The sequence below is a fragment of the Astatotilapia calliptera genome, chromosome 10, assembly GCF_964374335.1.
Source record: "Astatotilapia calliptera chromosome 10, fAstCal68.1, whole genome shotgun sequence".
Classification (NCBI taxonomy): Eukaryota; Metazoa; Chordata; class Actinopteri; order Cichliformes; family Cichlidae; genus Astatotilapia; species Astatotilapia calliptera.
In genome coordinates this window covers 28838528-29082400 of record NC_137431.1, presented here as the reverse complement: position 1 = coordinate 29082400, position 243873 = coordinate 28838528, and the positions used below count along the sequence as shown (strand labels likewise).

The 243873-nt window shown below is 40.3% G+C and overlaps 8 protein-coding genes and 1 long non-coding RNA gene across 12 annotated transcripts; 4 read left to right on the top strand and 5 right to left on the bottom strand.

Moving 5' to 3' along the window:
- Positions 1 to 2901: 2901 nt before the first annotated feature.
- On the bottom strand, positions 2902 to 22957 carry rcc1l (RCC1 like). The gene is made up of 12 exons (XM_026182578.2): positions 22756 to 22957; positions 21794 to 22079; positions 21466 to 21595; positions 19815 to 19943; positions 16898 to 16964; positions 16269 to 16320; positions 15858 to 15942; positions 14976 to 15157; positions 8648 to 8735; positions 6826 to 6999; positions 4761 to 4846; positions 2902 to 4273 (listed from the first exon to the last, which is right to left on the bottom strand). Exons 2-12 carry the CDS (start codon positions 22076 to 22078, stop codon positions 4196 to 4198), a joined length of 1356 nt encoding a protein of 451 aa, XP_026038363.1. The 5' UTR covers position 22079; positions 22756 to 22957; the 3' UTR covers positions 2902 to 4195.
- Positions 22958 to 25250: 2293 nt separating this feature from the next.
- Positions 25251 to 28089, top strand: tlcd5b (TLC domain containing 5b). Of its 2 annotated transcripts, none has more exons than XM_080307319.1 (3): positions 25251 to 25443; positions 25990 to 26181; positions 27392 to 28089. In XM_080307319.1, exons 1-3 carry the CDS (start codon positions 25383 to 25385, stop codon positions 27937 to 27939), a joined length of 801 nt encoding a protein of 266 aa, XP_080163445.1. In that variant the 5' UTR covers positions 25251 to 25382; the 3' UTR covers positions 27940 to 28089. The 2 variants fall into 2 exon arrangements, with proteins under 2 accessions (XP_080163445.1, XP_080163446.1); XM_080307320.1 differs by having other exon boundaries at positions 25335 to 25476.
- Positions 28090 to 34818: 6729 nt separating this feature from the next.
- arhgef12b (Rho guanine nucleotide exchange factor (GEF) 12b) lies at positions 34819 to 77985 on the bottom strand. Its single transcript, XM_026181335.2, has 36 exons — positions 77291 to 77985; positions 64049 to 64140; positions 60537 to 60635; positions 60321 to 60370; positions 58605 to 58662; positions 57943 to 58157; positions 55153 to 55269; positions 54410 to 54535; positions 52327 to 52425; positions 52141 to 52251; positions 50956 to 51054; positions 50772 to 50814; positions 48423 to 48528; positions 48158 to 48295; positions 47973 to 48005; positions 46888 to 47002; positions 45989 to 46040; positions 45633 to 45842; positions 45257 to 45404; positions 44413 to 44564; positions 44164 to 44310; positions 42896 to 42981; positions 42051 to 42176; positions 40798 to 40912; positions 40568 to 40668; positions 40381 to 40458; positions 40222 to 40297; positions 39896 to 40063; positions 39148 to 39235; positions 38978 to 39058; positions 38772 to 38860; positions 37854 to 38159; positions 37435 to 37653; positions 37150 to 37346; positions 35469 to 35541; positions 34819 to 35374 (listed from the first exon to the last, which is right to left on the bottom strand). Exons 1-36 carry the CDS (start codon positions 77320 to 77322, stop codon positions 35361 to 35363), a joined length of 4059 nt encoding a protein of 1352 aa, XP_026037120.2. The 5' UTR covers positions 77323 to 77985; the 3' UTR covers positions 34819 to 35360.
- Positions 77986 to 79587: 1602 nt separating this feature from the next.
- emsy (EMSY transcriptional repressor, BRCA2 interacting) lies at positions 79588 to 108190 on the top strand. 3 transcript variants are annotated; one of them, XM_026181898.2, is made up of 21 exons: positions 79608 to 79830; positions 81871 to 81964; positions 82041 to 82149; positions 82250 to 82349; positions 82446 to 82520; positions 82847 to 83022; positions 83113 to 83268; positions 86194 to 86453; positions 86528 to 86771; positions 88150 to 88368; positions 88650 to 88796; positions 89058 to 89231; positions 89303 to 89439; positions 91395 to 91568; positions 96843 to 97053; positions 97192 to 97359; positions 99721 to 99876; positions 100109 to 100257; positions 102607 to 103179; positions 104562 to 104966; positions 106496 to 108190. In XM_026181898.2, the coding sequence occupies exons 3-21, from the start codon at positions 82044 to 82046 to the stop codon at positions 106676 to 106678; spliced, it is 3813 nt and encodes a 1270-aa protein (XP_026037683.1). In that variant the 5' UTR covers positions 79608 to 79830; positions 81871 to 81964; positions 82041 to 82043; the 3' UTR covers positions 106679 to 108190. The 3 variants fall into 3 exon arrangements, with proteins under 3 accessions (XP_026037682.1, XP_026037683.1, XP_080163444.1); XM_026181897.2 differs by lacking the exon at positions 81871 to 81964 and having other exon boundaries at positions 79588 to 79830; XM_080307318.1 differs by lacking the exons at positions 79608 to 79830; positions 81871 to 81964 and adding an exon at positions 79891 to 80032.
- A 20262-nt stretch (positions 108191 to 128452) lies between these two features.
- On the bottom strand, positions 128453 to 136789 carry lrrc32 (leucine rich repeat containing 32). Its single transcript, XM_026182822.2, has 3 exons — positions 136606 to 136789; positions 134916 to 135009; positions 128453 to 131261 (listed from the first exon to the last, which is right to left on the bottom strand). Exons 1-3 carry the CDS (start codon positions 136647 to 136649, stop codon positions 129429 to 129431), a joined length of 1971 nt encoding a protein of 656 aa, XP_026038607.1. The 5' UTR covers positions 136650 to 136789; the 3' UTR covers positions 128453 to 129428.
- A 10950-nt stretch (positions 136790 to 147739) lies between these two features.
- mpzl1l (myelin protein zero-like 1 like) lies at positions 147740 to 170305 on the bottom strand. The gene is made up of 6 exons (XM_026181658.2): positions 170096 to 170305; positions 161898 to 162079; positions 157418 to 157628; positions 154391 to 154520; positions 150345 to 150450; positions 147740 to 147882 (listed from the first exon to the last, which is right to left on the bottom strand). The coding sequence occupies exons 1-6, from the start codon at positions 170166 to 170168 to the stop codon at positions 147787 to 147789; spliced, it is 798 nt and encodes a 265-aa protein (XP_026037443.1). The 5' UTR covers positions 170169 to 170305; the 3' UTR covers positions 147740 to 147786.
- Positions 162028 to 162576, top strand: LOC145431581 (uncharacterized). Its single transcript, XR_013911932.1, has 2 exons — positions 162028 to 162159; positions 162418 to 162576. It is a non-coding gene; the product is annotated as an uncharacterized LOC145431581 (long non-coding RNA).
- Positions 170306 to 177497: 7192 nt separating the features above from the next.
- Positions 177498 to 221029, bottom strand: rabep1 (rabaptin, RAB GTPase binding effector protein 1). The gene is made up of 18 exons (XM_026181486.2): positions 220870 to 221029; positions 212451 to 212579; positions 211975 to 212178; positions 208043 to 208203; positions 206472 to 206591; positions 204742 to 204877; positions 202074 to 202252; positions 200812 to 200922; positions 198836 to 199297; positions 197891 to 197995; positions 197664 to 197780; positions 193576 to 193674; positions 190819 to 190959; positions 187939 to 188128; positions 184954 to 185009; positions 181443 to 181541; positions 180994 to 181110; positions 177498 to 178784 (listed from the first exon to the last, which is right to left on the bottom strand). The coding sequence occupies exons 1-18, from the start codon at positions 220913 to 220915 to the stop codon at positions 178683 to 178685; spliced, it is 2574 nt and encodes an 857-aa protein (XP_026037271.2). The 5' UTR covers positions 220916 to 221029; the 3' UTR covers positions 177498 to 178682.
- Positions 221030 to 221799: 770 nt separating this feature from the next.
- On the top strand, positions 221800 to 236688 carry scimp (SLP adaptor and CSK interacting membrane protein). Its single transcript, XM_026183290.2, has 5 exons — positions 221800 to 221926; positions 222649 to 222770; positions 227866 to 227914; positions 231119 to 231195; positions 235827 to 236688. The coding sequence occupies exons 1-5, from the start codon at positions 221916 to 221918 to the stop codon at positions 236537 to 236539; spliced, it is 972 nt and encodes a 323-aa protein (XP_026039075.1). The 5' UTR covers positions 221800 to 221915; the 3' UTR covers positions 236540 to 236688.
- The last annotated feature ends 7185 nt before the right edge of the window (positions 236689 to 243873 follow it).

Genomic DNA, 243873 nt, shown 5'->3' with positions numbered 1-243873 from the left:
AGATTAAAATTGCAAGCTATAAGTCAAACAGAGGCATCTCAGTGCCGCTAATTGAAATGCATCACTTTCATTGTGCAGAGCTGCAAGGTCGCATGGTGGGAAATCTCCACCCACAGAAATGACAAATCTAAACTTTACGGGCGACACATTAACAGCAGTGAGTCAGCGCTTCATCTAGACCAGGCTGTAATGGCAACAACCACCACACATTTTCCTACGGGGCACTTGAATCACAACACACACACGGGTGTCACCTTACAGGGCTTCTGGGTAATAAAACCCAACATTTCTTTTACATTTCCCTGCAATATTGACCAACAAATCACACACTGTACTTTTTTCAATTGCAGAGATGTTTGTGGCATCTAGTTATCATGCATAAGACTGGATGTGGTTCATTATATACAGTGTCATGTGTCTTTTGAAGCCTCAAATTTGGTTAGGGTGAGGTTAGACTTGAAGGGCATGTGCAGAACACAGTGCAGCTTTCAGAAGGTAAAGAACCAGACACAAAAACATAGTTTTGGTTCAGCATCATCACAGATGTTAGTGCTGCACCTGGTAAATTGTTCATGACTAAGCAAACTTGTTTGGGATTGACCAAGTTAATCTCCATTATGCTGTCACCAACTGTGACTATAATCATGCGGACCCTTCTCACTGTTCCACAGGTGCATCTGTGAAATAATGCCTCCTCCTAAACGCCAGATATGGGTCAACTCATCACATAATTTGAATGGGATATTAAAAGTGGTGAATGAAGTTTTCCTCTCAGCCACGCAAACCAAAGCTTCTCCTGCACATTCTCAAATCCTGCTCTGCAGACGGTCGCAGGTCGTACGTTTTATGCTCACTCTGTAATTTTGCGTAAATACATTTCCGGGCTCTTCAGAGGGCCGTCAAGTTGTCATAATGATGAATGGCCCAGAATACAAGAGCTCAGCAAAGAGAACAAAGCAAAGCAGTGCACATCGGGCTGACTTCAGCAATACTCCGTGTTCTGTGAGAATTAACGTGTCCATCATGTTGATATCAGGAAACCCGAGTTAGAGTCGAGGTTAAAAATCAGCTTAAAGAGCACGTGTGAGGAGTCGGATCAAATCAGGTAACAATTAATTTTATGGGTTCAATTCTTACAAGTCTTTCTTTCCTACCAATTCATCCGTTTTCTAAACCGAAGTTTGTTTCACTGTATAGAAAACAAAGATGTGCCATTTAATAGTCAGGTGAACGGATAAGATTGCACGACGATTAAAATTAGTCACAGTTTGCCAGTTGTTTTGATTACATTTTTAACACACAAAATTTAGTCTAGAACGTGTTTGAAATACAGCCACAGTCATAGTTATTCTTTATGAGTCTGGGGTTTTATTGCTGTTATGCTTTAAGTAATAGATTTATTTTTAAATTAGTCAACATTCCAGCAATTAAACCTTTTAACTATTAGCTCTGCAGATTCAAACTTGATACAAATGTTACAATGTAAACTGGAGGTGGACCAATTAATCGCCGCCTCCTTTAGCTGGAATTACAGTCCTTTAAAATGTGTTCAATTCACTTTTATTTATATAGTCCCAAATAACTACAACAGTGCCCTTTATATTATAATACTTTTTAAACCCTTCAATATTAGAAAGAACCCCAAACAATGAGACGATCCCCTGTGAGCAAGGACTTGGCGACTGTGTGAAGGAAGAACTCCCTTTAAACAGGAAGAAACCTCAAAGAGAAACAGGCTCAGAGAGGGGGGGGGGGGCAATCAGCTGGGGGTGAGGTAGGAAGGAAGGCAGCATGGGAGCATTTATCATTTATAAGTAAACAAGCAGCTGTTTCAGCTTCAATATTATCCTGACTCTTACATGTTTATATGATAGATGAATTGTTAAATGGGGGAGACTGCATACATGTTGAAAAGTGTGTTTCAGGAGCAGGTTGTGAGTGCATCCAATTTGTGACTCGTACCGTGATGATGAAACTTCCAGGCAGGAGGAAAAGAGGAAGTCAGAGAAGATTTGTGGATGTAGTGAAGGAAGACATGCAGTGCACTGGTGTCACAAATCTCAAACAGGATTTGTTTCTTCAAATTTAAGCTTATTGTAACTGATACTTCATCTGACGTGCACCTTCCTAAAAATGTAACCACACGTTGCATCCATTCAGTACAGTCCAAAAAAGGATGGATAAACTCAAAAACAGGAACTCGTCTGCCAACTTTAGGCAGCAAAATTGCAGAGCAATGTAGCCAGACCAAGCCAAAGTATAAACGCAGCATCAGCCACTCTGTAGGCTCAAGATGGGTTTTAATGCAGAATTATTTACCCAGCAGCAGCTGTATGTCTTCCTCCCATTGTCCCCAACTGGTCGTGGCGGACTGCTGCCGTTCCCCAGGGCTGGTTCTGCTGGAGGTTTCTTCATATTAAAAGGGAGTTTTCCCTTCCCACTGTCGTCAATGCGCTTGCTCATAGGGAGGGGTCATATGATTGTTGGAGTTTCCACTGTATTATTGTAGGGTCTTTACCTTACAATATAAACTGCCTTAAGGTGACTGTTACTTGTGATTTGGCGCAATATAAATACAAATAAAACTGTCACACACGAGGTGGGGTGCTTCCTGAACAGGTTGCCAGCCTTTTACAAAGACAGGGCTAACAAAAAGACAACCGCTTACTCTCACGTCCACACTTTGGTCAATTTTAGAATCGCCAATTGTCCTAAGAAGCATGCGTTCGGTCTGCAAGAGGAAACCCACACAGGGACAGGAAGAACACGCAAACTCTACATAGAAAGGCCGCAGTGGTCAAGAAGGGTCAAACCATAAACCGCATGACAACGCTGCCTCTCCACGACCTCCAAGAATAGGAAAAAAGCTCCCAGGAAAGCTCTACACATATGCAGACTGCATCATTTAAAACTCTGGCCTTTTATTATGAGCAACCACCACTGTAACATTTCATACATGAGAAAAATATGAAGAGTTTTTGTGAAGAAATTTGCATAGAAGTTATCAGAAATGAAGAGGTTTTTAAGTCTAATACATCAACAAAAAACTGATGTGTACATTTATTTAAAAGTGAATTTATTTTGATTTAGGATATAAAAAGCCAATCGCTTCTTTGCCATTCAGTGATTTTCACGGGAAAAGCAGACACAACATAAACAACTAAGCAAATTGTTCCTCTTATTTCATTTTACAGCCATCAGCAGCCACTTTTCAGCCCCAACACTCCTACAATCAGCATCCTCTCACCCTGTCAGCGCGACACGATTGTAGTTGCTGTAGATTTTCGCTGCTTGCGTATGCAGAACGTGCGGGCGCGACCGATGACACGGGAGCTCGGGTTGTAAAATTGATTCCTCGAAACCTGTTTTCTCCCTCGGGCTGAGTGCCTTCACCTCTATTTGCAGTTGGCAGGGAGATAATCATTTCTGTGGATTGTTTTGCTGTCATTGGTTTTTCAACAGCTGCAGTGTTTTACAAATATTTTATCGTGCCGCAGAGATTTAAAGCGCTGCTGCATAATGTTTGAAATAAACCCAAACCGTACGAGTCTGTCGATGGCGCGCTTCACCGGCCACATTTTCCTGTTGTTTCTCCAGTGTGGCAGCAAATGAGTCACACGTGAGAGAAAATTAAAGTTAGAACCACATCGAAGCTGGTGAGAACACGAGTGACAGGGACAAAACAATAGGAATACTGCTGCAGCTAAAGTTTATTTTTATAATCACTCTGTGTGCAGAAGAGCTGTTTAGTCGATAAAAGTTCAGTTTTTAGTCCACAGTGACCACATCCAATGTCTCATTTTATCCAGAAGCCAAATATGTTCAGTGTATTCTTAAGAACAGCAAATTTTCACAGAAAGATTCACTGTTTTTCCCACCACAGCGTCACTGAATAATCAATTAACTGACGACTCGTTTGAGCTCTAGTTGTGATAAAATGAGGCTTGGATGTCTTTCCCACATGACCTTAAGAATAAAGAATAAAGTGAGCAGTGTCAGTGGAAGTTTGCTGCGCAATCATCCGCTCTGCCCTCCGCTGACGTCAGCGCGTGACCGGGTCCACCGCCTGTGGAGAGCAGCTGGCTTCGCCGCTCCACACCGAGCCTCCAGTCGGCTCTCCGGGGCAGCCGGGGGTCAGCGGGAGGCCTCGGCCCAAACATCCAGGCTTAATCCACCGCTGGTGAGGACAGGAGGCTCACAGGAGGGACTTCGCCAGCGCCACCATGTGGTCAACGCCACACGCTACATCCACCACTTGGCCTGGTACAGTCACCTGAGGTGGAAAAATAACCCACAAGAAGGAAGTCAACAACAACATAAAATGGAAGGAAGTAAGGAAGGAAGACGTGCAGTTTCTGTGCTTTTACTGCACATACAGCGAGGACAGAGGGTTTATTTATGTTCTTTCTTTTGTACGTGACCCAGGATTTCACAATGTGCAACACTGACAAGAAGTGTGAGCTCTACACAATCCTGTTAAAATGTCTTGAGAGGACGTGCTGATAGAAGTCTGCAGACTTAAATTGAAAATCTCAACAGGGCACATACAGGTAGCGAATATTTTATAACACCTTCACACACAGACAACCGTACTTTTTTCTACTTAAAGCACACAAAATTTTCCCCAGAATACAGATGACACAAGTATATGGAAAAAGCATTTATTTTGATCCAAAGGAAGAAGAAGTGGGTCAAAAATAGACGCTCAGCTGCATGGTTTTCTCTTTGTTTGGATGACTAATACTGAATCGGTGTCTTACCCGCCACGGGAAGTACTGGTCGTCTTTCTTCCCGATGCCCAAACAACCCCTCACATTCTTCCCCCACACGAAGAGCTCACCCCGATCTGAGAAGCAGACATTTAAATAAATAATAATAAAATAAATATCAGTAAGCTGTGACCACAGATTAGAAGGATGAAGCATGGAGCAGTAATGTAATAACAACAAGTTTCAAGTTTATTCATTTATATAGCACTTTTAAAAACAACAGTTGTTGACCAAAGTACTGTACAATAATAAAGACATACCAAATAAAATAGAATATAGATTAAGAAAAAATAGACTTGATGGTTGGTTGGTTGATGATGCAGATTCCTGCATTGCTTCCCGGTAAAAAAAACAAAACAAAAACAAACAAAAACCCAGCAACATAGCAGCAAATGCAACGAAGACATAAACACGAACACCAACGATATCTGCACTGCCAATGCTTCAAGATAGAAAAACTACATTAAAAGGTTACACACAAGCCACCGATGATACAATATCCACAGATGAGAAAGAGGTTTGTCACTTAAAATAACACAACTCCCAAACATATCCTTGATATTCAACTTCAGCTAATGAACCGTGGACACCCTGAATGTGCTCGTCTCAGCTACACAGTTCAGGCCCTTTCCACCTACTCTTCAAACGCATCCGATCAGAATGTTTGAACCAGAAGATGAACTGAAGCACCAAAGGTGGAGCTGAAATCAGAGCGTAACGGGCCCTGAATTAATTAAAAGGCAGTTACTAGTTCTTAGCGAGCACTTCGGTCAGTTTTGGAGAATTTAACCAAACCATTCAGACCTCTGGATGGTTTGTGAAAACTCCAGAAGAGGAAGACGTCACCTGTAGCCTCTAATACACCAAAGGAAGTCAGTAACACATTGATCATCTTTTATTGGCAGTATTCAATTAAAAGGAAAAAAGAAAGAAATCTTCCTGTTTTTCTTCACTATTTAAACTTTTCTGCTTTGTTTACAGTTTCTGTCAATTAAGGGAAAATTTCTGCGCTTCAGTTATAAAGCAAAGTCTTGCTAATGAGCTCCCAGTGCTTCATATGTTTCCTAAAGTGTGAGCCTAAAGAGTCGTGCTGATGGGTTTGTTCGATTCCAGTAGCACGGCTTTACGAAGTAGAAACACTGAGCTGTATTGTTATACTGCTTGTTTTGGTCTCAAGACCAAAAGAGAGTAGGTAGAAGTTAATACTTATCAAGACCTACTTACTGTTAGTCCCTCCCTATGTTACATTCTAACAGTGTTTTTTATATACACACTTAAGATCGAACTACCACCCCGGGCTTTTCTCTGTGGAATCAAACACAGGACCTTTATGCTCTGAGGGAGCAGCTAACCACTGAGCCACTGTGCTTGTTTTTCTGGTGTTAAAGACTTCCTTCTGGATTAAGAGAGCACCTTTCTGACACAGCAGTGCAGTCATAAAGGTCAGGCTGACAATGGTCAGATCAGTGCAGCGTATTCAGAAATCTCAGGCTGGTGGCCTCACCTCTTTGATTCATTAGATTTATTCACTCAGCTTTACGCAGCTCCGTCTGGAGTCTTAACGTCTCTTTTCACAAATGCAGTTGGTCCTCCCTACAATAACTTCAAGTTACCCTTTTACTCACTAAACTCCAAAAAACAATGAATGCTTTTAGGAAACGAGAACAACTCAGTCTGAAGTTTTAGTGCCGTTGGCTGGTTCCAGCCTCAGCCTCGGACTAATAAAACCTGACAAAAGAGATGTTTCCAGTCCAGTGTTTCAGCGACAAAAACAAGACGAGACAGACTTTTTCATTTCAGCGCCATAAACACACTGCATCACCTGACTCAGCGATAAACTGTTCCCCCAGCGGGCACGTCCGCCTCTTTTTAAGCACCTGAGACTGCAACGACTGCACTGCGAGTTTTATTCTTCCATTTCTTATCCGGGCTCAAAAAAAAAAAAAAGCAGAAATCTGAGCAATAAGGCAGGAATATTGTAAAGAAGCATCACTGTGCAGGTCAAGATGTGATGCTGATTTGACGTGGAGAGTTTGTGTCTTTTCTGTGCGCATACCTGTCACTGCAGCAAAATGGCTGAGGCCACACCTGATCCTGGACACAACACCTGAGGGGTTAAACTCAGACCGTCCAAACAGTGTCGGGGGAATCATCTCTGGGGTCGAAGACTCTGACAGTTTGGGGCCTTTTCCAAGGATACCATAGCCCCACACAAACACCTCTCCTTTGTCTGGTAAGACACACAAATACCGGACTTTAGAGCTCGACTAGGAGAAAAAGCTACACATATCACAAAACTACGAGCCGTTCTTTTACAACTATCTGACAGAACGGCTCGTTCTAAAGAGCTCTCTGAATGCAAGCGTAGTCCTGTAACTGTTACAGTTCAGCCTTTGGAGTTTCTTCCCTCCTGGTCCTCAGTCCATAAGCGGCATTATCACAAATTAGCAACATAGTTACAGAGCGAGGTCACTGAGTGCTGAAGCGCAGAGTGCGTAAAAGTCTCCAACGCTTTGCTGCAGAGGTCCAAACCACCTCTGGCATTAACATCAGCACAAAAACTGTCACCGAGCTTCATGGCATAGGTCTCCATGATCGAGGAGCTCCTGCAGACGTAATGTGTAGCTGACCCAGTACTCTCTTCTATACAGCAAAAATATTATTTGACTAGAAAGTCCAGGAAGTTCACACCCAACCACCCAATGTCTGTTTTTTGTAATTTATTTTAAATGTATCCACTTTATTTGAATTTACTGACATCCCACCGTCAGCGGGTCACTGTTAGGATTACTGTCCTGTGTGCAGGGCTGAAATGGTACAGATAGCAACAGATTCTTCTCAACAGCAACGAACCAAAAACATGACTGATGAAGACAGCAAGCTGGTTATTATTAGTAGTATTGCAGCAGTGAACACAGATACTAAATATTTTTAAATAAGAGCTGCCTTTATTCACATAAACCCTAACCATCATTTTATAGAGCTGCCACATGATAAATGTTAAAAGTCACCAAAGACTAAATGAAACGTACATGTCATCTGTCCCCTCGGGCTAGAGGAATCTTACCTTTTGACCCCCCTGAATGTTCACCCAAAATGCTTCAAGACTTTATAGTTTTATAACCTAATATTCAACACAGCCTCGTTATTTTTTTATTCAGGAGTAGAGCATAGAAGATGGGAAAATGGACTAAACAGTTAATACGATCACAGGACCTCTTTACTGGGAGTAATATGTAAGGCAAAAAATGGCAGCACAAACAACCTCCACAATTATTACACATGATTAGAGGTCCTAGGGTAATACTGATCCCGTGTTAAAGTATCATCACTTATGTACAGCTGAAGGTTTTATATAGCTTTCATTCTGCATTCATAATCACCAGTAATGAAGAGTGTTATATCTAACATGTAATGTGCAAGTCTGATTGAGTAAAAGTGGAAGGAAGCTACTTTTCCCCAAAAATGTCTAAAAATAGGACCAGAAATGTGTCACTCAGTCAGGATGAATTTATTGGAAATCAGCCTGCCGGTTGACTCAACATTGACGGAAACAAACCACCCACCGCTCCAAGGATGAGTAAAAGCTCAGTTTTAGCACGGTACACTGATGTTTACCTGAAACAGTTAGTCACAGTCTGCCACCACGTCAAAAAGGTAAATGAACAAACAAGCCAGACATGATAGGAACAAACTGGAAGCCAGACATCCAAAACTGTGCTGAGCGATGCTACCGAGAGGCCACGTGTGGAGCGACTGCTCTAGACTCAAACTAGAAAATGCATTTTTAATCCTACAAGCCAGACAGTGTAAAGGAAACTTTTCCGACACAAATCGTCCGCTTTTGTTATTTTTCCTGTTTGATTGTGTGAACTGACCGTTGAGTATGGCCACCTGTGTGCCTCCACACGCTGCCTGAACCACCTTTCCGCAGCCTTTCAGAGGGAGATGACGAGGAGAGTTCATCTGAAAAATAAACAAAAGAAAAATGAATAAAAGATATCTATATGAATAATCGAGTAAACGTTGAGTTTGGTCTCTCTGCAACGTGCTTTCTGTCTTTTCCCCCAAAGCCTTGGCCTCATCCAAGAATTATGAACAAATCATTAAAGGCAATAAGTCAACTTCTACAAGTTCCTTTTTGGTCCTAATTTTATACATCTGATTGAAAATATGTTCCTGAAATCATTTACCAAGAGATTAGACATCCGAGGACATCTAAGGACTAAAAACAGTTTCAGTTAGAGGCAAAAGTTCTGCATTCAAACTGCAGCATGCAGTAAAGGTAGCATTTACACATAAATACTCAACTTTGGACGACGCTTTGAGAATCAAGTGGAGACTGTGAGTAAGGCTGACATTTCTTACAGGCAGAAGACAAGTCAGCCTGCGTCAGAGTCCTCTCTCTACTGAAATTACTTCCTGCGATTTAGAAAAGAGTGCTTCATGTGTAAAATGTGCAGGAGGGAGGGAGGACTCAGAATCGTTCTCCAGCCGGTAATAGACAACCTGCTGTATTCTCACATGGGCTTAATCTGACATCTCTCAGACTGTGTACTAGGAAGATGGCAAGTTAAAGGACGTTTAATGTCCAATTTAACTGCGGTGGAAAGTTGCGTTCTCACTCAAGGCTCTAGGAAAGTTCAGAGCTGATGGGCTCAACAGCTGATGGAAAAACAGCTTCATAGTGCAATGTAATGTAATGCAATGAGTTAACTGCTTAGCTTCACATTAATGCACATTAATTCAGTCTTTGTGACACACAGCATCTTTAAAAATGCAGGTTTACAAAGTGTTTTAACAGCAAACAAAAGCAGATTACTAAATTCAAAACAGAAAGCCAGACATTAGGTCAGGATAAGACATGCAGAAGAAACACTCAGTAAATGAAAGGTAAAAATTAATGGTCAGCATAGTTAATGGAGAAAAAGTATCTGAATTTCAGGAGCGGGACCAGACCTCCAAACAAGCTCCATCTGGTTCTCATCTATATATATTCCCCCAGTTCTACAAGGTGTTTGTTCTTGTTTACATGCCTCACCCTCCCTCCTCTTTTTAATTCTTTAACTTCTTCACTTATTTTTAGTAAATGGGGATCTGCAAGGCCAGGGAGTCGCTGCCAGTCCCATTCAAGGCCTTCCACCAAACCGCAGCTAAATTCATGTCCAAGTCATTCACCTTTATCTACTAAACACTGTCAAACCTCAAATGAGGACGTGGGCCCAGCGAGTGAATAGTAAAAAAAAGCTATGAAGCAATTTATCAGAGAAAAAACACACACAAGAAAACTGAACACAAATCTATAAACATGTGTCTTTAGTAGCGATAAAAGGAGATAAAGCTTAATTCTGCAAGTTTTTTTGTAAGACAACCATCATCTGATGGCAAAAGCATGATCATCTTTGGATTTAAGCTCAACTTGGAACAGCCAGAAAGAGCATGTGTGGGGACAGACCCACACATGCTTTAAAAGTAATCCTTTCTTTCTTCTTTCAGCTGTGGGGTCACCACAGCGAATCAGCTGCCTCCATCTCACCTTATTCCTGCATCATCCTTCAGTCACACCAACTCTCTGCATGCCCTCCTTCACTACATCCATGAATCTTCTCTGTGGTTTTCCTCTTTTTTCTCCATATTTAACACGCTGCTTTAAAACTGATCGGTAAAATTAGTAAACTCAATGCTCAACTCAGCTAACCTTTTCACTCCCTTTGATTTAAATCACAGACCAGTTTGTACATTAAAGTCACGTCAATCTCTGCCCGTCTCGTGTAGTCAGACTCCTCTATGCCAGTGTTTTCATAGTTTAGTGGCTCTAATAACGTCATTTCTGGCACTGTTGAACTTTTTAGGCTTTCATCTGATGATTGTTTGATTTGAAGTCTACAGGATATAATTCATCACACTGTGAACTTTTTCCTTTTTACTGGACTCTATGAATCCTGATCACCCGCAGTGCTCAACAGGACGGCCTTAACACCCTAAACACACACACCCGCCCTCTCACATCATCTATAATTGACTGAGTCAGGACTCTTCCAGACTCTTCTAAACCAAGGCACAATGTACATTTCAAATTCCTTTAATTTTAAATATGTTTATATTGCCTATCCTGTAAAATAGTCAGATGTCTATTCATATTAATGTACAGAATTCACCTGCTTGCTGCTACTACTGCACATTCACCCAGTGTGTGTGTGTGTGTCTGTCTGTGTGTATGTATATATATAAAAACACCCAGCACGCCCCTGCGGGCGGTTTATCCTTCAAGCTCGGGTCCTCTACCAGAGGCCTGGGAGCTTGAGGGTCCTGCGCAGTATCTTAGCTGTTCCCAGGACTGCGCTCTTCTGGACAGAGATCTCCGATGTTGTTCCCGGGATCTGCTGGAGCCACTCGCCTAGCTTGGGAGTCACCGCACCTAGTGCTCCGATTACCACGGGGACCACCGTTACCTTCACCCTCCACATCCTCTCGAGCTCTTCTCTGAGCCCTTGGTATTTCTCCAGCTTCTCGTGTTCCTTCTTCCTGATGTTGCTGTCATTCGGAACCGCTACATCGATCACTACGGCCGTCTTCTTCTGTTTGTCTACCACCACTATGTCCGGTTGGTTAGCCACCACCATTTTGTCCGTCTGTATCTGGAAGTCCCACAGGATCTTAGCTCGGTCATTCTCCACCACCCTTGGGGGCATCTCCCATTTTGACCTCGGGACTTCTAGGTTATACTCGGCACAGATGTTCCTGTACACTATGCCGGCCACTTGGTTATGGCGTTCCATGTATGCCTTGCCTGCTAGCATCTTGCACCCTGCTGTTATGTGCTGGATTGTTTCTGGGGCATCTTTACACAGCCTGCACCTGGGGTCTTGCCTGGTGTGATAGACCCCAGCCTCTATGGATCTTGTACTCAGAGCTTGTTCTTGTGCTGCCATGATTAGTGCCTCTGTGCTGTCTTTCAGTCCAGCTTTGTCCAGCCACTGGTAGGATTTCTGGATATCAGCCACCTCCTCTATCTGCCGGTGGTACATACCGTGCAGGGGCCTGTCCTTCCATGATGGTTCCTCGTCTCCCTCCTCTTTCTTGGGTTTCTGCTGCCTGAGGTATTCACTGAGCACTCGGTCAGTTGGGGCCATCTTCCCAATGTATTCTTGGATGTTCCTTGTCTCATCCTGGACTGTGGTGCTGACACTCACCAGTCCCCGGCCCCCTTCCTTCCGCTTAGCGTACAGCCTCAGGGTGCTGGACTTGGGGTGAAACCCTCCATGCATGGTCAGGAGCTTTCTTGTCTTTATGTCAGTGGCTTCTATCTCCTCCTTTGGCCAGCTTATTACCCCAGCAGGGTACCTGATCACGGGCAGGGCGTATGTGTTGATGGCCCGGATCTTGTTCTTACCATTCAGCTGACTCCTCAGGACTTGCCTGACCCTCTGCAGGTACTTGGTGGTTGCAGCCTTTCTGGCGGCCTCTTCATGGTTCCCATTTGCCTGCGGGATCCCCAGGTACTTGTAACTGTCCTCTATGTCTGCAATGTTGCCTTCTGGTAGTTCAATCCCCTCAGTTCTGACTACCTTCCCTCTCTTTGTTACCATCCGACTACACTTCTCCAGTCCGAACGACATTCCAATGTCATTGCTGTATAGCCTGGTAGTGTGGATCAGTGAATCGATGTCTCGTTCACTCTTGGCATACAGCTTGATGTCATCCATGTACAGGAGGTGGCTGACAACTGCTCCGTTCCGTAGTCGGTATCCGTAGCCAGTCTTGTTAATGATCTCACTGAGGGGGTTCAGGCCTATGCAGAACAGCAGTGGGGACAGAGCATCTCCTTGGTAGATCCCGCACTTGATGGTAACTTGTGCTATGGGCTTGGAGTTGGCCTCTAGTGTTGTACGCCACATCCCCATTGAGTTCCTGATGAAGGCTCTTAGGGTCCCATTGATCTTGTACAATTCTAGGCATTCCAGTATCCAGCTGTGGGGCATTGAGTCATAGGCCTTCTTGTAATCAATCCAGGCAGTGCACAGGTTGGTCAGTCTGGTCTTGCAGTCTCGGCTGATTGTTCTGTCTACCAGTAGCTGGTGTTTTGCACCTCTGGTATTCTTGCCAATTCCTTTCTGTGTCCCGCTCATGTATTGACCCATGTGCCTGTTCATCTTAGCCGATATGATGCCTGACAGGAGCTTCCATGTAGTACTGAGGCAGGTTATTGGTCGGTAGTTGGAGGGGACCGGTCCCTTCTTGGGGTCCTTGGGGATCAGGACCGTCCGGCCTTCAGTTAGCCATTCCGGGTGTCTTTCGTTAACTAGCAGCTGGTTCATTTGTGCTGCCAGACGCTCGTGGAGTGCAGTCAGCTTCTTCAGCCAGTAGGCGTGAACCATGTCGGGCCCTGGTGCTGTCCAACTCTTCATACTAGAGACCCTTTCTTGGATATCTGCCACTGTGATGGTTACTGGACCCTGTTCAGGGAGGTCGCTGTGGTCTGCCCTCAGATCCTCTAGCCACTGAGCATTGCCGTTATGGGTTGTGTCCTTCTCCCATATGCTCTTCCAGTATTGCTCCGTCTCCAGCCTTGGTGGTGCTGTTCTCTTATTGTTCCCTTGCCACTGAGAGTACACCTTTGCTGGTTCTGTGGAGAACAGCTGGTTTATTCTCCTGCCTTCTTTCTCTCTGGTGTACCTCCTCAAGCGGCTGGCCAAGGCTGTGAGTCTTTGCTTGGCAGTTTCCAAGGCCTCAGGTATGGACAGCTTGCTGTATTTCTTAGGCACCTTATTTGTCGCACCTTTCTGCAACTCCGTTAGTTGGCTAACCTCCCTCCGTGCTACTTTGATCTTGCCCTCTAGCCTCCTTCTCCATGGAGGGTACTGCCCCTTGTCGCTGTTCAACTTGTAGCCAAGCATCTCACTGATCACTGCTGCCGTATTGTAGATCAGCTTGTTAGTGTCGGTAATCGTGGTTGTAGGTATCGTCCGTAGTGCTGCATTAACATCATCTAGCAGACCTTCTGAGGGTACTTCACGTAATCTTGGTAACCGGCTACGGGGGATCCAGGTTTCAAGCTTGGCCATGATCCTATTTTTCAGGTCAGTTCCTCTCGCACTCAACGATCCTTCTCCTATCGCACTTGGGGCTATGTACCCAATCTCGGGTGGGGGTGATGATATCTCCCCCCTGACCTGGCGTCCTGACTCCTCCTTGCCGTAGCATTTGTGTTGTACCTCGTCAATCTCTAGCTGTGAGAGCAGTCCCTTCTTTCGAATGTTGGAACACTGAGCTACTAGTTGTTTCGCCGTCATTGTGGATGTTGGGTATCGAAGAATCCATAGGTCCCTCATCCTATTCATGTAGCCCCTTCCGCCGGGGTTACTTGCGTAGTAGCATTCCAACAACGCCCTGTTTTCGTCCCTTGCCCACCGATGCCTTCTTGTTCCAGTAGCCCACTTTTCGTCAGGGTGCCCTGGTTCCTCAACACCTGACGCGGACCTTGTTGATCCGGGCGACGTCCGAGCCGGCATGCCTTCATATTTATCTGTCTCGCTCATGTCTGCGGTAGGCTTGCTTAGCATAGGGGGTCTAGCCTTAGGACCCTTACTGGATACAGACGCCCCAGGCAGGAATCGAACTTGCGATCCTCTGTTCCAAAGGCGTGTAGTTTAACCACTACGCTATCCAGCTGCTATATATATATATATATATATATATATATATATATATATATATATATATATATATATATATATATATATATATATATATATATATATATATATATATGTATATATATATATGTATATATATATATATATATGTATATATATATATATGTATATATATGATGTTCTTCCCCTACACCCCCCCCCCCCCCCCCCCCAATTTTTGCACATGTCAAGGAGCGTGTCAGGCTACATTTCACTGTGTGTTATACTTGTATAACTATGCATGTGGCAAATAAAGAACCTTGAACCTTATATTAGGACTATTTGTCGGCACAATCTTATGAACCTTTAACAACAAATTTCTCTGAAATTTGTTCTTCAGTTCAGTTCTAAAAAATGTAAAAAAAGAAAGAAAAAAATAGTGGCTACAGTAAAGTGAGCTGCTTCGCTCTGACGGCGTGGACAGATGAGTGACAGGTGGAAATGGAACCAGGCAGAGGCTTCAACCAGCCACATGAGCGGGCCCTGTTCAGGCACCATCAGTTCCCCTCACCTGTGTAGCCTGTGTGACAAAGGCCAGCTGCCTGTATTCGGAGTTGCCCCATCCATACAGCTGCCCATCTTTGGAAACAGCCAGGCTGCAGTCCCCATATGTACTGATCTGCTGCACTTCCACCCCGGCTAGATCTCCTCCCACCTCCACCGGACTGGAACTGATGTTGTGGTGCCCCAGCCCTGGAATATGAGATGCTGCAGTCAGCAAATGTCTCCAGAAAATTATTAAAAGTGAAAATCTTACAAATAAAAGTTATTTAGCAGCAACCAGGGCTTAAAATCAATGCCAACGTGGAGTTCATCTGATGGCTACTAGAGGCTGGCTAGGTGGTACAAATCATCCAGTAAGTCTCTGCTTCAGTTTTTGGTGAACTTATTTCTGTTTTGTTAGCCTGTTATTTAGCTTTAAGTAGCCACTTGTACTTTTATGGATGCAGCTTGTTAATCAGCCAATGTCATAAGCTGGCTATCATTAGCAGGTAACTTGACGTTCCACCCTTTCAACCACATGAGGGCTTTTCTGGCTCCCTAGAAACAAAACGGCAGGGGCCAATTATAACTCTAAAACTTCAAAAACAATCAGAGATTGAAGTTGGCTCCAGCAGGTTTTACCTGAAGTGCCTAAAAAGCAGATAACTGCTAGCATTGGTATCATTATCAGTCGTATACACCCCCCCCCCCAAGAAAAAGAGAAACTTGGCAATAATTTTGTTTTGATATACTAAACTGTATGAACACATCGCTGTTAATGTTATATGTTAAAAGCCACTCTACTGAAACAGAAATGTCCACTGTAGTAAAGATCACTTTTTTCTCTTTATATTTTTTGGTGTTCAAGGTTAGTGGATGCCGAGTTTCATGACATGCGACGCGCACTGACCCGTCTGTCCATCTGCACCCCATCCACAGGCGAACACCTTTCCTGTCTCTGTGAGGAAAAGGCTGTGGTCCTGCCCACATGCCACCTGGAAAAAGTAATAAAACACACATTAACTTCAGTGGTTGGTGTCACATCAAGCCAAATGCTCAATTAATCCATCAGGAAAGATAAGATTCAAGTAACGACCTCATGAAAAAAAAGACTAATTTAATGAATGGACTTCTGAGAGGAGGTGATTAGTGTAGCAACAGCACCAAATGACATTTTAATACGCGTACTGGGCAGGTGTTAGCATGCTTAAAATAATCTGGATCTGGACAGGATGTGAAGCAACCAAATGTTTGGAAAGGGAGGGAAATGAGACATAGAAAAACCGTCTGTCATCACTGCTCAGACACAGCCTGCACTCACCTGGATGACCCTGCTGCTGAAGCCCTCTATCTTGTGAATGATGTGACTGCCACTGTTGAAACGCAAGAAAGAGAAATGACAGATTCATCACCCAAGCATAGCAGTGCCTTTAGGAGATCGCAGCAGCATGCCAGCCTTCCTTTAACCTCCCGCCAGCATGTGTAACCAAGGCAAAGAGCCAAGGGAGTTTTCGATAGAGCAGTGATTTCCAAAGCGAGGGTCACAGCCCAAGGTGACATTTTCAGTTTTCTACATACATTTGAAAACTATAACTATAAGTTACAGCTATAGCAGAAAAAGCTATCAGGTTAATGTGGCCTGTGTGGCTCCTCCATGCATGTACTGTTACCGACTGATTCTAAATTAGCCATAGGTGTGAATGTGAGTCTGAATGATTGTTTGTCTTCCTGTGTTAGCCCTGGAGACCTGTGCAGGATAAACAGCCTCTCGCCCTGTGACACCTGGGATAGGCTTCAATCGAAAAGGCGGTCTCATATGATTTCCAAAATAAAAGCTTCAATAGAGACCAAAGACGCTTCCAGATGAAATCGCCGAAACCTGCTGGTTTCTCTGTGACATCAGAAAATTGCTGGTGTATTTCACCAACAGCAGAATACAGAAAGACACACCTGTAGACTTCATCTTCAACTATCCGCCTTCCACACTGGCCATAGGCGTTGTTGCCCATACTGAAAACTAGAGAAAAGGACAGAACAGAGAGAGGAGTGTGAGGGTGCGAGAACGCATCGTGTAAAGTCACATTAATGATTAAGACTAGTTTAATTTAATCAGTTATTATTCATCTCTGGCTCTCTTCCACAGTGTATCTTTTGTTCCCTCCCCTCACCCCTAACCAGTCACGGCAGACGGCCGCCCCTCCCTGAGCCTGGTTCTACCGGAAGCATCTTCCTGTTAAACGGGAGTTTTTCCTTCCCACTGTCACCAAGTGCTTGCTCAAACAGGGACACTGAATGTTGGGATTTTCTCTGTATTATTGTAGTGTCTTTACTATACAACATAAACCACCTTGTGAGGTGACTGTTGATGTGATTCGGCACTATACAAATAAAATTGTTTTGAATTTAATTGTTTAATTTATTAACATTTTTAAAACATTTCAATTATCCAATTTTTGTCATTTTTGTGTAAATGAATTACTCTTTTTTTAATTTTAGACATGATTAGAGATGGCACAATACCACTTTTTTATGTCCGATACCGATACCGATATCATAAATTTGGATAACTGCAGATACCGATATGAATCCGATATAGTGTTTTTTAATCAACAAAACTGTTTTTTAAATATCTTGCTGCATTTTGTATAAGTTCATACTCAAGTTTAAAACAACAACTACACTAAAGCTATTCTGTTATACCTGTATGCAAAAAAAAATATTTCATAGTTCAGCAATACTGATCAATCTAATAAACTTAAACCTACACCATCCTCCCTATTCTGGTATTTTAAAGAGTACTTAGCGTAAATATTAAGCAACCTAACTAATAGGGTTCCAACTCCCAGCAACAACAAAAATAAATAAATAAAAAATAGGGAACCACCCCTCACGCTCCACCTCAACGTAATCAACCTTAATTTGATGCAGTGTGAAAAAAAATGCACAGAAATCAATTATTTTTCAAGAAATATTAAATAGATTCAACATCTTTCTTCAACAAAATTGCAGACTGCACAGATGGTACCTTCCCAAAGGAAAAAGTACTATAGCTTACTAGGGTATATATATTAGACTTAATAGTTACTATATACAGTAACTGACTTCTATTCATTTTACATCAAATTAAAACTTTGGGTGTCAGATAATTATTTATTAAAAGCTAGACATTTTAAATGAGAATAAGAAAGAAAAGTATGTCTTTGTGCCCCCTTTTCACTGTTAATGCCCTATCGGCCCCCCTGGCTAAACTTTGCTAGATCCGCCCCTGCACAGTTACCAGCGTCAGCTACGTAGAAAAAGATCCTCGAGTAGAAAGTAATATTAAATAAATTCTAACAACAGCTGATCAAGCTTAAACGTGCTGCTGTTGTTCAGCCGCTGGTTTCCTCTTTCTGGTGCAAAGTGGGCCAAAAACAAAGACGGACTCGCGACAGAAAAGCCGATCAGCTGATCATTAAGCAGTTTCATGATTGAAGTAGCAGCAAGAAGAGGCAGTCGCTCCATATATCGTTTGTTAAGCTTAACGCAGGAATGCTTTACAAACATTCAGAGATGGACTTACACACTTGCTTTACTTCTCTCGGGGATAACTTTGTCGGAGATGAAATGCCGGGTTGCTAGCGAAGCTCCAAATGCTATCCAGACCACCCACAGGTCCCGCATGCCACAGCTGCTCTATCACGTGATGCATACTGCTCCGACGTGCTAACGTTCTGAGGTGAGTTACGGCGTGTTGCAAGTTTTGTGAGGTGCTTTCGTGATATTTAATGGATCGGATTACATTTTTTATTTTTCTCCGATATCCGATCCAGTAATTTAGGTCAGTATCGGACCGATACCGATACGTAATATCGGATCGGTCCATCTCTAGACATGATATTACATAACAATATATTGCATGTGTCCCACTCTACCTCACTAAAAACTGATTCTCAAATAAAAAAGAAACACCTGAGAAGCTCAAAGTGTTTTAGATAAAGTTGTTTTTAAAAGCTTTAATGGACTCTGCAGTACATGCAATGAAAAGCTGTAAGATTATTGACTTTAATACTTTGATTACATTTAGTAGCAACAACAATCTGCTATGTTGTTTAAACTAAGGTTTAAAAAAGAGATAGTTTGAGTTTGACAGAACAGCTGTCTGGCTAACTTCAGCTGCAGAATTAAACGCTCTGTATGCTCTGCAAACAGGTGCACCAGGCTTTGGTCACACAGGCGATATCAAGGACAGCAGAAACATAACCTGCAAGATGATTTTATACATGCTGTTTTTATGACTCGGTGGCCACTTAAAATACAAGTAATTTAGATAACTGCATAAATACTCATGTCAGAAAAATCTAAAATATCAGCTGCAGTACCCTTTAAAACAACGCACCGCAGTAGATCGCACTGTGTGTTAGCCACGACACATCTTTCTTTTGTCAGAAACTAGCCTCACAAATCTTGGGAGTAAATGTTTACCAGCAAATTACCACCAGTTAAAACAACATCACAACAAAGCACTCTGCAATTTAGCAAAACACAATAAAAGCCCATTTAAATTAAAAAACAGAAAAGATTCTGGCTGGCAACCAAAAGTGGCAAAAAGCCTTTTCACAAATTAGGATTTGAATGAAGTAAAACGCTTGTTGGAACATCGGTCTGCTAATTTACTGAATGTACCAGAAGACCTTAATGAGCTTTCTGCATGAGCTGTAACAGCTGCCTGATAATGATTCATTTTTGGTTGGCGGTGGGTGGATGATGTAAAAGGACACATGGTGTGACAGGTGGCTGAAAGGTTTCTACAGGGGGGGGGGCGACATGCTCCGCAGCTTTTTGTGGGTTTGGATTTAGGCTGGTGCGGAAGGTGTGCGTCTCTTACCTCCCTCTCGGTCAGTGAGGACTAGAGAGTGAGCCCGGCCACATGCAACCTGAACCACTCTGGTCTGCAGAGGCTCGACGAGAGGCAGGGCCACCGGGGACGGCTCCAACACGTAGTCGTAGCTCTTATCTACACAAACAGGGCGAGACGACACATGAACAAATAGCAGTGATGCTCCTTAAGTAATATTAATATAAACTTGTTAGAGAAACACTGTGAAATGGAATGTGACACATGGAAGAAACACACTCACAACATATCCCCGTGCTAACACAAGAAGACCACTCCTCAGCTCTATCCCATAGACTATATGGGATAGATATATACCCTTGTAGATATATAAAGGATGGATATAGTTTATGGCAGGTTACCACTTTAGTTTTCCAAATTACACATTACAGCCACTTGGCAGCTTTGACTCACAAATGTAACCCTAGAGAGCCGATTATGGTCACTGCAATGGTCTTATAACGTAAAAACAGTGACGTCACTGTTAAAGAGGGCATGGGTACTTACTGCAGTATTCGCCATTCAGATCGACCCGATATATTAGCAGGAGTAGAAGATATTGAAAACAGAAGCAAAGACATCTTTAAAAAGCCTCCTCTTTGCTGATGCTCTTATCACAGGCATGGTAGGATAGCTTTTATTACCCGTTACTTTCCTGTTAATAACTTTGTTGCAATTCACTGCAATGATCAACTTTTCCTCCATGAGGCTTCCTAATGAACACGCAGGAATAGCGGCTCTATTCAGGGATCCCTCCAAACATCAGAGCTCCTCAAACTATGACTAAAGAGCCCAGCCAGCCTATGGAGGAAACTCATTTTGGCTGCTTACATTCATGGGTGAGGGTTGGGACGTAGATGGATGGGTACATCGAACGCCTCCCCTTCAAGTAGAGCTATCCCTTTACCACAACAGTCCGATACCAACGCAAGCTCCACCTGTCACAATTATGCATGAGATCCCTAGATACCAGAACTCCCTTGCTCAAGACAGCCTCTCTTTGGAAATCAGTGGGAGCATTCAATTGATTTCTGGCAGCTTTCAGTGACTGAGAAGCAAAACTGTTGAAGCCAGAAAGTCTTTGGTGGCTCTCATGGGAAACATAATTTACAAAATGAACACCATGCTTTATTCAGTAAGTCTTGGAACTAGTGATTGAGACCACAAACTCATTAGAAGAGTTTCTACTAAGCACATGGATCATGTGACCCAGTACAACCCCAAAATTTAACCTCCAGCATTTGTCTTAACTGCAGACCTTAGTTGTGTAAAAGTTATCCTAATTTCTGGGGTACTTCTTTACTTGTCTCTCCGCTTCTTTTTGCAGACAGCAGTTGCCCCCTGCTGGCCATTAGAAAGAATGCAGGTTTAAGGCACTCTGGCATTGGCTCTAGTTTACAGGCCCAGAAGCTATGTCCCTCCTTGCTATGCAGTTCACATGTATTGTCTTGTACATATATCCTTACCAAAAAAGAAACTTCAAACAAGACTTCACACAGTAACGTACCAGCTACAGATGGTCATCTTATTTATATAGACAATGTATAGCATCGCCATCACCTGATGGGTCCAATAGCCATTCTTCTTTCACATCCAATGTTCTTCAAACTGTCTTTAAAGAAATAAATAGTTTCTGTCTTACGGCGGTCGTGCTGAGTGCGCTGAAAGCCCAACTGAGAATTTTTGTTCAGGCCCATGCCCCACAATTTGGTCACATCTTTGGATGGAGACGCGATGAGAGTGAAACCGTAACCACAGGCAGCAGAGGAGATCTGCAACAGCAGCAACAGAAAGCAAGTTCAGCTTTACAAAGCTCTCTTAAGACATATAAAATGGTTTGTTGACATGGGTATGACTGGCAGCAGCAGTTTACCTGATTTGACTGATATTTTATGAAGTTACACCTAAATAACAATTACTAAATCTTTAGAAGCTCAACCCATAAGACTCATACTGCCGGCCGATTTTACCTGTTCTGCAGTCTCCAGGCGGTAAGGAGTAAGCTGGTATTTGCGGGGCTTCTTCCTGCCGCTGTCTGGGACTACAAAGGTAGGGATGCCAAGTGCACCAGTGAAGCTGAAGCCCCAGACAAACACTTTATGGGTTGGCTTTTTGTGCTGGCCGACATACTGGAAGACCGGATCACTGCCACTCTTCTCCTGGGGTCTGGATGCTTTGCTGAGTGTTGCATACCAACAGACTTGAAGGCCTGCTCTCATGTGCCGGGGACACAGTCGCACATAGGGAAAAGCCATCCTGTAGAAAAAGGCAGGGATAGGGAAAACAATAGAGATGAAGTTGATGTGGTTGTTTAACCCAACTATACTGACATTTAATATTGCAATGATAAGCCACATTAACTGTTCTTTAATTCAAAATAAAAATATTCTTTACTTTTCCATTTAAATATATCAGAATTTTTTAATTGCCTTTACAGAACAATAAAAATATATTTTTGTTTTATCAAATTGTGTTATTATTTTTTAAAAATGTAATATTAATGTGTAGGGGAAAAAACACACTGCCACATTTCATTTACATTTTCTATCAAATTAGGCGTTCTGTAGTTTTACAAAACTACACACACAATACTAGGAGACTTTTACATTTTTATATAAAAGCCTAAAGCCTAACAGTAACTTCGGCATGCACCTGATCCACAGTAGCTTTGATTAAATGCAATTTATGCCTTGGTTAACAATTTAACGTTAGCTGTCCCACATTAAAACAGGCGTACTAAGGGACTCGTGAGCATCCATTTTGGGTTAAATTACACTAAAAATAGCTAATACTAAGTCTTCGTAATCAACCCCGATTTTAAAAACGGATTATAAGGATTTGAATAAGGCATTTATGATTAATCTTATCAGATTGTACATCTGACGCTGCGGAAAGGTAGTTAAAATTAGGTTAAATTTGAAGGGACTTTCACCTCGTGTTCGTTCCAACAGCAGCCACTGAGCCGGGGTAAATTTCTCTTCTCTTCCAGTTAGAGCCGCATTTTGTAATGCTGAGAAACTCACTCGGTATCTACAGAAATGATGACCCAGGTGAAATTATAGGAAAATGTTTCAGGGCCGTTATTCCATGTTTGTTTAGGTCAACTTTCTCCAACCCAGGATGCAGAAGGACCCTCTTCCGTCACGTCTGTTCGCCTTTAAGAATAAAACAACAGCGCCGCCTGCTGCCCTGGAGCTCCAAAAGCGCTCTACAGGTACAGCCAAGGTGAACAGATTAAAGAATGGCAGGAAATATGTGTAAATCATTTTAATGCTGTAGCTGGAGATGACCTAAATGACTTATATAACTCTGCCTAGCTATGTCTACAATAAAAAAAAATCATAATTTATTAGAAGATTTATTGTTTTGACTATAAAATAACACATAACTAAAGCTGTAAAACCTAACAATGGAGTAAATAGATTTGTATAGGTCAGAAGTGCTTTGAAAGCCAATCAAGTTTCCACAAATGGAAGTAAGCAATATCAAACAGCCTGGAAAGACACAAAACAACTTCAATAAGACTTGAGCAGTGGAGGAAAAGATTCAAAAGAGAGGCAAAATGGCCAAAGACATGCAAAAGACCAAGATTACAATATGATAAAAATCACACAGATGTGACTGAAGTTAAAGCAAATGCAAGAAAAATCACTGCAAAGAGAGAAAATGATGCAATCAAAGGTGAGAAGAACAACTATGAGATGCAAAATGACCACAGAGTGGTTAAAAAAAATGACTGCTGGAGGATGTAAAACATATTCCTTTGAGTTAAGATGGTACTATTCTATACTTAGCTTCTCTGGATCATATTTATATTATGTTGTTCAATATCACTTGTGTCAATCAAATTACATCAACATAGTATTATAATTGTGTCCAGGCTGTCTACAGTTTCCTGGCTAATTCAGCACCTGTATATGTGTTCACTGTTATGAAAGTAGCATAATAATCTGATAGAGTAATAATATCTGTTATAGCTTTACCTTCCTAGCCGATAATCTACTCGGGTGTCAGATTAGAGCTGATCTGGAAGTGGGTTAATGCTGCAGAGCTGTCAGGTGAGCACCCGACCTTCGCCTCACAGGGTATTAACCTGCCGTAGCAGAGGTGAATGAAATGCCTGGAGGGTCACATGTGAAAACTTCTGGCCTCGGTGCTGCTGTGAGTATTTTCTGTATGTAACTCACCCACCTGCATCAACCACCTGCCCTCAGAGCGCACACTCCCCCTCTTCTGAAATGTTTACAGGGTTTTCTAACTACCCTGAGTGCAGTTTTATTTATTTATTTATTTATTTATCTAATTTTAAAATACAAGCATTACTGACTTGATCGTCATTATGTCAGTGAAATTAACCATTTTACAGAAGAACATAGTGTGGCATCTGCTGTTATGTCAACACAGTATGGACAGAGTCTGCAATATCCAGGTCTGGTGTGTCATCTGCTCAATACATCACAGATTTTGGCCTCTAATCCTGCAGTATCACACATATCAGTCTGCCTCCTCTAAATGATCCCCATTCTGTTTTTAAGTCTCTATTTTCAGTCAGTGTCCTATTTATGTGGAAGGCAGTTTAAAGTGCTGATGAAATGCACAGGACGGCAAAAATTAATAAAAACAGACCAGTGCACATCAAGTTACATATAGAGAGACTGCTTTACAGGAAGTAGCAAGCAAATGCTAAAAAAAACCTCTTGCTCAAAACAACTGGGGAAAAAAACGAAGACACAAAGATCTGAAAAGTGGGCTCGAAAGTGGCCTGGGTTGGTGATCTTTTTAGACACTTTCTTATTCGAATGAATGGGGAAAAATTCTGAAGTATTTTGGGAATTTCACAACAACTCTGACAAATCGCTACCAAAAGTCACATCACAGTATTCCCAAATGGGCCCAAGAAATGATGTAAAATATGTGGGAGCTTTCTCAAAGCTGCGAGACGAGATTTTAGGCGGACGAAGAAGAAGAAGAAATTGGATAGGCTCACTTAATTTCAAAGTAAAACATTACTATGTGCAGTTCATTTCGATTAAAAATAGTCCAGGTGTCATAGGAGGAGCTGTAAAGTGAGGAGAGGCTGTGACAGTACTTTTGCTTTATGCAGGTGGAGCTGTATCTGAAATACTGCTGTTCACATAATTGTACAATTCTATCATCCACCCATCCGAGCATCCACTATACAGTTCAGTCACTTATCCCGTCTTCACTTTACTATTATGCATGTGCTGCTCTGCAGCCTGGTATCACCCGCCCTGTCCAAAAGCAGGTATGTGCAGAGAAGAGGAGGCTGTAATCCTTTAAGAGGATCAAGTCTGACTTCCAGGGGGAAGGGAAACAGGATCCACTAACTGTCCATAGTAGCCTGCACATGGCATATCTGTCATCTTGGCCGAGTGTGTCCATTAAAAAAAAATGCTGAGCTGACAGAATTTTGATGGAGGCTTTATGGAGCGTAAACAGTGATGGAGGCTGAGGCTACCTCAGTGATGGAGTCCATATCTACAAGCATCCTGAACGTGAGGACGACTGAGAGGAGGAGGAGTTAAGGCAAACCACGGCATGACTGTTCTATTTCAGAATATGGACACGTACTTTGGTCAGCAATACCCAGCAGCCACAGGTGCATTATTGCATAAAATCATTTTAAATTAAGGTTGGTTTTGTTTCCAAATCTAGCTTCTTTAAAACCTGCTTGCTACCGATTGGTTAACACAGAGTTTACAGCACACTGTAATGTACCCGCAGATATGAAGAAATTTCAGCATTTTTATTAATGCACAAACTGACATTTTATATAATGCCAGGCATGTTTAGCTGTGTTGTCATTAGTTAGCAGCAGGTATGCCTTTGCTGCTTGGTGCCCACAAGTGTTTTTAAAAAGTGACGTTTTAAAGAAATTGACATTTGTTTTTGACAATAAGCAAGTCACAGTTTAAAGTCAAATTTTACCTTATTATGTCATCACTGTTTCAAATAAGCTTGTTTTCATTGGAGTAAATAACCCATTAACCCTACATGGACTCAGTATCCATCTACAAGGTTAACCTAATATTGTATGTAAATATGTTCAAATATAAAATCAACGCATTACACTTTCAGTGACTTCTTCTTAGATCCAGTCTCATGTAAAAGACCTCAGATGTGTCTGTTCTTCCCAAACACACAGCCATGCCGATGCTGGAGGTCATCTGCAGCCTGATTGGCTGGCTGTGTCTCTACTTCTTGTTCGTCTGCACCTTCACCCAACGGGGACCCGAGTGGAACTGTCGCCTGGTCACGTTGTCCCACGGCGTCCTCATAGTGCTGCTCACAGCCTACGTTGTTTTCGTAGACGGACCCTGGCCCTTCACGCATGCAGGTCAGTGGATCAATAGACATGTTACCAATGCAGTTACAAAGTATAGTTAGTAATTTAATTTAATTTAATTTAATTTAATTTAATTTAATTTAATTTAATTTAATTTAATTTAATTTAATTTAATTTAATTATGCTCTCTTTCTGGTCATGTGGTGATGTAAATTCAGACTGGTGCTAATTATAGCAGTCTACTGTCCTCACTGAGAGTTAACAGGATCAGCAGCATGGCGCTGATGTTCAGCATATTTTAAAATTTAATGAAAAGTAAAGTGTAAATCAGTTTGGTGGGTAATGGAGGTGAAACACATTCACAGTCTGCATTAAATGAACCAATAAGTCAGGTAATTAATCACAGAGTGAAAGGATTAATGTAATCAGTCCATGAATGAATCAATATAAGCACAGTTTTAATTAGTTTGTGAATTAAAGACAGTGATTTAAAAAAAATGTACAAATGATTATGATTGAATTTAGGTCGGTATAATACATTTAAATAAAAGTACATAAAAATAGCTGTACCAGGATGGTACATGTGGTCTATATAGGGCAAAGGATGCTAAAGATGGAGGTACCAGGCAGGAGGTTAAGAGGAAAAGCACAGAGAAGATTCATGGATGTATTAGTGAGGGTTGGTGCAACAGAAGCTAGGGATTGGGTAACATGGAGGGAGATGATTCTCTGTGGTGGCCCTTAAATATCCAAAAGATGAAGACAGCAAAGAACCAAGCAGTCAAAAACCTGCAGGTACAGGTGTAATTTTCCAAAAAAGTGGGTTTTATGGTCCCGAAAAAGACACAGAAATATATCGAAACCACAAACAAATGTAAGTAGGTTATTGTAAGAAATACGTGGGCCCATAAAAAGAGGTCAATTAAACAGGATCCACTCAAAAATACTGCTAACCAAAAAACCCTGACTTATCCAAATGAGCACAAGTCAAACTATGATTTCATTCTCATAAGTATTAAGCCTCCAAACCTGAGATCTCTTGATACAGCTTTAAATATAAGGACTCTCAGTTTTATAGGCGACTTCATTATAAACCAGCTTTTTACAGTTTGCCTTTAAATGTGCAGCATACAGAGGTGCACGGTATGCTTTAAACACCTTCACGTTATTTCTCCAAGCACTAAATTTGCATTAAGAATTTTTTCATATAATAATAAAGAAAATATTAAATACAGATGACCTTCTTCTTATCATCACCCAGGTACAGAAAACACAGAGCTCCAGAGCTTCGCCCTGGCTGTGTGCCTCGGCTACTTCTTCTTCGACATGGGTTGGTGTGTATGCTACCACACGGAGGGCCCCGTCATGCTTGCACATCATGCTGCCAGTATCGCAGGCATCCTGCTGGCTTTGCTGATGGGAGTGTCAGGCTGTGAAACCTGCGGGGTCATCTTTGGCAGCGAGCTCACCAATCCCCTGCTGCAGACCCGCTGGTTCCTCCGCCAGGTGGGCCTGTACGACAGCCTGCTGGGCGACGCGGTGGACCTGCTTTTTATTTTACTGTTTGCCACTGTTCGCGTGGGAGTCGGCACGGTGATGTTCTACTGCGAGCTCACCTCTCCTAGGACTTCAATGATAATGAAGCTTGGTGGAGTGGTTATGTACGGGCTGGCATGGGTGTTCATGGTTGACATAGCCAGATTTGGCTACAAGAAAAGCAAGGCTAAGTATAAAAGGTGGATAGAGAACCACAAACTCAAAGACATGGACAGACAAAAGGTGGGTGGACATTCAGACAAGAGTGAATGAAAAGCTAACGTTCTGTCTAAGGGCTTCAAGAGCTCTAAAGGTGCTATGTACAGCATGAGAATAATAAAAGATTACTAAATATTTTTAATATGCTGTATAGTATGAGTCCCCAGATAAAAGAGAAAAGTTATTGCTTATCATGAGCGCACTCTAACCTTGTTTTAAAATGCCATGGGTTGCTTCATAGCAAAAAGTTTAAGTTGTATTAGCAACAGTCAGCTTTAGTAGTCTAAATGTCTGATGTTTTTGCATGCTTATCCAAAAAGTACCAGCAAATTTATTGCGATAGAACAAAACATTCATAGCACAGAATCTCCTGGGGTATAATTATAGGAGGACAGAAGTTTAAAATGATAGCTACACTGTGGGACTCTATCCAGGGGTGCCTCCAGATTTTCTTCATAGGGGTGAACATATGGGGGCCACTAAAAATATAGGCTACTTGAAAAATATGGCAAAAACGAGAGAAAGAAATTTTTAATTTCCTGCTATTAAAATTGATATCACTGAAAATAGGTACATATCAAAACAAAATAAGATTTTGAAATCCATATTAAACCTATTTTTAACTGATTGATTGATTAACTGATTGATTGATTTACTGGAAATCTCAACCATCACTTTAATGATTCTCAGCACAGCTGAGCAGAAGCAGCTTAAGATTCATTGTCACAGAATCGAGTTAAGTTAACTTGTTCAGGAAAACAAGCAAGTGTTGGATCATGTAAGAGTGTGAGCTGTTGTCTGTCTCTGTGTTGGCCCTGAGATGCACCTGTGATCTGCTTGGTGGAAATCAAAAAGTATCAACCTATAAAGGACTGAATTCAAAGACACTCCTGAAATCAAAGTGAAGAAATTATACAGTAGGCTAGTCCTTTTTGCTTGTATGCATGTCGACAGCTTCGGGCCATGCTCCTAATGAGACGACGGATGGTGTGCTGGGAGATCTCCTCCCACATCAGGGCATCACTGAGCTCTTGGAACGTCTGAGGTGCAACCTGGGGGCATCAGATGGACCAGAATGTAATGGCCCCGAGGTGATCTGTTGGATTTATGTCAGGCGGCTTTTCAGTGATATCAATTCCTTTATCCTTCAGGAACTGCCTGCAAACCATGGCCACATGAGGCAGGGCATTGTTGTTTGGAGATATATCCATGGATGGATGCACAGCTATACCGCCACAGACCTTCATTGACCTACCAACAAACTGGCTGTGCAGACTGATGTTACAGGCAATATAATGTTTATATGCACAGAGTGATGGACCTGCCAATTCTGGTATTCTACGGCAAATGCCAGAATACCAGTGCCAGTGAGTGAGCACAGGGCCCACTCAAGCATGTTGGGCCCTCGGTCCACCCTCACCAAGTCTATTTCTGATTGTTTGCTCAGAGATTTTTACACCGTTTCATAATGGAGTTATTGTTACTTGCTATTTGGAAAAAGTAGCAAATTATCCCGCTGCGTGAATATACGAGTGCTTTGTAGGACATCTCAGCTATTTTCCATTTTTACAAAATGTGTCAAACAGTTTGTTTTTTAACTACCATGCGTGCTTTGGAAATGTTCCTGGATGTAGAGTTCAGCTAAAGGAGGGCACTGGATCATGAATTACTGCTTAGTGACCAAAATCTAAGTTGTATTGTGTTTTTATTTTTTATTTTTTGAATTATTTAATAATAAAATGCTAATTTAATTGGTAATTCTGACATCTTTCACACATCCCAAGAACTTTTCAGGGACTGCACCTGTATAAAGAATGATAAAGTGTTTTAATAAAGTTTGAATAAGTGATTTAAGGTGTTCAGTTAGGTTGAGATCTGATGGCTGCAAAGAGCATATATAATTCACAGCTCAGTTTTATATTCATCAAACAGTTCTTTGACGCTCTTCCCTTTGGATCTCTCAGAATCTCTTCTAAGGGGACAACTGCACTGAAACCAGGCTTGATATCATAAGGTGGCACATTCACATTTTTTCCCTTTAATTTAGTCTGAATGAGTTTGAAACTTCTTTTTGTTTGAGCTTTGTTCCTTGGGACAACCTTTATAAAGTATAGATCTGATGCAGTACATTGTTTTGGGGAAGAAAAACATGCAATATAATGTGTGTTTTAATCAAGTTTCATTCAATACTGTAGATACATGTTTGCTATTAGATGTTTTCTGTTCTGTTAGCTTGTCGTTTCCACTGCTGTTCCATCATGTTAGTGTTTTCCTTTTTGTTTTTTGTGCGCATTTTGTCTTTTTCCCCCATCTCCATTGGGTTTTATTTAATGTCTGTTGTGTGTGTGTGTTTTTTTTTTTAATTCTTTATTTTTGCTAGGCCACTGTAGATGACTATATACTAGACCAGAAATAGTAATAGTAAATTTCATTCACTAAAACTGAAGCACAAGCTTGTATATGAATGTGGTATATTATATTGCCTTCTCTGGTACAAAGAAAGGCCATATTATACTATATACATTTAATAAACATGCACCAAAACCATAAAAACTTAAGTTTCATAAGTCAGAGCACCTGTGAAAACTATCTACAGAGGCCAAGCCTGTTTTGTTTTTAGTTTTCTTTTCTATCAGGATAAAAACATGCATTTAAATGCCATGAAGTTATTATGTTGGGCATTTTAATATGGGAAGCGGCCTCTAGAGTCTGTCTTAAGTAGACATTCGATGAACTGTTTTCTGCACTTATTCGTTCTAAGCAGCATGAAGATGTGAAACTGTACTTTACAAGACTCAAAGACGGCCTCTATATTGATGCATTTAAATTGGTCAAATCCTGTAGAGTCCCACGTTAAGTCACCTAGCATTAACTGACAGGTTACTATTCCTTCCTTCTAGCTCTAAAAACACCCGATGATTAGACCCATAATTTAAAATCAGAGGTTTCATAATGGGTCCTTACAAACTCATGTTATACTCCTCTTGTATCCTCTATAGAGTGGATCTGATTGAGAAACCAGTCAAACGGGCTCCCGATACCATAGCAACCTGTCAATCACAAGACTGGTGCGTCCTAAACCCTGATTTATTAACCTAACAGGGAATACAAACTAAACATCATGTTCCATTGATGCACATGAAAACTGTTTACTCAATCAATCAGCAGTAGGGTCATTTTCACACAGACTTCTGTACAACAGGACTTCTTTTTGTAACCAGATGTACTGCCCCCTGGTGGCCATTTGAACAAAAACAAGTTTAAGGCACTTAAGCATTCGCTTCACTTTTCAGGGCAAAGTTTAGCTCTATTTTTAAGCACAGTCTGTTATCTCACTTCCCCATCAAGATCAAATAAAATTAAACAAAAATTTCCATTCATCTTTTCCTTAATTTTCACAAACAATGAGCTTCTTGTGTCATAAACATGTTAACAGAGTTAATAACAATGTAACAAAAAATATAACATTTACAATAACATTTATAAAATGGATTAATTCTCCTCTTTTTGAGCAGTTTGTGTTAAAGCATTACATGATAGCATGGTGTAAAACAAAAAGGTGCGAGTAAAAACACGAACAAAATTACTGACATGCAGTCATTGTACAATATACGCCTTTACCCTGAACGCAGTCCAAAGCAGTCATCGTTTTTGCCTGAACATATTTATCCACAAACCGGAGCCACGGCGCAGTCTTGTGGCCGGTGAATCTATTTTCAGCCCAACCTTAAAAGTGAAGCGCAGATGTCTGCGTGAATGTATTTTTATAGTTAAAAACACAGGTTGGACAAAACTGGTTTACTACGTACACTTCAGCTAGTCAACCATCTGAAGAGTTTTTTGTCCATCTGCATTTTATTTTTGAATGATTTTTGTTTGTTTTTTGATTTACTGTTTATTTGATAGAAGGATAAAACTGATGGACTGCAGACTGGAGACATTATTTTTTTGTTTTGTTTGTTTTTTGCTACATTTAAGTGCTTCCGGTTGTTTAAAATCTGTGACTGTTTAAGTCAGCTGCTATACAGCACTGCATTGCTATGAAAAAAATCATACAGAGACAATGGTAACTGGCAAGCGTATAGTAATTAAAGGAATACAGAAGATGATATTGGACATGCACATAATTAAAAAGGTTTTTTAATGCAATTTTTTCATTTTGTGAGAACAAATCAAATTATCTAGTAATTTATCTTGAGGCAATTAAACTTGTTTTCTAGTGAGATGAACAAGTTATACATTTAGTTATTGCGAGAAAATGAGCCTAGCTTTGCAGCTTTCTGTTCAAATCTTTAGTACATGGGCGTATCCAGATTGGTACGGGGTGTCACTGCCCTTCCCCACTTCAAAGAAGTTATTGTTACTTCCTGGTGTCATCGCACAATTCAGTCACACTGGAAACCTTACAATGTTCAGCGTTACTGGATGAGAGCATGGATAGGAGTGGTTCAATTCAATTCCTATACTGTTACACAGCAGTAAATAATTAAATTATACCAGTTGCAAAATTAAACATACACACTTCCCAATTTCCTGTTTGTTTGTTTGTTTGTTTGTTTGTTTTTTGTATGTTTGCCACACTTAAATATTTCAGATCATCGAACAAATTGAAATATAAGACAAAGATAACAACTAAACACAAAATTCAGTTTCTAAACAAAGTTGTTTATTATTAAGAGAGAAAACCAAATCAAAAGTGAATACCCTAAACCTATTAACTGGTTGGGCCACCCTTAGCAGCAACAACTGCAATCAAGCGTTTGCAGTAACTGGCAATGAGTCTTTTACAGAGCTGTAGAGGAATTTTAGTCCACTAATCTTTGCAGAATTCTTGTTTTTCACCCACTTATTGAGAGGCCTTTCCAGCATGAATCCACTTAAGGTCATTCCCCAGCATCTCAATTGGATTCGGGTCAGGACTTTGAATGGATGCCATTTTTGCCCAGTTTCTTTCTTATTGTTGAATCATGACCTCTGACATTAACTTAGATATGTGAAGCCTGCGGTTCTTTAATGTTGTTCACCACTGTTTTGTGGTATAATGGCTCCCACTGTGTTTCACTGGAGTCCCAAAGCCTTAGAAATGGCTTTCTTATCCCTCTCCAGACTGATAGATGTCAGTGACTTTGCTACTTAGCAGTTTCTTTAGATTGTAGCATGATGTGTTGCTTTTTGGGATCTTTTAGCCTGCGTCACTTTGTCAGACAGGTTTTATTTAAGTGATTCAACAGGTCTGTCAGTAATAAGGCCTGACTGTTTGGTGAAACTGAACTTAGCCACTTTTTCACACGCGACCAGGTAGGTTTGGAAAATTTTTCTCCCTTAATCAATGAAACCATCTTTTAAAAACAGCATTTTGTATTTACTCAGGTTATCTTTGTCTAATATAAAACTTTCTTTGATGATCTGAAACATTTAACTGTCAGAAATATGCAAAACACTCAGAAATAGGAAGAAGGGAAACACTTTTTCACACCACTGTATATAAATATAATGAATTATGATCCAGCAACACAGAATCATTTATTAGACTCAAAGGTCATACTACATAAGGAGTCATACTATTATGCAGAAACTTTTATTTCTTGTCTAATTGCCAACTTCTTTTGTAGGATTTATTTTACACTAAAGTCTGGATACTTGTTTTTCTGTGAAAACGGCTGTAATACAAAAAATATTTTTAACTCTTGCACACATGCATATAATTCTACTATAATATTAGTAATACTGTATTAGGGCACAGGACTGTGAATATGCTTGAAAAGTGTACCTACTGCTTTCTATGCCACTTCTTCTCACTGTATTAATTTTAATTGAATTTTTAGATTCCAGTTGGACTCATCAAGCCATGTTGTTGGTCACTCTGTGCCAGGCTGTTAAAAAAATAATTTAAAAGGTCCCTGTTGTCCTCTTATTATTACGATTAACCCAGCTGAAGCAGCACATGTCACTTTAGTAATTCTGCCCATTTTTAACTTCATAAGTGGTCAAGATAGGCAGGGGCTATCGGGTATTCCTATAATCTTCACATAATAACAGGAAAACAAAATGCTTGTGAGATAAGCCATCTTATTATCTCAAGAAATTACCCTTTAGTTTTCTTGAGACAAAAAGCTAAATCAACCTGCCATCATAAGAAACGGGGATTTTCACCTTTTTTCTTACTTAAGATGAGACGTTCATGTTAATGAATCAAATCGTAACTATAGAATGTATCCCACAGTCAGTGAGAAATTAAACTTCTAAATCCGAGAGCATCGCAGCTGCAAAGTCAAAGTTAAACCCACATAAAGTTCAATATTAGCACTTATTTTATCAACTGAGCTAAAAGGAAGTCACACTGTTTTGTTTGCATCTGGTGTCACTTGTTAACAACCTACACATATAGTATCTAACACAATAAAAGGAAATTTACAACAAATTCATATTTAGCTTTTCTGATGCTCCAAAATCAGAATAATGAGAATCGTCTTGGTTTTCCTGAAATTATGTTAATGCAGCAAATACAAGCGTGATATACTGAGCGTAAAGTCCAGACCTGTCAAGTGTGCTAGCTTAGCTTAGCTAAGACTGAAAAGCAGGGAGGAAAACACACCTATCGCCAACTGTAAAGCCCACTGATTTTTTAATATCTTAGAATTTAAAATTAAAATAGAAAATATCCAGACAACCACTCGTCACTAGGGAACAATGTGACCGGTGTGATTGCTTTGGCCAATAGCAGACTGCCACAGCTGCCTGTAGTTTCCACGAAAGAGGCTGTTTCAAGTGAAATTCATCTTCAAAGTATCTGGTTTTTACTGCTGAGCAAGTAAGTCTATGAGTCTTTGTATAGAAATCACAGCATTAAACCTCCTTATTATATTTGTGCTTGTAATTGAAAAAATGATTCAGGGTGTAGATTTGTGAGATTCAGAGTTTTTGCTAGATATCTGATCCAAAGCAGACAATCACCTGCTTAACGTTTAATGCAAAGCTTGGCTAAAAACAGCATTAAATCCCTTCTGGGTAAATTTTATGGTGGGAGTGTTTTAACCTTCCATTTTGGCATTTTATTGGGCACTTGTATATTGACTCTATCTATTCTATTGCAGGTTTTTACACTGAGTTTTGAAGAGGAAAATCCTTCAGTACTGGTCACAGTCATAATGTCTCACTTCTTGTCTGCTGAACGTCTGTGTCGTCAGATGGTCGCTTAGCCTTTTTCCATTCATTATATCCAGTGTTTCAGATAATTTATGCAGTCAGTGATTATTATTATACTAAAAAGTGTCCATGAAAAACTCAGTGATATGTCTCTTCTGCTCCTGCTTTGTGAAAGAGTTTATAGTGGAGTAATTCAGACTGCGACGATGACACCGTCCTTTGAAGTAGGAGATCAGACATTAATCCTTCAGTGGTAAAAGGTGGAGGAAGGTGAGCACGCAGCAACATGAAACTTGGCTCTGACAGCCGAGAGAGCAGGAAGCCTTTCGTCACTGAATCCCATCTGAAAAAATACCAGAAAGAGAGTTTGAAATACAAAACATTAAATTGAGCGTGAAGCTGATGAAAGTGAGATGACCGAGAGAATTCAAACACACCGTTGTTGTCATCCGAGTCTGTGGCTGCATCGCCGTGCGTTTGTTGCAGTTCGTTGTACTTCATCTCTATGTCCTGGAAGCAGATCATCGTTACAGCACAACTGACTGTGGCCCACAGATCAGACACAGATACAGTCAAACTGACAAAATGGGCTTAAATGCAGGAGTCAAAACAGGAATTTAGAAGAAAAAAAAAAGTTATCTTAACCTCCTACGACCCGAACTCTTTCATGGCATGCATTTGTTATTTTTCTTTGCTATTTGGGTTGATTGGGACCTAAAGAATGTAAAAACAAAGAATTACCAGATTTTTTGTTTTGTTTTTTTACCTAATTTTTGTTTTTGAGAAAAATTAGATCCACATATGAGGACATTTGTATCAAATTTTGATAGAACAGTGGCAGTATAATGTCCTCGTATGTGGATATCAGGCCCTTGTAGAGAAAAATTAAGTATTTTGGTCTAGACGTCCCAAAATGTGATGTCCACATATGTGGACGCCAGGTCCTAGGAGGTTAATGCAGAGATGGTGATTGCAATGAGACATTTTACCTGTAAATATTAAAGCACTAACCATTCAATAATTCCCAGAAAACTACATTTATATTTAAAATCAGTAGTTTATTGAATCACCTGACAATAAAAAATTATGTAATATTAATTTGCACATATGAGATTTAATTTGGATGATATTTGCTATATTCTGCATTTTTAAATGTATTGCTAAAAATTAAATTAATTCATTAATATTGTGCAACTTATTTAGGTTTTTCTGTATATATATTTTTCTGTAACTATATTCCTTGGTCCTCATCTCTTATTAACAGACCAGTGGTATGGTCCAGTTCATACCAAAGGTTATCTGAGACACTTATAATAATATGATGATTATATTGTTCATTCAGTTACATTTCGTGTCAAAGTTTTTAAGAATTTAGGAGAAGATACATATGTTAATTACAAATTAAAAATACATTTAAATTACATTACCTGGGGAAAAATCCAGATGTTTTTCTTGTGTTATGTAAAAAAGACTCAGATGCCAGTTAATGATTTGAATTTCAGAGGGTAGAAAAACAAAAGAAAATATAACTAAAGATGTGAGGAGGCAAATACATTTTTGCATAATCTTAATACAAACAGAGAACATGACTTCATTTGCTTAGAAGAGCACATCCAAATGCAAACCATCCTCCAGATAATTTTTTCAGGCTTGAATTTATGAAAGAATAAAGTCTGGTTTAGTTTAAGAGTAAGCAGGTTTTTCCATGGTTATGTACCAAATTTAAAATCTTTAAAAAACAAACCTGCATCTGGGCTTGGATCAGTAGTTTGTTTAACCTTATAACTTTTGTGTCTGCTTGTTAGGCAGCTGCTGAACATCTAATGAGTAATATATTACTTACTGCATTAAACATTTGGCCCTAATATTGCTGTTCAAGTAAAAAGAGACATTAAAAACACCCCAGCATTGCTATCAGATGGTAATTTTGTGCTTTTAGAGCAGATATATGAAAATCATCCACTGGCTACAAACAGCTGGTAGAGAAAATAGAGATCAGGTGTGTTAGGGCAACACTCCAGTAAATTTAACATCACAAAAATGACTCACTAGAGGCGAGACATCCCACCATGTTTAGGTTTTGCGAATATAGAAAGCAGACCTCAGATACTAAGGTACCTTAAGATACTGCAGATCGGCCTGTAGGAGGCGCAGGTGGGTCATGAGCTGCCGACTGAGGTTGGGGCCTCCGCCTCCCATCTGCGAGGAGGAAGACAGCAGTTTCCTCATGTCGATCCCAACATCACTTCCAACTCCGACATCATCATCAGTGCTGCTTTCCTCAGAGCCGGGGAAATCCAGGACCACAAAGCCACCTGGGTGGAGATGCAGATCAGGAGATGGTGAGATAGTTATGCAAGTATATTTTGGTCATTAATTCTTAATACTAGAGTACAGCAGTACCATTACGTTCAGCAGCCTCAGGTGGAGGCTGCAGGTGTTCTTTCTGTGAACTTTCAGACGTCTGGCTCTCATCACAGGTAGCAGAGGGCCCCTCTGGGCTCTCAGGCAAAGAAGGACTCGGCTGACTCCCACGGCCTCCACTCGGCTTGCTCTCCTCAGTTTCCTCCTCTGCTTCTCTGCTTAACATGTGTGTGAAGACTGCCTGCTTCAGCATTGCCACTGAAACAGACATCAGCGGTCATTTTCCTCATGCGAATGTCAGCATATTCTCTTTACCATTAAACATTGGTTCTCCTGGATGTTTCCAGGCTATATGAATAAAACTGAATTTATTTGAATTAAACTGAGCTTAATGATAAAAACAAACATCTCAGGGTCAAAACTATCCACAGTGCTACTGACAGGTAATCAGGACTTACGTGTCTTTAGAGCTTCTTCAGCTTTGGAGCAAGGCATGACAAAAGCATTGTGCTCTTCTTCATTTTCAAGGGCAATGCCAAGCCGCGATCCTTCCTGCAGCAGTCTCTCCGCCAGCTGCCCGTCCAGGAAGGCCTCTAGCTCCGCTTCATCCACCTCTCCATTCTGCTCCTCTTCCTCCTGCCCGTCTGTCATCGGCAGCTCCTCTTCTTCATCTTCTGATCTCAATCCATCAAAGGGGTTGAGACTCTCCGGTGGATCTTGAATGTCTGAAGTAGAGGCGGCCACTTTATCGGAGATGCTCATATCTGGGATTTAAATTAAAAAATGTGATGAAGCGTTAGAGAGAAAACCATGAACGACAACAACAACAGAATCAGACTTGCAAAGACTCCAAATCGGCTGGAGGGCATAGATTTGGGTATTTTAACTATATTTTCATAGGTTTTAAAGCTTTTCCTACTACCTCCACCATATTACACCAAAGCAATTAAATATAAGATGAACACTAACAATTAAAACACACCAAATTCCCCGTTTAGTTCATCATCTATCATAGAAAGTGTTATTTTTTACAATGGGTCCACAGGGGGGGAAAGATTTATGAACAATGAGCTACCAGAGCTTTTTTCTATAATTTTGCACATTTATTTATTTGTGCTGACAGATTTCATTAATTTACTACAGCAGCACTTTTTTATTACATACAAAGACTGAGCTGTATTGTTGAAATTGAACTTGTGTGTGTAGTTAAACATCAGTGGAGTTACGTTGGTTCGGCCCACTTAAGATCAAAGTGGGCTGCATGTGACCCATGATGTAAAATTATTTTGACATCTCTGATTTAATATATCATTTGAAAAAGCCATAAATTAATCTATCCATCAGTACTTTTGGTACTGACAAACACATATAGATACCTGCAGAACGGATACTTTCACTCGGCGTCTCATCTTTGCTCAGTTTAGGCATCCCATTGTTGATGATATTAATAGCATCCTGCTCCGCACTGAAACACATTTACATTGTAAACAGTGAATTAAAAAACAACAACAACAAAAAAACAACAACACGCACACTCAAACAACAATACCAGTGACAATGTCTGCAGCATTAGCAGACTCACTCAGACTGAGGTGGAGGCGTGTCCCTCCTGTGGGGTTTGGCCTTCATGGCTTCGGCACACTGTGTGATTAGATGTTGCCACCTGGAGCAACAGAGGTGACACAGCTGGATGAAACAGACTAAAAGTGACCAGATGAAGGTGCATGAGCATTGTTTTGGTGCGACACTCACGTTCTCTGATCGAACACCGTCTGAGCCGTCAGCTCGTAGATCTGAGCCCCGTTTTCGGACATGGACAGAACAAAGAAAGACTTGTTGTCTGACGAAGAGAAAATTTCAAACAAGGATTGGTCCACATGACACAAAAGCTACATTTACATTCAAAATAGAGTGTGTACATAATATACAGAAAAATATACAGAAACTAATGTCACTGACATGAAAAAACAAAGAAACTTGTGAGGTTAAGTTAAAAGCTAAGGTTAGCATGCTAAGTCCTCAGTTAGGATCTCACAGTAAAACTGTCATTCCTACAATGGCTGAGGAAATTTGGCATGCCAACCAAAATCTTCTGCATCTTCGACACAACTGAGAACATAACACTACCTCTGTGTGTTTATGGGGGTAAAAAACAAAATAGGTTCTAAACTTATTTCAGTGAGCTAAATACTGGTTTAGCTAAATGCTAATCTAAGCTAAGCTAAATGTTGAGCTAAATGATGGTTTAGCTCACAGGGGAGACCAGGCGACCTATTGTATTGTTTGAATCCACACTGAGGGATTTACTGCACGTCTTCCCCTGGTCTTTTTTTCTCCCAAAGCTTTCCTGTCTCCTGACACCCTTCCTGATACAACCCCTAATGGGATCTGTGACTCCTTCAACCAGGGATGCGTTGCTTGTTAGGAGTAAACCACTGCACTATGGAGATGCTCAGTGTGGTCGAACCTGAAAGCATTTCCACTTGTCTGCGGTTCTTACCAGTTGCGACAGGTCGAACCAAGACCGTGTTGAGTTTGATGATGGGGCTGAAGGTGTGCTTGGTGTCGACGACACTGGCCATGTTTTTGCCATGAAACTTTAGGACCAGGCGCTCATCCTGTTTCTGCAGCAAGACCATGATGTCCTCCAGGAGGAGTGTGTACAGCTCTGAAAGGAAAACACTAGTGGTATAAAACTGTATGTGTATCTGACAAGTTCTGTCTCATTTTGGATGCAAAAATAAACCTGAAGAAGTATTTAATCTACAAAAATGTCTGATATTATAGTCTTTTTAATCGTATTGTCATATACTGATGTGTACACACCAATTGTCTTTTCCTTATTGACTTTCCAGGAGAGAGGACCCTCATGAACCATCTTCCTCTTAGTGAGGTCCAGATTCTGCAAACACAACACATGGCAGAACTTCATAAACAATCCAGAGTAAATATCAAGGTAAACAGAGATTAAAACAAGTTTGTTACCTTCAGCTCCAGGATCACAGGGTTTTCACTCTGTTTCAGAGACGAGAAGTCTAACCTTCTCTGATACTCCTCGAGCCGCTGTTAAGACACAACATAAATCATAAAATACCCTTCCAAATCTCAGCCTGTATGAATCTGCACATATCTTTAAATAAAATGATTAAATAGATGATTCTAATGTGTGTACCTGTTTGTTTTCAGCCTCTTTCACAGCTTGGTTGACATGGTTGAGGATCTTTTTACAACAGTCTCCAGCTCTCTTCACCTTTTTCCTTTCCTCAATGTCCTCTACAAGAACAAAAAACCAACATAGCCAACAGTTCTTGATGATTAAACTAAAATTAATTGTTCCCCCTCAATGAAAAGGGTAATCGGTTTCCAGAATCTGTACTAAAATGTATAAAATCTTATTTATACCTGTGTACTTGGCAATGTTATCCAGCAGGAGCGGGTATTTGGTCACTCTCTGCATTTCTACAGGGATGATGTCTTTGAGCTGCAGCCTGCGACACAAACGGTTGCTCTGAGCTTCCTGAAGAATGACAACAAGGAAGAGAAGAGCAAGGAATGAGGAAGGTCAACAACAAAAAACCTCTGTAACAGATATTATATGAGACAATAAAACAAAATCTGAAATATTCGAGCTTATGGGATACTGCAATGTTCTACTTTAAGCCCCAAAATGCAGACATTTGTTATACAAAATAGAAACAAAAGAAAACATGGTTCAGACAAAAGATAGATGAAATCTTTAACGAATAATAATACAACAAATTCAATCAAAGTCCTAAAATTTAGATAAAAAATAAAAGAAAGGGGGGGGGGGGGGGCATTGCACCAACATTCCTCTAATTATGAAGTGTGTATTGTCACTTCTACCCTTATGTTACATTTACTGGGTAACTTAAAAGTTCTTTAAGCTGCAAAAAGCCACTTGGTACAAGGGTCCTAAGTAAGCATGTACTCATGAAGCATCTCCAATAAACTGAATGTAAGTCACTCATATGGAGCCAACTGTGCCACCGTTCTTATCCATTCTCCATACGGAGATGGATACTTACTCATCCTGTGTCTCTGTGTAGGTTCTCAGTCATCCAGGGCAAAGTTACCTAAGGAGTTCAGAAAGAAAACCACTGGACATCTTTAATTTTGCTGTCCCACACCCTTTTTCACACCTTGAGCTGGGGCACATGATCAGTAGTGGACTCTCCACCGTTTGGTCTTAGAACTGAAGAAACTTCTTGGATGAGAGAAATGTCTTCAAAAAACTTTAAAAATCCAGTTGCTTTTCTTTCCAAACTCCTTAGATTTTTGAATAGACCGATACAATTTGGGTCAAATTAGGCAAGTTCTTGTTCTTCCCCTCTCTAGAAGCCTCGTGTGACTGATCTAGAGCCTTAGCTCCTACACTGTCCCTACACCCACAGCCAGTCGTAAGGGGGAGTACCTGCACTCCCCTAGCCTTGTTCGGGTCTCTTCCTGCTATAAAGCGAGCTCATTGGAGAATGTCGGCTCATTGGATATTTTTCTATAATGATGCGAGCTTACAATTGTTGTGAACTGGCACACTAACTAAAACTTAATCGAATGTTCTTCTGCCTGCCAATATCTGTCTCATCCAAAGTCACTTTCCTCCTGGTGGTAGACTACAGTGGGAGTCTTGCACCCACCTGCATGAACAGGTTGAATTTCTGGTCCTTCTTCTGCCTCGTCTTGATGAGCTCCAGTGCAGACGGCTGGTTACTGCAGAAGGTTGCCACTGCTCTCTTTAACTTTTGCTCTTCCTCCCCACTGAACTGGATGCGAGTGCACAGAGAAAGCATAAAATGCTTAAATATTACCAGATTACGTGCTAAGAGTGCATGATGTACTTGATGATTTCTACTGTAACAACTCTGAAAAATATTTTTTTTAAAAACAACAACACAGAGAACCTGCAGCCATGCCAGCAGAAGTTATCTACTTACACATTGACGCTTTTAGATATAAATAAAGAAGCAAGGCCTGCCAGATAATTCAGGCAAAGAACTTGCACTCATTTCCTCTGCCTTATGACACCTCCACCATCACAGCATCCACCCGTAAGTCTGCTCGGACATTAACTGACCATTTCTAGATATCTACACATAACATATTAGAGGGAAGTGATGAGGTAGACACTAAACTACTGCCTCAACCACTGGTACTGGAACACGTACCTTTATCGTGTTAGCAGGATAATATTTCACTATCAAGACTAAACACAAAGGCTGAGGCTGATAGGAATGTTTTAGGTTTGCTGGTATTTATTTACTAAACCCAAATTGTTGCCCAAATTTTGATTTTGACCTGATGGCGATGCTGTGGGAAAAGACACATGGACCTCAAAAGTCTTTAAGATAATGTAATGTGGGGATTGTGAAGACCTCTTTACCATTTATCTAGTCTGGGCAGAAGGTGAAATATGACTAAAAATACAAATAAACCCTGTTTCTGTTTTCAGTCCTCTCTCACAGATACTAGAAGCCAGCCTTACCCATCCCAGGAGATCATCTCCGATCTGACCGATCACAGACGTCTCGTTCCTCTTCCTGATTGCAGTCATTTGTTCTGTTATAGAAACTGGAGCACAGCGAGAAGATTTTATTTAATTTTTTTAAACATCCAAAAATACTCACCAGCTAGCTCAGTTTGGTGATGACTCACATATTTCTCAATCATTAATTGATTAGCAACATAACATTTACAAAATTAAAGTTTTTACCCCATTTCCAAAACAGTTGGAACGCTGCATAAAAAGTAAATAAAAACAGAATGCAGCGATTTGCAAATCTCATAAACTCATCTTTTATTCACACTAGAACACAGAGAACATATAAAATCTTAAAACTGAGACTTTTTAGTATTTTATAAAAAATAATTTTAAAAAAAGCTCATTTTGAATTTGATAGCAGCAACACAAACCAGGGACAGGGGCAACAAACGGCTCGAAAAGTAAGTAAGTAGTGAAAAGAAGTTTCAGTTCCTCAGTGCAAACTCACCAAAGGCCAAACAAAAAGTCCAGCAGCAGGTCTCCTCAGCTGTTAAAAGAAGAGGGGATGCGACGCAGCAGTAAACACGGCCCTGTCCTGACTTTTTTGAGACTTATTGCTACCATCAAATAAAAACGAGCTAATATTTTTCATAAAGTAGTCAAACGTCTCAAAATGAAGAAACAAAATCTGTAATTGTTCCATTCAGTTTTTATTTTTTGGGATTGGGATTGAAATTTAAAACCACGACCTCTTGTTATAGCTCCCACTCTGGACCATCTCCTCTCCCTGTGACTGTTTTCCTGAATCAGTTCATGTTAAGGGCTTAAGAGGGAAAATGCATGGCTGTGAACACTAATGATGTGTCATGACTATGTCAGCACACGTGTTTAACCTACAAGGGACCATGGACAGTCATTTACTATGACGCCAGCTTTATATTTGTGTGTGTCACTGTGAAATTTCCGAGTTTTTTTTTTTTTACATGATCTGGCCCATTGGCAGCGTGACAAGGACAAAGTGTGTGCTGTAAGTGTTTTTATAACATTATAAACTTTTACTTTATTGTAACATCCAGTAACTTTCAGTCACTTCCCTGTAATGATTTTTCATTGGACCATGAAATGACCAAAATCCAAAAATCAATCAATTAGAATATATGAAAATCTGCCGTAGATGAAGGAAACAGTATGTGTCTCATTAACACAATTACAGCCACGCCCCTACTCAGTCATGTGTGAAATGTGTTACCGTGCAGCTAATTGATTGTTACCATGAAGCTGAAGGATTTCCTCCAGGTTGATAAAGATGTGTTTTATGTCTTCTGGTGGAAGGATGCCGTCCCTGTTCAGCCTCTGGCAGAAAACACAGTCCAGCACCTTCAGCATCCTCAAGTGTGCACGCTCAGTGTAGAACAGCTCTAAAGAGCGAACGGACAAATGCATGCATGTGGCTAAAATTAGCACAGATTTCTTTTCTTTTTTTAATCATTTAGGAAAAATGTGTAATATTGGCGATTTACCATTGATGACTTCCTGCCGGTTGATCTCTTGTTGCGTTAAGCTCATCAGGACGCCTCGAGGGACCAGTCCCTGCCAGATCAGAGGATCTTCTTCACACTCAGCCTCTCCGCCTTGGTCATCTTCACTCTGGATGTCACCCGGTACCTCCATCCTAAAGAGACAAAGAGAGACTGGCTATCATAAAGATAAATGTGGCATTAGAAAGGGAAACAGTTACTGCATTTAAATTTTTATTTAACACAATAAACTATTTAAAAAGTATCAGTATCATTAGGATATTTTGACAAAATTCCCAACCCACCTTTCTAATAGATGGTTTGTCCCGTGACAACCATGACCATAAAGTGAAAACAAACAAGACCCCAATATGTTGATTCATAGGTTAAATTTTTTAAAAATAATAACAACTCTTTGGTTATTTATATCCAATATAAGCAAAAACTCTTTGAAAATGGATACAACTTTTATTTGGCTGCGGCAGAGGGTCGCCCTCCCTGAGCCTGGTTCTGTCGGAGGTTTCTTCCTGTTAAAAGGGAGTTTTTCCTTCCCACTATCGCCAAAGTGCTTGCTCATATGGGGTCATATGATTGTTGGATTTTTCTCTGTATGTATAATTGTAGGGTCTACCTTACAATATAAAGCATCTTGAGGCGACTGATGTTGTGATTTGGCGCTGTATAAATAAAATTGAATTGAATTGAATTTGGTTTTCTTTCTTTGCTTTCAAATTGTACATTCGTATGCTGTTACTTCCTTTAAATCCAGAAATTTCCTTTACAGTGGCACACAGCCCAAAAATGTTTTTAAAAACAGACTTAAAGCTGCATCCCCAACTTCAACTACCTGAAGGCCTCCTGATCTTCATCCCGATGCTCCACTGTGGAGGGGCTGAAGTCAAACTGAGTGCCGGTTGGACCGGAGACGCCGTCGTGGTTGTCAGCAGACTGCACACTGTCGCCTGGTCTGGGCTGCATGCAGAATGGAGAGACATCTGTAGAATAAAGGAGAGAAGATGAAACAATTATGACTCGAATGGAGCTTTAATTTGAACAAATTCAACAGTATCCGTATTCTGCAGGGATATTTAGTAGATGTTACTGAAACTAGAGATAGTGTCTGAGTGACTCTGTGTTCATCCCACATGTAATGGAAGATTGAGGCAATTAAATAAAAGAAAATTATCAAAATTTAATAACGAACAAAAACTGGAATATCTTACTGGATTCTGACTCTTGTCCGCCTGCCTCTGAGACCTGAGTGGTGGGGGAGCTGTGTGTAGGGAGGGTGGTGGCAGGCAATAATTGGGTATCTGATCCATCGCGGATCCGTCCAGGACTTGTGGCGGACTGGTCTGATGGTTCAGAGATGCCAAGAGGCGACTGAGGAAGCTTTGGTGGACGCTGCTTGATCTGGTCCACAGCTTTCACGACTGTGCAGAAACCCATGAGCATGAAGTATCACACACTACATTGATGACGTTATTGTATGTACACCCTCAATTATACACAGATACAACTCTTTATGCAATAAGCCAGCAAATACCTCATGGTTAAAATATATATTTCTTCTTCTCACCTGGGGTGGGGTCCACTCTGCTCGGACGCCGAGGGGGGCGGATGTTGGGAAACTGATGGAAATAGTTATAGGTTACACATTGGAGTAAATGATTCTCGGTTCTGAAGTTCACTTAAATGTCAGTCACATGTCACCTGTGTGGAAAAACTACTGTTGCCTGTCCCAACACAGCCTTGAAGGGAGGTTCTCATACATTCAGTGGCCAGAATACACAGGGAAGCAAGCTGAACATACTGGGAGTAACCCAGATGAGAGGTGTTTCCATGCTAAACGCACTGGAAAGGCTAATTAGCACAGACAGGAGGAGTAAGTGGCTCCTAGCTTTCTCTTTGTCTCTGTGCTGCATGTGCTTAAGGTCTCACACCCTGACGTTGCCTTTGTTTATTTGACTCTGCTCTTAGTTGTGGAAGATCAATAAACTGCACTACAGTAAACTCAAAAAACGATCTACTTCAGAGGATGTTCGAGTGTTTTTTAACTTTTAATTGAATCTAAAATGCTGAATCCAAAAGTGACCAGCCAGACAAAGTTTATTATTATTATTGTTTATTATATTGTTTATTATTTTCACCTTCCTCTCACCCACTTCTCAGACTTCATATTTTTCTCATGAAAAAACAAAACAAAACAAATCAAAACATGTTTATCTAGGAACTATTTTTTTAAAGACAACAAAGTAAATCTCAAAAAAGGTTTTTAAGGCTAATAAAGAACATCGATGATAATTGATAAGTCAGTGACTTCCCATAGATCCATCCATCCATTGAACCATGCACTTAACTACTTACTCATTAGTGGAATTGTATAATGATTGCATTATTCTGTATAGGTTACTGTGTGTGTGTGTGTGTGTGTGTGTGTGTGTGTGTGTGTGTGTGTGTGTGTGTGTGTGTGTGCACCTTAATCCTGGGGAGGAAAGTGATGCGAGCACGTTTGTGTTCGAGGCCTCGATGCTCCTTCACTTTCACTCCGAGGTGCTTCATGTAGGTGAGAATCACATACTGCATTGTTTGCCTGCAATAAGAGACACACAATGTGTAGCAGTGTAACACAGAACACGTGCTGCTGATTTTCTCATCTATGCAGCAGCTCTTAATGATCACAGTATTAATAACAGACGGACGTTCTTTCAGACAGACCATCTCTTACAAAGAAAGAAATATCCATCATATTATTGCAATAAACAAAAGAAATACCGGTGGACCAGTGGATCTATAGTATCAATTTTAAACTCCTATGTTGCCTCGTTCACAAGCTTATGTGTCTACGCCACCTGTTTGCATGTCTGCAGGGCGGACGACAGTATCTCGTCAGTCTTTTACAGCTGAGCAGTAAAAACACACGTCTTTTTCTCCCAACACTGATGACTGGAAAACCATTTACCAGTCATCAGTGTTGGGGGAGGGGGGGCCAACATAAAACAACAAACAACGGTTTTATAGTGTGTTGCAATGTAAAGCTGTGGTGTGATGGGTGCAGTACAAGATGTCACCACTGGGGGCAAGAGATTCCGCATTTGGGTCTCTTGCATGGTGTATCAGAGCTTTATGACTGTCTTATTCTTTCCCATGTGCAAGATTTCTTTTCCCCACCCACCCTTTATTTTTTAAGAACGTCCAACAAGATCATTCAGGGGAAGTTAATGAATGATGTTGAGCTGATGGAGACGTGGCATCAGAGGCATCAGTACAACTTTCATTTTCGAGCAATGAAATTTGCCCTGATGTCAAAATATTTGTGAGTAAAGCACCTCTATGATTAATTTTATCTTACATGTGACAGACTTATTTATTTGTTCAAAGATATAAAACTGTGCTCACACAGACTTTGTTTGAGATATTCTGTCTTAACATTTAGTCACAGATGGGACAATGATTTATAAATATCATAACAGAACAGAAACTATAAAACTTCCCGAAAATCATTCACACTGAGTATCCTGCAGCTGCCTGATGATATAAAATATAAAACTCCCTCCTCTTACCACTTCTCCTCTTCTGAGCTCTGTGATGTCAACCTGCAAAATCACACACACACACACAATCACATGATGCACGTCTGTGTGGGTGTTTTTTTTTGTTTGTTTAAAAAAAAAAATAAAATACAATCAGAAAGGAGCATAGGGGTTGAAAATACACATCTAGGTGTCTTTGTGGCTCAGAGACTTACAGGATATCCTCTATCTTGAAGAGGATGTGTTCAGCACAGGAGCATTCTTTCTCCAAGGCCTGCTGGTCTCTTCCTGGCTCAGAGTCCAACTTACAGAGCTCGTCTTCGGCCAGCGTCAGACCCATGCTGCGCTTCTGTCTGCACACCGAGCGCATGTACATAGAGAAATATTACTTTACACAGACATGTATCAGATATCTGCCAGGAAAATATTCAGGTTAAACATTCATTATAAGAATAAATTTAACAGCTGAATGACAGCTACCTGAAGTCTTCCAGGTTCTTGTGCAGGTCTGGTAACAGCGCGTCCTGTAACGTCTGAATGTACTGTTTACACAGGCTGTCTGGGATCAAGTCCAGCCTTCGCTTCTCTGTCTCACACACACACACACACACACACACACACACAGAGAAAATATTCAAACCCAAAGCATCCAATTCACAAATTAAATGGGAAAAAAAAAACATTTATAATTTATTAAAGGAATCAGGTTTAAACCCTAATATGACGGGTCGCGTATGTGATACACATGTTCTTTGTTTCTGCTGTCGTAGAGCCTGTTTTCAGCCACTGCAATCGATGATATCAGAACGGTAGCCAATACTGTCAAATACCCCAAGTTATTAGAATGATTTATTTTCTCTGAAGCTTTCAAACATATTTCATTTACGAGTGGGAGTGTGAGACTGACACACAGATTGGTGCGATGTCAGTAGTGATGAGGATGTTGTACCAGTTTCTTGTTGTGAAGAGTGAGCTGAGCGGTCGATCTACGTTCCTACCCTCACCTACAGCCACAAACTGTGGGCACAGTGAATAAATGAGTTATTTCAGGTGGGTTGGGCATCTGCATCCTGGATGCCTCCTAGGTAAGGTTATCTGGCCCAAGACACGCTGGAAAGATTACATCTCTCAGCTGTCATGGGAACACCTCTGTACCACTCTGACAAAGCTGGAGGAAGTGGATGGGGAAAAGCCAGTCTGGACGTCTCTGCTTAGACTGCTACCCCTGCGACTAACACCCAGATACAACGAATATCTTACACACTACATAAGAAATAACAGTAATAAATTGCATGATATTTATCCATATTTACCAGTCAATCATGCTCATGCTCAGTTTACCTTTTTCATTTCTCAAGGTTTCATGAATTTGCATGAAATTGGAGTTTCTTAATCTCTCTCACTCACACACAAACACTTTCCTGAAAATAATAATAATAATTTTGTGGTCTTAGTTTTTGTGTATAATAAACTCTTTGTTAAACTGCTTCAAGCATCAGTTTGCTATTAGGCCCCAAGCAGCAGAGGTGGACAGTGTAATTAATTAAGCTTGTTGTCTTCTGACTACATCTTCTACTTCCAAACTCCGGCACAAAAAAAGTGGAGTTCAGATTTTAACTTTTCAAAGCGACATGCACAGTATGTGTGAAGTAAAATCTTTGTTTTACAAGAAAAATGTTCGCCCCCACCACCACCTAAACACCCTCCGCCCGCACAAACACATCCTCCAGCCACACACACCCATATTTTGTTTTCAAACTCCATTGAGGTTTATTTCACACCTCAATCAATTAGTAAACAAATAAGCAAATACAAGTAAACTGCAATAAATTACAGGTAGTAATAAAATAATCTCCAAACTCTTTTACGCTGTGTCCACACTTAAACGGGTATTTTTGAAAACGCAGCTGTTTCTATGCGTTCGGACCTTTCGTCCACACGTAAATGGCGTTTCGAATCACCGAAAACTGAGATTTTTTTTTTTAAACGCCATTTTTTGCGTTTCCGTGTGGACGAGGAATACAGAGTTCGTCACGCAGCGTCAAAGGTATGTGTCTTTTTTCACGTCACGCTGTGTGCCACGTTATTGTTTACGTGAGATGAATTGCAGAATGGCAGATAGAGACAAAATACTGTTAATCTTCAGGTTTTACACGCTTACATATACACACGCAGTTACTGTCCCTCCATTTAGAAAGGCAGAGGCGTCACGGTGTGATTATTTTATGTGTAGTTTCCTGTGTAATAATATTCAACATTGCTATCAATACATTTCTCAAAAAAATGCCTCTCTGTGCAAAAAAACATAAACAACTGTGGGATACTGTTTGTGTGTGGTTTGAACTGGGGAAACAAATCGTGGCAGGATCAGCCTTATATTATTTGGATCCCACTGTAACTTTACTGTATAAAGGGCTAACATCTCCAAAATGTCAGGAGTAGTTAGTCTTTACAAGTAGTGTTTGTGAACTAAAAATCAAGAATGTGGGATACTGTTTGTCCGTGTTTGTCGAGCGCATGCTCCCGACGCAATGGAAACTAATTCTGTTACAGAGACCTACCTCGGCACTTGTGCAGGTGAAGCCAAAGGGAAGATATGCTTCACCATATTTTCTAGTCTTTGGCTTAGAATGAAGTTGGTTTGGAAACATAATTGGCGATGCTTCAGCTCCTGCTTTGCGTTTGTGTGAGAGCCTCGTCAAAAACCTGTCAATTATGCTAGCAGTGTCCAAGCCTTCTTTTTTTTTTCTTTTCATACCGCGCTCCCCCCTGCAATGGGGCCCCACACTTTGGGAGCCTCTGTTTTAGAGGATTCCTCTAATGCCTTACCTAGCTCAGCCGAAACGGTCTCTGGCACCGGCACTTTAAGATTCTAGATAAGACAACAGAAGGAGAGTTAAGAATCCCATCAACACAGGAACACTATTTTATTTTATTTTTTTTAAAACAAAAACAGGAAAATTGTCACAAAGAACAGACACTGACTGAGAAAGAATCTAATAGACCAACTTACTGCAGTTCGATCCATGAATAACGTGTGTAATTCAATAAAGAAGCGTCGACTTTCTTTGGAGTTGGTTTGCTTGTACATATCAGCGTAGAGGTAACACAGCTAACCATAGGGGGAAAATACAGTTAGTCCTTTCTATTAGGTTCTATTAGTCCATGTTTGCATAGCTTCTTATTTCATGAATTGCATTACTTATTCAAACCATGAACAAAATACAACATCGTGAGAAAACTGTCTCTTTAGGTCAACAGCGGTGTTCCACAGGGCTCAATCCTTGGCCCACTTTCATTTATGACAAAGTAGAACTTGGCAACCCTTTTTTAGGTCCCTGAGTTTTATATTCATACATGATACTGAGACTGCTTTACACACTAAATTATGTTCATATTGAACTCGTATAATCAAAGAAATGGTTTATCTTATATTACATTAGTCTGCAAGATTTTCCTTCTTGCCAATAGTTTCACAGCTCAATAGTTAACACATTTCTGCAAGGTTTATTACTTTTCTATAATGTCTGTGTAAACTGCATTCACATGTTTTATGCTTTTAAGACATAAAACAACAAAAGCATTCTTCTACCAAGTGTTGCCTCTTTATACTGCTAAATAGCCAGCTCCATTGTTATCGATAAACTTTGAAAAACACATTAATGAGCCACACTGTTGCACTGTGTGACATGTTCCTTTGTTATGATGAAAAAGGCTCTTTGTAGTTTATTTTTAGTCAGTTCACTTTCCTGCTTCTGTAAAGACTCACGATAGGACTGAATGTGTATTTATCATACCAACAGTCCATGGTTACAGTTGTTTTTAAGATTTACATCTTCAGTAGGAGCGGCTGGGGTTGTGATCACCAATGTTTTGTCACAGATGCTAGGCCCATTTTATATATAGTTTATATATAGAGTATGTGGTTGTGAATCATGAACGCAGTGTGAAAATAGAAAATGACTAAGAACAAGTCCACGGAAAGTTTGGTAAAATGAAGTTTAAATACAATTAAAATTCCTTGCTACTACTTTAGGAAACAGTATACGCATATGCTTGCTATATACTTATGTATGCTTTTAATTTTCAGCCTGCAGTGGCCTCATATTGGTATCAAATGATGATACCAATGGATTCAGACGATATTGGCAGCAAAGGCATTACCACACACTGATTTGTACTGTGTTTGTGGCTATACCAGAGGAGCAGGGTCAAACTGTGAGACCACATGGTGGAGGAAAACTGCGAGGTGTGCCGGCCGAGACTTCAGCGACTCAATACTCTGGAAACAGGTACACTCGCCATTGATCTGAGGAAAAGCATCCATTTATTAGATCGGATGATGATCATGTGACCCAAAAATCAGAGACATTTAGCCAGATACCTGTTCTTGTGATGATTCAAAGTAGTCGTCTTCTGCTCCAATAATCTGAGGGTTTACGAGGTAAGGAGGGCTACCCGCACTGCACTGGGTATTGGGGTGCTGTGTGATATAATTGAGGTGCAGGGTCAAACAAAGAGGTTCACATGACAAAGAAATAATTTCTTCTTCATATGTAGGAACCCTAACCTTAAGTTTAACCCAAGAAATATTTTTAACACTTTCCCCTTGGACAACTTATAGGGGTAACCTTTGTCTCTCTTTTCTCAACTGACTGGTTTTTATTTCAGGCATGCTTCCAAAACCAAATGACTGGCTTTTCCTCCCTCCTGTTCTATGTCCTTACTGTTGCTCTTGACCTCTTGCCAGGAATCCATTTACCAGAGCATTTAGTTATCTATTGTTTTTTATTTTTTTCCTGCTGATAAGGAGTTAGGGTTGAGACTTGTTTTTAAGCAATTAGTGATTAAATTTTTTTCTAATATTCTTTGATTCACTGTTTTGCCCTTAGCTCACCCTAAAATTCTATTTAACCTTCTTTCTGTTTTTCCCTTCCCCTGTTTCTCTCTGAACCAACTTTACGTTGTAAAATTGAAAATAAAATGTGTTCAAGGATAATTCTTTTTTAAGTACTGCAAACGTCCTCCATTAAGTTACCCAAATTGCATGGCACTTTTGCAGTTTCGAGCCCAAAGAGCAAGCACATTAGCAACCCTCTCAGTTGAACTGACAAAGAGCATGAACATCTAGAACTTCAGCTGGTGGAGACAGAGATCAAAGTAGCGCTTCCTAGGGTAAATCCACTTCAGTAGAGTCATTTCACTGGGTCTCTGGAAGCAACAACCCCTGAGGCTGAAATAAAGCTCATGTAGAAATAACCTGCATTTGTGGTTGCCTCCTAAAGCAAGTCAGTCAAGTGTTAATAGGGCAAACTTAATAGCATTAAAAACATGACTATAGATGGGTGGAAAAGCAATTTGGTCACAATGAAGAGCTGTCCCTTGTGTATCAACCATATGCTGGGTGACTCCTTTAAATCACTGGTTTAGATTTTGCTTCAAGTTTGGGCATGGCTGCTTTGATTGAAAGGTATGCTAACAAAGATGCTGGTAGCAGAAAGCTACTTTAGCAGAAAGCTACTTTAGCAGAAAGCTACTTTAGCTAGCTTTCTGCTAGCACCTGTTAGCAATGAACTGAAACTCACAGCCATGTTTGTGCTCTTGGTGCCTTTTTTAACACATTATTGGAATCATCTAACATATAATATAATATAATATAATATAATATGTTAGATCCATCCATCCATTCGCTTCCGCTTATCCTTTTCAGGGTCGCGGGGGGCGCTGGAGCCTATCCTAGCTGTCATAGGGCGAGAGGCGGGGTACACCCTGGACAGGTCGCCAGTCTGTCGCAGGGCTAACACACAGGGACAGACAACCATTCACTCCTGCATTCACACCTATGGGCAATTTGGATTAACCAATTAACCCATCCCCACTAACTGCATGTCTTTGGATGGTGGGAGGAAGCCGGAGTACCCGGAGGGAACCCACGCAAACACGGGGAGAACATGCAAACTCCACACAGAAAGACCCGGGAATTGAATTGAACTCAGGACCTTCTTGCTGTGCGGCAACAGTGCTAACCACTATATTATATTTGGGCTTTCTCTGTGATGCAAAGCATCCAAGAAGTTTGTGCTTCAGTTAGTATGAGTGTACCCTTTGTCTGTGCAACTTGCTAACCAAGCTTACAAGCACTCCAGACTTTAGTGTAAATATGGCCATTTGTGGCTGTAAATGACCATACACCTGCCAAGGTTCCAACATGGCAGCTGAGGAAAAAGGGGATGCGAGTCTCTGCATTATACTCCTACACTTTCAACTCATGCAGTTCGCTAACCAAACATGCAAGGCATTGCTAATAACACTGATAGAATATTGTGATGATGGAGAAATAACTTCTGGCTCTTCTGGCTAATTTATGGGAGGGGCCTATTGTCATTGCTTGTCTAGTTTTATTCATGTGAAATTAAACATGTTTAATGTCAAATTTACACCAAATCAAATTTGCGTGTGCATCTTACTGTGTCAGCGGCATCCTCAGCCTCTGGCGATGTGCAGATGTTGAGGCCATCCCGCCGACTAATGTCTGGGCTCTGACAGGGAGTCCCTCTGTAGCCCACAGTGTCAAAGAGGGGGCTGCTGTGAACCTAATGCAGACACAGATGCATGCACATTAACACACACATGACACACAAAACACTTAAACCAAATTGATTGTTTAGTCTGGTGCTGAATACTGGGAAATTCCTGAGAGTGGAAAGCACTACTTAATTCCTATTTTTAGAAGCTGTGATAAAAAGACTGTTATTACAAAGGAGTCTGTGTAAGCAGCAAGGCTTTGTGATGTGTTTAACATTAGATGGTGGTTACTGCTACAATAGATTATTAACAAAAATCCTTGCTCAGCAGCAGCAGCTCAAAAACTCAGAGGTAAAAATGAAAAGTGTGACTTTAATTCTTTTTTTTTTTTTAAATCTATAAGTGGTCAGAAAATACCTGAAGTGTTGATTTAACTTTACAGCCGAGAAAAGAGGGCTCTTATAATATATAAAATCTTAATGTTCAGTCAAGTTTATCAACTAACTTTTATCATATTTTATCAGCTTTAACATTTAAAGTAATGACAGAATAAAACTGAAAAAACTGTTCAAAAGCCGAACCGAGAACACCTCTGACATCTGTTTATCGACTCATACATGACCAGCCTACATCGTCATTACCAACTGGCACCATATTAAATGCTCTGATGTGTCGGTGTACTCACTGAGTTGTTATTGATCAGGGGGCCATTGTCACACGGTGTGGGTGAGGTCTGTTCCTTCGGAGGAGACCCACCGTCTCCATCCTCATTCTCACCATTCCAGGAAGCCGTGGCTGCTTCCTGAAATTCAGACAAACATATACATACATGTATATATATTCCTTTATTGGATCATGACACCACCTTTTGTTTTTTGTTTGTTTAATTTTGCCTCTCCACACCACCTCAGGAGATTTGAAAAAAAAAAAATAAAAAAATCAAACAATCAAGACATGATTAAAGTACAAACATTCACTGATAAATTCGAGGGGTTTTGACAAATGTATTGCATTAACTGTTTAGAAATTACAGCCATTTTTATACACAGTCCCCCATTTTCAGAGGCTCAGAAGCAATTGGACAACTGATTGACAAGCAGTTTCATGTTCTTTTATTCAGTGACAAATTAAGCTGAACTTGCATTTTACAGCTGCTTGGTGGAAGATGCAAGCAAAGGAGGCTGAAAACCCAAAATAAACCTATCAAAGAGACAGAAAACCTGCCAGATCAGCATTCTGGTACATTCTTAAAAAGAAGGAATGTACTGGCAGCAGCAACAGAAAAAAAAATCCCCTCACATCTAACCAAGTCCAGAACACTCTCGAGGAGGAGGCAGACATATCATTGTTAAAGTCTACAATCAAGAGATGGCTTCATGAGTGTAAACACGCAGGGCTTATAACAAAGTGCAATCCGCTGTTTATACTCAAGAACAGGAAGGCCAGATTAGACTTTTCCAGAGAACATTTCAAATAGCCTGCACAGATCTGGGAAAAAAATATTGGGACAAATGAAAGCAAGATAACCCAGAACGATGGGAAGAGAAGAACATGGAGAAAGAGATCTAAAGTATATCACATTAACAGTGAAACACGGCGGAGGAGGCGTTATGGCATGGGCTCGTATGGCTGCCATTGAAACCAGACTGCTAGTGTTTCTTGATGATGTGACTTCTAATAGAAGCAGCAGGATGAATTCTGCTGTGTATGCGGCTGTACTCTCTGCTCAAATTCAGCCAAATGCTACAAAACTGATTGGACAGAACTTCACATTTTAAATGGATAATGAGCCAACGCAAACTGCTAATGCAATCCAAGAGTTTCTCAAGCAAAGAAAGGGATATTCTTCAAAGGCCAAGTTAGTCACATGCCCTCAACCCAACAGACCATGCAGAAAACTGAAGGCACAGAGACCCACAAACAAGCAGAAACTGAAGGTGGCTGCAATAAAGACCTACCAGAGTAGCACTGAGGAGGACACACAGCATTTTGTGATGTCCATGGGTTAAAGCTGGAAATTTGCACTTCAATCACATTTTGATCATTTGATTGAAAAGTCACTTTGGTGGTATACAAGGGCAAAACTGCAGGAAACATGTCATTGTCCACATACATATGGAACTGTATGCATGAATTCATTCAGACTGTTATCAGTTACAAATGATTAAGATCATACAGACTAAAGATCATCTAGTGACCCTGGACCTCCAACTAGTCACGGAATATCATGGTTGCAAAATTCTTTTATAATTTTTCCAGAGTTTTTTTTAGATGTGGATGGATTTTACGACCACAACCTTCTGACAGTAGGATGATGGGAAGTTGATGCTTGGAAATCTTAAGTGCAATGGTTGGTTACATACTGGTCTTTTATAAGGAAAATTGAACCATTTCATTTGGTTTTATTAACCAGAAGTATGACTAAAATGAGATTACTTATATTTAAATTGAACTAGACACAAAATCTGACAGGGGAAAATGTGACTTAAACATAATAATTGGGCACGTAATCCTGTCGAAGTTTGAGCATTTGAGTAAATAACTTCCAAATTGAAAGCCGAAAGTCCAGAGTTTCAACAATCCCTAAATCGTATGCACATTGCAGAAAAAGTTTGACTCGTTCGATGTTACGCGGTGGACACACTGCTGACATCCTGCAGCAGTTTCAGTAAAAAGTTGGTTGAAATGGACCGGAACGATGAGGCTAATTAAAAATAATGAGCTGCATGGGTTGTACCAGCCAGATAAGCTTATCACGAACCCTGTCACAGTTAAAAATAACATTGTGTCAGAGGACTGAGGTTTCACTTCACCGCTGTAGCAGAAGGAGGCATTAATCTGAGTATAAAGCTCCTTCATTCAAATTTTTTTTTAAATTCACCATGTATTATAATTACTTTAAATAATAACAAATTACATTATTCTTATTATCTTTTTGAGTACGTGTGTTATTTCATTACATATTTTTGTTCTGGTAATAATTTAAACTGAACAACCTCTGGAGGATCATTTGTGCCAAGTTACTCATTCAGAATGTAAGTAAGTGCACTTAAAAACAACTTTAAAGCCTGATGGATCGATCTAGCGGCTGGAACATTACGTTCACTTGTCAAGGCCCATAAAATGTTTACAGTGACCATATTGGGTGATACTTTATTGCAGAACAAAGCTAATTTTCCTCTAGCGGTACTGTGGTTTTTCCATCATCTGATACAGTTTACTAAAGTCCCGCCCGCCTTCAACGAGACCTGCAATAACAGGTTAACGGTGATTTCATTAGTAAAATAGCAGCTGAGTTTTTTTGCTGTGTGTGTTTATGTCTCAAAAATATATACAGTGTTGTTCACTTATTGTGCTAATGGAAGTTTATACACCCTCTTAGACATACTTGCAGAAATCCTCGCTTTTGCATTCATCCACACTTTAAATGTGACGCTGCTTACACAGCTTACAACAGGATTCTCCTCTTTCTTACCCCATCAGACAGAGAGGAGGATGTGGTGTTGTCCTGAGGGCTACAGGGTGTGCTGCTGGTCAAGAAGCTGCCTTGCTCCCCACCTGACAGTGCAGGTGAGTGGGGTGCTGAGAGAGTGTCTCCTCCTTCCTTGTTCCCTTCCTTCTCCTCTTCCAGGGGGATCTGAGGAAGCCCTGGAGGCCTCCCCAGCACTGTCAGGGCTACATAGGAGCCCGCTGCCAGAGAGGAGTCATGGGAAAGGAATGAAGGGAGGGTGAAGGGAGGGGAGAATATAAAAGCCATCAGAACCAGCTTAGACAACCCAATGTGTCAGACCGTTAGAGGAACAATAAGCAATCTGCAGAGCAAGTATGCTTATATGTTATGTCATGAGATAATGTGCTGTTTGAACTGCTAACTGTAGCACTTATGCTGCAATAACTTATAAAGGCAGTGTTTTGACTTTGAGTCTATATATAATAATACAATGTTAGCTGACACGTCTCATCTTTTCTGATAAGTCACTTAAGATCTTTTTGCTCAAATGTAGTTTAGGATTAAAACAACTCAACTAATGTTTATGTTGACTTAATAATATCTTCTTAATGAGCCTTGTAAATCACAAACAACACAACAGATGTGATACAGCAAACTAAGGATGTAAATAATTAGAGCATACTCACATCTTATCAACTTTACAACCTCTAGGTGGTTTGAATGTGTAACTAAGGTCCCGTTGACCTGTCCAAAGACAAAAAGCATTAGCAAAGAATTTCTACAACTGACCAACATATGTTCCTTAAAGCCTAAAACCCACAATTATACTGTTTTGTTTATTTCATTCGTGGTAGTCACTGTTTCTATGTGGCATCATTCTGTTTTTCTGTTATTCTAAACAAACCCCATGACAACATCAAAATTATCCGTGGACATCAGTCCATCTCACTGACTTCACTGTGCTTTTAGTGGCTCATTTGTTATTTCTGAACATGTTTAAAAAGAGCCACAAGAAATGTATGCATGCATTCATAACAGGGAAGAAGCTTTGTGACACAAAGCTGAAGTGGCTGAAAAACATTTGGTTAGCTGATCACTTTATTATTAATTCTGTTGCTTTTATAGTACTTTTTCAGGCATTTTATAGCCTTTATTTTGATAGACCAGTAAAAATCAGATGGGAAAGTATGGAGAAAGCATGTGAGCTGTTGTGAGACCCTGTTTTTATAATATTTCTAAGAAAAGTAAAAACACAAACAGCTGGGATGGAAGAAAATGGATAGAGATAAAGCAGGACTTACAACATGAACAGGTCACACTGTGAACTGCATGTTGGTTTTCTGATATTTTATTACAGTGCAAATAATCTATAGATTCTTTTTAACTTTCTAAAGTCATCAGTCCAGTCATTACCACGTCTCATTGTGATTGCCCAGCTGTGCAGAGGCGAAAGAGTGATGAAGCATGAAACTGTTCTGTGTAGCTCTCATTTGTCTATTGTTTGAAAATCGAGCACAGCATCAGTTCAGGAAGGTACAAAGTGAAATCCAGCCACAAACAGCAGCTCAGCTGATCTAAATGCCAGCCCACCTCACCTAATGGCTCAACTGACACCCTTATACGCATCAAATTAGCAAATCACGTAGGGAGCGCCATTTAAGCTACTTTATCTTTCCTAATAACCCCTGGAGAACATAAAACTCCCTTTGGGGTTGCATCATGAAGGGCATCTGGTGTAAAAATCCGCCAAATCAAGCATGTGGAGCTAGAAACTGTGGCAACCCTCAGTGAACAAGGCAGCAGCCTGTCCAACAATTGCTGCACATCTGCAAGCCTTTGTGCAACCCACCTCCATCACAGCTTCCCTTCTGATGCTGTTCCTGATTTTTCTTTCCTTTTGGGTCATCTTGCGGCTGCTCTTACTGCCTCCATCATTCCAATAAATGCACATCACCGCTTACGGAACTATCCATCTCCTTTTTTAGTCCTAACTAAACTACTTGTGGCGCGTTTTAAATTGCACACTATCAATGTCTCCTTGAGAAAACATTGAAAATGTTTGTGCCAAAGTCAAGAAACAGTAGGACAAAAACATCCTGCATTCAACTTACTACACAGTCCTAATCCCTTTGTCATTATCTGTGAGGTTTACTGTACAGATACTACATTGGAGCAGAAGTACCACTCTGAAAACATGCCTGATACCCATCCCATTGTGTACAATAAATACAGATTTCCTAAGAAATAAGAACTGGATTTGAATCTTTATTTTGGGGAACTAAATAAAAAAAAAAGTTTTAAAACAAAGGAAAAATTGGTGCTAATGTGCTCTTGTATTTTAGACTCATTAAGGTTCATTTGCTGATCCCAGAGGCAAGAAGAAAATAAATGAGGAAGCTAACCTTAATGATCCTATCTCCTGTCTGCACACCAGCTCGCATTGCAGCTCCATCTATAATGCAAAAGACAGGAGAGGGTCAGAAGTTGTGTGTGTGTGTGTGTGTGTGTGTGTGTGTGTGTGTGTGTGTGTGTGTGTGTGTGTGTGTGTGTGTGTGTGTGTGTGTGTGTGTGTGTGTGTGTGTGTGTGTGTAAGAAGTAAGAAAGAGAGAGAGTCTTACCATCTTTGACCAGCTGCACAAACACAGGGTTGTCTCCACTTACTGTCAGCCCAAAGCCATTTTCATCTCTCTGGATTATCACACAGCGCTGGACCAGACCTGTCTCACACACACACACACACACACAGTACCCAAAGCGGTAAAAAACCAAAAACAAACTGTGGACGGCTTTGTTTTGTGGCATTTTGTTTGCGTTACAAAGATGAAAGCGTCACACTGCTGTTGTTGTTGGATGTGGTTGATATCAACATTACAAAATTACTGAGAGCAGTAATATATGAAGTTTAATCTCATTCTTTTGCACTATAAACCTCGATCCGGTACTGCGGGGGAGAAAAAAAAAAGCATTCACACAGGAAGTGACAAATTACAAGACTGAAATGAAAATAGTTTCTTAAACAGTCTCCTGCCGTCTTTGCTGAGACTCACTGCTAAAAGATCTTCATTTTTCCTCTCATCTCTTGGAAAGAGTTCACTGGAATAATGTTTAAAATAGTTGAGAAAATCAAAATAGATACCACAGAGCAGCAGAACTAAAGGTTGACACTAGCTTAGTCATTGGTTGCCTATTTGTTGTTTTAACATCACAGCCTGGTTTTATTATTAGAGAAAACATCTGTACTTATAACTTTATATTGCTAAAGTAAAACTTGTTGGAGGGAATTTGTTGTTGTGTCTGGAAAAAGCTGATTTTTAACACAGATTTTAAATACATGACCACATCTTTGTTTTAAAGCTGTGATAGTGATGGTATTGATTGTTCTCTGCTCTGCATGAAGACATAATCTAAAATAATAACCTGGAACACATTTAGATCTGAAGTTGTATGACAACTATACTTTAAAAAAAAAGTATGGTGTTCCACAAGGGTCAGTTTTAGGTCCTCTATCAAATCTTCCTTCACTTACCTCAGAAGTTATCTTTATTCTGCAGATGTCACTCAACTTTATATAAACATATACCAAACCTCAGCACTTAGGATGAATTTTTTTGTTTGTTTTTTGCAGAGAACAATATCTGTGTAGATATGTGTAGGCAAATAGGCCTCAAACCCGATTCTAAAGCTTAAAACTACAGTAGCACACGATTCTGGGCCAAAGGCACAACAGCACAGTGCTTAAACCTGACAGGAGGAATCACACAGATAGAAATAAAAAACAATAATAATCTTTTTAACCTTTTCACGCATAGTGGTCACTACAGTGGACAGCTATTCAAAGGCTTTTTTATTGTATTTGTGTCAGTGTTGATGGTATACTTGCACATAAACACAACACACAGTGTATATTATTTATTCATTTGTCAAATTCATATGTAAGTAAGTGCATTCACATGTAAAAACCCTTTGAAAAGTACATGTTTAAAAAATGAAGTTCAAAAGTATTTTTTCATGCCTAAAGATGAATAAAAATAATTAAGAAAAAAAAACCCTGATCGTGGTTGTCATAATTCATGCATGAAAGGGTTAAACTCACTCCCTATCTAAAGCAGAGATGTTGGTCACACGTACCTCCATTTCGATCTTAAGTGGGCAGAAGGAGTGAAACTGTACATTCTGTCACTAAAAAGGAGTTTAACTGCACATTTAATCACTGACACTTCCTAATATAAGAAGAGGAAGTGCGATTTCAACACTACCAGTACAGTGTTTCTCTATGATAAAGAAATGTTGTTGTAGTAAATAAACAAATCTGTGAGCACGACTCTCTGGAATTAAACTCCAAGAACAAAATGTATAAAATTACAGAAAATGTTTTGGTTTCATTGCCCAGACTGTACTGTAACTATAAAAGGAAATAGTTTCTTTTTTATACTGTAGAGCCAGTACTTATTTACTTTGGTGTAGTATGAATGGCCACAGGAGCGGTCTCTATCAGCAGGAAAAGCTGTAAAACTTATAAAAATACATTTAACAGTCCGAAATTGATCCTCCTTCACATTTTTCAAAGCCATTCAGGTGAACGGATTGGAGTTTATGATGGACTTCTACTGTTTGACAGCCCTGATCTAAAGGTTGAATGCAAAAACCTAATGCCTGTAACTAAAATGCTGCACTTGCAGTGTGGTTATCCTCTATGATCCCCCTCGTTCCTCATTCCTGTTAACATGAAAGATGCACAGACTTCTTTGTTAACTATATACACTATATTTATAAAAATGATCAGGTAAAACGGTACAGTGCTAGACCAACCATGATTTTATTATCCAGTGGGAATGAATTAAATATATAAAGAACTGATGTAATTTCACAATGAGATCTGTGTTATGTTTGAAAAAAAAAGAAAAAGATATAAGTTATATAAAACCTAACTTGTATCGTCTCAAATATGCATCAAAAATATATTTAAATGACAACTGCTACAAAGAGTAGAATAAATATTACTCTGATTTAATCTCATCCATTGGTCTTACCCACGTTTTGTTTTTTAAGTGGTAAGAAAGCGACGCCCTAATTAGACATTGAACTAAATGTCGCATAAATGGCACAGAAATGCCCATCAGCTCACGCCAGGAGCACAGCTAGTAGTTCTCATTTTAATCTGACCAATCTTTGCAGTCCTCTGAGGTCAGGGACTCATTTTGCAAACCGAGCTGCGTCTATAATAAAATCCTACAAATCAACCTCACCAGCAACATTAAATCTGCAAAGAACATCTGCTAGATCAGGAAAACTTGATGTTCTTCCTGCAGCCACTGAGGAAGTTTAGTGCAATCTGCCTGTCTGGTTACTCCCACTTCAAAGAACCATCAGAGAGAGTTGAGTGGATAATTGGTTGTCTTTTGGACTCCATGAGGAGCCTCAAGACTCCAGGGTGAACAAAAGGGCAGAAAGGATTAATGTCAACCCGGCAACCCAGGCAACCACCTTCACAACTTCTTTCTGAGCGCAGCCTACACCCACACCATCTCTATTCGCTCCCCCGCCAGCCTCTGTGATAAATACTCTAGTGGACAATATCTGTTTTAAAGTTTTAAGCAAATTGGATGCAAAAGTTCAGGCTTAGAAAAATCAAATCAAATCAAATCACTTTTTATTGTCACATCACATGTGCAGGCACACTGGCACAGCACATGCGAGTGAAATTCTTGTGTGCGATAGTACTTCAATAGTACAAGTGTAGAAAAGAAAGCTGCATCACTGATGAAGCTGGAACTCTTTGTCTACGTACTATTGTGCTATTTCCCTGAGCAAAGACTGATTTTTTGTCTGTCCAATTATTGAAAGCAGAAAGATATTTAAACTTAATTTGAAGTTAACACCACAGAACGTTCAAGTGATGCAAAACAATTCATTTCTGCACCCGCACATCGGTACAAGCTGAGATTAGAAAGTTGAGTTACGAGCTAAGAATCGATCCGTCGTCATTCATCGAGCCTTTATGACGGATATTTACAGATAAACCTTCACATTGAATTCACAAAGTGAAAATTCTGCAGAAAGTGAATGAAGCAAATGAGAAAACAAAAGTGATCAACAAATCCAAGAAAATAAAGAAATCTGTGTCTGTTACCTGTAGGGTCGAACTCATGTTTGAGGGAAGGAGAGGGTTTCTCATTCTTTGGCTTCCAGTCTGTGGGCTCCCTGTTGAGAATGCTTGGAGTCCTAAAGAGACAAAACATCAAACCTTAAAAGTCAAAGTTTAGCTGCAGTTAAGTAAAGCTGAAGTTGTTTTCCGAATGTCCTTCCAAATGAAATCCTGATGTTGCTCTTTTCATTCTTATATGAAATACATAAATATATATAAAATGTTTGGCTGCTCATCATGGCATCCATTCATTTAGCTTTTATGGGTATCTGCATATTCAAAATATGCATTAAATTATTTCACAGGAAGCAGTGTGGGAGCAGCAGAGCCGGGCAGATGTTTTGATTGATGTTTAAATGTTTCTGTCCACCTTGTAAAGATCCTTCTAACGGGTATCTGTTTTAATAAACGTGCAGCTTTTCATTATCTTGGCAAAATAAAGCCATCTCGAGTCATTTCCCTTCATCCTAGTAGCGTGCCAAAATCTGTAATTCCTCTAGTGGCCACATGAGGCTGGCTCAAAAGTGAGTCAATGCCCCATAGACTCCAATGTTAAAAAGCCCAACCAGAGCAGAAATAAACATGTTTAAAGCCTGAATCACATTTTTTACTATTGTCTGTAGTTATAATTACTTTAACTTTACATTTCAACAACATGAAGGCGCTCATTTGCATTTTAGCTACCTGCTTTTTTTTATTTTTATTTTTATTTTTTACCTCCAGTTATTTGCATTTTTAAAGCAATTATCTGATTATCCTGAGGGGATAATTATACTAACACGTTACTGAGTTGACTTTTTGAGGTACCTTGGTGTACCGATTATCAGGGATCTGTCTCTAAAGTAGGTTAAAAATTCTGACTTGATAAAACTGTCGATGAGTCTGTAGTTCCACTTAGTCCATCCCTAAGTGGAACTACAGACTTGCTGATGTCTAATTTAGAATAATTTGCCAATAAAACAACTCACTAAGCTCCATGTACTCCCACTTTCTTGGATTTTATAAGCATATCCCCCACTGGAGCTGGACGTGAAGGTGGCAGTTCATTTATTAATAGCTGAGGCTCCCTCAGCTCGTCCCTCCCTACTCGTTCCAGAAGAGGGGGTTTTGTTTGTGCTGCTGTTCCTCCCTCGGACAATGGGGGCCCTGGGCTCTTAACAATGGCTCCCACGTCAGAGCCAACTTACTATACTGTGGCTTTGTGGGACACATTCCCGGAAACAGGGACCAGGGTTTTTGGCTTGGCCTGAGTTTCCTGAATGTGGGAGAGGGCTGAGAAAGAAGCAGAGGAGGGAGGCGGGAAGGAGGAGGAGGAAGGAGGTGTCTTTGAGGAAAGACAGAAGACTGGGCTTAGGAAATTTCAGCTAAACCTCCCAAAGTGAACAATCCAGTGTAAACTCTCCTTATGGCAAAGAAAAGGAAAGAAAGTAATTAAATGCTGGGATACCATATGACAAAGACGTAGGAATATTTTCTGGTATGCCGGGCTCCTGGAAAACGAACCAGACTAAACATGCAGTGGATCCTCACAATTACAGACAAAAAGAGATAACTGTGGGTTATGCTGAACAGGAGACTATTATGGTTTTAACCTTGAGATCTGAACCTCCTCCTTGCCGTGGTTGGAAGAGATTAGCAGCTGATAGGACATGGTGAGAAAAGGGCAGACTAAGTCCTGCTCATGGGGTGGCAGTAAGTAAGTGTATGAGAAGAGGGAGGAATTCAGCTCTCAGCTTGTGATGTGTACGACACATTCATGCAGTTTGGGCCGAAAACATTTGTGACGCCTGAAAACACGCTTCACTGTTCTTCCACAACAACACGCAGAGTTATGACACTCTGACAATAAAATAAAAGGTTTATGAGTGTGCATAAAAACTCAAAACTGCAAGTTGCTGACATACAGTCGAGTGAAAAAGAAAGCACACACCACCTTTAGCAGCAATAACTTAAAGTAATCAGTTTCTGTTTGAGTTTATCGACCTTTCACATTGATCTAGGGGAATTTCAGCCGACTCTTCTTTGTAACGTTGCATCAGTTCACTGAGGTTTGAGGGAATTCACTTATGCACAGCTCTCTTAACGTCTCCTCACATCTCACAACATCTCAATCGGGACTTTGAACCTGTCATTGCAACACCTTGATTATTTTCTTCTTCCGCTGTTCTGCTGTAGTTTTTAGGATGTGCTTGGGATCACTATAGTGCTGCATCAGCCAGTTTATTTGACTCTAGAATATTCTGGTAAACAGAGGAGTTTAAGGTTGGCTCAGTGACTGCAAGGTGCTCAGGTCCTTCAAATAATCACCCCTCAACTACCATGCTTCACAGTCGGTATGAGACGTTTGTGCTGTGTTTGGTGTCAGCCAAACATGGAGCTGTGCATTATGTCAAAATATCTCCGCTTTGGTCTCTCTGTACTCAGGACATTGTTACAGAAGTCTTGTGGTTTGTTCAGATACAACTTTTCAAACCTAAAATGTGCTGTCATGTTTGTTTTAGAGGGACGAGGCTCTCTCCTGGCAACCCTTCAATGCAATCCATACTCGTTCAGTGTTTTTCCCAATTTCACTGTCATTAACTTTAATATTTAATATGCCAACTGAGGTCTGAAGTGAAATCTGGGGAGATATTGTTGACATTGTGTTAACACAAGCTTGTATGGTCCAGACAGATAAACTTATCTGCTCATACTTGCTGATGATCACTGATAATAAAGTGGCTTTGATTAGCAGCACCCTGCTGCTACTCGCCTACTTAAACCCCAGTTAGTCAACAATGTCAGAAGTAGAAATCAGCCGGGCTCTACTCAGAATCCAGCAGGAAAGCCACTAAGTGCCATGACAGCTCCCCGAGTTGCCAGCAATAATATGGCTTCCCTCTGGAGAGTTAATTAAACTCTGAATGCCAGGGCCATTTTCAGAAATTGTCACCAGAAAAAACATTCCTAAATTCAGTGAAAAAAAGCTGTTAAGAGACAGATGGGGAACCTCGACGTGTTTTATGTGGGCCTATTAAAAACTTTAAAGAGTTAATGGTGTCTTTTTCGTAGCCACAGATGTTATTAAACCAGTTTTAAAATGCCTTTAACTGCACATCTACCGAATGTTCAGCACAAAAATCACACACCCACTTTAAACTGTGACGCCTAAGCCATCAACATGATATCCAAGTCATTAAATATCAGCTAAACTAAATGCTCGGGGATTACTTTTTTCCCCTTTCCCGTTCAGAGATGTAATATTTTTACAGTGCAGCACGTATATCCTGATAGGACCGTTTGTCCTGAAAAACTGATCCATGTAATCTAAATCACACTAGACGACCTCTTCGATGAATCTGACCATGCTGGACAGTCTTTGAAACCAAGTGATGGGACATGTTTCAGTCCTAACAATCGATGTACCTCCTTTTGTTGTCTTACAAGGAGGAAAAGAGTTCATGTCCATGTGAAACGTTTCCTGGAAGCTTAGAAAAAAAGGGATCATTAAAATCAACTGTTTTAGTCTCATTGGGCTGGAATACATGGTCACAGCTCAGACTTTCTTTGCTTGCTTACTGCAAAGCTATCAAAAGAGAAAAAAAAAACATGCAACAATCTACTCGGGCCTCAGATGCCAAAAATACCAGACAATTCCTCTGTGGGATGATAACAGCAGCAAAGGACTTAGCTCCAGAGAGCTGGAAAACTGGAACGCCAATGAGTACGAAGCTAAAACTCCAAATATAGTAGCGCTCGCTGTTTATTATGAAAGCAGCAGGCTACACTAAAATGCAAAATCATTTATGCTTTAATTTTGCTCTCTGTAACCCAAATTAAATGTCCTAAAAGAATATAAAGAATGTAGGAATAGGTTAAAAAGTTGATTTTAAAGGTGAATAACCAAAGCCGCGGTCTTAATGTGGGACTGACTGGAAATTTCTGGTACTGTAGTTTGTTTGCTGGAATACAGAGATGTGCAAGTATCAAAGCTGCACCAGCTCTGAGGCTTTGGAGAAGAAAGTTTGCACAGGACTTTATGCCTCCCACGATTCAGTAGCTTCTAGAAACACCTTCAGCAGCAATAACTTGATGTAATTGTTTTTTATATTACTTCATCATGACTCTTCTTGATATCTCTTGAAGTTTTGGGGCATTTATTTATCCACAGCTCACTAAAGCATTTCAGTCAGGCTGAAGTCTGGACTTTGCACCACTGCAACAAATTGATTCTTTTCTTTTTCAGTCATTCTGTTGTAAACATGTTTACACGCTGTTGCACGACTCAATTTCAGCAAACAGTGCTCACACTTCACTCTACAAAACTTTGGCATTCAGAGGAGTTCATACTCAGCCTAGTAACTGCAAGGTACCCAAATCATGCCTCCTCCACCACTGTGGGCCATGTCTGGCCAACATCAAGCACAGCTTATCTGCACAAACATCTTCACTTTGGTCTTATCTTCCAAAGGATATCGTTCCACAAGTCCTGTGCTTGAGATGAATCTTTGCAAACCTAAACCTGTTATGTTGGTATGTTCTTTTTTAGAGAGAAGAGGCTTTCTCCTGGAAACACCTCCAAACAAATCATACTAGTTCAGTCTTTTTCTAACCGTACTGTCATGAACTCAAACATTTAACATGCTAACTGAGGTCTGTGGAATCTGAAATGTGCATAGAGCCCCCAACCCCCAAAATATTGAGCGTAGCATTCATGCAGAATACAAAGTCAAGCATTGTCACGTCAGCTCATCAGTGCCAGCCCACATCTGCTGATGGCACAGCTGATATCCCTCTGAGCTTCTCTGTCTCATATAAAGTGAAATATTTAAGTTGGTTTGGGCTGTCACTGTTTTTTGTTGAGGGATAAAGTTAGCAATACTTATTAATATTTTATTTATTTCAACAAAGCCTATAAAAAGACCAAAACTAGCTCCAAACCCACTACTTCCCAGTGAAAAAGTTGATATTTAGCAACAGGAGAGATGATGCCAAAATAAAATAAAGTGTCACTGAAGGACCTATGCACCCTCTGCAAAGCTCATAGATGGCCCTATTTCTATGACATCAGTGTCACTAACGCAGGGTGGAATCCCTGATATGTTATGGCCTTTCTAATTTTATTTTTCTCTATCACTCATTTGATTTTCATCCCCCCAATCCCTCTATTTCAAGGATCCTGGACTAAACAGAAAGGACCACCTTCACATGAACGCTGCCTTGGGGAAAAAAGAACAAATGCACAGACAAAGATCATTAGTAAGATCAATTCTCCATAAGTAAAACAACAACTCTTTCCAAAATGAATATTATCATGCCTGCTCCATTAATAAATCACTCTGCATTTCCATGTGACATTATTGGCTCCCTCCACAAACATCCAAATTCAATAGAAGCTTGTGAACTTCCAGCAGCGATCCAATCAAAACGCTCGACAAGGGCTGTTAAAGATTATCCAGTCATCCTCAAATGGATGTTTTAATATTAAACAGACTCACCCAGCACTATATAAGGACTAAATCTGTAGTGTATGTATAATTTAAATAATAAAGACTTAATTTATTATTTTCAGGTACCACAAAAGGTACATTTTGGCCTCACAAATCATGATTGCATTAAAAAAAAACAGGGAGAGTACACTCACTGATTACTGATTAGGTACACCTGTTGAATTGCTCAGCAAAGCAAATATTTAATCAGCCAATCACGTGGCAGCGACTCAGTGTATCTGGGCATGTGGACTTGGTCAGGATGACCTGCTGAATTTCAAACAGAGCTTCAGAAAGGTGACTTTTTGTTCCTTCTTCCAGACCCTAGCTGGATAAAATAAAACACATTAACACATTAATTATACGTGTAAAGGTAAAGGCACATATAATTTTTAGCTGTTTGTCCTCAGGTGACAAGACAAATTATTGCATAATCTCAGGGTTTATTAAGAAACTGATCATGTGGACTAACTTCATAATGAACTCAGCAGTGAGAAATAAGCTGTGTGTTTCAGCCACATTTACTATAAAAGGTCAAATATATGTATTTACATGGCTACACGTGCTAAAATGTGTGTTTATTCCTGTTCGGACACGGTATGCGTGCCAATTTTGATGCTTGCATGCATTAAGAACAACATGAAGTTAACTGCTGCACTGTCCGAGTATTTCAGAAACTGCTCATCTACTGGGATGGTTCCCACAATGTCATCTCTAATGGTCTAAAAAAGAGAAAATGACCAGTGAGCAGCACGTCCCCTGGTGAAAATGCCTTGATGATGTCAGAGGTCAGAGGGTAATGGCCAGATCACTCTGCCTGTTAGGAAGGCAGCTCATTAAAACCAAAGTATGCATCACTGAATGCACAATCTTAAAGTAGATGAGCTGCAGCAGCAGAAGACCACACTGGGTACTACTCCTGTCAGCCAAGCAAAAAAACAAAAAAAAAACAAAAAAAAAAAAAAACAGGGCTATAATTCACCAGGGCTACCAAAAATTGGACAATAGAAGACTAGGATACTGTTGCCATCTCCAGTGAGTTTCTTCTGATGACTTTTTCCAGCAGGATAGCACAAATAATCTCAAACTGCTCTCTTGAACATGACAATGAGTTCACTGGACTCAAACGGCATCGTTGGGATCTGGTGGAGCAGGAGATTAGCATCACGGATGTGCAGCAACCGTGTGATGCTATCATGTGGATATCATATGGATCACAATCTCGGAGGAATGTTTCCATCACCTTGCTGAATCTATGCCATGAAGAATTAAGCTGTTCTAAAGGCATGAAGGGGTTCAACCTGATAACCTCATGGTGTAACTAATAAAGTTCCTTTCAAACCCTTTTAATGTTGGCTTATTTATCCAACAAGATCCTATAAATATATTTTTAAAATAGCCTCTTTTTACCTTCCCTGTGGATATTATGTTTGTTTAACTTGCATTAATATAGTATCCTATCTCAGGTCAACTTACAGTCAGGGAAACCCAGCGGTTTTCCAGTTTCTATTAGCAAGCTCTTGCACTGTAAATGTCGTGATCTCTGTCCGGCTGGTAGTCAGCCTGCACTGATGTGTCGCCAGCAGAGTTTTAGTCAGGAAGGGCCTGATGGACATTGTTTAACAATGATGTCACCACTTCCTGTCTGGGCTCTGGTGGTAAAGGGCAGTGAGGCGAGGGGGGGGGGGACCCATAGATCAGCAAAACGGTTTGACAAAGAGCAACACAGCTGTTCAGAGCAACAAAGCGTTTGGGTTTATAACTCATTCTCCACACCAGCATCACTTAAACTCACAAAAAAGCAAAAAGCAAAAAAATCTCTGACAGGTTTACAGTACGGGGCGGGGAGCATTTAGAAACTGCACTGAAATGAGCTTCCAACAAAGACAATATGCAGTCTGACCTCCTCCTTCCTGCATCCTACTGCTTCCCTGATCTCGCCTCTGCAGCCTTTTTCCAACTTTTAAGTGCATCAAAGATAAAGCCAAAGTTTTGAGGAGTATCTGTAATCATATCTGTGGAAAATAGACTGTATGTCATCTGAAATGTCATCACTTCTTTGGAGGCAAATTTTACAGCTCAAGCTCATCATCAGAATCAGAATCAGAATACTTTATTAATCCTTAAGGAAATTCTGTGACAGTTATCTGAGTGTCAGGAACTCCACCAGCACATACCTACCAAGCACTTTTGTGCAGTTCAGCGAGCAGACTCAGACACAGTGCTTTATTTATTTATTTATTTATTTAGCAGAGCACATTTGTGTGAGACGAGATGTTAGATCTCGACACCAACTTCTCGCAGCAGATGACGTTCCTGGGCTGAGAGCTGTTGACAGCTGAAGCCATGAGACGAGTAGCTTTCACAATGCTGTCTAAGGTTTTTTGTATGCTCTTCATTAGGCGGTGTGTCATCCACACCGGTGGTTAGTTGTGACTTGTCCCTATCGTGAAACTAATACGTTTCTCCCTTATTAACCTGATCGCTGTCAACAGGGGCTTTTAATGCGTCTCGCCCTCATAATCCCACAATCGCCGTGCGCCAACAGACGGGGATTATCTTTAATAGAAGTTTTTTTTCCTAAAGGATTTTTATAAACTGCTAACCAAGAACTCATAAACCTATGTGCAGGTGTATATTTGACTAATGACTGAATCCCAAGATAAACCAGTGGAAACCATTGCTCTACAGGAAGTCAGTGGGACAGATTTACATGCCTTTGCATGTTCTTAGCTTTTGATGTCCTTTTCATCAGGTTTGTACCAGCAACTAACGTTCACTAGCGTCAGAGCCCAGGTAGTGGTATGAGATTGACCTTATTATCCAGGTAAATGGAGACAATCGTGCATGCTTACGCCATGAAGAACACTGTTCCTACCTGCAGCATTTTTCTCCTCAACATTCAATTTTTGTTAAAGTAAAAAAAAGAAAGAACTGCATCTTTACATTTTACAAACAGTCCTCTAAATTCTATCAATATCATTCTCCACAAAACTGACTGACCTCAGTATATCCAGCAGCAGTCTGATAAACAAACCACCAGATTATCCAAACAGTTTAAACCATGTGGAGATAAAACTAAAAGTGATGACGCCTCATTGCACATGCACACGTATGACAAGCAGGATGGATCAAATTTGAACAAGGAAGCACATCTACAAACTGTGAACACTGTTTACAAAAGACATTATTTCACTGTTTTTCTTTTCTTTTTTTAATTAATCTGTCTAACCTGTTTGTCTGAGTTTATTTCCTTTGCCGACTTGTTTTTAGCCATATTTCCGATCCATCCCAGCTGTAATAAACAATTCCTTTGTAGGTCTAAAAGCTTACCGCTTCTGTCCAACCTGCAGGAAGCTGTGCCTGCGCCTGAAGCCCAGCAAGACTCATTAACCTCAGGAAAGAGGATGGTTTTGGTTTCTTCTGCAAGGCGAGGCAGATGGGAGAACGTGTCCCATCAAGACCGTAAAATATCGCAAATGTTACCAGAAACCTTGCAAAGGGGGGGCTGAATTCTTCTTGCTGAGAAACACTTGGACAGCCCGAAGGCCGTGACACAACCACTGCTGGAGTTGGCACATTTGTTACCAGGCAATGACGAGCCATTTCAGTAATGTAGTAATGTGCATGTATTGTTAAGATAGTAAAACAAATTATATCAACAAAGAGGTGTGTATGCGAGGGACAGACGGACACTTTGTCATCACACGACATCGAGCAAACATCTGACGGCAGCAGTCCCATTCAAAGCCGTCTAATCTGCAAGAATTTCATGAAAACACAGATAACAAAGACCTCAAATACACAGCGCACTACCATTTCTACAGTTAGAGGCTGGTAAATAATTAATATAGACAAAGACATGATCAGTGTCACGTTTCCAGTTGTAGCTCTTCCATAAAGATGAGGCAGAGAGTGAACGTGAGATCATTAGATGAAGCTGTCCAGAGGAAATGATACTGTCAGGGCTTATTCGTTAATCAATACAATATTTTTCATCCATTACCTCTGCCAAGAAGGTTATGTAATTGGTTGGGTTTCTTTGTTTGTTAGGCTACCCCTCAATTTTCTTTACCGCTTATCCAAGAGTGATGCAATCTGGGCAGGTCTCGTAGAGACAGGCAAACATTCACAGCTTTGCCCAATTTAGATACACAAATTAGCCTAACAGGGCTGTGGGAGGAGAGAGTCCATGCAGGCACAGGGAGAACATGTGAACTCCACACTGAAGCTGCCCCGCAGGTTCAAACCAGGAAGCTGTTACTAGTCACTGCACTGGGTGGTGGTGGTGGTGGTGGTGGTGGAGGACAGCTAGTCAGTGGTAGAGCGATTTGTCTGGTTATAATGAACAACATGCTAACTAGTTACTCGAGATGGTGGCGTCCAGGTCTAAATTCTTAGAGGGTCATGTGGCGTTCAGCCACACGAGCCTGAGCAACAACAGGTCTGTGATGAGTGAAGTACTGAGCAGATGAGCATGTGTCCATCAAAGACAAGCATGGGTAACCCTTTCCCTTAAATGAGGAAATCCCTGTAAGTGTTGACCACAAGTTTGAATTGATCACGTCCCCCACCCTTCATAGACACCGCCCATCACTACTCACGATGGTTTAGTGAGTCCTGAGATCACTATCAAACATGACATCCGAGGAGAAATAAAAGTTGTAACATATTAAATTTGAATAAGAAAACGAGGAAACATCATTTTTATGTTTTCAACAAATGAGATATTCTTCTGGATCCAGAGAATTTATTGCTTTTTATAATTTATTCCCTGTGGAGGGAATTTTCATTCTTGATCGAGGTCTGCACTTTTTCCACGTGTCCTTAATCAAAATTTATAATTACTATTATTTTATAGCGCTGTTGTTAAAGTTGATGAGTTTTTTTCCCTTCACATAACAGTTATTTAAAATATGGTGCATGGATATTTCCATATTAGACCCAATCAGTATTTTGGTCAACCAATTTAAATAAAGCAACACTGGCTCATATTTAGATTTATCATTATTGGCCTATATGGTGCTCAATGTGTGCCAAAACGTTATCCAAGAAAAACAAACAAACAAACAAACAAACAAACAAACACACATGTTAGTTGAAACTGCTATCATCGTAAAGCTGATGCAAATAATAGCAACTACATCATTTGCAAATCTCTGCAGCACATCATCATTATCTCTGCAACTTTTATGTATTATGAATCTCATGGTTTTATATTTAATACGTGCCGGGTCCTTTCTCTCTCTCTTTTCCCTCTCCCAAATTTTTTTTCCTATCTTATTTTGTCAAGCCTTTTGGTATACCCTTGGTTTTTTAGTGTGCTTTATAAATAAAGTTTATTATTATTATTATTATTATTATTATTATTATTATTATTATTATTATTATTATTATTATAAGCTGCTAACTAGTTTAAAAATGTAATAAACAATGACCTCATATTCATCATGAACTAAGCGGCTTATATCTAAAGGATCTCAGCGAAGATCAGAATTTATTAAAACCAAACTGCTTTTTGTGGTTATAGTTCCAGCAATCTTGGACTTGATTGTTTTTTTTAATGGATAAACATCATTGTGGTGGTTTTAGACAACATTTCTCGACATGCTCTTAAGTAGTTTCATCCAGAGTGAACTAAGAAGATTGATAATCACTTCTTCTATAGCTGTGTGTAGGGCCCCAGTCATGCAGGCCTCTGGGCTCATCCGTGTTCCCGTGGCAACCATCAACGCCATCCAGTTTGTGTGGCACTTTCTGAAGTTTCACTACAGCCCTGAGAGTAAATAGCAAATATCTGGAGAAAGCCTTTGATGCAAACTAGAGGCAGCTGGACCAGTGAGCCACTAACCAAACCAATCACTTGAAGGTTTTTGGTTCAACACCCTCTTCCTGACTGATTTCACCTGATGACAGCCCGCAAACTCCAGCGACCGCTCACCAACGATTCGGTGATGTCAACAAGCTAGCCAGGGTTCCTCCAAATCAAAAAGGCCTCCAGCAGGGGTGGGGAACTCCAGGCCTCTGGAGAACTTCAGGACATGTTGAGGAGGTAAATTAGCCATTAAAATCAGCTGTGTTGGATCAAGGACACGTCTAAAACCTGCAAGACCCTTGAGGCCTGGAGTTCCCCCACCCCTGGCCTACAGAGACCTCCAAATATCGCTCATTCATCAAGATCTCCAACAAATAAACATCTTGCATATCTCTAAATAAATTTACACACAACTAAAAATGCATTACTAACCATTTCTCTACATTATTTTAACAGTGACATTAGCACATTTGGTACCTTTGTGTCGGAGCGAGACCAGAATAAGCAATTTCCTGATACTTTTAGCTACTGTGCTAAACTAGGCTAACCAGAGCCTTAGTTTAATTTAAAAAAAGAACACCTGTGTCAATGTTAATAGTTATACAGGACAGTCCTAGTTTCAAATACAGACTGAGTTACATGACTCAGTCTGTATGATTTATGAGTCATATTTTGGCAGGCTTTCTCTTCTAAGGCCTATTAAGAATCATTAAGATTGTATGATCATTAAGCAGATATGAACACAGAAGAGACTCGTTGTCTTAAAAAACCAGCAAAGCAGTCGACTGACTGGGTCCTTCCTGCAGGCTGAAGGTCGAGAAATCAAATGACTTTGTTTGACTCTCCAAGGCAGTCATGTGTGCTTTTATTCAATAGTTTCCTCAAAGAAAACTCCTGACTGCAAAGTGTAAGAAAAACAAATACAGAAATAGCTTATATGGGATTGAATGTGAGTCAAAGTCAGCCTGTAATGTTTCTATCTCAGAGAAGGAAGACACCGAACAACATGAAAACATAAAATAATGATTGATTCTTTATTTGAGGTTGTTATCAGTGATTAATAAGGGTGGGGGTTAATACATTATACCTGCTTCCCTTTGCTACAGCCTGTCAGTGAAACTCCCTGCCTGTATTGAAGTCATGTGACTTTAGTCAAGGATTTGGAGATGTCGAAGGTCCAGTGACTGGTGGTGATTCCTGTGTGTATCCTAGAAAACATGCTGACTCACTGAACAAGTACTAATGGATGCCTTTCAAGAGTATACAACAAAAATACTCAGGAAACTCTCAAATTAAGCAATATATTAGAGACAACTAATTGAAAACATAGCAGCACCACGAAATATCCCTCTTCTGGTTCAACTCTGACAGTCATATTCTGGAGTCAAACAGGGGAAAACCCTGCCCAGTTCTGTGGCCAATTAGTTTTACAATGGACATGTTCATGAACTCCACTGAGAAAACTGTAAATTTTGATTTTCCCTGTCGTTATTACCTGGATAACGTTGCTGTGAGATGATTAAAGTTGCTTAAGTGTTTATCAAAGCCGTGTGCTTTGTTCGGCAGTCCAAGTAGTAGATGAAACAACTTTAAGTGTATTAAAATCCAGCTTTTAATTTACATTTAAAATAAGCATTAAAATAAAAAAGTCTAAGCATTAAAATACATAGATGAATTGAATCATTAAATCGCCGAATTAACAAAAAAGAAAAATACGAAACTAAAATACAAATAATCCAATCCGATTATGTGTTGTTTATGTTTTCCAGCCGGGAATATATTTTAAAATCAGGTGTTTTTTAATGGAATCGGGTGTGGTGCACTAAGGTGTCTTTCCATTCACAAAACTGACCCGAAAACCCATTCGTCAGCACGTAAGCCAAAATTAAGCAACAAATAAAGACACGCAGAGAATGAGAGTGTGAGAGAGAGTGGCGAACTTACTTGTCAGCGAGTGTTGACTGTGTGCCACTCATTGGGCTTCCCTTGTGAGTTTCCGACGGCTTCACCCAAACAACATTACCATCATAACTCCCGACTCTTCTGTACTAAAACTGCTTCTTCATTTCGTCTCCTACGCGTCCATGCACGTCCCCGAAACGCTGCCTAGTCTTTACATCCAGCATGAAGGTTTAAAAATCAAAAGTAAAGCTCCTCGGAGACACAGGATGTGTGTTTTTATGTATCTATGGGACGATCCAGCTGTTTAAACTCCAGCAGAAGTGATGAAATGAAATTCGCTTCTTTCAGAAAGCAGCCGCTGCCTGCATCAGGAGATGGACATCTGGAAAAAAAACTGGTTTTTCTCCCCAGCTTTCACATTCTCAGATTACCTTCAAGTTCAGAGAGAGAGAGAGAGAATCTCTTGTTTTTCCTTAGGAAATACTTCCATGATGACACTCCAGACTATTCCTGGTGTCCGGGGGAGAATTACGTCAAACTTTGGCTGCTGGATCCAAAATGAACTTTTTCCCCCCTCTTATTTGCGCGACGTCCCGGTGTTGTTCACTGCGCGGATGTGGACGGTTCGTGCTTTCTGGGGCATCCCGCAGCCGATCTTATCGCTAATTTGTGCGAAGAGTCGCGGTCGTTGCTCTGCTGTGTGATGCATTTGGGAAAGAGGAAATGCTTTGTGCCCCCTCCCCAAAAAAGAAGTGAAAAGAGGAGGAAAAACACACCTTCCATCACGATGCGTTTAGGAGCCCATCGGAGTTCTCTAAACTATACGCTTTATAACGAATATGGTGGGGTTTGTTTGTTTGTTTGTTTTTACCTTATCTAACAGTGAATCACTTTCTGTGCAACACACTCTTAAAGTTAATCTGATTACACACAGATACACTTTACCCAAGCACAATTTGTGCTGTAAAGGATCGGGTTTTGCAGATATTATGTAGAAAAGTCTTTACGTGTTTTCATCTATTTAAACTGCTGCTTTGTTTAACTTCTATTTTATGCCATACATGGATGTCGGTTTTATTTCAGCGTGGCTTGGAGCACATTAAGAAGGCGCTCTGGGGGTGCAGACTTAATTTCCTCTTTTCTTAATTTCCTCAGCATATACTGGAATATAGCGCACTGAGAGTTTTCTCATTTAATATTATCCCTTTAAATAACTAACAGGTCTGTCTGATACTTAAGCTGCTTTAATCTGTTAGCTGATTAATCATTTTATTTTATGAACCTCCTGGCTTTAATAATCCATACACTCAAAACGTTCTGCATATTTAAATCCATAAACTATATTTATATAAATATGTATAAACTTCTTTACACTGACAGAGAAGGGCCACTGGTCCACACTACTTAAGACAAAACTGGGCTGTGTGACCCACAATGTAAAATGGGTTGGACAAATGTAAATGGATCAAATTCTGTTATCCTTAATACCAGATAATAGTTAATAGTTTTGCATTATCTAAATGGTTTCTATTTTTATTTGTTCTCGAGTTTTTGCTGCCACTTCAATTCAGATTTATTTAGTTTCCAGAACAATTACTGATCCGTGCATAAAGTATTATTATATTACAATATTTCGCTATTAATTGACAAAGCAACACGTGACAACAAGTGACATGTAAAAATATAGTATAGAATAGAAATCTTTGTTGTCATTAGAAATAAAGCAGTTTGAGATTGGGATGAGTCACTGAGCCACTCCTGTGTGGTGCAACAAGGTTGAAACTACATGCATACATTCATGTATGATTAAATAAATGTTACACAAGCATCCCTTAAAACTGTTACTTAAAAAACAAAAAAAGAAATAAACATTAGGCAAATCACAAAGTAGCACATGCACACAATACAAAAGAGGCAACTGGACCATAAAGTGCAGGGGTCAGTTGATGTCTGCAGGTCTGGAGCTATTCTGCAGTAAAGTTTTCTGACATGAGCGTACTTCATATCAATAGAATATTAATATATTACTATATGTGTTACTGTTAATCTGAATGTGCAGGTTCGAACAGGTGGTGCCAAGGTGATATCAGTCTTTTACAATGGTTTTGGCCCTGACCCTGCTTTGATTTTATTTATTTTTTTGTCTTAGTTGACGATATTGCACTATATATTATGGTTTCGTTTTGTTTTTTAAGTCAACCCGGAGACTATAGATCTTTATTTGACAATGTGGTTCATTGTAAACTGGCTGATCAACTGTCTTTGGCGGACTTACAATCAAACGCCTGTAGGGGGCACCAGTGCACTGGTACAGAAGAAGCAGCAACAAGGATTGTTACACGAACAAGAAGGGCATCCGTCCACAGGCCAACCACAGATACTTAAAAAAAAAACAGACAACATAAACATTGTCACATATTTAGGCAGATCAGCTGTTTTAGCACCTTAGCTCCCGTTTTCTTTGGCACTTTCACTAGAGATCTCCTTCACGATGTGGTAAACTATCTAAATGTCTTGCGGTCGGCCATGTTTATTGGGATGGCGGCTTTCCGAAGGCCTTGAAGTGGCACTGCTACCGGACGGTGAGACGTTTGGCTCATAGAAACAGCTAGGTTGCTAAGCTAAGCTAACAGCATCCACTGCAAAGGTTTTTGTCATCAAGATGACTAAATATGATGCTCATCTACTGGTACTTCATTCTGGGGGCATGCTAGTATGTATCTTGAGGTTATTGGACATATTTGCACCGCACTGGAAGCATCGCGGGGCAGTTTGATGAAGGCGGTATGCACCGTTGTTTTGCGACGTACTAACAGAAATTGACCCAGAAAATGTAGCAGCAACATTTTTCATTGTTTACAGCATAATGCCTGACCCAGAGAGAAAACCGCTTTCCTTTTCTAAGTGTTAGCACCTTCAGTGCTCTTCGGCATGTAAAGTCTGCAATAGGGTTGAGTTAGATTAAACCAAAGAAGAATTTTTATGTATTTTGTTGGCAGTGTTTATTGGTTGAGAGGCCCGGTGATGGGCGGAACACCGACTGTTAACTGTTCAGCTCTTACTGACATCTGTGCGGGCTGGTCTGGGGCAATCTAGCCGGGAGAGGCGTACACAGTCCCCGACAGAAAGCACACTTTTTGGAGCCTCTTCATTCAGCTTTTTTGCTCTAGAGTAAAATGAACCAACTAAAGATGTGATACTAAACTACGTCTGTCTAATAGCTGAACATCCCTGTTTCCACTGACAGCTGTGTTGATGTGGCAATGCATGCTTTAAATGAGTCAAGTGCAGTCGCTGGTTGCAGACTGCTTAACTGCAGACTGTTTTGCATGTTCAGACTTGTGCAGGTATTTGTTTTAGAAATGCAAATTACAAGATAATGGTTTTTCTTCTACTTTATTTGCAAAGCAATCCATTTGTTAAGATTATAGCATTTGTTATTAATATGAATAGGTTGTCTAATTGGTGGCCATGTATCTAATATATATTTATATATAGTAATATATATCCAGTTTAAGTGGGCATACACATAATAAAAGGCACATACATGAAACATGTTCAGAAGTTTAAAAAGCATGCAGAAGAGTGATTGCAATTTAAAAAATATAACCTTTAACTTAAAATGTAATGAAATAAAGAAATGTAGTTCCATACTCTTACATACTCCTGTGACCGGATATTGAAAGTCCTATATTAAATTTAAGCAAAGAGCAGAGGTAGCAGGTCAAATGAACACAATACAATGGAGAGCAGTGTAGTATGAAGAGAGATTAAGGGGTTAATAGCTTTCATTCTTACGAAGGTGGGTCTTTTCTTACTTGGATCACCACGGTAATGTGCTGAAAAACTTAATTAAGAGCAGCTTATGTTCAGCGTTTCAGTTTAAAATGGTCCAGAAGTGTTATATTTTCTCTTCGTTGTTATCTCTGATCTGGATTTGACGCTTTTTCAAGTCAGCTATCACAAAGAAAGCCTGGCTAGGTTGAACTTGCTTCCCTTAACTCTCTTCTGTTACCTAAGGTGGACTATCACACCTTTTCATGTGTTGACATTTGGTGTTTTTTAATAGTCCAGCACCTTCATCCTACTGTCCAAAGACTTGCATATTAGAGCAGTTGGTGAGGTAGATAAAGTGCTTAATACTGAAGAATAAAGCACTGTATTGATGTACGGCTACAGTGGCTTGGAGTAGTGAGAAAGACTAGAGAAAGGTGCCATGTAGATATGAGACCATTTCCAAATCATTGTGTTGTCACTGTTATAATATTGTTATTTATTTTGTTAAAATTTGTGGTATCTGTCCCATATTGATTTTTAGATGTCGCTACATGTAAGGGAAACAAAGGAGAAGCGGTTCATTTCCACATTTAATGACTGTCCCCTTTGTTTACGTCAGAGACCTCATCAGGATTTGGCCTATTTTATATGGTTCATATAAAACAGAATCTGTGTTACCTTAATTATTAGAAGTCTTAGCGTTTCCCTGTTATTTTTGGCCATTCGATAAACATAAATATATTTGCGCTTGAGTAAATTAAATTCTGTATAAAAATAGTTTTAACGGTTTTATTTTTGCTAGTCCTGGTCGTAAAACTCTTTGTGCTGACATGTTTTATATTCAGGAAAAAGTCTGCTTGTTATATCGTGATGAGTCCAATTTACCTCCATGGAATGACAGTTTGCTGAAGCTCTTGAAGAAAGAGTGCACGGGGCCTGGTGAGCTTAACCATGAAGCACTGTGGTTTATGGGAAATCGAGTCCTAACTTGCCTTCTTGCTTACTGTCTTCTTAGCCAATGATTCAGCTGGAGAAACCAGTGCTAGCTGGTACCATGCCGGTGGTGTGGCCCACCATCCTTGACCTGGGCAGGGATGAGTGCAAAAGAATTCTGCGGAAACTGGGTGAGCTCAAAGCAGTGCAATGTTATCAGTGGCTCTGATTGAATCTCTTTTATATGCAAAAGACCTGCAACATTTACAGACTGATGTTTGTGTGTCGCAGAGCTGGAGGCGTACGCTGGGGTCATCAGCGCTCTGAGAGCCCAAGGAGACCTGACAAAGGACAAGAAGGATCTGCTGGGCGAGCTCACTAAAATCCTCGGGTAATATTTGTTGTTTTTAAATAGTTTCTTTCATTTTTGCTTGCAGAGTTAGGTTTATTTAAAACCAGCCTTTCCTTTTTACCCTTGCCCTCACAGCATCTCTACAGAGCGTCATCGCGCAGAGGTCCGCAGGGCTGTCAACGATGAGCGCCTCACCACCATCGCTTATCAGTAAGTATGAGACTGTTTAAGTCCAGCTCTGTAATGTCTGTGGAGGAGAGCAAAAGGGACGTATTCAGGTTTTCCTCAAAGTTTTCATTAGTCTTTTCCTCATTCACTTTAGCAACAATGAGCTATTTGGCTATTTATTTAACCAACCTCTGCTCCAGTGCTTGTCAAACTGTAAGGTGTGGAGTGAAAGCATGTGGAAATAAAAGCTTTAGGTTTTAAACAGGCCTTTGTTGTACCCTGACTCTGAGCCTGAGTAACTTTGAGGACTTATAACGTTTCCTCTCGTGCCGTCCTCTAATCAGATTTCCGTTCTTTTTCTTTTTCAGCATGTCGGGTCCAAACAGCTCCTCTGAGTGGTCCATTGAAGGGCGGAGGCTTGTTCCTTTGATGCCGAGGCTGGTTCCCCAGACGGCCTTTACAGTCACAGCTAACGCTGTGGCCAGCGCCACGGCCAATCAGAACGCCTCCCTCCTGCTGCCAGCTGAAACGGGGAACAAAGAGGGTAAAGCCAGAAACATTCACTTTGCATCGGACTCTGGCTGTTTTCAAACACTTTGGGCATTGAATGATGTGTTTCATTTCCTCCCTGTAGTCGTGGTGTGCTACTCCTACACGAGCACCACCTGCACCTCCACCAGCACCACGGCGACCAGCGGCCCTATAGGAGCAACAGTGAAATCTCCACGGCCACCCAGCCCTTCATCCAACGTGGTGGTGCTGCCCAGCGGCAGCACTGTGTATGTGAAAAGTGAGTGTCAGCAACATCGTATCAACTTTTCTCTTGCTTTGGACGGAAGCAACATGAAAGGGAAATAATAAATAGCAACATAACTTGAGCCGACTGTTGTGATTTGCTGCTATATAAATAAAATTAAAAATACTTTTCAGGGAGGAGGCTAACTGCATGGCTAATTAACATGTCATTAAATAACACAAGTTACCAAAACTGTCATCCTTTATTTACATATGTGTTATTTAAACCAGCACAAGTGCTCAGTTAGAGAAAGCCTTTCTAACATATCAGCAGGATCCCAGCGATCTCTCAGTTTCTCTGTCACAGTTGTCACCAAACCTTCTGGTTTGTCTGTGTTTGTCTTCATATGCTGACTTGCTGGGTGTAAGTTTGTATTTTTCTTCTCTGTTAGACGGTTTATAAGAGCTCAGTGGAAGAGGCAAATGATGGGTGTGAGATGTTGGGAAGACTGAACCGTAACATGAGTCTGAAGATTTTTGCTGATTTTGTGCTTAATTTTAACTCTGTATTAACTTTCAAACCTCACACTCACAAACATAGTCCCTTAAATGATTAGTTTGACATATTTGAGAGCAGACCTCATGGAAGCAGATCCCAGTTTGGATTCACGAGGCAGACAGTCTCTCTACTTTTAAGATTGGGCTTAATCTTAGTTAACCTTAGTTATGCTGCTGTAGGCTCAGGCTGCTGGGGGATTTCCCATGATGCACTGAACATTTTTTTTTTCTCACCACTTGCTGATCTGGCCTCTTTTTCTTCTCCTCAGTTTCCCCGTAACTTCCCCGAGTCTCTTTCTACCAAAAGTCACTTTTTAAAAAGAAAGTTCTTCCTCCCCACTGTCGCCAAGTGCTGGCTCACTGGTGTTGTCTCTTTACCTTTGTACAGTCTTTACCTTACACTATAAAACCCCCATGCGACAACTGTTGTTGTAAGCTAGTGCTATGTAAATAATGAGCTTTATTCTTTAGCAGAGATGGGCAGTAACGCGTTACTGTAATCTGATTACTTTTTTCAAGTAACGAGTAAAGTAAGGGATTACTATTGCAAAAACGGTAATTCGATTACCGTTACTTTCCCGTAGGAACGCTGCGTTACTGCGTTACTAAAACCGTGATTTTTTGCGAGACTGTCTCACGACAGTGACGTAAGCGAGTGCGCCGTTAGTGACAACAGCTGTGTGCAGATCAACAATGGATCACATATCGATTGTGGGAGAGAGTATGAGCGTGCAGCGTTTAAAGCGTGGAAGTACTGACCTTACTTTGAGTTTGATTCCATAAAAAGTGACAAAAACATTAGCGTCCATCGTGCGTGGGAAGAAAACTTCTTTTTACAGCGAAAAAACCCCTAAACTTCCAAGCAAGCACCGAGTAGCTACGACGTGATGGGAAACTCACAGAGAAACTCGCGGATTCTTCAACTGACCGCGGCACACCTGCACCAGGGTAAACCTCCGCCTACCGGAGTCCTGCTTTACAGGTGAAAATAGAGCAACAGGACCGTATTTATTTTCTGCTGTGTTTTACTTGCATCTATTTGAAAGATTGAGTGTAAACACACAAAATATTTTATTTTATGTGCTGGAATGTGTAGAAAATAGGTTTAAATGTTAAACTAATTTCTTCCAGTCAGAGAATGTTGCATATAATTAAATTTTTGCTTGATGCATAAAGTTAAAAGATTAAAACTAATAAAACAAGTTTTAAAAAGAGACTTTTCAATTTGATTACATTTTGTATGATGGATTATGTAGAAAAAGTAGAATTGGGCTGAAAGATCTATCACTTTATCACCTCTTCGGGTTGTAAATCGTGTTTTTAAAAAGTAACTAAGTAATTAATTACTTTTGAAAATAAGCAATCAGTAAAGTAACGGGATTACTTTTTTGGGGAAGTAATCAGTAATTAGTTACTGATTACTTTTTTCAAGTAACTTGACCAACACTGTTCTTTAGTGCTTTATTTCTTGTAACTGATGGCAGAGAGGTGCTGCACTTGAAATCACTTCTTTTGCATTTGAACGTGTTCAGACTTGAAAGAAATTTCCAGCCCTCCAGAAACAGTTTCTCATTTAAATGAGTGCCGATGTCTTTGAGTAAAATGTCTAAATAACTTTGAAGTAAATGTCATTTTATTGATGCGTTCTTTAACCTCGGAGTGGGATGTACTCTTCTTCAGCTTTCATGTTATGTTTTTATAATAGAGTTTGGAATTGAAGATAAGGAGGGAGAGACTGTGGTTTGTATATTTTAAAAAAAGAAAAATCTACTGCTCAGCCTAAAGGGGGCACTGCGATGCTTGTCTGTTTGTTACAAGGTGATTTTAAACTGCTGTCTCTCTTAGCACCAGTGATTCACATACTCTCCCCACACTCCAGACTAAACTGGCTGGGAATGTGAGATCTGAGTTTCCTAAACATGGCGTCTGTTAGGACATGTTGGCTCAGGTTTGACAATCCCACCAGCATCTGCTGCCGATTAAACAGCTGGTAGAAACAATGTGTGACAGGAGAATGTAGCGCGGGAATGAGGCACCGGAAGACAGAGCATCTGTACATCATTAGAACTAAAGATGTAATTAAGAGGTTTTGATTTATGAATGAGTTAAGTTATAGAACTGTGTAGAAATTTGCAGACTAGGATTTTTACTGGTAGTTGTTAATTCATAATTTTTACCCCATAAACTTTCTTTTATTTTAGGGTTTAATGTTACATTTCTGTCACAAGCCAAGTACAGTCAGTGAAATAGACTGAATAACATTCTGCTGACTGATTTATTATTTAATCTCAGTCATATTGTCTTGATCGCAGTTAGTACTTCTTGATTATCAGCAATTAAAAAGCAAAATCCTCAAGTGTATCCCTACTCAGTGATACAGTCTCAGTCATCCTTAATTTTTCCCGCTGATTTCGCCTTTCAGGTGTTAGTTGTTCCGATGAGGACGAGAAGCCTCGCAAGCGAAGGCGCACGAACTCGTCCAGCTCGTCTCCGGTGATGCTGAAAGAAGTTACTAAGGTGTCCCCGCCGGTATCCAAGAACATCACGGTGCCCGTGAGCGGCAGCCCCAAGATGAGCAGCATCATGCAGAGCATCGCCAACTCCTTACCGCCTCACCTGTCCCCCGTCAAGATCACCTTCACCAAGCCCACCATCCAGACGACCAGCACCACCACGCAGAAGGTGACAGTCGAACCCTACCTCGGCTCGTCTCTCTAGACGCTGCTTCTGAGTTTAAACGTCTCGTGTTTCAACAGGTGATCATCGTGACGACTTCCCCGAGTTCCAATTTCGTGCCCAACATCCTGTCCAAGTCCCACGCCCACAACAACGCCACCGCTGTGTCAAAGCTGGGGTCCACCTCTGTGCTGACCACACCCACACAAAAGCAGACGGTGGTTTTTCCAGCCAGCTCCAGCACTTCCACGAACCCCAACACCATCGCTGTGACCACAGTGGTCTCCTCCACACCATCAGCGGTCATGTCGACGGTCACACCGTGTAGGTTCCTCCTCTGTGCTCAGTTTTTCTGCCAGGTCCATCTTCAGACAAAACAAAAACGTGTGCTCCCAAAGGTGCCAAGAGAACAGCAGGGCTCAAAATAAATTAGTTAGTTAGTGAATCAAAAAAACACCAGATTATTCTCAATGATAATTATTCAGTTTGGTTGTACTGTTCCATGGCTCTGTGCCTTTAAACTCCAGTGCTTTGTAGGTTGGATTGCATGATACGACACATGAATTTAAAGCTGTATTATTAACTGTTTTGTCCACTTGGGGGCAGCAGAGAATAACAACTTAACATTTCAGCTAATTAAATTTATAAAAATAAATTTGAGTGAATAAATATGTCAAATATTAGGGTAAAGCAGTAAAACTCTGACTTCTTGATGACTCAGTTTATGTAGTTATTAATATAGCTGCTGATTTCATTTCTGTTCATTTACTACTCTAGCAGTAGAGTACTACTATTACTTGTTAGGGACGTACCTTATCTTTCCAGTACGAGCTGAAATCACTGGATCGGTTATATCAGTGGTGTCCAAGCCAGTGCCAGCCGGTGTCCTGCAGGTTTTACATGTGTCCTTGATCCATCGCAGCTGATTTAAATGGTTAAATTACCTCCTCAACATCTCTTGAAGTTCTCCAGAGACCTGGCAATGAACTAATCATTGGATTTGGGTGTGCTGACCCAGGGTAATATCTAAAACCTGCAGGACACTGGCCCTCGAGGCCTGGAGCTGGCCAAGCCTGGGTTATATAATCTGATACGATCCATCATCTTCTAGAAGCAAGTCTTTCCATTCAGAAACATTATTTAAAAGCGGTCACCAGGACTTTCAAACTGCACATATAGATCTACAAAATCTGATTTAAAAAATCCTTAAAAAGTTTCCACCTTGCACCAAAAGTTATTTTTACCACCATCCTTGCTTTTGGCAAATTATCCAATTGAATTCTTCGAGTGTCTTCCACCTTTCATGGTGTATCTGGCCTTAATTGCTTAATGTCAGCATGCCATAAAGACTCAAAACTGTCATGTTATCAACAGCTTAGTTGCTCAAGAGAGGGAAAAAGGCAGTATTAGTATAAGTGGATAGACATGACAAAGTAATATTAAGTTAACCTTTGTAAAATAGTTTTTTGTGAAAACACATTAAAATAATGTTAATGATACTTTACTGATTAAAATGATTTTGAGTCATTAGTGTAAAAAGATTTAAGCTCGTGGGTTTTAATATGATTTTAACCAGATAATCTCTCTTAAATGTTCAATCTTCTAGTTTTGCAAACATAACATTAGACATGAGGGGGAGGAACCTTCTCTGGGACGTCACCTGTTAGGTTTTGTATCTTACCGTCAAAGTTGTCGGTTGCAGGTGGAGTTTCAGCTGGAGTGAAGGTCTCTACAGCCAGACTTCCTTCACCGAAGACACTAATGGCCTCACCCACTCAGATCCTGGCCCAGTTCCCCAAACAACAGTCACCCAAACAGCTGCAGCAGAGCTCGCCTTTAGGAGCGTCCAACGTCGGTCAGACCCAGACCACCACCTCCTCACCGGGAGCCAAGCCCACCATTCAGATCAAACAAGAGTCCGGTAACCATGACGAGCCTTTATTGTGTGTTTGTGTTTCAGTTCTGTCATTTTATTTCATTTTAACCACGTGCTGTTTGCAATACCTGTATTATATCTATTTCACAAAATAAGCTCATATCTTTTTTTTTTTTTTTTTTTTTTGCCTTTTGCTGGTGGTTAACCATTTTCTTTCATATGACGCACAGCTGTTTGAAAAGAAACAAAGCACGACAGTGAATCTGTTTAGAAAGTGAATATCGTGATACGACCGCACTGTTTGTTAATGTGTGGTTTGTGTGCAGGGGTGAAGATCATCACTCAGCAGGTGCAGCCCAGCAAAATCCTGCCCAAGCCTTCGGCGGCTTTGTCCAGCAGCAGCTCTTCTCCCATCATGGTTGTCAGTAGCAACGGAGCCATCATGACCACAAAGCTGGTCACTCAGCCCACAGGTGAGTGGGGGCGAGGGGATCAAAAACTCCACATCTGATCCAGGAAAGGAGAGATCGCGTGTAACTTAAAGGTCGTCTTTGTGACCAGAGTAAAACTGTAATGGCACCTGTGACTCTTTGTCATTCAGATTTAATCATAGACTATTTAAACGGAGTTAATTATCTCACCGGTAATGTGGCAGCTTAATTTAATCCTCGATGGAGACGCTCCTGTCGATATCTTTAAGGTGGACAACAGTAATTCTGTATTCCTTCGTGTAGCTACCCAGACCACCTACACGAGACCCACTGTTAGTCCCAACATCGGGGCCAGAATATCAGCCTCCAGTGGCGGGACCACTTACGTCAAGACCACCAGCGGCAGCATCATCACCGTGGTGCCCAAGTCTCTGGCCACTCTGGGAGGAAAGATCATCAGCAGCAACATCGTGTCCGGTGAGTCAGAGGGAGGTCTAGAGCGCTTCTATGTTCAGTGCAAGTTTCTCATCAGTTCTCGTCCGCTGCAGGCACGACGACTAAGATCACCACCATCCCCATGACCTCCAAGCCCAACGTCATCGTGGTGCAGAAAACCACGGGCAAAGGAGCGACCATCCAGGGACTGCCCGGCAAGAATGTGGTCACCACGCTGTTAAATGCTGGGGTCAGTTGATGAGCGTGATAGCATTCTCACACGTGCGCTAAACTCATAGGAGCAGTTAACCTTTTTTTTTTTTTTTTTTTTATACAAGAGAGAAAGATTAGTCTGTCTGTCTAGAGCTTAATTCAACATTATGTAATATTTAATATCAATAATATAAAATGCTTGTGTAACCAACATATGAGGTGTAGTGCAGAACTGGTTATTGGGGAAATCATGCGGACTTCCCGGCTGTAATTAGTTTGTGTTTGCTTTCAAAATATTAAGCCTGCTGTGTTTTTACCTCATTATTTATAAAGTCTTTGACAGATTTAACTTTATTAATTCAGGGGAATTTTCAGGAAATCCCTCATCATGTTCACATATTTACACCTGACAGCTGACCACAGCCTGATCCCCGGGCCCACCAGTTCACTGCTTCTTTCACTTTCACCACTCAGATTTACAAGCCCAGTTCTTTACTTTAAGTCACTGCGTCCTGCTTCAGATTCAGATATTGTAGCAAAGCTAGCTTGCTTTTGCTCTACCTAAATAGTTTATGAAGAATGTGAGTAGACGTGTCAGTTATATGGTTTAAGTGTGTGTCTTATGATGCATTGTCAAAATGCAAAGATCTGCGACCACAGGAAGAATAGCTGCTGCGTTTCTGCAGCTAATGGTGATCTTCAGAAACTAAACCTCTATTAGACATCTTTAGCCACTTTGGTCATTGTACTGGATAACTCGAGAACAAGGCAAAGTAGGATTTTCAAAACAGTACCATAGGTGTGTCGTCTAAAAATGGCTGATGAGTTTGAATTTCTGTGACCTCAACCTCAAGGTGAAGGTTAGAGGTCAATATTTCTGAAAATGTAACGACCATTGTAATTATTTCAGATGTTTTATATCAGCGGTCCCCAACCCTGGGCCACGGGCCGGTACCGGACCATGAGCTGTTTGGTACCAGCCGCGAGAGTTGAGGCTCGGGTGTGAAGTTTATGGTTTTCAGGGTTTTTATCATTAACTCGGTTTCTCTGGGTCTTTTCCCGTGTTGTAGTTTTGCGTCTTATTTTGAAAGAAATATTTGCGTGTTACCATAGCGACCAGAGACCATTAAGGGGCAGAGAGGAGGATGTTACTCTCAATGTTATTGGGGCATTTCAGGAGGACGCTGTTACACAATTACACAGTGAATTTGCGTTTATTATTATATTTACAAAATACCACAGTTTTTGCCTTGGTCGTGTCATTTTATTTTGTTGTAATTATCCGCGACCCATATGAAAGACAGTGGTTCCTGGCCTTTTGGCTGCTGCCTTGTTGGTCTTTTGAAGTTACCCATGTGTAACGTTAACTAACGCTAGCAATGGTTGAATGGCTGCAATCCTTAGACGGACAAATCTGTCATGGGAAAAATTTGAATTTCAGTCACCAAGTCAGAAGTACAAACTTTTTGTATGGGCTGTGCTCACAACAGGTCATGTTATTTGTCAGAAAACTGCAAAAAAAAAACAAACATCAACAGGCAACGAACAGTCGGGAGGTTCAGTGTTTGAACAGCTGCCTATGGCTGCCCTGCTAATGTTAAACCTCATCCAAGTACATGAGTTCTAAAAGAAATTTCAACCCCTGTACAGTTATTGTGAAGGGGGAACCTATCTATAGAGACCAAAAAACATGTTTTTGTGCGTGACTGTAAACAGTTTGATCTTTAAAGTTGGGAATTGTAATGTGGGAGTCTATGGGGATTGACTCAGTGGTGAAATTAGTGGAAACGGGGGGGGAGGTTGGAAGTCTATAGTTCCCACCAGATTTGGTCAGTGAGTATGGGTTCCCACAAATTTATGTTTTAAATTAGGTTTCTTGCAATTCGTGCTTCTTTTTCTTTTATTCAGTTTTATTCGTTTTTTTGTTTTGTTTTGTTTTTAATTTGAATTTGGCTAAAAAGAATCCTAATGAGCTTGCTGCGTATGCTGCAGGGGGAAAAGGGCCTTCAGGCAGTTCAGGGGACCAAACCTGCAATCATCACCGCCTCCAGACCCATCACTAAAATGATCGTCACCCAGCCCAAAGGCATGAGCTCCGGGTCCCAGGCCACCGCCACCAAAATCATCCCGACCAAGATCGTTTACGGGCAGCAGGGCAAGACGCAGGTGAGACGTGTTGGGTTTTTTTTCCCACCATATTTGTTTAATAAAATGTAAATATCATCATTACAAACTGGTTGACCGCAGCCCGCTGAGGTTATCACATGACAAACATCGGGTGGATAATCATGTGACCTTTTGACTGACAAGTAACCGCAAGGGTCATGTGATATAAGTGCAGGAAGAGCCATGTTTATCTTAAGAGTAATGGGTATGGGTTTCTTCCTCTGAAAATGGGAACAGATCTGCTCAAGAAGGAGAAGAGTGCTTTTCATGGAGCTCAGTAGGTCAGTCACCTGCGCTGGATGTTTCCAGAGAAGTGAGATGTGGTTATTTAAAATCAATGTACAGCTACTTAAGCAGAAGGGGGAAAAATCCCCTTGTTCTATAGGCAGATGTATAGCAGGAGCTTTAACACTTACCTTTCCTGTTTCTCCCTCAACTTCCCCTTATCACACAGAGCTGAATGCTGTGGTAGTTATTTGATCTGCTGCTGTTGGTCAAACAGCTGCAGACTGCATTGTGACATGATCATGTTTCTGGCCTGCTGTATTATACCTGCATTAGCCAATTGTCTGAGCACAGCAACGAGCTGTAACCACAACACTGACATGTTATCGCCCTTAAGTTGATCGTGTTATCAAAAGGGATACGTGTCTGGACATCAAGCACACACAGAGAAACAGGGAGGCAGATGCGTCAGTTGAAAGATGTGACCCACAAATTGTGTCCACTGATTTTTTTTTTCCCCACAGTAATTAAAAACCTTTCGATGTTTCATTACTTTTTTCACCAAGAACATACTTATGGGCCACTTTAATAGGTACACTTGTTCTATTGCTTTTTAGTGGACATCTCTAATCATCCAGTCAGACGGCAGCAACTCAGTGCATGTAGGGATGTGGTTTAAATTGAGCATCAGACTGAGGAAGACAAGTGATTTAAGTGACATGATTGTCAGTGCCAGATGGGCTCATCTGAGCAGTCCATAAACTGCTGATCTACTTGGATTCTCTTGGAAAAAGAGAACATATCTTGTCAGTGGCCGTGCCTTGTTGAGGTCAGAGGTCTGTGGAGAATGGCCAGACTGCTTCAGGCTGATAGGAAGGCAACAGTTACTCAAATAATCAGTTGTTACAAACAAGGTATGCAGAAGAGCAGGTGGGCTACAGCAGCAGAAGATCACCTGACATCTGAAAACAGAAAATTCAGGTTATAGTTCGCACAGGCTCAGCAAAATTGGACAGTACACAATTGGAAAAACATTGCCTGGTCTCAATTTCTGCTGCAATTTGGATTGTAGGGTCAGAATTTATTGGGCAGTACACAAATAACATTAAAGCATGGTTAAGTCCCACTTTCTATCAAAGGCTCAGAGCTGCTCTTGATGCTGGTGTAATGCTGTGGGGGGGTCAGACTTTCTGCTGAACATTTTGAACACCACAGCCTGAGTGTTGTTGCGTCCAGCAGGATGTCACAAAGCTCAGATCATCTTGTTTCTTGAACATGACAATGAGTTCACTGTCCTCAAATGGCCTCCACAGTCACCAGATTTCACTCCACTAGAGAACCTTTGGGATCTGGTGCAGCAGGATGTGCAGCAACTGTGTGATGCTGTCATGCCAATATGGACCATTATCTCCGAGGGAGCAACTTGTTGAATCTGTGTGTAATGTGACTTTAGCTGAGCCTGAATTCAAACTGGAGGTTGTAAAAGCCAAAACAGTGAGCTGAAAGAGGCTAAAGCTCACCAGAGGGGAACTGCAGAGTGAGGTGACACAGGTATTGTGGCCAGTGGACTTTTTGTATTTTGTATGCTATTAGTATCTCCTGAGCTCTAATTTGTTTTTTGCCACTGTCGTTGACCTCTTTCAGTTCCTAGGGGGGTTTTATTTTGTCTATTTTTGAAAACTTCTGGAGAAATTCTTAGATTTCTGACAGATGTTAAATGACTAGCGAAAGCATATATAGTAATTTAAGAAGAAACACCCACAAAAAGGTTGTTCAGACTAAAGCCTGCAGCCTCCGCCTGATATTTCAAGACCTTTTGGGGGAATTTGAATTCAAGATAAAATTGTCAGAAATATTCTGAGAGGGTAAGTCCCACTACGCTGGTTTCCAGGTCGTTTTGTGCTGCAAACACACAAAGTTAGAGTGAAGGGTTAATGAAAACACGAGCTGTCAGCCACACAGTGTTAAAAATATCTCTCTAATAACAAAAACATAAATCACAAGTTCTGCAGATTTTTTTTTCTTTGTCTTTTTCAGATTGATTCACAAATACTTTGTCATTGTTTCAATATCAGACTTCTCAAAAAAAAGGTCTAAATTCAGAATTCAAGGTTCGTTTTTAGTCATCGAGGGGAAACTGTGGTCAGTGAGTAATGAGTACTGTAGTTACCGAGTTAAACACCCACAGTGCTAATCTGCTGTGCAGTTGGAGTGAAACCACTAATTGCCACATTTTCTTAACTGGCTTAAATACCAGCGTCTCTTTTCTCTTTTCCAGTGACGAACATGACACCTGTTTACCAAAGTTTGTTTCCAGTTTCTGTAATATTTAAACTGTTTTTCTCAAGCAGTCAGTTTCGACGTTTATGACCTAGTTACTCAGCAGCCGCTGAAGCAGACGGAAAAATGACTCAGCTAATGTCAGCGTTCATGAGTAAGAAACTCGTAGTCTAAATAACGTCTTCCGACTAACTCCGCTGTAAAATGTTTGATAAGAAGCAACTTGCTGCCTCCGATAAGCCGTCTGACTCGAGGCAAAGCTGTGCTTTATTTATAAAGTGAACTTTATTGTGTCACTAACGACAAATTAGCCTTATGGGACATTTAAGAGCTGCACGCTCTCTGGGTGTTTTGTTAAATTTTTTTTTATCAGGCCTCGCCATCAGATATTTTATGTTATTGTTTATTTGCAAAAAGAGTTTTTAGAATTTCTCTTTTCTTGAGGGGGGATCCCCCAAACATTAAGCTGGCTATGGAGGCTGTTATTAGCCCACTACATAAAATAGCCACTTCATTGTCATTCAGAACAGACTCTTTAGATGGTGCACATATTTTGGAACATTTTACTCGCCATTGGACTACACAACACAAATAAATCTGAAGTATAAAAAAATTAAAAAAGAATCTACTATATCTTTATACATGTTATTATTATTATTATCCTTAACCAGGGTTACACTTGTAACAACAACCGAGAAGCCTTAGAAGAACTGTAAAGATGAGGATGGCTTGACCAATGGTGCACTCGCTGGTGTAGCCATCTCTTGTTACCATTAAGAGGGAAGGAAGCACTTCCTGGCAGCAGCAACAGTGTGTCTGCACATAAGCAGTGAGAGTTGCACCCACACAGTTGTGTTTCTCCATTTGTGCACACAGTAAACTATGTTAAAGGTGGCCAGTTTTATTCTCATGCCAATCCGTCTCCGTTTCTCTGCACCGGTTCATGGTAATCCTGTCCTCTGTGTTTTGTTTTGTAATAAAACTGCAAAGGAGTCTCCCTTTTAATGAGAGAATATAAATGACAGGATTCTTCCAGGAGGGCTATCCCTGGTAGATGTTGTGCGTGTGTGATGCATCTGGTGCTCACGTATGATGATGTGGTTCCAAGGCCAGCTTTAAGGGAAAAACGTAAACACCACGATGCAAAGATTTGAATCAGTTTAACAGGTTGTGGTGGATTTGTGGGTTCCTTTCACCTGGGAGATTGGAATTTATGTCCCGTCAAAAAGCACCGAAAAGTCAGGTTTGACTTATTTTATTTCAATTAGTCTAGTTTTAGTTTTCAGAAATCTACCTTTTCAAAAATAACTCAAGGCTGTCTCGTCTGCGGTCTACTACATGACACAACTGCTTTGCCTACGTTATCACATTAGTTGTGCATTATTTTGAGGCCATATTAAGGGGAAGTAGTATTCTTCCTGGAACATGCAAAGCTATGACATAACTTGAGCCTTTTGTAATAAGAACCCATGAAAAGCATTAATAATGACGTCGTAGGAACAACGCCTAACACGTCAGATCTTGCGCACAAATCTTTACACAATTGTGACGCAGCAGATTTGCAGATTGGGCCTATGGTTCCTGAATGCTACTGAGGAACCACTGAGTCACTGTGTACTTAACCTAATTTTCCATTTCCCACAGAGAGGCAAATTCTATATCATTTATAAAAGTTCAGCCGAAGGTGACTCTGTTCAAACAGATGCCAGACAGTGGGAGTTATTACAGTGTAACATATAAAGAAAAGGAGCCCTGACGGGTTCAGTCAGGTGAAGCTCACTGATGGTGTGCGAGGATGGTGGCAAGCAAGCTAGAGACGCTCGTGGAAGCAAAACATCCCTGATCGAATGTTGTCTTACGTAAAAAAACAAAAAAAAAACAAAAAAAGGGCGATCATGGTTCAAGAGTTGGTAGTTCGTCTTGTAATCGGAAGGTTGCCGGTTCGAGCCCCGGCTCGGACAGTCTCGGTCGTTGTGTCCGTGTGCAAGACACTTCACCTACCGCCTACTGGTGTTGGCCAGAGGGGCCGATGGCGCGATATGGCAGCCTCGCTTCTGTCAGTCTGCCCCAGGGCAGCTGTGGCTACAACTGTAGCTTGCCTTCACCAGTGTGTGAATGAATCATGGAATTGTAAAGCGCTTTGAGGGTCTCAAAAAGCGCTGTATAAATGCAATCCATTATTATTATTATTATTATTATTATTATTATTATTAAAAAACAGAAAAACTGCGTAAAAGCGTTGGATTAGGGCGATGGAGGCAGTTACATCCCAGTAAGGCTTAGTGCAAAGCAGAACACATCCCACACAACAGCAGCCAAGAAATCACAGGCGTCATGATGCAAAAATGGCATCAAAAGTGCTCTTGTGTTACAATAAAGTAAAAAGAAGAAGTGATAACAAGCCAGGTGATAAAGAGGTTGTTTAGTGCAGATCAATAAAAATGTGTGTCGACATTCTGGTTTGACCTTTGATGTGTTATTGATATAAAAAAGTGAGTGAAAAGATTGTAAAATGTTAACATTGAAAGACTCGTTGTGACCGACTGCGTGGAGGAAGAGAGAGAGATGGAAAGAAAGATGGAAAGTAGTGGAAGTCTGAACGGATATTGAAACATCTGGCCTGCCACAACAGGAGGTTACAGAGGCAAACGCTTGCTTTCAGGCTTGTGTTTTCACTCATTAGGACTATAGTTCCTTATCAAGTATAATGAGGAGCATACACCAGTCAACAGCTTTCAGGACACTGTATGCTCCTCTGGTTTCCTGCAGGTTCTCATCAAACCGAAGCCGGTCTTCCAGACAGCGGTGGTGAGCGAGCAGACCCGGCAGCTGGTCACTGAGACGCTGCAGCAGGTGACCCGCTCCGCCGAACTGAGTCAGGGTCAGACCCCAGGCCAGGACGGGGCCACAAAGGATGATGCCGGCAGCCTCGCGGAGGCCAGCAGCTTAGTCAGCGAGGCTTCCCAGGGCAGCGCTCAAGGTATGCCTCCCTTTACTTTTCCCATGACGCAGAGATTGGAGATAAACTACTGCTTCTGTGGTGGTTGCCTCAGGATTGTTGACTGAAATGTGATGTGTAACCGCTGGTTTAAAAAAACGAAAACTGTCCGCTCCTCAGAAGCGCAGCCTGTAGTGCACGTGGTGTCCTCCAGAGAGCAGGATTGGACTGAGCAGGAAGTAGCTGTGGAGTCCAGCCCCACCATCATCTACCAGGAGGTATCTGGCGGGGAATCCCAGTCGGCCACTTCCACCATAAAAGCTCTTCTTGAACTTCAGCAGATATCAGGTGAGCCATCACGTCACAGAAAAAGCTGCAGGTGTCACAGGAAGAGGAGAGGAGAGGTGGGGGTTTACCACCAGTGCACATGCTGATTCAGCAGAGTTCAGAGGAGCTCGAAAAAAACAGCTCGAATGCTTCAGCTTCATCAGAAATACAAACACAGGAGGTGTTCGCCTCAAGTGTCAAACTAATTTTCAACACATTCCTGAAACTGCTGAAGCACGAAGAGCTGCTGGCCAACAGTAATTATGCATTTCGTGCTCAAGGCTTTGCTTAGATACTGAGCTCATTGGATGGTAGACCTGTGGAACAGGACTGATGTAAGCAAATGCAAAGGTAAAGGTTTCCCATGGAATATTTGAAGGTGGGAATTTTTTTAAAATATTTAAATACTCACATTAGCGGCACGGCGGAGCAGCCGATAGCATTTATCTGGCTGTGAGTGAAAATTCCCAAAGAGGTAATTGCTGTTTAGTGCGCAAAACCTGATCCATAATGAAGGTAATACCCAGTGCTGTCTGTAAAACTCTTTAGAGCGTTAATACTCAAAATACATAAATTTTTATAAAGCTGTCATGAACTGGAGACAACGAGCTTTTTGTATGTTTTTAAAATGAGATCACATTAACGAAATGAGGTCCAAATTATCGGCAAAGAAGTAACCTTAATCTAACCTAACCCTGTGTTTGGATGATGTCTTGTTTTTTTTTTGGGGGGGGGGGGTTTAGACCTCGGAGGGTTAAAGGCATCTGTTTTAGGTCATAGTATCATATTTGAGTTTATAGAGTATATTTCTGCAGCATAGCGGTCCAAAAACTGCCGTACTCGTCGCTCTGGTGCTCAATTTATCGTTAATATTGGTCTCACATATTCATTTATCCCAATTCTGGTTTTACTTTGCAGTTTGTTTGGATTTTTTTTTTTAGAGGAGACAGTGTAACTCAACACTTCCTGCACATATGTTTCAAATTAAAAGCCCAGCAGCTCAGGGGTATAATCCCCCAATTTGCTTTTTTTTTTTTTTTTTTTCGTCTGTATGCACATTAAAAGTGCTTTATGGAGTTTTAATTGTATATATCTCTGAGATCTAATATAACTTCCCTGTTACGAAAAAAAACCTGAGATGTGATTCACAGAAAAAACACAGATATTTATCGTAATTATTTTGTTGTTGTTTCCCCCCGATTCTGCCAGGAAAGCAGATCTTCCTTATTATAAGAAACGGTTTTAATTTGTTCCAGCTGTTCCAAAACCGATGTGGCAGTCAACCTTTACTTACTTTTGAAACGCTTAAGTGAAATGCACGTTCATGGAGCCTCCACGGTTTTTAGCTAGTCAGCAAAAAGAGTTGCACACCACCAAGTAAAGAAACTATTGTGCTTTGATTACGTTTCTATAAAAAGGGTTTCCACACAGTCAACTTTACCTGTTTTACAAGATGCCTGTTTGCGGTTCAGCGACTTTCTGTAGTTTCCTGTCCACGCCTCCGTGTTAGCTTGGATTCAACAATCAAAACACAAATTATATCTGTGATAACAAAGAGCTTCTCGTGGCAAATGGTACACCAGACCTCAAAGGTGTATCGTATCATGAACATGCTATTTACAATGTTATCATTGGGTTTTTTAGGGGTTTTTCTTTTGTTTTTTTGCATTTCTACGGAAACAAAACTGCCTCCCAGCTTTATTAGCAGTTATAAGTTTCTCCACCTGTGACTTTGCAAACAGGTAACCAGTGCGCTGGAACTTTCGCCCACTCGCTGCTCACTTCTTCCAGGTTAAGAGTGAAGGGGAGAATCACTACATGCCGCAGACACAGATGTTAAACACACTGCTGTTATGAAGTTATGCGTCAAAATGTGTTTTAGCCAATTTAAAAGTGTCAGTTTGAGTGTAGGCTGTATTTTGTGGTGCTTAGCAGCTCTCTCAGCAAGTCTAAATATAGCCTACAGTTAGTCAAGCTAACACTTGCTTTATCTGCTTTAGTGTTACTAAACTATGCTATTTACTGAGACGCTCGAGCCAAATAAGTCAAGCAGCTGGTCTGCACCACTGAAATCTGGATTATGCAGGCAAACAGAACTTTCCGTTCAAGTGTCAAAAACAAAAATCAGCTGGATTTAAAACTAAGGTGATTGCTCAGAGAGAAAGTTGGCGCTCTAACCCCGGCGTATACAGGCATGGTGCCAAAAAACCCTGAAACTTTAAATGCACATTTATAGGAACAGTTTCTGTCTGCTAGCCCTCGCTCGGGCCTAACGTCGAGCACAAGTTGGAAATAATCAGATGAAGTTAACAGTGAATATGAGCTGTAAACATGACTGAATTGGTAAATGATGCTGAATTTCACTGTTGTTCGTCTTGACAGTGAAGGAAAAGGGAGAATCCAAACCCAGGCAGCACACCATCGACCTTAGCCAGATGGCTGTGCCCATCCAGTTGGCCCAGGAGAAGAAGCCCAGCCCTGAATCCCCCAAACCCTCTACCTCAGAGGCTGAACCCACCGCTGAATACGTCGCAGGAGGTAGTCCTCTCCATCATGCTTCATATTCAGCACTTTGCAGTTCCTGTTTTTGGTGCCAGTCATGATTTCAGTGGAATGAAATACAGTTCAAACTAAAACCTCGCAGTGGGCAGCTTGTGAAACATGGTTCTCCTTTTTAGGTCATTTAGTGACGGAAGCTGAAGTGTGTGTGTGAAACCCACTACTACTTTTAATACCTCATCATCTGACAGAATGACTAATTTCACTGCAGGAAAAGCCACCAGAGTGGGAGTGCCCTCGCAGGATGAAGAGGTGGTTATGTCCTCCAGTCAGCAGCTGGGGAAGCCATATAAAACAAGCACAGTTGCTGTGGTAACCAAACCTGCTGCTGTCTCCTCTGCGGCTCCAGCGTCACACGTGGTGAGGGTTGGACTTTGGTCTTAAGGGTACAAAATAAATATCAATGTATAAATGTGTTGCAGAGAAACGGGTCAAACCTTGTGTCATTTGTTCTACAAATATATCTGAGCTCCTCTCCGATCCACAGAAAACTGGTGTAAACTGCTTTCACGGGAACGGTTTCTCTGCGTGAAAGTAGTAGTTTCAATGCAAACCTTTCATCTGGTTTGGTGGATTACCACCGGAGACAAAATGCTTCCTGGGAATTTTTCTCTTGTTCTTTGTGAAAGCATGGCAGTGCAGTTTTTTTTCTTATTTATATTGCAGTTATTGTCTTGGTTTCCATGTTTGTTTGTTTTTTTTAAACAATTGTTTGGTGTCAGAGGACAGAAACCGAGAGCAAGTTGCCACAAAGTGCAGCGTCTTCAGCTTTTGAAAAAGTATAAAAACAAACAGTTGAGTTTGATGGGTTTTTTAATGTTGCACAGAGAACCTTTTAAATTAAATAAACATCCCCTTTATGGACTTCCTGTGAAAATCTAATTAATCCACGTGATTCAGTAGCTTGTAGGTCCACCTTTAGCAGCAATAGCATGAGTTGCTGTTTTCTGTATGACTTCTATCAGTGCGTTACTTTGTCTCACATCATTGTGGAGAAATTTGGCCCACTCTTCTTTACAAAGTTGCTTCAGTTCACTGATCATTCAGTTGTGCACAGCTCTCTTAAGGTTCTGCCACAGCTTTACCATCAGATTGAGGTCTGGACTTTGTCTTGTAGATTTCCTGCTGTGCTTGGAATCACGGTCCTGTTACATGATCCAAGCTTGAAGTGTCAAACAGATGGCTTCATGCATACCTTACTCAGTGGCTGCAAGGTGCCCAGGTCCTGTGGCTGTGAAACAAACCCAAATCAATAAGCCATCCTCTGCCGTGCTGACAGTTGGTATGCAGTGTTTGTGCTGATGTGCAGCGTCTGTTTTTCCGCAAACACGGTGCTATGGATTATGGCCAAACATCTCCACATCAGTCTTGTCTCTCCACAGGACATTGGCCCATCTATGCATAATGTGTATGAACATTCCACGCACAAATTAATAGGGGTGGGGGAAAAAATCGATACTGTGTAGTATTGTGATATTTTGTTTGCTAATAATGTATCGATACAGGGACAGCAGAAATCGATATTTTGTTACAAAAAAAGTTTTTGTGGACTGGAACTGACTTCAGAGCATTTGGATCAGCTCTTTTTTTCTGAGCAAGAATCCTGACATTCCTTCACTGTCCAAATGTGTTTAACTTTTTTTTTGGCAGCAATAAACATGACCGTTTACTTATTTTAATTTAAGACATGTTTTATTTAAATTAAGTTTAAAACTTTTTTATTTAATGTAAAATTATATTTTGTTTTAATTTACTGTCAAATTCTTCAGTTGCTGAATGGGCTGCATAGTTATCATAAATTGCATAGTTCAGAATAGCTATAATTGTACCAGATGGATGCATTCAGTTAAGTTGGACTAGACTGTAATACAAACCGTTCAGTTTGTCAGCAATAAAACTGACTGAAATGAGAGAAAGACTGAGTGTGAGACTTTGATATTAGATAAAATGAATATTGATAAAGTTTACCTTTATGTACAGAATCTGAATATCGCAAAATATTTTTAAAAATTGCAATAATATCGTATCGTGCGTTAAGTATCGTGATAATATCGCATCGTGGGATATATGGTGATTCCCACCTCTACAAATTAATGATTTATCAATATTCTTGTGCCTAATCTTTAAAATCAACTTAAAAACACTCATTAATATTAGTATCGTCTTTTGGTCACTACTTACGGTTTTCAGAAAACACTGTAAGCCATAAAATGCTCAGTTAGTTAATTGACATATTCCAATATTGCTCTTATCTTAAAAAAAAATCGTATCTGTCCTCCTGTGCGTGGAAAATAACAGCCCTACTTCATCCAAGACCTCGGAAAACATTTTCCGGATTAGTTTATGGGCTCAGTTGCTACTTTCAAGCCTTTTTGAATGCAACATGAATGAATTTAGTAAATGGGTTAGGTTCTCGTTAGCCTCCAGAGGAATGATACAGCAGGGAACGCTTTAGGGCGGGTCTACCTTTTGATTGTCAGGTCACTATGTATCAGTGCACAGTGCTCCTCGTTTCTCAGTCAGAGCCACACTTCAATGGTGCATCTTGTTTCAAAAAGTCAAGATGGAAAAAACAATACAGCGCAAATCAATTGGATGAGCAATGGCTACGTCCATCTTTCTGTACAGTCTTTTCTCCATAAAATTCTCCTGTGTCGTATTTTTGTCCTGCTGACCGTTAACAGCGTCATGTATGTGTCTTTTTTCCAGCACTCTGACAGTCATGGTAAACCTGAGGCTGTATTAGAGGCGGGAGAGTTGGAAGGAGACACTTTGGACCCCCAGACAGGCTTGTTCTACCGCTCCACCCAACCAGCTTCAGAACCCACCAAGCAACCCGCCCACTCTGCAAGCGCTCAGCCGCCGCCTTTGAGCCAGGCTGAGGCCGAGCAGAGCCGGCACCCTTCCACCTCCACGTCCACCCAGCAGACGCCACCGCAGCTGCAGAGCAAACCTCAGATCAGCCAGCCTTCCTCTTCCTCCACCACCTTCCCTTCTACTCCTCTTCTGACTAAGAAAATCCCCAAGCTACGAGAGCAGAGTCAGCCCAAACCCCAAACATTAACCCAGAGCCCTAAAGACAGACCTGTGAGCGCACCGACCCCAGCCGGGGCCAAGGCCACCACTCCGAGCACGCCAACCAAGCCCATGTTGACGCCACAGCTCCCGAAGCTCCAGCAGGCCCCCACATCCCACCACCGGCCCCTGCACACCTCAATGTCCCACCCTCCTCCGCTGCAGGCACACCACCCCGTCAGCACCGACAAAACCGCCTCCAGCCAGGTGAGTGGATTTTACACCTGCTCACCAGGAGTAAATTTCCAGAGGCAGCTGATGCCCACAGCTTCTCTCTTTTATTTTGTCATGATGACTTCCTGTTAAGTCACCTGATAAAACCTGTCGAGGGTGACACGTGAGTGGATTTTCACTTCTGTCCCGATCCACGACCACAAACACATACATCCAGTCCCATGACTAGGAGATAAAAGGGAGAGGCCTACACCCAGCCTCCCCTTTTTATCTCCCACTCTCCCAGGGGGCGATATCAATTTGAGTGACACCTTATGTTTATCAAAAGAGATCAGCTGCATTTTGCTGCTCAGTGCATTAAATAACTGCTGTACATCTATTAAAAACGGTGAGCAGTATTTCAATAACATCACTGTAGAGCACCGATGGCAAATGTGGGTCAGGGCCCAGAATGAAGCCTTCAAAGCCCGCTTTCTCTATTTTAATTGCATGGTGTCGTTGTAATCCAATACAAGAATAGAAGTGAATTCAAAGTTCAAACTGAGGTAATTTAAATGCTGAACATCACTAAACAATGTGACATACTTTCATTATTAATGAAAACCCAACGTGTGGTTTTGTAGATGTTAATGTGGAGGTGTGAATCTAGTAAAGAAAGGGAATGTGCTTTTTATATCATGTGTAAACATCCTGTTCATTTCTAAGTAGTTATAAAAATGACACATTATGAAGTTAAATGTGGCAAAGGGTGTATTTAACTTTTGGCTCATGGTTTTGGCCCGTGAATTAAAACGAGTTTGACACCGTTCCTCTAGACATGTTCAAAATTCCAACTTGGATTATTGTTCTTAAAAGCTTCCCTGAGTCTACAAAAGGGAATCCACAGCATTCCCAAGTAATTCTCAGCATCTAATAATAAGCAGTGCATGTTTCGGTGCTGGGATTTCCCTACGTTTGAGCCAAATGGAATGAACCTCTTGTTTTTTTTGTTTTTTTCCCCTCATGTGACACACTGATAAACAAGGGGAAATTAATTTATGGCTGTGCTAATGCTGGCTGCAGCTGCTGCTTCTCTCTGTTATCTGTCACGGCAACCAAAGGCCGATTGGTGGCCAGAACAAATAACAAATCAGCTCATTTGTCACAGTTGGACTGAAGCAAGAGCTCGGTGTCTGTATATTTGGAGCTTGTGAGCCATACAGCAAGCTTTCCTACTATCTGACTTTTAAATACACTTATCTTGTCTTTGGCTGAGCTGTAGCACGTACAGAGCCTGCATACGTGCCTTTGATTATCATTTCAGTTCATTATGATCTTCTTATCAGGACCTGCTTTAGTTACTGTCTCTCCTCCTGCCAGAGGTCAGCTGTAGTAATTCAGTAATAACAAGTACTTCTTCTAATTTGTCACTGCAGCAGCCAATCATCACGCAGAGTGCCACCGTCACCAAGATTACCTTTGGCAGTTCCCACCACTCGTCGCCCGTCTTCAGCAGCGGGGAGGCTTCTGCCAAACTGATCCCAGAGTCCAGCTCCGGGCCTTCTGGAGACAAGCCCTCAGTGTCGGACATCCTAAAGATCTCCATGATGGAGGCGGAGATCGATCCAAGCACGGAGCCCATGGTGGTGGATTCCTCCAGCGATTGCGGCCCTCTGGGGAAAGCTTTGGAGGTCCAGGCCGTGTCCGGCACGCTGGACTCGGGCCAGTTCATCAGCAGCTCCGGGGCCACCATGCATCACTCCCACTCGAAGCCGCAGCAGTTCAGCTGCCTGCAGGGCCTCACGGCGCAGAGGAGCAAGGAAGACCTGGAAGTCATCGAGGTACGTTTTGTACTGTACGTTACTGAGAAGATAAATCAGACAGCAGATAAACGTTTTTGCACAAAGAGCACATGATATGGCCACGTTATCAAAGTGAAAGCACACAAGTGTTTTTTTAATGGACGGTGGATAATGATAATCAGATACTTATAAACTTTTAAAAGTCCTTGGTTAACTAAGCAGCTGATTTTCAGCTAAAACTGAAACATTTTTCACCACAACCATAAACGCCGTCCTCTGATCCTTCATTAGGCAGCATGTGCAACTATTAAAGAGAGTCAACAAAGACAGGGCTTTATTTATTATTTGTTTAAATGAACTCAGCACAGTCACAAGCAAACACACCCATGCCAAACGCCTTTTTTAAATCAGGTTTTCATGCCAACAGATTTTATTTGCAAATGCTCGTCTAATGGAGCAGCTGGTCCTGTGTTTTTATCTCACGCTAAGCAAACATTTTTCTTAACACTTTCCCCCACAAGGGCAACATTTGACGACCTCTCCGTACCCTCAAAGACGGGTTTTGACACCTCAGTATACGTCGGTGAAGACGTGGAACACCCTCACTAACCTCTCATGCTCAGTCGGTCAATTTGTTCTAAAAGCAGGGCTGAAACGAGGGTTTCCGAGACGTCCAAGGGGGAAAGAGTGAAGAAGTTAGGTCCATAAGTATTTGGACTGACAGTTTTGTGCTTTTGCCTGTAATTTTAAAATCAACTGAGTTGTGTGCAAATAAACCAATATGCAGCGGAAGTGCAGACTTTCAGCTTTAATTTAAAAGATTTTGCGTTAACTGCAATTTTAAGACACAGTCCCTGATTTTCAGAGGCTCAAAAAATGGAAAAACTTCCAAGGATTGTTTTTTATATCTTGAAATGCTCTGCCAGGTGTTTACTGCAGCTGTCTTCAGCTCTGTTAGGCTCCGATCAGGTAACTGACCTGGCCACTGAAGAATATGTAATTTACTGTTCCCCAGCTTTACTATTACTATGTTAAGTATCCTTTGTATGAAACTGTAAAACAGAAAAGGTTTTCGTCTTTGAAGCCTAAACAGTTTCTCTGACTTGTATCGATCTTCTCGTCTAATTCTCAGAAACAAAGGTGAACAGGTGGATTTCCCTGAAAGTCCTGTTTTGTTTCCTTAAGTCAAAGCTGAAAAAAAAGTGTCAACAAGGATGGAAAATACCATCTTAAAGCATCACTACCTGATGATAAAGCCCAGAAGAAGGCACTCACAGTCTCAAATGTCGGAAAATGGAGTGATTCCCCCAGAACAGGAAAAGGGAAAACGAACACTGTATATGCAAACCTATATGCTCAGTATTGACATAACTTACATTTGGTTACTTATTTCTAGTTCTATTGTTTATTCTGTGACTCATTTATCGTATACTCCACTGCAGACTGAGAGGACCATATTAGGGATATCCCCTTCTCTGTGATGTCACACAGAGTCTAGAGTGGAAAAAAAAAAGTCTGAGAGGGACTATTTTCACTTACTCTGAGCCCGATCTTTCTCATACATGCAGGTGATTCCTCAGTATTCCATCCTGCCAGACTCCAGCCAGTCTAACGTGGTAGTGGAGCCCAGCGGCTTCCTGGAAATCACCAACTACACCAGCCAGCAGCTGGAGGAGGACAGCCCCATGGAGCAGGAGGTGGACAGCAGCAACGACGAGGCCGCCGCCGCAAGCCCCCCCGACCAGCCGTAGTCACTCCATGCTAAGAGACCCTGACGGGTGCAGCGCACATTTTCACTTTGGGAAAAGCAGACTGGCGATTTGTTCGAGGCCTCGGACACAGTGGACTTTAGTTAGTGTTTCATTTTGTGTAAAGTATTAGTTTGTTAGGCTCTTTTCGTCCCCGCAGCTAACGGCACATGTGGTTTTTATCACCAGATGTGGGAGCGAGGTGAAAGGATTAGTTCTAGTCCGGCTTCAGAGAGCTGGAAAGCAGTTTCTCCCAGCATACGATGTTACAGTATGGTGGACTTTCTACTTTCTAAGACATTTAAATATCATTTCATAAACATACAGCTGAGCAAGTACACTGCATTTAAAGTCAACCCAAAGGACCTGCAACTTCTGAGGGGGTCATAGAGATGAGTAGCAGCAGAAAAGATATTGAAAATGCCTTAAACACCAGACTTAAAAGCCCTTTTTAGACATTATGCATGACATCACTGCCTCCAGCCATCTTTTTAAATGAAACCTTTATTGTTATGTTCCTCACGGCCTCTTTTGCACCTATTACAACTTTACCACTAGTTTGATATCTCATCAAGAACCGGTTTGACGTGTTTTCACCCCCAAGAAATTCTATCAAAGGTGATTTTCCTTCTGCAGAAATTCCCAAAAGCTTTGCTCATAATGTTGCAGACTCAATGAACCTGTGCCCATTCTCCAAAGACCGAGTGTCACACACAGGCTCAGAGGACGGAGCCTCCCATGAAAACAAATCACAACATCTTTGTTTTATTTAAAGTTAGGAGCATAGTTGGCGATATAAAATCTAAAAATCTGTCATACCACTAACAACATGCAGTCATAATCTCACGTGGTGTTTTATAGAAAAGTGCCCCGGGTGCTTTTTTTTGTTTTGGATATGAAATCGGATGATTGGAAAGGATGTCTGAAAGGGGCTTTGATAATTCACACAAAAGAGGGAACTCGATCAGGTCTGCAGACCCAAACAACCCCAGAAGTTTGGAAGCTTTCAGAAATAATTCTTGGAACTTAATTTAGACCGGGGCTTCTCCGAGGGACGTCGTCCTGGAAAAATCAGCTCACGCCGTTCCTGAGCGGCGACTCGTAAATGGACCGCTTTTGGCGTCAGACGGATTGTATTTTTTCTCGACTCATTTTGTAACTCTCCAACACTTTACAGGGTTTTCAGAGGAGGGAACAGAGCTGGAGCAGATTGATATATATATATATTATTTTTTTCTTCTGTGAGGAACATGACGCAGAACCACAAAAAGAGTCCTGGAGGACCAATAACGTCCAACGTAAGAGTTGCTGCTCAGTGTAATTTTGGAGTGCTTAAAAAAAAAAAAAAAAAGGAAAAGAAGCAAATTGAGCAATGTACTTTTTTTGTAAGATGTATTCCAGAGTCCAAAAAGTTGCAGTGAGAATTTCAATAAGTACGCATTTCTTTTCTACCTTTTCAAACTGTCTGACTAGATGAAAAAAAATTTAATCTGCACAATAAATCAGCTGAGTACAGCCGGTTGTGTTTGTCTCGGTCCAATTGTTTGAAAACAAAGAGTTTCAAACAAAAAAACCCCGTCCATCCTTGACAGGGAGAAATTCCTCTGCTTTGAATAATGTTTGTCTGATGAGGTTTGTCCATTTTCATTTTCCCTTCAGGCTTTTGGAAAAACATGATGATGAACTTGACCTCACGCCACAAAAACACCAGCACATCGGCACCGTGCACATTCAGGTTTCTTTTCTTACTACACTGGAATATGTGAAGCTTTGAGAGAAAAGCTGCCCCGTTTCTTGTAAAATTCCTGTTCAGAGGGAGCTTTTGCTGCTTTTTTTTTTTGTTTGTTTGTTTGTCTTTCTTTCGTTTTACATTAAACGCCTATAATCTTCACGTCGCTGCTTGTGAGGCATAGATAGGTGATTGACAGCAAAACAGAAGACGACCCAAAGCGATCAGGATGCGATTAGGCTGCAAACGCACGTCTGTGTCTGGCTGGAGGCCTCCGTGTGTTTTAGAAAAGCCTGTTTTTACTGGTATTTAATGAAGACAATTTCCCAAACTTGCAAGGATGGGGTGAACAGATCTGTTCTGTTATTTCACACATTTAAGAGCAATAAAGTTAATCTTTAGAGAGCTGAGCAGGTAAAAAGGTGAAAAAGAACTTTAAAAGGGAGCTTTTTACATACCTACTCAGACACTGTTAATTTTTTTTACCATACAGTACTGTGCAAAAGTCTTCACAGACCTTATTTCTTTAGATTTTGGGTCCAAGCCAAACTTCCTGAATGTTTTTTTTGTTTTTTGGACACTGGCTGCTTTTCACTCATTTGTAGTCCAGGCCTTGTTCATGACCTTTTTCAGAGGAAGGTTTTTTGTTTGTTACGCCACTAATCACTGATCTATGAGTCATTTAAGCACATGAGGGCACACAAGGAACTAAAAAAAACACAATTTCCCATTTTTATTTTTTTTCAGACAGGGTTTTACATTTTTAAAGTATTTTTGCAACAACAAGGTGATTCCCAAAGGGCAAAAAGCATGATGTGCAGCGTGTCCTTAAAAAGCCATTCTTAAAGAAGGGAAATGGGGAGAAAAGGTTGAGGTATGTCAAATTATATTAATTTGCAAACAGGTCTTGTGGAGCGATGAATCCAAATTTGAAATTGTCAGTATGTACAGAGGAGAGTCAGAGGAGAGGTACCTGCCCCCCTATTACAACAATACCTGTCTGTGAGACACAGTGGAGCCTCTGTCATGGTTTGGGGCTGCTGAAAATTACCATAAGATTTTGATTTTCCCTGCAAATCTACGTGAAAAGTATCTGATTGGCAACAGCTCCATTTTCAGCCTGACAATGATCCCAAACGCACTACTGCAGCAGTAAAACCAAACCTGGATAGAAAAAACGCACCGCTCAGTCTAATGCTCTAACACAGGTGTGTCGAACTCCAGGCCTCGAGGGCCGGTTTCCTGCAGGTTTTAGGTCTCACCCTGGGTCAACACACCTGAATCACATGATTAGATCATTACCAGGCCTCTGGAGAACATCAAGACATGTCGAGGAGGTAATCTAGCCATTTAAATCAGCTGTGTTGGATCAAGGACATCTAAAACCTGCAGGACACTGGCCCTCGAGGCCTGGAGTTGGACACCCCTGCTCTAACAGATCAGGATTTCTACTGCTTTTTATTCACAATTTCAAAGCACGTGCCTTCATATGCAGTTTTCTGTCTAAATATTCTACTTTGTAATAGACTTCTTCAGTTAAAGCTGGAGGAGTCTAATACGCCCACCCCTCCACCTCCACCCGATCTCTTTTGAGGGAAGTATAATGAAGGTTATCAGGACAGCTTGATGACCTCCACATGCAATGACTAAGAATTGGTGGGCAATAAAAACACATTAGTTCACCACTTCTTCAGAACCAGACGGCTTTTGTGACAAGGCTTTATTGAAACGGTAATTTGGGGATTTCCCCGCCTGGCAAAACAAAACGAAAGAATTACACATGCACTTTCTGTCATGTTGAACTGCTTTGCTTGGAAAAGCAAAGAGAAATATCCTCCACATACTTTTCTTTCTCACCTTTGACCTGTAACCTGAATGTGCTGAGCGACTGCTGCAGACTGTTGCTTAGCGAAAACCAGTTTTTCCTCTACAGGTGCTTCAGGAAACTGAGCAGTACACATTTTATACCGGGCAGCTGTGTCATTCCCAGTGTGAATGCCAGACTTTTAAAATTGGGAACATTCGCATCTTATTTCTTGCACACAGTGACAGTTTGACAAGAGCCCTTTTTTTCATTTACACATTCTCCACCTCTTGAACTGCAACACATTTGCAAACCGTTTTTTTATAGAGTGACACGAGACCTGTTTGGCTGTACGTAACCATCATGCATCCTCTCACTTTTGGCCTGAAGCTACGGCAGCCTCCAAAATGTTTCCAGGATTTATAGTTGCTCCTGCAGGCAAGTATAAAAACCTATTTACTGCATCGTGATGTCCATGTGAGCCAGGTTTCCTGTTTATTTAGGTTTGTCGCTTGTAAAAGCCTAACCGCACACTCCCTTGTAGAGCCCAGCCATGCACTGGTGCTTTCTCCCTCCTCATGCTGTAAATGATCCAGTGGGTTCTCAAGGGCTCAGGTCCACCCAGCAGAGTCTGATTGGCTGGCCTCAACCTGCAGACATGTGGCTCTGTTTAGGAGCGTGCTGACTTAGCGTCCCTCCATCCTGACCCCTTGCTGGGCGAGCGGTGCCAGAGTCCCACAGGAAAACACGGTTTACGCTGCTCTGCTTTCTCACCTGACTGAGAAACCGCTTCAGGGAACAGCCTCTGTGTTTAGGAAGCATGAGCATAAAGTTGTTTTAAGCTTCTTGGTTTTTAGAGCATTGTTTCATAAATAAGACTTGAAATGCTGAAATACTGGGAAGTGTTAACTTAATGTCAGCAACACGGTTTTTTTAAGTTGCTACATTGGCTACACTCATCACAGGATCTCCCATCAGATTGGGTTAACTGGCATCAGACCAGTAGCATGAGTGGGAGAGAGGACTAGTCTTTCCGAAGATTAGAGACGTGAGAGGTTCATCATACTGTGAAAGCCTGAGTGGGAAGGTAGTTTAACAAATTATGAACAATGTTATTTTTTAGAAAAATTAGAAAGGATTCGGGGATTTCACAGATAACAGAACATAATATTATTAAAAGATTTGGGGAAGTCTCTGTGCACAAGGAAAAAGGTCAGAAAAACATTATGAAAAGGTTGTGATCTTCAGGCCCTGAGGCAACATTACACTGAAAATAGACATGGCTTTGTAGTGGAAATCACAGCGTGGACTGTCTGTGTGCCCCAGAACCCAAAAACAGACCGTCCTGTGAGGTCCTCGCCTTCTTTGGGTGTGAGTTTGTTTAAGATGAACTGATGATAACAGAGGCAAAGTGCATCTATTTCAGAGATGGGATAACACAGTCAGTCTATTTATCATGTCATCATCAGTTCACCTGAGGCCTTTGGACCTTCGAGGAAGCTGGAATACCCAGAGGGAAATGCCTCATTTCATTCATGTACTGTGAGGCGAAAGTGCTGATCACTGTGCTGCCTCAAAATAATAATAAATAAATATAAATATTATACATGCAGCTCATCCAGCTTGATATGAGTGCACAGCTCAAAAGCCATCATCTCTACCATACGTTGGAGGATTAGTGCACGTGGCCAAGTACGGATATCTGTGAAGGTGAATCATGGAAGGTCTTTTTATTTCAGAAAGACAGCACTGAGTCACTTCTTCTTTAAGTTTGAAGCTTTTCTTTCCAAGCTCCTTAGACTAAAGGTTTGATAGGTAAACTAGTTATCCTAATTTATTTATTTGTATCTTATTATTTATGACAGCAGCCCTTTTTTTCATAAACTATCCCTCAATACATCCATTTTTATTCATCTTTTTTGAACTTGGATGTCCATATCCTCCATATGTCCCTCGAGCTGATTACCTGGAAGATCTCAAAGTTTTCCTAGATGATATTTATGAAGTTTGTCATCTAGATATTAGTTATTTCAAGCAGCAGATCTGTGAGCCTGATTGCTCAGATAGCCTGCAGTGCAGACTTGTCTGCCACTTAAAAAAAAAATAAAAATCCTGCATTATGAAATGAGAACAACAACAATCGAGGCCTACATAAACCGTTATCCTCGACATGAAATTCAAAATGAGAATTTTTGAAAAATATTCTTACAAAATTGAGTAATTACAGTTTATTGATGTGAACGTGACATCTTAACGTGGTGTTCAAACAACCATTTTTTATGTGTAATGTTTTTGCTGTCTAATTCTAACCACAAATGGGACTCGGAACCAAGAGTCAGTCAAACTTTGTACACCCACCATCCACCCCAGCATCCTCCTCCAGAGTCTTTCTTCCTTCTTCTTCTTTCAGTTGCTCTTTCAGCCACAGTAGATCATCTGCCTCCATCGCACTCCGTCCCTAGCATCCTCCTCTGCCACAACCACCCTCTGCATGTCCCCCTTTACTACATCCATGAACCTCCTTTAGTGATCTTCCTCTTTTCCTCCTGCCTGCCATTCTTTGCTCATTGTCCAGCATATCCTCTCTTCCTCTTCTACATATGTCCAAACCATCTCGGTCTTGCATCTCTAACCTTTTCTCCAAACTGCTCAGCCTGAGCTGTCCCCCTGTTGTACTCATTTTTAATCTTCTCCATCCTGCTCATCCCCAAGATATTAAGAGCATCTTCAGCTCTGCCACCTCCAGATGCTTTTTTCCAGCACCACAGTCTACAAACCATAACTCATAACAGGTCTCACCACCAACTTTTAAACATTCCTTTTCACTTTTACTGCTATCTTTCTGTCACAAATCATCCCAGATGCCCTGATACACCCTGCACTCTCTCACCATAGATCCCAGCGTCATCTGTAAACATCACAGTCCTTGGAGACTACTGCCTGACCTTATCTGGCAGCCTGTCCATCGCCTCTGTAGTGTCCAACAAATGTCATGTGCACAGTATTTTCACCACGCATACATACATTTTAGGAGACAGAAGTGAGCTGTCACAAAGCCATCAGTAATGTTGAAACCTGCAGTTCCTCCATTTGTATACTTGTCTTGATTATATCATGAAAGGCCCGGATATTGTTCCACATAATGAGCAAATTGTTACAAACACATTTTTCCTATTAATCCCATTAATCTTAAAGTGCTGATGAAACCTGAAGTATGTCTGATGAAACATCTGCGAAACTAAACAATCCCTACGGCTGACCTTATTACAAGCACTGACCCAGAGCAAATGACTAAGACCACAAAAGGCAGCAGTGTGCTTGGTGGTCTGATTGCATTGTTCTCAACAATAGTTGTTGTTCTCATTGTTGGAGACCTCAGTAGGAAAGATTATGGGCGTAAAGGGTTGGGTAGGAGTTTCCTTGAAAATGCCTGTGATTTATCACTGGGGCCCAAGCAGCATTCCTCAGGCTTGAGTTTATTTGACTGCACTTCTTGCCATTTATTCACCATGGCTGCAGACTATGTTCCTCGGGGCCGACATAGAAAGGTTTTACACAGTTATTTACACCTCATATTAGAAAATCATATTTAATGTTGCCACTCGTGAATTAATGATGTTTCCCTGTTTTTTGCCTCTGCTTTTGGTGCTATAACTCAGCTTTTTTTGGCAACTTTGGATGCAGCTGTTTTTGGGCAAACACCACACTCATAATGACCATTAGTAACAGATCCAGGTTATGTTCTAAGGGAAAAAAACAATCCTATTGTAGTGCCAGCCAGCTTTAGGCCAGCATGTGGACAATAAATGTGAAATCTGGCCCGACTCCCTGTTTCTCTCACAGCCTAAAGCCCAACATTTTTTCCTGCTTGTAAAACAAACAGCCAAACCCCAAACTGAGTCCACCTGAACTCTCAAAAACAATCTTCTTGGAGGGACCTCAAAGTAAGTTAATGTGCTCAAACAGCAGATGCAGGATGCATGATACCATTGTCCTGGGGTGTGCTTCCTGCTCCCATTTTGTCTCCTGCCCTTCTCAACGTTACAACACCACAGCACAAGTAATGTAGGACATATTTAAGCATCTCATCAATTCATGTAGCTACAGGACGTAGACAGTCAACTTTGACCTTTCCCATGGCTGGGGATGATAAATCAGGACAGTGAGCAGTGCGAGGGAGCAAGGGGTGCGATTACTGTGGATGAATAATAGGTTGCTATCTTCTTTCAGTTTACCAGTCGATGAGGCTCGACCTCATGGAGCAAGGCACAGCTAATCTCTGCAAAGGGGCAACATAGGCATTCACCTTTAAAAAAAAGATACTCCCAGGGATGTTTTTATGATGTGAAACAGATGGAAATGGGAGTGAATCATCATTACTGGCAGACACTTCAGATTGAAACAGTATTTCCTGAGTTAGTCTCTTGAGGATGAACCAATAAGAAAGAAAAATAGGAACACAGCCACCTCAGTGCTAGTTTGGACCAGTCATGGTGCGATGTAAGCATATTTTAATAAGATAGAGAGCTAACCCAGCAAAAAGTTGAGAATCTACCCTGATTTCTGAGTTGAAAACTGGTGGTACGACTACAAAATCCGAGCCACAGGCAGATGAATGCTGAGGATGTTTCCACATAGAATAGATGCTTAAGTCAGCCTTTGCTGGAAAGTCATCCGCTAACACTAGCAAGTTTGGGTTGCAAGCTGCAGGCCACACATCTGCTAACCGGTGCTGAGTAACAGAATACTATAATAAAACGCCAACTTTAAACCTTATCTATGTCCAAACAGATGAATTATCTTTTAAAATCACCCATTGTACAGTTTTTATAATGGAAAAACTACCCAAAGCCTTTTTTGTACCTGGCTGTGAACATTTTTAGGAACTAAATAAACTGCTGTTTTTTTTGTTTTTTGTTTTTTTTTTTGGTTTTTTTTCCCGCCTGTCCCATTTGGTTCTTTAGCCATCAGAATTGTTGTCTGAAGACCAACAAGGATACCCAATGGATTTACTTTGCCAAATGGATCATCGTGGCATTGCCGTATTGGTCCATTTGGTCGATCTTTGTTTTTATTATTTATTATATTTTATTTTCAGATGTTACAGACGGGACAGACATGAGTGAGAGATAGGAAAGGGAGAAAGAAAGAGGAAGGAAAGGAAAAACAGAAGGGGAGACGGACAGTGAGAAAGGGGGGAGAAAAAAAAATCTCCTGGATCACCTGTTGAGAGAAGGATAGAAAACAAGCAAAAAAAGACAAAAAAAAAAAGAAACAAAGCAACATACTAAACACAACACCATCGCATTAATCTAGCTAAGTGTAAACAGCAGTAAATACTAAATATTCAATGTTGTTGTGCAGCACGCAGGACAGATGTGCTTCGAAGTAGCAGCCAAGAAAGGTGTAATTTGGGTCTACGAGCAGTGAACACCCGTGTGCATACCTGTGTGGATCAGCGCGCTTGTATTCCAAAGGTTTCTCCATGTAACGATCTGCTAGGGAGTGTGGGGGGGCCACAGCCCCGTCCTCCAGGGTGTGAGGCAGGTATGGAGGAGATCAAAACTCCAGACATCCAGAGGCCCCCAGAACACAAGAGACCATGGAAGACCAACAGAGGGGCAGCCGCGCCACTGTTCCAGTAAGAGCTGAGGAGAGTCCCAGATGAGGGTTCACTCAGCAGCCGCGGAGCAGAAGCCAGGGGGAGTTGCAGTGACGCGCCCGACCACCCGGACTCCGTAGCAGCAGGGAGGCCCCACACTCCAGACCGCAGTCGGACGGCCAACTCCACCTAGCCCTCCCGCTCCAGCAGGCCGCAGAAACTGCTGTTTTTAACACTTCCATGTGTTAAAAATGAATGTTAGCATGACGAATGTAACGCCTCCGGTCGCTGGGAAAAAATATGTATGGTTCCTGAAAGTCAGAAAGAGGGTGCTGCAACAGAAATTGTGGTTATGATTGCTTTGGTCGCAGCTAGATTGCCGCAGTCATCTGGAGTTCGCATGAAAGATTATGACGATTTTGCAAACGCTTGCTAACTAACCCCTAAGCAGCAGTGAAACTTGAAAAAGTGTGACACTAACTGGAAACAGAGAACAGAAGTTGTGCCTTACCACAGAAACCAACATGTTTTGAAAAGGTGAAACTTTTGGCTTTGTAAGCAAACGGTCTCCATTCCCAGTTCGCAGCACAATCTTCACATTTTCACAACTGTTCAGGAAGTAGTTGCCAAGTGTTTGCAGACAAGTTGGTATCTTCCACAGAAATCTGCCAGCAACCAAAGCGACTCACTAACCAATCAGGGAGTAGACATTTTTCTCTAATAACTAATGATTACCTGGAGTCACTGACCGGGTTTTAGGCCTGCTAGGCTGTCTTCACAATGACTATCAGCAATCTCCTATGACCAATCAGGGGATACCGAAACAACAAGTAGTTGTCAGGTCGTTGCGACTGTGTTACTGAGACATAAAATTTCTAATGCATTTGAGAGCTGGGACAACCTGACATCTGAACCCTCCCTTGGAAAGTTGGGGTAAATTTAACCACGTCTTGTAGAGCGGTTGATGGGAAATGTGCAAAATGTTCAAGAAAGCTTGATAAATGATATGAAACTTTCAATTAATGCTGTAAATTCATGTATTTCCTATGACATTTTTATGTCTAAGCCAACAGAGAATTCAGGTCATTTCACAGAGTTTATCAAACTACGCAAAGTTGGAAACTGTGATCTCACAGTAATGTGTAGATTATTTACAGGCCAACCTCCATATTTCCTTTGAAGGAAACACAAAGATCTTTTTTGTTTATCTGTAGCAGATGGTCAGACAAGTCTTGTTTTCTCTTTCCACTTTCTTTGCGATTGTTCATCAGTGACTAAGCGAGCTGCCCTTGCTTTGATGAAGCCGCCCCCTTGCAACAGAGTTGTTCTGATCTCAGCGTGATACGCTATGATAAACACAGGGTCAATTATGACTCAATGCCCGGTCACAGAGGAGAGGAAAAGTGACTGAGGTCTGCTTCCAATTTAGGAACCAAAAATATTTTCCGTAGGCCTCCTGTGATTGCATCGCTGCTCATCTAATAAACAAGAGGTTAAAAAAAAAAAATAGAAAACAACATGGTGGAATTCCACAAAACAGGAAGAGGAAAGGCCTTTGGAAGGAAATTATGCCTTTTGGGAGGATGGTACAGCTGCAAGAGTTGGCAGGAGCCCACCAGCGCGTTGTTTTGTCTTTCCGTTGTGAAGGGGCAAAGCTGGGAGGAAAACAGTTTCCCTCCGGTGGGTGTATGAGCTCCCCGAGGAAGAGAAGCTCCCAGTGTTGTCTATTTTTTTTTTTTTTTTTTTTTACTTTGCCCAGGAGAGGCAATACGGTGCTGGAAAAATAAACAGAGCTGCAGTGTGGTAGTCTCATTTGATTTCCCAGTGGCTCACTTATGTGGAGCCCTGCAAGTCGTTCTAAGCCATTACTTCAACTTTGACTTCATTCTTAGCCTCTTCAGTAGTCTTGCTATTGCTCACTGATTACAAATAAACTGTGAGACAAAGTCTTTCTGTAATCGGGTCTCGTTTCTGGAGCTGGAAAGTGTGTTTCTTTTGACCTGTTTCCAAGGCCTTTTACATACAGTTGGTAGAGTTGGAGTTTGATATCCGAAGCCCCAGAAGTGGTTTTATGATTTACCCACGGTTCTTAAACTTGCACAAATGCAGGACTATGCAGAGGCGAAAAGGCTGAGGGTAAAAAAAAAAGAGATATCAATGGAAAAAAAAGTAAAAAAGTGCTGCAGGTAGGATATTATCACTAGAGCTAACTGAGGGAAAAACCAAAGGAACAGAGGACAAAAGAAAAGAAAAGAGTACAGCAACACAGGGACACAGGCAATGATTGGGAAACAAAACCCAGGTTGAATAGGGAAGAAAAAACAAAGCCAGGATGTAAAAAATACAAAGAGCCACATAAAAAACTATCCTTCAAAGTAGCAGCTTAAACTGGCAAACATAAGGACAGAGAAAGGAGAACTGAAAACACAAGAGTACAAAACCAATAAATATAACAAGAACTGTGACATATAGTTTGTTTAGGTACTCGCGTTAACCCTTTCCACCATAATCTTGCTCCAAAAAGACCAGGCTGGTTTCGTTTTAAATAGAAAGTTTTTCCCCTGTGGCATATTCAGAGATTATTGAGATAACTGTACTTGATGAACTTTATCCACTCATTTCACTCGCATCAGATTTGGCAGAGCTGCGGTTGGTTGAATAATATCACTTTTTACCAGCTCATTTTCTTTATGACTTTGTCGTCTACTCTCTGGGCTGCAATTTTTTTTAAAAACGTCTCTGACAGATGATGTGGTATGATTTGGACTCCTTCTACATATTTACTCTCAGCCAACTTCATCTTGGTTTCCTATGTCCAAAGAATATTTTTTGTGTAACTGTGCAGGCTCCTTTAGATGTTTTCTGGTGAAATCTAATCTGCCTGTAACCAGTGGTTTGCACCTTGCTCTAAACCATCTTTGTTTCCATTCATAAAGGTGTCTCTTGATTGTAGACCCTGATAATTACACACTTATCTCCTCAAGATTTTCTTGAAAAGTGTTTTTCTTAACCATTTTTTGACCGTAGAAATAATTCTATATTCCCTTTTATTAGTTGTCTTCTGTAATCCTTTGGTCACTTGATTTGAGCCTGTGAAAATGGGGCTCTGTCTATAAAAATGGGGGTAATTCTTAAACAGTTGATGCAAAAAGTTTGTTAAACCCCTCTAATTAAAGCTTAATATCTGCACTTCAATTGCTTCTTGATTGAAGTGTTTTCTGATGTCAAAAAGGGCACAATAATTTGTCCTGGTGTGATTTGACTTATAAACCATTTAAAAGTTCTTCGCTTTTAACAAGAACAATCATCAACCTATCCATATGTTGCTACTGACACGAATCATGGTCTCCTTTTTCTTGGGAACACATCAAATGCATGGAAAATGCTGTTTTAACCTTTTGAACATGGATATTTACAACCATTGAGACGCAATTTCTACGTAAAACATACAAAAATATTAAAATCTACAGGGAATAGTGTCATGAACTTTCAAATCCCTCGAGGATGTTAACTTTCCATTTTGGATCCTCTTTCAGTTTTCGGGCCAAAATCACAACTTTTCTCACAAAACATCTTGTAATGTAAAAGGCAGATCACCATCGAATTTGCTGTTTGCATTGGCTGAGTGTTGATGGGGTTCCCCTGATCATGAAGTGCCAGAAATGTAAAAAAGTGCCTGTTTCTTGGAATCAGTAGGAAAAAGGACTGCCTCAGATTGTGGAGCCATTCAGTTCAAGTATTCAGGTACACAACAGAAGGGCTGCACTTGTTTATTAAGTCAATGAGCAGATGTAATTTTCCCCACGTAAGCACAGTCTAGACAGTTCCAGATTCCAGATAAAACAGATGTAGATTACAGTTGGAGTTTCCTGTAAATCCAAACTCCTCACAGCAAATAAGCAACCTCTTACTCACAAATACAACAAAGAGGGCCACAGTGGATTTATTCACAAAACTGGATCTTTAATATATATTTTCTGCTTAAATAACCTTTATGTTTCAAATTATTATTTGGATATAAATATTTATGTCTTCGTCCTTTTGCATCTCCCAGCCTTCCCCAACCTCCTAATGAAAGTATAAAAACAACGGCTTAGCACGAGACACTCAACTTAGACTGGATATTCTACTTTAGCACTTGAAAGACTTTAAATAGCTTCACAGTGTAAATCAGGACAGTGTTTAAGTCAAACACAAACACCAGAAGGCTTGTTGACAGACTAAATAGAAGGATAACCAAAGCCTGTGCCAACACGATGCCTCATTATTAACACAAAAGCCAACGTCTAGCTGTGATTTCTGCGTTGACAGAGATAAAGAGGCTTTTTCCCCTTTGATATAAAACAAGATGGCCCTGTTGACAACTTCCTGTACCACCCTGGACAGTAAATTAGGTTGAGTAACTGCGTTTCTCTCTCCTGGTGGGAATAAGGGGTGGAGGGTGTGAGTCACTGAGGGTAAAAGCTTTCTTTGGACAGTTAAGATAAAGCTGCTCGTGCTGAACAGCCTTTTCGCAGTTCCAGAGACTTAATCCCAAAAGTAAACTGAAGAAGAAAGCTGAGGTAGTGAGGCTGGGAAAAGAGCAGCACTATCGAGTTAAAGGCCTTGGCTCTGTAAATTTAACTGGAAACTAAAGGCAAAATAATAAAGTTAGGTTTAGCCCTCGGGTTTCTGGTTTAACTCCAGCTGAAAGGATGTGTTTTGGGGGAATATTTTTCTGTTTGGAACAAATATAAAGGCAGAGAGGATAACTTTAAGTCTGAAATGACAGTTATCTTTGGGACTCTGGAGAGTTTTCCTGTAGTTAGCCTTTTAGGATGCAGGGATTAGCACAGATTCAGTATAAAGAATAGAAAAGTCCAGTTTCTGAAATCTTGAGCTGAGTGCCAGCTTTGTGAAATCAGATGTGAGTGAATCTAACTGTGTATGTGCAGTGTATGTTATCTTCAGTAGTTTACTGGCTAGCATGGAGGACCTCAGGTCAAAGGGCTCCATAGGCATCGGCGTAACTTTGTGTTGAACATTGGGGGGGGGTCAAGATCTCTGTCTAAATAAAAAAATAAATCTGGGTAAATTCCCAGATGATTAAACATGCAACTATTTTGTTGGTAATAACTGAAACGAGTAAAGAAAATCAACAGCCTATTTATGCAAGATAATTCATAATTTTACTGGGGGGGTTATATTGGTTGGGTCTGATTATTGGGGGCGTCATAACACCCCTGACCCCCCTGGAAATTACGCCCCTGTACATAGGTTGCTGGAGCCATTTGAAGGTTGGTAGCTTTTGTAGGTGTCTATGATTTTTAGAGATGTGAAAGCAGAGGAAGTGACTTTATTTCTTTGAGTTTAGCTGCAGATATTCTTTTCAGACCAGAAGTCCATAATCCTCAAGCATTAATGCACTAGGCTATTATATAGCAGACAGATTTCTTTTCATTTGGATTTCATATTTGGTGCTGTCCTGCAAAATGTTTTGTGGACAACCATTTGTTTTTAAGTTGAACAATTTCACCACTCACGAGCCCTTTGAAAGTGGATCTGGTAGAGTGTACGACTGTGGGTGGCTAACACAGGAATCTTTAGATTGCTGTTGAAAGAAGAGGCTTTTTGTGTGCACATAAGAAGTTATAGAACGACAATATCTTGATCAGATTTTCAAGAACAACGACGATCTGCAGATCTGTACTAACTAGAACGATGAAGCTGCCTTATCATAAAGATGATATGATGTATAGAGATGTGAAAGAACAACTGTAACTCCACAATGACAGTTACCTTTGAGACACAGATTTTTAAAAAAAACCTTCAGATACACTAATATACGATATAGCACAATGGCTGCACATATACATATATTATTTAATAGTTTGATTAATATTTGAAGGCGGTTGATCAGTCCAACAAAGCAAATTGTGGCATCAGTTTCTGCAACCTTAAGTTGAACAATTCAGTTAATTTCTGTCGGGATTCTTGGCAGAGCAGATAAACTGACTTGTAGTAAAAATACAGATAACTGCAATCCTCTAGCCACAGTACAGCAGTCCACTGGCAGCACACATTGTTTTATTTTGATTAACATTAAGAGGTAATTATTGAGTCCTGTGAATCTTTGGTTCAACAAATCAAATCTTTGGTAAAGTTCCTGCATCTGAAACTTGAACAGCTGAGGCATGTGTGTCCTTTGATAGCTCAGTTGGTAGAGTGGAGGACTGTAATAGGCATCCTTAGGTTGCTGGTTCAACTCTGGCTCGAAGGACAAATGTGCTTGTACAAAGAGAGATGACGTTACAGGAGGGCGATGCCTCTGACTGACTGGAATGATTAATGGCTAGAAAAACCATGAGGAATTGTCATCACTATGACAGAAAGTTTGTGGTTTTTCTCTATTTAATATTCAGAGCCAGATGTTCAGTCTTACATACTTGTGGTTAAGAATGAGTTTCTGCATCCAAATCTTGAGTAATTCTACACCTTATGCACCCTTCAGAGGACTAGGTGAGAGAAACAAGTATCCTTAGGTCATTGGGTCGATACTGGCTTGAAGGGGTGCCTTTTGTGTGTAACTGCATGACATGATGGTTAATGAGGGCGATGTCTCAATCTGACTGGAACGAACAGAAAATCTAGAGGTGAACTGTCATCAGTATTTACTTTGACTGAAGGTTTGAGGCTGGCTTTGCAGTCTTGCAAAATAAATTTATGCATCCAAGGAGTGAACAGTCCAACTCCACACACACCCTTTAGTGGGAGGACTGCAGGTGGGAGAAACTGGTATTTTTAGGTTAAAATCTTGTGTGTCTGCACAACATGAAAAAATGCAGAGACTCGTTGGAGTTTTCTGTAGGACAAAAATCTATCAGAATACTAGAAAGATTGTTATTACTGAGCTGCTGTAGGTGATAAAGTGGAACACTGTAGGTAGAAACAACAGTCTGTGTTCACGTTTTGCACTGTTGCAGTCAGTAAGCTTTCAGATAGACAGGATACATAAAGAAAGGAGGTGGCCTTGGAATGATATCACGACTGTATTACAGAGTGGAGCACTTTAGATAGAACTAAATGAGTAACAAAGATGGCTAACAGGAGGATGACGGTTGTCCTGCAAATTCAACTAAATCGTCATGAAAATAACATGTGCAGCCAGTGCGACACACACCTTTCTATAATCACCAAGCAGTGGTAGACTGATATAACCTTTGTATACAAACTCATTTTGATTTAATATTTGGAGCCAGCATTCCTACAAAACAAGCATCAGGATGGTAAAGCATCATGCTCAACATTCAAAAGCTGAACAACTAAGGTGAAATTAGGTCTATATCTCCATCACAAGGAAATGAGTGACTGCATCCAAGACTCAACCAATTTAGCATTTCATATAGTCTTCAACACTTCTGCTCGACTGGGTGGAGGACTCGTGTTAAAGGAGGGTGATGTCGCTGTCTGACTGGAATGATTGATGTGTAGAAAAATGATTAATTTTTACTGTCATCATTCACTCAGACAGAAAGTTTGTGGTTTGCCTTTCAGGCTTGCAAAACAAACTTCCGCATTCAAGAGGTGAACAATTCAACACCACATGAACTCTTTGACAGTTCAGTTGGTAGAATGGAGGCCTGTAGTCGAGCTCCACGGGTATCCTTAGGTTGCAGGTTCAACTTTGGCTCACAGGGAGTGGCAGGAACCTAGCATTATATTTTTTTAAGTTTTGATTTAATATTCAGATTATTTTCATTGCAGACTTGCTGTTAAACATCAGTTTCTGCATCCAAAATAGTTAAGTATTTCATTTTGTTTTCAACACATAAGCATGGTCGGGTGGGGGGACTGTAGGTGGGTGCTTACTTGATGAACCCTGGCTATTTGAAACCTGTCACAGTGGAAAAGCTGTAAGACTTCCATTCTTTTCATTTTTAAGTCCTGGAGATAGAAACTTAGTCTTGCTCTTTGATGGTGTGGAGCACTTTAGGTGTAGGATCTATGGTTCAAAGGAGGGTCTTTGTAGGAGTAAAAATCACGTTGAAGTACTTTATGAACATTTTTGGTTGGCTTTTCAGTATTGCAAAACAAATTTGCACATCCAAGAACTGAACAATAGCTCAGTTGGTAGCATGGAGGACTGTAGATTGATAGAAAGATGATATCCTTAGGTCACTGACTCAACTAAAATTGAAGTGCTTTTCCATATTATCGTATTTTTGATATAGAAGCATGGTATTAAATAGACTTTATAGGTATTGGAATATATTAAACTGCACAAGGTAGCTAATAAAGTGTTCTGAGAGAAGCATTAACAAACATTCAAGTTCCTATTTTTGTTACCAGAGACAAGCTGCTTCCAGTCGTTGTGCTAAACTAAGCTAACAAACTATCTACATTCTCCACAGGCAAAATCGATTATCTCATCTAACATTTAGAGACAAATCAAAAACATTTTAACCAGGTCATAAAAATCCCAAGACTCTTTCACCAGATGTATTTAAGGTCAACAGTCTCTGGTAAAAAACCATATTACAATGCTTCAACATGAAGGACAGATTTATTTATACACATGGTGACAGCAAAGAGGAAGATTTAATGATCTAATCATTAATAATCGTGTTCCTTTTATGCTACAGAGAAATATCACTGCTAATTACAACACATACTGGAATTCACCCCTTTGCTTTGATAAGGTTAGAAATTTCCCACTCCACATAAGCTACCCGAATGCACCACTCCAAATTGAAACCAAAATACATGCAGCAACATCTGTCATGTTATCGACAACAATTCACACTTATTTAACCAATGTATCAAATATAAAACCTGATAAGTTGTTCGTTTCATGTTCTGGCTCAAGGTAGCTGCCTTTGGGAACATTAACATTAAACATTAATTCATCATATATAGAGAGCAGTATATACTACTTAGTCTCTGTGGTGGGTAATCATCCTGTTTCATATCCACAAAGTCAGAATTAGCTCGCTAAGCTCATGGTTTCTGCTAATCAGAGCTCTTTTAGCTCATGTCACAAGTTTACATGGTGTCAACACAGACAGTATAAAAGATTGATGGAGCCTCTGGAAAGTGCCTTAAAGCTAGATATATATATGTATTTTTTAACGGCTGCCAGAAGGGGACTTCTGATCTCCAAGAGCCTTACGAAGGTTTTGCAGAAACATGACCACTAACCACGTGACTGCTACCCATGTGAAGTTAACTTGTCTGCTGTTTTGGACGTGTGACAATCATGGCGAAACTGTAGGATCAAGAGAACAAAACAAACCACAAAGGCCCAAAGACTCCCCGAAGCAGTGGGCAGCCACCTGTCTTGAGGGAAAAATGAGTATTCCCCAGCAGGTTGAAACCTTCAGGAACCACTGCTAACCAGCTGGGGAATACACATTTTTCCATAGGAACCAGTGGTTGTATCACATCCAGTATGGCGGAGTTGATTAACTCAATCACTCATGAAATAGGAACTTTGTTTTGGTCATTTTAATGGTCACAAGGGAGGTTTATCTTGAGTGTGCCTACTGGCGAACGACTTGTGACATCACATTGTTAGCAGTGAGCGTGCGGTTTCATAGTAGGGTCCTCCCCTCACCCACAACATCAGGTTTTAAAGCAGTAAAATGGTGAAGACAAATATGTTGAGCTTTTACCCCACTCATAAAGTAAAACCGCGCAAGGAAAGACATTTTTTAACTGTCAAGTATTAACTCTGCAAACAAGTGTGAGTCCTGTCTCTAGAATTACTGTCATTTTAAAATACAGCGTTTTTAAAAATCCTAAATTAAAGAAATAACAAATGCCAAGGTGCAATTCCAGTGAAGCACTGTTTGCTACAGAGAAACGGATTGCCAGCTTTGCACATATGTCTCAAACTCATTGTCTTTGATAGCCACGCTCCTCAGGGACAACTAGTCGATACTTACGGGCCCCTTGCTTATTCCCTCTCTGATACAGTAAGCAACTGAGGTGTTTTTCTGGATAGTTCTTTTAAACAAGTGTCCTCCGTAGTACAATCTAGCTTTTATCTACTACGTCAAATTTCTAAGGCTAAGCCTTACATATCATGTAAGGATATCCATGCCTTTGTTAATTTTAGATTAGATTACTGCAACTCCCTTAACCTGGGCCTCCAATCTGCCCTTCTTCATAGATTGCAACTTGTTCAAAATGCTGCGACACACCTCTTAACTGGAACTAAAGGGTATCGATCACTCCGGCTCTTGCTGACCTACATTGGCTCCCCATTCAATATCGTATTGATTTTAAAATGTTATTGCTTACTTTTTAAATCGTAAACAATATTGCACCTAGCTACTTAACTGAACTCCACAGCCTGTATACCCCTAGGAGAGCCCTAAGATCATCGGGCCAACTGCTCTTGGTGCAACCTAGGGTCTAGGGACCAGAGGTGACCGTGCCTTTGCTAGTGCTGCAGTCAACCTCTGGAAAAATCTTCCAACTGACAGTCACGCATCTGAATCTATTCAATCTTTTAAACTGCGATTGAAAACTAAATTATTTAATCTAGCATTCCCGGCTAGTTCGTGTTTTTATCAGGTAGTCTTCTTTGTACTTTGTAATCGCACCCATATGTAACTTATATTGTTGTATTACCGGAATAATCTTCCACCTGATATTCCAGCGTCTGAATTTATTCAATCCTTTAAATTACGATTAATAACTTACTTAACTTAGCATTGCCGATTAATTAGTGCTCTGTTTCATCTGGCAGTGTACTTTGCACTTTGCTATCACATCCTTATGTAATTTTAATTTAATTTCATACTATTGTATTATTGAGAAGCACTTTGGTGTATCTATGGTCTTTAAATGTGCCATATAAATAAAGTTGTATTGTATTGTATAACTCAAACGACCCAAATGTCAGTTTCAGGTCTTCACAAATTTGAATCCAGCACCAGCACACATGTAAGTTTGGACTGTTAATAAAAAAATGGCACAGTTGCAGCTGTAGAGCAACATGTACCCAAAAAATACACCAAAAAGAAAGCTAACAATCCACTTAAGGGGCAGACTTTAAGTAGAGGTCTGTGTATCCAAAATACTTGTTCAACCTCTATTTAAAAAGCCCTGGAAACACTCTTGGCTATATTTGTAGGATCTTTAGGATACATTTCTGAGAGTGTTATACGTTACAATATAAAGCGCCTTGAGGTGATTGTTGTTGTCATTTGGTGCTGTATATTAAAAAAACAAATCATAACTACACAGAGAGTGTAATCTTTAATAACAATATTTGAGTTGATGTTAAAATAACAAATAACACACACACATTAAGAAATTGTCCTTCATTTACTAAAAAAAATAAAAACTTACACTTCACAAAAATACATGGCATGATAAGAAAAAATATTTAACTTTGGTTTTTGCTAATAACATCAATAATAATTAGCTTTTTAGGATTAAACACAGTAAAAATCACATGAAACTGTGAATCCCAGTGTAGCCAACAACAGCACAGCGCTAGATTTACCATTTTATATAATATTAATGTGGTAAAAACAACACAAACACTCATGTTATGCCAACACATTATTCATATCAGTCAAATTAACAGGTGGAGCACCATGGGCCTGGTATCAGTATGGAAAACATACTATGGAATATTTCCAGCTTTGTTTTTATAGTTTTTTTTAATATATATATAAAAACAAACAGAAGAAAAATAACTTATGTCATCATATGTTCTGCTCTATGTAGCATTATTAAGGTCTTATAGTGTTATAAAATCAGATACAGTCACACATACAAGAGGAAGTTTAAAGTGCAAACTATAAATAAAGGTTAAAGTGACGGCTTGGATTTCTTAAAAAACACAACAACAAAAAAACAACCTTCATCTAATCCTACTTCACGAATAAAGAGCCTCTTGTTTCATGACCTTTAGTAGTGTTCTCGTCTTTATTTTTAGCTTAAAGGAAAATTCCAACATGTCTGAGTGAAGACATCTGTCTGAGATTCGATGCTCCCTCGCCCCGTTTCATCTTTCACCGTCTCAGTCACTGATCCATCTGCAACAAACCTTCATTCTACCCTTAAATGAGTGTGAGTGACGCTTTGGGAAAATACACAACTTTGCTTTCTTGTTGTGATTTAAATGAGAAGGTCAACTTCAGTATGAAGTTAAGGCGTAGAATGAGCCGGAAACAAGCCAGCGTACGCACAAAAAAATGAGATTAAAAAAATATGTAAGGTGTTTATTTTATTCCTCTGGGATAATCCATCCATAGGGATGATGCTTTTTTTGTAGCATTGCCTTGGTTCGCTACACTAAAACCCAGTGGACTTCTCTTCAGGCAAAAATTATAACAGAAATTAGCTCTGGTCATCGGAAGTACGTTTTGTTAGTGAAGGTGAGTGCCACATTTTAATTTTAATTTTTAAGAGCAAACGTAGTCTCCAAAAGTAAAAGGTTAACATTAATTCATGAACAAACTTAAGTTTCGCTACACTGAGCTGCCGTGTTCGGTGGGATAATGAGTAATTTCGCCGACAGCTTGCTAGCAACACTTAGAAGTTGCTAGCAAGTGGGGATATTTGCTTAGATTAGAATGGCTAAATCTTTTCTTTAAGTTCCCTTTTTAGAAATCTAACCTTAAAAAAAAAAACATTACAAAAAAATGCTGGAAGCGCAAAAATGCAGCCCCATTTCTGTGTTTTATTCATTTCTTTGGCACTCTTTGGCTTGATTTCCCCAACATGGATCATTTTTTACATTTTGATATGAATGAAGATGTTTTTCCAAAAATAAAAATCCCAGTTTTAAAAAGCACAGGTTTAAAAGTGTGGGTGTAGCCTGTGTTTATTTGTACTGAAGCACATTTCCTTTGGCAAGCTTGTTTTTTGATAGCCAAATTTAGGTTTCCTGTTTGTCAGAGCTAACATCCACAAGGCAAATGCCACAAACCAATGAGTGACTAAAAAAAAGGCAAAGTTTCACACTGAAATCAAAGTGTATTTTCCAAAAGGCCAAACACTTATAATAACTTTTATTGCTGCATTTCAGGCACGCTTGTTGATGCCACGCTTTTGTGGAAGTGTTTTTAGTGTTAATTCTTCATTTTACATTCAGTAAGATAATGTGCGGTCATGGCTCTACAACTGGGTTAGCCATAAAGTTGTGTTTAGACAGAAAGCAAAACAAGTTTCCACTGTGTGTCCTGCAAGCACACACAGCTGCTTAACGTCCAATGCACCAAGTGTATCTGCTCTGTGCAGTCTTTACTTGTTATCAAGTCACTGAAAAGGCTTTTTTATGAGTTGCCATCACTCTTGAAATGCTCAGTTTTGTAGTTTTCATTTGACTTTGCATTGTCACACTGCCTTGTTTGGTGTCTCAGCACACCATAAGGTCCTTAAAATCTCTTTTTTTCTTCAATTGGGAAGATACTGAGGAATGCTTGCTTGTTGATAGATGTCTCAGTGATCAATGGTAGCTTTTCGTAGTGGTACAAACAACTCAAAGCCTCACATTGTTCCTTCAGGAGACTTTGGTTTGCCCCACAGAAGTTACATTCACATTTTCAGCTGTGTCTGACTGAAACCTTCAGCTGTTTCTTAAATTCCTTCATGGCTTTCTGTGGCCAACCTTCATTCATTATGCCCTAAAACCTCTGTTATGTTTCCGCCTCCTTGAGTGGCAACATTTAACCAAGAGCACGAACACGATCATCACAAGTAACAATATCACTATAACTGTAATAACATAGTTCTGGACGGGTGGTCCATGGCACATTGTCTGGGTCACCTTCTTGATGCTGACCGGCTCAGAGTAGTCCTCGTGAACGCAGGTCACCGTTTCAATGTCAGGAATGACCACGGCGGACTGCTGCACCATGATGATGGATCTGAGGTTGCTGCAGCAGCTCAGAGGATTGGAGCCCATGTAAAGAGTCTTTAGAGAGTGCTTCAAAGCAAGGATGGTGCTGTACTCCAGTGTCACCAGGTGGTTGTTCTGCAAATTTAGGGACTCAATGGAGGACTCTTTGCTCCACGTCGGTAGAGTGGTCAACTGGTTGGTGGACAGATCGACGTATTTGAGGCTCCTCAGTAAGGACAAGTCTGCTTTTAGAATGGAAATGTTGTTTTTCCTCATGGAAAGGTGAACCAGGGAGTGCTCTAGACCAGAAAGAGAGTCTTTGTGCATGTCCAAGCCTGGATTCAGGGACAAATCTAAGACCTTCAATGGGGTGTTGGCAAACATGTTCGCGGGCAGACTCCTCAGGTTGTTTTCAGAGAGGTACAAAGCCTCCAATTTTGGAACAGATAAAAAGGACACACAACTTTGAGGATCCTTGTGGTTTTGGTCTGTTGGCTCAGAGTCACAGACTTGCAGGTTGTTCTGCTGGAGATGCAGGTATTTGATGTTGGCGAGTCTCTGAAATATTTGATAGTCCAGGGTTGTGAGGTCGTTTCCTTGTAAGAAGAGTTCTTCCAGCGACTGCACAGTGTTTTCTCCAAATGTCAGACTCTGCAGTGGATTATAGCTCAGATTGATGACCTTAACTCTCTGTAGAAGGCCTACATCAGTAATAGAAAATGAGGTAATGCAGTTATTACTCACATTTAGGACCTCCAGTGATCCCATCATGGAAAAATACTCTTCAGGCATTTTTTTGAGTTGATTGTAACTCATGTCCAGGTATCTGAGGCAATTAAACGTTATGTTTCCCATGAATTTAATGTTTTGGATTTGATTTTTCGAAAGGTCCAGATATTTAAGGCAGTTGTTTTTCGGGAGACGGGGAAAGAAGAGCATTTTGTTTTGACTCAGGTCAAAAGTGACAAGTTCATATGGAGTGTCTGATTGCGCGCTTTGGAATGACTCCAGGCTGTTTTGGCTGAGATTAAACACTTTTAATTTGTCGAGATTGAAGTCGTCGATGCACCTTATTGAATTCTTGGACAAATCAAGTTCGGTCAAATGAGATAAAATGTCAAAAGCTCCATCTTCAATTTTTAAGATGATATTATTGTGGAGGCTGATTTTCCTCAAGGACAAGGATCCACTGAAGGTATCTTTTGCTACTTCAGTGATGCTATTGCTGTTCAGAGAAAGGTTCACCAGCCTGGGAGAGTCAGCCAAGAAATAGTCTGACATCCCCGTGTACAGGCCGTTGTTTGACAGATCCAGTGACTCCACAGCTTTAAGAGGTCCGATGTTTGTTTTGGAGTGGGCAAAAACATTCAAATGATTCTTGGACAGATCCAGGATTTTCAGATCATTCATGTCTTCGAAGAGCCTGGGCTGGATGAAGTGGATCTTATTGGAGTGGAGATTCAGATGCCGGAGGTTGGTGTGGTATGCTAAAGTTTCCTGGGTGAGATTCTGCACCTGGTTTCGTGAAAGGTCCAGCATTTGGACGACATCGGGAAGGTTGAGTGGCGCACTTCTAAGGCTCAGATCGCTGCAAAACACATCCATCTGGACCTACGAACAAAGACAAACACACGAGTCTGATTATCTCGGCATACAGCCAGGTTGACTGATCATGACACAACACAGACCACATGTGGATGTGGAGGGTCGATTTATGAGTCGGTGTATCAAGGCCCAAGGCATGTTCTTGGCAGCAAGACAACCCAGTGTTGTATTTTTATTTTAATTGTTTAAACTATGATTATTTCTCTTTGAATTGATTAAAAAAAGCCAACCAAAAGAAAAAGAAATCAAAAAGTTCCTAAACCAAGAAGAAAACACACCTCACACCTTTACTTCTTCTTTCGTCCCTGTTAGACGTTTGAGGTATTAAGTGCAGTTTATAATTGAAACCATATGGCCACAAACCCCCATGTCCAAAAACAGCTCATAAAACTGTCTCCCTCTCTGCTTACTCTCTAAGGCAGAGTACATTTAGCTTCTTGGCGTATTTGTGGTATCGTGAAAGGGGCATTCCTTGTTGATTGCAAGCTGTCTGTAAACAAATAAGAACTGGATGGCAGAACATCTCGTATCTGCTCAGGAACAAATCAGTCACACTTGGAGAAAAGTTTTATCATTGAAAAAAGACGTATGTTTCCTACGTGACTTTGCGTCTCATTAGCAATACTGCTCGTGTGGCACGCAACTGCTTATGTCAGACTAAGTCAGACTTTAACTCCACATTATCTGAGTCACGCGTGAGGCGGTTTACGGCACATTTAGTCAGAGTAACTGTAAAAAAATGACTAATACTTGTGTAAATAATGGGAACAAAGTGGAGAAACTGCTAAAGTCGTGCTCAACTAGCTGAGGCTAGAACACCATAAAGTGCAACATCCCCAATTAGGTGATCTTTGTTTTACGGTCTGCTAGTGGTTTATTTAATGGCTCACAGTTCAGAGATGACAGTAAATGAGAGTGAGAGTGTTTAGTGCAACAATGTCACCAAACTGGACACAAAAGTCGCACAACCATTTCCCATCTCTCTATCCCCTCATTATCGGTCACCTCACCACTTTCAGTTCTCTTATAAATACTTGCTGTAACAAGGCCAAAATATGCTTTCAAGAAAGACTTTATTGCTGGAAGATACCTATCTGGTTTCACAAAGTCAGACTGAGAAAACTACACAATGTCTTTTAATCGCAAAAGCATCTATGGACATCCAAACACGGGGATTTTTCCCCCCCGCTCTTGTTTTTCCTTACGGTTGATTAACAGCTGATTTACGAACAAGACTGTATCTTACGCTTCCACACCACAGATCTCCACTGTTGTCCAGAAACTGTGACCACGTTCATAATTTCATTCCCAGTGTACAAAATACAGAGTTTGTTTATCAAAGCCGCTGGTGTGCCGCAGTTTTGTAGTGTGCTTTCTTGGCTGTACACAGCACTCGTCATTTTTCATGCCGAGGCTTTATTGTTGGTGATGGGTTTATTGTAACCCTAACCACAATGTTTTTCTAAACCAAGCAGTTTTCAGAGCCTAAACCCAACGAACCGACTGGAGGATGCAGTGTGGTTAAGCAGGTGACTCTCTGAGGGCCTTACTGCAGCAGACTTGGTTTAAATCTGCTCCAGACCATTTGCTATGCTTCACCCTCCCCCTCTCGCCATTTTCCAGCCTACTCTTCATGGTCCAGTCTAATACAGATCTGAAATGCCCCTCTTTAAAAAAGTAAACAGTCTGTATTGAGAAAAAAACCCTAGCAGGTTGTAAACTGTGGTTTCCTGGCTGGTAAACATGAGATTTATGCCATCGCTATCCCTCTAACCTACTTTGTTGATCTCTTAAACAGAGCGTTTTATATACTTCTCGGGACATTATTGCTGCAGTTACTGTGTAACAGTATCGATGGTTAAAAAACACCTTCATCATCGTGGAGACTCTAAACAGCATCATGTGACCGTCCAGAATGAGAACCTCCGTTTGTGATAGTCCTCCAGAATAAAAACTACATTTGTTCACAAACCTTTATTACAATGTTTTGATTTTGTAAGAGCTTATAATGAAGCGAATGATGAGTTCTTAAGACTGAACTCTGGATTTTAATCAAAAGCATCACCTTTTCTAAACCTAACCAAGTAGGTTTGGTACCAAAACCTTGAAAGTGGTCTCACACTCAAAAGCAGCTCTTCATTTTACAGTGGAAACACACCTATATGTAGTTTCAGCAATTCTTAGAGCAGAGGTGTCAAACATAAGGCCAGGGGGCCAGAATCAGCCTGGCAAAGACTCTAATCCAGCCACATTGGATGGCTTTTAAAAACATGAAGGAGGGCATAAATTGTGGACTTGGATCTTTTTTGATAACTGCCATTCACATTAGACCAAAGTAATTAGGTCATATATTTTAAAAAATGATAGAAAAGTTATAGTTTCTTCACATATCTTTTTTTTTTCAATGGATTGTACACATATATATACTTTTTCTGTAGTTTTACATGTTTTTTATAGTTTATAAGTCATGCTGATGGATTTCAATTACTGCAGCAACATTTCTTTATCAAGTGGTAAAAAATTAGGACATACTTTTGATTTGCGCTTCTTTTACTTATATCGAGAAATCTAAGGAATCAACTGTGTAATTAAACTTCTTTACACTGACAGAAGTGGGGGGCGTCGCTTGTCCAGCCCACTTAAGTTAAGCCCACATAAGTGTATGGCCCATGAGACATCCCCACTTTAGAGGGAACAAATGATTAATACCATGGAGGACTAATTTATTCTAATTCCAAAAGTATACCAACCAGTGAAGCAAATAGGTATTACTCCACAGCCCAAAATAGTCTTTAACAAATGCAATATTTGCTGCTGTCTCAGTAACATTTTGTAAGAGCGACACTAACCAGCTACTTCAGGGAACTACAGAGCCTTTTTGTAATGTCTTAGACTCAAGTGTACAAAGTGTGATTTGTGGCATATCCTTATATGTCATCAGTAGTGTCTTTGTGCTGCTTTAGGATTTTTTTTTTTTACTTCATTCAGAAAGTGTGATGCTCTGAAAACTGTTCCGATTTCAGCAGAGAAGTTCGGTGATATCTGGGTATTTATAGAACCACTGATGACCACATCAAATGTAGGTGACGCACCTTTCGCTTTCACTATCTGGCTATTTTTAGCTAACACATCTGAGCCTGACACTAATGACTCTGACCAATTGCTACGTGATCCAACCTTTAACCCATAAAGGCTTTATTTATGTATTTCCGGCTCTTTCCTAAGAAAAGCGAGTACTGTAGCTTACTGGAAGTGATGCATTTTTCTTTTTCATTTCATTTCATTTGATTACAGCAATATTTCTGCAAGATCAATCACCAGAAATACCATGAAAATGAAATCACAGCACTGTACACAATGGCAAAGCTGGGTGACACATGTCCTCTATGCTTTAAAAAAAACCCCAACCCTCTATCAGCATGACTTCCACTGAAGACAAATAACATTTTAATGCCCAGTTATTAAAGCTGGCAACTCGTGAACAAACTCTCTTCAGGTCTAAACTTGCAAATAATTATAAAATAAACTGCCTGTAGTTGATGTGAATGAACAGAGAAAGCGCACATACCATGTAAAATGTAAGTGAACAAAAAACAGAGAAAAGATGCCGTTAAAAAAAAACAGAGAAAAGACCAGACGTGCGCGTCTCTGTTTACTTACAACTCGGCATGGAGGGGGTTGCTGGGGAGGGTACGCGGATGCCGCCACGCAGCTGACCAACAGCAGGAAGAACAGCTGGAGGACGTCCATGGTGCTGCAGGCACAGACAGTCCAGATCACACAAGTGAGCAACACATGAATGTGGGAAGGATGCTGTATATGTAACTAAAAAGGGAAGGAGTAACAGTGTGTGACCTATGAAGGCGTTTTGTTGCTTTTTTTATGCAATGAAAACAGGGGCTTTTTGTTGCAATTAATCTGAATGCCGTTTTTTTTTTCTTTCTAGCATAAAGAATGACTAAGCCAAAAAAAGGGTTTCCATTAACTCTTTGTACTGTTATTGTTTTTAAAAAATTAGCGACTGTTTGAGGCGAGTGAGTCACGCTTATAGCGCTTCACTGTTTCCTGATAGGTTACTTAGAAACAAAACAATACATTATGTCACCTTATAGGGCAGACACGCTGTGCCCCGGATGGGTTGATAAGCTGATATGCATATGGAAACTTACGGGGGAAACAAAAGGTTTGCAGTTTGAGGCTAAGAATGGTTTAAAGTCACGAGTGACAAACACGGAGGCAGTTTGCTCTAATTTAATTCATCACAGTGCTCTCATGTGATGCTTGGAGCACGCAATCATCCTTCATTTAGCGTTAGAGAAACCTTTAAAAAGTTGAATGAATCAGCCTTTTGCTCCGATTTTAAGGCGGATCGCAGAGCTGCAGGGCTTTGATGAAAGTCGAATAGACTTTAAGGTTTATCTCATAGAAAAAAGGAAATGTTTACAGTCTGGTTAAACACCACAGCCGTTAATCTGCAGCCAAAAAAGATCCACACTTTCGGACTTTTAAATGTTCCCATTCAACCTTTTTTTTATTCTTCCTCCCATTTTAATTCCCATTCTACTTCCAGCCCCACCACGGGGAAATTTCACTGCATTTGTTTAAACTATCCCACTAATACCATGAAAGAGATACAGAGCATTGTTTGGCAGGGGGACATCTTCAGATTTCAGATCCACCAAAGAAATGTTTCCCCTCAAAATTCCTCACATGGTTTCACTTATATAAACATCTGAGGCACTAAAGAGGCCATCAGACATTATGTAATGTAGGATGTATTAACTAAGGTGAGGAAAAAGTCCACCTTATTATAGAGCTTGTGACCCCTAGTTTCAGAAACGCCAGAGCGCCTATAAAAGAGGAAGTTTTGTACATTTTGCAGATAGTAGTAGTAGTAACAGTGCTGCAGTGGTGGAGTTTACTGCATAAATGTGAACCAGGAGGCTTTTATTTTGGCAGAATCACAACTTTTTAAAAGATTCTATTACACAAAATAATATTTTAGCACGTAGAGTTCAAGTCCACGTGTTGGTACACGGCAACTTCATCTCAGTGAAGAGAGAAAATCAGCCTTTTCCAGCCTTTAAAGTCCTCATAACGCTGATTTAAAAGTATTTGAAAGAGCTGTTTAGAAGTGTTACCCATGCAAGCAATACAGCTGAGTTAGTAGCTGGTAAAACTTGTGCACTTTTTCTTCTGTTTTAGAGTTTACACGCAGGACTTTTACTACAAAATGAGTATTTGTACTCCGTCCACCTCTACAACTGTAAGCAAGTACACAAATGCCACCGAGACCCCGAGAACCTTCCAAAAACCTCTGCAGCAACAGCCCAACAATATGAACTTTTACCTCGCTTTCAGCTGATGATTAATCTTCACAAGCCTCCTGACCATATCGATTTCACACCCTCACACACCCACACAGGTCGATCGCTCCTTTCAGCTCGACGCTCCTCTCCCCACGGCTGCCGGCTGCTGTCCGGCCATCCTCACATCCTGTGAGAATATCCTGCATGGCTTGGCCTCTTTCCCCCCTCCCACTGTTCTCGGGGAAATGCCATATATGGGGGGGTTGGGTTGGGAATTCTAGTTTTGAGCTGTAACTTCAAGGAGACTCAACCCTAACCTCTCTCCCCAACCTCACAAAAAAAAAAAAATGCCATCTATTAATCCTAAAATTGGATGTCTCGAGGAATAGTTTGAACGTTCTCACAGGCACCAGACTCCATTTGGAATCTGAGGCATTTAAGCCTCAGCTCTGCCGAATACTTTTCCGTTCTTTGAAATCTCTGGAAAGCAGCCTTTTATGGATGTTTTCTTTATTTTTTTAAACAAGTTGAGCTGTTTTTGATGCTTCTACGTCAGCAGCTCTTATTGATACCGTTCGCAGAGACGTGTGGGTGCGCTGAGAAATCACACATCCTTTTTATGACTGTGGGAGTAAGTCAGACTTGTCATGTGGCTTTTCTCTGGTCTGCCCTACTGTAAACAAACATCGCTCTAATTATAATGAATAAGACCAGTTTATACATACAGACAATCAGTTTTAAATGACTGTACGAATGTCTGCGTGTCTAGACAGGCTGGAAAAAAGCATGAGTAAAACTCTCGCCTCCATAAAGGGCTCTCGAGCTCTGACTGCATCGGTGGAGATTTTCAGCGATAGATTGCGCTGCATGTGAAGCAGAAATGCTATTTTTAACAAATAAAATCAGACTGTTTCTAAACTACAGTCTGATTTAGGACACGAATATTGGAAAAAATGCAATTTATAAAGGGATTTGTAAGCGTTCTATCTCCGAGTTTATATAAGCAGGTGTTTCTTAATCCGTTGGCTTTTGTGTAAGTTAAGTGTTTAAACTCCACATTTAGTCAAACAAATCTGAATCTGTTATAAAGTATTAAGGATGCTAATGCTGTTTATCTGTTTCACAACCACAAACATAAATATAATCATATTAGAAACTGAAAGCAGCTAAAGGATAATTCTATTATTAAAGGGGAGGTAAAGAGGACATCCTTCATATGCTGTAATTAATTCTAACCAGGTGGTGGCATAACTCTAAATCTTCACCCACCTTCTGAAGTTTTCTCCAGTGAATTATCAGAAACCAGATCGCGTATGCAGAGTAGCTGGTTTCTGTTTCTGCATCATTACAGACTTAGAACAAAAATAACGCTGAATAAAAACTAGATTTTAGTGTCAGATTGTGGCACTTTGGAGGTGTGTGAAATTGACCTGATTGCGGAGCGTTTCTCGTGTCGTTAAGCTGGAAAGAAATTTACCCAGAGGGCCTGAAATTTTGAAAATCTTTTACAGGATGAAGGTTACATTTTGAAAGGCTTTGTTAAATTTACTGACGTTATCGTGCACAAATAGAAATCTGTTGAATCTGACCAACTGAACCAAAGAAACAAGACTATCGACCTGCAGAGCGAGGGGAACTCTCTCCTCGGCTCTCTGAGCTTTTTGGGGGGATCGCTTGTCTTTAGTCTCGACCTTTCCTCTTACACGTGGGATCTCACGCCCTGTGCCCTGAGAGTTACTTAAAACTGTGTTGATGTGTAAAACCCAGATTGTGACCCACACCTCGAACCATCAACAAGCCTTAGGTGACTTACTTAGTTTTTCCGAGTTCCTGATGATTTGCCTGCTGAGTCTGATTCTTCAGTATCAGCTTTACTTTGTGGTGTCTGAGCTCAGTTTTGGTTCTTTCCCGCTAAAGACGCAGCACAAGATGAGCTCGCCATCAAAAAGAGTCGAATAAAGATGTCACCATTAAATTCTCTGGTTTTGCTTTTGCTTTCCCCCCCTTATGTAAATATTTAGGTGCAGTTTTTAACCTGAATTAACATGGCGGAATTTTCTTTAGTTTTTTGAATTGTAAATGACTTCTTGTGGTACACCTGCAGCTGAGAGCCTTCACTTTCTGTTCTGAGAGAGAAGCCACTGTCCACTCATTATGTGGTCCGACACTTTCACGCTTTTCTTATCACTACAATCACATCTATCATGAATACGTTGCTTGCATGTGTTCAGGATGTGTTTCGTAACCGTTTCTCTTCCCTGACCTTGTCGAGAAGCACGCTCTCTGGATTCAGCACCTCCTGATCTGGCTTTCCTCTCCTGCTTCATCAGACGCACATTTCAGCTGTGTGGACTGGTGCGTGTGCAGCTTTTAAGCCTGTAAAGCATTCCCAAAAGTTTGGACAGCTAACACATGCACCGCAGCGTTCCCAAACATCCAGCCTGGAGCAATCTTCATCCAAAAAAAAGAACAAATCCCACCTCACACAGAGAGCTGTGACCCGGACTTCATGGAGCCGGTCTAGGATTAGATCAACAGACAACCTAAATCCACTAAAGACCCGTGGATGCCTCCAAACGAGGCTTGCACCTGAAATAACCTTTCAAACTGAACACCTGCTGCAGGTTTAATGGCTCACACCAAATATTAGCACCACACACACGCGCTGGGTTACGGCACAAGCCAGTCAGCAGATTATTCTTCTTAAGGGTGTTTTTGGTTCACATCACGATCTTTCCCTCTCTTTAACCAAGTAGTTTTTATATGGAAACCTAACCAGTGAGAGGAAGTGAGAGCAAAGTGTGAGGGAAAAAATAAAGTGCCAAACAAAGCCGGTACTAACAGGAGGAAAACCAGGATCCCCTGGCTCTTAATCTGGGACAACGTGGTCCTTCCCATTTTCCAACCACCTCCTGTAGACTTCAAGCATCTCTTAAAAGCACCAACACCAAAGGATACCTTACAGGTAATGGCGAGCTGCAGGATGCACCTGACAGAACAGCATCATATAACACTCACTAAACCCGGCACGTTATAAACTTAAAAAACAAGCGCTCTGTTTAGATCTCCAGCAGCTCACGTGGGCTCATTATGTGAGTTATGTGGCTGAAAGCTCCAGAAATACTCAGCAGGTGCAAGCGGACCATTAGTTTGGATCGTTTGTGTAAATATTGGAATTTGTTCTTAAGTTAGATCTGCGGTTTAGAGGTTTACTGTATATAAATATATATTTCCGTGTAAAATGTAGAGTGGGTGAAAGCGTAAAAGTGGCTTTTTGGAGTAAATCTACAGTGTGAAAATACACAAACACTCCTTGTTTAATTAGATTTTTAGCATATCGCCTCTCTGGCAGGTGGACTCTGATTTATTCATAACTACTAACACTTATTTAGAAATATTTACAAAACCACAGGGTGAAATGGTGCATCAGGTTAATGTTCTGCATGTATATTATACATACATTTGCCCTACAGAAATGATATGGGCAAAAACAAAATCACTTAAAGTGGACTCATTGCACTCATATTCAGACCCAGCCTTTCCACTAAGGGGCTCCAACACAGTAGCTTTGCATGATTCACAGTGCAGCTGACCCCTCAGCTAGCTTTCTTCTGATTGGCTGCCCCTCACAAACAGGTTTAGGACATCACCCTGAACCAAAAGTAGAAAGAAGGATCTGAAGCCTGTTTAATAAAAGCATCTCCTACTGTACCGGCACCTGTGGTGACAGCAGCCGCTTTAAAGCGTCGAACAAGAAAAACTCGTCGTATTTGGCGAAAACTGTGATCTCCATCTCTGAATTTGTTGGACGCAAATATGAAAAGCTGTGTTGAAAAGCTGCCGAGCGCCTGCTGTTTTCGATGCTTCACGCGGATAACAGCTGGTCTATACTAATGCACAAGGTTTATCGTCTTAACCGTGAGTTTTTAAAAACAGCGTAAAGCTGCACGAACACAGGCGCGCTGTGTTCGTGCAGCTTTACGCTGTTTTTAGCAAACAGGTGTCACGTAGGAAGGAGCCTTACCTGGTCTGCTGTCTGCTGTTCATGTGCAGGTTAAGTTTCAGATTAACTATCCTTTCACTCTTTGCCATGTTTTATCAGGTGTCATGTTTACACACAAATACACAATGTGAGTGTGTGTCACAGATCTCCCTGGGGGATTGTCCCCTTATATATATTCACCGGGATTCCCGGACTTTTTGTTTCCATTTCGGAAAAAAAAAAGGTCGCCATTACTCGCGGGTGTGTGGGGTGGTTTTTTCCCCCCTTTATTTCTCAGATATTTGTTTCCTGGAAAAACAGTGAGATCAGAGGGATGTTATTCCTGCAGGTGAAGGGTGCTTAAGAAAAACTAAGATTATGGACGGCTCAGGTAAGGTGTACCTGAAGGTAATGGAAGGACCACTCTGCCTCCTGCTGGTCATGGAAAGAAAGCACACCTATGTGAAAATTTGACTATGTGCACAAAACGACCTCACAGCCAAAGCTGTAATAAACAAAACACGGTGTAAACTAGACTTAAACAGTGAAATTTTAACGCATTTGTCTCTAGAAATATAATAAAGTACTACGTAATAGCCATATATTCACATCAACATTTACTTTTGAATTTGTGACTTGAAGTAGAAGATCAGACTTTTCCACCTCTGTTTATTTGCTCAGAGAAAACAAAAAGTTTAAATTTAAATTATCTTGGTAATTCGTTTTTCTAATTTCTATTTTTTTCTTTTATGTCCCATCAACTGCTTCTACATCTGTCAGATTTACACTGAGACACTCGCTGTTCTTTGTTCAGCAGCACCCTCATGTTTCCTGCTTTTTCATGGAATAAGTTCTGGTTCTGGAACCAGACCACCTCCTGGGAAGTGGACCATCAGGTCCATCACCAGCAACAGAGCAGACCTGGAGGCTCCGTCCATTGTAAAAGCATTAAACTTTGTATAGTACTGTGCAAAAGTCTTGAGATACCCCTCCTTTATGTTTTAGTAATGTTAGTAATGTGCAGTAATTTAGTGACACATAGACAAACAGTATACAAGACAAAAACAGAGTTTGTACAGCTCTGAAGTTGTATGAGCCTTTATTCTTCAGCACAGCCTGAACTCTTTGAGCCAAGCTTTATTGTAATGTCTTTAAGTAGTCTTCAGGAATAGTCTCCAGGCTTCCTGAAGGGCATTCAAAGCTGTTCTTTGGGTTTTGGTTGCCTGATCTCTATGAAACGCTGCCAACAGTACAGTCGCAGAGCGCCCTCTGGTGGACAAACTGCAAAATCAACACTCATAATGTGGTTAAAGACGCTTCTCACCTCTCTTCTTCAGTTTTTAAATTCTCATTTAATCTAATGTATCAGTATATAGCCAATATATGCCGGCTTCTACTGTAGGCACTCACTCTTCTGACCTCCTCTGTAATCTTTTGCAATTTCAACCAAAAAACACATTTACATTCATGACCCCATCAAGCCTGTTATTGATTTTCAGTCCAGTTCTTGTGTAATGGGCCCAACATGGGCCATACCTCAGCCTGTCTTGACAGCCACTGAGAGAATTACTGATGAGGCGTCAGTGAACAGTAGATGGATCAACTTCTTCAAATTTTTAAGGTTGCATTACTTGGGACATTACTTTATCCTAAGATATGCCAAGTTTTTATTCAATAGCTTATTGAGAATCATCTTGTTGGTGCCAAAATACAATGTTATGGCTCTCTTACTCTTATCTTTGGCATATTTTATACATTCTGCTAAAGAAATGGGATCAAATCAGGCTGATAAGCTACGTGTCGACAACACAGGTTCATCCTTTGGGTTCGGCGCCTTCTTTTATGTTTGACTGACTCGGATTAGTTTTAAGTGGCTTAAAAACAAAAAACATTCCTGTGAAAATGGTCAGGTGCAAGGACTGGACTGAAAATGAGTGAAAAAGAAGCCAATGTCCAAAGAAATTCACAAAGGTATGTGAACTATTGCTCAAGACCACTTTAAAAATATTAAAGTCTGGCTTCATGGAAGCAAAACATGAAGAAATGAGACAAGACTTTTGCACAATATTTACACACAGTAGTTTAAAACTAACCAACATACATAATATTCATGGGGAAAAAAGTAATGGAAGAGAAATCTGACAGTTTTGTGAGTATAATATAATAATAAACAGAAACACATGGATATTTGGCCAGGAATAAGTTTTATATAAAATTTGAACAGTGGATACAGAGGCGATATTATGTGTATAAAAAAATACATACAATAAAAGGAAAATAAATGAATCTTATTTCTATTTTGAGCAGATGTTCAAGTTAGCTGATGAAATGTAAAAGGCACTAAATGTACAACATTCCAGTTTTAAAGACGGTAAACAAACAGAGGCCAAAGTCATTCAGAGACGAATGAAAATAACAATAATAATAATAATAATAATAATCATCACAGGGCATTTTGTTGTCTTTGTTATGCCAGACATAGTGCAGATTTTACAACATAACATACCAAACGATTCTCAAATAACACACAACTATTTACCATCGATAAACACCGAGCACGCACTTTAAGACCCGCGTCCAATCAGAACACCAAACGCCGCCACCGCGCGAGCTCCGTCACATCGGAAATCTTTCATAATTTATAGTTTACATCACGATTTCTACAACGGCACTAAACACTGCAACGAGTCACAATTAGGAGCAAAGCGACCAGCAGCTGACGGTTTGTACACGGATGTTTCGTTTTGGTTTGGAATGCATGCTGCAAACAAGAGTGTTTTTAAAAAACAACCCAAAAACGAAAAAAGGAAACAGAGAGGAAAAGATGGAAGACATCGCGGTGCTTGCTGGCTGTGATGTCACAACCACAGTTGGGTCAAAGCGGCCAAAGCCTGGTTTTCTTCAGCCTGAAGTTGGTTATGACCCATTAAGTTTTACTGCTGTGTCAGAGGATTTCACAAATTTGGGATAAATATACAAAACATGTGAGTAATTTCCCTTTTATGTGTCAGCGCAGACACGGAAACATCTGAAGAGGTCTAACAAACACTTCCTTCCTTGTGGAAACCCTCTTTCACCACAGTTGTCAAATCTGTCCTGAAAACACAGGCTTGGTTGTCGGCCTGAGTTAGGCTGTTTTTACCCGGGGGTTTCCCCGGTAACTAACCAGACTACTTCACTAGTTTTCAAAAGTCAAAGAAAACATTCACAATTAGGCACAAATCTAACAGATGAAGTTAAATCCAGTCCACACAATTGTATGTACATTTTCAACAGCCTTTTAAAATTATTTATCACATTCCAAAGGGCAGACAAGCCGACAACCAGTCAGTAACCCCTGGTAATCACTGGTCAATAGGGAAAAATAGGTAATCTCCAACTGGCTGTTCATTGGCTGTGGGTGGTGGCAGAAAGCCACATGGCGCTGCACCAAAAACCTCACAGGTTGCTGTGGTCAACGGTAGCCTGCACAGAAAACACCAAACTCATGCTCGACAAGTACGCGCCAAGTGGTGCAGAAGCTGACGAGCGCAACGGAAACTGAAAACGGAGAAAGCTCACCTTCAAAGTAAAAGTTGTGCCTTACTTTTCAAAAGTAAAGCACAACTTTTACTTTGAAGACAAACACTAGTTGCACTAATACTTAGTGAGCGTTACAGGCAAGTTGGTGTCTTCCATGCAATCTAATAGCACCCAAAGCAATCAGCTGTGGTGCAGCACCTGGCAACCACTCTCCAACCAGTTGGGGAATATAAATTTTTACAAGTCAGGTTCTATGTGACTGAGTGTGATTAATCATCGTCAGTACCGGCAGCCTTCCTTGCAGGTCCACGTTTCTGCAGAGCCTCTTATTTTCTACATCAAAGCGCCGCCTTTACCCTGATTAAACGACAGTTACACTGACAGGAAACATTTCTTCTCCATTTCCAATAAATGAACTTTATTTACTGGCCCCAGCAGGTCAATAAAGTTGGGTTTCTCTTACACGTTTTAGTCTCAGGCGTTTGATGAGCTTTACAGCCTTGCTGATAAATTTCTGTCTTTGCAAAAAGACAGAGGAGATACAGACCCTTCATCAGTATAAAATGAAAAGTATCGTACTTGAGTAACTCCTCTGGATCTCAACATCTAAAGGAGGCTTGAAGGATTTAGGCTTTAAGAGCAAATGTGAAGCCTACCCAAACTATTCTGCAGGATACCTCTGCACCAAACAAACATGGACTTAAAGGCTTTTTTAATCAAGCCACATTTATTAGTGTTTTCTGCTCAGACTGTTGGCTGAAGAAACTTAAGCCGGAGCCCTTTAAACCGGCTGGTGTTGCGACACTTCTTGCAGGCGCTCTATGCACATGTCAGAGTGTCTGGTGACAAATAATTAAGACTTAAGTAAGAAAAACAAAGCATGCCACCAACTTTCTCGAGCAAACCGCTTCCATTCTCAGGAAAGACATCCACAGCCATACCACACTGGAATGAGTTACAGTATAACAGCACTATATCTTACACGAGGAGCAAGAAATATATACAAACACTGGTCAGCATGGAGTTTTACTGCATTTGGAATCACAAGACGAAGCTGAAGGAATCAAGATGGCAACACAAATATTCGCGTTAACAAAAACCAAAGAAATTACAACATAAATTTGGCTTTTTGGAAGAAAACAAAAGTTTTGGAATGTATTTAAAGCATCTGAAATCGGAAAGTGTTGGCATTAGATATTTGGCCCATTAGTTTGACAAAGAGCTTTATATTATGCATAAATAAGAAAAAGAGGACGGATAGTCTCATAATAATGTGTGTTATGTTAGTAAATTGCATGCAAATGTGTGTATTGTTGCACAAAATAACATCGCCCAGTTTTCATAGGAAGGAGATCTTTCACCTCAATTGAACCTAACATGCATATTTCAACATAAAGAAATAAACTGCCCATGGCTCTTTAATAAAAACAAAGAAATCGCATAAATCTACCTGGGTTGCATTGTCCATGTGTTTATATGTACACAAACTGGGACAATGAAAAATAAAAAGTGACAGCAACTGAAACTTAAACGTACGGAATTTTCCACTGAGGTGAAAATCTAAATGCGGCGTCTTTACCGGTACCACAACGACATGCCGGGAGTTTACAGAGAAGTGAAGCATTCACAGTAACACCAACGTCAGACGGCTGCTTCTGCTCTTAAAAATTAAATAAACCAGCCGAGCAGTACCAAAGTTATTCTTTAGATGTCATTATATCTGCATGCAAAGTTACCGAAGGCGGTGTAAAAAACAAAACAAAACAAACAAACAAAAAAATTCTACATCTACATCACTCGCCTCTACAGAACAACATCACTATGGAAGAGCCAGACGATGGACAGGGAGCCGTGGCTTCGGCAGACTGTTGCACCAGCTGTTAGCGAAGTCGATGATATGAAGGCAGACAGACAGACGTTACAGTACAGGTCGAGTCCGCTTTAAGGGTCACCGCTCACTCACACTACAGGACGTCTAAACTTCCACCAGGAGAAAAAAATGTTGCCGTTTCAGTCAGAAGTTATTCTTCTGCTGTTAAAGATTTAATCCTTTTACTCAAAGTAGTGTTTTTCCTTTTTAATTTGACTGGGTTTGAGTTCAGACAACACATATTACCCCTAATTACTTTCTAATCTGAGATGACACATTGCACAAACTTTGGTCATTTTATCTTATGCAGTGCGGCATAACTGGCAAAAACTGACGCTGTGCATTACCAGCACTATGCTGGGAGACATATTTACTCTTTATCATAGAAACAATATCGGTAAATGTACTTTATTTTTTGTTCCCCTGGGATGATCATTGTGTTAACTATCAGGACTGAGCAGCTTGAAGTTTCACATTTTGTAAAATTTGTGCTTTAATTCTACAAATTACGTTCTTTTTAATATTCCAGTGATCACTGAATGCAGGGGTTCTTTCCTCGTTTAGATGGGAGTTTAAAAAAGTATGAAATTTGTCCAAAAGCGCTGCACAAGCTGTTCTCTGTGAACAGAAGTTACAAATTTTATCTGAAGGAGTGAGTCATAGTGTGTCATACACACAACTTCAGTTGACTCCATGTGTTTACTTTTTTTTCTACCCTGGAAATTACAAGCACCTCCTTCTCAGTGCCATCATCGTCTCAGGTGTAGAAAGATTTTATGACTCTATAATCATGTAATGTGACACAGTGGCCCATCAGAACAGGAAAAACTTGCCCAGTCTGAACTCTGACTTGTTGATGAACCAATCGGGTTTTCAGGATGACAGAGACGCGCAGAGATCAGAAGCCCGTAAACAAAGGAGAATAAAACGGTGGAGCGTCTGCCCGGCTCATTAATGGGACTTTTAACACTGTGAGCACACACTTGGACCACACTACATCTCTTTACATTGATCTAAATGCGGCACAGTTTGGATCAGACAAGAGCACAGTTGCAACTTTGTGACGACTACAGTCTGCCGTTTCTAACAAAAAAATGTAACTTGAGGTTTTGACGTTGGTAGATTTTCTTTGATCTTTACTGATGTTGCTGTTTGTACAGTTTCAGACCAGTCTCACCGGCCAATAAAAAGCACCAAAGTTTCGGCAGAAGTGATCAATGAATGAGAAGGCGATGTAAGACAAACAGTGAGAGTATCGTTCAAATATCTGCTTTATAACGTCTCTTCTCTCTGGAAGAAACAGTTTAACGCACCAATGTTTTTTGTTTCGCTTCGTTTTATTAAACGGGGCTCACTCGGTTCAGGTGTGAGCATCTTAAGTAGGACTGTTGAGTTGGTGCAACAGCCTGCTAAACCTTTAATGGGGGGACGGGGGGGGGGGCACAAAGCTACAAGAACAAAAACAAAACAAACAAATAATACTTGGAATGATAACCGAAGGCTTTCTCGTTTTTATGTGTGCCCCTGGTTTTTTTTGGAGAACAGTTTTGGTGTAACGGAGTGGTGGAACATCGACTTTGAGTGTTTTCATAGCTTTTTTTCTCTTTTGTTTTTACAACAAAGCACATGGAGACATTACTTTATCGTATAATATCATCATGCTTTCAGAGGACAAAATTTTAAAGAGAGAGAAATAGAGAGAGAGAGAGAGAGAGAGAGAAACTGCACCACTTGTGTCCCTGTTGAGATATCCCCACCCTTCCCAAGAGCAGCTGATAGAGAGGTCTCATATTTTACTGGATTTTTGTTTACTTTTTTTTTTTCCTTTATTTGGTCCCCGGTTCCTCTTCAGTTTTTACGAATGTCAGCATAGACCACGGGCTCCATCTTATGGAAGGAGTTTTTGCTGCCTGAGTGATCCAACTGGGCGTATATCACCGGGCCCTGGAGGACAAATGAGATGCAGAGCAGGAAAGAAACACAGTCAGCCAATGACACAAGTAGATACAGAAAGAAGCAAATAATAAACGGCAACCTTTATATCACTTTACGCACATGGGTGATTAAAGAAGCCCAAAGTCAGAAACCTAGGTGGTTTTTCTTTGTTTGTTTTTTTAAATGGAGCTTCTGACTGGGAGACAACAGCTTCTTATAGTTTGACTTAATTAGTGCTTAGCTGTGGAGATGTAAGGGCAACACATACACACAGATAAAAAGGCTTAGATAATTAGTCCATATTTGGATAATTACTTAGCAATTACAGGGCCTCTGAAAAGTGGCTTACATTAGTTTTTTTCCACATTTCCTTCCCACTCCTATTAACAGCTTTGGCACTGGTTATACAGTAATAATGATAATAGTAACATTACACTGCCAAAATATGGAGTGTCACTCGATATACAAGTATTTAACATGTGTCTCACAAAGACAGGAAGAGGAACTCTTTAGCACCTCATGTTTTGATACCTGTATTCGGTTGATAGGCTTTAGCTGTGATACAATAGTTTCCAAACTTCTGGGATAGATGCTGAATATTTTATCTCATCTTACTGCATTTAAGATGATTTTAAGGGGCAAGCTACAGCTGGCCGTGGTAATCGTTCAGACTTGCCGTGATTGAGATTTAGAGCCTTGGGTGCTTCCTAAAGAGAAGCGTGACCAATACACCACAAAAGTGCAGGACTGCCACGGGATCATCACTGCACGCAGACTATACAGTACAGTGTAGTGAGAGTGTGACAGCCGTGACTACAGCCGCAGAGACAGCTGTGTCATCCCGTGGGTGCAGTCATAATTACAGTGACAGCGTCTTTCAGTGAGAAAGCTGGTGAACCAGCTCCTCTGTTTCTCTTTCTAAATATAAATGGTGCAGACCGGTGCCCGCGCAGCCGCAAGTTGGGAACGTGTGCTGCACAATACACGATACTGTATCATAAAAACGGCTCTGCACGGGTCACAGGAAATGCAAACGTTATTGTGAGGGTTAAAAAAAGTACTGCAAAGTAGAGCAAAAGTTATCAAAACATCAATTTAAAGGGAAAAACCCCCAAAACAAAGCCAAAAACACCCCACGCTTTAAGAGACTCGAAAACTGAACAGCAGTCCCGTGTCTGTGTGGGATAGTCTAGTCTTCTTTTTAAAATAAAAATAAAAAATAATAATAACAAACATAACTATTACTGAGAAAATAAGGGGTTTTTTTGGACAGTAAACCTAAAATTGTTGAGTGTTGGTTGGCTGATCAGGATAAAACCGATGACATGCTGGCCTTAAGACGAATGTAAAAGTTGTGCTTGACACTGATTTTTCTAATATTACTTATTATCATGGATAAGTGATTTTGATGAAAGGAGATTTCACATTTAAATATAGCAGAAACTAAAAAAAAATTCCGCCTTCATGTATTATTTAGAGGAAACACTTCACTAAAAACAATAAATAGTCAAAATCTGCCCTAAGATTAAAAATAAATAAATAAATTCTCACTGTGACCACTGGGTGGGGGACTCTATAGTCTGTAAATAACTGTCCTTCACCTTTTTTCCATTTTATCTACATTTTTCAGTTTTTGTTAAATTATTCTGACGCCTTTCACTCGCACTTTAGAAATCAAATCCAATTTGTTGTTTTGTTTCATTTCAAGCAAAATTCACTCGCAGGTTTGAAGATTGGTTCTGCTCTCTGTCGTATTAAGACAGCCCACTGAAGATTTCTCAGGGTGAGTTGACTGTTTGATTTGCTAAAACAGATCAATTATTCAGCTGATAAATCAGAGAAATATCAATAAAGGGAGAACACACATGAGAAAATTTCAGTCTATTAGCTAAACACAAGAAATGCAACACCTGATAAATAACTGTTCATGTCTAAAAAAGTAAACTAACAATAGCATTTGGGGCGATCGTGGCTCAAGAGTTGGGAGTTCGCCTTGTAATCGGAAGGTTGCCGGTTCGAGCCCCGGCTCAGACAGTCTCGGTCGTTGTGTCCTTGGGCAAGACACTTCACCCGTTGCCTACTGGTGATGGCCAGAAGGGCCGATGGTGCGATATGGCAGCCTCGCTTCTGTCAGTCTGCCCCAGGGCAGCTGTGGCTATAACTGTAGCTTGCCTCCACCAACAGTGTGTGAATGTGAGAGTGAATGAATAGTGGTATTGTAAAGCGCTTTGAGGGTCCCTTTTTTAGGTTGTTTTTTTGGCCAAACAATAAAAAACATGAATGGAAACAACTGAAAATAAGATTACATACCAAATAAAATTCATATAAAATCAGAACTAAATATTACGGACGGATAAAAAGTTTTTTTCAGTTGTATTTGGATACGTTGTCCACATAAATGTGACCACCTTCCAGTAAAACAGAGGCAGCCACTGGTTTTTTGCTCCTTCCCTTCGTCCCCCAACTCATACCTGTAGCGGACCCGAGGGACTGGTAGATCTGGAGCCCTCCACTCTGGACTCCACCTTCTTTCGAGGCTGCGGAGCCTGAGAGTTCACGCTTTCCAAGGACGTACAGCTAGTTTAGGTGTAACGGAGTCGAGCAATCATTGGTGCACAGTCAAAGTGAGACGAACACAAATAATGGACAAGACAAAAACAAAATCATGAGACATGAGAACATGAAATGCTGCAGCTGAGCGCCGACTGGAGGTGCACCGATGGGATTTAGACCATATCAGATTAGTGGGTGTGCAATTTTGGAAGCACATTTGCAATCAAATAAAATCCAAATTAAGATATTTTGATGAATATTTTTATGACTGATTCTTTAGCACAAAGGTTACAGTTTATAATTTTGTACTTAATTCATAGTGTAATATAATTTAGCTTCTTTAATTTTATAGATAAACCTTATCTCCATCTCCACCCATAACAGTTTAGCTGTTTTAGTTTTATCTGTGTGATAGTTGCATTTTTTCCCTTTTTGGTTTTGAATTTTTTTTACAACAACAACAAGGTAATAATTGTGGCTCAGTCACACTAGTATGAAAAAAACAGGACTGAAAATTTGACTACAAAAATATTCATAGTTGCTTAGTGATTGCATTGAACCAGCTGCAAGCAGTTGGAACAATTACAGTCGCAAGCCAACTGCACAGCTCATCTGTAGGAGAACTGGTCTCCAAACAATTGTGATCAGACTCAAACGGACTGCAGTTGCTTTCAGGCAGATTAGCAAAGGTTTGCAAATTACTGTCATCTAATTTATAAATGCAGACCGCTTGCCAACCCATCGCAATCAAGCAAAGTAAGTTTGCACTGATGAGTCCAACTAGTGTCTTTGCAAATCTCTTTCCAGGAGGTCAACGAGACTGCAAGTTCACTGCACAGAGCTGCAATAATTTGGGTCACTGCACGTCTCCGACCAGTTTTCCCCAGTGTGACCATGTGGGAGATCTTATATTACATTATCATTTGTAATATGTGGTTTATAATCTGAATGTGAAGCCTGGTGATTTCTCTGATACTGAATTTATTCCACTTGAGGACTTACGGATTAGGTTCTTGGCTCAATAAAATTAATTTTTTATTTAACTAATTAAAACTGTTTTCTAGAAATCTGAAGGTCTGTGCTTTGGCTCTAGAAAACTGTACAAATATGTACTATTTTCCAACATTCAACACTAAAACTACCAGTATTGCTGAATGTAATGTAATGAGCAGGGCAACAAATATAGCCACTGATTCAACTGTTTTAATATGTAGAGCAGAAGTACAACAATGGAAATTAACCCAATAAGGTTTATTAACATTCTCCATTGTTTATCTTACTGTACCGCATCTGAATTACTTGATTTAGAGTATATACTCATCTAAATTATGGATAAATATTAGTAATTAATAATACTTTTACAAAAAGTTAGTGCAAACATATAACATAACCAGTCATTAGATGCTCTTCTATTGTAATGATATCTTAATTAATGACAGTTAATCACATAAAAGCAAAGACTGATTGATCAGTTAATACATCAACAAAAGATTATAAATCTAAATGTTTATACTAAGTTTTATTATTTCTTCCTCAGTATGAAGAGAAAACCAAATATTTTTGATTTTAATCAGTAGCTCAAGCAAACCTCTCAACAAATATTCAATTTAAATTTTATTTTATAACATATAGAACAGACAAAACAATAAAATGCCAATCCGTTTGTGCTTGAATCAATGCTTATTTGATCCAATTTAATTTCTCAGTCTAAGGGTTGTAAATCTTAAGTCAAGCAGCCAATCAGTGCAACTCTAGTAAAGGCAACAGGGGAGAGAGGCAGTTTACCTGAAAATAACAACATGAATGCTAAATGAACAATGAGAGGCCAAAATTTCAGCCCATTAAGATGACTGAACACTGCCCAAAAATAAATAAATAAAAATCTGTAAATACTGTTGTCAAATAAACATGTTTCATGAGGGGGAAAAAGCTGACGATGGTTTAGTCTCACTGAAGCAGATGAGAAAGACACCGTTTAGTTTTGTATGTTAGTGGCAAACGATGGATAAAAGTTCTACACTTTAACATTAAGCTGTTCTAAAGACAGTAAATCTGCCTAAAAGAGACATTGACTGTAACCAGGTTACTTAATTACATATAAATGCATTAAACGACAATGTCTAGATTAAATGGCAACAAGCTCAACATGCTTGTAGAAGGTGTTGCTGTGAAGTTAGTGGTGTTAATACAATTTAATGGAGGGGGAAAAAAAATGACTGGCACCAGTGAAAACAGCCACCCCACAGATCCCTGTTAGCTCAGCTCACAGGCTCAACCCACTCAGCAGCCAAGCAGAAGGTGCCAGATTTTTCTTTCTTACTCAGTCAGAAGCAAGTGCTGGTGCCTGAAGTAGAACTGTTTCCACACAAAGCATTAGCACTGGCATGGCTCCACAAATTTCAAGGTTGAGCACAAAACTATCAACAAGAAATTTGCAGCTGCATTGACAAGAGACCTCTCAGCGAGTGCAGCTTCTGCTTTGACAACCTTTAGTGTTCAAACCTTTTAAAAATGTGGGCCAATTCTCAAAAGACAGGGCCTCTCATTGACACCTTCCTGGTGGACAAGAGGGACATCTCTCAGATTTGTGGCTCTTTTGTTTATACCTCAGATGAAGAAAGAGTTTCTATGGCATGCGAGGTAGACGTGGTCAAAAATACCTCAGGCATGCAAAGTCTGGAGTGGACACTTTTTTAAAAACAAACGTGTTAATAATTAGTACCCACCAAACACCAGATACTGTAAAGTGTTAGAGCTATACAGAGGGTCTAACGGGAAAAAAAACCAACCTCTCAAGTGAAATATTACTGAAAACAAAACAATGATTCAGGAAACCAGTATCATCTGTTTAACTTACCTTTCATTTTAACAGCATCAAGTATTATTTTTACATCAGTATAATGAATACATAATGTGAGCATTAAACATCAAACAAATCAGGTAAAGTTACTATCAACAGACACAAATAACCAAAGAAAACAACCCAATTATAATTCAGTTATAATTCAGTCAGTCAGTGGGGGTATTTTTCTGTATTCACAGGAGATTAACGTTAACATATTCTCGTTGCTAGCTATCAATTAAAATACCACTTGCTGTTTATCATTATTGTTACAGGATGTGCGGATGAAGCACTTACTTTATGGATTTAAAACATCTCATACAGCTGTAGATATAAAGGATTTTACAGGTGAAACCACTGTCTGCGGCACACAAGACAAAATATTCTCAAATCTTTTAGAAATGTTAAACTTTAATACTGTCTAAACTGTATTTATGAACACCTGCAGACCCTGCATGGATCTGGGTTCATAACGGTAAATAAATAACTAAATAACACACAAAATTCACTATTAACTACTTTCTGTAGAAAACTGATAAAAGTAATTGCAGTAACTGAGTCACATTGAGAACAAAATTAATTTTACTGAAAAAAAAAAAATCTTAGTAGAGTTGGCGAGTCAGAAAAATGTACATCATTATCACGTGTGCATCGCTCACACAAGATCAATATTTCATACTTAAATATAATGATAGTGTCACACTTATAGTGAAACTACTAGTACAGATATAAAGGTGTAAATCATATAATTGTAGTATTCAGTATTTACCAACTTCAAAAACTTTATTGCTCTTTATGATGTATCTTTATATTTTTATATCTATAATATAAATATGGAGCTTAAAGCTGCTAAGAACAAAAATAAATAAACTAACAAGAGTTTGACTGCGACTATGTCTGGATATATATGAGTGCATCACCAAATAGTTGTTTTATCACGTGTACATATGTGTTACATTTATTAAATGTGCGTTCAGCTTATAACTGCATAACGTTGGCGTTGAGAGTGAAGCTACTTTTAGGTTCTGAATATAGTTTTTAAACTTTTGAAAATTTTGCAGCTTCACTGTAGTTGAGGTCATCGGTAATCTGGAACAGCGTAAAGTTGAACGGCTCACTTACCCTTCGTAATCATGGCGGTTGTGAAGTACCCTCATGACAATGCAGGCCGCCACAGCAATCAGCACAAGCACCAATAAAGCACCACAAACTCCTGCAACTATAAGCGTGGTGTTGTTCTGCGAATAAGACTCTGGGGAAAAACAAACAAACAAACAAACAAACAAAAAAAAAAAAACACACACACACAATGAAGAACATTCAGGATCAGTCCACCCATCCATGATATTCCAGACATTCCCAGCCACACCTAACATTTCATCCTGGGGGATTCTGAGGCTTTCTCAGGGCATCTCACTAGCGGGTACTGGGTCTACCCCAGGGTCTCCTCCCAGTTGGGCATGCTTGGGAGGCACCCAGGAGCCATCCTAACCAAATACCCGAAACATCTCAACTGGCTTCTTTCGACGCGCAGGGCCAACAGCTCTGCGGGACCGTGCAAAAGTCTTGAGTCAACTAACAGACTATTTTGTAATGTTTTAAAGTGGTCCAGAGTTTCCAAAAATGTTGGACTAATTACTCACAGATTATGACAAAACTGCCCAACATTGTGAAATGTACGGATATTACACACGCAAACACAACAAAAGAGTTTCATCTTACTTAGTTTGATAATGGATTTCACAATGTCCTCCAAACTAAAACAAATTAGACTTCATGTGAAAGACCCACATCACCCAGTCACTGTAAATAAAGCTACGCTACTATAAATAAAACACTTTTAAACCCCATTCCTGGAAATTAACATCACAGATGGGAGTGGTGCTTAAACCTGAGTATCCAGTAGTATTAAAAGCTGGAACCACACTAAGGCAGCTCTTTGTTAGAGCCAAAGCGTGTGAAGATAAACAGAATTGTGCGAATAATAATTTCAAAGTAAAAAGTAGATTTCAGAATACAAAAATAAGATTGTGAGCACAAGGCTGACTCTGTTCCTTCATCATGTATAAATACAGTTATGCTACCATAAATAAAGCACAAAACTTGAACCCCCAGGCCTGGAAACCAAGAACACAGCTGGGCGTATCACTGAAAGCTGAGCAACAAAAGCTGGAACAATACCAAGGCAGCTCATTGTGAGAGCCAAAAGAAACTGCGGCTAAAACATAGTCGAGTACAACACACATGCTCTATTTAGACTCTTTATTGCTTCCTAGATACAGATGTTTGGTACAAAGAAAAACCTCAACCTGCGAAAAGGTGCAGCCACATGTAAAGCAGACAAGCCATCACATGCACATGTGGTCTTCAGCTGAGTGAACACAAACAGTGGTTGTGCAGTGATTTGCCATATGTGCTTGAATAGCTTGCATTTATTAGTCTTTTCTCATTAACTGATGATATTTGATGTGTTTATTTTGTACCTTTAATGAATTTCACCTTTAACTGATCAAATGGAGTCATTTATTACCTCAGCTATGTATGTAAATGTACCGTTGTGATCATTTTAATCATAAAAATGTACGTCTGATCTACTTCTCCTACAACTTTTTATAGTTTCCTTTATTTTCCTTTTGTTTTTCTTTTACAGGATTTGGCCCATTGATGTGCCAAAGATAATGGAAAATTGTATATGCAACATTAAAGGCTTTTATTTTAGTGCAATTTTCCACCTCAGATTACTACAATGTGAACCCTGGCTGACAGACCTAGTCACAACAAGATTCAGAGATATGCTGAGGTACATGCAGTTTATTAGACAGAGCAGACAATCAGGCCGTGGACCTGTTGCTGCTTTCAGGGCTATATGGATAATGTTTGTTGCCCAGTTACCCAAATACTATCTCTCTGGCAGGGAACAGAGTGGTCACACCCACTCGGTGATGAAATCACAGTTCTTGTGGTCAAAATTCTGTGATTTGAGCAGTCCATAAAAGGCGCAATGCACTCTAGAGGCTAAAATACTCCTGGTGTGATTTAAAGTTGCGTGAAGGGCCTCAAAAACCTGGTGAATTATGGGGTAAAGCCAGAAAATGATTGCATTTTTCATTCCTGATTGGCAATTGCAACTTTACAAATCAGTTTGATCAGGAATATGAGAGAGAATAACACAAATATCTGTCGAGGGACATAGTGAACGGGTTTAGTCCATCACTCACACAGCATATAAAAACAGTATGTGTGTGCCCCTTTTTGCAATGCACAAAAATGCCAATGCAAGTGGAAACCTGCTCTCACGAAAGACCAAAGGTAACGTCCTTTTCCTGTAACAGGATGGCATCAATAAATCTCTAACGAGCTTGTCGCCAAACATTGTTTCTCCGTTGTTGTTTTTTTTAATTAATCATAACTTTACCCACATCTAATATGAACACACAACACTGTAACATAATGCTCAATTGTAACGTGTAATAAGGGATTTTTTTATGGCATGCGAGGGAATAAATGTGAGCCCATAAGAAAAAAGAAAAGCATTTTTGCAGCTAAATACGTCACTGTGTGCTGTTTAGTGCCAGCAGGCAGAGTAGCACTTTTATTCTTGACAGTCTTTCATTTATCTTTTGAATTTGGGCGATATGGATCTAATGTTTACAGATGCCTAACAGGAGATTCAAAGAAAGTTTGCAGTTAATCCGGTTTGAACTGCAAGTAGTACAAAAGCATGTCGCAACAGCATTCCTAGATAAACCATTAAGTAGTCCAGGATTTAACTTGTTACAGGTGGTGCAATCGACACACTGTGGTTAAGATGGCCACGATCCAGTCCATCATGTTTGATTGGCTAGTGAAAAAGAAAAGTCCCCTCTTTGCCTGGAAACACAAGCGATAGTGCGCAGAGGCTCACACTGTGCTACACTGTGTTTTCTCGCCATCCAATCAGCATGTGTGTGAGCAGAGCCCTGCTGAGTGGGTGAAAACAACTGACGAGTGTCTGTTCAAGGCCGCAGAGTAGCAGGAGGCATTTAGAAAGACATCTTTCCCAGCCACACTAACTCAACCTGTCACTGATTTTTCTTTTTATTAATTTTCTACATTTCCAACATTTAACTCTGGTGCATTAATTTCAATGTAAATCTGACAAAAACTCACCTTTCAGCACGACCCTGAGCTCGGTTCGAGCCTGCGTCCCCATCACATCTGGGGGGTTCTTCACGTCACAGAAAAACGTGCCGTTGTCGCTGAAATAAGTTGGGCTCAGCTGTATCGAGACGTCCCTCTTGTTGATGTCCCCGATAAACTGCACGCGGTCTTTGAACTCCTCTGACCCTGGGAATCCTCTCCCACTTGTAAAGTAGAAAATCTACAAAAAGGAAGGAAATGCTGGTGAAAATGTACTCATGTATAAATGGGGACATCTCCGACCCCTGAAGGTTCTCATCTAGATCAGCCGTGTTCTCTAGCAACCACCGAGCAACGGGCTAAAATGACCTGATTTTATTGATCAAACAATCCTCTCCTCTCCCCTCAATGCGATTAAATGTACTTGTTTTCGAATAGCAAAAACAGACCAAGCAATACTGTAACATGGACTTTTACTATTAAATAAAATGTATAAAAGTACAGTAATGCTAGATTAAGTAAAAGAACAGACATGTAGACAAAATGCAATAAAGTGTACAATAATTAAAAACCAAAAAACAAATCTCCAGGTACTAAAAACAATAATAATACATTCTTTTGACAATTACTTGAACAAAAATCTCTAATATTTACTGCTTTCTTACCATCGTTTTATATTTGTACTCTATTTGTATTTATTAAAATTATAATTTTTATTCTTTTTTTGTCCTTTTATTTTTTGTATTGGGTTTTACTCATCGTCCAGCACTTTGGTCAACATCTAAGGTGTTCATATGTGCTAAATAAAATGACTTTTTTTGGACACTGCAGACACTGCAGCAATATTGTTCTTATATTTGACATAGATAAATTAATAGATAATTTCCATAATTTAGTAAACAAAGAGGTCAAACAAACTGGTTTCCTGGCTGTGACTATTATTCCTGTATACTGGAACAACAGCTGCCATAAGACACCTACACACTGAACAGTCTTCACTGCAGCCACACTGTGCTACGTGGAACTGACAGGACATCAAGCATCATGTATGTGAATTGTATGATGATACTGAACTTACTGAACCTATTGCTGCTGCTACTACGATTATAACATAGACGGGAGTTTTTCCTCTGTCATTTGTTTCTCTGGTCTTTGGCCTTGGCTCAGTCACGATGACATGACACATCATACAAAAACAAGGCTTTTTTTGCCACAACTCAACTAGATTTTCTTCTTTACTGCAATCCCAAATTTTGTTTTGCAGTTTTCCTTTTCTTTATTATGGCTGAGGTTTTTTCTTTACCTTCAAAAATTAACACAACAATAAATAAATAAAGAATTCTCTCAAGTTGATGTCAGATAATTTGATTCTTTTGTAGAAAAACAGACAGAACTTGAAGTGGCTTTCATATTGTTGTCAAACTATAAAGGATTAAATATGCTAACAATTATTCAGTTTTATTAGTAATAATTAAAGCAGTAAACCAGTTTCATTCTTGTAGTTCTATAAACATAAATGCAACAAAAAATAGCATTAATGTAATTAAAATCCAACATTAAACTACTAAATAACTTGTAATGTAATTATTTGTACCAATCAGTAATGGTGAAAGCTGTGTTACTGTAGCTGTAGCTTCAATTTGTCTTGCAGCTCATTTCAGATTTTTTAAGGGTTAGTAATGCAACATTAGACAGTACTGATTGACAACTTCTTCTCTGGATGGAAGTCGATGATTAAAGGCTCTCCTTTGTAGTCAAAATGAAAGCAAGAAAATGATCATGTTATCCCAGCAATTTTGTTTTTATAAAGCACCGAAAGCCAAAACTAATGTAGCCTAATTAAATTTAAAATCTTATTGGTTGACGCCCTGGACCGTTTCCTGCATGTCCCCTTTGTTTTCCTAGCTGCTCACTAATGTCAAGTTTGGGTCTCAAGCCAACTTTGAACCTCTTTCACTGCACAATGTCTTAAACAAAAGGAGGGAACACCTCAAACCTGTCTAGGCAGCTCAAAGACGGCCCTGCAGATGTTTACAGGGAAAGTAGGTCACTCTTGATTAGTTTTTTTTTGTACTGAAATGCGTAGAATTTGAAACGCATGCACCAACTACAAATTTTTGGTATCCTGCCATCTCTAATGACAACAGTTGCTTAGTATGTTGGACAATTTTGACATTTGGATTAGAGCTGGGTGATAGAACGATAACGATATGTATCGCGATATAACTTTTACTCGATAGAGAAATTAAGCTATCGCGATAGACCTCGCCGCTCTTGTCCTCTTGAAGAAAGAAAAAAAAAAAAAAAAGGTCAGCCGATCCAAATTCAGTAGCGCAGAGCCGAACCAATCACAGCCGCAGCGTCACGTCACGTGACTTGTTACGTACAGCACAAGTGCCAAGCCGCACGTGTGTTTGTTTGGGAAGCAGCCAGCGGGTAATGGAGGAAATGAGTGTGCCGACTAGAAAAATCAACCGAGCGTGACCGAAGAGAAAACAGATGATGGTTCCAATGCCGGAGAGATTGTCGAACGGAAGAGCCATAGAGGTTCCGTAGTTTGAAGGTATTTCGGCTATTTCAAGTCTGACAAAAAACAGAGTAGCGTGCACTGTAAATTGTGCCGAAAGCAAGTCTGGAAATACAATAAACTGGTGCATGCGTCACACTGTGCGCCACGTTATTGTTTCGGTGATATGAATTTCTACAATACTGTTACTGTTAATTCTACTCTCTGCAGTGTTTAAATGCTTACATATACACACAGTTACTGTCCCTCCACACATACGACTCGGTTCTGCTTCTATGCCCCAGCTTTGTTTACTATTTCCCACCGAGGCTTCTAGACTTCTGATTGGCCAACATTTCTGCACGGTTAGGAATCTAGCGCCACCTGCTGCTTTGGCATGTTCATAGCAGCGTTTTCCTTCATTTCTGCCTTTATGTGTGGACGGGATTATTTTTTAAAACGAAAACGGAAAATCTCCGTTTTCAAAAATACGCGTGGACGTAGCCTGAGTCTCTGACTGGAAGCGCTAATTCGTCATTCGGCTTTTGTCAGACTAAAGTAACTGTTAAAACTGTTTGAAAAGCTAAACTATACAACAAGGAGAGATTGAGAATTTCCTTTTAGTTCTCAGTTTATTTGATATTGACAAAAGTTAGTCAGTTTTGTCTGTTCTTCTGTAAAACAAACTAAGATTTATTTTTAGAATTAATATTTTGTTTCTAAGTGGAATTGACAATTTAGTCTGTTTCGTTTGTTCTATTTTGAAACTTAAACGCTTTAGCGGCTGCCTTTTGTGTAGTTTGCAATATTTGCCTTTATTTATCTGAAAAAGTCTCATGTTCCTTAAGTACATCTACCCTGTTGAATTTATTATGGGAAATAAATATTTAAAAACAAGCTGCTGATTATTTCACATTTTACTTGTGAGCAACGGCACATTTAAATCTTACAAATATAGTTATTTGGCTCATATCGTGATAGATATCGTTATCGCCTGAAATGAAAAAAACATATCGTGATGTGAAAAAATCTCATATCGCCCAGCTCTAATTTGGATTAATCACAGAATATCTGAGGTACTAGAAAGACCTTTTTTTTTTTTCAACATTACTGCTGCACAGCCTTTTTCCTTCACTGAGCAGCTTTCCCTTATCTTAGCTTTTTGGTGTTTTTTTTGGACAAGCATCATTTCTGTAGGAAGAGAAGTATTTATTCTGCAAATGATGGGTCTGAAACGTCAGAGAGATTGATGTTTTAAGATACACAGCTCGATGTTACAACATGCTCCAAGTGTAGACTGCGTGTATGTGTTCTGCCATGACTGCTCTGCAAATTAAAGGCCCTTCAGCTATGTCATTATATATGCATGAGTCAGATCACAGCAGACAGACAGGCCCCGCCCAGCCTGACTGGACTGTAAACAAAACTCCTTTGTAGATAGGACATGATCCACACAAACATCCCTCTTTCTTTTCTTTTTTTTTAGCTGCTTAAGAGTTTTAGAGGAATATACACTAATAAGTTCAAGCTACTCACCACAAGTCAATTCTCAGCAGTAACAAATAACACTGTAGGAAAAATATGTAGCTGAAAACTAAAGTCTACAAAGAGATTTAAGTCGACAAAGTGCTATAAGAACTAAAGAGAAAAATGAAAGCATACCACGGGATCCAATTACGATGCTCAAGCAAGATAGCAGCAGAACATAAACAGATGAAAGCAAACGGAAAAATTCGATAAAAACAAATATGTAGATATGTAAAGACAGTACATGGAGAGAGTATAACTGTACCTGATATATTTTTAGAAAAAAAAAAAAAAAAAGGCTGGCGCTTAAACTGAAAGCCTACTGAAACCAAATCATAACAATGTGCTCTCACCCATCCCTCAGGGAACAGCCAAATCCGTTCTTCTTGTGTCACGACAGATAAAACAATCGCAGGAAAACATCCTTAAAAACTGTGGGAAATCTTCCCAGAGCTGACACAACCAGCGGGGACTTACCACGTATGGAGATTTGTAGTACTGACTGTCGGGATGACTCGACTGAAAGTTCCAGGTCACCGTGGTGGCCGAGCTGACCACTTCGCTGGACCTAAAGGTGCATCGAAGAATCCCCGTGGTACCGTTCTGTACTATCACCTCAGGATCAGCGTGTATCTCGATCGCAGACGTGGGTCTTGTGACTGTTTGTGAACACAAAACAACAAGTGTAAGCACACAAAGCAGCAAGGGTTCGGGGCTAAACCAACACCACGGCCAGCAGGTATACAATCTAGAAAGGCTATTGGTTTATTTTGTAGTTAGTCTTCCAAGATCCCAAAATGGTTTTTAGTTAGTTTTAATTATTTTTTTTGATAAGTAATTTTTAGGTTTAGTTTTAGTTAACTATAATAGCCTTGTTAATAATCGGAAGCTTGGTGCAGTCCCACAGTATTAATAAAAAGGGACAAAATCTGTCTTGCTCATTGTCAGGAACTTCTTTGTTGACGCTTTTCTTTTTCTTCTTTTCTCGTTTCTTCAGTTTCTCCAGATCTTTCTTAGCGAGTTCGATAATGTTAGCAGTCTCCTTCTCGGGGGCCAGAAGAGTGGAGGAAAAGGAGCTGGACCCTCCATAGAACGACTGACGGTTGGAGGCACGGGACAGATTCTTCCTCAAATTCTCACTGATAGCCTCGCTCTCCAGGAGTTTTGCCCGAAGGTCTTCAATCTCTTTAATGTAACTCTGAATCATGTTTCCAATTTCCTCTGTGCCTCCTTCACCTGCACGAGTTAGTGTGGTCAATGCACCTTAGAATTACATCATATTTTTTTAGTTTTTAGGTTAGGAACTCCGTAACTGTCGTTTGCAGAAAGCATCCTTTATTAAGGTAAACAAAACAAGAGGCATTTTTCATCATTCACCAGCAACATTATAGAGCAGCAGTACTGCTAAAACTATCCCAGGGTTTTTTTAATCATTATTATTCTTATTCTCGTTACCATCTGCATCAGTAATTTTAATCCTCTGTTTGCTTTTCCTGTCATTTGGAGTCCAGCTAGGGAGTGCTCAGCTGAGTCAAGCATTTTAGTTTTCTCATCCTCTGCGGCCTGGTTTTACTCCAATGGTGTTTTTGCCTCAAGTAGTGAATTAAGTGTTGTTACCACTTCTAGCAGGGAATGTTTTCTTTCACAGTTTGTAAAATATTTTGCTTTGTTTGAAGTTGTTAAAATAACTTCTTTGACATCATGACACATATATATGTAAAAACTTAGATTGGTATTAGCACAGATGGCACCATTGATCAAACAGGGCGGGCAACTTCGTCAGCCAAACGTCTGTATCAGTCAATATTCTTAAATTCTTAAACCTGAATTAAACTGTGCTGAGCTGAAGGGTTTGGGTTTTTTTTAAATTAAGATTTCTTTTGCTTCCCCCAACACAAAGGGCACAACACATACACATAAGAAAAAGAAACATGTGTCCCTATTAAATTTTAATTTCACTGAATTAAAATATTCAAGTGTCCCTAATTAAAAAGATTTTGTCCAAACCCTGCAGTGGTAGTAACGATTACTGTGAGCATGCCCCAAAATCATAAATTACGGTCTAACCCATTCATGCCACTGATCTTTGAACCCTTCTAAACTTCCTCACGCTTGTCCTGTAGAGCTGGACGTTGTTTTAGTACTTCTTGCTTGCTCTTAGCTGGCCTCTGTGTGGGAAAACACATATGTATGAGTCAGAGCACTAAATAAACAACTGAAGTGAGGTCACAGGCAGCGAGACAAGCCTGACACAGATTTTAGTCCGTGTCAGGCTAAAATCTGACGTGGAGGTATCTTATCCAGCCACCTGTAAGATTACTCAAACTATTTTAATGTAACCGGAAAAACAGACGGATGGTTTTACAGCTCTGCTCATTTATCCAGAATCCTCAATTCCCATATTTATGGCTGCATCAAAGGCAACTTGGTGTTTGATGTTGTGCATAATGTAAAGAGAGACGTACAACTGAGCAACACGGGCTTTCTCTGCTCAGAAACAACCTAAAAGGTATCACAATGGTGATTATCAGCAGTCTCTGCTAAACCAGGCTTCCTGCTTCAGGCGCTGTCACAAGAGTCACATGACTCTCGTGACAGAGCCTGCTTCATTTAGACATTATCAAAGGAACAAAGATAAAGATATAAGACAAAGACATATAAAGAATATTTTTTAAACTGTAAAACGCAGCAAATAAAGAGACTGAAGTTTCAGACTTTTAGCCAAAAACATCCTACAAAAAGACTGATTAATTTTCAGAGATTTTCTGGTGTAAACGTAGGTCCGCGAGACTTTGCCGAGTATTCTTTTGCAAGGTTTTTCCACAGTTGTAACATCTCCCTTTGTATATATGTACATCTCTAAGCTCTTGTACTGGAATACAATAAAAACCAACACAATCGTACACTTGTGTCTTCAACCTAGCTGCAGTGGCCGCAGCGTAACACAGCACATTAACCCCCCCTAAAAAAAAAAAAAAAAAAAAAAAAAAAAAAAAAGGTGCCAACCAGCAGGTGAGTGGTTGGTATGCAGACTTGTCTGCAAACACTCGCCAAGAATACCCTCTGAGACATAGTGAAACTACATGGCAAAAAGTTCCATCTTTTGAAATGACTACGGCAATAAGGCACTACTTTGTTTTTGTTTTTCTGGTTTTTTAAGTCAGTGTTCACCATTTCCGGCTTTGGATTGCACTTTCTCAAGTCATACTAGCGCTCGGCTAGTAGCTGACGAATATTTGCACACAAGTTGATGACTTGCGTGTAACTCATCGACCTGTCGGTGACTGTGGCAATCTGCTAGTGACCAGGTGCAACCACAGGGAAATTTCTGTTGCAACACCTGCTTTGTGATTGATTTCAACCTCCAGCAACCAATTGCAGAACACACATTTTTCCCAAGCAAATGGTTGATTGCCAGATTATTGCCAACTGTTCTCTAGGCCGGTATGACTTCTTAGAGAGCGATGAACACAGAGCTAATGAAAGCACTTTTTATTTTGATCATAATTATTACAATGATTTAGTGAAAATGTCGCACCTGGTGCCAATTTTAAACCTAAACTGCTCAGACCAGATTAGATTATCTGTTAAATTCAAGTTAACATTGCAACCTGCATCAGATAATGTGATACTCAATCTGATTGTTCTTATAGCTGAGAAAATAGATACCCAAATGTGACCCTGACTAACTGCACAACCTTCAACACCAAATCAGAACCATTTTTTACACTATAAATTGTAGAAACAAGACTGCAGTGCAATACTGGACACATTGGAGACAAATAAATGCAACAAATGTTCTTTAAAAGGCTGTGTGATAAATGTCAAACACTGACTGCACAGCTTGATGATTAATAACCTTACCATAGCAGCTATGAGTAGGAAATGTTTGGCAGTACATTCACCTTTTTGCCACCTTGAAAGGTTTTGATAGAACTATGAATATACAAATCGAGCCACACAAGTATTAGCAAACAGAGATACGTGACTTCCACATCTTGTAATCAGAAGAGCTAGCAGGCCAAGGTATAAAAGCAACAGAGCAATAAGTAGCCTCGGCCTCTTGCAGACATTAGATCCAAGTCTCAGATTTAGACTCGGGGAAACACCGTGCTTCAAAAACAAAAGCAACTCTTAGAGCAGCATATAGTCAGCACACTGCTGAGGCAATCTCACAATAATTTATAAAACGAAAGGAAGTATTTGTCAGATGATATCTGTGATTCAAAGCAGAACACTGTTTTCCGTCTTCAAATTTCAGGAAACAGTTTTAAAAGTTGTTTTTAAGGTTGGCAAAACTGTTTGTGATTTCTGCTCTTAATCTCACTTCACAGAAACATCCTGTCCAAAATCAAATAAAGTGACTGTCAACTGCTGAGCCGGCTAATTTGCAATTTCATGCACATCCTTTCTAAAATGCCAGATCATGTTGAGCCTGTAAAAGCCGAGTGATCTAACGATGATTTAAATGTAATTTGAAGTGAAAAAATAAACTAAACTACAGAAAAAAAGAAAGAAAGAAAGAAAAACAGCTGGATTATGCAGAAGATAACCTGCTAGTGTTTGAGTTTAGAATTTATCTTTTTAAAAAAGGTTGCTCTCCATAATCTGCACTTCATACTTTCTGTGCTTTACCACAAGGTTCAATTTTTAGGTGGTGTAATTTTCTATTTGTGAACCTAGAACTTCTTCTTTCAGTTGTACACCAGCATTAAAGACATACTTTGACCTAGTCATCCTAAAAGCTGCCGTTTTAAACTGTTTCTGCCTTTTTAAATATTAGATGGCAGAGACATGTTCAACATTTTTCTTCACAAACCTTATTAAATCATTGTTTTATCGATTATTAACCGCTCTTTATACATTGCTTTTTCAAAATAGTGTGGTCAAGCATCTTTTAAACAAACTAAATCTTAATCCTTCAGTTCTTAATGACTTCGGACCAATTTCTTAACTTTAATCACAAATTACAGAGATTCAGTTCTTTTGAAAAGCTTCACACATCTGCAGCTCACATTAACTGTGGTGTACCACAAGGTTCGATTTTAGGTCCTATGGTGTTTTCTGTTTTTATGCTTCCAGCTGGTCACTTTTATTAAGTTTCACTGCCACATTTACTTATTCTTATTACTTCTTCTTTCAATGCAACACCAACAACATTAGGATATATCCGTGAGACCTGGGGCCCGTTCTTCGTACCTCGCTAAGTAGGTTAGCCAGATTAGATTGTTGACGATTTCGCGTGATCCTGGATCAGTCGGTTCCCCGAAGCTCATCCGGGACTTGCTGTCATAGCAACAGAGCCGTAAGCGTAAACCTGCTCGGGAGCAGGTTTACTTTATGTAAACAGGATTAGATCGCGGCCACGCAGGTATGTCCGCTTCATTTATACGAAAGCAACAGCGATATTTTTCCACTGTTTCACCATAAATAAATATTATCAATGTAACTAAAGATAATGCAGCACTTGATCCTTTTATTGATGTCACACAGATACATACAGGTCATTTCCTAAAAAAGGGAAATGTACTATTAACATTCTATTACATGTATGTGATTATTACAGATGTAATTCATATTTCAGAGTAGTAATTGTAAATTACTTCGTGTAATCAAGATGAGAGACCACGGCTATAAAAGCGAAGGTGGATTTGGGAAGCCTGTCGCAGCCATGTCCTGTCCGTATACGCGACCAACCCATTGCGGAAGGTGCAAGATTGATAAGGAGAGTCCTCAGAATTCAGCGTATATTGCGGGACAGACAGGATCCTTTAGCTCAGCGCGACAGTGTGCTCATAGAGAGATATCGATATTCCCGTGAGGGTATTATTTACTTAACCAACTTGTTGACGAGGGGGTGCAGGACCACCACCTGTCTTTTTTTCCTCTGCCCTTTTCTTGGTTGCTGTTATGAACAAACTAACAGAGTATTACAGGCCAGTATTACCTTGCCAAGAGACGCAAAGCAATCTAAGAGATAAATATTACCATTCTGTAGAATACTCCTGTATTCCACTTTTACTTGTTCCCATGTTCTAGTGGGTCCTGTTGTGGCTCTAATGTGAAAGGGGATATAATATAACATATTATAATATAATATAATGCCATATGATATTGGACAATATAGTGTCATATGATAGATCTACCCTACCGCCTACTGGTGTTGGCCAGAGGGGCCGATGGCGCGATATGGCAGCCTGGCTACAACCGTAGCTGCCTCCACCAGTGTGTGAATGTGGGAGTGAATGAATAGTGGTATCGTAAAGCGCTTTGGGTGCCTTGGAAAGCGCGATATAAACCCAATCCATTATTATTATTATTATTAAATTACCTACGAGTTTGATTTGTCAGCAACTTTCTGCCAGCCCTCTCTCCTTGCTTTTGCAGCCTTTGCAGTGTTCCCTTGCGTTTTAATTAAACTCTGAAACTCCTGAAATCCCTCACTCATGAGTTCTTGCTCTGCTGCCGGAAAATACCGAGCACGCCCCTTGGACATTTTCGCCGACCAATCAGCGGGTTGCCGATCAATGTTTCTACTATCGATGCGTAGCCCCTTCTACGACACCCAGTGATGTCACATTCCTGCGTCCAGCTGTAGTAATCGTCAACAGCAGGTGTGTTCGGGGAACCGGATTAGCGAGCTCACGGTTAGCGCGATGATTTGATCTTGGATGTGTCATTTGATCTTGGATGTAGTAAGCGACGTACGAAGAACGGGCCCCAGGTGATCCTAAAACCCTAGGTGCTGTCTCAGTGATGTTAACTGTTAGATACAATCCTTCAGTTCTTCATCCTTCATCAAAAGTTTGAGAAACAGTGGTTTCAACCCACTTTAGCATTTGTGTGCCTAAATGGCAGTTTGGAGAAATTTCAATAGGGTTTTTGAGCTCTACACAGCACAGAAAAGAGGTTCCTCGAGGTAACCAAACACCTTCTTTTAAACAACATAAAAGGCCACTATATCTTTTTAGACATAAGAGCAGTTTTCAATACAACAGATTCTAGGATTTTAATAGATGGGTTGGGATCAGGGACAAACCACTTGGTTTCATTTTTATCTCTTGGGGAAAAAAAACCCCCCAAAAAATTATCTAATAAGAATATGCAACTTATGGTACACCATAAGGTTCAATTGTAGGTCTTATGTCATTTGTCATTTATTTAGTTTTACTACACCCACATCACAGATCTAAATTCCCATGAAACCTGCTGATCATAAAAACTTGTTTTAAACTGTCTCATCATGTGAAATGTTGGACGGTGCATTTTCTTAAATCAGTTAAACCCCAAACAACATCCCTCTCAGCTCCACACTGTTTGGTCTTGTTTTCTCCAAATAAGAACTATCTTGAGAGAAAAACTGATACTTTCACATTCAGACCTGGATGAAGTATACACACTAAATTGTGGATTACAGTCAACACTTTCCTAACACATACTGTTAAAACTACTCAAATTGAATGCAAATATAATTTTTCCAATGTTCAGGATGTTAAAAATGTTTTAAAAAATTAACTACAGATAAATTAGATTAAAGTGTATGTTTTCCTTCTTAAGATGCACATTTTGAGCTGCTAAATGTATAGCACAAAACGGCTTAGCCAAAGTAATGAATGCAAGTTCGTGCTGTAGTTCACAGCTTTTTATATTACTATGCGACCAAACTGTGCGAGGGCACATATACCCTGTGCCTGAATAGATAGAGGGCCCCTGGTCATTTCAGTCCGTGCCTCTCACCAACTTGCAGGCAGCTGCAGTAACACGTAGTTACAACACGAAGCCACTATTGTGCTTCCTGCCAAAAGCAAAAAAAAAAAATAGTGACGCAAATCTGGCAATCCAAAGCGAAACTTCGCGCAAAAATCATGTCCCCGCCGTTGTGATGCTACGTGTACCATTAAGTACACAGTGTTTAGTACCCAACATACTTCGTTATCTGGGTCAAAATACGGTTAGCAAACGACGAAATGAGACGTTATCGCGGGGGCTGGATGCTGTGCTAGTCCACCTGCATGCAGATTAAAAACTGTCTTAGTGTGCTGTTCGATTATGTAAATAAAATAAGAATTGATTGGTAGCTCTATTGGTAGACGACATTTCACAGGTGACACGTAAATACCGTTGAGACACACGCCTAACAAAAGCTCTATTCAGAAATCAGCGTTTAAACGGCTTTACTTTAAATTCTGGTTACATGTACGACAGCGCACACTTTTAAATATCTCCTGCCTTACTAGAACATTTAAATCAAATCGGCATGGGTCTTAAAACACCCAGGGACTCTTATTTCAGCTAAACAGCTGGTTAGCATCGCTACTTTCCACGCCTGAACCCACCTTCACCTTCCGCAGGACGACGCGGCCAGGGGCGGCAGCCACCATCCTGTGCCAATCTCCATTCAGGTTTTAGTGAATTTAACAGATTGCATTTTCTGTAACACTGTCTCTCACATACGGTGGAGTCTCTAACCCATATCCCAGTTTAAAAAAAAAAAATCCGGGCAGTGTTAAAGATAGTCTCTCGCTTACGAGGCTGAAGAAAGGCGTGTTAACTCTTAAAGGATTGGGAATAGAGGTGTAAACGCTGCTAGCCTGCTAACCTGAGATCCCACCTAAAATAATGAACTCAAACGTTTACAAATGGAAATTTAACCCAAGCGGGGCTTCAACACTCACCCAAAACAACACAAAGCGTAAATCCAGTAAATAATATACGCTTGCGAATCGTATTTGGCCATTTGGACTCCATTATGTGGTTGTAAACAGGAGTAGTTGCTCCGCTTTTTTTTTTTTTCCTCCACTGTCCTAGTGGTTTCTTCTTTTTCGCTGCGGGTACAAACAAATATGGGTGCGGCTGCTGCTGCCCCCTATAGAACGACCAGACGAACTACACATAACTTCTACCAACAGACAGCAAACAAAAGGAGGATTTCATGAATAAAAGTGAGCGCTTTCTGCCTGAGGCTAACAGTATCAGTTATATTTTAAACCTTTTTCTCTTCAATGAAACCAAACTAAACTGAAGAACAGAGGGTGGTATATAAGGGCGGAGGGAGGGGCACGCAGGGGAGTCAGGGGAGAATGAAGCTAGAAAAGGAAGTGAAAATTAAATAACAGAAGTTAAAGAAGGAAGAATGTTGCACAGAGTTCTGGGAAGAGTTTAGATGAACTCTGAAGAGTTATCAGATGACTGGGAAATTGTCAAGAAGGTATTTGGTGCATTGTCTGGAAAGAGGACGAAAGGGTAGAAGTCTTGGCGGTGGAACGAGGAAGTACAGAAAAGGATTCAGCAGGAGTATGGGCTAGTCAGAAATATGAAGAAAGCAAATAGAAGTTCTGGGAGGCTAGACGTACCGAAAAGGAAGGGCCGAAAGACAAGGGTGGATCAGGTGGTGTTTAATCTGATGATGTGGTGCATGTGTAATTGTGATGGTTGTAAAGCAGTGAGATGACCGTCAGCTGATAGTTATGCTGTAGTGAGGATGGCCTAGGAGCTACAGTCTGTAACTGATAATGGTGGTGTTTTTGGTGCTGTGCAGAAAGCACTCGATGTTGTACTGAAGTCGGCAGGATCGGTGACGTGATGGAGCACAGTCTGCACACGCTGAAGCAGAAAGGGTAAAATCCTGAATCTCTAACTGCTCAAATATCTGATCGGTAATCATCTTTATAAAATCTGTCTGCAGTAGTTTGCTTAGGAAAAAAAACGACTACATTTTATTACAATCCCTCCTGTGATGAAGTGATGAAGTGAAGAGCTCCATCTGCTCATAAATACATACTAAAAAGAGGAATCCTTTCTCTAGGGCCTGAATGCAACATAATGCATAAAAGTATGGAGGTAAAATGAAGGAAGGTGTCTAATAGAAGATGAATGATGGCAAGATATCTAAGGGAAAAAAAAAATCACCTGTGTGGAAAAGATATGAAGGCACGGTATGATAACTTTGAATGAATGAATGAATGATTGAATGAATGATTGAATGATGATTGAATGATTGAATCTTTATTTTGAACATGTTGAAAAAGTATTAAAAAAAAAAAAATAGAATTAAAAGAGACAAATGAACAAAGCAAACAAAAGGAAAACGAGCAACCACAACTCCAAATAACGTCCATGTTCAAAAAGGAGCAGGAAGAAGCATAAGCTTATTTAATCCCACCCCTTTTCCACTATCTAGTATCAATAGACTACAGAAATACCTCCTTGTAATTACATTATATGTTATGTGTAATTTTTTTTTTTTTAATATATACACATATATGTTTCTATCTATCCATACCTACGTATATACACACATACGCACATATACACATTTTCAATAACCCCATTAACACCTGAAGGATACACAACCTACAATTACATATATATATATATACATACATACATATACACATACATATATACCCATACCAACAAACCCGTGCATGCGCACACACATGAAAATATTAGACAATAACTTTAAACCTGAGCACTGGAGGAACTGCGCCTCTCCAAATACGAACCACCGTCTTATCTTTTGGCATTGTCCACAGATGCTGAGTCACTGGAAACAAATATTATTAGTATACCAGTAAGAATGATTAGATTTCAGGAGAGTTGACCAGACCTGCGCAGCAGGATAGGGGCTGGGTTTGAATCCACGAGTCATTTGGGGTCTTTAAGTGTGGATTTGCACCCACCATTCTTCCTGTGTCGGAGTGAGCTCTCTCTGGGCCTCCTGCCACAGTCTAAAGACGTGCATGTCTTTAGACTTTATTAGTTACAGCTTGCCAAGTTAAACCTCATTTTGCTCTCATGGCTGCCTTAATTTCTTATGGCACAGATTCAAGAAGGTGCCGGACACATTCCTCATCATATTGACATGATGACATCACACTTGCTGCACATCCATGACGTGAATCTTCTGTTTCACCACATCCCAGAGGTGCTCCAACAGATTGAGAGCTGATGGCTGCGGAGGCTGTTTGAATACACAAAACTCAGTGTTATGTTCAAGAAACTAGTTTTAGGTGATTTGAGCTTTGTGACACAGTACTTTGTCTTGCTGAAAGCAACTATCAGAAGAAGGGTGCACTGTGCTCATAAAGGGATTGATTGGGTCAGATACATGCCAAATTCTGACCCATCCATCCAAATGTTGCAGCAGAAATTGAGCCTCATCAGATCATGCAATGTTTCTCAAGAATCTTCTATGATCTAATTTTGGTGAGCCCGTGTGACCTGTAGTTCCAATTTCCTGTTCTTAGCAGACAGTAGTGGCACCCGGCGTGGTCTTCTGCTGCCGTAGCCCATCTGCTTCAAGATTCAGCCTGCAGAGATGCTCTTCTACATACCACAGTATTAAAAAGTGGTTATTTGAGTTACCGTTGCCTTCCTATTAGCTTGAAGCAGTCACACTGGATGCTGGATATTTTCTCTTTCTCGAATCAGTCTCTGTAAACCCTACAAATGGTTTTGTAGCAATCCATGAAGTACTCAGACCAGCCAGTCTGTCACTTAAAGCCACTTGAATCACCTTTCTTCCTCATTCTGATGCTCAGTAGGTCGTGTACATGCCTACATGCACTGACTTCCTGCCGTGGGATTGGCTGATTAAATATTTGTGCTAACTAGCACTTCAACAGGTGTACCTAACAAAGTGGACAGTATTTTATATCAGCTTACTAAAACATTGATGACAAACGTTGTACCTACTGTAAATAACTGGGTGGATGTAACGATGTAAACTAGATGTTTATCAAAGCTCTGATTCCAGACCTTTAAAGAATTAAGGGACTTTTCTGCCTTCTCTATTTTCATTTATTTATTTCCCATTTATTTTTCTCATATATGCAAGTATGAAATCTCACTTCCCCCTCTGGATCCACGTGGTTATGAGAGGATTTTCCGATTGTTTTCTGCAGGGAGAGACCGTGATTTAACTTAAATGAAAGTAAACTGAGATTTAATGTTTCGGGTGCAAAGCCTCGTCTCCTTTTTCTCGTTCTCCAGGAAAATAACAAGAAAATAAAAGCTCAAACTGTGCACTTGAGTCAGTTTTTAGTCGCTAAGTGAGAGAAAAGTGCAAGAATAAAACCTCTGTCATCATATATGAGTCATCACTTGTTTAGTTTGTAAAATGTTATACAGCTGCTGTAAAAACTGGTTACAAAAATGACCCAAAATCCAATTTTTTAAATTAAGCATCATTAAATTTAGCAGTAAAAATTCAAAATTAAAGTGCACTTTGAGTAATTAGTTATTATTTACACTAAAAACAAGGTAGCAGTAGGCAGTGAGAGCTTTTAGACCAATTTCATTTAAACATTTACTTATATATCCTTTTCTTTTTTTGACATTAGATTTAATAAATAAAAGTCCAATCTGTGAGGACCAGCTGAAATCTTCAGGGAGAATCATCTCATATTAACGTCATATGACACTATAATATAATAATTGTTATAGACAAGGCGTTTTTTGGTCTTCATAAATAAAATTCAAACACAATAAAGCTTTCAGAGGAAATTATGTCCAGAATTCACTTTGTAAACTCAGTGCATTCATCTCTCACAGGCCTCAGCTCAGGGCTTTCCTTAACCCTCACAGACCCAACCAAACGTGAGGAAATGTTTGACATGCAGGCTGGAAAATACAAAAAAAGTCATCAATATTTCCTCAAACCAACCAAAGCTGCTTCTGCGTGCACTCTTTCGACATCTTTACTTCTTTTACAATGGAAGAAAAGCTGTCCTGCATCATAGTTTCCATGAACGTGAAGCTTTGCGTCCAGCCTTTTCATACCAGTCCAGAACATCGCACAGCGAGCCAGCTCCGGGAAAATCATTTGCATCTTTAAAAATAATATGTAGTTGAAGCAGTGCATTCATTTTCTTTGCCAGTAAAGTAAGTAAAAAGTCTCCTTTGAGTCATCTGAGAAAACCAGTTTTTCCACATTTTCAGTTTTAGCCATATTCAAGGCACAAATGCAGACTTAGACACACGTCTTCTGACTCACATGCTGCATTTTTTTATTTTGAAAGAGGCTTGAAGATAAAGAGCAGCACTGTTTTACAGATCAGAGCACTAATAGCTCCTGATTAGCAACTTCTTATGATCAAAAAGTCTGGATTAAAAACGATGAAAAAGAATCTGCAGTCAACTGTGTGACATCTGACAGCTTTATCACCTTCTAATCCGGCCTATACGACAATCCGGGGCATGCAAAACAAAACAGGTTTGAACCAAAGCTTCTACATTTTTATGTAAAAGCTTTATCTTACTTTCTGTGGCTTTCGAGATTGGACTTTTCTCACACTTTTCTCTTCTCTCACTCTGAAAAGTTCTTGTACTTTGTTTTAAATCCTTAATTGGTCTTTCCTTGTACTTTTTCAAGCCCTCAGGTCATATGACCAGTTCCTCCAACCTATACAGAAATCTAAGCGCAAGCTCAGCTGGGGGACAGAGCATTCTTGATTGCTGCCCCTCCGTTATGGAATAGATCACCTTTGCACAGTTGTCCATTTTTGAAACTCTGTTTTGATTATAGTTGTTTTTCTTGGTGTTTTCAGAGTTTTTAGTGTATTAATTCATTTTTTTCCTGTGGCTGTTTTAAAGTGCTTTTTAAATAAAGTTGGTAATTTTAGTTTTCTTTATGATTGTTGGTTGTATTTCTAAGGGTCGAGATTTAAGAAGTCTAGAATAAAACTCCTCGTGACGGGAACACATCCACCTCCATTCATCCATCCGTGTAAGAGCCTTTCCAGTTCAAGCTCACCACTCTGGAGTCTATCTCAGCTGTTATAAAGCAAGAGGCGGGGGTACACCTGGATCTGGACAGGTGACGTCCATCACAGCATGAAAATCCCTGTCGTGACAGAAAACACATGAACCAAAGCCTTCTGATGCTTGTTGACAAATTTGAGCAACTTTAGTAAAGTCTCATGTTAGAACTACTTTTACTTCAGTGAGTTAAAATGTTGTCTCACACCTGGTTTTAGTGTACTAGTCAACTATAATAGCCCTGGTTGGAACCTCATAAACAGAAAGAGACTAACAGTGATGTAGCTGCACACTGCACACTGAGAGCCTGGAATGAGGTGAGTGCTTTATAAGTGAACAGAGCAGCGTGCCATGTGGGCGGCACATTGATGTAGTGGTTAGCACTGCTGTCTCACATCAGGGTGGTCCTAAGTTTGAATCCACCAGCCAGCGGAGGCCCTTCTGTGTGGAGTTTGGATGTTCTCCCTATGCCTACATGGGTCCAAAGAGCATGGAGACCAGCTACGAAATATACCCACTTGTCCAAAAACCTCTGACTGTCACATTACAAATTTTGTGGAATGTGTCTGAGATGAGAGGTGTTTGTGGATGTCCCTCCAGGTCGCTTTCAAAGAGAAAACTGAAGGGACGTAGTTTAAATTTGGAAGCGGCGGTGCACAGTTTCTGGCAGTTTGCTCCTGAAAGGCAGTTGAAGTGCTCGCAGTTTGTCGTTCATGTCAAAAAAAATCAACATGACACTCTTTTACAGTGAAGCAAACTGTCACTCGACTTCTCGCCGACTTCTGTCAGTTTTCATGAAAGCAACACGATGAATGTCTTCCAGCAGCAGCTGTCAGAAAGTGTTAGCAAATATACCCGTGTGTGAAAAGCACAAACGGCAACAAGACACAGACTTTAAAGAGAGAAGAGATGCATGCATGACAACCAGACCGTTTTTGAACCATACTCTCATATCTAAAGGGGACCTATTATGCTTTTATTTTCTCTCGTACTGTTATAATGATGGATGCTCATATTAAACACATATTTACAAGCTCTAAACACACCGTTTCTGGCAGATTCGTCTTGTCTTGGCTCAGTCTTATGTCATGGTCAGCCTCACCCACCTGCTGCTCAAAGCTGGCAGCAAATCTGAAGAAACAGTGGCACTAAAAGATCTCATTTCAAACAAATGCAGATAGGCACTGTTTAAGTCGAACAAGTATTATTTTAATCATCCAGTCATGCAAAGCTATCCTACTCGGGCAGAGTAGGTAACCTTTAAATCTGCTACTAATGGTGGGCTGTGAACTTTGTAAATAAATTCAAGTGTTTGTTCTCAGCTTTTCACAGCAGAACTGTGACATTAAGCACATTTGAATGTCAGATACTCAGAAGTGTTGAATAAGGTTTGTCTGAGTCTGAGCATTTAGAAACAAGAGTTCATTGGTTGGAGAGTATACTGACTGAGAGGCTGTGTGCTCAAGTCCTTTTTTAATCTGATGGGGACCATAATTTACAAAAAACTAGTGAGTGAAACTGTAAACTCATCAGGAAAGTGTTTACTGAGATGAAAGGGACTGAACGTTTATTTTTCCATTGATTTCAACATTAGGCCTCAGGTTCACGCAGGCCTAGAGACTGATAATGTAACAACCACCAGTTGCTAAAGAAAAGGCTTCCACAACAGGTTGCCGAGTGATTGCAGAAGGTTGGTGGCGGTCTCTCTAGGCCCAGTCATGCAGGCTTAGAGACCAGTGGGTGACGCCCTGCTAAACACTGGGTGCTCTGCAACCTGTTGGAAAATGGTTGCTGGAGATTGCAGGCAGTTGCTAGCCTGAAATTGATCTTAAAAAAAACCCCAAAAAAACAAAAAAAAAAAAGAACTTCCTTGCGATTGCTTTGGTCGCTAGCAGATTGCCGTGGACGCAGTAGTTTGCATGGATTAACACCGGCTTATCTGCAAATAGTCATCATTTAAACGTCATCATTTGCAACAAGTAGCAACCTCCAACAACTACTTGCCAACTGGTGTGGAAACACATTTTTACCTAGAGACCAAGTCGCCCCCTGCTGGCCATTATGAAGACTGCAGGTTTTTTTTTTTTTTTCCTTTGTAGATGTGGCAGCTAGTGCTAGCATTTATACAATTTTGGTCGTGTAGAACCAGCTGAAGTGATTTTTACTGACTGGTTTGGTGTTCTCCATGAACAACTGCAGCACCTTCATTTAGTTATTCTTGTTTTGTTTTTTTTTTACCCAATTACACATGAACCACAAACCACTGATGGTTAGCCTCTGGTGCGCTGAAGTCCTTAGAGAGAAAGACCCCGACACTTAAAGGTGATTTAATTTAATTAGTAGCTTCAGAGACAACAGAATCCTCGTAGTGATGAATGAACCGTTTCTTTACGCTTTAGAAAAATCACTCATCGTGGGGACATGTCTGCGTGCCATCCATCCATCACACCTTCAAAAAGCCCGCGATAAATTAAAATCTTCAGATATACATCAAGGAAAGTCAAAAAAAGAAAAGAATACCAGGAACAAAGTGTGTGTTAAAAGCCATTACTTTGCAGTTTTAATTCTGTAATTTCCCTCATCACCTAAACATCCGTTTACCTGACATGACCTGGATTAACTAGTGTTTCTTCTTTTAATTTTTTTAAACATGTTGAGAAACACAAGTTTGAACGTGACTAATGTTTCTTCACTGTATTTCTGCAGCTTTTAAAAAAAAAAAAAAAAAAAAAGGTTTCTGTGAGACACTAAAGAGCAACAAACAGAGCAAAAACACAGCAGAGGGTGCTGAAGACATGAAGGGTATTGCTCGCATTTTGTTACGTTCCTTATTTTCTTATCCCAGTTAAATTATGTGCAAGTATTTTCCATCCTTCATCGTGCTGCTGTCACAGAGTTAAAAATGACCAGAAGAGGGTTGAAATGTCACAAAGAGAAAAAAAAAAAAAGCAAGAAAACTGGAGGAAAAAGGAAAAAAAAAACCCCCAAAACAAAACACGGAAAGCACAAGCAAGAGGAGAAAGGAAGCCATTATCAACCGCTTTGAGAACAGACGGAGGAAAATTTATGCATCCAATTATTTTCTATTTACCTGGAAAGAGAAGTCGCAGATGAAAAGTGCTTCAGAGGACGACAAACCTTTTTTTGGTCGAGCTAATACAGACAGTCGTATCTACAGTAGAAACGAGACAGACAGAACCCACAGGGAGAAGCACCTCCGCCCGCTCCCTCCGTCCACATTTAGTTATTTACATTTTATTTTTTTAGTAGTGTTCTTCTTCATTATTCTATCTGTGGTGTGTTCAGAGACTTCTAATGTACACAAAAGGCCATGAGCTCCTCATGCCACGTCTGTCCATGTCCCTCCAAACTCTTCCAAGGTGGTTATGGGGGAGGAGGAGGAGGAGGAAGAAGAAGAGGAAGGGTCGGGTAATATGTTACTGGGTCGGTGAAATAGAAAGAAGGGGAAATGAAAGTGAAGGCAGTTGTCCTTCAGTGGTATCATGTGTCTGGAAGCTGATTGATGTCAGTCAAGTTGGTGTCATTGAGGATTACTTTGATTCGATCCAAGGAGTCCGCCTGTCGTATCCGCTCCAGCTGTACCTGAGGACACGGACAAACGGCGATTAATTCTCTGACACTGGAGGATTTCTCATACAGCACTTTAATGCTTTAATAATCAAATATCATCTGAAGGGAGTTCTCCACATAAAAAATGCAGAAAAGTTACTTTTTAAAAAAAAAATTCCCCTCCCCATTTCTTTCTTCTTTCTAATTTTAGTACTTTTACATTTTGTTTTCTTCATTATATGTTATTTTTGTACAAGGTTTATTAGTCTTGTGACACTTTATTCACATATATATGGTTCATGTGTCTATTTTATAAGGGTTAGTACCTTGCATAGCCTCTCAGATCTCAGAACATAAATTAATGCAATTCTGTGAAGGTCTTTGGCGTGGATCATTTATGAACAAGTAATCCCTTTGTGGTGGAGCTTGATGTATTTAGTTACATCCTTTTATTGGACAGGACAGAGGACGCAGCAGACAGGACAGAGGGGAGAGAGAAATGGTCTAAGGTAGACTTGCACTGAGGCCTACAGAAGTGCTGCAAGTTGTCATTTTTAAACATGAACAGCAGCTAATGTGAAATAATGTGTTTATTAAAGATTAAAAAACTCTATTTAAGCCTTTAAAATGTAACTGACAAATAAATCAAAAGAAGAGTAAAGTAGCTGGTGAGTGTATATTTGAGTAAACTCAATATTTTGTGTCTTTGAGTAAGTAATGTGTTGTCCAAAGTGTTACAAAGTCACCAGTTCTTCTATAGTTTGCTGTTAAATTGACAGTGACGTCACTAAAACATTTTTTTCCCCCTCTTAGTTTTACCGAAACAAAAATATTTGCATTGTTAAAACTAACAGATGAAGACTGTGACTGAAGCTTGTGTTTTGTTTTTTTAAATAAAAATGATAAAAAAAAATGACTAAAACAGCTCGGTTGCTTGAGGGTTAAATATATAACACAGTGACTCTTTCCATTTCTTTGCATGTAATCTTAAAACCCGGTTAAAAGCAGCTGTGTCCCTTCTCCTTCATAATGCAAAGTCATTTTATGGTTTTACACTTTGGTCACCTCGGCCATCTAAAGCTTTGCCCTGCATGTGTTTTATTTATTTTGACTTTTAGTTTTTCCATCCCTCCTGTAGTGCCCTTAAACGTGCTTCTTTTAAATGTTGTGCTACTTTAATAACTCACTCAGCATCTGGCCTGGGACAACAGCTGGAAGGCAAGCATTTGGAATATTTACAGCGGTGTTACAGTTGTGATACTGCAGTGTCTTGTAGCGTGCAATAGACCGCTGGTTGCGACCACAGCTACAGTCACTGCTCCCTCAGTTGTGGCTGCACCGGCTCAAGCCTGCACCGCTGTGTTTAGAAAGATACGTCGAGCAGCTAACTCTCGAGCTCTGTGGCTGACCACAGCCGGGACTGACTGCAGATCTGATTGTGACTGCAGCCAGATGATGACAGCTGTCCCCGCCGCTGTGGCTGCTTTGTTTGTCATGACTCGGGCTGTGACACGCCGACTACATGCAGCATCAGAAGCTGTACTGAAGCTACTGCGCTCATGAGGTCCTGTGGTGTGTTTGTAATACATGTGCTACAGACAAACCACAGTTTACTCAGCAGAAACACACGTTCAGAATACCACAGATTCACACCAAGCTACATTTCAGGCAGGTAGTGTATAAACCCACCAACTGTACACATGAGGTAAAACACAGGAGGGGTCTGCAACAACCATGAAAACATTCCCCGTCATGACCTTTTGGGGGCTCTGAAGATTGTCAGAATATTTGCTGGTAAAAAAAATTTGATGTAAATCGGGTAAACTTCTTAACTACAATATTTTCAAATAAAATCTAAACATCCTGCATTAAAATTAAAGACAGTATTCACTCTTTGTGATACATTTTCATAATGGTTTGGTATATTTACTGGCTTGTTGTGTTTTATTTCTGTGTTTTTGTTTTTAAGACAGTTTTTATTAATAAATGGACGCGTTCCATATATTTCTCCTCTGATTTTTACCTGTTATAGTCGACTGAGAAGCTTCCAATACATATACATAAAGTTGTGGTCAGAAGTTTACAGATGTTATTTATATGCACAAACAAAGAACCTGAAGTCAACAAATAAACTCAGAAATTTTTGGCTTCACGGTTCTTCTGTTTGGTTGAATGTAAGCTGAACAACTCTAACTGGCTCGTTGTTGACCTGGTGGAGGTTAAACAGACAGTCGCTGCTTACCTGAAGGGTCTGAGAAAGTTTCACAAAGTCCTTCTGAACCTGCTCGCTGACGTCCAGCTCGGTCTGCAGCCGCTGGGCTTTGTCTTTCTCGTCGAGGACTTGACTTTCAAGTGCACTCTACAAGGACATGCGCACACAGGTTCGTTCAGAAAAGCTACACAGTCTCAGTATTTAAAATAAAATCCTAAAGTGAAACAGAAACATCACAAAACATCTGCTGAATATTTTTACGGGTGCTTTATTTTATATCAAACAGACAGGGCCTCATAAATATGAGCTGCTCGGTGGATCAGATGCTGCATAATCTGTCGGATCCTGATAAACTGTATAAAATCCCACAACAGCCGGGTTAGATGACGATGATGATGTTACTGATCGAGTTAAAGTGACTTTTTGGACAGGGGTGGTTGTGGTGGATCAGCAGATAAATGTGCGTGCCAAACACGGACCTTTGCAGTGGTGAGCTCTTTGAGCTGCTGCTCCAGGCTGATCCTCAGGCCCTGGAGGCTCCTCAGTGTCTCAGTCTTCTCGGCCAAACTGCTCTCCAGCTACAAAAACGATGTAACGCAAATAATCAGTCGACAAATAAATGAGATGCAGAGATGTTGATAAAAGATCAAGGCAGATTCTATGAGCAGTGGTAAAATTAATAATACGGTTTAAAGGCTTTGTTCATGGATTTTTGCCCACTGTAAACGACATCTGACTATATCATATCAGCACTGCATTTTATTAAGTACGTAAACTTTATAGCTCTTTATCTCAAAAAAGTCCTACGTGTGCAATAATTGCAATGACTGAACAAATGATAATTTCAATAAATGCAAAATAATGTGCCACCTACAGGACTTGAGTGTCTCAGTGGGAAAGTACAAAGACATTTGCTGGGTAGATTAGTGGCTTTATGTGTTGAGGCTTTTTTGGTCTCTTTAGGGCAGGGGTGGGGAACTCCAGGCCTCAAGGGCCGGTGTCCTGCAGGTTTTAGCTGTGTCCTTGATCCAACACAGCTGATTTAAATGGCTAAATTACCTCCTCAACATGTCTTGAAGTTCTATAGAGGCCTGGTAATGAACTAATCATTTGATTCAGGTGTGTTGACTCAGGGTGAGATCTAAAACCTGCAGGACACCGGCCCTTGAGGCCTGGAGTTCCACACCCCTGCTTTAGGGGATTCCTATTGGCCTAACATTGGTAGAAAAGAGCTGCTGTGCAGATTTTTTGATTTAAACATGACCGTGCCTGGAGAAAAAAGCCTTTTTTCTTTTCTTTTTAAGAGAGTGCTTCTTTGATGTTTGAAAATATGTGTTTCGCTTGGAAAGAGCAACTCAAACAACAGTTCAAACAACAATTCCTGGAAGCAATCTTATTACAGGAAGCGCTCCTTCTTAAAAAACGGACCCAAAACAAATATTTATCTTCCGTCTGTGTGTGTTATTTCTCAGCTAAGTTTGTTTTGTCTCACGGGGAAAACAACACCAGTTTGCTGCTAACCTCTCTTTGTTGTGTCACCCCATTTGCAAGATTATAGACCAGGGGTGGGCAACTCCAGGCCTCTAGGGCCGGTGTCCCTGCAGGTTTTAGATGTCTCCTTGAACCAACACAGCTGATTTAAATGGCTAAATTAGCTCCTCAACATGTCCTGAAGTTCTCCAGAGGCCTGGTAACAAACTAATCATGTGATTCAGGTGTGTTGACCCAAGGTGAGATCTAAAACCTGCAGGAAACCGGCCCTCGAGGCCTGGAATTGCCCACCCCTGTTATAGACCATATCTGCAGGGTTTCCCCCCTGTGTACGATCTGAGTGGACTAATCGGTCAAAGCCGATTCTCACCATCTGGAAATCTTTTGAAATATGAATTACTGTAAAGTATTTTCTTTTGATATACAGCGATGTCCAAAAGTCTTGAGCCACCCCTTATTTCTTTATAGTTTGCTGGGAAAATGAGAAATAGGTGCAAACATACCATGTAAATACAGTAAATACAGTACATAAGGGACATTCTAACTTTCTGATAGCTTCAAAGTCAATACTTGGTGCGACCACCATTATTCTTCAACATAGCTTCAACTCTCTTAATTTCTGTAACTAGTCTTCGGGTGTCTTTCTTTAGGCTTCTTGAAGGACATTTAAAGCTGTTCTTCGAATGTTGTCTTCCTTTTTTTCTATGCAAGATCCTCCATCTTTTTTTAGACTGGCCACAGAAACTTACTGCATATAAAACCTCATCACTGATTCTTAGTCCAGTTCTTTTGTCATTTAGTATTCCTCTGTCTCAAATGCATCTCAGGTCCTGTGTTAAGGTCTTTGCTGGATTTGGATATGACTTTCAGATATAAGACATGCTGTGGAGGTTGTTTTTTTTGGCCTGTCACTTCCTCTCTTGTGCTCCATTTGTCCACTTTCCTTAAATATTTTAAAGTACACACTGCAGACAATCCTGAGATATGCCAAGTTTACAAAAAGTACCATTTTATGCCTGTCAAACTGTTATCTTTGGCATTTTTCAAAGAAAATATGAAATGGAAACAAATTTGTGAAAAGCTCCTTGCAACAAAAGGCTTGAAGACAGAGTAAAACTGGATCTCTGTGAAGTTGTCTGTGCACACAACACTCATTCATCCGTTGATTTAGTTTTAATTAAATTTTTTATACTTTTTTGATTTGATTTTTTAATGAATCAAATCATTCCTTTGAAAATGATCAGGTGCAAAGACAGGACAAAAAGTGGGTGAAAAAGCAGCTAATATCCAACAAAAATTTTGAAAAACCTTCAGAAAGCCCAAAAAACGATTGTGCAAAATCCCTTGAAAAATAATTCAATGGAAGTCTCCATGGAAGCAAAATACAAAGAAACGAGAAAGAAGAAGAAAAGGGAAAGACCATCTCTCAACCATATCTCAATCTTGAGTGACAAGATGCAAAAAATTCAGCTAACGTTTGCTCAGATTGGTTAACTGCAGTAAACTAAGGCATTAATTTTAATCCCACGAGTCCACAGAGTGAAGCAGATTTCCTCAGTCTGCACGCCACGCTGCAGAATCCGAGTTATCTACAGAATCTGAAGACAACGTTCATCTCTGCTAATCCTTCTTGGTCACAGCACCCAGGCTGAATGACTTCATAGTGTAAAACCCCTAAATACCTATTTTATACCTTTCTATTTTTTAAAACGTACTTGTTTATACAACAGTGACGATACACAGTTACATTGCTGCAGTTAAACAAAATGCAACTGATACTAGAAGTCCTATGTACTTTGCAACAGCTAATTTGCAACCTTGACCTTGGTTAGGGTTAGAAGACCTTAACAACAAAAACAATGACAGCAATAATAATAAATAATAACAGTAACAGCAACGACTATAAATAAATAGAGACATTTAAGAAAAAACATTAAGAATGACAAAAAAGCCATTTCAGGGATCACAGATTTGCTTTTCTTTAAGTCATAATTTTGCTTTTGCATTAAAAATGTTAAAATCAGTTAATATTTTTTATTTAAAAGAAGACTGACCAAATGTTTCTTTACATACAGTTTAACTTACAATCCTCATTAATAGCTCCCCTTGTGTTTACTTCCTGTTTGAGATACTCAAACAGGAAGATCAGTTAAAAGAGAGTTTCTCACAGTTTTTTCACTACACAAGTTACTCCAGTAAAACTGGAAATAACGTTGAGTTTGGTGAGTATGAGTCAAACAGCGAGGAGGCTGGTGCCCCCTTCTATATCATAGTCATTTGATCCAAGTATTGATCAGTGCAGATTTATTTATCAGGATGAGGAGAATGACCTTCTCTGTCCACACACAGGTTAGATTAAAAGAGTTGCAGGTACATGAAAAAATAAAAACCTGTGCATTTCTCCCACATCTACATTAGTATTTTGATTTTTAGCATTATTTGAAGCACATTATCCAAATCTTTTTCCTTCACTGCATGACAATTTCACAGAAGACGTACCTGTTCCTTCTCCGCTTTTATTCGCTCCAGCTCCGTCTTCAAACTGGAGAAAGACGCTGTGGGAAGAAGACATCATTAGAGGATCACACGGCGCTCATCTGACTCTCAAAGCCCGGATATTCTCTCAGGAATTATTACGAGATCCCCTGAAAGTTATGAATAATGCAACAAAGCTGCTTTGCCCGGAGCTGCTGTGTGTGTTGAGCTCAAACGAGCGCACAACTAAAAGAAACAAACAGCACAAGCATGAAACACTCCAGCTGTTAATGACTACACTGACTCACTGGCCACTGACAACAGAACCGGCACCAAAAATCCTCCATCAAGTGGAAGCACTTGTGTTTAAATAGAGATAAACCTCCTGGTACGTTGTAAAGAGTGTGTACTTTCTTCAGTCAAAATCTCCCAGAGAGAGAAGTCTAAAGCAGCGCAATGCAAACAGTTCGGTTTTACAACTAAAACAGGACATTTAGTTTTATCAGTCATCAGAAAATGAATTAACGACGAGCCCTTTCATAATGTGTACATGAACCAGCTGTTAATGCAAACAAAATAACATGAATATTACTGGGTCTCTTGCTCTAAAGCATTAAATCAGATGTTAAATATCTCCTTAACCTCTGAACTTAAGCATGACAGGGGATAAAGGATCCGTTAAAACACACTTGGGGGGAAAAAGCAGCTGTCATATAAATGTACCGTATTTTTCGGACCATAAGGTGCACCAGATTATAAGGCACATTAAGCGAAACAACAGTCAGATAAGTCAAACTTTACTCAACTTATGACTGTTTTTTTTAAATGTGCTTATCATTCCTGCACCGTTTCCTTCATCTATGAAAGATATTCTAAAGCCGTGACTTTATACACTCTTTATGTTTATGGAGTTTGTGCAGACAGCTCTACCAGATATTTATCCTGTAGTTGGCTGGTTTAAAAGGGAGGTATTCCCTGAAACTGCATACAGAGTAAAGTATTACGAAATTAAATCAAATGAAAGGAAAAGCAGCAGGTTTGTCCACAGCCTGTCACAGCACATACCTCATGATAACTCTCCTCTTTGCTCAAGGTCTGTTAGTTATGACTCACTGCAAATCATCACAATGCTATGGCTGCAAGTAGAAATCCCGTTCATGATAACATGTATAACTTCTAATGCGTTATCTTGTAAAATGAAAGATATAGCAACACAAGGTGTTTACATTCCCTAGTGCAACAACAAAACAAGCACAGACACATCTGAGAGGGAGAAGAGCCCCTCAGCTCCCAACGGTGACTCCCAAAAAGAGCTGCTTTATCTCTGTGAACGTTTTTTGTAAGAAGAAAATGGTTTCTCTTGAAAGGTGGAAACACAACAAACCTGTCTCACCACTTCAGCCCTAGTGGGAGTCGTCCCTTGAGAGGGTCGTTGATTTATCATGTGCCTCATCACATGAGCCAAGGTGTGGGAAAAACATGGAGTGGGGCATTATCAGCAGAGGTTTCGGGTGAAACCATTGTGAGATCTCGCCTCACCCTGTTATGTGACTTGTTGAGATCAACTGACACAAGATGTGAGTGGGCGTTAAGTGTAACCAAGGTAACATCCGACCCCACTTTCTGAAATCCATTTATTGTGGCGGGAATGAACTTTGCATAACTTCCGGGTCAATCTGCTGCATCTTCCCTGCGTCACCGCTGCTGCAGTCTCTGTGGTTGGCGTGCTTGTCAGAAGTTGACTAATTACTGACGCCATATTGCTTGACAGTGTGAAATAACCCGGCTGATTCATTCAGCGTTGTGCCTCCACTTGATGGCGAATCGGTTACTTTGTTTGTTTATTATAATAATGAAAATGCGGAGCCGCAGTCGCGCAGTCGAAACACCGGTAAACTAACACTAGGCCAGTGAAGCTCAAGTTTAATTACTGGTTTTATTTATTGAATACCTGTTGTTTTTGGTTTTTCACTATGGGCGAATGTTAAATGAACATTTCCAGAGTTGAGTCAACGATTTGATTTTTGTCCATTTTGGATGTTTTTTGTTACTTTTTTAATTGAATGCCAAAACAGCCTATGGGACTTTTGAATTGACTTAAATTCCTTCTAGATTATTGAACTTGTTGCACAACACTTGAAGGTTAGACATCCTAGTTTCAGTAAACTAGGCGGTGCGCAAGGTCAACACACAGCAAGGTACATTTTTGAAATAGCTTAACAAAACAGATAAGGCCTCAGTCACACAGGCCTGCAGACCTGTCAGCAACCATCTACCAACCATAAATCACAAGGGACAAATTAGTATCCTCAGACCAGTTGCAAGTGGTTGCAGGAGGTTGTTGGCAGTTGCTATAGGACGTGCACGGTGGACGTGCACGGTGCTCCACCAAAAACCTCCTTGCAAATGCTTTGGTTGTGGTGACAAGGAGTTTGCATAGAATGAAATGCAGACTTGTCTGCAAACCTTTGCAAACTACTTGTCAAGCGGTGGTGAAATTGTGAGAAGTGTGACGCAAACCTTAAGCAGAGAGTATTTGCCTTCAAAATAAAAGCTGCATCTTCTTAAATGTTTTGTTTGGTCAGGCACAAATTTTACGTGAAGGTGGATGTTTTCCGTTTTAGGTTTTTTTGGTACACCACCCAGCACAATCACCAACCTATATCAACCACTTGCCAACCAGTCGGGGGACTGGAGGTTGCTACAAAGAGGCTAACTGGTCTCTAGGCCTGTGAAAACTACATTAAAAACATGTGAGGGGAAAGCATCATGTTAAATGCTGACTGCATCATTAGTCTGCCAACTAAGTCATCAACGCACACACATGCAGGCAGCTAAAGTGAGCTTGTTCAAACTGCTGATCATACCTTCCAGGATGTCTGAATGACAAATGGGGAAAAACAAAAAGCAGAAACGGAAGATCGTTTAAAAAGGTAGCAGTTAAAACACAAATACACACCCTATAGCTGATCAATGATTTAAACACAAGTTGATCGTTCAGAGTCTCACCTATTTCCTCCTTACATCCCTCGATCTCCAGCTGCAGAGTGTCCTCCAGGTTCTCCTTCAGGCACTGCTCCGCCTGGATCTGCTCCTTCAGAAATAAGATCTCAGCCTTCAGCTTCTCCTCCATGTGATCGGCCGACGTCCGTAACGCCACCATGTCCTCACGCAACAGCAGCACCAGGCCCTGGAGCTCCTGAAGAAGAATCAACGAATAACTTTACAACCACCAATGTTGACATCCCCGTCACCTCCGTCGTATACACAACATTTTCTTCTGATGTGATGCGACTGTTCTGCAGGAAATGATCAGAAAACCTTAAATATCCAGGGTACCAGTACGTACTTCCATTCATGTCACAGACATTAAATTAGTGCAGTTTGCTGCTAAAAATATAATATATATATACACTCTGCAATATTGATTCGGCCTTTATATTAAATATGGCTATCGTCTGTATAAATTAAGTTACGAGAGCTTAAAATGCTGGAAAAAATAAAATTTCAGTCACTCTTATGTACGTAAAACATGATATATGTAGGATGAAGGAAACCAACTGCATGGCTTCGCTTAAACTAAAGTTATTGTGTATAAAAAGTGGGCCAATTCTGATTGGGTTAGATGGGAACTTGTTTTTATATTTGGTTGATTTTATATGGAGTTACTCAGTAGTAGCCAGACAGAGGCATACTCTCCAGGGGGCCAATTTGTAACCCGAACACTGTATTTCTACCATACTTTGCTGAGTTATTGTGTTTGAAAGGACTCTATTTCACCATGACAAGTTTTATAAACCTCTTTTGGAGTACTATAAACTGCTGTGGCCTGTTTTGGTTTCTGAGAAATTACTGAACTTCTTGGATCATATTTCTCATTTGACAGGTACCCGAAACAACACCTGTAGAACACAAATTTATCCAAGCACACACGAATGATTAAAACAGATACCTGTACATGGTCATAAGCCATCGCTTGACGTCTAAGACTGTTTACATTTGCAAGTTATGTGACAGCTGGGAGAGGGAACGGGCAGTTAAATGACTCAGAGCAGCGGTCTAGACGTCCAGCTGTCAAAAAAGGAGACTCAGCTGATGTGGCGCTGATGGGGTATGCGCTCAAAAACCACTCAGTTATTGGGTCACTCCTCCCAGCCCCCCTCCGTTAATGGTTTTTGACTGGATGGTGCTACAGATGTTTCTGATTGTCGAGGTTTTTTACGAGATAAGACACGTTTATATTTAAACGATGCGACTGAATCCAACTAGTAGTTAGTGCAAATTAACGATTGCAGTAATGGATATCCACGAGGCTTTTGAATGCATAAATCTGCCTCTGCTCGCATCATGATGAATGCTTAGAAGCACATTTAGAAGTGGAAAACCACTGAATGAATTGCCCATCACATTAACATGATTTCTGGTATCCAACAGTAGCTGAAAAAGAATGCACACCTACTATAACTGGAGGAGTTCTGGCTCTCACAAAGCAGATTTAAACGATTACGTTTTAACCACCAACATGTTGCGAATGTCACAAGATCATCAGCCTCCGCTAAAACATGAGTCCGCTCTCTTTTGTAATGCTGAAGAGTAACTCAGCGTGAGGCTGAGAGTAACAGTGTGGGAGGAGATGTGTGTTTGAGGCGGGAGGGCAGCCCACGGACGTATAATAGATTTATGTGTGCAGCAGACTTTTTTTCCACCTCATCAGATCAGCTCAAAGTAAGCAGCACTGCTGTTAATCACCGAATGTGAGCTGGTGGAGCCAGCCACTGAAGCAATTAGCCGAGCGCTTCACTGCAGGGATCAGTCTGTGTCACTTTTATCGCTGTCTGTGGCGTGAGAGCGGACAGAGCTGCTCACGCTGCGACAGCTTTTAAATGAACAGTTGACTCTACTGACCGAGAGCAGCAGGCTGTGAAGGTGCTTTTATATTTAAACCCTGCATCATCTGTATTCTTTACCAGCTCAGGCTGGGTGGAGATGATTTACTTAAAAGTTGGAGAAACCCGGCGTAAATGTGGAGGAACTTTATACAAGGAAAATGCTTGTATAAAGACAGACTTGTCTTCTTAAAACCTGGCACAAAGTTTAGATTTGAACATCAAGCAGCATCATCCAACCTGCTGATGTATTAAGAAGCATCGTCCACTAAAAGCACTTAACAGAAAGGCTTGCATATGGGGCTATCGAAGACAGGCTCAGATTTTTACAAGGTGATTTTTTGGAGGGGATTGTTTAATTATTTAGTCTTTTGGTTTAATAAGTGCAGTCGAACTAACATTCACCGAGCTATCTGGACTCTTCAGATTTCAACCCAATACTTTTCCTTGCACAGAAACTGTCTTCAGCAAACCAGCAGCGAATGGGAGCAGGTGATAAGGTTGTTCCATCTAAGCACAAGTGCAAACTTCCCTCATCCCGGCCTCCTCTTCTAATCCTCTAGCAAATCCTGGGTTGTCCTCCAGGGTCCTCTCCCAGTAGGACATGCCCGAAACACCTCACGATGAGGCATCCAGGCATCCGGCGCTATTCCCTCTTGAATGCCCGGCTCCTCACCTCATCTCTAAGGAAGAGTTCAGCCACCCTTCAAACTAAACTCATTTCCCCTGCCCCTGCATTTTTCAGTCATCACCCAGAGCTCATGATGGTAGGTGATGGTAGTGATCTCGTTTTAGGAGCCAGAGAAATACTGTTTGTTTGTTTGTTTTTTTACTTAAAGTCTATCCAAGTGTAAAGAACTGCATAAAAGCTATAACCATGAATAATTTCAGAGTAAACAAAACTACAAATCTAGACTTTAAACTGGTCTTTGGACGCCTCCTTTCAGACACATTTCAATAAGTACCACTGAAGTGTTATGGATGGTGCTGAGGCTGCACGTACTTGAACAGTAGTGGGCATTTGGAAGTCTTCTTGCTGCTGCAGTTCTAAATGCAGCCTGTGCTTCCCCTGCAGACTCTCGTTATCTCTCTGTAGTCGACTTAGCTCATCTGCCACCTGCTCCCTGGACTTCAGCAGCACCGCCTGAAACAAACAAGCACAAAGAATAAATCCTCTCGTCATGTGTCACTTTTTTTTTTTTTATGGCGCCTCCTGCCATATGAAACCATCAGCCCGTGAACATATGTGAAGAGTGACTCACAGGCCAGTGTCTGCTTTTAGAGCCACCTCCACCTAAATCTCCCTGCAGAGCTAATATTCAGCTAGGTGTAGCTCTATAAATTAATTTATGACGCTACGACTTCTGCACATCAAAGCCACCAGAAGCAAAGGGGATGCCTCTCATCAGTCGAAGACAAGACTGTTTGCAAAGTCTTTCAAGTTACTTTGATGCCTGTGCTGATGCAGCTTGCAGAGGCACATTCATTATTGAGAATACTTCTGTTTCAGGTGCTTCCTGCTTTTCCTTTTGGACAATAAGCTCGGAGAAGAAATGTACCTTGCTTAGAAATGCACTTCACATATTGACACAGAGATTTTTTGCAAAACCTCTGTACAGGAGCTGATATGTAGATTCGGACAGATGTATTTAAATTTCCTTTATAGAAGACTAAATAACTGCATCTCAACTGCAAATACGGAGGTAGGGACGACAACTGATGTTGCATGTTTATTCAAATTTACTTACAAAAAAAAAAAAAAAAAGCAATATGGGAAAACATCGGGCTGATTTAATGACTTTTCAGGGTTTCCACTTGTGAATATAATGCTCCAATATGTGGATCGGATATGAGTCTGATCCCGACCTAGAAATCATTGACCATGGGCTAACAGAGCAGAGAGCTAACAACAACTAGACATCAGTGTGGAGATATTTTACACCTGCTACACTTTTTCTTTGTATGTTTTTTTTAATTAACTGCAAACTGTGGTCAAAGTGAATCAACGTGAGTGACAGGCTCGGATGAGACAATGCTTTCTCTCACACTCTCATCACGTTCATGTAACACTTGCAGGAAGCTTTTAGAGCGCTGACAGTAACATAACATGCTGTCAGCACCTCGCACAATATTTCACTTTACTTTCTTGTGTCTCTTGTCATCTCCGCTCCACACACGGTGCATTGATAAGGGCAACGAAAGAAGAAACTAACAAGACTGTAATTAACATCCGGATTCAGTTCATTAAAAGATATTATACTAAGAAATACGCACTGATTCAATTTTATCTGCTGACATGGACTCAGTCAGTCTTAATGTTTAAAGCGACACCAGTCTGAGACTCAGCAATTCTTCATAAAATAAAATCAACCATAAATACATCAAATAATGTAAATTTATTGAGTTGGCTTTTATTAGAGAGAATAAAGTGCAGTAATAAATGACAACGGGCCCAGGATCCATCATAATTCACTGGTTATTGTAAGGTGGGAAATGCAGAGAGACAGTGGTAAGGCTTTTTGTCACTGGTTGGCTGTATTGTCAACAATTAATTCTATCTTGAGCACAGTTTGGGTGATCATTTATGCCAAGGTCTCTAAAATCTGATCGATGCTGTAGGAGGAGCAGCGATTCTTGTGAACTGTGGAGGGTCAGATGGATGCTTTGCCACAGTACAAGCTCATTGCGCTCGTTATGCTTTGCAAGTGCTAATTTCACCGGGATTCTACACACTGCTGTTATTTACAGTCACACCAGCGTCTCAGTGTCCTGCACATCCTCACACACACACGCCGGCACGTGGAGCTGACAGAGAGAGCAGAAAATAAATCATGTCAATCAAGACAACGACAACATGTTTGTTACCTAAGTGTCGTAAAAGGTTCCCAGCAAGCAATACACAGAACCAATGTAACCAGAAAGGAAAAAGCGTAATTGTTTTCAGTCTTGTGAGTTCACTGTGACCACAGTTTGCAGTAAAGTAAAAAAAATGCTGCAAATACACAAATAAAAGCTGCTGGTGCAGCGGATGTGAAATACCACCAAACTGTTGCTGCTTGCGGCAGATTGTCACCTATATCTGATCCAACCTTTTGGATGTCACGTTGGACAAATATCCAGTAAAAGCCTGCTCAATTGTGACCAATTAACACCTTGAATACATAATATTCATGTGCTGACATTTCTTAATCATTCAAGATTAAACTGGTTATTAAATAAGCCATTGGGTAGTTAACTGGTTAGTTTAACTGATAAATGTTGTGCTGTACTTCAAAAACACTAAAACTTTTAATATTTTTGTGTTTTTGACTGTTTTAAATCAAATATTTTGGAGCTTAGCACTGTTTTTGATTGGACAAATATTGGGTCTTCTTAGGATTCAGTGCTGACTTAACACTCTTTAATTTTACTTAGTAATGCAAATAACATTTTCTTCAGCTGTGCACTTTTGCTGCAGACAGGAGCAACTTTTTGACACTGAAGCAAAATATTCTTTAGCCACAAGCTCTGTCACATCAGCAAATATTTGTAGTGTGGGAGGAACAGTGAAGTTACTTCTGTAGAGGCAGAAAAATGCAAATCCAATCATTAGTGCCTCTGAGGTGCAATTCAGTCTGGCAACACGTCGAATAAGTGACCGAGAGTCTGTTATCTGAGCATTTATTTAAATATGTGCAGACTTGCCAGAGCTGATATTAAGATCCAGACACAGCTGGCAGGAACAGGCGATACATAGCTCACAAATGAATATGCTGCTCACCATCTGTTCCTGTGTGTTCCTCTTAGCGTCACTGAAGGCTTGCTGTAGTGTGCTGAGCAGTGTTTCTGATTCCTGGACTCTCTGCATGAGGGCAGATACCTACAACACACATGCACAAAAAAACAACAACCCATCAATAAGACAAAAGCAAGCAGGCCACAGTTACACAGACATGCAATAGTTCTGCATAGGGCACAAATTACTTGAAATAGTGAGATCATAGGTTCAGGAACTAGTACACTAGTTCGAGCCAGCTGTGGGCAGTGCTGCACTAAATTAACTTCTGGTTTTAGAAGTGACAAAATGCATTCACACACTTTATTTTTCTTTTTTTAAGTTGGTGGTCAATGTGACACGTTCTGCAACAAGAAAATAATGAGGTTCATGTAGGGGCAACACAGAAGCAACATGCCGCTCTCAGGTACGCTGCAGGATGGCTGCACAAATGCAATCAGATCTCAAAGAACATAGAAAAAAAGTATATTTCTCCAGTACTTTCTGCAAGAGAACTGCCTTCCCTACAAACTGCATTTTTTTAGAAGTAAACCCAATAAAACACCTTCATACTGAAGGCAGACAGTGCATTTTCATGACTCTCTGAAAAGTGCATATGAGTGTGCAGAGAGCATGACTGCACAGTTTGTTGAACTGATTTGCTGGAGGCCTGAGCTGCACCCTGGGGTGTGCAGAGCAGCAGCGTTAGATAAGAAAGAATCCGTTATCACACATCATCTGTGGGCAAGTTAGCAACAACAGTGTGTTCGAGGATATTAACAATGAAGGGCGATCACATCCGCTCCACTCGACACTTAAAAGCTTCCCTTTTCTCATTTGGGCAGAGACAGTTAAGTAATGAAGCAGATTCTGGGAAAGCTTTTCTACATTACCGCTCTCATGTTTTCTTAAAGTGCGAAAGTATTTGTCTGAACCAGTGACATCTAGTGATGTGTAAACGTTTTGGACATACTGGATGCTTCATTTCTACAGAGCCTAACTGGTAACACGGGTGGAAAATCTAAGTGTAGAAATTAGTTCAGTCAACGTGTTTGTGAGGCCACAATATGCAGAATATCTGCAGGGCTGTTATTACTCATTAAGCAGGGATGAAAGTTGGAAAACGTGCCGTTCACAGTGACGCTGCAGTTTTAAGTAAACAAAGGAAATGCACTCGATATAACAAGTGTTAAGCCATATCTATCACTTATTTAATTCAAATGTGTGCGAACGCCTCTTTAGATGCATGCAGACATATTTCGATGCAGAGGCTACCCAATCATGTGATCAGTGATGATTCTCAGGCAGAATAGGGAAAAGGATGAGTTGCTGCTTTAACTGGAGGAGTTTAAGTATCTCCCAGGGTGTTCCTCACAAGTGAGGGAGGGATGGAGCAGGTAAGCAGCAGACTGATGGGTGTAGCATTGATGAAGATGTGTTGTGGTGAAGAGAGAGCAGAATAAAGGCGAAGATGTCAGTTGATTCAGTTACACCTGTAGCCACAAGCAATGGATACTGAAGGAATCAGATAGTGGATAAGATTCCTCTTACAGGTGGCTGGGCTCTCGCTTACTGAGAGGGGCAAAAAAAGGCCAGTAACCACTGGGTAATTAATATATAATGCAACAGCACAAGCATAAACGCCGGTTACAATGTCGGCCGCTTACGTTGGTTACATCGTAGGCTCTACAAAGACAACCCAGAGTTTGTTTAATATACAGCACCATGAGGCGACTATTCGCAGAAAAAATCAGTGACTGACCGACTGAGGTGTTCCTCAGGGCTCAATAGAGTCATACCAAAAATTTCCCCTATAATTGTAATGTCTGTTAAATTACCCAAGAAAATTATACAGAGAGCAATAAGTGTTAAGAGATGTAACTGCCAGCTCTGCAAACCACCTGTAAACCACCACCTCAGTGTTGTAAAATCAAAGATGCAGTTGTGGTTCTTCTCGTCATCGCACTCACAGGATTGAATAAAGAGGCTAAAAGCTTCAGGCTCACAACTGCTGGCCATGCTGCTGTTGCCCTGGTAACAGATGAGAGAGCTGATGGGACTGGGCATATTGACGTACAGATGTATAGGATTTATTTGGTCAACGGGGCGTCTACAGGTATACAGAAGTTAAATTTAGGACTTTTTTGGATCTTGTACATGAACAGACAAACACGTATGAAACTGACTTTCTGTGGATCTGTGAATGAATATTAATCAACTACAGCGACAGCAACAGTCAGTATGGGTGCCCTGGATTGAGCAGGTGCACGGTGCTAAACTGTTAAAAACTGTGTTTCACCGTTTCATTGCCGGTTATTTCTCCTCCCGCTGTGGCAAGTCATCTAAACATCAAAGCAGTGCTGAGGCAAAGCTGCACCACCTGCACACAGATGGTGCCCATTTTATCACACAGGATGCCAGCACCTTCACATGTATCAACACACTACTGTTCGGAAGTACTAAACTTCCTTTCCACTGAGCCAATGCACTACACCGAGGAAGACGGCCTTAATAATTACACAGTAACAACATTTTTGGTGGTGACACTAAATAATTTGAATAACTAGCTTCACCAAAGGCCTCCAGTTGCCTTGTTCACAGTAGACCTTTCGTCTTTCTTATAATAATCACCTAAATCAGGGTCACTAGTTTTTAATTACTTCGGCGAGTTCCTGTTTCCAAAAGTTGCTTTCTGAAGATATTATTAACTTATATTAATACGTATTTATTGAGTAGATCCATAATTTTAATTTAATAATTTGCTTTACTTTTTATACATTTTCTTTCTCCCACTATTCTGAGTGGTAGCCTGTAACCTCTGAGTAGAGCCCTTTGCTCTCACATTGCAGGTTTACTCGTGGTTCAAATGGTGTTTACCTGATAATACAAAGTGTCTAAAAGTGACTGCTGTTGTGATTTGATCCTACTGAATACTTCCCGAGTTGCTCCGGAGGAGATATCGGGGAAAAGCCAAGAGTAGGAGATAAGAAGATAAACTGTTCCAGCCATTGTTAGCTGAGAAAATGGGTCCTTTTACAGTAAGACGGATGGAGAGCTAACACTGTCAAGCGTGTCTGATGTGTTTCATGGAGATGTTGCTAAACTCACACTTCCTGGACAAGCATGTGACTGTACCTGGCTTCAGGGCTTTTTTCGGGTGGACAACGATGTTAATTTGAGCGATGAAGCACACATCATCTGTGGCTATGGTGAAAGCCTGTGGATAATGAGTGGATCTGACAACTCTCTGCACCACTTACTGGATGTGCAGCAGAGCACACAACGCTCTCTTCTCTTTCCCCTCACCCCTCTAGATGGCTACCCTTCATTGAGCGTGCGTCGTGTCATCTTTGAAGTCTCAAAAAGACAAAAACACAAAACAAACAGCAGCTACGTGTACGCTGAGTGCTGACTGGCTGAAAAGTTGGCTTGAACAGGAAAGAGATTAAAAGTGTTGTTCACCACAAAGAGGAAGAAGTGTGGAAAAACGCTACCAATAAGCTCAGACAGACTGTGCAGTGGGAAGTTTTTGCTAGAAAGAAATTTTTAATCTATTATAACTTAATCTAAAGTTATGTTTTTGGCACTGCCTCCAGCTGACCTCACACAGCCACCGCATGTCGACGTGTGTTTACAAAGCTCGGCACAGCACCAGTGCCATGCTGGGACAACTAAACTGAAGAACTTGCTTGAGCTGTTTTAGATTTTTCTTGAGTATGGCAGCTGGGATAGCCTCCAAGACGATGGCTGGATGGAAATCCAATTAAAGTAACGCGTACGTGAGCGGTTAAGGCATGAATATTTTATTATGTTTATTTGCATATGTGGTAAATGTGGAAAATCTCTGCTCCGTTGGCTTTGTCTCTGAGAAATAATCCGCCAGACCTCACACCAAATTTAACCAACGAATGAACAAACATAGCTAAAAGCAACTCAAATAAATCCCATTAGACTCCAAACGAATGATTTTTCTACAGTAATTATTCTAATGTCATCAACTCTGACTTGAGTATGACACACTGGAATAAAAAGTGGGGGTTTAAAGTCTTTAAATCCACACGGACATCAGAACCAAGAGAACACGTGGTCCTGACCTTAGCAGCGGTTTCCTCGTTTCCTGCTTTGACTGAATCTTCCAAATTCTGCTTCTCAGTCATCGTCCTCTCCAGCTGATCGTTGGCCTGACGTAGCATCACCTGCAGCTTCTTTACCTGTAGGACAGTAAGAAATGAGAACCCCTCTGATGAACATTACAAGTCAAACCTTAAATATCTGCTTGATGTGATTAAAACGCAATGGCATGAAAAAGAAAAACCCGAACCTGATCTCTCGTCTCAGCCTCCTGTCCTTGGATGGCCTGAAGCTGCTTCTCATAGTTTGAGCACATGTCGCACCTTCGTCCGAGCTTCCTGCCAGCATTTTTCAACTGGCGACAGATAAACAAGAAACCCATGTGATAAAAAACTACTTAATACTCAATAACGATGCTCAGCTCTAGGATGTAACAAATTAAGACTTTGTTATGACTGAAAACATGAAAAAATGAGTCTTGCAGATTTCGCAGAGGGAAAGCGCTAAGAGAAGGAGGCTGATCTCCTGATATCTGTCAGGATGATTCAGTCGGAAGCTGTTTTCAGCTACTCCCTTATTCACGAGGGGTCGCTTCACGGCTGGTAGCTTTCATGTATGACTTGGCAGATTTTTACACCACATGGCCTTCAATGCCCAAAGGGATCTGCCAGGGATCTTTCACTCGTTAGGCGGCTGTGTAAACGACTGCACTATTGAGCCACAACAGACTAAGAAACTTAATTAAGACCATTAAAAATATATCAAGCAGGTGACATGGCCACACTACTCATCTGATATTTGCTGTTCTTGTTTTACTACTACATTTAGTCAGCCATGTTCACTGTGTTTAGCGTTTATTATATTTCTGTATCACCATCATTTTACTTTAAGCCACTTTAAGCTTTCCCAACTTTGGGGAAAAATTTGAAGAAAAAGGAGGAAAATGTGTTTTCTGTTCTAAATGCTGGTAAATAAAAATGAGAAACACTCAAAATTGCACTACAACGTGCATATGCTGCTCTAATGTTGAGGTACAAAGAAGAACTAGTCAGGAAGTAAAGATCCTAAAGCGAAGTAAAAACCTTTTGCGCTGTAAAAATGTTACGTCCAGTCATAACCATTAAACCCTTTGAACCACCTTTGACCCCTGCAGTGCTCAGACCATTAAAGCTGTTGTAAAGCCTTGGTTAAGCACCTCTTGCTGTAGCAGGTTCCACTCGCTGTCACTGACGAGCCGGTAGCCGGCAGGCGGTAAGTAAGCGGTGTCTGGGGCGTGAGAGATGCTGGACAGCAGCGACGCCGTCTCCTCCTGCTCCGGGGTCATGGCTTTGATCGCCTTCTCCTGGTCTTTAGTCAGCAGGAAGTGACTTGTCGGCAGCTTGATTGAGCTAATTGAAGCAGTCTCTCCAAAACTACTGTCTGTCACCCCGCTGTCGGCCCCAACCAAGGGCCCAAAGTCCGACTCGTCCAAGTGGCCTGCTGATTTGGCCTTGTGGTTCTGGCCGCCAAGACCCTGCTGGATGGACAGCGAGGAACCGAGGCTGTCTGTGGACTGAACTCGCCGCAAGTTGTCCTTGTAAGGGTCCATGGGGCTGCCCGTCACCACATCAGTGTCTAAGGAGTGCATAGAGCCGTGGGCGCTGTGGTTCACATGGGGCTGGAGGAAAAAGCGGAAAAAGGCATCCTCAGGAAAAAATCTTTCATAGTATCAGATTTATTTAATAAGTGGGATGAAGCTGGGCAGACAATATTTTTTAATTCACCTTTTAAATATATAATTTACAGTAACACGCCAGTGGTTAATGTGTTAGTCTCCCGAGTCTCTCACAGCGTGGGCCTCTCAGTGCCCACATCCGCACCCAAAGACCTTTCCACGTGGTGGCTGCTGGCTAGCAAAAACAACATGATCCCCGCCTGCCTCCACCTCTTTTGATCCACATTTATTTATTCATTTTCATTTGAATAATAACTCAAGTTCAAGGAAATGCCCTGTAAAAATGTTGCCATTTTTAAAGTTCATTGTTACATGTGCCCAAGTCTGCCACATATTCAGCATCTGGTCATTTTCTATCATTGTTATTAACCTGCTTTCCTTCTCTGGTTCGTTCTTAATGAGAGTTGGCATTGGACGATCACTCGCGTGCATATAAAGCTATAATCATTTTTCTTCTGTAGCTTTGCTGCTTATTAATTATTCACTTTTTAAGGGGGTGAGTGTTTGGTTTTACTGGTTTAGTTTCCCAGTGCAAGATGAAGTGAGAAACCTGATGATCAGAGGTGTGATCTTCCTCTTTTGTTTGTTTTTGCCAGCATTTCCTGTTCCAAAATTTGTGTTCGGCTTTACAAGTTAAAAATAAACCAAAAAAAATTAAGTTCCTTGAACAGCAGCAATGTGGCATTTCACATGCTGAGCAGTTTGGGAAGTAAATAAATAATCATGTTGGAAAAACATGAGACTATTGACAACATCGTGATTTTAAAGTCTGATTTTTGAGCGGCCGTACATCACGGACCAGTCAACTGGCACTTTATCCACCGACAGCTCCAACAACATAAAGATGGCTCAGATGCTGATTTTTATCACGATTCTGTCCTGATTCTGCTGCAAAGTTAATACCATTTTCTTTAAGATCAGCCAGGCTGCAATGTGTAAAACGTTACTAATGCGAAGACAAGTTTCCCGACAATCTGACAGGTCTTTGGAAAACGAGCTCAAGCTGCTCAAACTTTAAACAGTGATCATAAATTTCTGACGTCCAACAGATTCTCTCCAAAAGCAGATCAACTATATATCACAACTCTCGAAAACTGCAAAACGAAATCCAGATTCAAACTTATTCCAGTGTCTGCACAGCTGATGTAGGCCGAAGGCATAAAACCATGACATCGTTACAACAAGACTTACAGCATGTCTCAGTAAACATGTTTTTCAGAAACGGGGATGACTGAAATCGTGCAATCAGATCAAATATTTACACTGAGATTAAACTGAATCATAAATGTATATTTCTCAGAAGATATTGTTGCCATTTCTCCCCAATTTAGGAACGATAGAGACACAACACATAACCTGGTACTTGAATGTGAAGATGGCTCAAAGCGAATATATTACAGACTGATCCAATTACAGACTGCTCAGTGGGGACGTATCAGATTACTCTCTGCTCTTACCTCCTCGACGCTGAGGCCGAGGAATAAGTCCTCCAAAGGCTCGGTGTTGTCTCCTCCGTTGTCCTCCTGCAGGTCCTTCACTTGACTCAGGCGCTCCTTTTCGTCATCCTCCTTGGATGGAGAGACAAAATGTTTGGTCACGTTTTGTTTTACATCGATTAAATTCCCACTCAGTGGACACTTAAATAGATACTCCTTTAAAATCTTAGATTCTACCTTAATAAATAAAATAATACTGAGTTTTACTGACATCATCATCACATTTTATTGTTATAAGGATATATTTGTTTCCTTAGCACAGTCCTAAATCCTATAGTGTGCTACACATGACCACCACAGCCCGGTACGCAGCTAGTCTTTTATGTGGTGCCAAAAGCAGCTCAGTTTTACCAAAGTGTGGACTCCACTACCTCTTTTTCAACAACACGGTGCCCGTGATGGCGCACAACCACTTCTGCTTTCGTGCGTCATGGTGGACAGAATCTGAGACGCGATGGTGAATTTGTTCCTACGGCAACTCGCAACAGTGTTGGCTCAGCAGCTTTGTGGCGTCGTGCCCGCGTAACGTTTTTGTCACCAAAGCCATTTTTCTAGTTGAAACACATGCAACTGGTTCTAGATCTATCTGGACTATTCCTGCTTTAGTGACAAAAGGCACAGAGTGAGGTGAGACATTTAACAGACGCTTGATTTTAAACGTGGAAGCTGCAAGTCGGAGCCAGGTCCTGACCAAGAGCATCCTCAAAACCTTACATCAGCATCCACCCAAACTGCCCAAAACTATTAAAGATGGACTGTTATGATCACTCCCAGTTCCATGTTTTAATTACTGGAGTAGCTTTGCATGATGTAGTACTGGTATTTGGTGCAGACGCTCAGTTTATCTTCTCTCTGAAACAAACTGCCTGAAACTGAGTGTTTAGAGCAATCTGAGCCTCATTATTTGAAATGTTGGCCATGCTTAACATCAGCATGCAGATTTATAAATGTATATATTTAACAGAAAATAAGGAAACACATAAAAGACCTCCTTTAAAAGGTTGTGATTTGGGCTTTTTTTAGTCCTCTGAGCTACAGTTTGTGAACACTCTTGTTCTTGGCAACTTTTTCTGGCCTGTTTGGCCTTTCCCCACTTCCACAGGAGATAAACCCAATAATTCTATTAACTCTAACCACTGCAAAGACGATTATGCTTCCCAAGTGGAAAGCCAAGCCTCTTTAAACTATCTGCAGAGACACTGTTGTTAGGTTATGTTATGTACCTGGTCTTTCTTCTTCATCTCCTCCACCTGGCGGAGCTGTTCTGATGACAGCACGCTCTCGATCCTCTGCATGTCCCTCATAAGGAGGCGGTGAGACTCCAGGAATTGGTCGTTAGCTCGCTGCCATGTGTGCTTCAGCTGGTTGTGCTGCTGCCGCTCCAACTCCAGCTTGTGACAGACTGAGGTCATAAACAGCAGAGAGAAAGGCGAAAGACAAAGTTGGAGCTGCAGACTAAACATGAACACACACACACACGTCCTCCATGGAGTCTGCAGCTATACAAAAGTCATATACAAAACATTTAAAACCCTTTTACTGGCATTTTAAATCAAATTTAAGACCAAATTTGCAATGGAAATGCAAACTGGCATCAGTTCAAAATGAACACAATGGTAAAAGGAGCTTGTGAACGTTTATTAATGTGAAAAGCAAACAAAGGAACACCTTTAAGCTACAACACAGTTTGCTCTGCAAGCGTTTCCAAGCACCAGCTTTAACCAGAGCGTAATCATAACTCTCAAGCAACAACAACAACGAGCAGCCTGGCTAGAAAACCTTTCTGCTTCATCATGTTCAGGGTTTCCATCGTTGTACTGCAAGCACTAAATCAGGGTTGTCTAACAAGCAGTCCAGGGGCCAGAACCGGCCTATAAGAGGATCAGAGTTGGCCTTCCAGCTGGATGGCCTTGCTAAGTGTGAAAGTTGCAGTGAAGTTATGAATAAGATCAATTATTGGAGTCATCCAAAAACTCCGCATGGGAAGGTTTTCCACTTTTCCACTCCATCTCTCAGTTGTAATGTGCACATACTTAGAGCAGAGTCACTGAATGTGGAAAAGCTGAAATATATTACTGCGGTTTATTTTTCTAGGGACATCTCAGGTTTATTTTTCTAGGGACATCTCAGGCTATTTATTATTTATTTTTATAAAGTGGATGACTCATAAACATTTTTGAATATTGTTCTTTACGGTAAAAGGAGGAAAAATTAAGAGAGTGTTTTTGTCACCTCTGTCATCAACATGACTGTTCGCTGAATATGAGCACTGGGGAAGTTTGTATTTTTTTGACTTTTTAACAACTCATATTCACTTGCCACTTCATTAGGTACACCTGTTCAACTGTTTGTTAATGAAAATATCTAATCAGCCAATCACACTGTAGTAATTAAATGCATGTAGGCATGCGGACATGGTCAAGATGATCAGCTGAAGTTGAAGCTGAGCATCAGAATAAGGAAGGAAGCTGGCTTAAGTGACTCTGAACCAGATGGGCTGCTCTGAGTACTTGAGAAACTGCTGATCTGCTGGGATTTTTCCCACACAACCATCTTTAGGTTGAAAGAAAATTGTGCAGAAAACAGAGAATATCCAGTGAGTGGTAGTCCTCGGGGCAAAAATATGGGAAAAAACAAAAAACAGATTGCTTCAAGTTGGTAGGAAGGCAACAGTAACTCAAATAACCACTCGTTACAACCAAGGTATGCAGAAATGCATCTCTGAATGCACAATAAATCTGGAGCCTTGAAGCAGATGATCTACAGCAGCAGAAGATGCCACTGCGTGCCTCTCTGAGGAACCTGGGGTTAAAATTTACATGCCTCACCTAAATTGGACCCAGAAGATGGGAGAATGTTGGCTGGTCTGTTGAGATTCGATTTCTGCTGCGACATTTTGATGTTTGGGTCAGGATTTGTAGGAAACAACATGAGGCATGGATGCATCCTGCCTTGTATTAACAGTTGAGGTTGTTAGTGGTGTAATGGTGTGGGGGATATTTTCTGAGCATCGTTTAAACACCATTGCTGACCATGTTTATCCCTTTTTGACCATACTGTACCCCTTACACGTGGTAATGCAGTGAACTTAAAGTAATTCGCTGTACTCAAATGAGCTTCACAGTCACCAGCTCTCAATCCAACAGAGCATCTTTGGGATGTGGTGGAATGAGAAATTACCATCTTGGATGTGCAGCAGCTTTGTGATGCTATCATGTCGATATGGACTGAAATCTCTCAGGAGTGTTCCCAACACTGTGTTGCTCTCTCCCACCAAGAATTAAGGCAGTTCTGAAGACAAAAGGGCGTCCAACCCAGAAATAACAAGACGTTCCTAATGAAGTGTCCAGTGAGTGTAGGTTATTAGGCTACAGCTACTGTTTTACATATATAAAAACACATTGACAGAGACAGTCGAACTATTATTTTAACCAGGTAAAGTTCATGAATTTCTTTAATGTTACCTTTAAGTTGTCCAGCTGATATGTCCAGACTCGCACGCTCACTAATTACAGCAGACTAAATCATTCAGCGCTGTTTTTGAGAGAGGTTAATCGTGATTCGGTGCTTTGCTGCTGGAGTTTAGCTCGTTTCCAGAAAAGCACGTTTGTCTTAACGATGCAGTCGCAACTAAAGCGGCACTGCATGCAGAAAAACAGGCATGAAAAAAAAAAAAACAACACATTTCCAAAGTTAATCTAAAATAATCAACTATTTTTGAAAGCCTTTTATTAGTAAAGTGTTTTCGGAACATTTTAATGACTGAGGGCCACCCTGCCTTTAGCAATACAAGGACCTTTGAGATAAGCTGTTGTGTGACTGCTGGCATGATATGACTTCCCAAAGCATCTAATTTTTTTAATTCATCAAGCAATTTCCACAAGAAATTACCGTCATGAAGCTCCTTCCGTAATTTCTCCGCATCCTCCTGCAAGACGGACTTCTGCGTGTTCAGCACAGCGACATACATCTCCAGGTCCGTACGACACGACTTCTCAGCCTCCAGAACGTGATTGAGCTCCTTGACCTGTGAAAGACAACGAGAAAAATAATTTATACGATTGAGAGCACATAAAAAAATCCTGGAATATAAACAGGAGCTGAGAGTCTAATGGTTACAACAATTTTAGCTGAACACCAGAAATCAACTAAAAAGTCCATTTTGTCAAAACAAATTCAAATCTACTAACTGAAGCTACTGTTGTCAGCGGACATATCCAGCAGATATGGAGCTCAATTTCTTCAACTGGGTGAGAAACGTGTTGGTTTTTCAGCATTCTCACCCCCCTTTCAAACACTTTCGAAAGCTATAGGGATTTTTCTTTTTTCTTTATTTGTCCTGAATCAGTAACTTCTGTTCCCTGAATTTCTGTGACAGATGTGAGAAGAGTAAAGCTAGGATGAGCCACAGAGACACAACAGCTGCATCAACGGGAGATAACACAGGCTCAAATAAACTGGAATTACATCGTCTGACCATAAGAAGCTGAAATACTCCATAGACTCAGTGGAAACTGCAGAGCCAGTGATAAGTAAGAGTACAGCAGTCATACAGCAACCACAGCCAACCCTGTGTATGAAAATTTCAACTGGCAGTTGTTGGGGGTTTTTTTTCCACACCTTTGACTGCTGAGTACTTATTACAGGTGCTGTACAATTTCATTTCTCTTTTTGCTACTGTATACTAAATAAAAATCTCACTTTTTATGTGAGTGCAAATTAGGGACCCTCCAAGGTAAAAACGAAAGAAAACACCAATCAAAATCAATTAGTCTGAAAACACTGAGAAAAGACGAGGTCAAACACTGCCCACATAAAAATGAGCCATTAAGACAATTAATCAAAAGCGTCACTAATCAAACAGTGTTTTAAATGTCGCTGAAATTTGTGATGCCATGTATACGATAGCACACACGCACACAGTCCATGACTGTTTTTTATATAAAAATAATAATAGTTTGGCCTAGGGTAGTCAACATTAGCAGTGCTAGCAGCAGCAGTAGCCGTCCTTCCTTGTATATTAGCGTCCACACATCTGTGCTTTACAGATGGTGCAGGTTATGCATCCCTCCGGTCGAGCAGTTACAGCTGACATACACCCACTCAGGACCTACATCACTTTACTGCAGCACCGCCCTGATTTGCACAGCTGTCTTTCACGCCTCAGGTTTAAAGTATGAATGATTCTTTTAACCACAGAGTATTTCTATTGCCGACTAGTGAGAATCAATCGATTAATCAACTGGCCAATATTGAAAACAGTGAAGAACACTCTCAATACTGAATACTGAAGATAAACTGGTTTAAAAAGCAAGCTGTGCTTATTGACATAATGAGCCATTTCAAATTAAATTCACTTACAGAGTGCTTAATAAGATGTCCAGCTAAGCACATGCAGAGTTTACTTAAAGCAACAATTATCCGTTATCTTACCAAACCAAAGTCTGTGCTTTCCCCCCCCCCCCCAAAAGTTATTTAGAAATTATTTCACAGCTTAAAAATAAACAGTTATTAATGTCTTTATTACAATTTTTGTGATTCTCCCCTTTATGGGGGACTGAAACCTATTTAAATAAAAACAAAAAACAAAACGCAAAAGCATCAATTTCTTGCTGACTAACCTTCGAGGCCTCCAACTCCTTCACCTTCTCCTCGGCTGTGGCCAGTTTGGCCTTCAGGGCTGCAATCTCGTGCTCCATAGGCATCACTACGGAACGCAGCTTCTCTGCATCCTCCTGGGCCTTCAAAATAATTTGCATAAGATAATTATAAATGTGCACACATGGAAACATCTGGAAACATTATTTCCTTTAAACAGCAGATCATTAGTTAGATCTGTACATGTAGATGATAAAAGAAGAACCAGAGATGGAGTGTTGAGAGGCTGGATGATTATTTTTTAGTTTTTGTTGTTATTTTGATACATTTTTGTTCAATTTGGTAAATCATGAACCTGTTTCCTAAGACTGTACAAATCCACAGTAGTTTCACAGACACTTAACACACACACAAATACACAAAACAATATAGAAAAAATACCCAATCAACAGGAAATACAAAGTACAACACCTAAATTCGTGAACTTCAATGCAAATAAAGCCTAAAACATCAGCTTATTTGTATCACGCTAAAGACCACAGTAATATTTTAGGAAAACATACCTGCCTCCAGGTCATTTAAAATTAGCTTTAATTTGTTCCAATAAATCAGCTCCTTGAGTTTTAGCTATTTTCAGCTCTTCAGCTTTTAGACATTTAAGGGCTCAAAGCAAATGTGTCCATAATCTGATTAATAATCTGATCCAACCAGATGATCAACAATTCAAAGATTTGCATGTTCCTGCAGCTATGTGCTCCTCAGATGATCACGACTCCCAAGTTGGGATGTTATTCCTCTGAAGTCACAAAGATTTGTTGATGAATTTGGACATTACAAATATGATAACATATATTTTAATGTTAAAAAAGAGATTTGAAACACATTCATTTGCACTGTTAACCAAAACCTTGTTACAATAAATGAAGAATTATTACCAACTCTTCACCTCAATGACTGAACTCTCATCACTGGGAGATATTTATCAGATTTCACAGCTTCCTCTGCAGCTACAAATGGCTTAATAAAACTTTTAAATCACAACAGCAGCACAGATCTTGATTACAGAGCTCTTCTTAAAAATGTTTCCCTGTCTTAATTAAGATGTCTCTTAGAACGTGGGTGAGGGAGAGGGCCAGCAGTCCTCACTCCATTTTTACTAAGCATGGGCAGATCTTTAAGACAGCCAGTCAAAACTGCAGCATGTGAAAATAATGCTACCGTTTGGATGAATTTTTCTTCCTGGCAATGAAACACAGTTGAAAATGCATCTGACAACAAATGACACACAGTCCCAGCCATGAGCAGTGTGAAACTTGAAAGCTCTGATATGAATTTTGGAACTGGCCTGCAAGACTCAGTATTGCTTAAGACACAGGAAGGAGTCCAGCTGGCCGAAGCATCTGGGACATTGCGTTCTGTTCTCTGGTATCCATCTTGTATTTTTATTTTTTTATTTTATTTATTTATTTTGGGGGGGGGGGGGGGGGGAGAGAGACTTGAGAGGAAACAAACAAACTTCAGAAAGTTAAGATTCCATATTAGCAGAAATTAAGGGAGCAGACAAAACTTTGAAAAATGCACGTAGCAGACATACTTTCTTCATTTCATCCTCCAGGTTCTCCTCCTCCTGACCCTCGGAGAGCCGGCGCCTCAGCTCGCCCAGCTCCCTCTCCACCGCCTCGCGATACTGGTTCCACTGGGCACGCTCCTGCTCCAGGCGTTGGTGGAACTGGACCTCATACTCACACACAGTGTCTGCACAGGGAGAGGAGAGGAAGCAGGCGATGAAACCGAACAATAGCACATCCACATCGAGTCGTGCAGTCAAGTGTGAATACATAAAAACAGGAACAATATTTCTGATATAGGTGGGGGATAATTTTCATTTCAAAATGTTTTTGTGATGGTTATTCATGATAAACGAGTAGACAACAGATTTTTAGGGTTGCATTTATTTTTTTAAATCAGTTAATCTTTCAACTATTTTCTTGGTTTACCGTCTTAAACTAGTTAAAATTTACTTACCAAAAGTCCATAACACCCTTGTTTTGTACAACTCATTTCAAACTGGTTTCTTGAATTTGACAGGGAGTTCACCGTACTCAAATGACCTCTGCAGTCACCAGGTCTAGTCCAATAGAGGACTTTTGGGATGCGGTGGGCATTCACATCCTGGATGTGCAGCCGACAAATCTGCAGCAACTGTGTGATAGCACGTGAATGATCTCCTTTTTACCTACATGTTTAATAGAAAGTTTATCATCTAGCCAAGATTCCCTCCATGCCGAAAAAAATCTTTTCGCTACAGTCCTCTGATCTGACACTGGCCTGGATCAGAGGGCTCAGTATGAGTATGAGCCAGCAGATGAAGACACTACACTACACACAAGCGTCACAGGTAGTTCTCACTGTGAAGTTGAGATAAGTGAGTAAAAGAAAAATTGTCTCAATCTGAAGAGACAATTTTCATATTTGGCTGAATTTATATGGAATGACTCAACTGTTAAATGATTGTTATATGACAATGTCTGTAATACTGCAGTTATTAGAAGTTTTAAGTGTAACCTTTCTAAATTTGTTAATAGCGCACTAAAAATTAACAAATTATGTGTAAATAACATCCTTTTTCTTAGAGTAGCATCCCCAACACTGTCTGAAGATCACTTCCTGTAGTTTCAGGAGTTGTTAGTGCACAGACTTTGGTCATGCTTCCAGTGTGAATGCAGAGCAATGATGACATGATGAAAGACAGGAGGAGATTTCTGATTGGTTTTTACTACTGATGTGCAAATTTGGTTCTATGAGGTGCAATGTCATCATATTTGTTGAATTTTTGTTTGTAAGGACTACCCGGGGTGTTCTTCAGTAAGACACAAGGAACATCAACAGAGGCAGTTACACCTTACTATGACACCCGATTATGCCTACATAACTTTTACAGCCACTTTTAAGGCCACCAGACTCCTTTACAAAAAGTGGAACTTCGCTTGACAGAAAACCAAAACCAGAATACAACTTTCTGGTTTTACCTCATTGATTCAAATGTCAAAAGACGCATAAGAAATCAAGGAAATCAGCTGTGGGGCAACAAATTAAGTGAGCTGAGAATTGTGTTAAATTACTGCTGTAATCCAAGGAGACTGAACAGTATAACAGTTCCCCCTCAAAGAGAGCTGTCTGGCAGCACAAAGATAAAAAATATTTTTTAATCAATAGTTACTTATTCACATTTGTTTATGTTAACCATTTGTTATGGTTTCACTGCGACCTCACAGTTAATGTAGTGAACAAACAGCTGAGACAGCAAGCCTAGTCTAACTGGTTTGTCTGCCTGTGTACAGATGAGCTGCACACATACCACTTCAGTCAGGCTGAGGCGACAGATGAGTTGAAATTGTATGCAGTGTATGGATTGTGTGTGTGTGTGTAGTCTGTGTTTCATAAAAACCCTGGCAGCTTGGGTAACATTAGAAAAGACCACCAAATTTATGGTTGTGTGCATTAGAATTATTCCAAATAAAGTTTGAAAATGAGTTTCCCAGTATAGCGTGTTAAAGTATGGGAAAAACCCTGGAACAACCAGAGTGATGGAGTGTAGTGGTTTAAAATATTCATCTACAAATGCAAAGGTCCCTAGTTCAGTTCCAGGGGTTGACACAAATCCTCTGCGTGTTGCATCAGTAAGGCCACTGGTTATAAAAATCTGCTTGTGAATTAGCAGCTTTTATACGCCACTGTCTTCATGCCTTTACAAATCAAATGATCATTATCTACCTGAAGCCTCGGTCCCTCCCTCTTTAATTACATTAAGCACAACGGGCATAAGTATGCACTGTTTTCACAGTTAACAGCTTTCATTCACACTTTACTGCTGCACAGACAATCACAGGACAGCTTCATTCATAATCACAAACATTCAGAGGATCTACTGGAGCTTATTTCAGCATGTTGATAGTACTGTTCTGGTTCAATTTACTTTAAAATCAAACAAACTTTCAGTGCATCTCACATTGGATCCATCTAGGCGCTAAATTAAAAGTTCTATTGAAGTACAACTAGACGTTCCTCAAATTACATGTTTTTTCTTGGTGTGTACAATGGATTATAGGAACTTGCCTCACTATTAATGACATTTTGATACTTCTGCAGCAGTAACAATTACTGAAAATGAACTGTTAAAAAGGTTAAACATGTATCAGTATTACATTGTATTAAAAGATCTATTCCAACATACATATAATGAATATTTTCAACATTGTTTTATGTTTTAAATCAGTAAAAATCAACAAGTGCTAAAAACAAGAAAACTGGATTAAATCAATTAGATTTACTTCACAACTAAAGAAAAAAGTCGAGTCAAAGATTAAAACGAAAATGTAAATATTCCACAAAACTTTAGGAGTGCTTCTTGTGACCAACAGCACATCGAGACTGAGTTTAAGCACTGATTATATCATCTCATTTTAATTTTGGAGCAGCGGTTAATAACCCCACTGTGACTGCACTACAATCAGGTCATGTTATTCTACATTAATCTTTATTCCTATTACATGCACAGCTCTCATGCACAGGTTGGTCCCTGCACGTTGCCGATATGCTCACTTTAATTTGTTTGAGATATGATCGTAAAATGTCAAAGTCAAAGTCTGACTAAAAGGTGTCTGATGTACCACCAAAGATCACGCTCTAGAACAGGGGTGGGGGAACTCCAGGCCTTGAGCGCCGGTGTCCTGCAGGTTTTAGATGTGACCTTGATCCAATCACAGCTGATTTAAATGGCCAAATTACTTCCTCAGCATGTCTTGAAGTTCTCCAGAGGCCTGGTAATGAACTAAACACTCAGGTGTGTTGACCCAGGGTGATATCTAAAACCTGCAGGTGGTTTACAACAGGGACGCTGGTTTTAATACTCTCAGTGGAAGTCTTGTGTGTGGCCTTGTACTTGTTCCTCTAGTCCAGCTGGTGAGTAAAAATTGTTTTAGTATGGCCAAAAAAAGATTTGTCTGAGCCAGCATTACATGGCATACACGTGAATCATGAACTTGTGCTAGAAGTCCACGTTGACAATCTGAACTTAGAGGATGAATTCACAGAGCATAACCTGATGAACGTTTTTAAAGAACGAACAAGTAGTTTGCAAACTGTGGACTTGTTGACTGAAAATCACAGAGTCATAGGGGGAGACCGAGTCACTTTGAAACATAAGTTGATCCCAGGCTGCACAGCGCCAAGTGGACTTCCAGGGATTGATCTATGAATAGAAGCTGCACTGGAAGCCAACCAGACATGAAGGGGACCTTGAAGGTGAAATCAACAAGCTTTAAATCAGGTAGAGGTTTTGTTTTTGTTTTTTGGACCTGCCTTCAGAAATGTTTTCATCACACCACTTAAATGTAAACAATCTTTTAGAGAATATATTCATAGTGTTATCAATCTAAGTAAATACCCTCCCAAATAATAAGCAAAAGAGCAATGATATTAGGAATAGAGGTTTTCACTGCTCACATAGCATCAGGCTCCATTTACCTTTCATTATGGCCTGCAGGGAGGCCACCTCCTCCTGCCATTGGCTGCGGACTTGGTCGATGGCTTCCTGTTTGGTGTTTTCCGACACGGTGGCCACAGCTTTGATGGTCTCTATCTCAGCCCGGGCCTGAGAGAGCTGGGTCTGGATGGAGCTCAGCTCGGAATGGGCGTCCTCCAGTGCAGCTGTCTGCCTCTTCAGCTCCTCTGGAGAGAGGTGAGACATGAAATGAATGATGGGAGGAGAGAGGAAAAATGCACAATGTGGCACTTGTGTATTTCAGACTTTTTTCCTTATTCAGCACAGTTTATTACAGAAAAAAAATTGTTTATACATTTTAAAAGAAGAACCTCTTTCAGTGTTGCACCTCAGCATGCACGAGTTCAATTCAAACAGACAGTTTAAAAGGCCAAAGATGCTCCACAGCTATGTCCAACAAGACACTTTACATTGTGTAGAGTTTTATGACCATCCACACCTTCCTTGGAGAGGTAAAGCTCTTTGAACTTGGCCCGCTTCTGGTTGAACTCCACCTCCAGCTGCTGCTTGAGTTTGATGAACTCGGCCCTCTCCTGCTCCAGAGCTGCCACTCGCTGCTGTAGCACCGCTGAATGATAATGAAGGAGGAAAAAAACAAAACAAAATTAGCTGCTGATTACATGTAGCTGAAAAGAAATCATTCAAGTCAAAGGGCAAACATCCACAAAAATCAGTGCACTCATTACGTCGTTTATCTCATTACTAAGGACTCAAATCAGAGGGTGAATAAAAGCTAACAAGCCCTAAAATGATATGAATACAAATTATTATTGATGTTTTTGGGATAAATGTGGTTCTTAGAAATTATTTCAATTTTATGATTAAATATATCTAATATAATCGAACCAATAAGTACAACGATTAAATCACTGAATTCCTTGTATGGTTCAGCCATAATGTTACGCAAATGTTAAATGTAATTAGGCTGAAATATGTGTTATTACATCCAGTACTATCTAATCTACTGATCATTAATGTAATAATGTGACAAAACAGTACAGACTAAATGTCTCTGGATAGCGATACAGAAATGAAAACATTAACAAATAATTTATTATTACGAAGTAGCAAATCTGCAAAATTTGGGAACTTGAACTACTTGGGAACTAAGACTACTTTTTACTTTAAACAAAAGTTCTAAATGGTGATTTTTGCAGATTCATTTATTAATATAAGAGATCTCATGTGGTTTCATGTGGTCAGTTACTTAACTTTTATTATACCAGCAAGTTTCAGCTCGTGACACCTTTAAAAACAGAGTAAAGTCCACCAGTGGCCTCTTTTACAAGGCTGTCAATAGTCAGCTAAATGGAAGCTTTTTCTTAGATAATTTTAAATAACTTCTAGAGATATCATATGTAGAAGCTCATAAGAGAAGTGTGAGGAAAAATAAATATAATGTATGTTGCATTAGTCGTTTATAAACATTTCATAAACAATCACATTTACTGATTGTTTTTAACCTTTTAAACTTTCCACGTGACCATCACCAGTTTGACTGAAAGAAAAATCCAGGGGAAAGATACACTTCTTAAATGAAATGATGAAATATTTCAGGTCATTACGGTCACAAGTTTTGTAGTATCGTTTTAAAATTTTCAATATGGAGAAAGCTACTTACTATTTTGGGGGGTAAGGATCTAAAACTATAGCTTTATGAATATGGACTATCACGATACTGTGGACAAATAAGTATTTAAAAAATGTATATGTAGAAAATATTTAGAAAATTTTGAATGTAATGTTAACAAAAACTTGGTTCTTTCTAATAATAATAATAATAATGAGTGGTGTCATCCCTGTTTTTCAGATAAATCTGGTTCTTATTAACTATGAAAAACATCTTCACATCATTTTATCATTTAATATATCTAGTATAATAAAACCGATAAGTACTCACCTTTATTACTTACACACTTGCATTTAATGAACCATCATGATAAACACCCACATTTAAATTAAAAACAGCACATCTTATTACATGTGTGCTACAATGCACAGTGGATCTACGAAAGCACAAAACCTTCAGCGTCAAATGAATAACATATTTTACTCCATTATCAAACTTTAACTCAAACTTGACAAGATCTTCAAATGCTTTTTTATTGTTGGCATCACCTCACCGAGCACTGGTACGTGCAGTGCAAGATATTTTAGCCATCCACTGAACTGCTGGGACGATTTTCATGATTGACATGATTAAAAATCTTGCTCTGCTTAACTCGGATGAGCTGGATATTGAAGCGTTACAAACACATGCTGCCATCAGTAAAGTTGCAAAGTGCAGTCTTGTTCTTGTGGGCAAACTATCCAACATCGAGATGCAGAACCTAGTTAAAGGGCCTTTCTCCTCTCTCCTTTGTCGTGTTTGTTTAGCCAGCCATTATAAATAGGTCAATACTAATATCAGCTGATAAATTGTGCCCACCAATATATCAGTCAGGCGACGCATAAAATGAAGTATAAAAACCTCCCGCCAGCAAACACAACCAGACACTGGTTTTCCTACGGTCCTACATTTTCCTACTTCTTCATCTCTTATTTAAAACCGCAGCGATACAGATAAAATCCTTAAAGCCAGACAGCCAAACGGAAACATTTACGAGCAGCCGGACGGTTCAGCTCAATTCCACCATGGTCATGTGACAGCCAAACAAAAGGAAACACTAACTCCATCGCCACGTATTCACAAGTTTGTGTTGTATTCAAGCACAGCATATATCAATCTCCTTTTCTCACACTTACCTCAGCTCAAAAGCTCTGTATCTTTTCCTTCTTGGTATTAAAATAAAAGCTGACTGCTCTGGTGTGTAACCGATCACGTCAGGAAGCCACAAAGATCACATGATAGAGCGCATAAAGAAAGTCAGTAATTAACCAATTTAACAGCAACGCCAGTTCATGATGATGCAAATATAACAGAGGCTCAACCTCACAGCAGCGTTTTTGCCTTTGCTTGATAAAACAGTGACGGTTTGAGACAGAAAAGTGGGGACAGAGTGAGGGAAGGCACACAGCAGAGGGCCCTGGGTTGGACTCAAACACCAAGCCTAGCGGCATAAGATCATCTGTCGAACAAGGTGAGTTAAACCGACGCCCGGCAACAGATTACTATTGTAAAAAGGAAGCACACCCACTTTAAATTCTAAGAGATTAACAACAGCATGTGACATATCACATCATTTCTCTATCTATTTGTTAGTAAGTAAGCCAAAAATGCAGAAGCAGGCATCAGTTAGCACCTTAAATGTTAAAGTTCATAATAACATAATTAGAAAAAAAAACAGGCCAAATATGGCTTCATTGAAAGGGCTGCCAGTAGAAAGTGTCTTCTCACCAAGAAAAAAAAAAAACATGGCAGAACGGCAAAGTTGTATCTGACCAAACGACAAGACTTCTGGAAATCTGTCCAAGGCTAATAGGACTAAAGTGGAGATGTCCGGTTTCATTTTCAACAGTTTCAGTCAGGTCCACGCCTTGCTTGTCACATCCATGTTCAAAATGCCAAGAAAGCAAAGGCAAAAATGATCAGGGCTTCATAACCAGATCCCACACAGAAGGTGGTTGATATCATGTGACACCGCAAAGGAAGGAGTGTTTAAGAAGCAAGTCTTGATGCAGGGGTACTGGAAAAAAGTGACATTTAATAACAAAAAATGTAATAACACATTACAGGAAGCTGAAATAAAGTCAAAAGACAGCCTTGCAGCAATCCACCACTTCATCCAGGCCTCGAGGGCCGGTGTCCCTGCAGGTTTTAGATGTGTCCTTGAACCAACACAGCTGATTTAAATGGCTAAATTAGCTCCTGCAGTTCTCCAGAGGCCTGGTAACGAACTAATCATGTGATTCAGGTGTGTTGACCCAAGGTGAGATCTAAAACCTGCAGGACACCGGCCCTCGAGGCCTGGAATTGCCCACCCCTGCTCCAGCCTCACCTGCATCCTCCTAAATAAGCACAGGTAAACAGGGTGGTAACTTCCTAACCTGTGCTGAGTAACCCAAAATATAAACACACATAAGGCTATAATCCTAGTTCCTGCTGACATACAACTTAAGTTTTCACAGTACTCTAAGCAGTTCTGTGAAAACCTAAGTTTGTCCTTACTGCTCCACAAGTTTAACAGGGTAAGTAGTAGCCAAGTACCGCTAATCAAATGCAGTTGTTTAATTGATCAGCAGCATGTGTGACAACTTCTATAAAAGACTTGGCCGTTTGCTGGTCTGTGGTGTTCAGGTGTGTGTTAATGCCATGACATTCCAAGGGGTGGACGTCCCAGCAAATTCACCAAACGTCAAATGGTGGTGCATTTCTCAGAGAAACTGCAAAAACACCCAAGAAATACATCTCAGACTACAGGGCTCAGTTAGCATGTTAAATGTTAATTCATAACACTACAATTAGAAAAAGACTGAAGAGGTATGGCTTGTTTAGAAGGGTTGCCAGGAGAAAGTCTCTTCCTAGGTTTGCAAAGCTGCAAGAACAATGTCCTTTGGACATACGAGATCAATGTGGAGGTGTCTGACCACAATGAAGGTGTCTGACCATAACGAACAGCACCACATCACGCCACATTACGGTGATGGAGGGGTGATGATTTGGGCTTGCAATCTAGAGTCAGATGTGATGGCATCTAGCTGAAAGTTCAAAATTGACTTAACTTTCCTGCAACAGGAAAATGATCCCAAAAAAGCAGCAAGTCTGTAAGAGAATGGCTGAAAAAGAAAATAATCAAGGTGCTGCAACGGTCCAGACCTCACAATGAAATGCATTGAATTAATTCCAGCCACCTCAATTCCAACCTCAATGGACTGACACAACACTGAAAAGGAGAGTGGACCAAAAATCCTCCACACCACAATCAGAGACTGATACAGTCATACCAAAAACAATTACTTCACGTTAATGCTGCTAAAGGTTATTCTGCAAGCTACTGAATCAGGGTGTGTACTCAGTTTTTCACACACTGATTCTGCATTTATGCTGTTTCTCTCAAATAAACATGATATGATGTCACATGATTATATTTAAACAATTCTAGAACTTGGTAAATCAGAATAAAAAAATAGTTGCTAAACCTTTAAAACAAAACTGAGTAAATGCTATCTGTCCTTGACTCACCCTTTGCATACAGTTAGAAAACAGGGCTTCCATTCATATTTTAACTATCCAGACTGTTTAAATGTTAATTTCATGTGAAAATATTTTCTGGTGGGGAAAAAAAACTAATCATTAGTGAGCCAGTCTGCTTCACAGGTGAACTGATGAGTAGAAACACTGTCATTGGCCAGTCAACTTGCCAAATGTACATTTTTACTGTTTCCATTCCACTAAGCCATTATATCGAACCCTGATACACTTCCACAAAACTTTCTATTATCTTACCCACACTAGTAAACCAGTTAAAGTCACCCGAGGCACCCACATTGGCGGTCAAAGCTATTTTATACCAGTTTCAAGTTAAACAGGCCCTGCCTTTTCAGAAGTAAGTAATTCCCTCAAACCTCACGACTGAATGAAGGTAGGCCCGTTACTAATTACTGTTTCAAATATTCAAATCCTCCTCTTTTACTCACTGCAGGCAGCGCTTTGCACTTTGAACTAGAGCTGGGCGATATGAGATTTTTTCATATCACGATATGTTTTTTTCATTTCAGGCGATAACGATATCTATCACGATATAAGCCAAATAACTATATTTGTAAGATTTAAATGTGCCGTTGCTCACAAGTAAAATGTGAAATAATCAGCAGCTTGTTTTTATTTAAATATTTATTTCCCATAATAAGTTCAACAGGGTAGATGTACTTAAGGAACATGAGACTTTTTCAGATAAATAAAGGCAAATATTGCAAACTACACAAAAGGCAGCCGCTAAAGCGTTTAAGTTTCAAAATAGAACAAACGAAACAGACTAAATTGTCGATTCCACTTAGAAACAAAATATTAATTCTAAAAATAAATCTTAGTTTGTTTTACAGAAGAACAGACAAAACTGACTAACTTTTGACAATATCAAATAAACTGAGAACTAAAAGGAAATTCTCAATCTCTCCTTGTTGTATAGCTGAGCTTTTCAAACAGTTTTAACAGTTACTTTAGTCTGACAAAAGCCGAATGACGAATTAGCGCTTCCCGTCAGAGACTGAGGCTACGTCCACACGTACACGGGTATTTTTGAAAACGGAGATTTTCCGTTTTCGTTTTAAAAAATAATCCCGTCCACACATAAAGGCAGAAATGAAGGAAAACGCTGCTATGAACATGCCAAAGCAGCAGGTGGCGCTAGATTCCTAACCGTGCAGAAATGTTGGCCAATCAGAAGTCTAGAAGCCTCAGTGGGAAAAAGTAAACAAAGCTGGGGCATAGAAGCAGAACCGAGTCGTATGTGTGGACGGACAGTAACTGTGTGTATATGTAAGCATTTAAACACTGCAGAGAGTAGAATTAACAGTAACAGTATTGTAGAAATTCATTTCACCGAAACAATAACGTGGCGCACAGTGTGACGCATGCACCAGTTTATTGTATTTCCAGACTTGCTTTCGGCACAATTTACAGTGCACGCTACTCTGTTTTTTGTCAGACTTGAAATAGCCAAAATACCTTCACACTACGGAACTTCTATGGCTCTTCCGTTCGACAATCTCTCCGGCGTTGGAACCATCATCTGTTTTCTCTTCGGTCACGCTCGGTTGATTTTTCTAGTCGGCACACTCATTTCCTCCATTACCCGCTGGCTGCTTCCCAAACAAACAAACGTGCGGCTTGGCACTTGTGCTGTACGTAACAAGTCACGCGACGTGACGCTGCGGCTGTGATTGGTTCGGCTCTGCGCTACTTAGTTTGGATTGGCTGACCTTTTTATTTTTTATTTTAAGAGGACAAGAGCGGCGAGGTCTATCGCGATAGCTTAATTTCTCTATCGAGTAAAAGTTATATCGCGATACATATCGTTATCGTTCTATCGCCCAGCTCTACTTTGAACAGACACCGTCTTTTCTCTGGCTGCTTTTAATATATATTAAGATAAAAATAAAACCGCCACGAAGCAGTTTCTTTCAGTCTATTTTACCACCACCCTTTGTAACCCACTCCCACAGCAACTTTTGCTCAACAGGTGCCATTGTCAAGAAGTAATGACATGTGTATGACTGCTCAGCTCAAAGCAGCACCATTACTAACACCTGGCTCTCCAAAAATCTACAGGTATCTGCAGCTCAGTGGGTGAGCAGGTGACCATAGCCCTTTGCTGCGTGTCTTTCTCTCTCTCTCTTTGCTTAAAGTCAAATGCCAAAAAAATAATATTGAAAAAAAAAAAACAGCTTTGTTGAGAAGTCATTAACACAACCAAAGCAATACCAACAACACAATTTTGCATCACACCACATGATGCTGAACACAAAGTGCTTGTACGCCAGCGAATATGCAAGAACTTCCCATTATTTGTAGAGGTGCATGTGTGCCAAATTAAATAATAAATAAAAGAGGCACCTTTTTTCAGAGGCTACATTTATGGGTCGTCACAGGAGATCATCTGCCCCCATCTCACCCAGCTCCTAGTACTCTGCTCTGTTACACCAACACTCTTCATGTCCTCCCTCAGTACACCCATGAAACATCTCTTTTTGTCAGTCAGCATGGTCATCTTGTAAATCTTCCCCTTCGCTCTTGCTTTTATCCTTCTGTCAAAATTCACTCCCACCCTCGTCTCCATCGGCACCACCCTTGTTGCACTCTCATCTTCATCTCTCGTGTGTACTGCTCATTGTTTTGGATTGTTGATTCCAGGTAAACTCCTCGACCGCCACTATTTCTACTTGTTGCATTTTCATTGTTACACCTGTCTCCCTCTCATTCACATACAATTTCTATTCCTTTCTCTCCAGAGCATACCTCCACCTCTCCAGGCTGCACCCTATTCTCCTTACAGATCACTATGTTGATCTGTGGCAAACATCACAGTCCATTGAAAATCCTGCCCGACCTCATCTGTCAGCCTGTCCATCATCAGAAGCAGCTCAGAGCATATCCCTGATGTAATCCCACCTTGAACCCATCTGTCACTCCTACCACACACCTCACCAAGTGCCATCTTAAAACATTATGTACAGGTCTATTTATAAGGCATAAAAACAAAGATAACCACTAGGAGATGCTCCCATCCCTCAATCTCTAATGTGTGTGTGGATTTGTGACAGACTCTCAAGCTACAGAGTGTCTGTAATATTACCTCCGAGGACGCATAAAGCTTAAATTGTTTTGCATGTATTACCGTTGTCGCAGTCTATTTTGTTTAACATAAACCTGGACTGGAATTCTTCACACAGTTTGTAGAAAGTGGGAGCCCCACGTTCAGCTCCTGAAGCTCCAGATGCTCTCAATGCCGCCTCTGGGTCCCTGGACCTCGGCTTGATAACCAAAGGGAAAGCCTCCTGCAGGATTTGTCAGTATCCCGTGCACACCACAGAGCACGGCCACCGATGCGACCCATATGACTGACCCTGTCAGTGCAGGGCCGGACTGCCAGAGGCCAGAGCCGACCTTTAGATCAAATTAGTCAGACTAGCCAGAGCTAGGAGCTAACCAGCTAGGTGTAACATTACTAAAGAGACAACCACGTTAGCTTGGATGTGTCACACATGCACCTCATGTTCAGCTATACAGAGCTTCAGTAAGTTTCCACAAATTTGTGAACCACTGCGCAATGTTAAATGCCCAGCATGAGGCAGTGACACGTCGCATTGAGGATGCTAACTAGCTAATGTTGCCAGTGATGCAGAGGCCGTCGCTGGCTTCGCTGCTCCCAGCCCCTCAACACACCCACCACAAACCGCCAAAGACACAAGAAATTTACCGTCATGTTGGGACGACTGAGGGGATCCCGAGGCCTCCGAGGCCATGGTTTCCTGAGGGGGGCGTGAGGCAATTAGCAGGGCGGTGAGATCAGAGCTAGGAGCGTCCAAGAAAACAAGCTAACATCACAACTAGTGTCAAGCTAGCGACGAAAGAGTGCGACTTCTGGTTTGTCTTTCAAAATAAAATCACCACTTGTGAACTCTCCAAAAGGCCTGCGTTTATTCGTAATGTAAACCAACATAGAAATAAATACAAGACAAAATAATCATATATCTACTTATTTCGAAAGTTACTTTCATATCTGTCCACCACTTAGCAGTTTTGTGCTAATATTTTGAAAGCACAGAGTCATTTTCCTATAAGTAAACAGCGTTAGTTTCCCAATTCCGGTGTCACCTTTTTGAAATAAAATCGACTTGTTTTTTTCCCCCAAACTAAATCTCGCTTTCAACAGTTAATTCTTAACAGAAAACAAAAGAGATATTTATCAACAGATGATATAAATCCCAATTATTGTGAATGTGCAGCTGGACAGGAAAACACCTCCCTAAAGATTACACTATGATAAACTGATGTAAAGTCATGATATATAAGAGGAACTGAAAATGTGAGAGAACTACACAAGAGTCCAGTGTTCAGTGCTGACACTGGCAATGTTTGTAGTTTAAGGAATATGTATTAAAAATGTTAATTTGAACCTGTTTAAAATATCAAAATCTGTCATCTGTGATGACATTTCTATTCTGACCAAATAAATAAAACAAAAACAATTTTCTCCAACTGAAGTATTAACACAGATGTGTAAATTTGTCATGCGTGTCTGACTCTTCTTATAGCCTCACACAAACACCCACATGATTTGGTCACTGGTGCATGACAGGGGGTGGGGATAATCCAGTCTCAGCCTTCATGTTTCTTTGGTTAGGTAAGAAAATTAGACGATGGCATGCAAAGATGCAGCACATGATGAGTCCTGTCATATCTAGACACCATCCGCTTTCACCTTCTGTTTACTGAAACTGCTGTCCTTCTTTAACCAGAGATATGGAAGAAAGGTAAGGCACTTATTTGGAGTATTTGGAAGTTGACATGTATTGAAATAACACTTTAATTGCATTTTTTTGTGATAAAAGTCATTCTATTCTTATCCATAATTAGAGATAATACTTAAAAAGTGGTTATCAGGTCTAACTGCAGTGAAAGGCGTCACGTGTCAAAGCAGACAGTAAACTGTTATGTGCTTTCATGTCCGAATATCACTTTATCTTGCATGGCTGTATTCTGAATCAGCAGTATTTGTAACTGGAAGTTGGCAGGAAGCGGCTGTGTAGAGAGGATGCCGGGCATGAAGATAAACGGGGGAACGAGTATTTATATCATTCCGTTCACAGCGATAAAGGCACATAAATACATCCGTCCAGCTGGAGTAAACAATTCACTTTAAAGCTGACCTTCTCTTTCAGCTTTAAGTAGCTCAGATACTTTGGCTGAGGTTGTCTGAAGTGAGAACAAAAACGGAGACGTTTTGATGGTTGGCAGTGCAGTTGGCTCAGAAGAGTCCCTAGAGGTTATTGAGGTGCCTGTTTGATTCTCAGAATGCTAATCTTAATACAAAAATAACCCCAGGACTTAGTCAACACAGAAAAAAAGAGGAAGTGGTTGAATGGCCTTCTTTCCGATCCCCAGCTCTGTGTATACTGAAAAGCAGCGGCTCAGATGTGCTTCTTGTGGTGAAGTGTTCAGACTTTTTTGTTTCTTTTTTAAATCCTTCAAACAGTGCGATCATGGCGTTTATCCGCAAGTACCTATGGTTATGGGTGGTCGTTGGCATGGTTTTCGTGTCTGTGGTGATCAGCATCATCTTCATGTTCATCTGCAAGTGCATATCAAGAAAAAGAGGTAGGTTTGAATCTCTGCAGCGCACCTGCCACTAAGTACTGAACAAGCCTTCATCTGCACATCAACGACATACATTTTTACCGCTTTTTTCCTGTTCTCACACAGATTTATTCTCTTCCCCTTCTTATAGCAGAAATGTTGAATTGAAACCCCGATAAGCGAAATGTCAAAACATTATGCAACAAGTGTTTGGGAGCTTTAGAGAGTGCGTGAAGGTGTTTTCCTGTAAGTTTGTGTAGAAAAGTTCATTTCAGGAATGGTGTTTGTCCATTTGGTTGTGTGAGCTGTCAGACAGCTTTTTTAAGGTGTGGACACACTGAAACTGGTTGCGTGGTTCAGGAACCGATGCCTTTTTTTCTGTATACACTGTGTACACCCTGTAGCCAAACAGTCCAGTATTTTTGTCATTCGTATTTGCTTTTTTTAGGCATGACTGCTATTTTAAGCCATGTATGTTAAGATTTTTACCGGTATTAAAACAACTTAAATAATTTCTTGTTATTCTTTTTAAATTGCTGATAAAGCTCATAAGGTAACACTTAAAAATGATGCATGTGCTTTTAATTTTTTTCCCTGTCACAAGTAGAAAGATCTAATTTCAGATGTGAGCATGTGCAGAACCCCACCATTCTGCAGTGTTAAATCGCTTGAGAGGCTTTAATCTGTGGTGGCCTTAACTCTGCTCGTGAGTCTGGATGTTCACATATGACATTATTTAACTATATATGCACAGCAAAATGAAACTTACTAAAAGTATTTTTTTTAAAGAGAAAAAAGAAAAAATTCCTAGAAGTAAAGCAAGATTGGGAAACAACACCTCAATATATTTTGCATACTGGTGTCATTTCCAGTAATTTTATTTGCACAAAAAGTGTTTTTAAAATATGTTTGTTCAGCAACCTTAGAGCTTAGTTCAGTTTGTGATTTGGAACAAGCCAGAACAAAACAGAATAGAGCTAAACTCACTTTCTAGTCTTAAGATGCTATGTGATGACAGTGAGAGGAAACGTTATATGGCACTTACTGAATTCAAGACTGATACAGTAATAAGATGCCATCATTGCAACATGTCAACCTGTGAAATTTCTTCCCTGCATGATCAGTTGTAGGTCTTATCATTGCAAGTATGACACCATCTAAGAGCCTCAGCAATGCAGCCACAAAGTGGCAGACCACATACATTTATAGAGTGTAGTCACTGAGTGCTGAGGCGTGTGGTGTCTAAAACTCACCAACGCCCTGCTGATGCAGCCTCTTCAGAGTGTCCCAAGAGCTCCATGTCATGGGGGTGTCCATGGCTGAACAGCTCCTGTAGGTGTAACGTGTAGGTAGCCCTCTACTTTTGTCCATATAATGCATCCTAATATGGTCATCTAAGGCACATAGCTCTACACCAGTGCTTTCTGTTTAAGAGGGGCAGTCAATCAGAAGTAGGATAACTTAAAGAGAGAAGAGTTAAAATGCCTTATTTAAACAGAGGAAATAACTAAGGGACCGTAAGACTGGTCGGAATGAGATTATTTTGAGCTGTGACTGGTGCAAAGTTACTCTAGTTCAAAAATAAAAAATATGGAGTTACAGGAATCCCTGTATAATAATGCATACACTATTTTTTTTCTGATACTTTAAATGTGTTTTTGGTAGCACTTTCTATTACAGCATGGTAATAAAGGGGTAATAGTAGGGTAACAAAGGGGAAACGAGAGGGTAATAATGTGGTAATCTCTAAGTTATTGCTATGCAATTACCAAAGTAATAACCATGTAATATCCAAGTAATATTACACGGAAATTTGTGTAATTGGATAATAAGGGCCCCAAAACTGTGGGTAACAATGTGGAAATAGAGCTCGGTAATAAAGTGGTAATAGTAAAGTAAAAAGGAAGTGACAATGATGTAATAATGTGATCATTTATAAATTATTACCACTTTACCTGCGGTAGTTTCTGTGTAATAAGCACAAAACAGAGCTGCAAAATGCAAAACTGTCTGCATCTATTTAATAGCACATCAATAACCTGTTAATTAAATGTGTTTGATTGTTACCTGGAATTAATATTATGGAATTATTATGTTATTAAATAGAAACGAGCAGTTTGCATTTTGCAGCTCTGTTTCCTTTTTATTACACAGAAACTACCCGAGATATTTCTAGGTAATAACCACACTTCTTTAAGTTAGCTTTAATAGGTTATTCATATGTTATTAAAGAGAAACAGGCAGTTTTGCATTTTGCAGCTCTGTTTCCTGCTTATTACACAGAAACTACCATGGGTAATTCAGTAGTAATAACGTAGAAATTACCACATTGTTACGTTCTTCTTTCTTCCTTGTTACCCTACTATTACCCCTTTATTACCGAGCTCTATTTCTATATTATTACCCCCAGTTTTGGGGCTCTTATTATACTATTACATACATTTCAGGATAATATTACTCAACTGTAATCACTATTGCTACCATGATATCACTTGAATATTACATAGTTATTACTTTGCTAATTGCATAGTAATAACTTAGAAATTACCACATTATAACCCTCTTGTTCCCACTTGTTACTATTATCCCTTCATTACCGAGCTGTGATAGAAAGTGCTACTGTTTTTTTACTGTAAATATACTGCTTACAGTATATTTACAGTATACTGCTTGTCCTGTGATGGTATTGTACGGTCTCACCTCTGTATTATGCCCTCAGGTAACTGAGGTTATGAGCCCACGAACCTCTCTCAGTGACCTGGGCTTTACTGTTATCTATCCTGGACTTAGGAATAATCTTCCTTCCATATAAGAATCTGCCCACCAACTGGCCGTTTTGAATCACCTTCCTCTTTTTAGTTCCTTTTAGTCACTCATGGTTTGGTATTTTATTTGACTGTTTTTTTTATTTTTATTTTATTTGACTGGCTTGTTTTTTCTTTTTAAATAATTCATTTCTGAAGATCTGGAATTGCAACCATCTCCTGTGGGTGAGAATAAAATGAGTTTGAAATGTACACTCTGTACATTAGGTCATGTTGTGTGCCTGTCTGTTATGTCAGAGACATTCATAAAGTTGCTTCTCAGTGAAGGAAGGTTTTTCTTTATCCAGGTCATGACTCATGTACTGTACAGACTGTAAAGCAAGTCTGGGATTTTTAGGCTTTATGAATAAACACCCGGTTCAGAAAAACGTAGCTCCTTCCAGAGAAAGCTGCAGTCAGATTTGTGGAAGTTAAGAGTTGAAGCCACTCATCTTCAGGCTTGACTCACCAGAATCACGCAGAACATGAGGGCAGAGTTGAGACTTTGCCATTAGAAATGCATTGCATCAGTGTTGAGGCGAGAGATCCAAAGGCAGGACCTTCCACAAATAACAGCAAACCTTTATTCATGCTGAAAAGTCTAACACAAAGTACAAAAAATGTACAGGCAGAAACCAACAAGTCCTCCCTGTAACAAAGACTAAGGAGAAGGACAGGGCTATATATTCAGATACAGTCAGGACGAACTGAGCAGAAGCAGGAAAGGAGACGTTACAAAATGTTTTGCAAAAAAGAAATGATGAAACCAGAAACATACAGAATTTTTTTTTTAAACAGAAATCACTAGAGTGTATGAAATGTTTATTTAGCTCCACTAAAAGCAGGTGTCAGGGGGTTTGACGCTGGGGAAAATCTTGGACAGATGGACAGTAGTCAAAGAGCTAGACAAACTATTGGTTTCTTTGTCTTTTCTAGTTCTTTGTGGTTTCTAGTGATATTTTGTCTTTTATTTGTGATATGAGGTGATCAGCAAGATTGAAAGAGGCAGTTTACATGACCTGCTGTGATGTGAGGTTTGCCAGGCAGGAGTCAAAGAGGAAGCCCACAGATGAGATTCATGGATGTAGTGAAGGAGGGCATGGGGTGAGGATGTTAGGGATAGGGTGAGATGGAGGCAGATGATCTGCGGTCATGACCTCTAAGGGAGCATCTGAAAAAAGAAGTTTCCTCTGTGTTTCACTGTCTCATCTTTTGTTAGCACCTGTTCCTCTGCCTCTGTGGCTGCTGTGAGCTTCTTGTCCCTGTGTTTAGCGTTGTTTCGTTTCCTGTGTCAGTTATGTTTCGTGCCGTTTGGACCATGCTGATTGCTTTCACAGGTGTGTTATCCCTTTCCCCCCGTGCGTCTCATTTTCAGTATACTGCATGGTTTTTGTACACATCATTGTAAAAGTAACTAAGCTGTTACGTTATTATAAGTGTCAAAATGCAATATTGTTTAAATTCTAAAGCCTAAACCCCCCAGAAATCAGAGAAAGTAGCTTCATAGTATCTAAATCTAGTTTTGCAAGTTCAGTGTCACTAAACGGACCACCTAATGCTAAGTCCTGTGACCTGACATTGTACTGCAGAGATAACTTTTTTTGTTCTCAGCAGTTTTATGGGGCCCCTCAAGACAGATCAGAGTGGTTATAAGATCTTATAGGAGGTAAATGTTATCTTGACAAGAAGAAAAAATAATGACATCTTTGCATCAAATGTCCTCCATTATTTGGAAGAGAAACCAAACCATGACACACTAGAAGCTAAACTACTTACTTTAAGGGTTTGTTGCAAGCCAGAAGAACAACTATTATAATTGTATGAATTACTATTATTAGGGGGTGCCCTCTGGATCTGATTAGCTTAGATGAAACTTTAATGATCCCTGTGGGGAAACTGGGCTGCATCACCACAAAGCGGGGCTTCGTGCTGGTTGAGCGTATGCACATGTATAAAGAGCTAATAAAATACAACACAGACACTAATCATAGGTAACAGCATGTGGAGATAAAAGAACACTGTGCATTTGAAAACAGCAGAGTTGTTTGTTTATTCATTTATGCATTTAAATATGGTTTGTTTAGATGCTTTAAACATACTTAAAAGTACTTTTTTCCCCATTTTATCCTATTTAAATACTCTTATATCATATTTGCATTTATTTTTCTCCTTTGTTTGTAGCAACACAATCCAAATCTGTTCTTGCTGAGCTGTGAATAAATCCATTTAAATGGCCTTTAGGTGCAAATATATTGATCTTTTTTCCTAATTGACTTTGAATTAACTGTGTTTTCTTTTTTCCCCCCCAACAGGCCAACACAAAATCCCCACTGTGAAAAACGAATTCAACTTCAAAACTGAGTAATGCATAAATGTATACTTATCATATAACAGTGAATGTACACAATGGATTGTACTATACTAAAAACAGGCGCAGGTTTACATTTAAAGAATCAGACTTGTTGTTTTTATTGCTATTGTCTGACTTATGCTTCAGTGAGAAGTCTATGTCGCTTCTATGTTTATTGTATTTATTATTAAGCAGTGTTTTTATCAAACGGGGAGCTATTTCTCCCATTTTCATTTGCAATGCTAAGCTAAACTAACCAGAAAAAGGGCTTCAGTGCTGAATCATGAAATTCCCAACACAGCTGATGGTGTTTTCAACAAGCAAAACTAATTTTAAACCAACTTTATTAGCACAAATTGTTATATATTGTGTGTTTAAATTGACTCTGCATAGCTAGCTATAATGCTAACTGTAAGCTGCATTTGTAACAACCACACAGTATATATACAGTCTATAGCAAAAACAAACTTTCAGACATGAGTTCTTACTGAAATACAGCTGTTTTAATATTCCTTGGAAAAAAATCACAAGCAAATATGATAATACATACAGCAAACATGCTAAAAATAGTGTATTAGCTAAACTACTTCCACCATTCACTCTGTGGGCTGTGATGTTCTGACACATCCAGGATGTAACCAGTATAAAAATATGATACACTATAAATGTAGTTTTTTTGGGGGATGAAAAAACTTGGCTGGGCAAGTATAGTATCAAAATCATTTTCCCTGTTCCCTGACATCTGCGTAACCATTCATGTAGCGTAATAGTAACATACAAAAAGTAACCAGTTCCCCACTGCAGTACCATCCACACATTCTCTTCCTCTTATCCTTGTTAGGGTATCCCAGCTGCCATAGGGCTACAAAATATGTCAGCATATGTTACATTTAGACTTTAAAAGTTTATATGTCACATTTATGGTGTTCTGTTACATTTTTACAAAGTTGCAAAAAAATCTCTATGTGGTTTGGTTACTTTCCAAGCACAGCACTGTAAAAGCCAGGAATGTAAGACCCCCCCACCCACCCCCAAAAACAAACAAACAAACAACAAAACCCCCAAAAAACAAAACAAAAAACAGTCTTTTTGTGTTCATAGAGATGAATTTCTTGGGTTTTTTTTATTGAGCTTGTAACTGATAGATTTCAATTGCGCTTACATGCAAACATTCCTTGAGAGTTGTCATTCATACTAGACATGATACAGTCAGCGGTTGCTAGGGAAGTGTGTGCCTTCTCCAACCGGTTAGCAGTGGTTCTTTGAGGTTTCTGGCTGTCACTGGGTGACATGTCACTGAAACCAAAAACCTCCCAGTGATTGTTTTGGTTGCTAGCAGATTTCCATGGTTACCTGTAATTTTTCATGTCAAGGATGACTCTCTAATACCAAGGTACAACGAGTTACAGTAATCCAGCTCAGTTGTAATAAAAGCATACATTACTGTTCTGAATTTATCTTTTGACAGGATGGGTTTTGACCAGTTGCCTCAGATGAAATAAGCTGGATTTCACTGCTGCTCTGACTTGACTGTCAAATCTAAAATCCCTATCCATTTTAAAACCCAAATTGGTGACAGTGGGCATACTGTGCTACACTGTCCATGTCCACAGGAAAGGACTCACTGGTGACACCCAATAGAGCCATGGGGCAGGAGATATAGGGAGAAAACCAGAGGTCAGAATCAAAATACTTTATCAAACCCCAAGGAAATTATTGGGTTATAGTTGCTCCAAGACAATGAGAACAGTAGCAGACTGAACTAAATTACAAAATATAAGAAATAATGGTAATATATACAAATAACACAATTATAAATATCCAGAAAATTACAGCGATTTAATATATATGATTGACATTTTACTCTAAACAGTAAAACTTTGTTATTTTCACCCTAGAGGATGTGTAACTATTACACTGTGTACTGTGCATTAGTTGGAAGTCCACATATTGATCAGCATAGGAGTGTTAGCATAACATGCAATATATGACATTTATGTTGTACTATTTGGAAACTTTTTTCTGCAAGGCTTCCAAAAAGTCTCTGTGTGTCTGTATATTTTACGACCACAGCAGTGTAACCAGTTGATAATGTTACAAACTTGTGACCAAATGTAACACTGAACTAGCAGCTCACTCTTACCACAAAACTTAAAATGACAGCAAGACTTTGTAACTGATATATTTCAGTAGAAAGTATAATTCATGTCTGCATCATGTATCCAAACCAAGAAAATGTGAAAAAAACAAGGAACCAGAGCTTTAAAAGTACTATTGTGTTAAACATTATATTTTAACCCAAACACTGATTCTTTTCTAAACCTAACCAAATAGGTTTAATAGGCAAAGGTAAGAAAGTTGGTTATATAAGTAAGTTAAAAACAGTTATGTGCTAAATCTCAGCAGTTTTAATGGCTAAAATTTAAAAATGGATAGTTTTTTCACTTAATAATAGATTTAAAAATTAAATGAGTGTGAAAGTCTGTGACATGCAGTATTCAAAGTTGGGTCTCTAGTGTGCACAGCCAATTGGCTTGCTCCGCTACCTATCCCTCCAACCTACAAAATTTGTGCAAGTGAAAAAAAAGTATAATTTTGTTCACATGGATACAAATCAGATTTGGGCCAAACCAGAAAAGTGCTGTTAATTCACAAATAAGTCCAAAACAAAGAATTCTATTGGCTCTTTAACAGCAACTGTACCACAAATCGTGAAGGATCTTTTAAAGCAGCAGCAGCTGGCTTTTCCACAGACAGATGGAAAATCATGTTCAGTGGAAAGTTCATGTCCAAAAGCAGGAATTAAAAGTTGTGACTTCATGAACTACCATCAGACTGTGTTGGGCATTTTGTGTTTTGAGTTTCATTTATAATTTCTAGTTCTTTATGTTATTCACTCAGCTTTCTCTCTGTTGCCACATTTCAGTCCGTACAAGTCATCCCATATACATTATTAATATTAATATTATTATTATCATAATCAATATTCATTTAAACAAATGATGCATTTAAACATTTATGTTTCCCCATATTTTCCATATACTCCATATATATATTTAAGGGACCATGTAGCTTAAACATGTCTGTTGTACCAAAGTAAGCTCTGCAGACCTTACACTACTGTGTGCTCACATCCAGATTCAGACATTGCAGACTTTACATTCTTTAATGTAGATTTTTTCGCTTGACATTTTCTCTTGTCTGCAAATTTGCAGGAGCAACAAATACCAGCAGAGAAACATTGAAACGGGCACTCCACCTCTACCTCCGCGGACACAGTTTCTCATGGCAGGCAAGACTTTATTATATCTCTCAGTGGCTCCTACAGATTGCCCCTCCTCTTATGAAACCACGCTTCCTTCTCTCACTTTCAGATCTTTGAAATTAAAGCCTCATCCAGTCTGCCATTTGACCATAAACCACAAACTAAAGGGCAGCGCGTGTTCACCAGTTTACATGGCAGTGACAGTTTTATGCACAAGATTCAGATCCAAGACAGCACCACATATTCTGATCCAAGCTAAGGTTTCAAACTTACTAAGAAGTGTTTATGATGTCTGTTTTGTCAAGGATTTGGGCCAAACAAGGAAAGTGCTCCTTATTTTACAAGTCAGACCAAAACGAAGAGTATTTTTGGCTTGATGTAATTGTAACTGTACCACAAACTGTGGAAGGATACACAGCAGTCTGCTCCTTCTCATTTTTAAATTCAGACTTATTAAAAGTAGAATAGGAGTCAGAGCCTTCACCTTTAAGACCTCAGCTCCCAGTTTGGATTTGAGAGACGCTACCTTTAAGATAAGGGTTAAAGCGTTGTTTTTTGATAAAGGGTTCGATCAGGGACCATCTTTACCTTCTTGATAACCCTTTCAGGCGGCTGTTGCTGTGAAATTGAACTGAGCTGAACTGAATAACAGAAAACATTTATGAGTTTTAAAAATGTAAAGTCAAACTGGTGAACTTCACAAAACAAGTAGTAACCTCAAGATGTTTAGCCCAGCCAGCAGCTGACAAACATCAATAATATGACAAGCTCAGGCAAGGAAGAGAGAAAGACTTCTATTTTGACTTGCTATGCCTGCCTTAGCTGTAATGCTAAGCTACAGGAAGCACAGATGTTTATTACAGTTTTTTCTGAATGCTTAAACCCTAACTGTGATTCCTGTAGCACAATCTCTAAAACTATTCAGACTTATAGCAAAACCACTCACTGAGTTTGCAAAACTAAAAGCACAAAAACTGCTTTGCACTCAGTTTGCAATTTTGTAACACACACTTTGCAAAACTGTAGGCACAATTCACTGCACAAATTTCCAACACACTCCTAGCAAAAGTATACACATGTATGGCTATCATTAACACTAACTTGCCAACTGTCTGGCACACTTTCACATGTGAAAACTTTTTTAGATAATTAGTTCACTTTGCAATCAGCCTAAGCACCATAATACAGGTAAGCTGTGTGTGCGGAGTACAATGGAGGGAGCAGAAAGAGTGAGAAGTAGAGGAGGCCGAGGAAGAGGACGTGGAGGTGAAGAAGTAGGATGAAGAGGACGACAAGGACAAGGAGGAGCAAGAGGAAGACGAGGAGGGGGCAGAGGAAGATGAGGAGGGGGGAGAGGAAGGGTAGGAAGAGTAAGAAATAGAATTGCTGATGACATCAGAGCTACAATAGTGGACCATGTAATCAACCGTGGAATGACCCTGAGGGTAGCTGGCCAACGGGTCCAGCCTAACTCGAGCCGCTACACTGTAGCAAGTACCATAGGGACATCTTGAAATGAGAATCGGTTAGTACAGTCACTTCGCACAAAGATTTGTAGCACTGCCATATGCCAATGAGAAACACACCAATACCATTGATGTAAAAATACTGAAATTGTTACTTTACAGAATTGCTAGATGACCAGATGCTGGGGCAGAGGAAGCATGTTCACTGCAGACCAAGTAACCCATATAGTCATTATGGCGATTGCAAATAATCCTATACTTGGAAATAAACACTTGTGTTTGTTTTGATGTACTTGAAGTTTGGATCCCTCTATGCTTATGGATCTATGACAGAAGTATGAGCTCAAACTGACATAGCCTACCTTGTGCACAGAGAAAGCAAAAGCCAGATGTGTTTTGTATTCATACCATCAGTGTGCAGTTGGCGCATTGTGTGCTTAGTAGATGATGGCTTGTGTGTACTGTTTGATACGGAAACACCATTTTTACAAAGGTGTGAAGGGTTAATCTAGCTGTGTTTGCTTTTGCAAGAGAACTACAATGTTTTGATTATTGGGTGACAGGTTTTCTTATTTGTGTGAAGAGTTTTGCAAAATTAGCCAATAGTTACAAAAAATGTGCTTAAGCAATCAGAAAAAACTGTAAGAATGCCCCTTCACCCACAACAGCAGCAAGAGGTGGTGCACAGAAACAGCCGTCTTACAGTTTTTACTGAATGCCTAAACACTAACTGTGAATCCTGTAGCACAATTTCTAAAACTAGTCAGACTTACAGCAAAACCACTCACTGAGTGTGCAAAACTAAAAGCACAAAAACTGCTTTGCACTCAGTTTGCAATTTTGTAACACACACTTTGCAAGACTGTAGGCACAATTCACTGCACAACACTCAATTTCCAAATTTCCAACACACTCCTAGCAAAAGTATACACATGTATGGCTATCATTAACACTAACTTGCCAACTGTCTGGCACACTTTCACATGTGAAAACTTTCTTAGATAATTCGTTCACTTTGCAATCAGCCTAAGCACTATAATACAGGTAAGCTGTGTGTGCGGAGTACAATGGAGGGAGCAGAAAGAGTGAGAAGTAGAGGAGGCCGAGGAAGAGGACGTGGAGGTGAAGAAGTAGGATGAAGAGGACGACAAGGACAAGGAGGAGCAAGAGGAAGACGAGGAGGGGGCAGAGGAAGATGAGGAGGGGGGAGAGGAAGCATGTTCACTGCAGACCACGTAACCCATATAGTCATTATGGCGATTGCAAATAATCCTATACTTGGAAATAAACACTTGTGTTTGTTTTGATGTGTTTGAATAAACACCAGTACTTGAAGTTTGGATCCCTCTATGCTTATGGATCTATGACAGAAGTATGAGCTCAAACTGACATAGCCTACCTTGTGCACAGGGAAGGCAAACGCCAGATGTGTTTTGTATTCATACCATCGGTGTGCAGTTGGCGCATTGTGTGCTTAGTAGATGATGGCTTGTGTGTACTGTTTGATACGGAAACACCATTTTTACGAAGGTGTGAAGAGTTAATCTAGCTGTGTTCGCTTTTGCAAGAGAACTACAATGTTTTGATGATTGGGTGACAGGTTTTCTTATTTGTGTGAAGAGTTTTGCAAAATTAGCCAATAGTTACAAAAAATGTGCTTAAGCAATCAGAAAAAACTGTAATCACAGCTCCGCTAACCACATAAAACACAGAACACATACAGCTGCAGTAATGTTATACACTAACACAAAAATGGCTAATCAACACCGGATAACTGTAACTGCCGTATAGCACTAAAGCCTAGAACACATAAACATCACGTATACAGTCCCATAAGTCATCGGGTCATTTATGTGACATCAGCAGTTTACAAGTAGTAATATTTAAGTATTACTAGTATTAAAGTATTAACAAGAATTGCACTTAAGAAAAAAACTGAGGGGTCAACAGAAAGTTTTCTCTTTAAACAAGCTGAGAAAGTTGATTCTGTTGATCTGAATGCAGCGTTTTCAGCAGAAGAGTGACTTCTTCAGTCTTGGCTAACTGCAGGTTTCCCCAACCTTATAAAAATTTTCATAACGAACAAAACTAGCACCTTTGACTAACGATGGGCTGTGAGGTCGGTTTCATTATGATTGGTATGCAGTGGCGGTCCTAGCCTGTTTGGTGCCCCGGGCGAACACTCCCCTTGTTATTGATCCCTTTACCCCGAGTCCTAAAGTGTAGATTTATTTTCTTACTCTTCTTATATTTATTGTTTATTTTCTTGCACTGCTGTAACTGGAGCCTCGTCGTCTCGTCTCTCTATATGCTGGACTGTATGTAGTGGAGATGACAATAAAGTTTACTTTGACTTCAGCAGCGAGCAGGCGCACCGAGGGCTCTCGCGCTCACTTTTCGCATATAGAATTTCGAAAAAACATCGGTGCAAATTATAAGTCTGTATCATAATGTCTGGTGTTTTCGTGTTTGTTGTATGTTTTTATTTTATTTTATTTTGCGAGTTGGTTATTAGATGCTCACGGTGGCACGGTGTTTAGCACTGTTGCCGCACAGCAAGAAGGTCCTGAGTTCAATTCCACCATCAGGCCGGGGTCTTTCTGTGTGGAGTTTGCGTGGGTTTCCTCCGGGTACTCCGGCTTCCTCCCACCGTCAGCTGGTTTGGTAACATACTTTTCCCCCTTGTGACCTCTAGTTTCCAATGAGTCACTGACCAGTCCAGTCTAGGCCTGCATGACTAGGGCTGAAGCTAACAATTTTACAGCGACTGTCAGCAACCTCCAGCAACCACCCAGCAATCACTGAGGAATAGCATATTTTTCCCAGTGTGACTGGGGCCTTAGGTATAGCCTCAGGCTGCTGGGAGATGTGCAACAATGCACTGACCATCTCTTCTCCACCCCGTTGTGTTTCTTCTGCCATCACTGTAGGGTAACTTTTATTCTTTTTCTTTCCTTGTTTTTGGTCTCTCTGTGCTCTTCTTTTCTGTCCTCTCTTTCCCCTCACCCCCATTGCTTCCCACAGCCCCTCCCTGAGTATTTTTTTGTTGAGGGTCTCGTCCTGTTAAAGGAACGTTCTTCCTCCCCACTGTTGCCAAGTGCCAAATCTATCTGTAACAATCTTCTACTGACCAGCTACCTATATGCACTGCAACAATAAAATTAACCTTAAATATGGAATTTGCTGTTTCAGAAGCCCAAAGCTACGAGAACCTGGCTGAGGAGAGCCAGAGCATCCACGACTACGAGGATGGCAACTGTGAGCAGAATGTAAGCAACCACGAGGAAAGCATCCACGACTACGAGGATGGCAACTGTGAGCAGAATGTAAGCAACCACGAGGAAAGCATCCACGACTACGAGGATGGCAACTGTGAGGAGAATGTAAGCAACCACGAGGAAAGCATCCACGACTATGAGGAGAGCACAGAACTCCAGGCTGACTACATCAAGATGGAGGGAGACATCATGTTTCCTCCTCCTCCAATCTTCAACAGCATGAGCGGTAGTGTTTTGGAGGCCCAAAGCTACGAGAACCTGGCTGAGGAGTGCCAGAGCATCCACGACTACGAGGATGGCAACTGTGAGCAGAATGTAAGCAACCACGAGGAAAGCATCCACGACTACGAGGAGAGCACAGAACTCCAGGCTGACTACGTCAAGATGGAGGGAGACATAATGTTTCCTCCTCCTCCAGTCGTCAACAGCATGAGCGGTAGTGTTTTGGAGGCCCAAAGCTACGAGAACCTGGCTGAGGAGAACGACTATGTGGAGAGCGTGGACAATCAACCGGACTATGTGAAGATGGACAAGGAAGATCAAGCAGGAGACAACACCTCCACGGAAGACTATGATGACATCGGGGGTGAAGAAGACGATGAGGAGGACTATGATGATGTGGGATAAAACCCAACACAACGAGATGGAGACAGTTTTGAATTCTGCTGAGCAGAGATTATCCTTACTGAAGATTTCTCTTGTCTTTTTGTATTTTTTTAATAACATTCATTGAAAAAAAGGAAATAATTGAAGTACTGAAGACACTGAAATCTGCCGAGTGGTGTCGAGACAACTGGTTTGATCTTTAAGACGGTGATTCTTTTTAATATATCGAAAAATTCTGTTTTTCATCTGAATGTTGGAATTGTTTGTTTTTTTACTGAATACATTAACAAGCAGTGACTTGCACAGGGTCCCAGATTAGGATGATATCTGGATTTGCAAACTACACATGAAAGCAATCAAACTATATTTCTTTGTCTTCTTCTGACTTAAATGTCAGAAGAAACTCTTTAGTTTTAAACATGAAGCTTTTGCATATATCATGTGTAGATCATTCCCATGGTTTTTGAGAAGGAACAGACTATGTTGCTGGTGGCTTTCGTTATGCTCAGTTTGGCGAGATTTGGTACTTTTTTAATGAGCTGAATCAACTAGATCAACAGTGTAAGAAAGGTTTTTGCTGTATGAAACACAAAAAACTATTGGAGCTTCAAATTTGATTCTAACTAAACATAAGACATGAAATCTGAAAGTCTGTAACTGCAACAGCCTGAGATGTTTTTCTTTCTTTATGTGTTTGTTGATTTATTTATACACATGAACATTGATATAAGATTAATATGTAATTTTTGGGGGGATTTTTGCTTCTTTTCTAAACTAAATATCAGTGTAAAGGGGGTCTCCCCCTGTCCAGATCCCAAACATTATCAGTGAGGCGTCTGACTATCGATCATATGGTGGGTTTGTTTACTTTTGTATATCAGTTGGTCCGTTTGAGTGGTTAATAAGTGGGCAGTGATGACATGTTTGCATGATCAGATCCCGGGCAGTGAGTGAGTGGGGCACAGGGGCAGTGATTACAGTGGTTGGTTATATGTATGCACAGTATCTATACAGTCCTGTGAAAAACTAAGGATTGATTTGTGATTCAGTAGCTTATAGATCCACCTTCAGCAGCAATAACTCAGAGTAACTGTTTTGTGTATGACTTTGTCATGGTTGTGAAAAAACGTTGCTTCACGTCTTTTGTTTACGTACAGCTCTCTTGAGGATGCGCCACAGCATTTCAGTCGGGGTCAGGTCTGCACTTTAATTCTTTTCTTTTATTCACCATGATGTTGTAGATTTACTGCTGTGTTTGGGATCATTGTTCTGCTGAGTCAGCGAATTTGGGCCACGCTTTAACTGCTGGACAGATGGCCTCACATTTGACTCTAGAATACTTTGGAAAATACTTTGGCACACAGAGGAGTTCATGGGAGACTGAAAGGTGTCCTGTGACTGTGAAACAAGCCCAAATCATCATCCCTCCACCACCGTGCTTCACAGTTACTATAGTGTGTTGGTTTTTGCCAGATGTACTTTTGCACAATGTCCTTACATTTGCAAAGACATTGTTCTTGAAACTTTGTAACCGTAATCCATGCCACCATGTTTATTTTAGACAGAAGAGACTTTCTTCTGGCAACTTTTTGAACAAACCATACTTGTTCAGTCTTTTTCAAACTGTAGGCAAGGCAAGGCAAGTTTATTTATATAGCACAATTCAACAGCAAGGCGGTTCAAAGTGCTTTACAGAGACATTAAAAAACAAAAACAAATAAAAAGCATGATTTAACATGAGAAAAAAAGGAACAGTAGATAAAATCAGTAGTTAAAATGTACGTTTTGAAATTTAAGCTTAAAAGTAAAACAGTGCGGATTTGGTGCTTTATCCAAATGCAGCTGAGAATAGGTGAGTCTTCAACCTGGATTTAAATAAACTGAGTGTTTCAGCTGATCTGAGGCTTTCTGGGAGTTTGTTCCAGATATATGGAGCATAAAAGCTGAATGCAGCTTCTCCATGTTTGGTTCTGACTCTGGGAACTGATAAAAGACCGGATCCAGATGACCTGAGGGATCTGGAAGGTTCATACTGGGTCAGGAGGTCACTGATGTATTTTGGTCCTAAACCATTCAGAGCTTTATAGACCAGCATCAGAACTTTAAAGTCTATCCTCTGACGGACAGGCAGCCAGTGTAAAGACCTCAGAGCTGGACTGATGTGGTCCACTTATTTGGTCTTAGTGAGGACTCGAGCAGCAGAGTTCTGAATGAGCTGTAGTTGTCTGACTGATTTTTTAGGTAGACCTGTAAAGATGCTGTTACAGTACTGTACTGTCATGAACTTCAACATTTAACATGCTATCTGTCGCCCGAGATCTGGCACTGGGTTTTTGCGGTTTCATTGAGCATTGCACCGTGTGACCCTGGCTGAATTTCCTGGGACGTTTACTTCTGGGAATATCATGGCGTTATGTTAACACATATCTAAATGCTCCAGATCAACAAACTGCCAAATTGTCTGCTTTTGTAGAGGTGCTCACTCTCTTGGCTGTCTATTAACTGGAGTTTCCCCTGATACATCCAATGGGATGTGAGTGTGTGAATGTTAGACAAGGTGTTTGGGTACAGAAAAAGCATGTGTGTGATTGGGTGAATGAGGTAGCAAAAAAAGCACTTTGAGTGCCCAGTTACAGTAGAAACGTGCTGTATAACTCCATTTACCATTTGATTCATGTGGAAGCAGTAAAGATTTACTCAGTATCTCACAGGACTGCTTAGAGTCCCACATGACTGTGTAATACCTACCCATATTTAAGCTGTATGTCAGCAGGAACCAGGGTTATAACCTTATGTGTATTTATATGAGATGATGATGAGATGAGATAGCCTTTATTTGTCAGTTGCAGGTCTTTTGCCCACAACCGAGGTGACAGACCTTGCCGACCATACATACAATACAAACATCACATTGGGGAGACAGGTCAGGCCAGGTAGCGAGGAAAAAAAACATTGAAATGTGCAACACAAAAGGATAATACAGGAATGCACAGGTATCAACACACCATAACACAATAAACACAGACAAGCAACATGGGAAAGAGTTCCAGTGTGTACATCTGATCTGGGACCGCTACAATCTTTCGACTGCGCCTCCAGCTGACCCGATGTCCACATCATGTCCACACCTAACCCCCGATGTCACATATTTTGGGTGACTCATCACAGATTAGGAAGTTACCAGCTTCTTTACCTGTGCAGGTGGCAAGAGGTGCAGGTGAGGCTGGAGAGACATGAGAAACAATGAGAGGAGGTGGTAGATCGCTCTCCATCCTCGTCGAGAGCTCTTTCTGCTTATGTTGATTCATCTTGTAGATTGCTCTGAGGTTGCCTTTTGTCTTTAATTCATTGTCATTTGTTAATAAGATTTTTGTTAATAAATGTCACTTCTTTGCACACATTCCTGCCTCGAGAACTGCTTCATAAACACTCCTTTAAAAACTTTGTGGTCTCAACCACCTTCTGCGTGGGGTCTGGTCTGTCAAGGCCTATTATGAAATCTCAGGTGTTTTTGACTTTATAATCTTGCTGTTTTGAAACTGGATGTGACGACCGAGCAAGCTGTGGCTCTAACTTTTAAACTGAACCCTCACTGACTAACAAACCTGTCAGCCAATGCCCTGAGTAATCCTCCTTTCTAAAACTTAGAATGACTAAAATGTACAAAATGGACTCAATGTTATATCCGATATGATCTGTAATGACTGAGTTTTTATCATTATTTTGTGCTACGAAGCTTCAGTTTTATCAAAAAACTATTTAAAATAACCAAAATGGTAAGCCACACTGTTACACACACGCTGTGGTTTGCTGCTTTAAATACTCACTTGAACATGAAATAAATACATTTGAAGACCAAAAAAAAAACCCCGCAAAGAAGTTTTGATGAAAAAAAGATGACAATACTGAGCTATTGTTGGCTTAGAGTTATACAGCACAGGGAAACAGCAGCAGTGGTGGCATTTTAACTGACATCAACAAAATAACTTGTAAGTAACAGACACATGATCAACGCAGTGGTCAAAGTGAAACTGTAAGTTTAATTAGAGTTACTTTTACAGATGGTGTCATACTGTGCATGCTGGTTCCCTTTAACCCAGACTTTTGGATAACTAATGCCTGCTGAGGATTGGAGAAAGTCTGTAGGAATTCTGGTGTATGCTTCTCCCCCTGTAGCCACACTGCCCCCTGTGGGGAGGTTTGCCTTAGCACCTAATTGACTGTAAATATAATTTCCTTACAACCCAAAAAGATATAGGGCTGAAGGAAGTAACATAAAACTAGATGTGGGAACACGAGGAGGCTGTTTGGGTCTGTTTGAAAAGCTTTATTGCCAAGATTTTTAAATTTTTCAAAGTCATTCAGAGGAATGACCTTGAAAAACTTATTCATGCATTTATCACCACTAGACTGGACTACTGCAACTCTCTCTACTTGGGCCTCAGCCACTCTTCTCTCTGTCATTCGCAGCAAAACGCTGCTGCACACCTTTTAACTGGTACTAGAATGTATGATCACATCACTCCAGTTTTAGCTAACTTGCATCGGCTCCCTGTCAAATATCACATTGATTTTAAAATCCTCTTTCTTGCTTTTAAAATTTTAAACTTGGCACCTAGCTATCTAACTGAACTCCTCTATTTGTATAACCCCAAAAACGCACTAAGATCTTCTAGTCGTGGTCTCGGCTGAAGTCCAGAGGTGATCGTGCCTTTGCAAATGCAGACTCTGGAATAACCTTCCTGTTGATATTTGTACTTCCGAGTCTATTCAGTCTTTTAAATCACGTCTTAAAACTCACTTTTTAACTTTGACTTTTGAATAAAACTGGTTTGACTATCATCCGGCTTGTTTTTTTATGTTTGTTACCTGTGTTGTTTGTTGGTCTGTTTTGTTTGTTAATGGTTTGTTTTATCTTTTCATTCTCTTTTTGGCTGATTGTGAAGCACTTTGGTCAACACTGTTGTTTTTAAAATGTGCTATAGAAATACATTTTGATTTGATTTGTGTTAGGGTGCCTGGGTTGTTGACCCAGTGTTCTGTGTTTTTGGTTCTTTGATTATGTTTATTTCATTATATTCTAGCTTTCTTTGTTTTATGGGTTATTGGATTATTCTAAGTGTAGGTTGTCTGTGTGGGTTTTGTTAGACTTTTAGTCTTCTGGTTTTCTGTCTGTGATCCATAGTTGCTGTCTCCCCTGTCTGATGTCTCCCTGTGTCAAGTCGGCGTCATGTTTCCTGTTTTACTTTGAAGGTCTGTGTCTTATGTCTCTGGTTTTGCTTCCTTGGTCTCGTCAGCCCTGATTTATCCCAGCTGTGTTTCCCTCCTGTCTCTCATTCCCTGATTGCTCCCTCTGTATATTTAAGCCCTGTGTTTTCCTTTGTCTGTGTTGGGATTGCCATCACCCTATGCTGTGTGGGCTGGCCAGCTGCCTGCCAGTTTCTTATCTGTATTTTCAGTTTGTTTAGTTTTCTGTTCGGCCTCTCATCCAGCAATAAAGCTGAGTTTGAGTTCACGTATGCCTCCTGGAGTCTGCACATTGGGTCCTCCATTTCACCTCATTTCACATAACAACCGATTAACAGAAAGATTACAAGCCTACACCTCAATTCCCTATAAACTTCCCCAGGTTACAGTAACAGAAGGCAAAAAAGGGCAAATCAATCAGGTTAACAATGAAAATCAAGCTAGCCAGAAACATAAGCTGAACGAAAAGCAGGCAAGCAAAGCTAAGGTTAAACACTGATACTCTGACAACCATAAAAAAAAATGGCCGAAGGCCCTGAAGTGTAGCTTCAGTCAGCTTATAGAGGCCCTGGAGAGCATCCACTGGCTGCAGGACTCGGACCTCAGCTAATGACATGAAAATCAGGATCAGCAGGAGGGAAGTGTGAAAGCCAGGCGTCAGGACCTGGAAACAGCATGGCTTTACATCGTTTTAAAGGAATGTAGCACAAGGTGGAAGTTTACTTTGTTTTGTAGCTTTTTGCCCCATTTTGCTTTCCTGTTTATTTAAATGAATAATTTGCACACAACTTTTGTTCAAGCTCAGATTTTTAGCACTTAAGTTAAAATCAGTGATGTGTGCCATGATTACTTCAGTGTTTGTGTGATTTGGGGTGTTATTATGAGTAAAACAAGCCACTATTACACAATTTGGCTATTTTCTGTACAAAGCACAGGAACAGGGGACACAGTGAGAGTCAAGTCATCTCACCGAAGGCGTAGTTCATCTCTCCGTCCACGGTCTGAGCTTAAAGCAGTTTGAAACTTTGCAAATTTAACTAAAGCTCTCAACAGACTGTGAACAAATGACATCTGTGGCTGCACGTCCAAAATATCTTTGCACTGTGTTGAGAGACATTCACTGAAGGTGAGCTAAAGCCAAGCTGTACTTTCCAGTAATACCAGTTTGTTCCACAAGATGGTGCAGTGAGTCAGGCAAAATAAAACACACAGTTCTATGCAGAAGTCTTGAACCCAAATTTGAAATATTTCAATATAAACATCATCAGTAAGTACAGAGGAGGAGAGAGCTACAACAGTGAATGTCTACAGCCTTCTGTAAAGCACGGTGGAGGCTCTGTCATTCCGTTCAACCACTGCTGATGGCGATCTTGTCAAAAATGAGCATCAAATTTTGACCCACCATCGAATCGCAAAAGACTTTATATTACTGCATGGCAGCAGTTCCAAACACACTGTCAAAGCAGTAAAAACATACCTGGAAAGAAAAACCTACAATGAAACACTACCAGTTCTGGATTGGCCTCCCCAAAAGCCCAGACCTCAACATTTATATGCATTTGCATATTTAAAGTAAGCATTGCATCTACTTTCCATAGCAAAACATAAAGAAATGAGGGATGGCTCAACACTTTTGGATAGTACAGTATCGTTTCATCACTGAATTAAATTCTTTAATTATTGTGACCCTTAGCTTTTGTTTAATTTTTCCAATGCAAGGAATGAATGGTGAGTGTATGTGATGTGTTGGTTGTCTGTTTGTTTGTTTGTATGGACATACTGCAAATCAATTTCCCGTCAGGGACAATAAAGTTACCATTGACCATTGAATACGTTTTTATGACTCTTGCACCATACCAATATATATATTAATGTAAATGCAATTTATTATACTTTAAAGAAAATAAGTTCATAATAAGGATTCAGCACCTTTTGCGACGAGTTTCCTCATGCAGACAGTTTTCCAGTCTGTTCTTTCGATGATGTATTATGTTCAGTTCACAAAAACTGTCCCTGAAGTGTTTTTAGAACCCACAGGTGTTTGTCAGCAGGTGAAGGAACTTTAGCTGGACTCAAGGAACTGTAACATATTCTCAGGATTTAATAGG

Bases quoted from the DNA above. Each gene is read 5' to 3' on its own strand.
- rcc1l (XM_026182578.2), bottom strand. From the start codon at position 22,078: ATGGCTTTTCCCTATGTGCGACTGTGTCCCCGGCACATGAGAGCAGGC. The intron at 15,943-16,268 runs GTGAGTGCAGGC...TACTTTTTCCAG, and splicing joins TCAGCAGCAGGGTCATCCAG to GTGGCATGTGGGCAGGACCA. The intron at 15,158-15,857 runs GTCAGTGCGCGT...CTCATATTCCAG, and splicing joins GGGTGCAGATGGACAGACGG to GGCTGGGGCACCACAACATC.
- tlcd5b (XM_080307319.1), top strand. From the start codon at position 25,383: ATGACTGTTCTATTTCAGAATATGGACACGTACTTTGGTCAGCAATAC. The intron at 25,444-25,989 runs GTGCATTATTGC...CCAAACACACAG, and splicing joins GCAATACCCAGCAGCCACAG to CCATGCCGATGCTGGAGGTC. The intron at 26,182-27,391 runs GTCAGTGGATCA...ATCATCACCCAG, and splicing joins CTGGCCCTTCACGCATGCAG to GTACAGAAAACACAGAGCTC.
- arhgef12b (XM_026181335.2), bottom strand. From the start codon at position 77,322: ATGAGTGGCACACAGTCAACACTCGCTGACAA. The intron at 40,669-40,797 runs GTATAAATAAGA...TTGTTCTTGTAG, and splicing joins TAACATTGCCAAGTACACAG to AGGACATTGAGGAAAGGAAA. The intron at 40,459-40,567 runs GTACACACATTA...GTGTCTTAACAG, and splicing joins AAGAGGCTGAAAACAAACAG to CGGCTCGAGGAGTATCAGAG.
- emsy (XM_080307318.1), top strand. From the start codon at position 79,964: ATGTATCTTGAGGTTATTGGACATATTTGCACCGCACTGGAAGCATCG. The intron at 97,054-97,191 runs GTATGCCTCCCT...TCCGCTCCTCAG, and splicing joins TTCCCAGGGCAGCGCTCAAG to AAGCGCAGCCTGTAGTGCAC. The intron at 97,360-99,720 runs GTGAGCCATCAC...TCGTCTTGACAG, and splicing joins TGAACTTCAGCAGATATCAG to TGAAGGAAAAGGGAGAATCC.
- lrrc32 (XM_026182822.2), bottom strand. From the start codon at position 136,649: ATGGTCAGGAGGCTTGTGAAGATTAATCATCAGCTGAAAGCGAG. The intron at 135,010-136,605 runs GTAAAAGTTCAT...CTGTGCCTGCAG, and splicing joins AATCATCAGCTGAAAGCGAG to CACCATGGACGTCCTCCAGC. The intron at 131,262-134,915 runs GTAAGTAAACAG...CTTTGTTCGTAG, and splicing joins AACCCCCTCCATGCCGAGTT to GTCCAGATGGATGTGTTTTG.
- mpzl1l (XM_026181658.2), bottom strand. From the start codon at position 170,168: ATGGAGTCCAAATGGCCAAATACGATTCGCAAGCGTATATTATTTACT. The intron at 157,629-161,897 runs GTAAGTCCCCGC...TCCTTTTTGTAG, and splicing joins ACTACAAATCTCCATACGTG to ATTTTCTACTTTACAAGTGG. The intron at 154,521-157,417 runs GTGAGTTTTTGT...GTTTTTCCCCAG, and splicing joins GCTCAGGGTCGTGCTGAAAG to AGTCTTATTCGCAGAACAAC.
- rabep1 (XM_026181486.2), bottom strand. From the start codon at position 220,915: ATGGCCTCGGAGGCCTCGGGATCCCCTCAGTCGTCCCAACATGACG. The intron at 212,580-220,869 runs GTAAATTTCTTG...ATTATCATTCAG, and splicing joins TCAGTCGTCCCAACATGACG to CGGTGCTACAGCAGCGAGTG. The intron at 199,298-200,811 runs GTAAGAGCAGAG...TTTTTCCTCCAG, and splicing joins TCGGCCTCAGCGTCGAGGAG to CCCCATGTGAACCACAGCGC.
- scimp (XM_026183290.2), top strand. The intron at 222,771-227,865 runs GTAGGTTTGAAT...CCCCCCCAACAG, and splicing joins GTGCATATCAAGAAAAAGAG to GCCAACACAAAATCCCCACT. The intron at 227,915-231,118 runs GTAATGCATAAA...GCAAATTTGCAG, and splicing joins GAATTCAACTTCAAAACTGA to GAGCAACAAATACCAGCAGA.